The sequence below is a fragment of the Harpia harpyja genome, chromosome 15 (genome assembly GCF_026419915.1).
Source record: "Harpia harpyja isolate bHarHar1 chromosome 15, bHarHar1 primary haplotype, whole genome shotgun sequence".
Lineage (NCBI taxonomy): Eukaryota > Metazoa > Chordata > Aves > Accipitriformes > Accipitridae > Harpia > Harpia harpyja.
The window spans coordinates 26623671-26912028 of record NC_068954.1 but is presented as its reverse complement, the minus strand read 5'-3'; the positions used below and the strand labels follow the sequence as shown (position 1 = coordinate 26912028).

The window sequence follows — 288358 nt, the reverse complement described above, 5'->3', positions numbered from 1 at the left end:
ATACATGCATAACAAGCAACCTTTTTTTATAAAACAATTTTATAGATAACCACTTTTTCTGAGTACAAGAACATGAAATCTAGGGTACCAGTAAATGGTAAAACACCCACAGCAGCAGAGCAAGGACTACCTTCAACTAAAGGGAGAGAAAATACATAACATAAAGGGACAATTTATAATTATGATGTCTACAGTCTCTCTGAAATGACACAGTATAAAATCCATTTCAAAGATTCAGTCAGTTAAGCACCCAATCCTTTTGCACCTTTCACCTCTTTATAAAAGGAAATGTGAAGTAGAAATGGTGATCACAACAAAGATTTATAATGTGCCTTCAGCCACGTATGAAATAGAACATCCTGACTGACCTGCAAATCATTATTGTACACTACTGTACCTGTGCACTTTTAACTTGAAGATTTCAAATCTCTCTCCAGATACGGATAAGTACCTGCACAAGAGGGACAACTTGGATGCAGACATGGTTCCCTGACAGGTTCTCACAGGACACAGGCCTGGAGAGCACCAGAGTGGGCTGAGACTGAAGGATTTGTATCTGAACACCAGAGGCTGGAGGAGTTAGAGGGCTTTGCAGTAGGGAATTCCTTATCTCTAAGTGGAGCTGGAGGGAGGGAGATGCACACAAGCCCAGCAGTGCATCGATTTTTCTTGGGATGCCTTTTCCCAGGCCAAGTTTAATTTCTCATGCAGGGCTAGTCTATGATGGAATTGGCTGAGGATTTTCTGCCAAAAATTATTTTTGAGTGAAAAATACTAGCAGCAGGAGAATGAAGCTTTCTGCGAAACATTTTGGTGTCTCTTGCAAACTCTCACTAGTCCCTTAGAAAATTAAAATTAAGTGTTTAATCGTAAGAAATCCCACCCGTCTCTGAAATACTGTGGTTTATGGCCTGGATGTTTTGTTTTGGATCACTTCCATAAAATATTAAAATGTATTTCACCACTAGTGCACTTTGTGGCAATCATGATAAGAGTTTCTATTTTCTTCTGTGGGCTAATCAAGCTCTGCAGTTCCTCACAGAGCTAATTTCACTATAGGTGATTATGGGAGCTGGTGACCAACAAGGGTACCAGGCCTGTAACAAAGACTTGAGGCATGAGAACCACAACCTACACACCTATAGATTAAGGCAGCAGAGCAGACAAACATCTTCTAATCACATGGATTAGAACTATCTGTTTTGAGTTAGTTCATATAACCCAAATGATGCATATTGATTTCTGTATTGGAAAGAAAATTTCAGAATTTCCAACAACATAAGTGTTTGAAATTTCCATCAGCATATTGACTGTTAACTATTTATGGATTTACAGAAATCGAGTCATTGCTTAGAAGAGACGATGCTTCCCTGCCCCATGAAGGGGCTCATTGCTCATTGACTGCTAACAGCCAAAGAACTTGAACTGCTTTCCAGGTGAAATGGATTTAATATTCAGAGCTGACCTTCCCCCCACATATTTTCTTCCCAGATTAGCTGCAAAACTGAATAAACCCTGTTTTCTGAGTAAGCTTCTCATGCAACAAGGATCTTTGACCTTAGCTACTTTAAATCCAAACCACAAACTTTGACTGAATTTTGAAGAGTATACATGTGTAACTGTCACCTACTATATTAAGTTTGTATTAAGATCATATTCTGCCTATCATATAAGCACTAAAATAATAGCCACTGTTTAATTAAGAAAAAGAGAAAGCTAGTACTATAATTTATAGTTTATCATATATGACCTCTTCATCAAAGTTTAGAACAGTTTGCCAAAAAGAAAGAAAACCATTAATGCCTTGAATTTCATGTTTGTAACATAGGTAAATACTGGCTTCTTTAAATAAAGCTCTAAGTACATACTTGGAATTTCACCAGAACTAACTATACTTTATACATTTTTCTAACATAACTGGAAGTGGAGTTAATTAAGGCCATATTTCAGAGTACACATTATATCAATACCTGCAATAAAAGTTAAGTGAATTCTAATTGTACCAATTTGTCCTTTAAAATGTAGAGTTTCCAAAGGTTTATCAGCTCACTGTAACTTTTCTTTGGTACCTCGGAAGAGTTTTTTACAATCTAAAAGAGCAGCAGGAAACTGCCTAGAAAACTCTGTGTTCAATGAGGTCTAAGATACAAATTTCTCTACAGCTCTGGGTGTTTTAGGATAGTTTCCATTAATTATGATTTTTTTTCCTTCAGACTTTGTTTTCTCACTGTCTTCAATAAAAAGCATACAAGTATCATTTTTGTTTCTCACACAGGTTACATGTCCACCAAATCTTGTTTGATATTTTTTCACTCAATAGTATATTTCTGCTTTTGCCATTAATAATAACCTTTACCTCTGAGTGGATTCTGTTCTTTGTAATTTTGTCTTTTGTTTTTATTACTATGTTACAAGCAAAGACATGTCCCCATGCAGTTCCCATTTGCCAAATCGTTTAATGGAGATTATTTTTTGACATTCCCTTTTTCTATGGTTTCAAATTCCCCTAGAAATGGAGTCGTATCCAGTCCAAATCTAGTCATGGATCAGGATCCTAGCATCAGAAGCAGCCTCTGAGCTATGGCAAGCTAGCCCCCATCACCATGGGACATCTCATAGAATCCCCTTCACAAACCAACAGAGACATTAGAAGCAGATACTAGCAGTGTTGTAGTATTTGGGCTGTTGTGTTTCCTTTGTTTGTTTTAAGATGTGTGTTCACATATTAATCTGAAGATACAGAAGGCTAAGATAAAGACATCTCAGAAATGAGTTGTTAGCTAGGGCCAGAATTTCTGTTATATTTGATGTATTAAAAATGTCTGCCTGTAATCCACTAGTCTACATGAAATCATCCTAGAAAGCTAAGCATGACTGAACCCAAGTTTTATATTGTGTAGAGACTTCTAAGAATGAAGACAAAACATTTTAAAGCACTTTTTGTTGCTTGAGACTGGTTTAAGCTATCCCAGCAGAGACAGCCTGTATAAATGTGAAGGCAGAAAGCAACAGTAGTGGCTGTAAGTATGTTCCAAGAGGAAACTTGGACACTTCTGGGCACAGCGTTCACTGGGAAGCACATTTTAGTTCCTAAGTATGGAAAGTGCCTGCTGGGGTTTGATCCTACCACGTTCAAGAAAACAACTTTTTGTGTTTTTTCCTGTTTTCTAAATGAACAGAAGTACACCAAAGAAATATCAGGGTCCTACCATCAACAGCTTCTCCTAGGGGAAATAAGACAGAAAGGCTCTCAGAATTGCATAACTAGCCAGGCCAAAAGGAGTGACACAGTAATCAATTCCTTTTTTTCCTTTGGAAGAGCTGTCTCTACAGGAGTGGGTAGCAGAGTTCTTTCCAGGCAGTGCCAGATTTGAGACATCTCCATGTTAAGTGCATGTTGCTGTGTCTCCTGTTGAGCCTAAGCTACCTTCATGTTCTGTTGCTAATTTGATGACTTCGAAGAAAGCAATTGATTACTAAGTTATGATCCTTCTAAAGTGCTTTAGGAGAAATGCCTTTCTTTGGAGATGAGCTGAGCAAGAACTCCAGAGGCTTTTTCTGCAGGCATTATTAAACCAAGTCCAAAGTGATATAAATGTCATCTAAGTATGATATGATTAAAATAGCTCGCTGAGCCCAAGCAATGCCATAAAAGCGTATACAAAGGAGACACAACAATATTAAGCATTAATATTTTCCCAACAAAGAGCTCCAATTTGTAGCACAGCACTAATGAACTGACTTGTTTGCCTCTGATTTGTTTTTCTATACTAAAGCAATTGTTCTGGATCACAGAGTGCAGAAGGTTGATCAACCATAATACAGCTATACAAGTAGAGCATTTAAATATCAAAGTTCAAAAGCAAGGAAAAAACTCTCTTCTAGAAATAAAAGCAGCTGGGATGATGTCTGGGAGAAAAGTGCTTTTCCATGGCAACCTTGAAAGGCTGCCGCGTTCACCAAACGTCAATTCCCACTATGCTACTATTAATCAAATACGAACTCCAATGAGTAGGAGAGTGGATGGTGAGGTAAACACCACTGATTTCATTTAAAAAATAATAAAGATTCCCTTTAAATATTCTGCTTACTTAGGAGCCTGCCGACCTGCAAGTGATTATGGAAGGCTGACAATTCCAACACAACACTTAATTATTTCAGGAAAACTCCATTTAGGTCCAGGAAAAAAAATTAAATTGGCTTGAGCCCAAAGTTGGGCATTAAATAAAACTTGTCCTCTGCAGTCTTATACCTTTACTCTTATAAGTAATGTCTGAACAGAAATGGTAGGTTTTTAACATTTCTCATACCTCTTGCAAAAAGCCAGTTCCCTCCAATCCATTTTCAAGGCTGTGCTGCTAAATATTTAACCAACAGGGAGATTTTCACAGGGATGTACATGAATGATGTGCTCAGCCCTTGCTGACAGAAAGAAAAAGCAGTCTGAAAGTCAATAGGGACTGAGAGGCAGTCCCCAGCTGAGGGAGCTACACCCGCTCATCCCCTGCCTCTTCACTTGGACAGGTCATTCCTTTCTCCTTCAAAATGATGGACAGTTTCCCAAAATCTAATGTCTCTGCCCTGACAGATATTTACATCCATTGTGCCTCCACATGAATCATAGAATCATAGAACAGCCCGGGCTGGAGTGGTCCAACCTGTTGTGGGAAAGGGAGCCTAGATGAGATTATCTAGCACCCTGTCCAAACACATCTTGAAACTGCAGTGATGGTGACTCCACCACGTCCCTGGGGAGGTTGTTCCAGTGATTGCTTGTTCTCACTGTAAAAAAATTCTTTCACATAAAAATGAAACCTCTCCCCGTGCAAGTTGTACCCATTGTCCCTTGTCTTCTCCGTGTGGCTCCCTGTGAAGAAAGAGCTTCTTTCCTCTTTGTAGCCACCCTTTAAGTACTGGAATACTGTGATGAGGTCTCCCCTGAACCTTCTCTTCTCCAGGGGAAGACCTAACTCCTTCAGTCTTTCCTCATAAGGCAAGTTCTCCAGCCCTTTGACCATCTTCACGGCCCTCCTTTGGACTCTCTCCAGTCTGTCTGCACCTTTTTTTGAATTGCAGGGACCAGAACTGGACACAGTACTCCAGGTGCAGAGTTGTGCTTTTCCACCCTATGTAGTCCTCCATTAAAGGCTGGAGGGATTCCCAGCAGAAGCACGCTTTGGAGTTAACCACAGAGCTAAATGTTACCTCAGGCTCTCCATCACTGCAATAGCTGCACTCAAGTCCACATTCCTGAGCTGTTTTATTCCAATCAAAAGGAAAAGGAACTTTTTTTATATAATAAAAAGTTCAACTCATATAATTACTCAAGACCAAGGAGTGTAAATAAGAGCAGCAGCGCCTGGTGCCTGGGGAGCACAGTGGGGAAGGAGAGGGCAAGGGAGATGACAAGGCTGAAGAGAACAGAATCAGCTCAGTTGAATGGGCAACATTTTTATTTCAGAAGCAGCCTGTGCACAGATGAGAGGAGCCTTCTCTGCTCTTCTCCAAGCAGAAGGACAGACACAGTATCTTGGTTCCCGCTGCCTCCTCCCATCAAACCTAAAACCACATTGTGAAATGATCTGGGGCACAGCTTATGGATTTCATCACTCTGAGCAGCTATAATCTACAAAACCTGCCAGGTCCATCTTTCAGCTTCATCTGTATAATTCCATCAGCTGTGAAGATTCAGGTACTTGGTGGAGCTTCAAACAAAAACAGGATGGCACTGGGTCCAGTCTGCCTAAACACCACCACAGTGTCCTTTCAATAAAGCATTTCAGATAGAGACAGCTGTTATTTTCTTATGCCCTGAGCCAACAAATGAAATGATGTTGGGTTTAGGAGCTCACCATATCTAGTCTCCCTAATATAAGACACAGGTGATCATTCTGTTTTTTCCCATATCCCATTTCCCATTTCTGAGAGAACACTTGTTCAAAGTAATTTTTTAATGAAAGTGCGGGTGAAGAGGAGTAATTCCATTCACTGGCACATCCTGTCTGTTCTCAATAGTGTATTGACAACGTATTTTAAATGATTGTAAGAATTTATGGCAGTAGGTTTTGCCCTCTAGTGGAACATGAAGTAAAATACAACATATAGTTAGAAATGTAACATATGTAGAGATGTCCATGTGGACACTGACCATGTGTTTACTGGATGGCTGAAGAGACAGCAAGCGAGTCACCCCAAGGGATGAGGAGTGGAGAGGGGGGACCTCCAGAAAATTTACATAGATGACAGTTCGGGTTTAGTAGAGAATGGAAAGAAATTCCCATGATATCAGGATGTTGTTTCTACACCTGATACTGTGTCTACTGTACTGTGTTTTCTGTTACTTCGATTATTTATGAGCAAAAAATATATAATTATAGAAACATAGAATCGTTTAGGTTGGAAAAGACCTTTAAGATCATCGAGTCCAACAAATAATGTCTTTTTAAAAACATGAATAGCTTAGACTGTAGTTGGGTGGCGCAGAAGACAGGGTTATTCCGAGAAATAACAGGCAAATATTGTCAGGGTTTTTATCAACATATATTGACTCAAATGTTAAATATTGATCATGTAAATAAGATTGAAATTAATCTTCCTTTGGTTATCAAAGAATGTTAATACTATAGACCAAAACAGAAATGTTAAAAAAATTATTTTAAGTGGTGAATATTTACTTCCTGTGTAAATAAACCTCTGTTTGTATTAAACTAGCCCAATATTGACATTTGATTATTCTGTTTCCCAAAGTATTGGGCCACACCTACCTAGAGAGTGACATCAGTTCAGAAATACAAAAAATTTTACTAAAGGTATTTACTAGCACTACCAGTAATGCTTAAAAATCTTACCTACCTCTGACAATTGAGTTGTCTTATTTTATATCAGTTACCCTTATCTTCATTGCCTAAGACTTTAAAATTATTGCAAATAATTCAATTATTACAATTATTTTAAAGACTAGGAAACAATCAATGGTAAATTGAGTTATACTGAAAATTCTCCAAAGAAGTCTCAAAAAAGATACTAATCTCAAAAATCTTTGTCATTCTCACCAATTCTGCTTCAGAAGATCTAATTATTGATTTTTTTTGTACTAATCAAGGTTAACATCATAGATTCCCGTGGATTTTCACTAAATCTCATGGGATGGAAGAGAGAACTTGCTACATTAACTAAATTAAGGGATGCATTTGGAGAAACACAAGCATGATCATCGCATGTGGTCTTGATCAAAGTCAGGAGCCTATTTCACTTACACGATGAGAGGGATGGCAGTGGGAAGTCAACCAGAAGCCCAAATGTGTGAACTTTTTTGCTTAAATTGTCACAGCGGTCAGTACTAGGGCCTCATCTAAAACACAGCCCTCTCAATTAGCTCCCTGATGACATAACCATTCAAAATGGTGCTGCAGAAGTATTTGAAGTAAAATTAAATGACCCTCTGAGCTTTCCTTTGATAGAATACAGCACTCTTCAGTGACTTTTAGGCTATGGATGGTGCTGCTCAACCCTGGAAAGTTGCAGACTTAAACAGAGAGTCAGAGTTCAATATGGAAATTAGAATATATAAAATATATTATATATATAAAAAATATAAAAATAAAATAAAAGCTGTTTACAGATGTGTGAAGCTTACAGAAAAATCATGTGAAATACCTTTGCTAATAGTGGACAGTAAAAAATGACCCAAGTAAGAAAGCAAATTTATGTTATACAGGGAAATGGAAGAAATCAAAGAGATGATGTAGCTCTTGTATTTACATTGTACAGGAAGAACGTCTTAACATCAGAGAGGTGTGGCTGCATTTATCGGTTTGCAAAGCTCACAAAGGTTGCTTAGAATGACAAAAGTTCCTTGAGATAAAAAATTGTGGATGAAGAGGCCTTGTAACCATCACCACGTGGGTGGAATGCAAATACACAGTCTGGGCTGTCCTATGACCTCTGCATTCAAGAGAAGAGTTTTGGGTGCACAGTGCTATGGGAAATCAGAGCAGCAGCAAAATTTCCCTATTTCAGCAATTATTCAGCAAGAATATCCCTGTTTGAGAAAACAGCTAACATGATATACCAAAAAATTACACTATCATCTTAATTATCTTCAGACAACTCTTCCCTGCCTTATTCACCTTCCTATATAAATTTCTGAGTTTCTAGCAGTCTTTCCACTAGCAATAGCAAATACCCATTTTCATTATAAGAACTGACTTCAGTGGTCATATGAACTGTTTGTTTGTTCATATGAATGCCCTGCAATGAACCAGGAAACTTCTCAAAAAATAGGTGACCATAAAATCATTGCTGCCTAAATAAACATGTCAGCCCAGTTTAGTAAAAATTGGAACAGAACAAAACCCAGTCTAGCAGATGTGAAAAGGTGCTTTTGCTCAGGATGCCTCAAAGACAGAATGGACGGTTGGTTTTAGTTTTAGTCTTAGTCCATCATAATAAGTGGGTAAAATGGTAAATTCTATAAACCCCACAGGATGGAGGGGCCAACTTCAGACAATATTGACAATGCCTATTAACCTAAGTTATGTTTCTAGTCAATGGGGAGAAAAAGGTCTTTCCAGGCATTTCTTCAGAGTCTGACAGCTGACCAACATACATTCTCTGCAGAGGTGATAACCTGTCTCCAAAGCAGTCTTGGCTCCCAATGTGCCTGAAACTAGTAATGTGTATTTCACATTGGTCCTTCCCCTGATGAGGAAACCATGACATAGCCTAAAGAAACAGAAACTGAGGCCTGTGTTTTAACCTCTTGCATCCCAAATAAATCACACTGTACATCTTGGAGTGGGATTATCTCTCCTGGCATCAAGGTTTGAGCATTTGCAGCCAGATTTTGTGTTAGAAAAAGAGGACATGGGAGGGATGCATCTGAGGGGTCCAAACAGTATCTTCTACAGACTTCCACAGCTGATGCAGTTCTAATCCCAGGCAGGGGCTCTCTTGAGGTATTGTAAATACCTCATTCCAGCTGCTCTTCGAAAAGACTTCCGTTAAGACGTAGGGCCCAGTTTTCACCTTACAAAGCTCATTAGCCAGCCCTGTCACCCACACACCTTGGACTACAGAGATTTTGTCTAACTTCTTCACTGCTGTTTCAAAGAAGACACAAATGTCAGCAAGGGTGTAATTCCCTTTGCATTGGCAAGAGAGAACTGCTTGTCAGGATGACAGATAAAGCCACTGGAAAAGCCTGTATTTCTCTCAGGTTAGCCTCCCTTCCTGTCCCCAAGAAAAAAGAAATAGCCCATTACCTTACTATGGGTAAATGTTAAAAGTAATCTGAGCATGAGAGATGAAATAGATTGTTCCTCTTTTAGAGAACAGATAGCTTGAATGAAGAGTGGTGGGAGCCCTGTCCTAGCTGGTCTGGAGGAAGCAAGCCCTGACATGAGCTGTGCCAAGGGAAGGAAAAGCAGTCTCCAAGGATGCTGGAGACACAGGCTCATCTGAGATGCATCTCCCAGAGCACCTGCCAGCACTGAAATGTAATGACTCTGCTGAATTCTGCCTAGAATTAAAAGGATGAAAGCCTGACAACACTTTTGAATCACACCACACTTGACGCTCACCTTATTGTACAAAGAGTTGTGACTGTAAGGGCTATAAGGATTCTCATGAACATCACACGTGATAGAAGACAAGTGGCTGAAAGGTCCAGGGTTTAGACAGTCAGCGAGGGAGACGGACGGAGGACGCAAAGGGGACTTAGTTGGAGGGATCAGTTTAGTTGGATACAGAGGGTGTAGGAGAGAAGTCTCCTATGAAAAAAAGAAAAGGAAACAGAAGCAGATTAATGAATGCAAAAAAAAAGCTTTGGACAGAAAGCAAAGTGCTTGTCTTGCACCTCTTTTATATTTCATAGGGCTTGATGATTAACTAGGAAATATAACTCTACCTTCATGCCAATACAATTGCTCTACACTAAGCACTTTCACTGGCATGAAAGTACACACACAAAAACCTGCTGTAGATGTCCCATTAAACCAGTTATGCTCCGGCTGGGGTCCAGCGCTTCTCCCTCTTGCAGCTCAACTGACGCTCAAGTGACAGAGAAGGAAAGCCCAGAAGGATCTTGTGCTAGGATAAAATGGCCCCATTTTGGGACATTTTCTGAGAGAGTGGATTGGAAGCAAAACCAATCTGAAAACAGTGTCTGCGAGGTACAAAAGAAAGTGTACCTTGCCTATATACTAGCAGGAGCACTTCAGGCTTTTTAACAAGACTCTAACAAGATTTTTCAGCCATTTAAGAGTTAAACCAGTGAAGGTGCACACACTATACATGTTACTACGGCAAGTTGTCAGCAGTTAATAGTGTTGCTGGTTAAAAAAACCCAATACGTATGTACTTTTTGCACCTAAAGGATAAAATCCTTTAAAAAAATTGATTTTTAAAAGATTTGGTAAAGAGTCAAGGAGGCATACCCAGCTTTTGGCAAAAATCGTGCTTAGGTTTTGTCAAGGCCTTTGTCACAAAACATCCCGAATTCTCACCCGCTTGGGTGGCTGAGTGTAGACCAGAAACTCCCCTGCACACTGTGCCTTTGAGCTCAAGACCCAGAAAATTTGTGACGAGCTGTGATTAGTTCCAGCAGAATCTAATGCATCACCCACCGAAAGAGTGAGCATGAGCAAACGAGCGGATAAGAGCCCGGCAGCGGCGAGAGCAGCTGGAAGGGCACCAGGCAGCCATCGCTTCACACCGACTTTGCCTCCTGCCGCTCCTCCTCAGAGACACCAGCCCTACTTCTAGTAATGATAACGCTTGGCAAACCGGCCTCACAGCTTCATGCCAAGTGTAACTAATATCTCTTTAGTTCATCCTTATCTTGCTCTTACATTGCTCAAAGTGGCGTATTGTTTTAATGACAAAGGAGCCTATGTACATTCTTGTCAATAAATACTTGCAAGCGCATTAATTCTCTACCATATATTATGAGTTGTTTTCATATTACTATGTAACAAAATGCCCTATTTTTTCCCCAGAAAAGATTGTTTCCCCAGTTTCAAATGAAAATTTTCATGAAGCTGTCACTTCCAGTATATTTTATGGTGCTTTGTTGAACAAATTGGAGCATACTTGCAAAATTTCTGAAATATTACTGAAATGTACTAAGCAAGAGGAAGAAAATTCTTTCTCATGAAGGAGAAATTGTCATCTCCAGTAAGGGCATCTAAAAATGTGGGAAGCTTAATACTGTCATATTGGAACCTCAGAAATACTACACTCTGTCTGTAACAAGTTTTGGACGGGGGCATATCCACTGAATAGCCAGTGCTACAAGTTGTATATGTCCTCAGGAGAAAAAAAAAAAAAAAAAAAAAAAAAAGGAAAGAAGGCAGCATAAGCTAATATGAGAAAAAGCCAAAATAAAATGGGATTTTTCCCTGGTTTGTTAATTTGATTGGCAGACCAGTGTCAATCTATATACAGTGTACCCAGAACACAGATAAGAAGAGCTATCTGTGAGCTGAGCTACATCCTTTCCAGATGATCTTTACTAATTTAGGAATCTCTTTTTGTCTCCATCCATTACCTTGAATTATCTGCATGAGAACAGCTGCCTGTTAAAGCAAAAATTACTATTGTTTTACAAGGGAAATGGCCTTTTCCACATGGGGACATTTCTTAATGAAATGAAAAGCAAACAAGCTACTCTCTGTTGTGCAAAAAAATGTGTTCAACACAGGGACGTGAAGCTGAAGGTCAGCACTTACGGCTGGCTGCATCAGTGTGTCTCAAACTGAATGTCACCCACATAGTCACCAGTGCTCAGTGTCACACTGGGAGGTTTGGCAGGGAGGGGAGGTACTGCAGAGGTCTAAGAAAAATCAAGAGAGAAGTTATTAAAGCTGATGCCATCTGGAACCTCTTCTAGTTTACCGTCCTCAAAGATGCAGCCTGAAAGGGTCTGTCCTTTCAAGATGGGCTAGGTGAAGGAGGGACAGCAACGTCACCTAGGGAGGGTGTTGCTGGCAATGAAAGAAAGGAAAAGAAAATGCAGAAAGATGGAGAGAACAGAAATGTAAGAGCTGAGCCTCCCAGCAGGACTGGAAAAATCTCCAAAGAAAACCAGAGAAAATCAGTAACAGTATGAGCAGTTTTGCCCTCAGCCACACTAGATGCCTGCTAAGTTCTTATTTGAGGACAAGTGGACTAGCACCAGCTCTTCTGCAGAAAGCAGAAAGCCTAGCTGCTAGTCTCCTAGTTTTAATCCACAGTTCTCATTTCCCATGAAAGCAGTCAATTCACCTGATATGGGGGTAATATTGGTGGGGACACCTCCCAGTCTTTGAAAGCCAGCCACTGTGCAGCCAAAAATGCTAACTACTGAGGGCAGGTGAAGAGGGAGAACAAGTGTCCTTATAGGCTAACAACCCCGGGGTTAGAGACAGTCATGGCAATTTTCAAGCTGTTGTCTGGGATCCGAGCCCAGCTCCACAGGCAGTGCTGCAGCCCTCTTACAGGCACTAAAATGCCTCAGGAGAGTTTCACAGATGCTGTAAGATTGTGAACATCCTTGTGTGGGCACCCAAGTCTCCTCCACTCACAAGGGACTCATATCAGCACCATAAACCTACTCTGAGAGGCAAGAGCTGAAATCATAAGCATGTGCTGTCATGTGCAGCGCTTTAGTGTTTTCCCCAGATCTGGCTATTATCGTACTATTAATTGTTGTACTAGACCACCACTAGAATCATATGGCCATTTCTCACACAAACAAAACCAGTTTCTATTAAGTCAGTGAATCCATCTGAATACAGCTCTAAGCACTTCCTTTTTCAGAACAAAGATGTCTTAACAGAGATCTCCCAAAACAACAAGTATTTTACAGCAACTTGTGGTATTTCTTAGGTTAGCATAATAATACCAATTTATCAATACTTTAAAGCTTATGACATTGTTCTTTTAAATAAAGGAAGCAAAACTGAACATATTCATTGTGAAATTAACTTTTCCATCTATCAAAGTCAGTGCACTATTTGTTTAGTTCATTTTAATACATAGCTCATATAAAATAATTTTGGCTTTTGTTATAAGAACCACATTTATTCATGGACTTATTACATCCTCAGTACTTCAGTAATATGTACCGTAGTAATTTGTAAGGTGTAAGTTGATTGGTTTTCACAATTAGCTTCAAATGTCAGAACGCTTCAGACTATGGCAATAACCCCAGGTTTGTTTTTGCCTGAAAATACAAAGTTTGGTGATTGCATCATTTCTTCATCAGCAAAACTATAGCCAGCAGAATCAGTGCCCAGCCCTGATGAAAGGGAGGTATCAGCTGGCCCTGCCTTTGCAGAGAGGGCCCGCTGGGCTGGCCTAGGTCAGAAGTTCTCTAGCAGCAGCTCCAGGTCAGCTCTCCTCTTCTTTCATCCCAGGCGAATGGCAGCACAGTGCCTTGGCATCAGAAGAGTTTCAGTAAGTTAAAGCATGAAAAACTCACTATGAACTCACCTGCAGTCTCTGAAGTCAAATATTCACTGTCAACCTCAAAAGTTCAGAGACAAATTGTAAATCATCATTTTATATGCATTTTTTTTTAGTATTTTACAGAAACTCTACATTCTATAGGAACCTATAGAATGAGAAACCTTCTGATGCTACCCACATGTGTTGCTGGAACCCACTAACACTACAAATAAACCTTCCTCTGTTTGTAATGCTGCAGTACTCTTGAGAAATGCCGGGGTTGTCCTACAGCAAGTCAGAGCTATGGGGAGGAATGGAAAGAGCTAAAATGCAAATCTTAAAAAAATTCAGCTATAAAAGGAAGAAGAGAAGACTGCCGTTGCTAAAGTCTCTCTCTAATGTGACTAGAGAGGCATAGAAGTAAGAGAAATTCAATTAGCAAGGTATTTTATTCACATCGTGTCTGACGACTATTGGCTTCATTTTACTACCCTCCAGATGGAATATTCCGAACATAATGGATAGGTTAATAATAAGCTCCTACAGGGACATTCAGATTATGTATCACAGTTAAGGTTTAATTCAATAATGCGCACAAACACAAATGCACGAGAAAAGGCTGACAGAACCATTTATCTGGTGTTTCTCTGAGATAATGTCTCATACAGGTCAGCAAAGTTCAAGACGTGCTTTTGCAAAGTGATCCTACGTCTTTATGCAGAGAGAAGTCTGTGAGAGAAGACAGCACTTTTGCTGCCCCATGGGCTGCCTGTTAATGGCCCTTGTGTGTGGTACAAGAGCTGTCCCCTCAAGCTGTGGAGGGACATGAATACAAACCTGGGGGAGCTACGCACTGGGCAGTAACACTGAAATTCACTGGGGCTCCTCTGCAGTCTCCCTTGGAGAGGGAAGAGTGAACCTTGCCCAGTCCTTGCTGTCCTCTTTAGAGAGGATTTGGGTCTGGACACCAAATGGAGGAAGCGCTTTCTAGTAGATCCTATCCAGACACCTGCTTGACAGGGAAGCACAGGATTTCCACTTTCTTTTGTAGTGTTTCCTACAGATATCACAAAAAGGTCCTCTCCTCAACATATAGGTTTTTAGATCACCAAAAAAAGTCCCTGTAGAAAGCCCAGCTGCCCATCTCCACCCTGTAGACTCTCCTCCAGAAGCCAGGTGCCCCTCAGGAAATCATCTAAGATTATTCCATCGTCTTTAAGGAAACTAGCTGAAGTTATAAAATCCTTCAGAGTGAGTTACTCACCTGCTCAGTATCTTGATCACCGATTTCTTCAAGGTACTTTTTAAAAGGATTGGGTTGATAGGGTTCCTCCTTTTGCTGTGCACTCTTCCCTTTCACAAGCACAGGACGAATGACACCAGGTTTTGTCTTGACCCATAGCACACACAGGAAAAAAGAGATGGAAGAAAAATAAAATAAAATACTTCACAATTTACAGAATATTTGTTAGACAAGTCAATTCCAACGGGGTGTACTGACTAGATTTTTAAAAATTTTTATTAATAACATATTTCACCACTAAAACTATTCAGGTGTCATGCTGCCTGGCCCACTTTTAACACAGATTGTGGACAAAAATGGCAAAAGCTGTTTTTATGCACAGAGCCTCACCACTGACATCTGTTTCTTATTGACACAAAAATAGATGCTGGGCTGTCGGACTGTGGTTTGTGGGCTTTGCTGGCTGTTTTTGCTAACTGTTCAGCTGCATTTTGATAAGTTCATCAAGTCACACTTTATGCACAGCCACACATCTGCTTTCACACTGCAAATTCCTTTCTGGGCTACTCAAAACAGTAACTGTGAAACAAGGAAGGTCAACAAGTGATGCTGTTAACTTACACCCAGGCAGCAACATGTTAGGGAAAAGTCTTTCTGGGGAATAATACCAGTGATCACATGCTGGATTTTAACAGTATCTTTAAGACTTCACTTGGAAAAATACATTTTTAGAGAATTTAATCAGCATGGATGTGTGATACCCCTCATTTCAGACAAATCGGATTATTTAGTCAAGAAAAAATTTCCTGGTTAGCTACCAGCCAACCAAAAAATTGACTATCAACTTGTCAATTTAACACAGCTGTGATTTTCAGAATTCTTACAGTGAAGTCTGACATGATGGATTGTGGCATAAACTCTAAACAGAGGCTGGGGGATAATTTTAAAATAAACAACTTGTTTGGTAAGCAAAGAAAAAGAAGAAAAAAGTGTACATTCTCACTGGAATTTGGTAAGAACTGAAGTCCTGGAGAAGTCTGTGATTGATTGAATTTAAACGTCAGTTATATTCTTCTCTGTTACAGCTACCCCACAGAAAATGGGCAGTCTTTGTCATAACTGATATAGATAACAACAGGACTGCTGCTGAGCTCCTTCTGTGGTTGCAGTCCAGAGGGGCAGCTTGCCCGGCTGGGACTGAGAAATAGATGCTGTCACAGCTCCCCATCCTCAGTACCCAGCAGGGTATAAAAATGCAGAGAAGAAACTTGATTCACTATTAGATTTATTTATAAGATTTAGATTATGTACATTTAATAACACCATGCTGCCTATTTACAAGAGCAATACACTTACGGAGTCTGTCTGGAAAAAAGAGAAGCTTACTGTGAAAGTAAGCTTAAAATGATGCAGCTGAGATTGCTGGATGTATCATGTAAACTGAGTTATGGATCACCTTAAAATAAGATCTGCAGGCATCTGGCAAGGACAGGGCAAGAGGGGTGCCCATCGGAGGGGAGGCTGCAGGAGGCAGGAGATGTCCCCATGTCTTGTGCTTCTGCCTCTGCCCTGGGAAAGGACAGAGTGGTGCCCAGGGGCTGAGTGGAAGGTGGCAGAGGCAGGAGGAGCACAACACGCCTGGGAAGAGCAAGGCCCAGGCAGCAAAATATCTTCCCTTAGCTTTGTGTTTTATCCCCTCCCTCTTTTCCACAGGTTGGGGCCCTTTCATCTGCCTCATCAAATAAGAAGAAACATATTCAACTGAAAGCAAAAAATAAGCCATAAGGTGGTACTAACCTTTTTAAAAGACTAATGACTGCCAAGTTGCATTAAAAACTTAAACTTTTTCATTAAGAAGATCAACTTATTGAAAGATACGGTGCTCATTTAATGAACTTACAGTCCATATTTCATGACTATTTCTTTGTAGGATTCACCATGAAATAATTATTTTCCTCTCCGAGATTTCTGAGAAGAGTTTCTAAAAGTAAAAGACTCCTGGCTTTCAACATAAAGGTAAATATAAAAATAAAAAGAAAGCTACAGTTGTTATCAAGTCATCATTATGCAGACAAAGGACCTGTGGCCTTCTAGCACTCCTCCACACCATGTAACCACGCAATTAAAAGCCCATTGAGGTACCTGAAATCATCAAGGATAAGCTACTCTCCTTACGTAGGAAACCTCTTCCAAAAGCATGCTGTAGAAATGCTTTTAAGGAAGCATTTTCTAAACAACATTGCGCGCTGAAGTGCTGACTGAGTCATATGTTTATGTCTGACTCTGCTAAGAGTGGCAGATATCAGCCAGCAACCAGAATTTCGAAAACTTTATTAGCTCCCTGACAAGTTATATAAAATCTTTGATCCAAAACTAAAAACTTGAACTCTTTCTTTGATAGCGGGTGGCACAATTGACACTGCTGAGAAACAAGCTAAGACTGTTTTGCCAAGGAAAGTGTTGGTCTTCCTACAACAGTAGTGAAAAATGGTGAAGGCTGTTATGGTAGCAATGGGCTGCCATCATATGGCTACAGCCCTATTAGCAAATTACACAGGGCCAAGACACAAGCTCCAGAGCTGACCCATAATTACTTCTACCGATTCAGCGCCAGGGTGCTCCCTGGCATGGTTTTGGCCCAGGTCAGCAAGTGCACAGTCAGAAATAGGAGGATAGGCTGGGCCAGGGCACATGTTGATAGGCAGTATGGACATGACCACCCTTCTTCAGGGACAGAAGGTATTGTGGCTGTATGAAAATGAGCCTTGCATGATATTTGCCTCAAAAGTCAGAAGACCGAAATTCTCATCAGCAGGTGCATGGGCATGTTCACCTCTAATTTTTCCTTCTGTTATTATGACACTGGCTGTCCCTGAGATCTTGCTGACAGTGGTGAGTAAGGTCCCAGCTGCAACCCCGTTCCTCTCAGCAGAGGCCTAAAATCCTCTGAGTCCCATGTTTCTTCTATCCGAGTCACTATTGTTTCCCCTTATCCAGAGTATTCGGAGATCTCCAGTATGTAGGGCCAGACACCTCTTTGGTAACTAGCAATGACTGCAGTAACTCTTTGCAGTGCCCTGTGTTACTACACAGATGTTAAGTTGTTCTGGATAGCTGAACAGCTTTCCTGCAAACAAGAAAGTTGCCTCTTAATGTTTAACAAGGAATTAGCTTTTTAATGTTTTCAATGCAGTGCTGTTTTGAAACAGCCTGTCTCTGAGACAGCCAGACAAATTATTAACAAAAAATATGACATGATCAGATAAAAATATATAACAAAATGGGAGAGCTAGCCTTGGGATAAAAGAGTTAGCTGCCTTCTTTCTTTCCTTTCTGCTCTAGGTCCATCAGACCTCATTTGACAAATAGCAAGCACTGAGTCTATCTGTTTGCCTGCATAGCATTTATATCCAACTTTTCTGTAAAAATAGTTTCTTGCAGTCTTTGAAGCCTTCTCCTTCAAATGGGATAAACAAAGAATTCCCTCATGGAGATGAACCATTCCCAGTCCTTTCTAACAAACTCCTTAGTTTTTAGGAAAGGGACCCTGGGGCAGATTGGGCAAGTATGCAACACAGCACGCCCCAGCCAATGCAGTCATCTTCTGTCAGCACTGAGAAGCCAGAGTCACCTGAGGAGCCTCTAAACGGTTGAGAGCACCTGCTTTCAGACAGTGAGCATCTGGCTCCCTTGTCATGAAGGATCATTGCAGTTTCCACTGTCAGAAAAAAGATGCTTTTAGCCCTAACAATACAAACAGAGATGCTTTGTTTAGTTGGACTGTGAAACACCTTAAAATAGTACCCTTCTATTTCTTTTCTGCCACAGATTAGACTTCACAAAGGGAAATATGTTATTGAACATATTAGTTTATCTTTATTTTCCCCTGTAGAGGCCTTACACTTGCCAAAATCCAGTAAAACAATCCAGACAGTGTGTCAGTCTACAATGAAGTTCTTCTTTAGTACATTTGAAGGTGTGAAGGCATATAACTGTGGTTAAAAGGATTTCCTCTTCCTCCAGCTAAATAGTAAATCATTCACGTCACTGAAAAGCCTAGGAAGAAAGGATAATTATTTTCTCCACCTTCATGCTGAAGCAGCAGCAGGTTTTGCACCAGAGCAGTGAGAACAGTCACCTGTTTGAAATTCAAGTTGTCTTTATTTTTTTTCATACTGAAATATTTGCATTTAAAGAAGCAGCTGAATTTTCAACAAGATGTCTGATACTATACTGTATTATGATTTCCACTGACTCTGTGCTAAACTAAGCCAAAACTAAAATCATTGGACTTAGTTCTTTTCCATTCTACTCACAGTACAGGGATGAGTCCTTTCCTCAACAGCTGGAGAAAACAGACAGACCCACAGTAAGAGTAGTGTGAAGGAGGCATTCACCTCTGCTGCTGTTCTGGGATCAGCAGAGGAGCAAGCCTGCAAGTCTGGGACCAGAAAAGGGAGCAGGTTTGCCCAGGCACTGCTCGCTGCCCAGGCTGGTGGCAGGGAGGGGGATGAGGGCAAGCCCTTAGCACTGACGCTGCTCTCTGCTTCCCTCCCTTTCTTTAGGAAACCCTTTAAGCACATTTAAGTTCCCTTCACTCACATTTTCCTTTGGTATATCATTAAACTCTTTCATTTCCTACTTTGTTATGTGATGGCTCTATATGGACCACTCCTCAGTATAACTGACACATTTCACTTCAGCAGTGCCTGCAGTTTGGTGCTTGAGAAAGGATGGATATAGACCCATGGCAAGGACTGCCTTCCAGAAGTCATACATCAGTGCTCAAAGGCAATGAAATCATTTTAGGTGGACAGATGCACCCATGACCCCTGATTTTATGTTGGACCTGACAACTATGCTATATTTGATGCCATTCTGACCGGAAGTGGGTCTTAAAAGATGCTGAATTGAGTGCTAGTTTACCTTAAAGCAATCATGGTAAAATTCTTGAGGTGTCGTATTCTCAAGCATGGTTTAATTTATTTCATGGAGCTTTGGGCTCAACATATTTAAATGTAGGAAATACTGGTAATATATGTGTTTCAAAATGAAGTAATTAGAGAAAAAATACTTCAAGCTGCCAAGTCACATCTAAAATACACCAGAACAAAATAAGCCATAGAAATATGTCTAGATATTAAATGAAACACTCCAGCTCTAACTCCTGGACCAGACCATGAGGATTGTTATCTACTTTTCTCTAATGCTTTTCTTCCTTCAAATGCTTGAACTCATCTTCTGTCCAGTCTCCAGTCCCTGCAACTCCTATCCACAATCCTTTTCATGCAAGAAACTGCACTGTGTTCTTTCTGTTACTGTCATTTAAACCTGCTCACAAAATACAGAAATACTGTTCTGTATTTGCTCTAAATATATATGACTCCCCTTCTACTATTTTTGTATATAAATACATTTTGATAAATCCTTCCATTGCACACTCATTAAAATTGCACACAGCATTAAAATGTCTGAACCAAAAAAACCTAAGAAAATGGTGCCAAGGTATGCAAGACTGGTCCCATGTGAATTTTGTCTTATTATTTGCTTAATATATAAAGAAAAAATGTTATAGTCAATGATAATGGCAATATTGTGTGTAGTGTTGGTGTGCTGGGTATGGCTTTGCACTTTGTTATCCTGAGTCATTCACAGCCATCTTTTAAAAGAGTAGAAAATCTGTTGACAAGAGTCACAGTGGCATGCCCAATGCTTCGCCTGTCCATTGGATAGAAGTCACACAGCTGAGAGGTGTAGGTACAATAACTGGTCCCTGGTATAGCTGGTCAGAGATTCCACAAGAGAAGTAATTAGCTGAATCACAAATCCTGCAAAATTTCTAAGTCAGAATGTTACTACTGAAGAATCATTCATCAATAGAGATCACAGTGTGCTCAGAGACAACATTGCTGTCTGATCAAAAAACACACACAAGAATTCCACTGCTGTAAGTTAAAGATATAGATAAATAATTAAAATAGTTATAAAAAAAGAGAAAAAAATCAAAGGAGCTGCCAAAAGGATGAAACGGTTATAAGTGACCAGAATACTGCTTAAGACAGTAATGTTTCCAAGAAGCTATGTACCAGCTTAGAAGAAGACTTTAAAAGATCAATAAATACTAGGATGTTCAAAGAGCACTGCAAAGAAGTGAAAAAAGGAATGAGGAAAAGGCTCAAAGGACAGAAAGATGTATTCAAATACAGTCTAGAGAAAAAAAAAAAAGAAAGAAAAAAAAAAATCCAGTCCATAATATAAATATGTCATACAGTAGGCCAAGAAAGACTTTGAGAAAAAAAAAAAAACTTGCTAAATTTCCTTACAACTAAAAGCCTATGGGGCCAGTAGATATAATCAACACATAAAAAAGATGCATGAAGAAGAGGAGACCAAGGCTGAAAATTAATTCCTAACTTCAGCTTTCCTCACAGGAAGACTTAGGGAGGTTCTCACCCAGGCAAAGAAACAATTTTGAGGAACTGTTTCAAGTACAGTGTCTATAAGACAGATTTGAGAAAAATCAATAAATGAGCAAATAAAGTACAAGGAATAAATAAAGTTGTAAAGCAATTCCAGTGTGAAATTGCCACACTATGAATTGTGGTATTTAACTTACTCCTTCAGACATAATCAGTACCAAGAGAATGAGAAGTGGCAACTATGGGACAGGTTTTACTACAGGATCCTGAATCACAAATCACTACGTGTGACATTTCAATCTGTACAAAGTAGTAGGAACAAATTATACTAAAGAACAGAATTACTATACATTTGGACAAATAATAGGGAATGGCTTTTGAAAGGGCACTCATGCCTGATAAATCTTTTACAGTTATTTTAAAGGGTTAGTGATGCAAGAAAGCTGGCTGATACAGCAGTTATGCTTAAACTAGCAATATGAAATCTTTTGGCATCTAGGAACAGACATTAGATGAAACCAAGTGAGAATCAACAGACCATCTTATGTGAGGCTCAGTGTCTGGGTTTTTTCTTTCCCCACCAGGTCCCTAAATGCATGACCAGGGATAACAAAATGAGGCTGCATCACAGATTATAAAGTTCAGCGAATGTGCAGCCATGTTACACATGGATTTCCAAAGGCTTTGGTGAAGGTCTTTCAGCAGGGTCTACTAAGGAAATGAAACTGCTAGGAGTAAAAGAGAATATTTCCTATGGACCAGTTAAAAGATAGGAAGGAAAAGGTTGGCATAAATGTTCAAATTTCACAGTGGAGGGAAGTCACAAATAGAGTTCCTCAGAGACGTGCTCTGGAATATGGGCTTTGAATTATGGATGTAGATCAGCTAGAAAAGAGTGCCTAGTAAGGTGACAAAGTTTGCTGGTAATATTGAATCATTCAGGGGAGTAAAAACAAAATATCAGTGCAAAGAGTTGCAGGGAGATTTTATGATACTGAGTGAATGAACGATAAAAAGGCGGGTGAAACTTACTGAATTCAACATTGATACATTTCACAGGGAAAACTTAAACCACATCCTAAATTTACACATGCAGTGATGAACTAATTAGCTCAGAAACTAGCTCTTGCTACTCAGGAAATATATCTTGGACTTATTGTTTACACTTCTATGCAAACATTGGCTTACTGTTCAATACAAGTAAGAACTAAATAAATTACTAGGAATTGTTAAGAAAGGAATAGAAATAACAACAAAGAATGTTATCATGTCATTCTGTAAATAGGAAGCAGAAGTGTTCAGAGCTAGAAAAGAGCAGTTCATGGTTTTAGTCTCCCAATCTCAAAAACAAAAACCTGAAAATGATACAGAAAAGGGCAACAAGGATCATCAAAGATAAGGGACTGTATCCATACTTCTCGAGAGTGACTAAGCAATTTTGACTTTTCTGTATGAAAAAGAGGTGACTGATAGGGTATTATGGTTAATACCTAGAAATCTTTAATATTATTTAGAAAGTGAAGAAAGAACAATTATTTCCTGTTTCAGTACAAGAGCTGAGGTCAAATAGTAGGTTTAAAACAAAGAAATAATGTACTATTTCACACAATGCATAATTAAAAAGTAAACCCTATTGCTACAGAATGTTGTAGAGACCAAAGTATAACAAGATTTTAAAAGTAACTGGAAATAATCATGAAAGAAGAAGTGGTCAAAGATTACTAAAGAGAAGAAATTGATTCAGGAAGTCCCTAAAATTCCGTTAGCTGAAATACAATGGGGAAAATTTCTCATCCACATCTCATTTTTTCCCTAAGCATTCATTAGTGGTCACTGTCTCTTGGACAGGCTCCATGACCTCTCTTCTGACTCTTCTTCAGAAACTTTGGCTCCAATGGGACTTAATTGTGATGAGAGCTAAAATGAACATCTGGTGCATAATCTCCCTTTCTTTATTTGATTTTTACCCTTGTTTTTCACTAGTTAAGCCAGCTTTGATTTAAAGCTGTGTGTAAGAAGAAAATAGATGCCAGAACGTTGTTGCATATAAACAAAATTGTAGAAGTGGAATATTAAGAGTCCAAAAAACAGCAGTAGACTCTGCAGTTGTCATATGCCTCAAGATTCAGCAAGGCTCTCTAGTTTATCATTTGGTTCCTGGGTTTTACAAGTACTGTTAGGATTTACAGTTACTTAAAACAGGTGTGTATTCAGTACAGAAGAAAGCAATGCAGCTCTGTGAAAGCAATGCAGCTTTGTAGGAGGATATTGACTGCAGGTTCTTTCAAAGGACTAAGAAAGTAAATAATGATTCCTTTAGATTTTGTGCTTGTGTAAATTTTGAAAAACTGCGTATCACAGCTGTGCAATACATACCAGCTGACTCTCTGTTACCATAGGTGCCGATTTGTAAAGGTTGGCCTGTCAAAAAGGTAAATATATACAGTATTAAATACAATATCACAGTGATTATAGCAATGACAGAAGAAAAATCCACGGACAGCAGTATGCTTAGGTACAGAAGCTTTTACCACTGATGCAGTGACATGCAATTGGTAAGAGAAGTTAAAATATTGTCATTTCCAGTTTATTTCTAGGTATAATCAAATATAAATGCTCATTAAACTTTTGGGATACTTTTTTCCAAGTGCAACAAAATTTCACTTTTTCATCTTGATCTAATCTCAAAATGAAAATCCTGACATTTCTGAGCCTGCCATTGTCTGTCAATTTGCAGCATCAATGCTATTAACACTATCAATTGTATTGGAAGCTCAGTCCAACTTTCTCATCCTCTGACTTTACATTATGAAAACCAGAACAATCCTACTCAAGCATTACTCTTTTTTTCTGAGTATACATTGAACAGCAGAAGCCCTATTTTCCAGATAAAGGGTAAATGTGATGAATGCAAAGTATTTGTGTGTGTATGTGAAACAGCCATGTGCCACATGCTTATTTGCCCACACAGTGGTGACATTCAGGATTTCTGGTGCATTGATCCCTCCAATCAACTCCGTCAAGTTCTTCAGGAGTTCCAATGGATAACACAGTTTCTGTATGGATAACATGCCCTTCCTTGATGTAGGTGTGATTTGGAGGCCTTGAGACTCTAAAATGGCAATGTTCTTCAGTATGGTGGTAAAAAAAAAGTACTAGATGCAATGGTTAGATGTTATAGCAGTAGAAGAAGACAAGTCAGTGCCATTACAGCCTGCACCCTCTGCAGAAGGACCACTACAGTTGGTTTTTTATCAACTCAGCTATATGCTCCTCTCACCATTTTGAGCAGAAAAGCAATTCCAGCTCATTTGGAGGTGGAAGAACATGCTTTTCCTTTGTTCCCCTGTGACAAAGACCTTGGAGAGATTTGGCCACAGAACTCCAGATGTGGTCTCCCAAGTGCTAGAGATGTTTACTCCCTGGACCTGTTGGCTCTAGTCCTGCATTGGTGGTGAGAACAGCATCACCATGAGTCATGGTGGAGGACTGTGCTCCTCACTGAGAGCACTCACATCTCTAAACACAGCCACTGGTGGAGGAAACCTTCCCACCTACACAGGGACAGCTGTGATTTAGCACGAAATCTACAAGAGGTACATCTTCTGCCCTTGACAGAGTAAACTAGAGTTTTTACTAGTGGTTACTTACACACTAGGGACTCACTTTCATACCATTAACCAAGTGTGATGACCAATCTCCTTGTGGGCTTAAAGACATCAAAGCACTTCAGAATGATCTAAAGATACAAGTGGGCTAGAATGAAATTCTCTCACTTCAGTGGTGCAAATTAAGAGTAAATCTCATTTCAAAGGGGTTACCTGAAATGTATATAAGCACAGCAGACCGCAGATAATGAAAAGTGCTCTTATTTCTGCATGTCTGTGTGCATTTTTAGCTGCTTCATATTCTCTCATTTTTTTCACTTGTGTCGTGTCTGTAACACTTAAAATAGGGTTTTTTAGAATAGAACTGTCAAGAAGAGCAAAAATGTCAATAATATGCAAAGTAATTATTCCAATTAAACATGAGAAATTATTTTTTAAACAGTTGTAGGTGGGATAAATGATAAAATTATAAATTTGCTAGAACTTGAAATTAAAGTTAAGAAAGCTTTCATTGGTGACAGTAATTATATGGAAACACAATGACTAAGTATATATATTAGGCACTCAATAGCCATAAAAGTAATTTCTTTAGAGAATGATTATATTATTATAATATTATTATCCATCAGCAGTATCATCCCTAAAGCCAACAGAGATGCACTATTATAAAATGGTGAATGGGATCATATCAAAGACCATACAGTTTAAAAAGTTGTTAAATGACAACGGTAGTACTTAGTTGTCAGCTGGTACAAACTGCTGTAATTTCACTGAAGTCAGACATTTTTCCATACTTTTTATACGCTCCCTTGCTACTTGTACAATCATTTACATCCTTAAAAGGTTCTGAAGTGCATGAGAAGACAAAAAGTAATTGAGGCAGAAGGAAATCTATGCCATTTAAATTGTTAAATGGCAGGCTATTTCAACATATTTGTATAGTCTACCACTCCATATAACCTATTGAAGTAATTAGTAATATTATCATGTGTGCATGCATATACATTTACGTGTGTGTGTTTATAAATAATACTTTAGCATGATGACAGATTTTCCTATCCCTGACTCATAAACAAATTGAAGCTTTTCTTTTAACCAAAAGCACCCTCAAAGCAACATTTTGACAAGCGTCTCAATATCAGACATCATGAATACAAAAAGATTAAGAAAATTATATTGCTAAATTACCATTTTAATTCTTTCTAGTAAAATTAATTCTGTTGCATAAACTAAAAGCCTACTTCTAAAAGAAAAAAAGATTTGCAAAAAACGGATGGCTGAAAATCATTACTCCAAGACAGCTCACATAAGACACCACAGCCCTCCTGGGGGAACTCACAATTTTATATTATGATAACAAGTGTCCATGCAATACTCAGTTCCTGATTTCTACCAGGGACACTGTTAGATTGGCTCAAAGTAGGCACCTTGTTTCAAAACAGACATCTGGTACCTACTATGAAGAAATGTTGGCCCCTGGACTGTATCTCCTCTAGTGAACAAAAGTCAGCACACAGAGAGGCTTAGGAACATGTCCTTTCCAGTCAGCACAATCCCTTGCATGCTGTAGTCCACCCCAGTTACCACTCTTCCAGACAGTTCTGCATCCTGGTCTGTGTGGTAGCATGGAGCATGCTGCTGTGAGTGAGCTGGAGGGATGAGGCCACCCTGGCTCTTGTGCTGGGCTGGGGGGCTCACTTTGTGGAGAGGGAAGTGGAAGGGGAAGAGGAGAAGACAACTCTATGGAAAACCACCTCAGAGTGTGCTCACCCTAAGGGCTGGAGGACAAGCCACCACCTGGTTTGTTAGCTGGGACAGAAATAGCTTTTGTCTTACCAAGGAAGCAGAGCAAGAGAGGGGGAAAGAGCTGTGATGTATGGGGTCTGTTAGGGACACATGGCTTGTGCCTCATGAGACTCTGCTGCAGACTGCAGTGATGGCAGAGTCCAGGAGAGCCTGGACCCACCAAGTTCAGCCACCACACCACAGCTTGGAGTCCACAGTCTGTTTTCTGACACACCAAAAATTCAACATGCTTGTACAATTTACAGGAAAGGTTAGCCTACCAATAATCCTCTGTGTTATTCCCAAATGTATTTTTAAATATTGATTTGTTTCTTTATCTAGAAAGTTCCAGGGGAGACTGGGAAGGAAGAGTTTGTAAGGGTGATTTTCTATGCCAGCAAAGAAAACCTAACTGTATCCCTAGGCATGTAAGTTGGATGCCTGAAATATGGTATATGTCAGCCACAGTATTAGGAGCTGGAGATCTGCATTGGAGTGGTATTAAATATACTCTGTTCTCACAGACTACCTCTGAAACACACTCTTTTATGTCATTAAAAAGCTCTCTTCCAATATCCTTTCTAATTGCTATGAGCCCGCACAATCTGTCAAGTAAAAATCACAGTATGCAATAAAATATGCATACCACCACATTCAAGAAGCAAAATGGAATTGTGCAGTCAAGCATTGTGCTGGCATAAGACTAGGAGGCCTCTATTGCTTTGCCAGCACTGCTTTGATTTGAGGTTCAATAGAAATGCTGAATGATGAGCAGTAAGCAGAGATTTCTCACCACATGACTAGATGAGTTGTAAGTAAAATACAGAACCTGCAGTAACTGTGTGTGCTAGTGAGAATTAAAATGTTAATTGGGTTTAATGTTTCAATAATTGAACTGATGACTCAATACAGAGATTTTCTTTATATGTTGGAACGTGTGTATATGTGACAAAACAGCTTCTATTTGTCTAAGGCTAAACTGTCGGGTTTCAGCCAGCTCTATATCTTGGAAAGAAAAGTTTGGGTCAACCTCAAATTCTGATGGATAGGCAAGAACCAAAGGAATTCTACCAAAGCAAGTCCCCTACAGTGCAGGCTGAGTCCAAACAAACAAACCCTTCAGCACCCGTAACAGTCTGTTTGCCAAATAGCTGAGCTCTTGTCCAACACTCAAAGCAAACAACAACAAAGAAGTGTGAATAAATTAATTTTAACTTATTCACACAGGTAAAATTATCAGTAGACACTACACTGAGGATATTCCAGCCATGATAGATTTACAGCAGTGGGAAGACATCTCAAGTCTCAATTGCCAATGCTCTAACATGCTCGCTTCTCTGTACTAGAGACAACACCTCAAGTCATGAGTAGATGCCTGTGTCTGCTACGTGCAGACTCACCTAGTATGGTAGCAAGATTAGACAAATTAGACATTTCTGCATGCAAAATATAGAGTAATCATAAAAGTACTTACATATCTTGTTTCACGCCCAGCTGCTCTCTGCAGTGTTGTTGACACCTTATAGAAAATAAATAGTTATATTAAGAGAAAAGAGTTATTCTGAGGAGTAACTCAGAGAGATTCTTATCATCGTGACAAGTTATTATTTGTTGAAATTCAAGAAAAATTCAGTTTTCCATAAAGATCCATGAGATGATACTTGAGAATAAGGTACATTAAAGTTTTGCTTGAGATGCTTATTGTAGAAAGTATCACATTTCATTTTTACCACTCAAAAACATTGATCCCACTCTATTCAAGCTGGCCTTTAAATTGCCTCTGAGAACTCCCATAACAAAAAGCTTATTAGTATACAGCCACAAGTGTGGTTGCCCCATGAAATTTAAGTTACATGTGCTCACAAAATAACCTGAAACACCATCTTTCCATGTTCTCATCTGCAAGAACTTGTTTTCCTCTGACCAGTCCATTCTACTTCTAAGGCATTTACTTATTACATATACTCCTTTTTCCTTCCTGTTTATGAGTCTCTTTTACGCTTAGTTTAAGCACTTTACTCTCTCATTCTGAGGTCTTCAAAATCTTTAGCTTGGTCCCTATGCTGCATCCTGTTAAACTCACCTTTTGCCTCCTTTATTTGGTTTCATGACTGCTAACAGATGCCTTCTATTTGGTTAAGGCTCAGTTCTCAATTGTCCAAGGAAGTAGGTTTTGGATGCTATAGCTCAAAAGTCCAACTTAGTAGTAGAATTTTAACCACTTCAGATTCAGTGCAGGCATTGGAAAACATTTCCTCAATAATGGTCTCTTCCTGCTTTTTGGCTACTATCCTGTTTCCATCTTTCAGCTGCCTGAAGCCTGATTCACCACTGCGTGCTGGTTGACAGAAGTAATTCCAAAAATGAAACTGAAATTTGAAATGTATATTGAATATACCCACTCAGGAATGCTGGTTCTGTGCCCTGTTTTTGCATGGTGGACTGTACATTGTGCAGGATATTTTAAATGCATTAACTTTTTGATGTGTTCCTCTGCCAAAAATCCCTTTCCTCCTGCTTCCAGCTGGATTTCTGCCATTTTCACTTTCCTATAGCTAGTAATACCAACTTAAATTTACCTGGGGTAAACTGAATACAGGACCCTCCTCCCTTGGTTATTCATCCTTCTGAGCCCAGAAGGCACACCAGTATAACATAGTGAAACCAGAAGTTTAACACCAGTATAGAAAGTTACTCCTGCCTCTCACTACCTGTTTCTGAGTTATCAGGGGTAAATGGATGTAGCAGACATCCCCCTCCTGTGAGGAGCCAGAGTTGAAAAGAAATCAGCATTTAAGAGCAAATCTACATATTCATTTAATTATCCCATTATTTGAAAGCCAATAATGAATATGATAAAAAGAAAAATTGTTCTGAAAGATGTTTCCAATCACTGAAGCTAGAAACATTGGCTCTTGTGTAGTAAGGACCCATAGATGGGATGAAATCTCGGAGATGGCCAGAGACCCTGCAATATGGAAGGCAAGGTGTGAAGGATTTCTTTCTCATGGATCCTCGCCTCTGAAACCTCAATGAACAGCTTCTCTTTCATAACATAACTCCTTCTGACTTCAGGAAAGCATCCTGCAACAAAGACTGCACTGACTCCAGGGATACAGTTCTGTCCTTCCATGTCTTTTAAATCGCCAGACAATTCTACTGATGTCGCATCTCTTAACTGAAGCTTTCTGTTGTCATGGGCCTTACTGCTGTGATTTTTATTTACTTTATGTCCACCTGGAAAGAGCATTTGGGCTTATTCACCTACCTTGCCAACATCTGACTCCATGCTCATCTGCAGGGAACTTGGGGAAGATTCGCATCGGCGCTGGAAAATGATTTTCAACAGAGAACAGACTTATTAATGACAAGAGACAAAAGAAAAGGAAGACAAAAAGTCAATCCCACATACTGATGGGTTACCATAGTGAGCGGGTCCTGCAGAACTTGGTCAATGACAGCACACAGCTCTTCCGTTTGTTGTCTGAGCTGGGCAGGGGAGCACATCTGAAAAAGGAGGACACATCACTCAGTTAACCTTTGCTTCTTGTTTTGAAATAGAGATTTGAAAGAGATATAACAGCACTACCTCTGAATGGGTGTCCAAAGCAGTGCCTTCAGTCACACTAGCAGTCTTGATTGGCTCTTCTAATGCCTGCAATTCAAAAGATTTTACTGTGATAGTGAGTTCAAAATTTTAAAAACCAAGCAAACATACACTTTTTTGCAATGCTGTGTTTCCAAATGTGGCACTTCTCATTTCACCACGGAAAGATGGAAAAAGAAGAAATTACAGGAGTAGTAAGGTTCTTCAGGTTACCAACTTCTGATTCAGAAGGGGGGGGGCATTGCAGAGAGGGAGAGAGCTAAGGTGAATTGTCTCTACTTTTAGAGATCAGAAACTACCAGTTTAAATAGCCTTCTCCTTCAACAACTCCCCCCTCCTTCACAGTGAATGTAACGCAGTGAACGTGCACTGTGTGCCACGGAGGCGTCAGGGGGGGCTGCCTGCCACACACCATCGGAGGAAAGCCACCGGCTGTAAGCAGGCAGACAAGGCAGGGGTCCAAGCACGCAGGAGGCTCTTTCTTTTCCTCCAGTAGACATTTTCTTTAAAAAGTGCCTCCTGTTTAAAGAGGATGGTGATTCCACATTGCAATAAAAACAGTGCTTGATGTTTTGGGATTTTAGCCTGAAATCACAGTTGTATAGGGCGAAATATGTGCTATACATATGTGATACCACACTAAAACATGGCTGGTCTAAGCAGGTATGCAATCTCTCCAAAATGAAACACAAGCTTCTTGTGCTTGGATATACCTCTTGCTTTCCTATGCCCATACTTGGAGCAGGCTTGAGAACATAGAGAATCAGTTTGCTGATCAATTCACTTTATCAGGAAACTAACAAAACACCCTCAAAAGCCAAACTCCAGTGCTCAGTTCCCTTTTAATCTTCATCCAGAGTCTTCGAGGCACACTCTCACCACCATCACCCATTTTTACTTTGAAGCGATTTCCAAATAGACTCCATGCCAAGACCAAAAATTACTCTGGAAGCCTGCTGATGCATGAAGCTGGACTACAGGGGAAGGAACTGCAGGGTTTGTGGATTTTTTTGGTTAACACATTATGTTTTTCTGAAGTTTCATTTTGCTAGTTATTTGCAAAAAATAAATGGTAATAAGAGAAAAAAAGAGCATTGTTGTAAAACACTTTTTCATGATAGTGGGATTCTGTGGGAACTGACTGATCCCAGTAAGGTGGGTATCATCAGGGCTGCCAGTCACAGAAGACATATGTGGAGCTGGGGGGAAAATGGCAGAATCTTTAAAAAAAAGAAAATAAGCATATACTTAAGTAATTATTTCTGAGTTTAATCTTGCTGAGTACAATTTTTTTTCTCTCCTTGCCCAGCTACTGGAAGCATACATCCATGTATGCAGAACTGAAAAGTAATGTTCTCATCTCTGCTATCTCATCACTGTTATCCAGCTAAATTCTCAGATCAAAAGACAGTCCTGTAGAAGGAGGGCTCAGCTAAAGAGGGCTCAGCACTACACTCGAGTACTGTATCTGCTGTTCAGCTTCAGCTGAGATTACATCCTCCTGGTAAATATAAAATGAAGTGATAAAATTAAGTAGAAGAGTCATTCCAGTACCCATTGGGACCAGGATTGCCAAAGCAGCCTGTTGTAAAGAGATGATGAGTCTGAATGTGAGTTAGGAAAAACAGCAAATTTTAATCAGTCACAAGTTCGGAATGGAGAAACTGCTAAGCTTCTCAAAACCCCCAAGAAATCAGTAGGGTAATGAAAATAATAAAGTAATTGTTAAAAAAAAAACATATTTCTGTTTCACATTCAATTCACTGGAGCGAGTGGGAGAGGGTGAACACAATCAAGGGTAGGAAACAACTACCCAGAAGATACCGAGGAATCTTTCTAGAGGAACTACAGGCACATCCACAAGTCTCTGTTCAGAACCAAGACTCTGGATAATTTAAGTACCAAACATCCAACAGTTTCAGTGGAAATTGGCGTTATATCTTTCCATTTTGGAGCCTTCGTTGACTAAAGAACTCAGGTGAGCACAGCACCAAGGCCTATGCGCCCCACAATCCCCCTGAGATATGACCATCGTGCAGGAGCCACGCTAGAGAAAGCTGCAGTGTTCTTCTCCCTTTTTAAACCTTTGGGGAAGGAAAATTTTCATCTTCAAAGTGATCCATCTAATTTCCTTCAGTATTGTTTTATCTATCTTCTTTTTTTTTTTTTTCTATTTGAACAGCCTGAGTCCTCCAAAGAAAAAGAAGAAACGATAACTAGATTTTAGGCATCCCTATGACCTCTACAAAGAAAAAAGGTTCTGTTTAATCCATTGTTAGCTTTTCAAAGTACAACTCAAATTTTTTTCCAGCAGAGCCTTTTTTTCTTTTTACATTTCTACATAGAGAAAAATGTGAGATTAAAAAAAGTACAACTAGCGTTTCTGAACTCATTACTGGAGTTATCATGCAATAATGTTATGATTAATTTAAAGCATTAGTGCTATCTAGGGTACTGTTGACTAGTGCTGCCAACAGTATTCAAGCTTCATTTCCTATGCTGATGGTCTAACAATATCAAAAGTGGAACATTCCTATTTGGGCATTCAAATTTTTTTTATTATATATGAAGAACAATAATAAGACCACAATTTCAAAGACAAGAACAATTTAGAGAATGCAAATGTATTTGTGACAGAATTTAAATGTTCAGATGAAATAACCAGTTGCTGAACCACTAATTTTTTCCTTGCAAAGGGCAACTTTGAGGGTGTGATGCATATATGCCATTGACGTCAGTGATGACTACAACCCTTCCCTCCTCTTTCCCCCAAGCTATCTGATTGCTAAAGCTGTATCAGAGCTGAAAGGATACTGGTAAATGATCCGAACAGGATCTCCAATATTTTGTTAGAAGAATGAAAGCTTTTGACAACACATAGGAAATATAAAACATTGTTTCATTCACCAATGAACCACATCAATAGAAGGAGAAAAAACAAATATTGTAACCTTCCTTCTTATTGTATTGGGAAAACCCTGGGCTGAGCAAAAGCCAAGAAGTTTCCTCTTCTTTTATTTCTCTTGCATATTTTTCCCATCAATATCTTTTCCTAAGCCCTCAGCAAATGCAAAAAAATCCCTTCACATACCATGAGTTCCTTTGACTTATTCCTTGAAGATCCTGGGAGATGATACTAAAAAGACCTGACTACTTTTCCTCTTATAAAATAATTGATAAAGCTCCATGGCCTTTGAAAGAAAGAGGGACCTCATAGCCTGCTTTTACACTTGCAGCTTGGTTATTATTATAGATGAACTAGGTCCTTTATCACTCTGTGAATGCACAAATTACTTCCTTTCATTCTTACCCCTAGGTATTTATCTCTAGCCTTAAGAAACATTTTGACATGAACACGTAATCTGGATGCAAGAAATTCACTGAGTGCACACCAGAAGTACTTGGGGAAAACTAAAATCTTTTTTTATCAAAATATTCTCAACAAAGTGTTGTCAGAAGTGCTTTCCAGGTCCAGAAAGGTCCTGATATACTTGATAATACTCAACTGTCCAGCAGTTAGGTCTATCATCTGAGAGTGGGAAAAAATGGCTTCCAAGTTCCTGCTGTATGATTTCAAAGAGCGACTTGAATCTGCGTTTGCCATGATCAGCCCCTATACCAATGGTTGTTTGATAATACAATAGGTAAGAGTTCTGTCAAGGCAAGAACTTAAAGCTGGGTCTCCAATGTAGCAGATCACTACCATATTTCCTCAGCTGCATTTCTTTCTATTCACCAAAAAAACCCCTTACCCTCTTTTTCCTTATGCATGAGGAAGCAAATGTTTTGTTTTGGTTTGGTTTGTTTCTTTTTGTTTTTCCTGCACAAGGAGAATACACTGCACTGCTGGCAGTCTGCTGCGTAGGTGATGGGATGCAAGCATGCAATTACTAAGTCTTTGGAGTTTTCCTAAAGTGTAACATCATATGGTAAGACTGGTTTAGACTCTCTTGAAGCTAGCCAAATTGCATTGTGACAAAAGAAAATATGAACAGCCATAAACAGACAAAATCAATAACCTAAAGTATTTGTTCTTTAAGACAGAAGATTTTTTCTATATTTATTTAAAATTGAAATTATAGTTCTCTACTTCTAATTAGTTGATAAATACAAGCCAGATAAGTCAACAGTGCTTTCATTTGCACCTCTTCCATCCACAGCCAGTTATACCTAGTGCTTTACAGAAGACTTGGTAAGTGTGGGATAAGCCTCGACTGGAAGCAGGTGTGCTTCATGGCACAACCCATCATCCTGGTTTCACCGCAGTTCAAAGTGGGGGAAGTCTGAGCAGAACATTTGTAGTGCCTCTCCCCCTCAAGTCTGCATGCCCAGGTTTCCTTCCCATCAAAATGATGCCCAGATAAAAGAAGTTCACCCCAATCAGCATGCAGAGGGGGTGTGTATCTGGACAGACACAGCAAACACAAATTCCCCTGCATAGACCTAGCTGTAGACCAACAACCACTGAATTGTTAAGAGAAGGCTTTTTTGGTTTGCAATTCCAAGGCATCCAAGAGTTTTGAAGTTACATCACAAACTTGACATAATTCTGAAGATGGAGTAGGATCTGGTTCAAGAGACTGTCTACTTAAAGTTAAGAATTTTTCTGTAGCTCCCTGAAATAAATCTTTCATGACTATCTTTTTTGACTGAAAGACATTTTTATAGATATTTGATAAATACAATCTCTAAATAATAGCTGTATTACTTTTTAAATACTATCTAATTAGGAATGGAATTTTGAATTAGACTGTGATCACATCTATATAACTGTAGAAGCTATACAAAAGTGAGTGACAGTAGAGGGGTGACTCACTAACTCAAGGTTAATAAGACCAGAAGGAACCACAGTGATCACCTAGTCTGACCTTTTCTTTAAACCACAGAACTGTCTGGAATTACTGTATGAAGTGCCAGAAAAGTGTCCTGTCTTGATTTTTCAATTTCTGTGATAAAGAGCCCATTTCAGTCTCCGGAAATTTTTTCTAATGGTTACTTAATTCTTTCTGTTAAACTTTTGCCTTATGCCTACATTAAACTTGTCCAACTTCCTCTTCTAGCCACTGGATCATACCATCTGATGGGCTGAAGAGTTCGTTACCTGTGGACCTCCCTCCTTGCTATGAATCTGTGCGGCTATGATGGCACTGCTGACTGACCATGGTTACCACCACCTCGTTATCACCATCTCTGCTCTCCTTGCTCAGGCACTGTGGAGCTGTGCCCTTGCTGGTGAGGACACGGTCTTGCCAACCTTGCTGTCACACCGGCTCCTGGTTCACCTTCCCTGGGGAACAGCCCGCTCTTGCTGCTCCCTGACAGAGCCTGACCATGCTGAGGAAAAGTCCCTTAAAAACAAGTTTTTGCTCTTCTGGCTCTGTAGGAAGTTACAGCCCAATCTTCCACGAGATATCCTGGATTTTTCTGAGCAGAGCACAGGTGATGTGAGGAACATCAGGTTCATACAAACTCCAACAGCTGGAAAGCATGCCAGTTATGAGATTTGATATTAAGTCACTTCTGGGGTTGCCAAAGTATACACATATATAGTCAATAAGCCTTTTCTTCTCTGCTAATGAGCACAGATTTGAACAACTCGCATTGAGTAAGAGTACTGGAGGATAAGAACATGTTCTGGAAAAACCATTAAGATGGTGATAGCCTAATGGCTTCATAAGAAGAAGTTGAAAAATGCTGGCTGAAATTAAAGCATCTACACACACATAAAAGAAAAAATTGAATTGAGAAAGAAAGTTAGACACAAGGAGACAATTTAGAGGCAGACAAAGCATTGTACCTTACATGACATATCAGTTTTCTCTCATGGGATCTAATTAATACTGCACATGAATTGTCACTAGGATCACCCACGTGTCAGTTCTGACTAATCTTATTTCTCATGACCACTCAAATTAAGTAATATAATTACTCACACAGGAGAAAAAGTTGACTTCTGAGAATGTGAGTTTCCAGTTCAATCACATAGCAAAACACTTTTTTAACACTTTAGGCAGATGATGTATTCATAATCATGCATTCAGCTCTGTAATATTTATGCCTTGCAGATATTACAAGCCTTCCTTCCTTGCTAAAAAAAAAAAAGCTACTCGAAAACTTCTTTTCCACATAACCATTATCTTAATCTTAATAAAACATCACTTATGTAGTTAAAATCTCATTGTCTTCAATCTCTTTTTAATCCAGTGTATAAAATGCATTCCATAAAATGGGAGCAACATAATTACTGTCATTGAGCTACAATGCCTCATGAGTTCCTTCCCAGTTCCCTCCCCAATATTTTTGAGGGGAATACTCGGATATTAGGGCTTGGTACAATGGGGTCTGCATGTGCCATGTCAATCCTTCATGCTTCTTTAAGAGCCATACTCCAAATGCACGTCAGCTAACACAACAGGACTAGCGTAGGAGCACTGTAATTAGCTGCTGGTATGGATCAATAGCAGATTATTGTCCATAATTCCCAAAATGAGAGAAATCGTGTAGTCAGGCCATACTGAAACATACAATTTACAAAGTAAATTAGTCAAGAACCTCTCCTGAAGGCAAATCCTGTAGCAGAAAATGGATTTCTTATTAGTTCTACATGACTGTGCTTTTGCTACTGAAGCATACACCAAAGATAATGTTTTCAATAAAGCAGTGGGTATCCAAAAGTCTCTATCTAAATACAGGTATCTTCTGAATCACTACTTTTTCTAGAGATACTGGCATTAGATCGTACAATTCAGTCTTATGTATTGGGGATAAGTAGCACACAGCTTGTGAGTCAATGCCCCAGAGAACATCAGCAAGACCATCAGAAGGAATCCCCTTTCTTCTGAAGAAGTGCAGTCAGATGGCTGACATTAACCCACTAGTTCACATCAGGAGTGTGCTCTCAAAGTGAATACCCTGCTCAAAGTCACAGAGCTGACTTGGTTTGCAGAGTAGTGCAGTCTTAGAGTGCACAAACTGGATGCCTTTTAGGTTAAGTCAACCCTGAAGTAGCACTTCAGGAATACACCAAATGCTTCCAGCCACTAATGGGCACTCTGCCCAAACAAAACCCTTCCAAAATACATTCCATGGGGGTGTAGGATCCCCTGCATCAGCTGTTTTCCTCTACAGAGCCATTTCTATTGGACCACATTGCATGCTAACGCAGACGTAGCCTTCGTTAGCACATTCAAGATTTAAGGAAGGGAAGGATCAGGTTTTATGCAAATAATTAAAAAATCATTCAAGATTAAAAGAACATTGGAAAAGAAAGGAATGTCCCTTTTTTAAAAAACAAAAACAAAAAACCCCCAAACTTAGTTATAGCAGTTAACTGATAACTACTAGGTCACAATCAGTAATATTTCATGGACAAAATTATCATATTCAAAATTTTTACACGGTTAAGTTCACCCTCTCCAGTGTCTTTAGGCTCTGTAAACTCCTAGTGAAATCAGCTGAGCTGTGTATGTGAATACATATTTAAATGTGTAGTTAGGAATGCTTAATCTTACAGAAATTAATCAGAGGCTAAGTTCCTGAACTAGGTCCACAGATTTTTCTGATAAAGCTATAAACTGGATGTCAGAGTGATTAAGCATGCCTTTAAACATATAAGACACTTAGCTCATTGCTCATCATAAGAAATTTTTGTTAAACTTAGTGGGCTATTCTTTTGTGCAAAACTAATTTGGGAAAAAAACTTTAAAAAATAGACATTGGTGGGTACTTTGAACCCTCCAAAGCAAAATTTAAATTTTCAATTGACTTCCAAAGATGAATTATCTAAATAAGTACTATAAAACCCAATCTTTGTTGGTTGTGTCCTTGGTAGTAAATAAAAGCAGTAGAGACTGTTCTTTGGATCTATCATCCTGCCCTACAGAAAAAGATTGTTACCGCAAACTATGTACTGGGAACAGCCCCCTGGCCCATGCTAACTGTTGAAGTGCTCAGGGAAGTTGTTTGGGAGAAGGCCAGTGCAATGGCCAGGACTGTTCTCACAGTTTAACAATACAGGTGGTCAAATTTCCCTATCTTGGGATGTTAAATTTACCAGTATAAGCATAGCCATTGAATAATCATTAAGTGACCAAGACCTACTGATTCGTAGGTCCCAGAATAGCAGTGCTCCAGACACTTTCCAATAACAAAACAGACTTTGAGATGTTGCCATAAATGGCAATTCCTTTAGGACACTTTTTTCTTACAGTAAATTTATTTGCAGAAATTCAGATTTCTGAAGGCTTTGATCTTCAGTGGAAAGTGGTTGACCCTGAAAAATAGTTGGAATTATAATCCTGAGCAGTTAGTTCCAGAGCTTACATTCTGCAATATCACCCACAGAAATGTCAGAATACGTACATAAAGTTGAATGGTCTTAAATATGCAATTGCCATGTCTTTGAGCAAACACTAACCTTCTGTTCCATAAGTAATGTGTTTGTAGGGATTGCTGCAAATGCCTTGTAGCTTGTCTTGATCTTGTACTGCTAAAAGGGTAAACCAGAAAGCAGGAAGACACGTAAAACAGGGTAGAAGAAGGAGAGGGAGAGAGAGGGAAGAGAGGGGAAAGGTACGACAGAATGAAAGACGATTCCAATTGTCTTGCAGACACGTTGCAACAATATAATGCTTACGTATTACCTAGGAAAGCTATTTCTTAAAGAAAATCTAGCGTTTCTGTTAAGATTTTAAAGGACTGTAACCTACATCTTTTGCTTTTAGGAATGAAGTAGGATGAAGTGAATTCCCTGTAACAGCTTGTAACTTCCAAAGTGATTTTGACCACTTTCTGCTGACTACTATCCTTAAATTAATATCAGGAGAGGCTGTGAGTTTTTTCCAAGTTTGCTTGTGATTTGATATGATAATGCACAGCTACTTCTGCCAGTACATGTACCTCAACAACTGCTGCTGTGGGGTGTCATCCTGGACCTCTAGGTCAGAGGGATTTCTGTGATTGCTTTAATGAGACTGATTAGGATCCTTAAATGCTGAATTACTTGCATGAGTGGATAGATCATTTAAGTCATGTCACAGCTTGTCATCTCCTGAATAAGTAACTCTACCACCCAAACAAATACTTCAAAACAAGTATAGGAACTTTCACACTCTAACGAATTATACAGAACTGACAATCTAAACCATAGAAAATGCATGGGTTTGGGTACAAAAATTCTAAGATCAGCCTTAAAAATTATTCTTTTGAAAAAATTTATATTTTAGACTATATTCGCTTGCCCAGTTATTTTTAACTCTTTAGAAACCATACTTACTACATTTTCTTGGCAATTATGGAGGTTGAATTCAGTAATTTTTAAATCATTGATGAGATTCTTCTATACTTACATGAGTTCAAGAGCTAGGGCCCTTAATCACATGACTGCTGGAATTTATCTTTTTTAACAATTAAGTAGGGATTTGCTGCATTGTTCCCTTTTCAGCAACATTCTAATAAAAAATCACAAATTCACACAATAGACTTTTAAGTTATTCATTGATTATTTCTGTGATAATCACCCAGAAATAAAGTTACTTGTTAATCAGTTGAGGTTTTTTAATGTACCGTTGTCTGTAGCAGTGAATACTGATGATTATGAGATAAGGGGCTGAGCAGCATGCTGTACTTTCAGTCATTCTTTTGTCACTTTCTTCTTTTCTTTACATCTAATAAAAGTCTTGATAGCAGCAGAGGGGCCAAAATTTTAATTCAGATAAGAGAAACTTATATCATCTTCACACATCTCGCAATATTGTAGGACACTAGCTTTTAATTCTTTCTATACAGAGTATTATGTTTGCTTTCTACTTTACTCATATTTCTTAGTCAGAAGTTGGACAGTGACAGACATTCAAGAAGTAAATAATCACAATAATCATATTGAATGGACAGTCTGACAAAGCAGATGAATGCAAATGCTGGAACTGCACTTCTTTTTCTTTTTTTTGGCAGGGAGGGGGGTAGTAGTTCATATGTGATTTGGTGATTCTAACTTGGATGTCTACCATGTAGGTGCTTCAGTCAAAACTAATGCCTTTTATAGTGATAAGCATTTCTACAGGATAATTCATCTCATCCCAAAACAGGCACCTAGAAAGGTAAAATAAAATTATCCTGTAAATACACCATATTCCCTCCATTAGCTATAATACAATTGCCCAAGTTGTGCTTGGATATCTAACAGTCAAATGTCAAAAGTCATGTGAGTTGAATCCTGCCCTTTGAACATTCAGACAGCAACACTTTGCTATAAATGTGTGTGGGTTCATATATATATTTATGTATATACAAAATCTATATGCAGATAAGACATAAAATACTGCTCACTGAAGTAAGATGGAAGACCAAAACTCCAAATATTAAAATTGCCATATCCACAAAATGTATCTTTGCTTATAATTGATATTCAATCAAGAAAATTATATAATTGAATATGTAAATGAAATGCAGTATCTTCACTAGCCCGTAGGCTTTTTCATATGATGAGATGGGTATCATATACAATGGGAATACTGTGACCACTTTGAAGTTAGTTGTACTGTTACATGAACTAAACAAAGACATATCAGACTGTTAAAATGTAAAAGTTTCATCACTTCCAGATACTGTAGAACCTGTGAGAAATGTGCTGTTGTCACAGTGTCTGAGATGAGTGGAAAGTCTTTAATTCAGTTTCTCATCAATATGAATATGTTTCTTGACACATTAGTTCACATTACTTAAAATTATTATTCAATGCCTAAATACATTTAATATTCTGGTTCATAGGAATCTAGCAGTTATTTTTAAACAGCCATGGACAGTTAGGTCTGCTAGCCTGCAGCATGGTACACTCAAAAGCAAACCAACTCCAATATCAAAGCTCAGGCAAATATCAGCCCGGGGAGTTTTGGGGAAAATGTCCTACTTTTCTTGCTGAAATGAACACCTATGGTACCAACAGGGCATTGCAAAGTGTGCTAGACACATACCTATAAAGGCTTAAAATCAGTGACTAACCATGGCAGTGTAGAGCTCCTCATGAGTAATCTTTCCTGCTTTGTGGTAGATTTTGCAGCTGTGCTGAGCTCAGTGTTGCTACAGTTAGTTTATTCCCTGGCTGTTTTGGGTAGATCTACATGCATTCCTGTGCTACATTTAAATAGGAAAAATCAAAGAATATGTAGGAATTATACCTTATGAAACCACTGCAAAGGGTTTTTAAACAACAGCCAGAAATTTTTCTTCTAATCTGCTCCTGCAGAATCAGCAATTTTATCTGTCTCCGCTCCATCCTACTGTTCATTTTGCTATATCAGGTCCATGAGGACACTATTAAAGTGTCTGCAAAGTCCAGGGAGAGGGGTTTTATTTCCTGTGTTCACCCACAGTTCACACTGCACACTGATCTGTGGATTTATGTTTATATTCACTTTGCAAAACAGCCATATTTTTAAATCATTGGCAAACATAAATATATAAAGCATGGGAAAGCACATGTGTTTATATATATAAATGCAAACAGTTAAATAAGTTCATAGGTTATTCTTTGATTTGCATGAATTTGTGCATGCATATGCATAGATATATAAAAGCTCTCCATTAAAGAATCCTTTTTGCATAATTGCTTTGATATCATGCTAATGAAAAATACTGCAAAGTACATCTAATGTCAAAATTCTGGTTTAATAGCTGTTGGTTTAATACATGTCTTAACATTGCTTCAACCACTGTTGAAGCAACGTTAAGGTTGCAAAATTACACATGCCAAAGTCAAGCACTTCTAGACACTGTGCTTTTCCCTTGATATTCACTTAGCACATTCATACATGCAAAAATTTTGTCATGCATCAACAGTCATCAGATGGAGCAACCTGCTTTTTGTCTAGTTCTAAAGATGAGCTGATTGGTACTAAAGAGACCTAGATGCTGCTTAGGACATTAATGTTGTCTCTCCTCAATCTTTTCCTTTTTTCTGTGGAAATAAACTGAGATCTGAGGTTGGAGTGTTATCAGAGAGCCTGGTACCATTAACACATCAAGCAAGTTCATTGAGCTATGCCTTAAACTAGGTATGGAAATAAATGAGAGCGGGAGGAAAGGAGGATGTTGAATACACACTAGTATCAACTGTGAATGAAGTCTCAGCCTCACATTTCAAAGCCACAAAAGACCTTTCCTGCACTGAACACTGAGCTGCATTTGATTTAGAGATTCCAGATCTTCCACATCCCCAGTGGAGCCAGCGTTGGCTCCGTGATTAAAAATTGCACCAGAGTAACAGCCCAAGTCTCTTCAACTGGTATATACTCTCCCAGTCTCCATGGGGTGGTGGGGCAGTTTCAAAAGTGCCACCATATCACATGATAAAGCAGAATTAGCAGGAAAAGGGACAGTAGGAAAGACAGAAAGGGTGTAATAACCCCTGCAAATATAAACACAGGTAAAATCTCTGTGTCACAAGCAGAGAATTTCTTTACTGCCAGAGTGTCTCACAGTGCTCATTGCACTGACTAGCAGAAACCGCAACTGCTTTGCAATCTGCAGGCTCAGTCATGCATTCCAGTTTTGTCTTGGGGGCTTCTTTCTTGGAATTTCTACAATTTCATTTCTCTTTTCGTTTCATTGATACTGACAGGGGGTAGTGACACTGTACAGCTGTGCTTGGCACAATGGTTCCCCTTGGTTGTTTGTTTTTTAAAAGAACCATTCATGACAATTGTTACTTTGTGCTGATTTAAACCTCTCATTTTCAATTAACATTTTCCAAGCAGTTCAAGTCACCCCTGCCATGGCCAAGCTGTTAGGAACACATTTGACACAACTTGATCTGGCAGACCAGGCTGTAATTTTGTGCTGTGAACAAATAAATCAATAAACTATGATAGTCTTTCGGTGATAGGCAAAGCTCAGGTATCAGCAAGAGGAGGCACAAAGGAAGCACAGTGTGCAGAGATAAAAGAGGGTGGAAAGCTTTCTGCAGCTCTGATGTCTTCTTCCACCAGCTCTTCCTTTTTGCACAGCAGTTCCTTTTGTTTTCACCTACCTGCTGCATGTTTTCTGATCAGCTTTCCTTTCCTTTCCTTCCCCTTCCCATTCTTGAGATTTATCTTTAGGTTTAAAGTGTGACTGGTTCCCAAGCCCTCCTGCAGCAATCACCATCATTGCTTATTCTCACTCTGCTGGGCATCCCCCGCCTGCGCGTGGATGACGAACAGCGGGAATGTGGCTGATCCCTCGAGTGTGAGACTTTCATATTTGCAGTAGTTCATGTTGTAGGAAGCTTGGCTTTTTTTTCCCCTCATCCTCTGTCTAGCACAAGATCAGAGAAGTACCAAAGAAAGAGAAGAAGCAGAAGACTGTCCTTGTCTTCCCTCTCTGGCTCTTGACCCCAAAGTCCCCGCTCAGGCTGAGCTCAGCTGGGCCTCTGGGCTGGTCCCAGAGTGGCCGGGGTGAGTCCAGCCTCCTGGGGAGTGGGGAGGACAGGTGGGACGAGGTGCTGGGGAATCAGTTGTCACTGGAACAGCCAGTTCACGTCAATCAGATTAAGCTGCTTCTAGCTCAGCCCTGCACCTAAGATCACCATATTTCTATTCCTTTCAGTAGGAATACCTGCACATTTACATTAGCATGGGGTATATAGAACATGTTTTATGGTTTATTTTTTACACACCAGTGTTTTAGGTGAGCTTCAAAAATAAGTGCACCAAATGTATATCAGAGCCACTGGCCACAAATCCATCTTCAGTAGTACCTCCTCCCACTCATGAACAAAGTATTTCATTTTATGCTAAAGGATTCCTACAGCATCTTCCCCATAATATAGAACATTTGCTAGCAATTTGATATGGTAGGATTTAGTCTTTGCTATCTTCACTATCAATACAATAACTGTTCCTTTTTAAACATTTTTTCCACAGCCCATTTATTTTACTAGCATTGTGCAACGCAGATGTGATTTTTCCTACAGGGACAAAGAACTATTAGAAAATAAGCATGCACCAAGAGTACCTTGGGTTTGATGTTTTCATGGTCAGGAGGCAGGGAAAAAGACTGTGGTGAAGTCAGCTCTCTGGGTCTTGATGGCAGTGTGCCTCGTGACTTGTCTGAGACAGGAGATCTGCACTTTAACACTGGTGAGGTGGCAGATTGCTCAGGTCTTGGAGAGGAGGAATTAGACCTATAATTTGTGTGCACCGATGAAGAATTAAGCTGCAGTGGATGGGAATTAATATTACCAGTTTGTGGAACCGGTGGAGTAGAATGAGGCTGTGAGAGAGACCACTGCTTTGAGACACTTAAAGGGGTAGTAGAGGAGGCACTCGTCTCCTGAACAGACATTTGGGATGAATCTGATTTAGATCTAGACTCTGAATACAAAAGACTTGGGGAAGGAGATGAGTGTTTTTCTAGGGTGGGGGAGAATATGCCACTAAGACTGGTAGAAGAAAGCAAGGGGTATGACCGGCAGGTAAAGATGGGCGAGTAAGTGTGTACTCTCTGAGACTTCTGAGGTACACAGGACGGGGAGTCAGCATACCACAGCCCTTCTGGAGAAGGAGAGATAGGGTGTGCAAGGGAAGAGGGTGCTGGGACACAAGGAGGAGGCAGCGTGGACTGCAAACCTAGAGAGGAAACTGATTTTCTATGGGAGGAGACAGGGGATGATGGAGGATTTTGGGAGTCTGGAGAAAGCATTCTGACTGGAAGGTGCTTTTTAGGAGAAAGGGACCTTGTCTGAGGGGTGGGATGAGGCTTGGAAGGTAAAGGCAGATGCTGAGCCCATCCTGAAAGCCAATATCCCTCTCTACTGGGAGAATCTGGCCTTATAGGAGGGCTTGAAACAGATTTCCTGGGGGTTGGAGGAGTTGTTTTGGACTTCTGATCTATTGTAAGCGTTGAGGAACCAAGGGAGCTAGGAGAAAACGTGGGACAAGAAGCAGGAGAAAGCGGTCTCTGTTGAGAAGAGCCTGATCTCAAAATAGCTGTTAAGAGAGTGAGTCTAGTTGGCAGAGGGGATCTGACTCCTGACTTTGCTAAATTTCCTCTAGATGACATTTGTGTGCAAGGCTCATTTATACTATATATGGTTGAAGAGGAGCCGTAAAGAGAGGGTGGAGACAAAGGTTTAGGACTAGGAGATAATGAATGTGTTATTATATGTACAGGGACAGGAGATAAAGCATTCAACCTTTTGGAAGAACGGGGGGATAACGACTGAGCTGAAGATCCTTGAATTTCAGCTGAACGTGGAGGACTGGGGGGAAGACTCGGCCTCTTTGCTGGAACAGAGGATGTGGTGAAGTCTCCCATTTTGCAAACACAGCCAGGGGTATAGAGACTTGGAGTTTGTATGTTATCATACAATCGAGGAGTGGAGTAACAACTGTTTGATGGAGAAGAGGATATTTTAGACATGGAGGGAGGTGAACTATGGAAAGCAGACTGAAAGTAGAGAGATGAATCTTGCTTAGAAAACCCGGTTGCTGACTGCCAGTTGTTACGGGAGTCTTCCAGTGAAGAGGCTTGATTCAGGTTAACCATGGCACCACACGCTACTTTCTGATTAGTTGGAGAAATTAAGTGGACAGCAGGTGGTTTAGAGGAAAGATGATCAGAGATGGAAAGAGTAGAAATTAACTGGAGAAAAAAGAAAAACAGAAATATTAATATAGGCGGAACCTGTGGAACTGATAAGCACCCCACATTTCAGTCCTGTGGTCATGCATACAGTGTTTTGGTTAGTACTGCTCTGTGGGTTAAAAGCACAGGGCTGCCTTAAACTCAGGGATACAGCCTGATGGATAAGGCTCTCAGGTGAGGTGACTGAGAGCAGACAAGTTTCGTGTTACTTTATTTTTATGAGACCTCAGTTTTGTTGACATAAACAAGGTTCAAGGCTACTGTATTTTTCATTTTAGTTAAAACCCAAGACAGTTGTGCCATCAGTGTCCAGAATCATGTGATGCCATTCACATTGTATAAACACAACAGAAAGTGAGAAATTTGCAATATTGTCCCATCTCACTTTACCAGTTCAGTGGAAAGTACCCTTTCTGTAAATGAGATTCAAGTCAAGTACTCATTTTCTCATTCAGTAAACACCTTCTGCAGCACTGTGATATCAGAACAAGAAATTTGCTCAGAACTACTTAAATCAGACATCCAGTTTGTTTTTCACTTTTCTTGTCATTCACAAAGCAGTGCATTTGACAGTTTGCAGGCATATAAGAGTCCTTATCCCCTTCTCCACAGTCTTACAATACACTAATAAAACAGTAATGAGCTCTTTCATGAGAGCCTTTTTTCTTAGGTCTATTCTAATTAGGATTTGTCAAAACTAATTAGAGCATACAAGTATATTATCAACCTTTTATACAGTTTTATGCTTCTAAAGAAAGAAATTGTCTCAAAATCTTCCAAGTTATTATAACGCTGCAATTAAAAACTCCGGTATACACAATATGAATAAAACCTATCAGTATGAAATAGTGAGCTAAGTCAACTGTAAAACCAAAAGGCTACAAATTATCACCTAACTTTTGACTGGGCAATTTGAAAGCAGGGAAATTGACTCTAATCCCTACAAACTTTATATAAATACAAAACCACCTATGTCTCTACTGTTTGATACCCTGGAAAAATTATGCAATTCTATAAAAGACAATTATACCATTCAGTTTCTACATACATGACCTGCACATGGCTGTGGCTCAGCATATGAGTTATATTTTTTAATACAAATGTCTTCCCTATAAGAGAGAGGAATCATGAGGATGATTATGATGATTATTATTATTATGTCATATAGTATTGATACATCACAAAACAAAAATAAGAACAAATCAAATAATTTTCAGCTGAGACTACATGCTGGAAGAAGCTGTGACAGAATAGCAAGACTTAGCAGCTTTTAAGGGCTAAACATGGGCTAAACATGCATATCAGAACCCTATTAGCCCTTATAACTTAAAATAAGTGAGCTCTTCCTGCTAAATGATACCATATAAATAGCAGGGCTTGTAAACTGAAGACACTTTCTGTATAAGATCCTTCAGAAGAGCTAAGGCAATGCCTTGATTTATAGAAATAAACACCAACCATCAGGATGCCTTTATAACCACACTAACTTCCCCTTATTTTATACATGTTTTAAGGTATCCCATTTCAAAGTGGAAAGCCAACGGATGTATACAGGGCAAATATTGGAATATAAAAATTAATATCCATGATATCATTGTACCATATATTCTATTGGATTAAGAAATTATGCCTCTTGTTGGAAAAGCTGCTAATTAAGAATAAGAAAAAATACCAGAAATTGAGAATAATTTATCAATATTTAAGCATTATGAAAAATTATTTTTAAATAAGTCATGAAACATAAAATTATTTAACAAGTTCAAAAGCAGCATGGTAATACATCTGATAAATTGGAGCAGCCCCCTGACTTTAATAATGAGTTCTGGAAGTTGATCAACTACCAAAACAAAACTGGGGAATGAAATCTCTATATTTCAAAATAGATTAGATAAACTTCCCTTACAAAGACAACAGATTAAAAGAAAATGAGGAATGAATGTGAAACTCCATAATGAAAGAGCAGGATGTGCAATGACTTCTAATTAGTTAAAAGTTAATAAGCAAGATTTATAAGCAACTAGGAAAATGTTCATAGTATCAAACGATAAATATGCTTCTTCAAGTATGATAAAGACACTTTGCAGTAGTCGTCTTCCAGTTTGAACACCACTGAACATTTACATGCTGAGCTAATTGAGCCATTATTCAAGTCTTCTGAAAAGATTTTGCTATTGTATTACAGTGTTAACTACATCTATAGATGATCAGCCTCTTGTTTACAGGATCAGAGAATCAAAATCAAAGTTGGTTGGAAGTGACTTCTCGAGGTCATCTAGTCGAGCCTCCTACTCAAAGCAGGTGAGACACCACCACCAATGGGTCAGGTCAGCTGTGGCTGTGTCTCACCAAGTCTCAAGCCCCTAATGGAGGTGGCTCCAGCACCCTCTGGGCAGCCTGTGTCAGTGCTGCACCACCTCCCAGTGAGGAAGCTTCTGTTGTCCAGCTGGGACCTCCCACACTTTGGTTTGTGGCCATTGCTGTCTCATCTGCCACTGCTGAGAACAGTTTCGCTCTGTCATCTCTGTAACTGCCCTTCAAGTAGTTGTGGACTGTTCCTAGACACCTCCTTGGCTGCCTCTTGTTGGAGTCAAGAAAGCCAGCTCTCAGCCTCAGCTCACATGCCCCAGCCACCTTTATAGCTTTGTGCTGGACCCCCATTCCCTTCTTCACAACTCTTGAATTTGGGGGTGAGTGGCCACCAAACTGAGCAGGGTTTTACAGGTGCAGCCTCACCAGTGCCAGTAGGTGAGATATAATAACTTCCCTCGATCAGTGGAAATTTTTTTTGCCTTTTTTTCTGTTCAGTTTCTCTACTGGTTTAAAACACTTCTGTAGTTGTACTGGATTAGTGCAGAGGAAGTGAGTGACCGAAGTAGATTTGTGTTCCTTTGGTCTGTGATTCAACTGCAAGCTTTTTTCTCTTCTCAGGAGCACCTCAGATATACATGTCCCAAAAATGTATAAAGAAAGTTGAAATAGGTGGCAAGGTTACTGTAGCACAAAGGTATCAAGGAACTTGAAAAAGATCTTTATGCCTCATAGATGATGATCCCAGAAATATCAAAGAGGTCATAGTCCTAGCATTGAGTCTTGCAGGGGAGAGCTTCAGCACATTTGAAATGGCAGAGCTGAGCTGGACACAAGGCAAGTGGTCTTTCTGGTGGGATCGCATTGTTTTGGAAGGGCACAAAAAATGTGGTTACTTATATCAGCAAGGCCCTGAGACATGTGCTGGTCAAAGAGGAAAAGGAGAGTGTGACAAACTGAGAGCCCAAAAAGCAAAAATCATGTCCGAGAGAAGATAGGCTCAAGGTAGACCTGGTCCTGGGGCCAGTTAACCATGCTTTGACCTCAGTAGAATTTGGTTATAGATAGGAAAAAATAAATTCCCTAACAAGCCTGAAACCTGAGAACCAGAAAGTCAGAAAGAAGTGCTGGAGACTGTGGAAAACTTGACAAAATCTCTGGAGACAGCACAGTAAATCAGACTGTGAGCTGAGACCCAATTAATATAGATGCCATTCAGAACAGTCCAGTTTCTCCCAACAAGGAATGTGTATTCTTCCTGGTGATGGCAGGAGTTTGTAGGGAGTCTTGACTGATTTGTCTGGAAAAGCCAAACCAGATGACATGCACTAGACAGAGGAGTGTCAAGTGACTTTGACTAGCTAAAAAAGCCTTCTGGCTATTGATCCCCGCAGTGAGTCAAGAAGTTTCTCCAAGCTGAGTTCACGTCCTAGCATTCAGGGGAGCAGATATCCCCCTCATCCCAAAGGGTAAACTCCCAAAGGCAGGAGTCAGTCTGCCTCTCCCTTGCACGGCTAGACACTCTTCAACATTTAAAAAAAAAAAACAGAAAAAAACCCAAAATCAAACACAATATATAAACAGTAAACTATCACCAAAAAGTTCCAAATATTACCAGAATAACTGATCTTTTTTTTTTAACTTCTTATCTTTTTCAGACTTCGAATATAGTGTGGCATTTTCCAACATCAGTCGCGACCTTTACGCCTCAAAGAAGAACAAAAGCTTCCATTTTTTTCAATGCTCTTCTATTTTTCTTTCATTTAAACAAAGTCAGAAATGAATGAAGCTGTAGGAGCCCTCTGGTTCAGTTAGAGTGATCCCCTGTACACCAATGGTCCCCAATGCTGGTCTTTGTTTTTCTCATCTCTGACAGGAAATGCATAGTCTAATTATGCTTTTAAATGAACATAATGTTATATGTAATAACTCTTAAGTGGGACATCATACTGCACTTATAATCCAAGAACAGACAAGGTAGCCCTTATATGGAATCCTTTGTACAAAGGAAATTTACCAACAGATAAATAATGCATACATTTAATCTTTTTGTAATTTTCCTTCATTTCTGAACTGATGATGCTTCATTAGATAGTAAGCTAGAAAGAGTGATGCCTAAGGAAACACCAAAGAAGAATCAGAACATCAGTGAAAGGTAGCTTAGTAAAAACATCCTCTTCTTATGAAGCAATAGAGACAACTAGAGATATTTAGATAATGAAGACTGAGGAAGTACTTATTGTCTTGAAAACTTGTGACTTAAGAATAATGATGAGATATGCATTACCCATATTACATACTACCTCTCTTCACATTCAGGTGAACAGTTAGTAAAGTTAGGCTTTAATTTCTTGTTCTGTGCAATCTGTATTTTCTGTTACTTTACCAGGCAAATCCCTGTTTACTTGTCAAGTCATCATTACAGGATATGAATTTTCTGTATAGTCTTACAAAAAATCCACCCAATTTCTGTAATAACTTTTAAAGAAACCACCCAAGTAATCCTGGCAGAATCTGCATACTGAACATTGCTGAAGTAAATTTGTATTTCCCTAGGACAATTACTCTTTCACAAGCTGCTTCCTCTACATACATTTTTCTACGCCTTTACACTCTCCTCAGGTAAAATTCTCACTGACTTCACTGGGAGCTTCTCAGAAGAAATGAATATTTCATAATGCTGTGAATCCCAAACCAGAGTGGATTTCTTATTCACAATTTCCTCAATCAAAAATTGACACTGAATTTGATGAAAAATTAAGTAGCACAAGTATTTCAACACAAGATAGGAAGTCCTATTCATTTTCAGAGACAAAGTAGCCATACTTAACTTTTTTTTTAAACTATCGATGAAGAATTGCATTTTCAGCTGATGGAAATCCTGTCAAGGTCAAAGGAAATGTCCTAATTTACTCCATGTGAGAAGGATGATACAACCTTGAAAACTATCAGTGCACTTTCCAAGATGGGAGACATTAACTTTTCATGCAGTAAATCAGGTTGATGCATTTTGAAAATGAAACATTTCAAAGTCACTTTTTTGAATTCTCCCAGTGACAATTTAAAATTTTAATAAATCAATAAATGTGCCCTATAAAGATCAACATAAAATGGACCTTTCATCTTCATTAGTTCTTTACACCTGTGCAAAGTCAGTGCTAACAATCAGAATAATAGGATTTTTTACAGCCTCTTTCTCTAGTATAAAGGGCTGCAGTGGGTGCTAAGAAAAAAACCCTAGGCCTAAGAAGTCTGATGCTAATAATTCAAATGATCTACAGGCTCCATTGATTTCAATGACCTTAGCCAATTTAGACTAGCTAGGAATCTAACACCTTCTGATTAATTTACTGTCATGATGAGCTGCTCTTAAAGGAAGGAACAATAGATCTGCATTACCTGCTCCATGTATTTACCAGAGCCATAGGGAAAGGCGTCAGAGGGGGTTGGGACAGCTCCTTAGAGTCCAAACATTACAGGAATGGCCAAAAAAATGCTAATTAAAGAATAAATTGGCCAAGCTGCTTTACAAACTGACTCAGTGTCCATGACCTGAAAGCTTTAGAAAGCAAAAGTTAGCTCTAGAGTTTAAAGAGCAGGTTACCTGTTGTTTCTGTGGATCAGCAGTGCTGTGGGAAAGCGCAGCACCTGGAACATGCCCGTCACCAGGAGGTCTCCCTGCTCCGGTGCCAGGGGAAATGTGGGACGTGGCCAGCAGCTGAGCACTGATGGGACCGTAGCCATTGGAAGGCCGGTGAACGTTGCTTGAGGCAGCGGCTACTTCATCTTCATCACCAGAGTCCGTAATCAGGATAAACTCAGCCTTAAAAAGGTCATTCTCCTGCATTTCTCCTTTGCTCGAGTTACACCCCGGGGACCGGAAAACCGTTTGGGTGCTGTCTGGACCGACGGTGGACACACAGTCTTGTCTGGCCCCACTCTTTAAGACCAGCTCATCAATGACTGCATGAGACTGCAAAAGATACAAGGAAGAAGATCCCAATTAGCTGCATTTTATTTGCGTTCCCAAAAATGCAAAGTAATTTTGGCTTGCAGCAGTGGCTGGCACTGCACTACCAAAAGTGCAGAGGATGAATGAAGAATTTGGGCATGAGCACCTAGCAGAAGCCAACCAGCTCCCCAGGGAGCCTGCTGCTTCCAGCCCCCCAGCCGATGATGCGGGGGCTGCCTTCCCAGCAACTCGCAGAGCAACAGGGGACTCTGAGCACAACGATGGCCCGAGCCCGGGGCTGGCGCGGGAACTGAAAAGGAGGGTGCAGTCAAGCCGAATGAGCTGTCAGACCAGACTACGCCAGACACGATGGGAAGGCGTCCCGACCGCGGGATCCACGGGAGCAGACAATGCTCCTCAGAGGAGTCTGACAGACTAATCTGGGACAAAACCTATACATATTAATGAAGAAACAAAGGCCTTTAAGCCAGGGCATTCTCTGAAGAGAGCAGACAAAGAATCTGAGGTCAGAGAGCTTTACTGTATGTTCAAGCTTCTCAGCACAGACCACAATTGTTCTTCATATTTTCTGCCATTTCCACTTCCAGTATGTAACTCCTTAAGCACGCTTTGGATGAGAGCAGGAGTAGTGCAAGCTGGGCATATGACACACACATCACCAAATCATTCAATATTGAAACCACTATGGTAAATCATATTTCTCTTGAAGGAGGAATCAGGTAAAAAGAATAGAAATATTGTGTACTGCAAGAGAAAGCCTGTAGATGGGGCTCACATTTGAATCCTGCTTGAGGAATACAATAATTATGAATTTCCACTTCACTTACAGCTCCACAAGTCCCTGGAGCTCAGTTCTTTAAAAAAATATTGGACCATAAAGGGGGATACCACCAGTATGACTTTGGAGGTGTTATTTTCATTATCTGATGTTGGTTGTTTTTTTTAAATATCGTTCAGGTTCTAGACCTTTTAGAAAAGGGAGCAATCAGTGCTATGAAGGCCTCAGTACTGCATCACCTGCCAGGATAGTTTTCTCTGCCTACAGAGAAACACAGGGAGACAGATGTCAGGAAGACCTGATTCTGCTTTACCCAAGGCGTTATTTACAGTAAAACCAATACTGAGTGGCTGGAAATGCAATTATCCTGAAGATAATATTCCAGTGCGTATCTCTTCACACACATCTGTTCTCTGCCCAGACCTAACCCTTTTTAGACAGATAGGACACTGAAAATGCTAAAGCAGGTTCAGGTCAGAGGGCTGTGAAATCCTGTGAAAAGTTTATTACATGGAAGAGTACCCAGAACTGCAGCCACAGCAATGTCCCAGGGAAGGGGCTGTTACACAAGAGCAGAATCACCGTAAGCATGAATATTAACCTGAGGGTTGCAGTTGCCTTTCAAGCAGCATGGAATAAAATAAGAGGCCGTTAGCTGTTGTGAGGCAGGAAAGGAATAACAAACACTGTGGGCTGGCTAAAGGAAGGAGAACCAGGAATGTTATGCTGCTGGCTTCACCGTCACAGGACATGGGGACAAGCTTTGAAAAACAAAAAGCAAGCTTCCACTTTGATGCATTACTACGTAGCTATGAAAGGGACTGGCACCTTTGCTGGAAGCCACAGCACTGGCATTTGCTGAAACCAGTGACCAACATCCAGTGACGAACTCTTGCTCAATTCCTGTGTGGTAACACTCCTCGCACACCACCCTTGCTCCCATGAAGATGAGGAAGGAATACCCCCTCATCTGCCAAGAATATAGCCTTGCATGCCTGACAGAGGACAGTATCAAGATGGGCAAGGGTTTCCTTCCAAGAGAAACTCTGTCAAAGGCAAAACAGACCATTGAGCAGATAACAGCCTTCTCTTGCACAATGATTCTGCATCTCTGGTAGGCTTGGTAATTAAAACCAAGCCCAAGCCAAGAAACAGTTCAAGGGAAAGAGCTTCAGTTCAGTGATGCTCAGGAAAAAAATTTTCTGTATCTTTTGAAAGAGTGGAAAAATTAGTGCAAACAAAAATCTACCTTATTTATAATTTCTTGATTGCTCAGATCCTTTGGTTCCTCTGGAATTGTCACAAGGAACTTAGAGACATCCACAACCTCAAAATGAGTTGGAAGTCGTCCAACGGATGGTACGAATGTGAAGGTCAGTGGTTTGGTTCCAGATTCTTGAGAAGTGACCTACAAAATACACAATTAGTTCAACTATATTATCCAAATAAAGATTTTTTTTGTCAGAGTTGAAATAACATTAATTAATTAATCTATGTAACTTACAAACCTATTATTAACTATACCCGTCATTGGTTTTATCGGGTCATTGTATATTAACGTCTTCTTTAACAGACAAAACTGCCTTGATTATACCCATCAACATCCCCTATATTCTAGTGGTGTGGCACAGGAGACAGGAAAAAATTTGTTCAATAATGTTATTCTTTCCATTTTCCACACCAGAATCAGAAAACCATACTCAATTCATTTCAAGGCTGTTTTTATCTCTGTTTAAGTCCACTTTACTAGACCAACAATGTAATTATATCTCTGTATCTGGGCATATTATAGCCCCTAGAGTATCTGCTTAACAACTTAAAACAAATTGGAAAAACCTTTGCTCTGCAAAAAGAAAGCAAAACATGTTTACATTTTCTAAGGCAAATGCAGCTAATTCTGAACATCTGGGATGAATTCTGATCCAAGGAAAGGATCTTCTCCCATTTTCTTTGGGCCATTCAGCCACATACACCAACTAATTGTCTGTCTGTCTGCTCATTTCTCCCTCCCCACCTTGCATTCTCGTTAGGATTGTGTACATAGGACCTGAATGCACTGAAGAGAAGAGAGACTAAGAGAAGCCACTTTCACCTAAATGTTCAATTTTATCACAGTGGTCTCCCATCACTTCTATCTCCTTCACAGGAAATGCTGGACAAGAAAAACAAGTCCACACCGTGATAAAACTCTCAGTTGCTTTGCCACATATCAGGGAGAGGAACTGCAAAGGCCTTGGCAAGATAAATAGGGGGAACCACATCTCAAACCACTGAACCTGACATGCTGACTTTCCCACTACTAGTTGATGTAAAAAAGCCTTCTTTCTGATTCAAAACTGTAGAATGTGTAGATTTTCCCTTGTTTTATCATCTGATTTAAAGCTTACGGCAGTTAACTGTGTTTTCAATGAACTCTAACATGCAGAGCCTTGAACTGTATTGAATCATACAGAAAAACAGGACTATTGCTTTGCCTCTTTTTTTTGTCTTGCTTGTTTAAAGTGAAACAAATTGGAGAGCTATGGCCCTCATTATGCTTCTTTGTAATTTGCATCCATAAGTAAATAGCAATTACAGAACAGAGTGGAATTATGGAATACATTCACATGACTCGATCTTCTCATGGCTGGAACATTAAAAATGACAGACACAGATTTCCAGTTTTGAAAAAAAATCTAAGCAAATATTAGTTACTTCCACTGACAGCTGTCTCCTCCAGGGCTTGGGCAAAACAGAGTCAGGTTATTTATACAAACACTGCCAGCTGCTCTTTTCTCTACAATTTAGGAGAACTCTGCTGTCAGACACACCCAGAATAAATTTACATGTGTCCACCCCTAATTGTGAAAGAATAAGGTTTTTTAATGTTTGAAGGTGAAAAATCTGAATAAAAGGCAGCCATCTCAGTTCTGAAATTGGGCCTTCACATTCACAAACTCACACAAGCAGGTTACGTTACACTGCGGGCTTGCTACCCGGTTAGAGGTGTGCATTGCAATAGTGCAGGGACAAGGTGGTCTCCTACTTTCCCCACCCTCCGCTTCCCACAAGAGGCCAAGCACCTGAGTACACAATGCACGGCCTGAATCAGGGGCAAAAGAGTGACTGCTAAATGCTCCACCACACCAGGCGCTCTGGGTGTTATTTTATGTGAGGGAGGAGCAACATAGCTCTGTCCTTCTCTCAACAGCCAAGGTACCCGAGTCTGATCATTGCTTTTCACAAAGCAGCAACACAGTTTTTAAATATTAATAGCCACCCCATTACACGCTTAGCCCTTGCTCCCGAGACAAGCCAGCAGAGTAACATCAGTACTCAAGAGCGTGCTCACTAGGGAGCAGCCGCCGGCCCCTACAATGCAAACAGGGACGCAGCCTCCAGCCGAGCACCTGCTGCACCCAAAGGTGCTCCTCAAGAAGCAGGATTACCTGCACACAGGCAGGAGCACCCACCATATTGGCATTAGTGATTTCTGTACAGCTGACGCGATCCATTACAGTCTTACACAGCACATAGGTCTCCACTGAAGTCACCTGGAGATGGCCTTTGCTTTCCTGCAGATCTGTAGCTGTGTTTTCATCTTCTGTCTCTAATTAGGAAATGCGGCTAGTGACTCTGGCTACCTCGGTCGTCTTTACTAACATTTTCCCCCTCTACCTCACCCTTTTGTCATGCTCTGACACTTGACAGCAGCTGTTCCTATCAGTGGGTATTCTTGTGTCAAAGCACAAAATATTCCTTATGAAAGAAAAAGGATGAGAGAGAAAAAGCACGCAAATAGCAAGCCCCCACACAATCAGATTTATAGAAAATTCCAATCAAATGTAGTAGCATTGCTAAACTCCCAGTACTTTATCTGCAACTTTGTAACAAGGAAATACAAACAAAAAGCCAAGTTATGAGGCTCCAGACCATTGCCTGGTAATGGGGAGATCTTGCTAGCACCTAATTCTGTACTGTGTCTTACCCTGCACTTCCAAATTTGTTGCTTTGGTGAAAAAATTAAAGACTACATGAAGAAGACCTTGCTGTGTTTGGCCTAAACACATTGTGGAAATAACCATCAAAATTGCTTGCAAGGTAAAACTAAGATTGAAAAACACATATAAAGATGTGCAAGCTAGAGTATTTTTTCAGGTGGAAGATGCCATTAAAGCATGGCATTCTTTATATTCCCCTAGTATATTTTATTTTTCCTAGAGTTGAGAAAGTATAAACCAGCAAATAGAATTACTGCATTTCAGAAAATTTTAAGTTGCCAGATACTACATGAGGCAGTGTGCAGGAATGCTCTCCTCTTAGATTCACTCCTAGCAAGTGGAAAACAGGAACTTCTAGCAGGTAAAACTGGTCATGCAATCTAGGCTGCACCACAGAAACCTAGACAATGAGCAAATATCACAAGACTGGTCAGAAAACGCAAACATTTCTGCTGGTGAAAACAAAAGAGAAAAAATTCTTGCTTAAAAACATCTTGTAACTGGTTGTTTTTAATTACGGATTTTAAAAAAATAAGTAAATATACTTTGACATTTTAAAATTTAAATTGGACAATGTGAAGCAGAAGGAACCTATACATAGTTTTCTTTTTTTTTTAAGGTAGAGAAAGGATTTTTGCACCTTTTTTCATATACTCATCTCATTTACTATATCTCACTGGCTGATGTTTCTATTCTTGAAGAACTGAAAGAAATGAACAGGTTGGACTTTCAGCATTTAATTACATCTATTAATAGCCACTCTGACATGTAGAGGTAAATAATAGAGAAATAACCTTAAAATTCAAATATATATGAATATATATATGAAAATTTCTTGCAGATTATCATATTTTCTCCACAACCAGTAGTAACAGCAGAAGGTATTCAATGCCATACATTCCCTGCTGCTGTAATTTGCTTGAATCAATAGAGTTACGGTCGCAGAAAAATACCATATGGATGTCTATTCAAGTTAATGTTAATGAATTCTGATTTATATTATATAATCAACTTTATGCACAATGAAATTATTGATTGTTTTTAATTGTATCCTTTCATGTTACTTAGCTCTTTGAAGAATATAAATTATAAAATTTAATATAAATAACCTTTGAATATCCATTGGGGGCTATAGACTGCTGCATAATATGTTGCAGAATAGCTTCAAAAGGAGAAACTTTTTCTAGATGACTTCCATGACTTCCTATGTCATCAATTTACAAACAGGTTTGTTGCATAATTAATACCATCAATTTACAACTGCCTCAGGGATAGTAACTTAAATTATATTAATTATTGTTTTCATTACCACAGCTTCTACAGTCCTTAATAGTAGAGCACATTTTTATTGTCTTGGTTACCTTATGAAGACAAATGAACACTTCCATTTAATCTCTCTCATTCTCTATACGCATTCAGCATACTGCCTATTTTGTGATTTAAATTGAGGTCCCGTTGTCAGTGATTGCTTCCCAGGACTTCCTTCTGGAATACAGATTGCTAAAGTGAAATTGAATATGCTGGTTCACATTACCATTTCTTCCACTGATTTGCTAATGTAAGTCATTTTGCTAATAAAATGACACCCTGAGAAAACCTCACTCTTAAACATCAAGTACTTCCTTTCGAGGCTGTTTATTTATTTGTTTAAAGGACCAAAAAGGAAATATATACATAAATAATAGCAAAATAACAAGTGTGTGCATCATGACATAAAACCATGTTGACTGAAGCGCTGTTTTGGTCAGAGCATAAATTCACATGCCCACAATTCCTGTGTGATAAATATAGCTCTAACACACAGAGAGAGTACAGCTAGCGCTGCTCGCCTAGCCAGGGAGAGGGGCCATCTGAAAACACGCGCCGGGTTGTGTAACCTCTCTTTAAACTCCTTTTCTGTGTTCAGACTAAAGTCAAACCACAAAGAGACATTGTCTCCTCCTCAAGACAGAGAAAAAGGCTAGTCTGCTACAGGTGAAATTATCAGTTAGTGAGATGTAAGAATCTTCAGCATATCTTCGTGTCCTGACTTATTATAGCTATCACAGTAACCTAATATGGATAAGCTGATTATTGTGTAATATGAGCTCTGGCTTATCTAAAACCTTTTACAAACAGCAGCAGATGATCAACTGAACACCAACTTTATATCTGTGAAACTTCTGCGGAAAAAGCTAAATCCACTCCAAAAGTCCAGGATGAAATTACAGGCCAGCTGAAGCGTGTGCCAAAATTCCCCCCGACAGCTGTCGTCCAGGAACTTCCCCAAGCCCTGTGACGTGCCCATTGTATCACCTTCAGCAAATCATTTTTGCTTCTTTCAATACAGCAGCACACACTAAAACACACACACAGACAAATATCTTTTGAAAATTAATGTGTGTAAAGCACTAGAAAGAGCAAATGAATAATAGTATAAATCTGTAATCTATTATTCAAAATGCAAGAGCTCATTCAGCTGAAGTGTTTCTTTTCAACAATAATTTTAATTAGCTTTTCAGGCCAGCAGACTTTATACAACTGTAATTGCTCTTTCATACTGGTCTATGCATATGCAGCTAAGCATAGTGAAAACTAAGTAAAGATAACCTTTAATTTCCTCCTTTGCAAAGGGGGAGTAAAGTACCTTGCCTGTTATATTTAATCGATTTAATTAAATGCAGTTTGACTAGATGGTCATAAAACATTAGACCCAATGGTGACCTGGGTCTCTAAATCATATTTTAGGATCACTGACACCCTTTAAGCTCTTATTTGGTCCAGTCTCCTAAACATCCTAGGAAGCAAGATCTTCCAAGCTAAAAACACCTCTATTGTAACAACCCAAGCTGCTGTAGTCCATCACCCATGCACAAACCTGCAGCCAGGCAATCCCACACCCAGACTGCCTCCAGCTACTCCCTCAGCAGGTAATCACCATTTCCTTCTGTCTGTCCTGCTTTCATTTTACTGCGTGGATCAATCAGAAATGACCCAGAAATACTGATGCTGATTTTGCACAGGTTTTGTTTGTAGTTTGACCAGGCTTGCCATCTGGCCTTGCACAGAAGGCAGTCAAGGACTGGCAAAAGTAGATTGAAAAAGTTTGAAAGCTGATTGCAAAAGAAAATTAAAAAAAAAAAAAACAAAACTGGTACTGTCTAGCATGCACACAGACCGCTTGTCAAATACGCTAGTGGTCAGAAGACTCCCTTCAGACCAAGTCCAGTGCCTGTAGCTACATAAAATATCTGCACTTAAACTTAGGTCCTTACAAGGTCATAGGATTTACAAGTTTGTACTTAGAGTATCCATACTAGTGTATACACAGAGACATTCACACACAGAGATATACATAATATATGCTTATACAATGTCATGATACTTCTGCCCAACAAAAAGGCTGCAGATTGCTTAGTCACATTAATATAACAGCAGTGAGGCACAAAAGATCCCAGTTTTCCGGTCCTTTTTTGAACAACTCCATCTCAATTATTCAGTGAGAAATTGAAATTTAACCTGAATTTATTCTTTTTCCTGTAAATGTTTCTTGCAGTTTCAGCCCTGCAAGAGAGTCCGAGAATGCTGCTGTCACATTCACAGCAGTCTTGGAGCACAGACTCATTAATGTGGATGACATAATTCCCCTCATTTTCTTTTCCCAAAAGCTGCACCTATCAGTAAGCAGGTGTAATTTTCAAATCAAGCACTGGGAATGGAAGTAAATCCCTTCTTACATCTGTCAGAGCTGAGAGATCAGTCTTGTGGGATGATGCTAGCAAGGAACTTCAATTTTACAGTAGCACGCATCAGCCGTTTGCCCTTTGGTTTCTCGAGATGTCTGAGTGGCTGAGGGCCAGAGGGATTTCAGCCAGACCGGCTCCCTCCCCATGGAGCTGAGGCTCACATGTGGTGAGGTTTCACCACCACACCAGTGAGCACTGCCAGTCCTGCCCTCACCACCACAGGAGGATCAAACCCACGTGGTGCTGCCACCACAGATGAGCACCTCAGCAGTTCTCCTTTCAAAGATGCATTGCAAAGCAAGTTCGGTAGCACATCAGCGGTATTGTTGCAAGCAATACATTTGGGGGGCAGATGGTGCCCAGTGTCACTTCTGTGTCCACACATATCCCTGCATGTGTCTTCTAACGGACCATTATTTTTGTACAGTGAACCGACTATTGAGTGACTCCAGAAAAAGGATATATATATGTGCTAATAAACCTATGTCATGTTATCAGGAAACCATAGCTTGAAGGCTGTTGGAGAAAACCAGGTGATTTTAACTGATGCCTCCAAAAGTACAAGCACAAGATAATAGCAGAGGCCTTGAAAATGTAAGTATAGGATAGAGGCCCTAGGGCTACAAGCACAAATCACCCGTTATTAGTCACTACAGGAACGCAACCTTGTGTGCTGGTATTAAGGATAACAGAGGAAGCAAAGAACCAGTATCCAGCATATGTAAAACATATCAAACACCATAGAATTTGGATATAACAGAATTTGTTCGTCAATGAAGAAAGAACAAGTAAGTGAACTGTTAGCAAACATAGAAATATAACTTCAAGTGGGCTAAAAGTGCAGGGGAAGTAAGCCACGCCATCAACATCATACACCTCCCTGCAAAGAACTGGAGATGCTGGCAGCTTCCATAACAATGCATAGAAAAAAAGGGTAGAAATAAGAAAGTTTGTCTAGGTCAGTTTTAACCGTATAATTATTGAGAATGAGCTGTAATAATTGCACCATTTGGACTTTAATTGTGGGTATCGCTGTCGCTGGACTAGTAATCATCATATGAGCCCCATGTACACGTGAATTTGTGTGTATTTATTTGTGTGAACAGTACAATGAGGAGGTGCTAAGAGAAAACAGTAGATTGAAGAGAGGGTAAGTATGAGAGGTAGTGCATAGAAGTCTTTTCTAAACTGATAAACTCAGGAGATGAGTGGTCCAGCTGAATACACAAGAAATTCAGAATACCAAGAGTCGGCCCAATCTGCTGAAGGCCACCAGGACATGCTGGCATCAGCAGTGAACAAGTTGAACCCCATCCAAGAAGGCCACAGCTGCTATACATGGACAAAGGCTGCGGGATTATACAAACAAACAAACAAAGAAACAAGAGGCCCCTAACATAGCTTTCTGACCACTCACCTAGAAGCCACAGGCATAGCAGTAGAACCTTCTGCTTCTGCACAAAGGGTTGTCCTCCCAGCTGTGGCTCCAGCTGGGTAGCTATGAGTTAGTGCATGAGTGTACGAGAGACCTGAATGAGTAACTAAATGCACCGTGTGAATAGTTATCCGCTGTTAATGAGAACAGCCTCATTCTATTAATGGTAATAGCTTGGCTAATAAAAAATGTTGTGATAAATACTGGTTTTGATAAGTGCCTTCTCCAACTTGACCCCCTGTCAGGGAAAAAGGAACTAACAACATTATAACTCTGTGATTAGAATGCTAATACTTCAATTAGATTAACTACAAGGTTTTGCATCTCTTTGTGTGTTTCTCTAGCTCGCATAAGTTCCACAAGATGTCTGGTCTTTCACCACACCCTGGAGGCTTGGTAGTGATTTGGATGCAGCAGATGAGATTGAGCATTTCCCACTTGTGCAACTTTTCTACTCATGTTTGAAGAACTGCCTTCCTGCTTTGTTTACACACAGCTGAAGGAGGACTGGTACAGCCTCACTTTAGCAGCTGAGTTATGCTTTGAACAGCTCGACATCAACAGTTGTATGTGAAATCCCTCACGGACTCTGATGAAGATGTGCTGGATGTCAGGGCTGTCAATGCTTCACTGCGAACCTGCTGTTACCAAGAGCGCTTTAGCAGTATTTCAGTGTATGCAACAGCACTGGCAATCTCTCTGTGTTTCCCCAGGTACAACTCTATCCAAAACATTTCAACACAGAGTGCGAACACCCCTATCCTCCAAGACTGACAGCAAGAAATGAATAACCATGGCCCTTTATACCATGGTCACCTGGTATTGTAGCACTTTAAAAATATTGTCCTCAAACCTGAAGGACCACAGGTTCAGGCTCAAATTCATTCTCACTTCCAGCACTTTCAGCAAAGAAAATCAGGTTTTTTTCATTTTCAAACACCAGGAGGTCTCTCCCCACCGAGAGTCTTCAGCTCCCTCTGGGTGGCATGAATGTGCCCATTCTCTCTGCCCCAGGTTAATAGCTCCTGTCATTACCTGCTGTCCCAAGATACAGACAATCAGCTCCACCTGCTCCCACTGAAACACCAAAAAGCAGAGAGGTGCTGTTACTCACGTGCATCCTGTAGGTACCATATGCATATGCTTTGCACTGACAGCTGTCTCCTCATTCATTTTGACTCTTTCTGGTTCCCTAAAAGTTTCCTTTTCCTCTCTTTTCACTCTTTTATTACTTCTGTCTATTCTCAGCTAAACAATGTTAAAAGTACCTTTAATTTTTTATAGCTTTTTCAGGTTAGTTTTTAAAAAATATTTTCATTTTTTAAAACTGTAAAAAGTAAGGGGGTTTCAGTGTTAAAACATTTTGGCCAAGTTTCATTTAATTGGAAAGTAACATTTCATTTTAAAATAATTGAACTGACAGGGGGAAAGAAAAGGTTGATGTGATTTGCTCTTGGCAGCACAGATTCTGTCAAGTTGTATCCTGTGTTTGGACTCTTCCATCATCATCATTATTATTATTATTATTATTATTATTATTATTATTATTAACTTTTGGTTTTATTTCTTTGAAATCTCTGAAGTATGACATTTTCAATAGATACCTCCTTTTCCAAACTGCTACATCTTGTGTCTGGGCATTTGTATTTCTAAGGAGCTATATTCTTGGAGCAGGGATCCAAAGCATATAAAGAAAGATATAGAGCTGTGCAGCTTAAATTTTCAAAGCCTATGCACCTGGCACCCACATATCAATGACAGATAATAGCACATCTTTCACATTTTAGAGTTATCTCGCTAATTGATCATGACATACTCTCAAATATGATTTTCAAGATCCAGAAAGCCATCTGGTATCTGGATTTATCAGTTTTTTGATCAATCAGAAAAATGTATTTAAAAAAAAAAAAAAAAGAAATGCTTTCATAGATTTCATGAAGTGCAAATTAAAACCTTAGTCTTTATCCACTCTTATATGACCAGACTGAGGACTTCTAGTTTATCTGCTGTCATTTTTTTCTGCTGCTGTTCCAGGAGACAGCAGTGAAAGTCTTGTAATACCAGCTAGCCCAGATCCCTCAGTTCCCTTCCATAAGGTAGAGAACAGAGTTCTCACTGATGGTACATTAGGCATACACAGAGTATTCTGGAAATATCAGATGCTAAATTTTCAGCTTTTTAACCAACTATAGGAGGAGGCAGTTGGTATTTTAATCATTAAGAAATGGATTATTTCATCCTGTATAATCAGCAATAGGCTTCCCGTCAGAAGCTGCACCACCCTTTACAGTCATCTGCGCAAGGGATTTAACGAACAATCAATACAAGCCCATCTACAAACTTTCTTACCTGTCCTCTGCTAATAAAACTCAGTGGGCTGATAATTCAGATGCCTCTTTCCCCAAGCTGCTGTCTGTGGTATGTAGAGCACAGTTGGGAGATAAGTAAAAAATGAACATAAAAAAGCAGTGAAGAAATGTGTGTGATAAAACTGAAGAAGAGGTCATATTTTCCCTTTCTCAGCAAGGATTTTCAGAGGTCCTTTTAATGAGCTATTTTCTGAGTAGGTCTGTGTGGGCCCAGAAGAATGCTGGCTACAAAGAGTAATTATTCTGGCACTCAGCTACTAATAAACAAAAAGGTAAAGCTGAATGGCTGTTGGCTTCTTCTGCATGTTCACAGGAGGGCAGGATGATAAACTTAGGATCTTGTTTTCTTCTCTGTGCTAATCATTAAAAAGCAGCTGTCTTTAAACATTTAACTTGAGCTTTCCCAGATGTCAAGAATATTGCATGTTTAAAAGTGCCAGGGTGATTTTCATATGACTTTATCTATTTGGAATAGTTACACTTGTTCCAATTAAATAATTTTATTCTTATTTTTTCCAACAAAAGCATTTGTGTGAAGAATTGTCATTTTACAAACTTGACTTTGTCTCATAAAAAAAAAAAAACATTTTGAGTTTTGTGCTCTGGCATAATCATTCAGCTAAATACAGTCATGTACCATTCCTCAGATATTTTAGAGTGTAGGAGAAAGAATAGGAGTAGATTTTGCACAGCAGACTGTACAGTTTGTACCAAGAACAAGCATAATTTCTTTAGCCAAGAAATCTGGACAGCCTGCAAACTGAAATCTATACTTCGCCTCAGGCTTCCTGTGCAGCCCTGAGTAAGCGCCTATAACCTTGTCTATACTAAAATATTCTGACAGTCCATGGGTAACTGCAACTTCTTAGCCATATATTCCCAGATATCCTACATCTACATGACATTATTTGACTAGTTTCAGTGAAGGTAACATGCGTAGTTAGTACACGCCAGCCTTAACTTAGGACAACTCTCATCTCTCTGGTTTCTCTACCTAGGGATGACATATGGCATCTATCAAAGCTCCCATTTGAGTCCAGCCAAGCAGCTCTTCCTAACTAGGACTATCCCATTCAGATGGCCATCTTTACCTAAGTCAAGTTTTGGGTTTGCCCTGCAAGTCAAGTTTCTGCCAGAACAGAGATATAAATGATGTTGTTTACTTTCAAAATCAGGTTTTCCTTCTTTCTAGCCTTATGCTCTTGGTCTTATATTTCAGTGTCAATTAACACATCTACTGACCAGTGATTCTTTCCTTTCCCTTTTTATGTTGTCCTTACTGATCTCTTATGACCTAGGTTTTTTTCAGTCCCTCTCCTCTGTATTTCCAGTTTGCAATCTACCTTTAAGTTATGGCAGAGTTTGCAACATCTAAAGCAGACTTCTACAAAAGTGAGAAACACAGTGTATTTAGGCTTGGTTTCATGACCAAGTATGCTACTAATGTCAGGCTTCTAAAGAAGTCTTCCAAATTTAAGCAAAACCCTGTCAATGTTATAAAGAATACTTTAGACTTTCAGCTGAAAATGTGTAAATAACACTATAGATACTATGAACTAACCAAAAGGACCACAGTATTATAAAAAGGGCAGGTGACTTAATTTTAATCAACAAAAATCTGCATGTTGCCATTTACTTTCTACCAAGATTTTCTTCAGAACTTCCCAGTATAAGAATACAGGTGACAATGCAATGGAAAACACTTTTGCATGTAGTAACAAAGAATGTAGATTCAGTGCTTGATTCTGAAGCATTTGTACTTTCATGTTGCATCTTCATTCTAAGCAATTGGAAGAAGGCATGGATGTAATAATTGTAGCCTTAGATTAAAGAAACAATTGAGTTAGTTTATTGCCAGAACTACAATTTCAGAGATTTTATAAACATTTTTATCACCTTAAAATATTTCAAAGCCCATATTCCCTATAATACCCCAAAATAAACTCAGTCCAATCAACGCTGACCCTGACAGTAATTCCAATATATTCCATATAGATCCTTAAACCACCTTCATCACCAGGGAGAACTGGTTACCCTCAGGTTGTGCATTAAGTGACATAACTAACATATGCCACATGGGGTGTATTCTTTCTCTCCTCCTGTCCAGCGATTTAGCATTTTGATAATTTTAGGTGTTCTTAAGTCAAGATTATCTTGTGCTATGTTTTTTATTAGTTAAACACACATACCCTCTTCTTCAAACTATAAGTTTTAGATTCCAAAATTCTGTAGCCTTTCAAAGAGACCTTTGCTCCTTTTGCTTTAGCGGCAGATGACTCTGCAGTCTAAGAGCAGAGCTGCCAGATTCAGGGATAACATTGTTTGCTCACTGCAATGTTCTAAAATGTCTGGATTGAGGACAGTCCTTCAAGACTTCAGAAGAAATGCTGATTTTTTTTGTCACTTTGGACCATTTTTTTCTGAGAGTTACTTGAAATAAGTCAAATTTTACCTGAGAACTGAGTGAAAATGGATGCGATTTCTGAACTTGGTCTTAGCTTTGAAAAGGGAAGAAATATATCTTGGATGTCAATTAAACATTATTTCTGTCATTACTAGTAATAGAGCTGTACCATTTATCATTATGCTCCAGTTATAACAATGTACATTATTTCAAAAAAAGACTCAACTCTGAGTTAAAGTCAACTGCAAAACTCTGGAAAATAATATTATATATGCACAATTTGCTACCAACAAAGATTGCTTTCTATCTTTCATCCATCTCCTGAAAAATATATTTCAGATAGAAATGAAAATTGCAATTTAAATTATATAAATCAGGAGGTTAATATGAAAGTTAAAAACTTAAAGTGTTTCAGTTATCAGTTTGTTGTTTTGAGATATTAGTCAAAGTTTTAATTTCCAAGAGCAGGGATCATTAAACCAGACCTCAAATATATATCCTTCATTTAAATTCAAAAGGAAAGACCCTATAACTCATGTATTACTTTTTCACCCAGTGTTTTGACAAGTTAGAAGATTTACAGATAATAAACAGATTTGGACTTAATAAAACTCCTTCTTATGTTTCAACAAATAACTCTTGCTAGGATTCCTTATCCCAGAGATTATATAAGTCCTACACACAGTATTAAGAAATCACAAGCATTTTTAATAAAGCTCTCACATCTGTATGCACAAGGCATCATGCAATCTGAAAGCTTCATAATCAATGTCTTCTGAACAGCTTCACAGGTTTACATAATACAGAAGCATATCTAGTCTCAAACTAAAAAAATAAAAATAAAAATTTCAAAAACCCTAAAACTGTAAGTCATGCATTAAGAACTTCTTAACTGCAATGCATTGGCAATGCAAAGTAATCGTATTTATACACACATCGTACTAAAGGTTCAGGTTATTTTAAAATTGCCTTAACTTAGTTTTTAAGAAAAGGACATTGCTGTACTATTTCTGTCAAATTCTGTCTCATTCATGGTGTTAGATTTTATGTTCCTACTGACTACGTCTGTTTCTTCAGGAAAAAAAGGTGATTAGGAGCTCAGTCTTGCCAACATTATCCAGCTGTGGTTTTGATTACAGCAGAGACTACAGGTCAATGGGAGAGCTCAGGCACTCGAGAAAAGCACAAGGCAGATGTACCCACAGAATCAGTCCTCTTCCGTGAAATGCCCATTTTCTGACTTTTAAAGGAAGTGTAATAAATAACATGCATTTTACCGAAAAAGTAGTTACCTCATGCAGTACGTCTTACAGCTCTAGTCTCTGCTTTTGCATCTGCCCTGCCTATTAGGTCTTGTTTGTTAACTAGACAGAAGTTGGCATGGAGAAAAGAGTTTGAAAGTTAAGGAAATGAAACAAGTTATTTTTGGAAGTGACTCAAAAGCCCTCTTGTACCAAGTACTTATTTTTCCTCTGCTTCCCAGAAAAGATCCTTGTAGGAAATTACAGAATATACTAGTAGCTGGTAAAATTTCATTCATTTAAAAGGTTGCCTTTAATTTCAGTTAAGCAGACAAACTCTGTGTTTGCTGCATGTAGGATTGCCTTGGCTGACTCTATGTTGCCATTATACATAGGAAATCTCATCTCCTTTGCAGTTCTGAAGTGGACCAGGAATTTTTCATTTAAGTATTTTCTTCCACATAAAAAAGCCAGTTTGCTTGAACAAAATCTTTTAACAGAACATATTTGCTTTTACCCACTTTTCATCTGGAAGGTTCTTTGAATCCAGGATGGACTGATTAGTAGAAACACCAGGATGGAGAGACAGAAATGCTTTTGAATATGCCTCTCTGAAGGACAAAATGGAAACTTAGCCCACGTTTCCTACAGGGCTGGTGAATGCCCCAGCTACCAGGCTATTTTCGGATGTCTCTCTCAGACATGTTCTTCAGCGTAAACTTTGAAACATGTCTTCCTCCATTAGCATCAGAAAACAAATTGCCAAAGGTTGAAACTTTCCTTCAGATAAAGTTTTTTCCTAGCCAGAAATGTCAAACCCAGTCATTGAATGTTATAATGGTGATATGACCTCCCAGGGTTGGGGAAGCAATCAGCAGAAAAATCCTGAAGCTAAGGCCTTGGGTGAAGAATTTGAGGAGCGAGCAAGGCAACTTTGAGAGGATACCTTCTGTTCTGCAGCACTTGCTGGCACCCACTTTTTGCCAGCCAGCAGCCAAGACCCACTGCAGCACCTGAAGTTCACAAACAAGCCAGAAGGCTGCAGATGAAGGGTCTGGACTGAAGGGTTGTCATCAGCCTTTATTCTTCTTCCAAAACAATGCATCTGAGGAACGCACACAGTCACAGATAGATTTGAAGTAATTGGCAGGCATTTTTGTTTGGCTTCTTACTAATGATAAGCAAACACAGATTTAAGGCTGCACTGGCCCATAGCTGCTCTTGGCGGAATTCAACGGCAAAAAAGGCTTATACAGAGGATTTCTGCTACAAAAACAAAATCAAGTCTGCTTCAGAGCTCCTTATCTGCTACATATGGTACAAACTATTTCTTATTCATTACACTTTCCCTCTGGTTTAGTAGAACCTCAAACATTCATTAGAGCATTCTGGCATGCTTTCTGTAGAAAGCGTGTGTGTGTCTGTCTGTGTCTGTTTGTAAAATGAAAGACAGGAGAATGCTACGTGGGTGGAGGCGAAGTGCCAAGAATTTGGGATTTGCTTTTGCAAATAGCTGTGTCAGCAGATTATATACTTGTCCTGTTAAAATAAATTAGGCCTTGCTCACATGCAACTCTAGAGTTTTTAATGGTTACCTGGGAAAAATTTAAATTTTGATCCAGTTTTTATGAAGTTTTTGAGATCATGTAAAAACAAAAATAAAATGTGCTGTGCTACATTTGCACCTGCCTACTTAAAAATATACTTCATTCCATGAAGACTATTTAAAGGCACAGTCCCACAAGAAGTATGCCATATCACATCAAAAGTTCAAATTCTAAATGATCAGCTTGTTTCAGATCTCATAATTACTTAAGTGGCACACTTCAGAAGTTGCTTTTTTCATCCATACTCAGCTTACCTCTCTTGGAGCATGTGCACGATTGTGAGTCTATTTTAAAAGGTTATTATCTGTCAGTGGAGATAACAGATAGTGAACCAACCATCTATGGGCTGTTAGCATCTGCAACTGCAGAACAAAAAAATGACCGTGAAGAAAATGGGTTCATTTAAATTAGCCTACCGTTGCTTCTTCCCTGGGCAGCATGAGAACGTGTCTCCGCTAACAAGGGATAACTCGTTTGAATGTGTTAATCAAGCATTTGCAATCATGTGACCTCTCATATCTGGTAAAACAAGCCTGAAACATCATGAAAAACTCTTTTGCAGGATTTCTTAGTCAGCAGCGTTGAATTCTGCATCACTTCTAATATATTTAGGGGTTTTTTGCTGTTTGTCACCACTTTGAAACAACTAGTATACAAATACACACTTAGAAAGTATATTTGGGGTAAGAATTTTTATACACTGTATCCCTCATAGCAACTGATTGGCAAGATAAACCCTCTGGTAAGGCTTCACGTTTCTTCTCTATTCAGACTGAGTTCACACTTTCGCAGCACCCACACAAGGTATATCCGAACCAATAAATGCTATCCCTATCATTTAAAAAAAAAAAAAGGCACAAAAATAAACATCAGATTATTACCTTCTGAAGGAGATGTTAAGGGCAATGCTAACAAGTGAACTGAAGCAATATACAATAATCATACTCCTGTCAAGGAATATGTCATGAAGAAGTCAATGTGATATGTATGTTAATGCATGCCAAATTTATTATAACATCAAATCAGAGTCCTAGGTCAATGTTTTGCATAGGTGATGATAAAAGTGACACTGGTAATTGCAGTATCACTTATCAAGATGCGCTAATGTCAGCTTGCTTCTGTCACTGTCAACAGCTAAAACGTATAGTGATAACGCACTACATATGCTACCCACCTTTCTCTGCCAACATCAACCTAACGTGTCAAATCTTTCTAGAAAACATTAATCAACATGCTTTGCTAGAGAAAGCTGAGATACCAAGGCTATCTAACTTAAGAAGTTGATGAATAAATAATAAACCTTCGAGCATTACAAGCAAACCAAGATTCCTCCAAACGTAGATATTATAAAGGACTGACAATGGTTGCAGTTGGACATTCAAATAATTTTTATGTTAGGAAAATACCTCAGCTTCATAGTACCACATATAGCACCTATTAATATGATAATGGCAGTATAATAGAATTATTTGATTATCTACACAAGACCATGAAATCATTTTACAGATTTACTCCCAGTGAAGATTTTATAAGAGTTAAAGAACCTCAGCAGAAGAATGCAAGAGACATGTTGCATTTTTCATTGTCGGTAAAGGAGACAAAAAGAACCTTCTGTACCATCAGTCTAGCCTAACTATTGTTTTCCCACTGTGACAGCCTTCATAAAATAAAAATAAAAATACCCCTTAAAAAAACTCATATGAATGACAGCAGCTTTTCTGTGCCTGAGTATCACCTTCAGGAAAGACTAATCCCTAAACCTCTAACAACTTGGACGTAGTCCTTGGTATCTCATCTCTACTTAAACGAGCTCCAGTGAACATTGCCTACGGTGGTGGTGGCGGATGCTCACATCACGGTCACTAACCAGCATGTTCGTGTGTCACTCAGACAGAAGGGTGCCAACGTAGCGATGTATCTGTCTGAATCAGTGAATGAGTTCTGAGGTGGGCAGAGGTGGGATGGAAATACTGGGACCAGAGGTGCCTCTGAGATTTTCGCTATTGATTTCAGTGAAGAAAGAACGTGTCCTCAAAGTTTGTCCAAAGTACTTTAATGAAAATGTTTATGCAAGGTCAAATGGATATATTTTATTCTTGCTTCCTCTAATGAGAAAAGAAAGCACAGGGTGGACTTGGGTTGTATTCTGTTATATGATTTCTCTCTATTTACGTACTGATTTTCCTTTAACTATGAAATTATTGTAGTGGGATCTCCTAATGGAAACCTAGTCAAATCCTGGGCAAGATCCTCCCAAATCATGAGACAGAAGACTACACTGCAAACAAGGCTAGATATTATTACCGTGCAACACTCAGAACTAAATGTAAAATATACATTATAGCTTACCCATTATATGAACCTCCAGAAAAATAACCTTTTTTATTATTATTATTTTTGACATGAATATCCATCTCCTTAAGCAAGACACATGACAGGTGCTAAAAGATTTGAAGAATTACTGATAAAGGTGTTAACAACATTAGTACTTTAAGAAGCTGGTGCTTTAAAGAGTTTAAATGCAGTCAACTTGCAAGATATTTTCTCTGTGCTGTCCAAAATCAGGAGCAGCACATCTTGTTGTGACTGGAAGTGCACCATAAATATTATAGATGGTCAGAAGTAATGTATTAATTTGTCAGATTCCAAAATGGCTGCTTAACCACTAAAAGAATAACTTAGTAGGTTTGTATGAATAAATTACATCAGTAGCCTTTGTACCAAGTACCATCTAAGACCAGGTTTTACATTTACAGTGATTAGCATAAGGTTAATCTGCATCAGTCAACTGCAACTGCAATAAAATACACTGAGAGCCCTTGAGCTTACTGTATGCAATACTGCAAAAGCAATTACATTTCTCTGCCTGTTATGGAAGTGAAGTTTTTTGATGACAGTCAGCCAAGTTCATTCCTAGTGATACAGAATACCAATGGTATAGAGGCAATAGCCTCAGGGATCTATCTGTTACGTCCAAACAGAATCAATTTCATGTTTATATATAAATGTAAATATGTATAAATATTACAGCACCTTGTTGAACCTCAATTCTCTAAAAGCATTTCCAGAAAACATGCTTAATCCATGCAATAAATACCATAATGAAACAAAACTTTAAATTAAACCAAATAGCCTCAAAACTGACAAATGACATGACACTGAGAAAAGGAAATGCTAATCATACTGCACTCTTTGATTCAGTCCCCATGATTTGTAGGCAAATCCCAAACTATACATCAAACATGATACAGAAAGAAAGTAGCAAATGACTTTCTAACCACAAAATCACCATAATATTAACTCCTTTGGGATGGATAATGACAAAAATAAAACAAAACTTTGTTCATTAGCACAAATCACTGAGAATATCTGATGGTCTGGGTTAAGCTAGTGATCACCTTTACCTAGTGATCATGTAGCAGTCAACTTCAGCCTTTTTATCGTCTATGTTATGTGTTGATATATAGTCTCATATAAAACTATGTATATATACCATATTGCACTATTCCTGCAGAATACTCTGCTGCAGAGCAGCAATTTAGGACCCTATAAAATATTGCAAGCCCCTTCCTTTTTCTTTAAAGCTGTCTAGATATATTGGCAGTAGTAAGCAAAAAGAAATAAATCTGACACCACTTGTCCTGGGAGAAAGCATTAAAGTAATGATGGGGCAAAGTTTATAAAGAGCTAAAATTGTGCAGTTGGACAGAATGATTCCTATGGCTTCAGGAAGGCATAAAAATCCAAAGTATCTGAGGTGGAATTCATGAAAGAGGTAACTCTCACCTGAAGTAGGATTAAGAGACTGTGGGCTGCTTCTTCAGCTGGTGTGAACTGGCACCACTCTTTGTATCTCCCTGTGGCTTCACTAGTCCACACCACAGAACCAGCGGAAAGAAAAATGGAGCAGGAAAATATTTCAGGAAGGTATTTCATCTGGGTATCAGGAAACATTTCCCAGTGCCATCTATCACTCTGTGAAATAATTCCCCAGGACAGTAGTACAAATTCTGTGCCAAACTTCAGAGATTGGGTTTTTAGTAACACAGGAAAGTAGGTAAGGCTCAAAAAGGTATTTCCTATCTCAAATATTCATGAATCTATAGTAAGGACTATTTATTTCTTATAATGTTTTCCTTTAGCATATACCCCATTTCTAAATACCTTCCTAAATCTTATTTAGCATCCAATTAATATCGTCCATAAGCTATTTATAACTTTTTTGATGCAACAAGTATTTGGAATGCTCAAGTATTCTATCTATTACACCAGGGACGAGGCTGGCAATATAGAGCTAGTTACACTGCTAAACATTGAGGCAGGTGTGTAATAAAGGCAGTTCTTTTTCCTTCTAAAACAAGCTTTCTGAATAAAGTCTGCCTGAAGAAGCTTAAGCCTGTGTATTCCCCAACCACCAGGCAAGAGGCTGTTCTTGCAAGAGATAATGCTCATTCCCTCTTCTATTACAGCTGCTTTATATTCAGAAAATATTCAACATTTATGATTGCTTTTTGTCCGCTGACTGTTAGGACACATTCTTAATACAGGGTGAGATTTGGGTTTGGGGATGCATCTTAAGGTTGGTTTAAACAAATTATTCAAAGGCTGGGTGTCCAGGATGCTGGAGGCCCTCTCCCCCAGCCCCCTCAGTAGGATATCCTCTAGAAGGGGCCAAAGACTTTTCTTTTCCCTTTGTATTAAACAGAAATGGCCACCCTGTGCAACTCCGTTCTCTGAGGTGGGCTTAGATCAAACCCATAGGATCAGATGACTTGTGAAAAATAACTCCTGCTTTCTGCATTTGTGATGGGGCTACGGTTTCAGACAGGCACCAAAATACTCAGAGTATACTGTAAAACAGTCATTGAAGCTGAAATTGGTGTGCTTGGGAAATTTTAATATGAAAGAGCCTTGAATGCCCTTATGTTGGTAGTTGCCCATGACTTGAAGGGAAGTAAAAATGCACTTTTCCAGAATTTTGACTGAGATATTTAAATTCTGTCTGAACCTTACTCTGGATGTGAAAGGCTTTTCAGCTCATGTCCCCGAGTAGGAGACTCTTCCTTGCCTTGCACTGCAGTAAGCTAGCTTGCAACTATGGTCAGTAAGAGCCATTTACTTTTTTTGTCTTTTGCCATCTCTAGTTAAAGCTTTTTGGTATAAGTCTAGAAAATAATGGGAAGAGAACAGATTTGTTTTAGACTAAACAGACTATAAATAATCTACATGCCAAAATATTACAAGGACTGCTTTGATACATTGCCAATAAATTATCCTGAGGTTTATAGGATCTTCAGAACAGGGTGTTCGGGGTTGGGGAGAAGAGAAACCTGACCCTGACAGCCAGCCAGTCAATGAACATATGGTGCTCTGCTGTGACAGTATCAAGCGCTTCTGCCCACTGGTGTAGAATGGGCCCTGGAGATGCTCAGTACCTCTTGCCAGTTAGAAAACTTGAGATAAATGCTTGTATGTCCCTACTCTAACCCAGCTATTCTCTATGCACTGTGCCACCAAGGACCGTATGGGCAGCTGCCGTGCAAATGCTTATTCACTTACAGCTTGGCTTTAACTGTCAAAACTGACTTGGCTGTGGATTTACTCCTGTGGTTTGTGCCCTCCTCTTAAATACTTTTTTCTCCTTACATGGCTATTGTCTCCACTCCTGTAATGTTGAATTGAATTTAATCACCAAAGGCAAGGATTTGAATGCACAGGCTCTGCTTGGGAAAGACCATGCTGGGAAGCCCTTCAGCACTCTGGGAAGTCACATACTCCATCAACGCCCCCACCAGCCCTCCGAGGCACATGGCTGCTTTCCACTGCCATTAGCAAAGATTTGGGACTTTTGTCCCAACTGTCCCTACTGTTTGCCAGTAGCGTGCATGATGCTAAGCCATTGTGTTCATAAGGATCAGGTTGGGAAGGCAGACAAAAATAAAGATGTCTTTCCAAGACTTCCCTTTGGGTCTGTGAATTAAATAAATGTAGATACCTTTTTACAAAGGCAGGGTGGGGGTGCACAGGGAGGAGAAGGCAGCCAGCTTCGTCGTCTTATGCACATTTAGGGTCAAGTGGAGGTACAGAATTTTCTAGAAAGCCTGGAATAACTCCACATCAGCTTTCAGTAAAACTGATTTTTTTTAATAAGTTCTGACCATAGCAATCTGCAGCTAACAGTTATATATATACACATATTTCCACTTCACACTACTTAACTTCAGGCAATTGCTCAGTTGAGCCAGCTTGATTTGCAGAGCCAATAATCCAGCAAGCAACATGACTGAAAGAAGCAGCAGCTCCTTTCCCAGCCCCCCCCCCCCTTCTCACTGCACCTGCAGGCACAGCTCTCCTCTGGCCTGACTCCTTGTCTGCAGGTGATGTGGTTTTGTCTCCTTAGTGCAAATGTCCAGCTGTTTGCCTTTCCTTAAGTAATGTAGATTTTTCTTCTGAAGAATTGTTTCCTCTGCAAGAAACAGTCTACTAAAAGAAAATACTGCCAATGACTCCTGATTTCATCCCATTAAGTATGAATCACGAAGGAAATCAGGTGAATCCTAGGCCAGGTGCAATGAGGCAGAGTATCTGGTTGTTATACAGCTACAAAATGGGTTCACCTGCTATGGGTACCATGGCCGATATCTTTGGTAAATCTCATGGATTTCATTCCTGCCTCTGTCACTATGTGGCCTTAGGCAGGTCACAATTCAGCTTACACTTGCATAACATGTTTAATTTTTTCTTGTTGGGGAGGCTTCATGTTTGTAGAGTACATCACTCTTGGTGATGCAGCACAGCATGGATATGCACATTAAGAAGGTCTATCTGGTGAGATGTAACCCAGTCCCTCTCCCTTCCTATAAAAGAATGTCCTTCCTTCTTTATTTGTAGACAGAGTCCTTTGTAAAGTTACTCTTGTTTAAATAAGAAAAGCTACTCTTTCTGTAAAGATTTTAAGTTGCAAGATACTTTTTTCTAGAATTGAATTGTTCTGCATTATGATTTTCTAACAGAAATGAAAACTATATGAGAACAATCAACTGGCTCCTCTGTTGCTGTAATTCCAGTAAGTTCTTGCAAGAAATTATGCAAAGTTCCTGCATAATTTTACTGCTTCAATTCATACTCAATAGAGTATATACACTATGGAGTTAAGTGAAATTCAAGCAATGAGAGTGGGACATTTCCACATACTTCTGTCCCTCACTTTCATGAAAAAGGAGTAGAAAAGTTCCCTGCAGCCCAAGTGAAACTTTCATTGATTCTTTGAAGGAAGATGGACTGACTGGTCCAATCTGTGAATACATACTGGTTAAGTACATTGAATCACCTTCTGACAAATTCCTACTGGGAGAAAAGCATTTACTAAGTATAATTCATCCCATTAGTATAAAGAACTTTTCTGCATATTTCTTAATTCTATTTTCCCAAAACAGAATAGAGTTTTGAAGAAGAAAGCAGGTAGTTCCTTTTATCACACAGCCAATTTTTTTCTGAACATGTGATTGCCCTCTCTCAGGACATGTCATGTCCCTTCACGTTTTTTTCTTTCCTGACTAGTAACTACTAAATCATAGAGATCATCCTGAATTCACAAATACAGCAAAGAGAGTAGCCTTCCGGGACTATTCTCTTTGATAAGAAAATAAAGGAATATACAAACTGTGTGCGTCAATCCCATTGCAGTAGTGATGTCTAAATGGCAACGTTCCCTACCAGGAAGGGGTTATGGTTATTACAACTTGGAAACTGCAGTACTTAAATTCACATAATTAACAGTACAAATTGAATGCTTTCCTAATCATTTTATCCTTTATTGTTCAAGTGAGAAACATGAGCAGAGCCTTGTTAGCTTGCCAAATGTGCCCGAAAGAATATTCAGGACATAGTAAAATATTAACCAGGTTATGTGAAAGAATGACTTAGGAAAACACAAAAGAAAGACAAAGTGTGTAAGATAATAAATGCCACTGACATACTAAACATGCTGAAGTCCTCTTTCAGACTGAAACCCCCTGTGCTATCCATCAAAAAGTGTGGCTCTTAAAATAGCCTAACACTTTTCACAGGAGTAGGAATATCACTGGCTATTTCTTGGGACTTTGCCCAGATTTCAGTCTACATCTTCTCTGCATTTTCACTTGTGTGTATCTTGAACTTCCTATCTAAAATTTTGGTGTGTCAGCTGATACCTCTGTTCCACACCAAAGATAACTCTGAGCAATGAATGAAATAATTTGAAAGGCAATAAGATAGCATTTCAATAACCTGAGAAGCCTAAGTTTCTGCAGACTTAAATTGCAGTTTCCTATACAGATAGTTAAGGAAATGTAAGTACTTAACACATCTACATTTGTGCTTGTTCAAGGCTGCATTATGGTCAAAAGAGAGAGAAAAGGCACTTAAAAAATTATTAATTTCACCATAAGATTGGCATCTAAACTACATCAGAGAATAATGCCCGAGAAGTCCCTGTTTCCTTCCACTGACTACAACAGGAGTCTAGACGACCTGTTCAGATGTAAATGCAGCTGTCTAAACTCAGGAGAGATGAATCACTACCTATTGACTAGCCATGTGAACTAAAATAAGAATTTCTAAATTTCTGACTTTAGGGAATGAAGATAGGGTAATTAAAGCAAGATCAGACTCTAAATTAGTAGGAGAAAAAGGATTGTAACTCAGGGCCTACCCACTCTCCTCTCTTTGATTATTCCTCAAGACTAGCAAGTAGAATATTGAAATCTCCTGTAGGTCTCAAACTCCTAGAGCTTGACTTCCACATCCAAAGTTCACAGCATAGGTCCTAAATAAACTTAAAATGGTACTCTGACAGTTTCTTTGCAATTTCTGTATTGAAATCTCATGCTGGCACCTGAAATTTCTGTGGGAAGGAATGCTGAAATACCAGAACAACCAAGATATGGGCATGAATGTCTTTTTTGTTTGTTTTCATAAAGCATAGCACAAGAATGCCAGAAAGCACCACTAGAAACTAAATGTCATTTGCTGTTAGTTACAGAAACTGCAAAGCCAGGGTAAGTCAAATGCTAGAGGTTATTGAATGTTTACTTATTGGCTCCGTCTAGGATGGTTTATGTCCTTGGATCAATTTTTGTCTCCTATCTTTTCACTGGAAAATAGTTAAAATCAAAATACTATTTCCAATTACCTACTGGAATCAACCACTATGGATTTGGCATAAGGATCAGGAAAGACTTGACATCAAAAGGGCAACATCAGTCGCAAGGCAGTATGTTCGTGCCAGTGTGCAGTATGACAGCGACAGATTCCTCAGCCGTCAGGGAGATCAAATTTTTGGAATGGATTTGAGATGGCAAGCTCTCAGCTAAAGGCACGCCACCCAGGCACTTGCAAAATGAGGCTCACTATCTGCCTGGTACAGGGACCAACTCTTCTCCTCCCCTGACCCTGGGATCACCTCTTATTCTCAAACCCACTGCACACCATGTGCTTGCGAGGATAACATTTACCTGCCACCTTGCTTTAGTTAAAGGAGCAAAGTGGTTTTTTCACCTTGCCTTAGGTTTTTTTGTGTTCTCTTTTCCTCCCTTTTGCTAGCTGCCAAACATAAACAAGATAGCATTAATCAAAATGTTCTGGGTGACCTTTTAAGACCCACTGTGCTGGGAACCCTCTTTATAGTCCAAATGAAACACTTACATCATCCCAGGAATGGGCTCTCTTGAGATTATAGACAATTTCACAAAAAAAGTGTGGGCACACCATGATGTCAGGCATTAAGGAAAAAAAAAGTTTTAAGATATTTAATTGGATGAAATTGCCTTGCCATTTCTTTCTCTACTGCAGAAGCACCTTAGCTAGTGCCCAAAGGGTCTAGCTACCACCTGCTCAAAGGGTGTCTGAGGAAGGACAGCAAGTAAAATACACTTTACCAGCCTGTTACCTGGTGAATGATTTCCTAAAGCACAGTTGTTTCCCAGGGTTATGTATATTCCTTCTTCCCTAGTGAATGACTTCACTAAGAGTGATATTGATCTGACCAAATGCAAAGGTGTCCAGAACAGAAATCTACATCTGAGTCGTGCTCTCTTCGTATGCAATAGAGAGAAATCGGCACTTCTGAGATGCAGTTCATCCTACTCAAAGCGAAATGTCTAATATGGATCAGATTAATTAATCATGCTCTACAATTCCTATGCTTGTTTTTTTAACTGACTTTAAAAGAAACTCAGATGAGTTTCTCACTCAGATGTACATATCAGAAGGGATATGAATCCTGTCTAAGCAACATTAATTGGACCATTCATGCACAAGATTCCCTATAAACATGAGCCAGTGGTATCTAGAGCAAGACTATGCCTACTGCAATATTGTGTAGAAAAGCAGATATGTATAGTTTTCACTAGAATGTCATGGATTCTTGGTATAAGACCAAAATTGCCATGAGGCACCACACAAATTTATCATACAATCAAAACTGGTAGGGTTTCATATAACACGTAATTACATTATAAAACTCACTGCCTCAGGAAGTTCCAGATGCCAAGAAGAAAAACAGTTCAAAACCCAAGAAAATACATCCATAGTGAATAGATCCACTCATTTACCCTAAGGCCAGGAGGAATAGGAAACGCAAGAATATCTATCCCTTTCCCCATGACTTTTTTCCTTAAGCATGAACTGCAGGCAACAGCTGGGGACAGGACACTGGGCTAGATGGACCTCCAATTAAGTCAGTATGTCAATTCTTATTTTCTGACCTAATATTGCCAACACTTTTCTGACGGCCGTGAGCCAAGCAAGGAATATTATAACGCTGCCTCACACATACTATTTTTCCTAGGATTACCAAATACAGGTTAAATCTCAATTTTACACCAGGAAACACACTCAAAGCACAGACACAAAATGCAAGCCATCAATGTTTTGGGTTTGTGTGGCGGGGTTTTGGTAGCAGGGGAGGGGCCGCAGGGGTAGCACCTGTGAGAAGCTACTAGAAGCTTCCCCGGCTCCAAGTCGGACCCATCTCTGGCCAAGGCCAAGCCCACCAGCGATGGTGGCAGCGCCTCTGGGAGAACAGAGTTAAGAAGGGGAACCTGCAGTGAGTGACGGTATTAGAATGTGAGCGGAACCCCTGTGCAGATACTGAGGTCAGTGCAGAAGGAGGGGAGGAGGAGCGGGAGAGGAGGGGATGCCCCTGCAGCCCACGGTGAGACGGCAGGCTGTCCCCCCCCAGCCCATGGAGGGGAGCGGGGCAGCAGATGCCCACCTGGAACCCCAGGGAGAGAGGAGCCCACACCGGAGCGGGGGATGGATGCCCCCCAAGATGGACGGGACTCCACGGGAAAGCCCGCGCTGGAGCAGTCTGTGCCTGGAGGACTGCAGCCCATGGAAAGGACCCACGCTGGAGCAGTTCATGAAGAACTGCAGCCCGTGGAAAGGACTCACATTGGAGAAGTTTGTGAAGGACTGTCTCCTGTGGGAGGGACCCCACGGTGGAGCAGGGGACGAGTGAGGAGTCCTCCCCCTGAGGAGGAAGGAGCGGCAGAGACAAGGTGTGAGGAACTGACCCCAACCCCCATTCCCCATCCCCTTGCGCTGCTGGGGGGTGGAGGGAGAGAAAACCGGGAGTGGAGCTGAGCTGGGAAGGAGGGAGGGGTGGGGGAAGGTGTTCTGAGGTTTGGTTTTACTTCTTATTATCCCTGTTTTGATTTGATTGGTAGTAAATTAAATTTATTTTGTTTCTTCCCCAAGTTAGGCCTGTCTTTTGCCCGTGACCATAAGTGGTGAGTGATCCCTCCCTGTCCTAGTCTCAACCCACGAGCCTTTCTTTATATTTTCTCCTCATCCCACCGGGGCCGGGGGGAAGGAGTGAGTGAGCAGCTTCGGGCTTAAACCACGACAATCACCCCACCTGCTTTTACAATCCTACTTTGAAACATTTGTGCTTTGTCCAATTCTCTGTTCCTGGTACATTATTTCAGTACAGATATTTACTGGTGAGGACAGCTAGTGTAGGAGTCAAACACCTACTTGACATTATCCATTCTGTTTGTCATCAATATGACTCATCAGCAGTAGTCTCGTCTTCCATCCTTTTGGGCAAGGTTGAGAAATTGCTAAGAATAGCAGCAGAACTTGACTGCAGAGTGTTTTTCTGGGGAACTCAAATCTTAGACTGTGACTAATGCTGCTAATTGAATTTTTACCTCCATCTTGTTAAGGGGAGAAAACAAACAGTAAGAGATAAGGCTGCTTTTTATAATGCTTCTTTCTACTGCATTGTCCCTTTCTTATCATTTCAAGGCAGTGAAATACCAAACCATTACATAAAACCCTCTCCTAAAACCCCTGCAACTATTTTTCCGGAGAATCAGACACATGGGGATTTCCCAATAACAATCTGGAGCTCAGTGGTGAGCTATCATTGCAATACAAAACAGCACATAAGCTCTGACCTGTTTGCGATAAAAAATATTTCACGTATGGCATATTCTTTTTCTTTTCTCCTCCTCCCAACCCCCCCTCCTCCTTTTCTTTTAAATTAGCCACCAGGGTAACTACTGTATTTCAGCAGTGACTGTTGCTACGCATATCCAAATCTGAACTCTCATGACAAACTGAAATGGGCAAATATTGTTCACATTAAATACTTCTAGATGACTGAGAGAAGCATGTTAGGGAAGAATATTTGTCATATTAAGCTAAGACACTCTCTTTTGAGCCCTTTTAAATCAGGTCTACAGAAAAAAACCCTGAAAACTCCAAATAAGCACAAGAATCCTAAAAATACTTTCCACTAAGTACCGTTCCATTCATCCCATACCAATCCAGGGAGCAATGAATTACTGTTATCTTTCAGTACAATCAGCGAAAATTGTTTCAAAACTGGGTAGAAATAGACTCACCCAAACAGTAATGTTCAAATGCTGCTAAAATCAGGAAATAGTTATAGCAGTTTACAAGAAAATCCTTCCAAAAACCCACCAAATTTCCTGTTTGTTTGTTTCCCCAGATTTTGCCTGTGTTTACTGAAGCCAAGCCTGTATAGAGAGCCCATAAGAACAGACAGCACCAGGAGCAGGGGCTATTTCAATATGCAAGCTGGCTGGCTAGGGTAAACCTGTGCTCGGTAGTGGTAAGCTTTAGAAAAATATTTGAAGCTTCAGTGTTTGGGGTTTTGTTGTTGTTTTTTTTTTAATCAAACCAGGATGGTATATAATCAAAACTGGCTGCATTTGTAGAAAGGGAACCACATGAAGCTAAGCACTATCAAGTAACAGTGTGAGTGCTTTTTCTAATGGCAAATACAGTCAGCGCTTACATTCATCTCTGTATTAGCAGCCAATAACACAGCGCTTACAACAGTCATTGCCATGGAGTTACCAAATTTTTCAACCGCAAACTCTGATCCCTGTGGAGATTAAATCACAGAAGCAATTCAAACAAAATCAGCGGAGTGCTTCTAATGAAGTGTGTGCATAGATCCGCACAAAGTCATAGCCCCAAGTATTTATCAGACAGGAATCAGGCTGGTAACCAGATGCCAAAAAAACAAATAATATGTCAGCAATGAAAGACTAATACCAGTCAGTCTGTTGTTGCTGTAAGTGACAGAAGACAACTGAAAAGAAAATAAAGGAACCAAAACACAACCTTGTGAGATCCCACAAACAATCAGGGCAACTGCACAATCTAATTTATGTTATCTGATATTGCTACGGGTTTCTTAATGCTGAAGAAAAGCAAGGTTATGTCTAGACTCAAATAAAGAACCAACCACAGGACTGAAGAGTGCTGCAAAGCTGTGAAAGGACAATTCTTGTTATTATGCCCAAAGCTCCCATCAATCTGGAGCACAGTGGCTGCCTCACATGCCTGGTGTGCAGCGAGCTAGAGTGACACAAATCCTGTAAAAACTTCAAAAGACACGGGAGAACAAGAGGTCAACCAAAAATGTGACATATTGCCTGGTGCTGATGAGTGAGAAGGCAACCTTGGCACTGAAAGAACAGCAGCAAAGGAGGATTGTCTGTAGATACTAGAGAGATGTTAAAGATGGAAATAATAATAACTAAATAAATCAAGCAAAGAGCTGAAGCATTCTCACTTGAAGATATGATGGAAAGTATCACTCCTGGCTTCCTGAGCAGAAGTATATCTTCTAGTTATACAGCCAACCTGGGATATAAATTCTTCTTTATACTTATCTATATCTGTTTATATAGATCAACATAAAATCATTTGGGTAAGACTGAGTAACAAGTGCAGTCAAGTGCTTTATATAAAAGTGTTGGAGGGAAATCAAAATCTTGTTTACAGTTCAGCTAGGCTCAGCTATGGGAGTCAAAGGCAAAACTAGTTTGTACAGAAAGAAAAGAGTTGTCCCTAATATCAGTATCAACCCACGTGGAAAGCTGTGCTAATGAAGCCAGCAAGCAAATGCAACAGCAGGAAGGTTTTGGTCTCCTTACTGAAGTCCCTTATCCTGCAATATGTGAAAAAGCACAACTAAACTTTTTCTTGGAAGAGGCTTATAAGTGTCTAGTGGGGGATTAACAGATGTTGGGAGGTTAATGTGAAAGGTTGTTATAAACACATTAGCATAAGGAGTTTCTCCCACTAAGCCATGCTTACCTGCCACTTACAGGTGTTCTGGCAAGTAATCAGTGAATTCTACACAATTATTTACCAAAAGTGTGAGGAAACTTAGTATCAGGTGCAAATGATGAAGTATTAGATCGATCGATAAAATGCAGCTATTCACTTAACACATGTCAATTATCAAAAGGATAAGACTGCAGAATATTCAGCCCATCACATCCCCTATTTTTTGCTCTCTTTCTCTATTCCCATGTTTCTTGAACTTTTTTTTATTCCCACTTATTTATTTAATTCTCACTCCCACCATCTTTTAGTGGGTTTACTTCTTTTTTCAATAGTAATTCTATTTTTTCCTTTTCTTTAATTTCTCTCATTTCTGACTCCTATTACTTTTTCTCTACCTTCTCATAACGATTTTTAGAACTCCCAACCTCTCCTGTCTTACTACCACCTTTCTTCCCAAGCCTTGTCTAATGTGTGCATTACAACAACGTCTGTAACCTGCAGTGCAGTACTAAAAAAGTTAGTGGTGTACATCACATTGCTTGGCACTTCAGCCAGATTAATTCAACTACTAACACTGTGATTTTCACATTTTGCCACAGCACTGCTGAGTACAAAGACCCCCCCCAGACTCACCCCACTTTTTCCTTCGCCAGTACTTTTCCCTACAGCACTGATTTCACTGGCCTACACAGGGTAGGAGTAAAATGATGTAGCTAAGTCCCATTGCCTCAGGAAACAACCAAGTGCTGAAGCTCCCACCAAAACCAATTTAGCAATTCAAAACAGCACTTATGCCTCAAAAGTGCTCCTAGGTTCAACTTTTCAACTCCTACTCCTCCTCCTTTCAATGCCCAGCCCTTCTCAGCATCTGCAAACCCACACGTGCCTGGATTTGGGGACTAAAACATCCTAAGGTACCTATGCTACCAGTACTGTTTGTCCAAAGGTGCTACTGCCTTGGCTCAGCTCAACATCAAGGTGCTCATCTCACTCCCAAAGCCAGCCTGTGATCAGGTATCACAGACCCACATCTCCTGATAGGCAACACGCAATGCTCAGGAAGAACAAAGATGCCACATTACGAAACCAGGCAGTGCGGTGCACACTCAGGTGCCAGTGGCATTTCCGACAGCGTAGCGTTGCTGTTCAGCTGGAGGAGGGCAGAGCGGGATGAAACATCACGCTAATGGACCAAAAACATAAGCTTAACCGGTGAGAATATAATGAAAAAAATTTGAAAAGTAAGCAGCTGTTGCAAATAACCTTCACTGAAAAATAAATGGTTGTTCTGTGTCTATTTTTAAATATTAAAAAGTAGCTTTCAATTTCTTTGTGGGTTAATAGTTCCAAATACCCTAAGTACTTGCCATGCCACATAATAACCCCCTAGTCATTTCAGTCATTTTCTAAATAACTGACATAGCTAACAGTCAGAAATGTACTATCTGATGATTTTTCTCTAACTCAGATATGTTCATTGCTTTAAAATGAAAGCAACAGCAAAGAAAACATTTTAAATTTATGATATAATTACAGTTTCAAAATGTCATTAAAACATACCTCATTTTCCAGCACAAAAAACACATATAAATTGTAATTTGTGGCAATAACTTTCTGTTTACAAAATCCACATATTTAAAATTACAGACATTTAATTAGAGAACTATTTATTGAATTCAAGAATACAAAAAATGTTGGGATGTTTAGTCATGAATTAGAGGGGAAAAAATGAGCTGTTTACAGTCTTCTGAAGATTGTTTCAAGATCACATGAAATAGTGCTTTTTCCATATATTCAACAGCAGCTTAAAATAAACATCTGAACTTTACAAAGAATTCATATGAAGAATTTAGTGTACAATAGCATGTGCAGTGTGTTCTGGAGACAAGAGTAGTCATTGGTTACGTATTTGCTCCTAACCTTGAGCTGAGGCCCTGATGTAGATGATTCATGGGTAAAATTGGAACATACATCATATAAACTTAGAATATTAGTAATGCTAATGATGATGCAAAGATTATTAATACTTATGCGATGATTTTAGAGTCTCCATTGGTTTCCAAAACAACCATTTTGAATCTTGAATATTATCCAACTCACTTTACGTTCAATAAGTTGAAGCACTAAAATCTTTCTCCCAATTTCCACCATCCCCCAGATAAAAAAAGAAAATGTGGCTAGGACATGTCCCAGAATGGCTGGATTCTTTCAGAAGAAGGCACAGCCACACTCTGAACAAGTCTTGGTCTCTTCTTTTGAGAGCAAAAGCTGCTGCACTGAACTCAGAACCACCTAATAATGCTTCAAAATACCTTTGGGTTCGGCTTCAAAAGTGAAAGCTGGTTTACAAAACAGCTTATCAGTTCCCTTCACATTTTCTGCTACAAATGCTGTCCCATACCTGCATAGCCAAATAAAAAAACACTGTTCTTCATGGTTTGGCATCTGTTCTGCTGTAGGGCAGTATTTCAGGCATGCCACACAGATCATCACTTTACCTAATATAGTCTATATGCGAGAAACATACACAGGTAAGTAACAACAGATTTACTGGGAAATTGTCATCTGCTCACTCAGACATTGATTGAAATGGGTTATCTGCTTTTGAAGGGACTTAAATATTTTGGGCATCATTGACTAACCCTCTAAATCATTTACATGCAATGAATATTTGATAAATTCTTGGATTACACATGTAAGCTGCTGGATAGCCATTTAGAAATTGTACCCTCACAGACATTAAAAATAAGGTAACTACAGGATAAGACTATGATATATCTCTGCACTTACAAAGGAAGACAAACAACTATTGAACTGAATTACTGCTACCCTGAGATAGCTCAGTGAGATAATTACTGGTAACTATTTACATTTTATGTAAAAGCTGTTATTTCAAAGATAATTCCACTATTGGAACAAATTGTTCTTGTTTAAGAAGTCCGAAAGAAGACAACTGAAATACTTAAATCCTCTCCTGCACCATTAATGGAGGAACATCTAAATCTGTAAGATTTTGTACAAGAAATAGTAATAAAAACAGAACTCAGGAACATTAATTGCAACATTATAAGACAAAATTTCATAGACAAATAGTATTTTACTAGATATCTACAACACACAACAAAAATAAGACTATGTAAGTAATTCTGTTCTTAAGAGCATTTCCTATCAAGAAAGTTGTGCATAAATCAGAAAAAAGATGCTTTCAGAATACTAAGGTCAACATTTCAAATGAGTTTAAAAGTTCTGAATTTTAAGGAGTATGTAATATTGATTGTTACACCATTGTATATTCTGAAAATCAACATCAACATGTGTCAAAGCACATCTTGACACTGCAGTGCCTGGTCTTACAGCCCTCCTAAGCCTTACACTGCAGAGAGCATCAGGAAATTTATTTTCAGACTTTTTCATGACACTCACATCTGCAGTACTCAAGCACTTCACAGAGGCACTAATACAGTGTTCCTAGGAAGTCAAGTGGTGTGATCATTTCTACGTCTAAAAAAATGACTAATATCCACAAATTTTGCTGGGTTTAAGACACAACTTTAACTTGTCCCTAGTAATTTTGACAGTGCCACCCACGCCCCTTCCTGCCAGTGGGTAATTTCTGAGAGCACTTTGCAGTGTGCAGAACCGTTTTCTGAATTCATCCCTTTGACTGCCTTTGTGTGGGATGGTAAAAATGCCAAGTTTCCTTCTCTTTGGACATCTCAACCATTTGACTTACATTTTCTTGTATATGTCAGGAAGCACATGTTCTGAAAAATGCAAAAATATTCAATTGTAAACAGAAGGATGAAATATTAGGTTTTATTTTACTGTATTTTACTTACCATTGAGGGTAACTGCTCTTTTGTTCTGATCACATCATGTCCTGATGTAGCTGGTGGTGGTGATTCCTAAGCACAACCACCATTTGAGAAGAAAGAAATAGCCCATAATTCTGTTATTGACTTTTATGTCATAACACTTACAAATAAAATAAAGGGAAAATTAAATTTCCTCAGATAATCCTAATTTCCAAACTTTAAAGTGGACTTTTTCAGATGTAGATTCTTAGAAGCCATAAATACTGGAGCCCCTAAAAACCCCAGGCAATCCATCACACGATGCAGCACTGTGTCACCACAAGTCATTGGCGAGGTTTGCAACCTTAGAGCCCCTCAGTCCTGACTTCTGCTCCTTTGAAACTGGGAGGAACTGAGGGCTGACTTCATTACAGGAATACACTTTCTTTCACAGAAAAAGACACTATAAACTAGGATACCTTGCTATGAAAAAAACCAAAACCAAACAAACAAAAATCTTTCTTAGGTTTAGCTACTCTTCTCATCACAAATAAACCACTGACAGTTTCTTGGGATTTTTTTTTTATATGCAAATATCATTGTCAGTTCACCTAATAGATTGTAAATAACTTAACTATAATGAAGGCTGCTGTATTTTCAACTAAGACCAGTTTTATGACATTAGTGAAAACATTATCCGCTAAAGAAAAACAGAGCAAGAGAGACAAATCATGTCCTTTTCTCTGCTGGGATTTAAAATACAAATACTTTGCATTTTGCTCTTGTTGTCTCAGACTGAAAGAGAGCGCCCAGTTTTGGCTCAGGAGCTTTGCTAAGAATTACCATCTCTTTGTTTGATTATCACTTAGTTCAGCTGATGTCTGGCTTTTGATTTGGATGTATTTCAAGGTGCATTTACTAAAGGATATTAAATTACTTAGTTCTTGCTTCAGGCTGAAAAATCTAATGATTTTTTTCTAGCGTGTTTGTTATATAAAATCATCACCAACAGCTATATTTATAAGCAGTAAAATGATGATAAATGTGCTGTCAGTAACTTTTTGTGAGATGTACAGAACCACTATGAAAACAATTTTAAATCTATTCAACAGGGAAAAAAAATTTTGATGGCTTTTTCCAGAATCTTCAATTTTAAGTCATTCAAGTGAATCCAAATTATTTATTTCACATTATTTAAAAACATAGCATTAAAAATTCCTATAATTTTCCCATGTTTGATTTCCAGTTTTCTTCATGATCAAGATAAGAAACATGAAACAGCAAAGACAGAATGGTAATGATTCGATTTCTGTCCCATAGAGACAAATGTGAAATTGTTTTTTGGATTTCTGTAAATATGTCAGTTCTGGAGTATGAATATATTAATTTGTACAATCCAAGATATGAAAAGCTTTGGCCTGCTGCTTTCGGCTTTTCAGAATCCTGAACAAACTAAAAGCTGTTGAGCAAAATTAATTTTTCACCTAAATTCAGAAATCTGCTTTTGTCCCTTTTCCTCAAGAATGGATCTTCATTAGTTCAATCTATACTTAATTAATCCTTTTAAGCTTACCAGCTAGGGATGAATATAGTAAAAACACCATCAGAAAGTACTTTGCAGTATGTACTATATGTCACTATCAGTCCTTTGGAAAAAGCTACCGGTTAACTCTCAACAATGAAGAATTTAATGCAGAAAGGTTCCCTGTATGACCATCACATTCAATCAAGATCACTCTTGTCTTAAAACAACATCATCATATAGATCTGATGACAGGATGACCACTGCCAAAATGTAAGATGCAGGTTTTGCTACTGGACAAGACATCTGATAGTTCAGCTATCGATTTCATGATAAACATTAAAAAATTAGGTGTGAGCAAAAATTTCATGTGAAAACGCAAAATCATTGTGGAAAGCTTTCTACTTCTGAACACATGTTGGCCTGCAGATTTGGCTGTGCAGTATTGTGTATGCTGCAATGGCATTTGCAGGGCTTTATTACAGTAACTCCCGTGCCTCGGCACACCAGAATGTGCTCCCTGGTCTCTCTCCACTTGGACTGACACAGCATTTGACTCCTAGAAAGGCAGGGAAGGCTGCAGATTGCCTACTACAGCACTTAGCATGCAATGTAGTGGGTTGATAAGCTGGCACACTTCTTTTTTCCTGCCATAGACAGAAGACTGTCTATGGCAGGAAAAGAGTTGCAGCTCTGCTCCCTTGATACAACGGAACTTAGGCAATTAGGGTAGTAGTGCTCAGCTATAAAGGAGAAACAACAGGAATCAGAGGTTGTGGATGGTCCTAGAAACTAAGGACCACCAGGCATTGCTCCATTTTCCATCCTGTTAGGAAGCAGTAGGTACTTACCAGTGCCTCGTCATTTGCCTGCAGGACAAACTCTCTCCACACACAGGTTGCATTTCTTCAACCTGCCTTTGCTAACATCAGTGCAGCAGACTATATATTTAAAAAGTGAAATATAAGCCACCCTATTCCCACTTCTCCTCATCCAATGGAATCTTCTCCTCAAGGAGAGATGAAAAAAACCCAAACATCACTTGACAGAGATTTGATGCATTATTTAGAGTTCCTTTAATAGTCAACAGTACATTATATGACCAAATTTTTTATAAAAAGAGAGAGAAAAAGTAACCACTGCCTGCCTTAGGAGAAAACTTTTGATAAAATGCTCTGATCAAATTAATTCACTTTTTGGAGAAATATCAATGAAGTTATTGTTCATTGCTGCCATGACACCAGTCTTATTTCAAAGACAAGCAGAAAAAACAAATGCCCTGATATTTCAATCATTTTCCTTTGAAAGACTTAGTTTTTTCTGGATAAGTTAGCGCATAAGGTGTTCAGACTCAATGTCTAAAATGCATTTAGGAAACTTATTTTGAGATGCAATCCTTAATTACCAGCCTTTAAATAGAATCTGATGGTGTATCCAGGGAGGCAATATGGGCAAAACATACTGAAATGTTATGCAATTCATAGTTGATACAAAGCAAACATGGAAGTATCTTATTGCTTGTCTGCCTGTTGCTCTCGAGGTCTAGCTCAGTTAATGTCCACCTTCTTTCTCCTTTTCATTAATCACTTCTTTCCTTTTATTCTGTTCATTTTCAAGTAGCTCTGTTTCCAAGAATTCATATCAAAGTAACAGATTTAATGCCACTGCTGTATTATTGAGTGCTTTCAGAATTCAAAGGACAGTGAATTGAAAGCGGTATGTTTATAATGCAAGAATGAGGAGGTCTTAATGATAAGTACAGTCTCATTGTGTATCCATGTTAAATGTGTTAAAGGTGTCTTGCAGATGGAAAAAGCTGTTAGCATGTTTCGTGACAAATGCAGTAGTGCAGCTTCAAAATCGAAGAATGAAAGAAATGTTGTTTGGAAGGGACCTCCAGAGGTGATCCACTCCAGCAACCGACTCAAAGTAAGACTACTGCCAAAGCTAGGTCAAGCCAGCCATGGCTTCATATAGTTAAGTCCTGAAAATTTCCCAGGGTGGGTAGTCCACAAATTCCCTGGTTGTTCCAGTGCTGCCCTACACTTCTAACGAAGGAGCTTTTCCTAGTGTCCATCCCAAATTTCAGTGTTAGCAGCAGAAATGGATAGTGAACATCTTCCCAAGTATCACTCATAACTCACTCCCACATTCCTGAGGAATATCTTTTGAAAACACATGATTTTTCTGAATAATAGTCTCTATATCCAAACTTATTTCTGGAAATTTCAAGCTACATGGTGGTATCATTCAGAGAAGTACCAAACCAATACCGCACCACAGACCAATCTTCCATTCAACTGAATTCAGGAGAGTTCCAGTGCCTAGAAACATTTCCCAGAACTGTTTTAATTCATCAGCAGGGGCTGTCTCTCCATGCTAATACTCCTTTCTTTGCTGCCTCCCTCAAAATGCAATCATCTGAATTGCCCTGCATGACTTTGATACAGCTGTTGATCCAGCTGTTACAGGGGCTCTTATCTTTCCTCACCCCAAAAAGTTAAAATATACAATTGCTACTCGTTCCTAACAAGCCTCTTTTACCATCACATTCAAGTCCCTGCAGGAATCTGCTGCCCTCCTCTTCAGAATCCCTGCGCGAGTTTGCATGGTAATGTTTCACGTAACGTCCAACCAAAAATGCACTGCTGACATCTCTCCAGGATAGCTCTTTTCCCACTGATGCAACCAAAGGCTACCTCAAGCATTCCAGCAGTGCCTCTGTATGACTGGCATTAGGTTGAAGAAAAGGTAGCATAAGCTCAAGTAAGGCGAGAGCTAAGTGATGGGATTAGAAAGGAGGGCAGACCAGGATTCAGTGCTTCCCACTTGCTTTGGTCCTGCTTAATGTCACATCAACAGTGCTAAAAATATGCTGCTACTTGCAGCCTCCAAGTTTATTCCTTCCTCCTCGGTGATCACTTGCTGGAGTAATCCTTGCCTCCAGAGCGCCAGGCAGGAATGCCTCAACTCTAGGTTTGCAAGAGGAAATACTGATCCTTTAGCTGGGGTGCTGTCTTGGCCATCTTCTTATACCTGCACAGCAAGATGCGATTGCCTCCATGCTAGGATCTTATCAGTTTCTTGCTGTAGCCACTACGAAGCCTCAGTCCTGATCTTCAAAGCTCAAGGATATTTGAAAGTGTCTCCCATGACCAATCCTTTTAGCCGAGGCTGCTGTAGTTTGGGACAAGGTAGCACAAAATACCTTAAGTGTGGCAACTCACCCAGCCAAACTCAGCTGCATGACAGAAGCTCCCAGAGGAGGTCACAAACAACCTCCAGAGCAAGAAATAAAGCTTTCCTCTTAGATAAACAGGAATCATTTAAATGTATACACACATAAAACCTTCTCTGACTCTGTAGTAAGTATGTGTGCTTGTTTAGTTTCATATGCTATGCTACAGATGAGCATGATGCTCATGCTTCAGTACTGAATCATCAAACTGAGGAATGGATTCAGGCAGGCAATGTATTTTTAGGAGTTTCTTTTCTGGGTAGGTGTGTTCCTAGAGGAGGCAGAAGTAGAAAAGTCAAGGTGTAAAGTAAACCAGTTAAGAAAGAGGATTTAAACAAAAGTCTCATTTTACCTCTCATCTGAATCATGTAAACTGGCAGCCTAGCAGCCACCAGCCTGTCCTCTGTTAAGGGAGAGAACAGGCAAAGAGGATGAAGGGTTTGTATCTAGCAGTCCTCCGTATATGTGCCACTGGCTTTCTCACAGAGCATAACCTGCTGAAGCACCTATATGTTCTGCACTTCGAGCTGTACCACTGTATTTCACCTCCTCTGAATCTCTGCCATTCTCACCCGCAGTGATTGTCATCTCCTCTCTCCGCAGAAAAAGAAGATGCCTGGCTGACCTCAGCAGTGCTGTTCTGTGATCTTACACCGCTGTCCTGGCTAGACGTGTACAAGCATGCAGACCCTGAGCCGTGCACAGATGCGAGATACCTGATGCACGAGGAACCTGTGGACGTGCCCCTCTCCAGACTCCAATGCAAGTTGCTTCCCTTGAGCAGCTAGCACGTCCCTCCCATCTCACTCTTTCCAGGCTCACTTCCCCCACCCACTGCAGTGAATCTGGAAGGGCATTTGCTTGTGGACACCGGGAGGCGAGGCTCAAGGGCTGGTGTGTCACACAGGCATGAGCACAGTTCCTCCCCAATGCCGTGGGCAGAAGCGGCCATTCTGTTGTTACTCAGCTGTAGAGATTTCTGCTGTTGCCGAAGATGATCCTGTTGTCCGGGCATTCGACTCCCTATATCTGCACAAAGAAACACTTGCTGGGGACTTGCAGGGACAGCCTGAGCCCAGAGGCTGTGCTGCCATCTCTGCCTCTCTGACGCCAGCCCTCGCCTCACAAGAGCGAGGGTGATCTGGTAGAAGATGTCGCCATGGGGGGTGATTGTACCCGGCTCCTCCTGCCATGCCCACCCCCACCCAGCTCTCCTCCTCTTCCCTTCCGCTCTTGAAACAACCCTTCCCGTCCCATACTCACTTCTCGCCTGGTCTACACACAGTCAAATCAACAACTAAACCTGCAAGCAAGGCCAGTCATCACCATATCAGTCACAGGCCTCCATTCTGTTTGGGCTCCCTTAGGTGGCAAACTTCAGGAAACGGGCCGTCTTCTCCCACACTTCCCACAGAGAGGACCTGATCTTGACAGGACTCTTTCTGTGGCTACCAGTGTACAAAGATTAATCGTTATTTCACTTGGGCGGGCTTGATCCACACTGCCTCACTCTGTATGAGCTGCACCCACATACTGTTTGTGAAAAGCAAACGCTAATGCTCTGAATGAAGTCCTGCAGCCCTTTCTTAGAGAGCACATCCTCTCATCCAAAAACTAACCTTAATGCCATTTCAAGCAGTGCAGGGCATTCTTTCTGATTCATATATTCATTTGGTTTAATTTATTTTCTCCATATGACTGTTCTTTTCTTGATAGCTACTTCAAGTAATAGGAAAGTAAAAGAACCTCTTATAAATGCAAACTGAAGTATGAAGATTGAATGTTCCCTGTTAAACATACCAATGTAAACATTATTTTAAATGCAATACTTCATGTGCTGTATTTTCATGGGGAGAGAAGAGATCAAATAGGAAACAGACAAGCGTGAAGTATAATTAAAATAATTTCAAATAACAGAGGCAATACGCCTTAACGGAGGAGGACTTCAGAATATAAACAGACTATTTTGAGCTGACCTGTCGTTTCAACAGGGAAACTCTAGAATTACTCCATCCTTCTGAGCTATGCTAAAACCAAAACTATGAAAAGGAAAATTGAGTCCATCTGCTTAGTCCAGTCTATTTTATAGTGAGTCATTCTATTTTCCCATCACAAAATGGGGCCTCCATTATCTTCCATTTCCACAGCCAGCTCCACACAAAGACTCTCTTCAGGATTCTGACCACCAAGGAGTCTTCCTCCAGGAAGCATGGACAAGAATTCTTTAACAATAAATTTCACAAATATTAAGTGAAATAGCCTGAAGTGGTAGAGAATTTTATATTATTTATCTCATCCACAGTAAGCAGTGAAAGTAAAGATACAATACCACTTAATAAAACTGTTTGTGAGGTTGTCCTCTATGGAGGTTATACTTTGTGCATGAACTGGTCTCTATTTAATTGTCATACTGCAATCAGAGTATTTTCAGGATGATATAGACTTTGCTCTTTTGAAAATAGGTAGAAATATTTTTTAACAAGGTATAAAACCCCAAGATTTGTCTCACATAAATATATTTAGGTCATAGAACTCTGACACTGTAGAAATAACTGAGATGTGGTGGGATAGCTCACATGGCTATAGTGCTGCAATGGATGGACACAGGTTCTTCAGAAAGACAGAACAGGGAAGATAAGGAGGAGAGGATCTTTCTGTGTGAAGCAGCAGCTCAAATGTGGGGAGCTCTTGTAGGGCTGGGTGAGCACTTGTAGGTCAGGATCAGAGGAGAGGTCAGTGAGGGTGACACCACGGTGGGACTGGGCTACAGACAGGACGACTGGGGTAAGGAAGTGGACAACGCTCCTCACAACAACTTCTTTAAACAACTCAAGGAAGTATCTGGATCACAGACCCTGTTTTTTACAAGAGACTTTAGCTTCCCTAACACCTGCTGGAGAACAAAAGGGCAGGATGCAAGCAATCCAGAGGATTTCTGGAGGGTGTCAAGGATAGCTTCTTGATACAGGCACTGGACAGGCCAACCAGGGTTGTGCACAGCTGGATCTGTTGCTCAGAAACAAGGAAGAAGTGGCTGGGGATGTGATACTCGGTGGCAGGCTTGGCTGTAGTGACTGTGAAGCTGGAGATCTTGTGGGGGACTGAGGAAGGCAAGTGCCAGAGCACAGATCCTGGGCTTTAGGAGAGCTGACTTTGGCTTATCCAGGAGCTGGCAAGTGGGAACCCATGGGCAGCACCTTGGAAACACAAGGAGCTTGGGAAAGCCATCATGTCTGTGAAAACAACCTCTTACACATGCAAGACTGTCCATGCTGACATTCAGGAAGACAAGCAGACTTACCAGGACACCAGCGTGGATAAACAGGGAGTTTGTAACTAAGCTGCAGTGCAAAAAAGCAGCACAGGAGGTGGAAGCAGGTACAGATAAGGCTGGGGTGACTCAGTGATGTCTTTCCCTCAGCCTCACCAACAAGGTCTCCCAGACCTCTGTGCTCAGCAGCAGGGGTCAGAGAGGAGGAGAGCAACCAGGAGTGGATGAGGATCAAGGCAGGGAGTTAACTCCACCCATACCTGCCTGTGGGAAGAATGTGGTTGGGAACAGCACTTGGATTTACCAAGGGGAAATCATACCAGACCAACCTGATTGCCTTCTATGATAAAGTGACTGGATTTGTGAACGAGGGGAGAGCAGCGGATGTCATTTACCCTGACTTGCCTCCAACACTGTTTCCCACGGTATTCTCATATCCATGCTAGGACGTGACAGCCTGGGTGGTAGACAAGTAGATGGCTAAAAAGGTGGTTGGATGATTGGGCTCAGACATTCATGGTTAATGCTTCTTGGAGGGTAGTAATGAGTGCTGCAGGGCTCTGTACTGAGACCTGTCCTGTTTAACATCTTCATCAATGACCCAGAGGAGGTGATGCAAGGCACTCACCAGATTTGCAGATAACAAACTGGGCGGAAGAGTCCTGCCTGAGGGCAGGGCTGCCATTCAGAGGGGCCATGGCAGGCTGAAGGAATGTGCCAACAGGAGCATTATGGAACTGGAAAGGGAGGGTCCTTGTCAGCGATCCAGGCTGGGGCCTGACTGCCTGGGGAACAGCTCTGCCGGGGAGACCCCAGGGGTCTTGGTGTGCAGCGAGCTGAGCCTGAGCCAGCAGTGGACCCTGGCAGCCCAGACGGCCAAGAGCATCCTGGGCTGCGCTAACAGGAGCGCAACCAGCAGAGTAACAGAAGGAATTATCCTCCTCTCCTCAGCACTCACTAGATTACATCTAGAATAGGGCATCCAATTTTGGGCCTCCAATAGCAGACTTGGAAAGATTGAAGCAAGTTCAGTGGAGACCACCAAGATGGTCAGAGCTGGAGCACTTGCTCTGTGAGGAGAGCCTGAAGGAGCTGAGCTTGTTCAGCCTGGAGAGGCATGGCTCCAGGGGGACCTAACAGCAGCCCCAGTCCCTGTGGGAGGTTATTGAGGAGTTGGACTCAGGGCTTTTTACAACTATGCATGGCAGAAGGAAAGAGAAATGGACAAAAATTGAAACAAGAGAGATTTTGACTTGATAAGAGGAGAAACGTTTTTCCTCATGAGGACAGCCCAGCAGTGGATGTTGCCTGGAGGTTGTGCAGTTTTCATGCTTGGAGGTTTTCAAGACCTGACAGGATAAAGCCCTGAGAAGCCTGGTCTGACCCCATAGTTGCTTTAAGCAGGAGGCTGGGCGAGAGACCTCCTGAGCTCCCTTTGCACCTGAGTTACCCTATGCTCCTATGAAACATACATCAAAAAATAAAGTATCATCCAGTTACAGATATATAAAGTATCATCCAGTTTATAGGCTATAATATTGAAAATGGATGCCTCCTGGCACCTATAATATGAAATAGTTTATATATTTGCTAAACTGAAATTAAATATGTGAACCGACATCAACAATAACATGTACAAATAGTATCTGTACCACAGATTAACACTGCTCCCATGCAGTGTTTGAGCATTGACCTGACCTGCATGTAACAAAGAGAAAAGGGCAGAATCAATAAAAGCCCAGGAGGTAGAAAACCAGGGAAAAAAATGTGGGAGCAAAGTGAAATCCATCTAGCAATCGGAAAGAAAGGCATTAAGACTAAACAGGCAAAAAGAGAGAGAGGTGGGACGGAGAGGAGGCTAGGGCTCAGCTGGAAGGGGACAGGGAAAGGGGTGGGAGGACTGGCGTGGGGCCAGGGCATTCCTCTGCTGTCAGCAGAGTGACGTGAAACCCGCCGAGCCAGGGCCGCCTCCGTCCCCCTCGCCGAGCACCCGCAGGAATGTGACCTGCCGCTGCTAACAGGGGCTCTCTCAGCTCGATGTGTTAGGAGGATTCAGTTTTGAAACTACTGAACAGCGGGTGACCTGGCATGGGCATTAACGTGGCTCCCATCAGCGGGGTTCCTGTTTGCTCCAGTTTGTCGTTCTTAAACTTAGTAAATGATGCACACAGAGAAAGTCATCAGAAGATCATTAGGGTTCCAAATGAAGCGTTCTGCATTTTGGAAAAGCCTCACTTAAGGATGCCTGCTCAATTCTTTTTGCATCAGGATGCAGTCCGCAATTAGATAATCATACTGCCTGATTACATTGCTATATATTTTCTCCACACATGCACTAGAACAAAATTTCAAAGGTTTCCTTTGAAAGCTTTCCTGAAGCTTTTGTGGATTTTACAACTGTTCTTAATTTTGAAGAGTTTTCCTTACATTTTATATATCAACCACAAATTCAAAATGAGGTCTAAAGTATTAATTCATTAATGAGAAAATGAACAAGTTAAACATTAGATAATAGTCATATTATAACTGCATGCTGAAGCTCTAGCAATGCTCTTTCGGATATTACTCTTTAGATAAATACTTCTTTTCATAAAAAAAGAAAAGGTACTTTAAGGCCAGGTCATACCTTTCAGTTTCAGCACTTCCCCTATTTCCTACCCCATACACCTTGCCTTGGTGAAGTTGTATTTAAAACTATTAACTAATACACAAGCTTGCCAAGTCTCACTTAACTGAGGCTAGTAGAGGCAAAGGTTGTGATTAAACAAGAGTAAACACTGGCCCACCATGAAACCAAAGCAACCAAGTACCACCACTATTTAAGATAAGTGCTAAAAAATTTCAGTGCTCATTTTTTTCTTAACAAAAGTGATAGCCACCTTTCTTCGCAGCTTTGCAAAGCCAAGAATAAACTGCCCTTTTTGTGGTATCAAGAAAATAACCTTGTTAATGCAAGGCAAATTACGAATTGCTTTTCAAGCCTACGCTAATTAGGAAGAAGCTGTGTTTTGACTGTTTCCACTTTCTCTTAATAATTTGGTTTGGTCACACCTCTTTTCAGTAAGCTCCAGACACAGGCAAACAATTTCTTCTGCCATTTACTGATCTAAAGTTATGGAAAATAATGCACAAAGACATGAAATAGTCCCTCAAGAAAAATTCAGGAAAACCACAGACTATTAGCTATCAGTCTGGGTTATAATAACAAGTCAACATTGAACTAGATTTCAGTTCTTGCACTTCACATGCACACAAAATGCATTCACAAATCTCTGTAATTTCCATAGAAATGTACCGTCATAATGAATTTAACATACATGAATGAAGTTTTAATCTTCAAGGTCAGTGGTTAAAGGAAGCCGGGAAATACTCCTCTAAAGTACAACAGATGATTTCCCTTTCCTTCTTATTATTAAATTAAAAATAATTTTAAAAAATCAACATTTCTCAACATATCTTACCGTTTGCTTTTCCTCTAAAGCTTCTCTTCCTGATACTTTTCTTTCATGTTTTCCTAACTCCATTTCCCAGGGGAAAGAAAAAAAAAAACCACCCTAATGTCCTGAGCAGAAGTGATTTAACCTGACTACATGTTAGATATCCCTGTACTTTTGGAGTTGGGAGAGAGAATACCAGGCAGTGCTGTGGTGATTTCTGGTCAGCGTGTGTTTCCATTTATAGCTGTTGAAAATCCACAAATAGAAGTGTGGAGAGAGGGCAGGCAGCTGCCTCCGATAACAATAAACGTTGGTTTGGCATCACAGCAAATTGTTCAGGAGGGATTTTGGTTACCAGCCCCATTCACTCCCCCCTCGCTCCCTCTACCCCAAAAGCTCATACTGAAAAAGTCCACAAAAATAAATAGCTATGTCCTGGTAGCGCTAACTTGTGTTCACAGAGATTATTAAGCAAGTAAAACGACAAATATGATTAGCTGGCACCACATGTTATGTAGAGACAGAAAGCGTATGAACAATAAATTAAAATGGTGCTTTAGCATGACTATTGATCTTTCCCTGTTGAGTGTTTGGGACTGAACTATCTTAATATATGCTCATGCAGAGTGTGCTCTCCTTTTCTAATATGGGAACACAACATCTTCTTGGATTTTTGAAATGCAGAAAGAATTGCAAAACTTTCAGCAGGCACTATGAGCACCCCTAAATACAAGAAATGACCGGTAAGCATCTAAAATGGAGCTAATACCCATACTGGTGCTTGTGGAGCCTGTTAGTTGACTGTATAAGAATAACCTGGCTCTGGTTCACAACGATAAAGTCAGGAGGCCAATATTAGAAACTGCAGCACTGGGGGAACCTCTCGGTGGCTCTGCTGTGGATGCCAAGGTTTATAACACACCCTCCGGCTGCCACTTCAACTGGGCTCTTGCTGTCTCGGGGGTGATTCACACACAAGGCTGGTTCTACATGTACCAGCAAGGGAAGGGGAAGCATGATGACACAGAATCACACAGAAAATGTTTGCTACTGTTAAACAAGAATGTGCTCTCTGGTCAACCTGTGATTCATTAAGAAATACATAAGCTTGTAAAGCTGGCAGTTTAAGCATCTCAGTAAATCCCTAGTAAAGAAAACACACATCCTTTCCCTCTCTTCCTCTCCACACATTGGTAAAAGAAGACTCTTCTAAAAGAAATATATAGATAAATAAATAAATAACTATAAAACCCTTTTTCATCTATCATTTTTCAATTGTCTTTGTAGAAATGACAGCCAAAACTAGGCACACTCCTTTCTGCTCTGCTTGTTTCTTGATAGATGCTATACTCACATGATCTTTAGAGCCTTGGATAGGAAGAAAAGGCAGTCAAAGAAGTCATCACACAACAGTCTACACATATGAAAAGTTGACCAAAAAAACCCAACCCCTTAGAGTATTCCTGTTCCGAAACATTCTTCAGAACAAAGAAAAAGTTACTGTAGTGACAGTTATTTCTCTTTAGTCTTTCTTCTACCTTCATTTTCAGAAGTGTAAGGCAGCCAGCAGAAGGGTAAATGTGGCCAGGCAAACACAAAGAACCAGTCAAATCTACAAGGGCTGCCGTAGTAGAGGGAATAAATATAAGCTTGATGTCACAAGAGTAAAAATACACCCCACTGCATCTCCTGGAAATACTGGGGTAAAAGGAACAAGAGTAAGCAACATAATACCCAGAGGAAAGCTCTAGTTCTTCTCTGCTCTTCAGCAAGAAGGCAAACAGTAATAAGAAGTTTGTATCTCCAAAATCTTTTCTGTGAGGCTGAAACTTATCCCTGTGGCAAGGGACTTGCATAATGCCTTTGCACCACTTAACATCCTCAAAGGAGGACTTCAGTGGGATCTAAACAGCAGCTTACCTTATGCTGCTGTTTACATTACTGACCATTCCTGTGGCACAGGTGAAAAAACCTGAAGCACCTCCACTCCCATTACCCTGCCCATTTGCAACGGTTTTAAATCACAGGTGCCCTGGTTTCAGCTGGGATAGAGTTAATTTTCTTTCTAGTACCTGTTATAGTGTTATGTCTTGGATTCAGTATGAGAAGACTGTTGATAACACACTGATGTTTTCAGTTGTTCCCAAGTAGTGTTTAGACTGAGTCAAGGATTTTTCAGCTTCTCATGCCCAGCCAGCAAGAAGGCTGGAGGGGCACAAGAAGTCGGGAGGGGACACAGCCAGGGCAGCTGACCCAAACTGGCCAAAGGGGTATTCCATACCATGTGACGTCATGCCCAGTATATAAACTGGAGGGAGTTGGCCTGGGGGGATCGCTGCTCGGGAACTAACTAGGCATCGGTCAGCGAATGGCGAGCAACTGCACTGTACAACACCTGTATATTGCAATCCTTTTATTATTATTGTAATTTTATTATTGTTATTATTATCACTATTCGTTTCTTCCTTTCTGTTCTATTAAACTGTTCTTATCTCAACCTACGAGTTTTACTTTTTCTTTCCTGATTCTGTCCCCCATCCCACTGGGTGGGGGGGAAGTGAGTGAGCAGCTGCGTGGTGCTTAGTTGCTGGCTGGGGTTAAACCACGACAACAGACAAGGACCGGAGCATCTCAGGTGGGCACGTTCGGCTGCATGTGCTCAGTGTGCTCCCCAGCCCTGTCCCACCGGTGGCTGGGATACCTGGACTGTCAGCAGGCTCCCAAACAGCAGCTCCCAGGGCAGTTGTTCCCTCCTTGTGCTGCGGAACAGATACCCATGTCGATAAAAGAGCAGGCTGTCAGTGGTGCAGCAAGGCAGCAATGTAGGACTTGAGACATATGTAAGTCCCTCCAGACTTACACCAGCATTGGCAGATTTTATCTGGAATTTATGCTGTGTGTAACTTAGCACTTATACTAACTACCCTAAAACGTAATCTTCAATCACGTTTATATTCTCTGCTTCCAGGATCTTATACTGTTTTCATGTGTCAGTCCACCCATGTGAATGTCAAAGGCAATCACTACAGAAAGACTCAAGGAAGTGACTTTACTGATAATAATTCCAACATAAGATGCTGACGAGAGTATGCAGTTTTACAAGTGGGTTTTTCATTAACTTTCTTGTAAAGGTGTCTAATAGCACTCACAAGAAAAAAAAATTAACTCCTTCCCCTTCCACTGTGTGGCTACTACAGCCTGAACAGGAGATTCCATAGAAAGAATTTAAAAAAAAAAAAAAAAAAAAAGTGAAAATTAAAATATTAGGCTACGGAAAGACCTAATTGCTCCACTTCTTGTGAATGGAAATTTGTATTCTGGATGAATCATGCTGCTGACTGCAAGTGCTAGGGAGCTGGAGCAGACTGCACTGGAGATGGGAACAGAAGCAAAAAGATAAGAATGCAACAAGTTACGACACCAAACTTCATGCCACCGTGTTGAAATCAGGGAGCACAAGAAACACTGGATGCAGGGCTCTTCTGTAGCCTGGATGCTAATTTATAAGGACCGTGGAGATAGTGTAGAAAGGCTGACATCACCTTGTAATCTACCACATCTTGCTCAGCATGACATTTCAACTTAAACCTGAGGAAAGACCATGATCCTAACCATATGAGAATTTGGTTTTATATAGTTATGGGAGTACATTTCTGATTCCTACATAGAAATAATGGTTATTCTCCTCCGAGGACTTTCTAACTGTATATTTCCTGTTTTACTTTGCAAGAGAAAACATGGTAAACAGGTGCTAAGTAAAAAGCATGTTCTAGACATTGCCTAAATTACTCTGCTATTTTCAATTACTTCTTTGTATTACAGTCACTGGTCTCCTGACACCTGTTTTTCTTCTCAGAGCAGGACCTAACAAGAGGCCAAGAGATGAAGTTGATGGGGGGAGGGTTGTATTTTTTTTTTTGTAAGAGGCAAGTGCTGAATATCCAAACTAGTAATATTGTGTAAATAAACCATTTAAGCGCATGTATTTTCTGTGCTTGCTTGATCTGTTGTTCTTGGAGAAGGAAGCAAGTGACTATCATGATGTTTGTGTGTCACTCTCAGCTGTGTTTTCACCGATGCAGCTACTGTAATTCTTTCACTTTGCACATTTCCATTTTCTGCCTGACTCAGCTGTAGCCCAGGGCTGCCAGCCAATTACTATATTGCACGTCATACATCTGCACCGCTTCTTTCTTAAGCCGGTAGCTTTTATTTGCTCAGCATCAGACACACCATAAGCACTCAACAGTCAGAAGTATTAATTCTGACCCTGATGTGCTCAATTGGATCATACTCAGTTGAAAGCCACCTACTTAAGTCACATATATCAGTTAGAAAACCTAAGACTAATACAGAAATCACATCCGCAGTGATTTTTAGAGGTCTGATGTGGAGAGAGTGTCTGTCCCACACTTAAAACAAGTCAAAAAGTTAAAAGAAAAAAAAAGCACAAAACTCAGGAGGCTCCCTCACTACTTGTAACCACCAGTCCGGCAGAAGCCACAAATTAAGATGTCCAGGTTATTTCTGGTGCCCACCCTTCTCTCAGCCCCAGCACGCCACGCCAGCAAGCATCCCCTACGTTACTCCAGCACATCCACCCAAGGTCACACGCACATGCCTGGAAACGTCAGGACCTCGGCAGCGTTTCTAGCTGGTATTTCATGGCATGTTCCTTGCAGAAACGAAGAGCACGACAGAGCTGCCGGGACGCTCTACGGAGCAGGCTTACCTTCGCAGGCGGCCGGGAGCCGAGGGCGGGAAGCTGATCCTTAGGAGAGGTGGGTCCACATTCCTGCCGCGGCACCCGGCAGCTGCTGCTGTCGCTCCTTGGTCCACCTCGCTGGCTCTGAAAATGCTCCCGGAGCAGGAGGTAGCAGGCACGGAAAAAGGGAAATGACACGGGCACCACAAGTCTCTGCTTTGCCTTTGAGGAAGCAGAGCCCTACCTGTCATGTACGGGGAGCAGGAGGCTCCTTGACGAATTTTCTCCAAAGGGGCAAGTTTGAATACATCCTAGGATAAAAAGGAAGGTTATTTCAACATTGCAATAAATTGATTCCGAGAGCTCTGAGCCTTCTCTGACATGGCCGTCCATGGAAGCTCTAAGTGCTTTCTTCCTTTCACGGGTCTTTTAAGTCAATTGTGTTAAAGTGGAGTATCCTTGTGCTGGCAAGGTCCTACATCTGCTGTCCTCCAGGAGTACAGACAGCAGTGGAACAACTGACCTCTCTTCTGTTGGATATCCATTGTTTCAGCTATATACACATGACATCTGAATATTACTGCTATGTCCCAGCAAACCAAATTATTCTAGGCTGTAAAATATATTTCAATGCATCACAAAAAAAATCTTCCCTCCCATATTCAGTGGTACTGTTTGCCTTGCCTTCCTCCACAATGATGGACGTGGCTAACAAAATACATTAGGAAAGCATTAAATACCTTCTTAGCTATCTTTTAACTGATGTGGCAGCTGGGAACGAGGAGAAGCCAGTTCCCCACAGAAAATGCGTGACTGCTCCGTAGTCAGGCAGTAGGCTTTTTCTAGGCACCTCCCAGGTCAGCAGGATACCAGCTGTCATTAACACACCGACTCCTATTGCACCTTTTCCACCTTCTGTCTCTGCCCACTCTTTTCAAACACCAACCCTCAAAACAGACATTACTCAGTGCTGATAAGGACACCAGCATCCGACCTCCACCTCTGCCCCTCTTTTGCAGAACAAAAGTGAAACATAATCACCTGCCCCAGTATTTTTTTGCTTAAGCGAAGCCTGAATAAATGTGTAGCAGAGGCTTTGATGGATATATTTATATTTTGTAGTGTTGCATGTCCATTTACAAAACTATTTGGGTTCATTTCTCAATGTGGGTTCATTTTTTTCAATAAAGAATGTTACCACCATAAGTCGATAGCCACTAATTCTCTACACTGCAATATGAAATTTGCCTTGAGAACAAATTCAGTTGAAAAGGACAGATAAAGATCCAAGTGTTCAAAAGTTATCTGAATGCTGACAGCATTTGGTTAAGAGCACGTAATTTTGATAGCAAACATTTTGACTTCCAAGACGTAATGAAGAATCTGAAACACACACCTGCGCATGAGGAGGAAAAACACTGACAATAGAGTTCTCACCAGAACTCCCACTTTACTTCACCAACTCTCAACTACAATGTATTCTGCAGCCCAAGGCTGGTTTATAACAGCAGAATGAGTTTACTTTTTCTGCAGTCTAGTAAGACATAATAAAGCAATAATAAACCTTACATTACTAGCTGGATTGCCAAAGCATTTATGGGTTCTGAGCTTGGTGATATTTTTGTAATATGCATTGATCAAACATGAAGTCATGGTTGAAGAACCCTGTTTATTTTGGAGGAAGGGATGGGAAGCAAATATTTTTAAATATAATTTCATTTATCGACACCATTTAAGCTAATTCAAATTGCAATATTTATGCACATAATACAGTCTATATTATTAAAGCTATAGCAGATTCTAAAGTAATGTTCATTTTGCAAATGAATGAAAATTAGTTTAATATTCCCACTGCTGATAAATTATCTTAAATTAAAATGCTGATGTACATGATAATGAAAAAGCTACAGTGGATGGAGTTGAGAGTCAAGAGAAATCTTGATATCATGGTGTTATTGCAAACCTATTTTTTCAAAATAAAATATCCCTTTTATCAGTAGGAGATATTGTTCTAACTCTGTGACAGCCATACCCTCCTGGGAACTTCCTAATTCCTGAAAAGCCAGCTACCAGCATTCATTCAAATCATATATGAATGATCACCTGAGAAATCTTTCAGAATGTGAATAAAAGATGAGGATTTACCAGGTCACTGAGTTGTGCTATATTATATTTACAGGAAAAGCAACTGTATACACATCATAAAAACAATCGATGCACACTTTATGCACATGAAAGAAAAGTCATGACAGCCCAGTCTAGCAGGACCAGACCCCACCTCCGAGTTAAGGCAGCACCATGGAACCCCAAAGAAAGATCAATCCCAAAAGGTTCTTCTCAAGCACCTCAAAAATGCATTACAAACCTGAATAGCAGTGAAGAGAATTAAAGGATTGAAGACTGTTGTACAAGAACATTTGCTCTTAAATCCTTACATCATATATATATATATATATATATATACACATGAAATACTGGCATATTGCAGTAAAGCAAATTTAAGGTGTTCTGCTTATATGCAAGTCAGGAGAAGAAATAAAAGTCAGTTCCACAAGAGTAAGAAATTGCTTCTCATTTCACTCTCAGGTGCATAGTTGCATAAGATGCCTCCTGCATTTAGGTGTAATAAAATGTAACTTACAGGTCCTGTTCAAATCTGATATACGTTTGCATTACTGATATACCTGGAGAAACTATTCTTTATTATGCTAAAATGAGACACAGAATTCCAATGGAAATAACATTTCTCTGCAGTGAAAAAAAACAGCACTATCTAAAAGACAGAAAAGGATTTTTTATTCTCATAGAAAACAACATTAAAAGGGACAATTCAAAGGAACCTGGGGGTAGACAAAAGGGTGACCTATATAGACAAAACATGGACACAAGATTTAAAAAAAAAAAAAAAACCAAACTGTACAATTGTTTTCAGTGTGTTCCAAGTGGGTAAAGTACCTTCTGAATAAAAATCACCTGCTCTTTTCACCATTGCGTTTAGGTTGCTGCCGGACACCCTTACAAGTGCCTACTGAAACACGTGGTGACATTCACATAACCTCACCCAGCGCATTTTGTTTCAAGTGCACAAGTTCTGGCCGAAGGAAAGTTCAAGGCAAAGAAATACAAACATGGGTTCTCCTCCGCCAGCTCAAATCCATCCTCCCTGTAATGGTTTTTGCTACAAATAAGGCATAGCGGTTCAAGTACTACATCAAATGTAATCGAACAATGGGACAGAAATCCAGCCGTGAACTCTTTCCAGAAAAGTACTTTATTGAGGAGGATAAAAAGCACTGTTCAGGCAGTCCGAATAGGCATGGCCTTCTGCGCTGTCAGGTTCCTCGGGCTCAAAGTCATCCGGGTCTGGGGGCAACTGGTCGGTATCTTCATCGGAAGTAGAAGGGCGCGTGAGGATTATCCGAGGTATCTTCAGCAAGATGCGAAAGATTTCAGAGAAAAGAGTCAGATCAGGAGCAGGGAAGTGTTTAAAGGGCGTATTTTAAAGGTACAGGGGAAGCAGGTGATGAGAAAAACATGTCAGAGATGTAACACCACAGGGCATCCTGACAGGCGAACTGTTCTATGCCAAAAATTGCATGGATAATTAAAGCAAAATGAGATAAGTTGCCTTTTCCTCTCATTAGCTAATTTTAAGAGAAAAATTTATAGGAAAAATTAAAAAAAATCAAAATATCTTTAAAAAATAAAAACACGTAAATATGAAATATATACATCTACTTTTATTTAACTTCATTGTTCATTAAATTTATGCACCTGAAAGCAATAAAGGATTAATTAAAGACCATAAAGCATATCAATTATTAATCTTTGAAAAATTGCTGGTTTGGGTTTTTTACTGACAAAATATATTTAAGGGAAACATTAAGACAAAATATCAATATGTAAATTCGTTAGTTAATAAATATGCATACACGGATTTGACTCATCAATTTATTGGCCAAGAACTTTGTGTTCTTTGAGAACTGTACTGTTATGTTTTAAAATTAACTTAAGTTCTGTAACTGAGAAAAGAGAAGACTGTCAGGTTCTTTATGCATAGCCAAATAATGTATCAGTAATGGTTTGTATCAATGAATGGATTATTACAAATTTAACTCTGATGCACAAAGTCATCCTACTTTTTACTAATTTTCAAAAAAAAGTTTAACATGTAATGAAAACATATAACAGTAAGTTGATATATCTAACAAGTAGGTAATATAATAATGTGTAATAAATAAAACTTCCATCTTACCAGTAGTCTGAAAATTTTCAAGGTAGGTAGTATTTCTTATTTATCAGCTACTTTGTTGCATTTCTTCGCACTTTATAAGAATGTTTAATGTTGACACCACACAATTCAATCATTTATATATTATTTCCTTGCTGTACATGATTTGATTTAGGAAATGACAAAAGCACATAGGTGCTTTGTGGCTGTTCAGCTAGCCAGCCAGTAGGTTTCTGCATCAAAGTAAAATGAATTGTTCCCCTCGTTCCACCAACTGCATTAGCTCAAACTCCTCTGACTATCGGGGGGCCTGGCACAGCCCTGGCTCACGGGCAGGCACACTACACGTCAATACCGAAATGCAGGTGTCAATCTGGAGCTGAATCTCACCCATGATAGCTGTAAACTAATTTTAAAACCAAGTATAAATTTAGTTATATTCCCTGGTGTATTGAATTTTTTTTCCCCCTTTTGCTTAGACTAAGAAGGACACATTTGTGGAAGCTTTAAATAACCTATATAGGTCCTAAGTACTGCCCAAGCTAACAACTCCTGGGAAGATTTGCTTCTGTCATGCACACCTGACAGCATTTATAAGCTTTCCATGCAGTGGATGTTTCTCTTGGTTCTGTTCATTCTAAATGACAGCCAGCAGCCAGCTGCTTTGTGCTACAGCAAGCGCACATCCTATACGTACAGGTGGTATACTGGGTCATATATTGAAACTCTGCCACCTCAAAAACCAGTGCAGAGGTCTATGCCTTATCTGAAGTTACCTGCAGAAATATCCAGGACCAGACTTTGCATTTCATTGAGCTGTCTGTTCAAAGCTCAGGGAAGACCTTTCTTTGCGTGCTGTGCCACTCAAAAATAGACGTGTGCACATTTTCCCAAGATGAGACAGGCGTTGCATTAGCAAGTATGAAGGAAGAGTCGCTGGTACGGCTTTTTCCTTTTGAAGAGTAGCCCTTAGCCATTTTGAATGTCAGTTACTGAAATACTCCTTATCAGCATGGTTTCTAATCCCCAGTGATCCCACTTGCAAGGATTCAAATCCAATTCTCTAAAAAAGCTTTTCTTCAAACATCTCCTGACTTCTGGAGCCTGATTCTTGTATACTATCTTTCAAATATTACGATAGGACTAGGTCTTACAATCACAAAATTAATTTAATTGATGAATTAGAAAATAGAAAAAAAAGCCTTCTAGCTGTTGGTGAGGCATAACCCTAAAAATTTAAACTAATAACATTAAGTTCTTGTGGGTTATTCCATTTCACCACCACCCCCAAACATACACACTCAGAGTTTTGATTTGGCACAAAGGTCCTTTGGAGACTTTTTTTTAGGTACTCTGAAATACTCCTTATTTTAGAGACCATTATTTATTTTAATTAGTACTCCTTTTTTTTTTCTTTTTTTAATTAATTATCTACATCTGAAAGAAACATAAATCTGAGATTGTAACAATATTGCTAGAGGAACAAATCCCACAGGATGCTCAGTTCTGGCACGAATACTCTTTCACCTTTCTCCCTATGTTCAATACACTGCAAGCTGTAGTTAGCCTTTCACAACTTTCCTGAAAACTTATCTCATCTCCTTAATGACACACTCTCTCCCACGCCCACGCTCTGAAAGCCTGCACACCTCCAGCACCCGAGCTGCGGAGAAGCCCCTGGAGAACATCCCCTCCCTGCCGGCAGCACGACTCTCCTACCAATGCCCCCGGTTCGGCTCCCCGTTAGACGACCGCCCACCCACCGGTTCATGCTTCTCCAACATTTCTACAGTCATTACATGTATCAACCGCTTCCATGGAATAAGTGGTGGGGGGGAAGTCTTTCATCTCATCTTTCATGCTGCTGCAGATAAAGAGGAACTGGCACCAAATGACCGACCTTCTACAGCGGAGGCTGAACAGCATCTCAGCCCAGAAGTGCTGCAAAGGCTGGAAACCTGTGCTCCCGAGAGGAGAGCGGGCTCAGCTCGGATCCACAGCAGTCCCTCCGTATCCCCTCCAGGCAGATGAAAGCTCGCCCATGCACCCGCTCACTCCGACTTGGAGACATGTCACTGAGTTTCTCTAACACATCAAATATCTGGTCCAAGTGCAGCCATATCCTCTGTCCCTCGCTTTCTGCACATCCCCCTGCCCACCCTCCCTCTGAAACCCCATGTGGACCCGTACCGCTGCTGGCCCCAAACCCACCGCTGCTCCTTCCTCTGTGGCCGAGCGTCCTGCTCCGCACCCGCCTCCCCAGCGGGATGTGGAGGAGCCCTGATTTCCACACAGCTCAGAGGTACCAATGACGAAGCAACTCCTGGTTGCAGATTGTGCCACCTACACAATTGCAAACTGAGAGCACATCTAATAAAGTGATAGAGTATGCATTTGTACAAGGTGTAATTCAGTGGAAAGAGGCTCCGGCCTCTACTTGTTCTCTCCTAGCATCAAAAGTTATCAATTGATCTCCTGTAAAAAAAAAAAAACTAAAACAAAACCAACACAAAATGGATGTAAGAAACACACATCACAGTTCTAACCACAGTGGCCTTTCCATCCCCACCTAACTATCCCCTAGGAACCCAGCACTCTCCATCACTGCCTTCACATTCACACTAGCTCCAGGAAAATCACAATCTAAGTGTATTGGCTTTGTGTGGCAAGGTTTTGGTAGCAGGGGGGGAGGTTACAGGGGTGGCTTCTGTGAGAAGCTGCTGGAAGCTTCCCCTGTGTCCGACAGAGCCAATACGAGCTAGCTCTAAGATGGACCCGCTGCTGGCCAAGGCCAAGCCCAAGCCCATCAGCGACGATGGTAGTGCCTCTGGGATAACATATTTAAGAAGGAGAAAAAGTTGCTGGGACAGACAGAAATGGCAGCCAGAGAGAGGAGTGAGAATATGTGAGAGGAACAGCCCTGCAGACCCCCAGGTCAGTGAAGAAGGAGGGGGAGGAGGTGCTCCAGGCGCCGGAGTAGAGATTCCCCTGCAGCCCGTGGGGAAGACCATGGTGAGGCAGGCTGTCCCCCTGCAGCCCAGGGAGGTCCACGGTGGAGCAGATCTCCACCTGCAGCCCGGGGAGGACCCCACACCGGAGCAGGCGGATGCCCGAAGGAGGCTGTGACCCCGTGGGAAGCCCACGCTGGAGCAGGCTCCTGGCAGGACCTGTGGCCCCGTGGAGAGAGGAGCCCACGCTGGAGCAGGTTTGCTGGCAGGACTTGTGACCCCGCAGGGGACCTACGCTGGAGCAGTCTGTGCCTGAAGGACTGCAGCCCATGGAAGGGACCCACACTGGAGCAGTTCATGAAGAACTGCACCCCATGGAAGGGACCCACGGTGGAGTAGTTCGTGGAGGACTGTCTCCTGTGAGAGGGACCCCATGCTGGAGCAGGGGAAGAGTGTGATGAGTCTTCCCCCTGAGGAGGATGAAGTGGCAGAAATAACGTGTGATGAACTGACCGTAAACCCCATCCCTGTCCCCCTGTGCTGCTGCAGGGGTAGAGGAAGAGAATCCGGGAGTGAAGTTGTGCCCGGGAAGAAGTGAGGGGTGGAGGGAAGGTGTTCTGAGATTCGGTTTTATTTCTCATTACCTTACTCTGGTTGATTGGTAATAAATTGAGTTAATTTTCCCCAAGTTGAGTCTGTTTTGCCCGTGACGGTAATTGGTGAGTGATCTCTCCTGTCCTTATCTCGACCCATGAACCTTTTGTTATATTTTTCTCTCCCCTGTCCAGCTGAGGAGGGGGGAGTAATAGAACGGCTATGGTGGGCACCTGGCGTTCAGCCAGGGTCAACCTGCCACACTAAGCTTTATCAGCTTCCTTTCCTCTTCCAGTTTTGTTTTTTTAAAAAACAAAACAAAGTAACAAAACTCAACAACTCTAAACTTCCATTATCTTTTGTTCCATCCTTCTCTTCCAGAATCCCAGGGGGGTTTTACCCTTGCTTTCAGATTTCCATGCTTATCTTCACTGACCGCAGCTTCACCCTATTAAATAGGCAAGCTTTGCTCTTGGAGCTTTTCTTTAATATACATATTTGAATGTACATTTCCTGGTGCATCACGAGCGAGGGAAGACAGGAAAACAGATTTCATGTGCAAAAAAAGTCATAGCAAAGAGGAAACAAACTCTTTCCACTGCCCATTACAGCCAGGGCAAGACAGAGACATTTCGGATGGAAACAAGGAAAACCTTTCCAGCATGGGCAGCTGAGCTCGAGCTGCTGGCCTAAGGCATGTGGGAAGGTGTGGAATTTCCATCCTCTACCAGTAACACTTCAGAATAAGTTGATCCTGGTGTAGGAGGACAGATTATCCAGGATCCTGTCTTGTTCCATTGTTTTACTCCACTAGTTTTTACTGAATAGTGTCTGAACTTGTTTAAAATATTTCTGTTGAAATCACAAAGTCCTCCTACTCACTTTCCATCATCATGCACTCATTATTAAAATAATACCTGAAGTACCAGTCAATCCCAAACCACCAAAATATGCAGAATGCTTTTTCAGAAAATTGTATGATTAAATCTTTGAAACAGGTTACTATTTTCCTTTTTTCCCCTGAAATTATATCTTCAGTGTCTAAAAAGTAAACTTCACAAAGGACACATCCTGTACCAAAACCAGTGTATTCACTATGGGAATTCTTTCACTACCTCATTTGCACCTTTCTTACACTTTTTCAACATAAACACTAAGACTTCAGACACTAAAAAGAGTCACTAAAAAAAATTCATTTTTGTTTGAATCAGGCATAGCTGATTAAAAATCAAATTATTTCAGACACTCTCATTTAATGGAACTACTGCCCTCCATTGAAAGTTCGAGTCCTTCAGCTGAAGCACAGACACGGGCTGTCTGCACACTCCCAGTCCACTGCAAGTAAAACAAACCCATCTAAATAACCTGGGGCAATTCTGCTGCAGTGTTGGCTGCAAAAATTCTTTCATATTGCAACAGGATAGACCAAACCCACAACTAACTATGATGCTATGAAAGCATCTTCTTAAAGCATGATAAACGAGATGTCCTGCCAACAGGTTACCATCCAATAATTTTTAACTTCCAGTTGTGCACGTATGCTTTCCTTTTCCACTTCTAATAAAAATGTTTGTCCAAAAGGTTGCAGAGCAGTCCATAAAGGACAGTTCCTTATGTCTTTTTATAACCTTTTCAAAATCAAACCCAAACAGAACAAATCCCATTATCTTTTTTCCCTTTTATAAGCCTTCCCCTTCCCCAACCTCCCCTCTCACAGGTCCATACTCCAGTCTCAGCAGAAGAAGAAAGCTCTCAAGGCAAGAGTCACGGCTAAAGCCCAAGCTTCATATAAAAGGCATAACGAGCACCGACAGGGCAAAGCATGACTGAGAGCAAGGCCAGCCGCTGGGGAGAGAAGCTACGAATCAGAAGGTGGTACGGCATGTGAAAAGCCCAAGTCTGAAAGAATAGGGGCAGAGGAAAAGGATTTGGATTGGCCTTTTGGCAGAAAACCAGACATACTTTTAACCCTAGTTCAAACAGATCACTTTCTAAAGAAAATATTCCCCAGCTAGAAAATACCTGTAATAGGGAAGCCTGCCTAGTTCAACTCCATATATCTAAATAGTACATATTTTTGAAATTTGACTTAACAGCTGATCTTCACTGACACCAGTGCTAAGGCTGGTACCCTTCAGCTGGTGGCAACAGGGGAAAAGAAAATAATCTACCCAGTTAAGAGCATTTGCAGGGGTTTGTGTAAACCTCACGAATAATGTTATGACTTCATGCTTAATTTTACCTTTTTTGTCATCAGTGGTGATGGCAGTAGTATTTTAGACTTGAACAACAGGAAATTCAGACTTCTCGCTAAACTCTGAAAACATGCCTTTGCTAGATGCAAATGTTGCACTTCATAATGACTGTATTCATAGAAGAAACCGTCTAAATCAAATTTGAAGTGAAAGAGGACATTTAGTCATGCCTAAAAACATATTACACAGCTGGATTTTTAAATAATAGTTTTAAAAAGAAGATGCCAAAATGCATCCAACAAGAACAGCAGGGAACAGGCTGATCAACTGCTGCACGGTTCAGACCAAACTGGCAGCTGGTGGCTTTTTTAATTAAAGCAATGCGACGTTTCACTCCCAAAGACAGAGACAATGGATAAAAGCAACCTTCTCCCCAAAAGAAAACGTACGGGAAATACAAGTTAAAGTGGGAGAAAGAGATCTAATTAATTCCTTGTGAATTTATTACCCACAAACAATGTCACCGCCAGGTGGAAGCGGGCAAGGCAGTCAGGGTGCGGCGGGGAAGGCGGCTGGGGCAGGCTGCGAGGGGGGCACGACAAGAACCACCTAACGCGCAGCCACATGCATGAAACTGCATGAATTTGCAAACCCCGCCTAGGCATTCATCACAGCTTCCCTTTCATTGCGTGTTATCAGGAACATTTTAACCTGCACGTGTTTTATGGTGCACCCTCAACGCTCCTGGTCTCGGAAATCCCTGGCTGCATCCCTTTCCCCGGCGCGTTACAGTGCTATTTCACTGCTTTCGAGGCCTGCTGCCAAACTCCCGAAGTTGTGAAGTCAGATGGAGAGTGAGGTATAAACCTCTCCAGCACCCTGGGGAACACAAATCTATGGTGAGGCATGGGTGAAGCGCCTCATTCCACCGGGCAGCAGAAGACATCTGCAGAAGGAAAGCGGGGCGGCCCGTGCTGCTGCGCTCCGGAGCAGCCGGCTCGTCACAGCACCTATTGCTGCTCGGGGTTGGGAGAGGGCAGCCCGTAATCCGGTTCATCCTTACGCGCGGAGCAGCCGCGCTGCTCTCAGCACTGCCAAAGACCGGCACCTGAGCTTCGGCACCGTGGTTTTGAGCACGCTACCTCGGGTCTGCGTGCAGCAGCCTGGCGAGGGCCCTGAGGGGGGGCCACCCCACCAGCCCACCCCTATTCCCTGAGCTCGTTGCTCTTCCCACACCGTGCCTGGTGATTTGCGCTGAAATCTAATTCAGGTCAGTGTGATTTCCTGGAGGTTCGATGCACCAGACAAGTGCCACTCCAGGTGCTTTCCCTAAAACTTCCTCTGTGGGAATTTTCTAGGGACTGGTACCTTTTAGAGGCCAGGTTTAAAACTGGGTATTTTCTCCACTTCTTATCGGGATAGCAAGAGAACACCTTTAGTGTTTTACCTGTCTCCCAGTGTGTAATATATATAAACATCTGGGCATGTCACATTCAGAGGAAAGCTCCTTTCTGTCCTTCCTATCCGGCAGTTCAGTGCCTCCCAAGGGCAATGCACAAGGCAAGGAAAGTGGAGTTCAGTCAAACCCAGCATCGCATTTCATAGCAGACAAAAATGAAAGATCAATGTCCATCAGGTCACACGTGCAATGCCATCAGACACAAAAGGCTTTTACGTGATTCAAACTGCTTATGAAAATTGTCCTTGCTCCATTTCTTTCATCTTCTAATGTACCACTGGACTTCCCTGACACTGGAACCTGATACACAGGTTTCCATTTAAGTGCTTTCTGCATAATCATTTATGGCCTGACACTATAAAAACATTGAAGAAAATGCATTGCTTTGATCACATTGGGAGACTTGAAAGGTACTGCCCCCATAAGCAGTGCTACCCAATCTTTTGATTTTGAAGAAAGCTCATCACCCCTGTGAAAGGCAGTGGTCATAACTGAACGCCTGCAGGAATTCAGTACAGCCTCCCACCCCGCTGAATTCCCGCAGAGTCCACGAGGACACCTTTCACAAGGAGAGATGTTGCTGATCACTTCTGTGGTTGTTCAAATATTTATCCTCTTTTATTCTCAAATAGTATGCTATGTCCTACAGCATGGTTCCAGGTGCCTTGCTTGAGTCTACTTGTCTCCTGTATGTATTTTTGCTTCTATTGTCTGCAGTGCTTATAATGTCTACCATATGATGGGTTTACTTTGTAGATTTTTTTCTTTAACTTTGAGGTATTTGAATATGGATCTTGAAAAGATCAATTAATGACTTCTCTTTTTTAAAGGTTTTTCCTATTTAGCATTGTTAATTACAAGCTCTGCAAAAGCCAAGAGTTTAAAGTTTGAAGTGAATCATTTCTGACCGAGTCCTGTGAGAAAACTACTTAAAAGGAAGAGAGGAAAAAAGATACACTGTGCAAACAGAAGCAGTTGTTTGGAGCAGGAACTTAATCCCAAATTCACAAAGTAAGTTCCCTAACCACTACACTATAGATGTAAATACAGTGCCTATACCACACCTTTTATCTTTCACCCTGACTCAGAAATACACAGTTACTTAGATAAAAGTGGTATCAAACGAGCAGATGAAATGGAGAAGGAGATCACATGACAGATGGGTGCTTACGGTCCGCTGAAACTCACACGATCAGTACAGGTTAGCTAAGCCAACAAGGCTGAGCATGGGCTTCTTTGCAAGTGTTTCTAAATCTGCACAAGATGCAAGGCAGTGAGGAGTCAGACTCCTGACTTCTAAAACTAACTTACCTTGTCAGAATAAAAAATAATAAGATAAAAATACCAACACCCTTACCTGACAAGATTAAGAGTCACCAAAATGTTTTGGAGAAGAGACAAGGCAGTTCTTCATAAAAAACTTGAAGACTGAAATATTAGGTCATATGTTGTTATGGGAACAGGTCAGCCAAACACTGTCTGTGAGCAAGGTCTTCAGTGTTTGAAACGAGCTGCAGAAGAAATCTGTCTTTGATGATGATAGGGACATTCTGAATCCCACTTATTTGTCTTCTTTTATAGTGCTTCTCTGACCTGAGTATTCTACTGGGTTTGCTTTTAAAATTGAAAAAAGTAAGACAACGACTAAAGAAACAAGAAAGAAGTTTTATTACATTTAAGTTGTATAATTACGATTTTCTGATATGGCTAGAACTAACCTGCTCAGGTGAATAAAGAAAGGGTTTGATACTTAGATTTCTGAAGATTTTTAACTCATATAAGTGCATCAAGACTTTTTCCTGAAAAGTCTGTATCAGCTGGAAATGAAAAAGATAGATCTGCTGTGATTCTCATCCCTGTAAGGTTTCTCATGACTTGCATCTAAACAATGTGGGAGAAGGGCAGAAAACCAGCAACCTACGTATTGTGGGAGCACAGTATATGCTTATTCACTTTCTGCAGGCACAGGAGCATTTCACTTTGAGATATGTTACAGGTTCTAGTACACAGAAGTTGTCTTGTTTTCTCAACTTATTTAGGAACATTTGGTATCTGCATTTTTAACAGAGCAACCAAAACATTTGGCTTTTTTAGCTTGAAGAAATTCTTCAGATTTTTCCAATACTGTAAGTTTCTTTTCAACAATCACTTTTAACTGGTGACTCTTTACTTTAAACTTCCTTGCAAATCTTCGATGTAAGCGACACTTGCACATCTGGTGAACTATATAAAAAAAAAAAAATCTAATTGATGAAATTCCCAGGGCAAAAGCGTACAATTAAAGAAAATAAAATGGTAAGAATTAAAGTGAAATACTAGATTAAAATATTTCAGAGATTTGATATTCATTACAAAGTATAATATTCTTATGATGTTGATAGCCCCAAAAATGGATCAAAGAAGATGACATGATGATGCACGTCATGAAGTGATAGGAGATGCTGAAACCTGTCAACATCCTCCATTCAGTCAGACAAAATCCACTGGGAATTTCAGGCAGAGTTTGAATGAAAATATTTTTGATGGAGAAAGATTGTGCAGAGTTGGTTCTATGTTTGAGAAGATGAGGAGGAAATAAGAAGCAGAGGGCAGAAGACAGCAAAATAGAGAACTGGAAATAAAGACTCCAGAATCCAAGTTAAAGTTCCTTCTGTTAAGTCAGCATGGGGCACTATTGGCAATGTCTGTATCCCCTATTTTTTTTTTTCCCTGTAGTTAGACATGCAATATTTTACACACAGTCTGCATGTAGATAGCCATATCAGTTGTGGTTCTAATCTGTTATATTTTGGTGCACATCTTTACATAGATACTCTTATTTTAAGATTACAATTTTAACACCCAAAGACTTGGCTTAAGGTCATTTAAAATATTTGTATTTATACGTATATGTATTAAACAAAGTAAAATAAACAGATTCCATATTTTTGAGGTGTGATTAGCATAACTGAGACAAGTTTATAAAATACAGTATGTGCAAGAGAATCTAATTATAATTAAAGTTCTGGGGCCTCTACATTTCAAAAAAATACTCAATCATAATTAAAACAAAGAGCAATTCTCATTTTTCCTTTGCAAAACAATGACTCGGAGTGAAAGAACTTTTCATTGTCCAATTAATTACTGATCATTTACATTGTCATGAAATCTTAAAGCTGGCACAAAGGGTTTGAAATTGAGTTTGGCTGGATGAGTTAACAATTCAAATGAGCTTTTTAGAAGAAGTCAGAGCAACCAGGTCCATGGAGAACAGAGAGGAAACTTGAATCTGGCAGCAGCACTGCCCTTTGTAATGTCAGAGCACCAGGCTCGGAGATGGGATGGGCGATGGCAAGAGATGGCTAGAGGGCTATGGCTAGCAGGAAAGAGACAAATATTATCACAGATCACATATGCAAAGAGGATGTTTATTAAAATTCAATACAAATAAATAGATGAAGACAGAGTCTCTGCTGGAGGGCAGGAAGCAGTGACGACATGGAAGAGAGGGAGAAGGAAGATGGGCACCATCCAGCACATAATTCAGCTTTTGCTGGAAGAATAATAGGAGCCTTTGGCTTCTTTGCCACCATGCTTCTCTCCTTCCCTCCCTTAATGTAGATGCACCCATCTTCTCCTGAAACCTAGTCAGAAATACAAAGGAAACAAACCTTCCTAGATTCCTAGCAAAGAAGAAGATTCTGCATTAAAGGCCTACTGTCATCTGCTTATCTGAACATGCAAAGCATGTCCTCCATAAGAAGCCAGGCTATAAACAATTTTCAGATAAGACAGTTACTGAGGAATAAGAGGAACTTCACCAGAGTAAACCCAGAGCGAGAGCAGATGAGATACTGACTGGTTCCTGAGTCAGCAGGATACTCCTCAAAAGCCCGTAATCTCTAAGACTGATGGATGCTGTTCTAGGTTAAAGGCAATAACATACACAATTTGCTACAGCACAAAGATTTTGATTAAAAAAAATGAACTAAACCAGAAATACAGATATTTCTCCACAAAAGAACTTGCATATTGGCTACTTTTGACACTTGGAACATATTCAGCCAGTTGACCCCCTCTGTGCACTGTGCTCTGAGCTAAGTAGCTTGGTCTAATCTGCCTCCTCCTCCTCTTGCAGCTGAAGACCTTTAAAGGGAGGCATGATTTTCCAAGAGGCATACAACACAGAAAATGGTCATTTCCTCTTTTTGGCTGAAAAGTCAGATACTGCTGCAACAGATCCAGGCCACTAGCAATGTGTGAATCAACCTTTTCAACGGTGGTTCCTCTAACAGGAATCCTCGTGCTTTCTGCAGTGCGGGTTAAGACCATAAGAAACAGCTACCAAGTAGAGCTGGAAAAAAAAAAAAATCACGGAAGCGTTTTCAACTGAAAAATAAAACTGGTCTAAATGTTTCACAAAATGGTGTTGGAGACCAGAGGCCTCAAAATAAGTTTCTTTAAGCAACTGAATAGAAGAGAAAACCTTTGTTAATCCATCTCATAGACAAAAGCTGCAACTCAACCCTTCTTAAATAGTAATCCATGTAGGAAACCAGAGGAAACCAAATTTGCATGGTCTATTTGCTTATTTTTCAGTCAACTAACAAATCACATTTTTAAAAATGTGAATGGTTAATAAAAACTGAATGCAGTCTTTGATTATAGTCTTTCATATAATAGATGAACTTTCATTTTTTGCCATTAGCTGGGTTGTGAATGGTATTCCTGGAAAAGGATAAAAAAAGGCTGGAAGAAGGGGATTCAAACAAAGCATTCCTCTGGCAGAATGAGAGAAACAGTTGTTGCTTCCTGGTACTTCAGGCTTAATACAAGTAGGATGCTTTTTGACCTTAATCATTCAGATACCTTGATCTTATTGTATATTCCTAGTAAAGCCATAATTTCAGGTGTGCAGGCAGATGACCATGACTAGGGTAGATCTCCAGAGAGTTAAATTTTTTAGAGATCGACTGTTCACAAAAGTGGACCAGATTTCCAAAAGCCACCCTGTAGGCTTGGCTGTTTTCTTCTGTGACATGTGTGGTAGGCATAATCTTGCCTGACATCAGTCACCTAAAATATGGGCATGCAGTCTTAGCCTGTCACACAAGTTCCCCCTCCACTCAAAGGGTAAAAATGGTCACCTCCAGGTAGCAGCCCAACCTCTCCCTCCTAAAAGAGGCACCCTGGAGAGGCTGCTCCTTCCATTAGCTAGGGAGGGAGTCCAGACAACAGAATAAACACTTGAAGGGAGGGAATGGACATCACCGTTAAAGCCCCCAAACTAGAGTGCTTCAAAAGCTCTGGTGTGCTACACTGGTGCTTATCCAGGAGCTGAGCTCCTCCAGAAGCCACGTCCCAGCTGCAGTGACAGCCAAGTAAACGCATGGTGGGGTCTCTGGTCTTTGGTGCGTGTTCTCCTCTTGCGCAGCCACTCAGGTTTTGTGCCAGTCTCTACCATGTTTACTAGCATTAATGACAGACAACACAAAGTACTTAGCTAAGAATGATTTGTTACTCACTGGGGCCATCTTACTTACTGTTATGATGTGGTTTACTGTCGGGAAGGGGCTGCCCTTGGATGAAGCTTCAGTAGGACCAGCATCAGGGGCACTGGGCTCCGAAACGAGGGATGCCTTTAAAAACAAAGCAGCAGAAATGCATGGTTTTATTCTGAACGCTGTTTAAGAGCAGCAGTTCCCTCCCTCTCAGGTTAGTATACAAATACCTGGCCCCATCGTTACATATGGTTGCACAACAAAAGCAAATAAAATTGCAATTCTTGCCATTCCCCATTTTTGATGAACACACTGTATATTTGAACTGTTGAAATGGTCAGTTCAAGAATAAGAAGTTGTAACACATAGTATCAAGAGAAAAATGCTGATTATTTTTACACAGATTAGTCCTGTGGTCAAAACATTAGGACTCCTATAGCACACCTGAATGCATTAATTCCTTCTCAGCTCCCATGCATACAAAAAGCAGAGATTTTTTTTTTCTACGTTCTTTAAATAGATGAATGATTCTGCCATCTTGTGGGAGCCAGAGAAATCATAACTATTCGTACAGTAACAACAGCAGGACAGAACAGAAATTTCTTCTCTTTTTTACATGTTTCACTATTCATTAAATGAACAGATATTAGTAGCTAGTATGTTTCAAATAGCCCCCAAAATAAGAATGAATTATAGCCTCAGGGAGGAACCTGAGCAAAGTGGTTGATTTTTAAGATACTGACTTTACCAGAAACTCTGCTCAGAAGTTAGAGGTACAGCAACTAAAAATCTGGACTTTTTTTTCCCTGATGATCTGATAATGTGAAATATGTAAAGAATTATTTAAATTCTCTCACATCTGTTAAAATACAAAAATTAGACAAGGGGGCCTTTTCTTTCATAAAAGAAAAAAGGTAAAATGATACAGAATTTTAACCATAATTAAGCTTTTAAAAAATGTTAAACTAACTTCTATATGTGGATTGTGGAACACAATCCTCTATTAATATGTCTATAGCTTAGTTTTACAAAATTAGCAGATGAATTTATCATTAATTTGTCTTTGGCTGATACAGGCTGTATCCTTATTCCTGGCAATTTAATAGACATAGAATATTGCTTGCTCTATCCTACCTTAATTCAACAAGGAGTATGCTGGAGTAAAAACTATTAATTTAAGCAAGTATAAACGACAGTTTAAGAGAACAAAAGCTGAAAAAAATTATGGACCAGTTTCACCTCAAAGTAATTTTGTAGAGGCTCTCCTCCCACTCTGCCTTTCTCAGCAGGTGGAAACCAAACAGGAGGTCAAAACTATACTATCACAAAACTGTAGGTGATCACCACTGCTCTTGGGAACCTGCGAAGCTCAAAAGAGTGGCTTCTGCCAGGAAAGATGAGGCTTGAGGTGGAGCAGCCCAAGAGACACATTTATTCCTTGGCACTGTAAGCCTCCATCAGGGGAGTTACTTGGAGCTGTTCTCTCCCAGCCAAAAATTACCTCGGAGAAACAAGCTCATCTAGTTTGTATTTCTTTGTAACAACTGCAATGAACTCATCTACTAAATCTAATACAATGTCATAAGAAAGCTTCCTGGACCAAGTACAACTGCATTTGTGCTTACATAACTGCTTACTAAGACCATTGTTTTCCTTTACAAATCAGCCATTTAAGTGAATAATATTTTGTTATGCACGCTGAACATAAAGATCTGAAAACCAGAATACAACAAGAAGGAATACAACAAGAAGGAATACAACAAGAAGGAATACAACAAGAAGGAATACAACAATTCAATTTCATTATAATTTCTTCATAATGTAGTTTGGGAAGTATCTAAAAAGCTAAGGCAAGCCTAGATCTAGATCTCGAATTCCCCAACTGTGAGTGATTTGATTTAAAGGTAACAACAAGTGAACACAGTCCACATTGACAAACAACCCATCTACCTCTGCCACTCGGTCTCCCGCTTGTACCCCAGCCAAGTCTGCTGGACCATCATTCAGCAGCCGTGCAGTCACGATCCCCTGGTAACACAAAAGACAGTTTTCAGACCTGACAGGGTTTCTTCCATTGTTCTTAGATGTAAAAAGCAAACGGGAAGTAATTGGATTTTCAGGACTTGTTGTTCTGCTGCCTCTATTAAAATAAACACTAAATGTCTTAGCACATTAGCAAGAAAAACAAAAGCCTCCATGGCTGACACATACAACAATGAACAAAAGTCATTAATTGTTTACACTGTGCCATGGGGGACAGACCGGGAAACAAAGATTTATTTAAATGATAATTAAGTGCGAAGATGTGAGAAATACTTCTCTCAGATCAAGTTAGCTCCTGGGAATGACCAAATGGGATAGGAAAGGCATGTGGATTGCCAAGGGAGTGACCCCAAATGGAGGTAGAAAGTGGAAACTAGCCAACAGTGTTTCAGTCATCAGGTTGTCTTTGGAAAATCATCGGTTTACATTGGGTTTTCTCTCCAAAACCGTCCCTCCAGGAGCTTCCCCATCAAAATCTACTGCCAGCTTCTACTTGGGAAATAAGTTACCCATGTTTACCTTTGTTAGCTTTATTACGCAGACACTGATGTTACACTGAGGACAACCTCAGAAAGAAAATAACAAAACACAATAGCTTCAAAGAACCGCTCATCAGTTTCTTTCTAATGATTACTAGATAAATTTTGAGTAATGAAATGCACCTCATCATTGTCTTTACATGGAGATGAGCCCTTTCCACCAGCAATGCTAATACCAAGACTCCCCATTTGACTGCACACAGTAATGGTTATCTGGAAAAGAATTATAAGGATAAGTGGCCTGATTAATCAAAAACATTGCCTATTAACTACATGAGCAATGAAAATCTACCTCCCACTCCGAATACCAGCAGATTTGCTCCTATAGAGCTCAGCCCAGAGAAAAACGGTGCTATGCTTCAACACTGGCACATGCAAGGCTAGTCTTTACTCTTCAATAACACCAAGAATGCATTATTTCTCCAGGTTTTAGAGTCATGCCAAAACCATATAAGGCTGTTTATAAGGCTGCTGACCAAATCAGTTGTTTCATAAAACCCACCAATTTACTGAGCATTCACGATGGCAACAACGCCAGTACACAGGAGGAGGGAAAAGTAAATATTTTTTCATAAGTTTATGAAAAACCTTTCCTTTGGAACCTCATCTACAGTCTGATTTGCTTACTCTCAACTCTTTCGAGAACAGATAACTGAATTTGAGCACTATTACAGTAATCTTCTTTTATTTAAACAGGCTTTCTGTATGTATATGTTAACCCCATCAAAAGATTTGACAGTACTCTAACCATTGACTTTAAAGTAAAAATATCAGGAAGCTTTTTTAAAAGCAGCATAAATTGTAATCTATCTAGTCTATTCTCCTCCTGCTGGTATCAGCAAAAATTTAGTACAAAATCTTAGATAATTTTTTGAATTTACACAATTCACAACAAGGACCAAATAAAATTAGTTTCAAGTTTTAAAGACAGCTTACATTTAAGAATTATTCCCCCAGTTGTTTTTTGTGGGTTTTTTTTTCTTTAGTATATAATACACTTGGTAGTAAATAAGGATTTGCTAGTTGCTAAAACAACAATCACATTAAATTTAAAGAACACCTTCCCATAGCCTAGTGGAATCTGAATGCAAATTGCATTTAGAATCATAGAATCATTTAGGTTGGAAAAGACCTTTAAGATCAATTTCACCTTATCACTTTATTTCACCTTATCACATTAGCAAAATGCTCTTATCTTCATTGATTTGCTTCATATCTCTAAGACAATTCAGGCTTGAATAACTTGTTATATTTTATAATTAAGAATATTTCAACACAGCTGTGTTTCAAAATTTAACAAATGTATGCAGTTACTCTTACATGTATAACATACTCATCTGAAATTCCTAATTCCTAAAAAGATATGAAAATACCCTACCAGTCAAATGAAAACCACCCTGCCAGATGTTGCTTAGACTTAGCATTACCCGCACACTTGAGACTTCACAAGTCCATGATTACCAGCAGTGTTTTGGTGACAGGTCCCCGCACGGGTGCCACACTGGGCGAGCTGCCTTTCCTGGTGCTGCATCCCGCAACCCCGGGGATGCAGCGCAATTCTGCATCTCCTGCCCCACAGGCAGTCAGCACAGGCGGGATCTGTTCTGGGCCACCTCTGGGAGCCAACCCATAAAGGACGTTTCCTCCTCATGTGCTCCAAAGCATGCCGAGACGGGGTATGTCCACTGAGTTCAGAGTATAGCTTTCTCCATAAACTTCAGCCCAAATCTTGCAGTTCTCACTGATAAATTTTCACTTGAACATTCCCATCCCTTTTCACGGGACAGAGGCTTTCTCACGCCGTGAGGGTAAGGCCACGCCACTGCTCCTAAACCACGGACTAAGTGAAGATTAGCTGAGTGCCCACCTGCACACACCCTTGGCTTGACCTTACAATACCAAAGCTGGATATAGAAACTGAGACAGTATCAATCGGCTACAAAGAAAGTTGTTGTTGTTTTCTTCAGTGGAAAACGCTTTTTCCATATAAGCCAGTGGGAGCAAGGACAAACCTCAGCTTACACTCTGCGAAAGCTGAGTCTCACGACACCTACCATGCAACGTCCCCCCTTCTTTGCATCTTTTATAAACTGCCTCACACAAGAAGCGGACTTCCCCATGGACATACAGACTTCCCCACAGACACACGGAGCCCCTCCACTGTCAAGCCCAGCCCATGCAGCAGCTCAATACCTTCAGCGGGGGCTGCAGCACATCCACCGCCCTCGATTCCTCCGGGATCCGGCCATTCTCGCCAGGGAAGCTGCCCACTGCTGAGACGGGTAGTTGCACCTTAGTGTTAGTCCCTGGAAGAGTCTTGCCCTTCATCGCCGACTTGTGCTTTTCTTGAAGAGCTGTTCTGGTATTTCTTTGATCTCTCATGCTATCATTGGTATCAAAAAGGCTGCCAGAAAACTTGGAAATAGGTTCCTGGGGGTTAAAGATAAAAAAAGGTAAACATGGCGACAGCAAGGAGAATACCTATCTGATACCCAGACCCTACCTGTGGTAAATTGGATTTGTTCCTCTCTATCACATTGCTGTACATTAGGATTTGTTTCACTGAAGACAAAACTGCAACTTTAAAGTGAATGTACAAGTATCTTTCTTTTACCATTATTTCTCTGAGCAAGGTTTTCCCTCAACATGGGGGTGGAAATTGTGGGAACGGGGAGAGGACTGGGATTCACATAGCCTTTCTCTAGATTCCCATGGCACACACAAGCACATATAGTGCACATATACCCAACTAAATCCTGCAATGCCCTGTGAAAAGGATGGAGCATGAGAACAAGACCATTTTGGGCAGCCTCTGGCAGCTGAGGAGCACTGAATCTGCTGTCCCAGGGCAAGGAACCACACACATGAGGCAAAAGAAAGGGCTCTCCATACAGAAAGTAAAACATTTCTCATAGTTCCTCAAGGCTCACATTGTATTTTGGGGAGGACAGGTGTGAGAGGGAAGACAAGCCCCTACCTTTCATCTACATCTCTAAGAGAAGATTTTAAGTAATTGGATTGACTTTAGTTAGCTGCAAATGGCAGTGAGTGGTGACCTTAGTGATTTAGGGGTCCACTGGAAGTGGAGCCTCAAAGGTGAGGCATCTGGAAGCCTGCTTTGAAGCCTGGCTCTAGGCTGTACCTACTCTGAGATGCAGTGAGGAACTGACAATGTCACCCTATGCTTAGCTAAACCACAAGGGCTTGAAAAGAGAAATACACAATTAGACCACATCCACGAAACAATTAAAGCTTCAGACAAGTTTGACTGCAAAACGTAATGACGTTTTCCAGTTATCAGTTATGCTTGGTGAAGTGGTTAAATGAAATTCAGCCATGATGTCTGAATTCTCTTCACATTTTATGGATGCTTTATTTATCTTTGGCTGATTTTTGCTCCTTAATTTGATGGGTAAGGTTGAATCAGATCTTCACATTACCATAATCCTTATATCTTCTGTTGGCAGTAAAATGATGCAGCCAATGAAGGTCAACACCTTTCAAAATAAACCCCATAAATGTCTTCCTAAGTTTGGAAGTTTAATACCAGACACAAAAAGTAGTGGCATTACCATGAACAGCTGTGCAGAAACCCCACTGGACACTTCAGTTTTCAGTCAGAGCTTTCCCACAATCTCTTTTCGTTTGGGATGGAAAGCAGCATCGCCAACCCAGGAAAAGCGAGTAAGGCATGACTGCTTCCTATTTGCACTTAAAAGGGAATTTGTTTAGCTTTAACTCACATAAAACATTCATTGTCTCTCTTCTCTTGAGAGAGGTTCCTCTTTAACATCACTGGGCTGACTAACCCGGACCCATCAGCAGCGCTGGGGTGCTGTGGGTGCCGGGGAGAAAGGACAGGAGCAAGAGGTGGGAGTGAGGGCTGGAGGACGGCGCCCACCAGCAAGCAGTTGGGGGCTAGGAAGGGAGCAGATGTCCTGGCAGAGGAGCAGGAGCCCCAATTCCTCCCTGAACTCCCAGCAAACATCTGGAGGAAAGACCGGTGAGCAACGCTCTGAAAGGGAAAGGCTGCAAGCATACAATCGCAACCTCCTTTTCCCAGGCTGTGACTGAGAAGACAGCCAAGCTGCCACCCGGGTGACAGACACCTGGTGGGCACAACTAGAGAAACCACAGCATCCGGGGTTTCCCAGACGTCAGCATCCTTGAACAGCACTACCCAAAACTAAACACGCAGTGGAGTAGCACTGCAACCTCACTTTTCTACCATGCAGTCCTCGGGAGAGATTGAGCTTCAAGCGCTGCTAACAACCTGATTACCTGAAAGAGATGGAGGGATGTGGGTAACTGCAGCTATAAGTAGGAGTAAAATAAAAACATATGTATCTCATCACTGCTCAGATTACTCACCTTCACCTGCAAGTTGCACTGTACTCTTGGGAGTTGGATGGATTGTTTAATTGCAAGCAAAGTAAAGGAATAAAACATTGAATGTGATTCTGTACCCTCTGCACAAGCAAGGATGTGAAAGTACAGTCAGTGCAGCGTCCCGCTAACCCGAAGCGCTCGGCAGCATAGCACTGTGAGCAGATTGTAGTTTCTTGACGGACACACAACATTGTCCCGCCTGACTTCAAGGAGACTACCTACATCATCAGGATCCTCCAGTTCCTCCGCTTCTTGCTCGGGACTGATTCTTCCTTCCCTCCATTTTCCATTAGCAGAGCTGAATTTGTACAGGTTACCACCATGAAAACTTTCCTTTCCTTTCAACGAGGCCCAGCGAGAGCCCTGGGAGCTCCAGGTATGGCCACCGTACAGTTTAGGAGACTTGGGAAGCCATTTAATAGAGTCCTGAGAGGAAGATGACAAAAGAAAAAACAGGCAATGAACAGACTTTAAGAAAGTGATTGAAGTATGTATATGCAGAAACTGTCTGGCAAGTTCTGCAAGGTATTTTAGTATCTTGTAAATACTGGGTTTCCCCTTTTTACCTTGAGAGGTACCTTCAGTCCCAGAGAGACACTTTGCCAGTTAATGGGCAATACTGGTGATACAAAGAGCAAGAGAAGGCTGCTGAAATTAGTGGAAGCCTTCAGGGACTTACATGAGCACGGAGCCAAGCCCACCTTCAGCATCATAAAGAAGAATTAATGATCAACAACAGTCTTCAATAATGTTATACTCTGTACTATTAAGAAAACAAAGAGTACTTAGACCTTTAGTGACCATCTCATCTCACAACCCAAGTTAAAAAAACCCTATCAAGTCACCTGCCTCTTTTCATTATTCATTAAATAAAATGTTCCCTTTGTTGAATAGTCCCAATAGAAAGTACAATACTAAACTGATCTTTTAAGGTTTGCTCATTTTCAAAGTGATTATAGTCCAGTTCTCCCAAAACGTCCATTACTTATTTACATCCAAAAAACTCCACCTCTCTTCTTCATACACAGAAGTTCATACGTGACAAGTTGTGTCAAGGTTGCCTATATACCTCAATTTCACTGAACTTCAGAAGTTGTTTTTCAAAGTAACCTTTATCTTTCTTTAAAGCTTTATTTTAATCTCACTTTTAAATTTTCTTATGGTGATACAAATCCAATGGCAGAAAGCAGCCTGATGCCATATAAACAGATACATTAACGCACATGCTCCAATGAGGCAGAGAGATGGATAACACAAACAAAAAAAAAAAATTAACAAGCTTACAATGGGGCAACCAGCAGCACACAGTGACTTTCACACTGTTTAAACAGTATTTGATTCAGATTTAACAATTCTTTAAGCTCCCATTTTTCCTTTTTAATGCAGAATAGTTATCTTCACACACACAGAGATTTCTTGCTGGTATCAGCACCCCAGAATGTCACCATCTCTATTAGATCTAAGGTTGAGAAAGAAAAGGAGATAGGACAGGGCTGTCCATGCTGGATATACTGATTCATCTTCAGCTGCCGAAGGAGCTCCCCCTGGGATTCTTCATTTACATTTGGGTTTAGGATGGCTGAAAAGACTAGGAAATGGACAAGGACAGTATCTCAGCATCTCGTTGGAAAAGATTATAGACCTTTCTGTGAGTCTTGAAAAGATCACAGCCCCAACAAAGGATTATTTGCATTGTACACAGAAGGCATGATTGGCCTCTATAGGAAATTTGCTGTTAAACCACATTTTGAACTGCACTGACACTCAGCGATACCACCGTTTGCTGATAAATAGCCCGTATTTCTGGTTATTCTAAACCACATCGCTCAGGACAGTTGAGCTGATTGTCGATTTAGTTCATCAGTGAATTGAATGCGAAAGCAGCACAAACAATCATGACATGGTAGTGGCTCCCATTCCTCCTGACAATTTAAAACACAAGGCGGGATATCTCGTGGTAGTTCTTTACGCTTGCCTTGAATAAGGAAACATAGGGTACCCTTAAATAGAAGCTTTGTTTCCTATGAATATTAACTAGGTGGATAGCAATTCTAATCAGATAGGTAAATAGCACACTAGCTGAAATTGTTTGCTATTGTTTTGGTCTGGTTTATTTCAGAATAGCTAATGTGACACCTCCCAGCGTTCAGGGTATTTCCAGAGACAGTTTTAAGTCACTTTTAAGCTCATTAGGAAGTCATAAAGCAATTTCACTCTAAAAATAAACACAGGTACAGTGAGGCATCTAACTTTTTCTGAGGGAATGTCTCATCCTTGTTTGACCCCGACCCCTAATCCTAAACAACAGCTTCTCAAACCCAGCCTGCCAGATTCTGTAACACCAGTAAAAAGCTATTCTCTCAAGGTAACAGTTACAGGTTTCAAATTAAGCTTATGCTGACAATCACTTCACCATCTTAAGCATACCTTCAACTGCTGTGGTAGCCTCTCGTATGCACGAGGAGCAAGCTGATGTCCATCAGCAGATTTTACATCCCCGTGCCCCTCGCAGCCGAGCTGGGAAGGCAGAGCCGCAGGGCACTCCTGCTCCCTGCCTGTCTTTTCCTACGGCAGGAACCTTTTTCTCATGCTGACATACAGCTATAAGGGAAACTCATTATCTGTTTCACACCTCGCACCTTCTGTAACCTGAGAGATTTTAGTCTTCTGTATTCTTGATCTACAGTACTTTAAAGTAAAACAGAAACAAAACTACAATTCTGGGTAAGAGCTGTTCACGTTTTCACTAGGTCTATACAATACCATGGATGGCATTATCTTTATGAAAGCAGTTTCACAGTTTAGTTGTATCAATGGCAAAAGATTGAATGGAACAACCAGAAGTGCCTTTTAGCCTACGTTTGCACATACCTGTTGTAAGCAAAACATGCTGTGGATTATGCTTTCATAAAATAAAATGGAGAAACTAAGCCAATGAATGCTGCTGCTGTGAGTGTAGGCTAACACTACTTTGAAAACAAATCTTAATCATTTTTTTACAACTTTTTGATGAAGGAAAAGGGGTGGGAGATAGAAATAAGATAGTGGACTTAATTCAGAGTTCAGTAGCAATATAAGGTGAGGAACAGAGAATGTCAGGGATGCCGTTGCTGGGCCCACTGACTGCCACGGTGTTACTGTGCTGGGCTCTTTGCATCCTTTTGTACAAAGCCAGGAGTAGCCATGGTGCTACTCAATGCTGCAAGTTCTTAGTGACACGCACTTGAAGAGTTTGCTAGAAGGAGATGGAAGGTACAGCTCTGTTGTGTGCTGTGCTTTAACGCAAAGCAACCACTCAATCTCCTTACTGGATTCCCCCCCCCCCCAAAAAAAACTCCACCCAACTCATTACTCTGATGTATTAAAGGGTATTAGATGGGCAAAAAACTTCTATCACCCCTCAAGGTGGTAATTCGTACAGTTCAGCTAACAGATAGTAGATTTGTACTCCAAAAATGTCTTAAAAAACTTCTAGTAATTTATTAGCTCATTCTCACTAGATTCAATAGTATAGGGCCATGCTTTGAGACAAAATAGGCTACTGGCAAACATCCTAATATTAAGAGAGAAAAATCAGTTCTCCTTACAGAATTTTACAGATGATAATTGGTCTTTTTACTACCCAGGTAAGGTAGGAGGTTTCTTCCTGTGTTTAATACATGAGGAAGCTGAGACCCCCAAAGATTAAAATGGTCAATGGTTTAAGTCATTAGTAGCAAATACAGAGTGAGGCATGTAGTTTTACATTCTCCTTAAAAATATTCAGAATAAAACAAAGAGAGAAGGAAAATTCACTATTTAGGATTTTAAACTTCTTGGGTATTTGGACTGTGTGACACCACTGTTTTGCAAATGCAGAAAAAATATTTGGGAGGAAAAACTATTTATCAGCCTCAGCAGTTGTTATGTTCCATGGCAATACATTTTTCATCTCCCTTAGTTAGTAATGATCCTAACTGATTGGTAACAAATCATTTTCCTTCAGTATTTCACCAGTAAGTCAGGTGGGCTCCCTTTATACCTCCTTTGAACATGTTTTTCATGTTTTCAAAGGTGGTCTCTTCAGAACATATATACTCCTCTGTATCATATCCCTGTATGTTAAGAGGACAAATTGTCCTCATAAAGTACAAGGTGTCTATTCCAATAAGATCTCGCTAATAAGTCCTCTGGAGAATGAATTTCCTCCAGGCAACAAAGGTGTGCAAATGCTATGTATCACCCTAAATCATTCTAGCAAATAAAAAAAGAATCTAAGACACCCTAACATTAAAAGCCAAGACAGGAAAACCACCCACGTTTCTGAAGTACCATACTGAAACCATACAGTGACAATGAAACACCCTGCTTGCAGCGACAGCCTGGTCACCATCGGCAAGTAGAAGCCAGTGCTTTCAGTTACCTAGAATATTTCAATGGTAATACACCTGCTACTATTATTCAACTCAGAACCTCAAACACACATTCTTGCCTATTTTTCTATTTAAAAAAAAAAAAAAAGATTTGTTTAAATAGCTTAATTAGTCAATACAGGAAAGAAAATGTCTTTAAAGATGTATTTCCTAGAATATAAACATTCTCTTCCTTTTAAGTACAACTATACATAACATTCTACTAATTGAAAATTATTTCAGACTCATTCCCTTTTTAAAGTACAAAAGGCTGTCTCTAAAAGAACTTTGTGTGATTCGCATGAAATAAGAATGAAAGCTAAACAAAACGCTGCCGAAACAAAGGCAGCCTTCAATAGGCTTTCACTGTAGAAGAGGCAACATGAAAACTGCCTGAACGGATTATTGAAGCAAACCTTCCACTGGGAAACTTTACTAGTGGTAAATACATGACTTAATTTTAAGCTTAGATGTTCAAGTATTAACTAGCCAGGTAAGATTTTTGAATTTCCTGAAGACACCATTTAAAAAAAAAAAAAAAAAATTGCTGTAGGTTATCCTAAAAACATCCACTATGCAAATGTTCTTCAGACTTGCAGTTTTCTCCCCTTTTGAATGGAAAAAAATCATCAGTAATATTCAAATGATCACTCTTTTTGTTAGCTAGTTTAGATTTTGTTTTGGTTTTAAGTTGCTTAGTGGAAGTCCATGACGTTATCAGCAAACTACAGAGAAATTCACTCACGTTTATAATCATGTAGTGCCCTGTTCAATCTTCCAGAAATACAGGACAATCTGCTATGAGCTACTTCAAAATGGTTTAATGCAGCACATTTGTTTTGGTTTTGGGTAAAACTGGCAAGTTATTGGGAAAGATCAGAGAGAATCAGAGTGTTTTCATCACTAGCATAGTCCAATAAGTTGCTCGACTGTGCCTCAGGACCGAAAGAAGATAGTTTTAGTCCAACACAAAACTAACTTTGAAGAGTTAAGTCCTGTCTCCGCATTATTCTGGGGATGCTTACAAACTGAAATTCAAGCTGCTGATGCTTTGGTGGTATTTGCAAGCTGTGCCTGCACCTGTGGATTTTGAGGAAAGTTACCACAGTTGGTACTTGTCTACTGCAGTGAGCATTGCTAACATTTTGGGCATGGCTGTTCCCATGCCTCCAGCTGCACATCCAGAGATTTCGGTCAAGACAACATTCTCCAGCAACAGACAAACACAAAGAGAAAAAGTGTCAAAGGTTACTGGACATCAGGTGTCAACTTCCCGGTGTTAACGCCAAGGGAGATTTGCTAAATCCCTTCTCTGAAACACCACTGAGGAGCCACAGAGTCCTTCCCATGGACAATACTGATGCTGTACTTTTCAGGAGAGGACTTCTCCTGTATAAAGATAAGCTACTTCTCAAGATCTTGTTGTTAACAGACTAACAATATCAGTGTTAAGAGGCACACCCTGAACAAGTTACAAATTCAAAACCAGACTGCCGTGAACCCTTGCTCCTGAAGTTAGTACAAGGCACAACCCAGCCCCACACACCGAGCCCTTCAAATCCCTCTGCTCTGGCAGAACCCAAGACTGGCCGTCCTGTTGCCACAAGAACTGTATGAGAGGCAATAAAATGCATAGTGTCTCCAACGTCCACCAGTACAGGCGATAAGATGGCTCCTGCAAGGCAGCTCACAAAGCTGTCCTCAAACTAGGTATCTGCTTTTCCAATTTGAAAAATCTCAGATTTTTCATTAAGCTGCTTGAATACTGATTATATTCCTGACTTCAGAATGAGAGAGGAAGGCACTGTCCCTCTGAAAATTTCACAGTTGGTTCAGGAGGAAGGCAACACCCAAAACATTGATAGCCAAGACCGGTCACTTTTCTCATCTTCTTTGTCAGCAACGTAAGCATGGAAACAGATCAGTGTGTTTGATGGAAATTGAAGAGGGGAAACATTCTTATCAAGTCAATTGAAAAACTAAAGTAATTTTATTTTCCAGAGTCAAGGCACAGAATAGCACTGAATTCCCCATTAACAAAAGGTCTAGACATTTCTGATAATTAGTATGCTCCAGTCTCAGTGGGAAGTAGACATTTACAGTCAGGTAGGCTAGGATCAACTGATATACTAAAGAATATACTTTAAAAAAAGAAAATTCCTGGTGTCAGTACTCTCCTCTCAAAAGCCGAATTTGTGAGCCGCAAGTAGTGAAACATGTTGAGTAGCTAATCCGCTAAAAACAGTTCACCCTGCACTAGTAAAGCACTAGTATTAGACAAGAAGCAAGCTGATCAGCTTGTCCTGGACACAAACAAGTCATTTGCTGGAAAGGACAGTGGTATGCAAGTTTCCAGTACTCACTTTACCACAATACACTGATTATCAAAAATATGGCATGTAAGCCAGAAAAATAATCTTGACACATAAATTATATGGAAGCTGTGGAAAAAGCCAGGAGCAACACACAGGGGATGGAAAAATCTGTTGCTACACAAACTACACAAAGAATGGTAGCAAGAGAGTGCTTTTTTTTTTTTTTCTACCCTTGCAAGACTATGGAGTTGTAACTTTCAGTAAAGAGAACTCACATGCAGTAACTGAGAGGTTAATATTAAATCCACTCCACCACTATGGTCAATTGCTTTTCCCTGGTTACCTGTTTAGCTAATAAAGCGGCATGCAAATTTTGTAGTGTTTCTTTCCTTGAATTAGATGGACCCCACAAAGGACTTACAAAGCAAATGAAAAAGTAAAAGTTTAAAGAGAAAAAAAAACCCCAAAGTTATGTTTACAAAATTATATTCACTGCTCAGGCTCCTCAAAGCATCAGCAAGAGAAAAGAGCCAAACAGTGACTGGGAAGGGAGGGCTCATGCTTTCAAGGACACACACTGCTTCAGCATAACAAACATCATCAGCTTTTCCTGGCTATAAAATACAGTTAAAACTGCCTGGAACCTTATCAACACTGTTGGGAGGACAAGTGTACCTAAACCACTTTATGAAATGGCACACTATTCGAGAGATCAGATGCTAAAAACAAACCAAACCACAGCCTCAAAATGAAAAACTGTCATCTCAGAGCACAGAGTCTTGCTGCCTTTGGCTTTGGTCTGTCTTTTTTTCGGAACTCATTTTCATCTCAAATGGGTTTGCCGAGGTTTACTCGGACTCTGGGTACAGAGTTTCCTACATTTTTAAACTTTTGTTGTGTCAATCCCAGTAAGCACTTTAAAAAGAAAATTTTGCCCAAGGTTTGAGCCAACTGTACCAAAACCTCATTTTCTTTCTGGTTTTATTCTAATAGCAGCTTACCAAGAACAACTGGCAGAACTCTGCTTTGGGAAGAATGAAATGACACTACCCATGAACTAACCTAACACCTGTCAACCCACAGCAGCTTCTGCAAAGAGAAGCCTGAAGCTTAAATGAGGAATCTCTGGGACAAGGAATTTCTGGGATAAGAAGAAATTATAAAAATTAATGTATTTTGCCAGGTTAGATTTGAATATCTGCAGACAGCTTGCAATACCTACTTGTTCAGTATCAAAAAGAAAGCAGTGCCTTTTGTAAAAGCTTCAAATCAAGAAGTTAAATTACAAAAATTATCAAATAATGCAGTTATTAATTTTAAAACAGAAGTTATTATCACTTCCCTGATCTCCTCCTTTCCCATCTTCTCCCAGAAACCCTCACATAACCAACAATTACTGAAAGAAATGTTCAGCAGAAGGGATGTGGTTAGCCATACATGAAGTGCCAGGTCTTTCATTTTGTTGAAATTTGGGTTCATTGCATTAGCTCACACTAAATGTGTCAAATCTTTGCTCTGAACTCAGACTGCTCAAGTCCCTGCACTGAACAAGTTAGTGGCCTTTGTTAGTTCGTGGCACATACAGAACCCAGAGACGCCAAAATCAATCTTTATCAGCCTTTTGCAAAACTGTTATTTACTGAATTCAACTCAGTTAATACTTACCTTTATAAACAAACCAGAACCCACAGATTTAATAAGACCTTGAAATCAGCATTGGACCACTGGAAGTGCAACACAGTAACAATGATAGTAAATTCCAGTATTAATTCATACATAGTTTAATTGCTATTTTAATGATACAATAAATCTACTGAAGCTTTTAAAGATTTTTTTATTATGGTTTTATATATTTATATAAAACCACCAAAGCACTTTAAAGAATCATGCTTTCTTGTGTAATACATAAAACTAGTTTCATACTGTGCTTCAGAAAGTCTATCGTGCTGTTTTTCAAGTTATTTTACAGATGGCACATTTAAAAAAAAACAACGGAAGCATGAATTTCTAGTGACTGCAATGCAACACAGCATCCAAATAAGATGTTTCATTACAACTAAGTTAAAGTGTGAGTGCATCATGTAATAAACAATAGCAGTTTGGTCATTTTAATCTTAATTCTGTTTACAACAAAACTAACATTTGTGCTTCACGACCTAAAATCCCATGATATAAACATAAGTTCTCTGCTGTAAAAATCCCAACAAATTACTGTCCAAAAGGAAAAACATATTTAAAACAGGAGACCAAGTTTAAATCCACTCACTTTCCTCAAGAATTGCTATGTTTAAGACTAATATGACATAGAAGACACAATAAGGCACAATGGGTGGTACAAGCGAATGAATACAGTTGTCCATGAAACTTGTTCTCTTCCACAAATACTAAAATATGTACCGCTCAAGATAAATTTTCTCTTAAAAATGAAATACATCATTTTGTTATGAAAGTCCTATACAAAAATTTAAAATTTACACCATCTGAGCTGCCAAAAAAATAAAAAAGTGTATCAATTTTCCACAAAACTATATTTCTCACCAGCACATCCAGCCACTGGGAAAAAGATGTCCCAGCACTCTGGAAAAGGAAAGCATTATTACCCCTGTGTTTAAGACAAAAATATTGTATTCTGCATACAGTAGTGTATTCTACTTAAAAAAGCCTAGCACTGTTAATATTACAATATTGATTTGGAAATTATTGGTTCACTGCCTGGATGAAATAAGGCACTTTCTTCCAGTGGGCAGCACTTTTCACATATATGGAGATGATGAATCAGGTTCTGGTTAAAAACAAAAAGGGGCTCAGTGAGGTCCCAGAAGACGACAGGAACATTTCAACAGCAGGGGAAGACACAGGAGGTAAAACCTGGAGATGAAACTCTACACAGAAGTGGTCACTCTGTCAATGGCATTATTGACCTCGTTTTTGTTTGAATCCAGTCCTTTAGCAGCATTCATATCATTCCGTAAATTCTCCACTGTCTTTTTCATGTTCTTTAATTCTCCAGGGTGTGGAGTGGCTCGCCTTAGAAGTGTTCTCTAAAAATAAACAGCGCAATAAGTGGTTTTGCCTTTGACTCTTTTAAAAACAACATACACTTTCAAGGCTTTAGCATTCACATACCAAATATTAGGTATTGATTTTTTTATTTTTTTCCCCCTTTTCCTTTTCAAACTATGATGCTCTATGTTGAACGTTATTTTCATAGCTGCTTGTTTATGAAGACAGTGAAAGAGGTTTTAAGAATGGTCTAGGAGCAAATTTTTTCCACTCTTGACCTACTAATCTGAAAGCTACTCAAGTGAAATACAATTACAAGTTATGAAGTGAAGATTCTTTCATAAATATAGTTGGGAATTTCCCCCCCCCCCAAAAAAAAAACCATCTAAGTGATTTAAGATCACATTTCAAACAAAAATCATTCAGCTGGTTTTGAAGGAATCCCACAAGATCTCTTTACAGTGTCAAATACATGTTTGTGTGGAGGTCTGTATGCCTTCCAGGCCCACCACACAGTTTGGTTCTCTTGACAGTTGAGAATAAATATCTTGAAAGGAAGAAGAGGGAGCATTTCTCTACCATCTTAGACACAAGAACATTTAATATCATTGTGCTGAAACCTTTACAAGGAAAACAAAACTTACAAAACCCCCAGTTAGCATCCAGATTAGAGACCAACAGAACACCAAGAATAATTGCACAAATATGTATCCGTACAATACACATATACATGCAATTACTTTTCAGTGGTATACACATACACCGTGCAGATTACAGTGGAACTGATGACCCATAAATGGGTGCATTGGTCAAGACTGCTTTGGAAATCCACCCTTCCTCCTCCCCAGTAGAATCATAAACTTCTTTTTCCCCTAAAAAGGTTCTTGCCTCAAGTCAGGCTGTAATACCATGACTGAAAGCAGTTGTCATTAACACCTGAGCCCTCATTATTGTATGGACATTCTCAGGTTGGCAAAATTGTTAAGAAGCGTCATTCTGAACTCCCTTACCAGTCAGTCTACAAACCACGCTTGTCAGAGACATTTAGTTTCTGCTGCTTTGGATTAAGCAACCACCTTGCTTGAAAACTTACATGTTCATTTCCCTACTAACTAAGAATTTTTATAGGCACTTTTTAAAGTAAGACCATGTTTCTAGTGCGCTACAATCCGACAGTGCCCTGAATTATCTCAAGCTGAGCTCTAATAAGGACCACCAGCAAGTTTTTAGAGCATCAGAGAAGCATACTGAAAATCTGATTGAAGCAGTCTTAATCTTCACAAAGACTTTTAATTGATAATGAAAGTTAATAAAGCTAAAGATCATGTTGCATTTTGATCTTCAGGACATGCAGAGCCCAACTTAATGAAGAGGTCTTATAAGTACAGTGACAGATGTTCCCACATCCTTTAAGTGGGAAACTAATGAGCAACGTTCTTGCTGTTTATAGACACTATGGTTGTTTCAATGCAAATGGTGGAGGGGAAAAAAAAAAAAGAAGAAATAAAGAGAGAAAGAAGGAGACTGGAAATAGAAATTAGAGAGACAAACAATGGCAAACTTAATGGATACACATGCCAGAGTGCTGGAATCCTAAATTAGACCCTATACACTTTCAGGCAGTAAAGCTTCACAGATGCAGGGAAAGATCCTATCTTGTTTCTGGAAAGAAAACATCCTGAGCAGACACAGGAAAAAAAAGCAAAACAAAGACTGTCCTGCATTAGAACATAAGTTATATTCAAAGCAGGGGAAAAAAAAAAAAGTTTCAGCAGTCAGCATGAACAGTTTCTGCTACAAACATACGCAAAAAGCATGCAGTCACAGCTGAAATATTTACAAGAGAGCTCAGATACTTTTTACACTTTTGCATTAAAGTCACAGTGTCTGCAGGTATCCAAAGGCTTGGAAAACATACCATTTCATTATCCTCTTCATCTTTTTCATCTTCTAAGAAGCGAATTGCACTGACTCTATTCACTGCCCTCTCATTCCATGTTTCATCTGACATTTCGTTTACCAAACTCTCCAGTGCACCACATCGTGGTAGGTTATCTGTTAGAACAGCAAAATGTGACTAAAGATTCAGAGCAAGTCTAAAACATCAACATGTTATATTGTTAATAACTGCAATATCCAACCAATCACTTACTGAAGATTTACAATTGGCTATTTCTATTTTTTTGATAGAAAACAGAACTTGCATTACTTTTCTGTTATCAAGTACACACAATAAATAGTTTCTCTAAAAATGAGAATTTTCTGTAGTTGGACTGTTTCAAGTTTGTGGCAGTTTTAGAGTACTGATTATATAATTTAGTATACTTGACACTATACATGCTTTTCTTCTGGATCATGGCTGCCACATGACATTAGCCAGTTCCCTAAATGGCATTCTGTAACACAGGACCATTGCTTTGACTGACCTCATCCTTTCAGTATTGTCAGGCATACACATCCAAGCCTTCCACCCTTGAAGCCATGAGATTCATCTGGAGAGGAGGAAATCTAACTTCTAGTAGTGAGGGCTTTAGAGAAAGTCAGTCTACCTCAGTTGCTCTTCTTGAACTAGCTTAATCTTCTCCAAATCCAAAGGGGTTAATTCATTTACTTATTTTAATTCTTAATGCAATTTGTCTTCCTAAAATCCAGAAGCTTACACAAAACAGAGCCATTTCTACATATCTACTGCTTTAACGGTTTCTATTTGCTCCAGCTGCACAGTATTGAAAGAGTGGAATTAATCTAGGTAAGTTTGGGTACCTACAATACAGATACCTACAGCTGAGCTTTTCTCTTCAGGCCCCCTTTGTACTCAGTGGAGAAGAATCCACATGATTTCTTCTAAAAGTCTGTTCTTGGATGGGATAAATTACTCTCCAGTGATTACAGCACAAGTTTAAATATTAGCTCAGATAAATCCCCTTGAATGTTCACACACAGCTATAAAAGCTTGAGGACAAAAAACATTCAGAAGTTACTGGAGCAGCAACCCAGCCAACAGTGAAAAAGAGTTTATGGTTCCACCTGACCCAGAGGCAAGTTTCAGCACAAAAGGTAATAGCAACTTATACTGCAATTCTACACTTGTTGAAGAATATAATAAAGTTACTGTAGAGCATCTTTGCTTGAAAGAAAATTAGCTTGCGAAAAAGTAAAATGTCTACCGCTTATTACTAGCTATGCAATTATTTTTCTGGTAAAGAGATCATAGCTGGAAAGCCACCAATTTTCACTATATATACATGTATTTAAGATGTATAATCAATGTACACAAATATGGACACCACTACTTGGCCCACTGGTGTCACTGTATTTTCAATAACACTCACAGCCATGTTTTTCAAAGTCTTCTGAAAACTAGTATGATTACAAAAAAAAAAAAGTTTAAAAGTGAAAATTCAACCAGAACTTTGCTCTTTAGCTTGTTAGAGCTTATGCATGTTTTACAAACACTTATGGAACAGACAATGCAGTAAACAAAGAAGTAGTACTTCTATATGTAATGAAAAACTGACTCTAGGCACCTACCTTGGTGACCAGGCTCAGAAGGCATTTGAGGAAGTAATACACATGTTAAAATCTTTTCTCCTGTTTCAGGGTCTGTGTCAGTCTGAAATGTCAGCAAAGGTTGGGACTGGTTATCAGACAACCACAAAGCCTTCAGCTTTAAGGTAGTCAGTGAAAGGGGAAGATACGTCAGCCTAGTTCAAAAAAGAAAAGTAAAAAAGTCAGGGCAATCTCTCGGAGACTAAATAAATGGTCATGAAGTCAACTCTTAAGTGTATATCCCTGGGTTGGAATAAATAGGATTGAGATTAATGCTTCTAACAGAGGCATTGCAGTGGTCATCAACTCCAACTACTCCATTCTTTACAAAAGAATCTGCAACTTTATACCATAATTCTCTGTAGCTGTCAATAACAGATAAAACAATGCTGAGCTTCTTCTACTGCAGTAAAATGCCCTGGAAGGCAGTCAGCTGCTTCTGCTTTGGAGCCTTATATATACACAATTGCCAGAACAGAAATATGTAAGTGCCTATGAGGCAATTATATTGCATAGATGAGATGCCATTTGCTTTTCCTCTCCCCGCCCCCATTTCACTTCCTACTAAGCAATGGAACTAATTTGCTGGTTTATGCTTCAATCCACTCCTTTTTGCATTTTGATGTCTGAAGCATATCAACTAAGATTCATGAGAACCTGCAAGATCAAAGTGGCATTATTTGTTACTTGTACTGTATCTCTAAGATAAGACACTCACTATTAGTGTTACTTGACATTAAGGCTGGTAGTTTCAGCTGAAGCACTACCAAATTGCCTAGATTCTCAGTTTTAATTAAGAAATATAAAAATCCAGAGGTTGGGTTTTTTTTTTTTTTTAAATCCTGTCTTTTCCTCAAGGTCAAAGCAATCAAGAAAATGTACTCATGACTACACAATTTATGCTACTTTGGGCCAAAGGGGAAGACTACTTTGACAATTTCATCAGTAATGCTAACACAGAAGTCATAATTGGTTTTTTGTTACTGCATTCTTAGACATATTATCTTTTGATGTTAGAAAGAATTAAATAAATCCAGCAAAAGAATGTGACAATACAAAAATCTCTTACCTGTTTCCAGCAACATCCAGGACATGAAGTTCAGTGGCTTGTGAAATTTCAGAGGGAATTCGAGATAATCTATTGTCACGTACAGAAAAGACGTTAAGACTGCAGCACCCCCCAATCTATATTAGAGGGGAAAAAAAAAAAAAAAGTCTGGTTTTGTTGCAGAATGATAGTATAAACAAAGGCATGCAGTATGGGTCACGTAATATGTCACAGCGCATTCAAGTAACGATGCCTGCCAGACACGTCACCCAGAGGTACAGACTGCAAACAAGTGTTAGCTTAAAAGAAGTCTGACCTGAAGCAAGCCTGTTGGAGCAGTTTCTTGAACATTTGTATCTGCGAATAACGTGTATCTCTACCAATAGGTACCTTTTAGAGCCTTCCATGCCAGGAAGAGATCAGTAACCACACAGATGCCACTTTGTAGACAGCCCTCACAAAAAATACTAGCTTTATCTTTCAACTTTTTCTAGCTCTATGTTTTACATGTTAATTCTTTCTTTCCCCATGGTAACTTCAGATACAAGCAAGTGCAACTGGGCTTTAGGCAAGGCAAAATGCTAAATACACCAATCAACTCCCAACGTTTACTGAGTCCACAAAGAGTAATGAAGAGTTCACAAAAAGCAGACGACTTTATGAGTAACATCTTTGATGCCCTGTTTTAATAGAAGCATCTAATTTCAAGATGATTCCCATATGAACTGGCCAATTTAGTCTAATATCCTCCGTCTCTACCAATTTAATCAAATATAAGTGTCTGCATTCCCAAGCTAATTTTGGGGTGCAAAAGATGGGATTTTTCAGTTTTACCCTTAAAATACCTGTATTGTGCATCAAAGGTACATGTTTTCAGAAAAATAAACCCTCTACATTTGATTTAAAAAAAACCACATTCCACCTTTTTGTTCCAGATGGCAATTACTACTCCTATAAACACCAAGATTATTAGTTTTAGCAACCTGAAAGCTGGTTCAAGTAACTCTTTGTTCCTATTCACAAAGGAAACTTACCTTTGTTTGCTTATCATACGGAGCTTCAAAAAGCACTGCTGTTTGTTTGCCAGTTCCAAAACTCACCATAAGGGGAAAAAAAAAAGTTTCTTCTCTTACTCCAGGTATTAGAGGCAAAATATCCCAATGCCTTTTGAAGCTTTCAAGTTAAGCGGACTTAGAACCTAACTATAGACAGCAAACCTACTGAAAGGTCTTAGTTCAAAAATTAGAGGACTTCTATAGTCACACACATGCAAGAAGGTTCTTCTGTCACAATATAGCCAACATGTCACTACACCTTGGTCAGGAGTCCCCAAATCTGAGCTGAAATTATGTGTTCTAGTTAACTGTCAGTTCTGTTTTTGCAAAATCCACAATTCAGTCCAAACCCAAGTTTGAGATTACAGACAAAGACCACAAAAGCTTTTCCACTAGTCAAAGTAAAAATCATGTTGATTTAACCTACACTATTTACCAAGGAAAAAGCCATTTTTTAAAGGATGCAACTCTGACTTCGAAAATAAAACAAACAAATGGAGTATTTATACCCCACTCATCTTCCTTTGTACCATAAATACGTTTTAATGGAAGAAAGCAGCAATCAGCTGCTCGGGGCTTCTGATTCACAAGCTATTTACAGTGCAAAGTTACAGCATAACGTTCTGACAAAACAAAATCTGGGATGGTTTCCCTCAAATCACTGCACTCTAAGATGCAGCTATTTCACAAGAGTATCAGCTTTCCCAGCCCTGCATGTACACTAGGAGTGACAACCTTGTTAGCCATTTCAGCTCGTGAATCAAAGCCCTTAGAAACCAGCACTCAAATCGCAAGCAAACATTTCTTAGTGCAACAATTCTGCTATTCACTTTACAGTGTGTATAGATTCTTAAATAACGTGCCTTGACGCATTCACAGAATACAGTGCCATATAGAAAAAAAATAAAATGTATATATATACACAAACACTAAGTGTCTGATTGGTGTATCTAACACGAAGAGCTGTGAAAAGCAAGAGATACAATTAGTGAATGTTGATGAGCTGGCAACTGATGCCCTAACTGTACACAAAGTGTTCGCTTTTCCATGAATGAATTTTGCGTTATTCAGTCTTGGAGCATGGAGATCCAAACAGTTTAGCCAAACAAACAACGTAAAGCCATGCAGCCCTGATGAGACCAAAACTTCTATACTTTTGACAATGGAAAAATGCAGCAGTGGAACCAGCCAGCCTGAGTCATCATGCATTTAAAGCAGTTTAATGAAAGGTAACAGTAGAACCGTGGACTGAATAATACTTACAGGGTTATCAATTTACCTGACCCATAATTTTCCAAGCGGCTAACAATTAAGAAAATACAAGAGATGTTCAATTTATTTTTTTTTATCCATACTGGAGAATTGCATGCCAACAAATGGAGACAGAACATACATTCTTCTACTGCCAAAGAGGGTTAGAACTCCTAAGTTATTTTAACTTCAGTTATTTTAACTTTGCTCTATCAGTCAATAGGCAATTGTTTGAAGGTTTTGTTTCATTCAGAGGTAGCGAAGACCCTTTTTCTTTTTCTTTTTTTAATAGGGTAGTGGGGGGAGATAACAGACACTGAATTTTTTTTATAAAACTTTTTAGAAAATGAAGGCAGCATCTTACAAGCAGCATCGGCTGAGATTTCACAGAGAAAAAAAGACAAGCTGACAGTTTAAAAAAAACTAAAATCTTTGTCATTTCAAAAAAAGATCACACCCATCCAGCAGTACAGAAAGACATCAGGTCTAACGTTTGAAAACCTAAACACGAAGTGGTACCACTGAGGCAAAGTGCACACACTAAATGGCATGCTGAAAGGAAAACATCATCGTGACCACCATGAAGTAATACGGTATCAGAACGGCGCTGGTTTGGCTGAGAGTCATTAACTGACAAAGAGCCATGCTTTCCAAGGGTTTGATCACATGCTTAAAACAGACTTTGCCAAACCACCACATAGGCACCAAGTACACAGTTGAGACCACAAGCCCATTTAACAGTTAAGCACATAGTTCATTTTGAGCACAGACTTCAATTAATGGGGACAAGCATGTGCTTAGTTCTAGGCACATGAGTAACTGTTCCAAAGACTGGAGCCTTAAAGAAGTCCTCACGTTCTTCTGCAGTGAGCTAGACACCAGGAAAAGGCCTCAAAGGAGTTGTGCATGTCTAAGTCATATTCTTGGGAATTACTTCATTCTAGCAACTTTTAGAGTTATTCACTTGTCTCATCCCACCACTTCCAAAGAACAGTCGGCCCAGATAAAAAACAAAAACAAAGCCACAGAAACAAAACCCACACATCAGGCAGAAAATGATCATTACTAGGAAGTGCTAATTTTGAGATCACTGACTTTACAGTACTGTAAAGTTTGAACAAAACTGCTCACTTGCATTCAGGTGGACTTGCTTCAGAGGGTGAGCATCACTAGGACCCCTTTGGGTTCCACACAAAACTCTACCCCTATGGAGGATTTTTTTATCTTTTCTTCTATCGCAGTCTGAGGCTCATCTTTCTGACAGCTTCCTTGTTCTGGAAAAGCAGTAAGGCTTGGGCATACATAGAGAGGATGTCAGTTTGGCTGCTAAAACTCCCCTCTACATTCTGATCATGACCAGCGTTCACCACTTCAGCCTCCTGCTTTTTTGGCATCCACATACCCACTGCCAGTCCGTCTTAAACAGTCCTCCAGAACTGTAAGTCTTATCACATCACTTCTCTGCTGATGTTTCTGATGACTCCTCTTCTCTACTGCTGACAGACTGTCGTTTTGACACCTGCATCAGTTGCGTATTTTTGATCACCCGACTTTTACTGCGCTTCTCTGTTACAATAACCTGGTGGCTGCTATTTGATTTTTCTTGCTGTTGACGCCTTTGCAGCTTTCTGGAGGTAAACCCAAGAAGAGTGTACAGATTCATCCCTCTCTTCCCATTTAGATCCCTCCCCAAAACTCCCATTCACTTCCTCTCTTGAGCCCAGCCATCATTTACAGTTGTTCATCACCACAGACCAAACTCCACCGATTACAATGGCGCATCCTCACACTGTTGGTGCTCTAAAGCCAAAACACAAATTAAAGGTGGGAAGCTTAGAAGACCTTCAATTTACGTTAGTTAAATAACACCTTTCGATGTCAGCGTCTGTTAACTTCTTAAAAGCTATGAATCAATTCTGCTGTCCTTTACCAGTTAGCATCTTTCACACAGGTATAAGCAATTGTATTGGGTTTGTGTGGCAAGGTTTTGGTAGTGGGGGGGCTGCAGGGCTGGCTTCTGTGAGAAGCTGCTATAAGCCTCCCCCATGTCCAACACAGCTAATGCCAGCCAGCTCCAAGATGGACCTGCCGCTGGCCAAGGCCGAGCCCATCAGCAACAGTGGTAGCACCGCTGGGAGAACAGATTGAAGAAGGGGAAAAAACTGCTCAAAGGCAGCCAGAGAGAGGAGTGAGAATATGTGAGAGGAACAGCCCTGCAGACCCCCAGGTCAGTGCAGAAGGAGGGGGAGGAGATGCTCCAGGCGCCGGAGCAGAGATTCCCCTGCAGCCCATGGGGAAGACCATGGTGAGGCAGGCTGTCCCCCTGCAGCCCAGGGAGGTCCACGGTGGAGCAGATCTCCACCTGCAGCCCAGGGAGGACCCCACGCCGGAGCAGGTGGATGCCCGAAGGAGGCTGTGACCCCGTGGGAAGCCCACGCTGGAGCAGGCTCCTGGCAGGACCTGTGGCCCCGTGGAGAGAGGAGCCCACGCTGGAGCAGGTTTGCTGGCAGGACTTGTGACCCCGCAGGGGACCCACGCTGGAGCAGTTTGTGCCTGAAGGACTGCAGCCCATGGAAGGGACCCACACTGGAGCAGTTCATGAAGAACTGCAGCCCATGGGAAGGACCCACATTGGAGAAGTTCGTGGAGGACTGTCTCCTGTGAGAGGGACCCCATGCTGGAGCAGGGGAAGAGTGTGATGTCCCCCTGCGCCGCTGGGGGGTAGGGGTAGAGAATCCAGGAGTGAAGTTGTGCCCGGGAAGAAGGGAAGGGTGGAGGGAAGGTGTTCTGAGATCTGGTGTTATTTCTCGTTACCCTACTCTGGTTGATTGGTAATAAATTGAGTTAATTTTCCCCAAGTTGAGTCTGGTTTGCCCGTGACGGTAATTGGTGAGTGATCCCTCCCTGTCCTCATCTCGACCCATGAGCCTTTTGTTATATTTTCTCTCCCCTGTCCAGCTGAGGAGGGAAGTGACAGAGAGGCTTTGGTGGGCACCTGGCATCCAGCCAGGGTCAACCCACCACAGCAATGCAAAAAAATTACGACATTATGACAACTACTACAATGATTATTCTTTAGCATGTGACTATTTAAAGTCCAGTGACACATCTCTTTTATTCAACTCTCAATACAGCTGTCAGCATCAAGAACTCTCACTAGGCTGATACAACTTGGATAAATACATTGGGAACTTAAACAGAGTTCCTATCTTGTTGTAAAATCTTTTCCAGGGTGTCATAACCAAAATTTTGTTTGGATTCAAAGTAAAGTAAGTCAGAATTTTCCTTGGCCCCGGATACAATAGATTAATTCTTTAATTGCAAGCACAGAATACATTTAGAGGTGGAAGAAACTGCCCAGTTCACTATTATTAGCTATTATTATTAACTTTAAATTGGCTAGGAAAATCTTCTGCAAACTCACTTCAACACCCCCTGACCACTTGTGAATAGTATGGGAGGAGCACAGCAATATTGCTTCTCTGCCCTCTAACTCAAGACAAGTTTTCCTGCATTTTTCCTTAGTACCTTTGGTCCCTTTGAGACACACAAACACATACTTTTACACAAATGAGGGAAGGGACAGGACATTGGAAGTTAAAACCAGAAACAACAAAGTGGCCCCAACTTGCTTAAAAAAAAGATAAGAAAAATGTAAAAAGCACAGTTACTGAAGAAAAAAAAAAAAAACAAAACCAAAAAAACCCAAAAACAAACCAAACAAAAATCCTGCAGTTTTACCTACTGTAGTAATAATTCTCAGCCACGATACACCTCAGAGCCAGGAAGGACACATTACCAGATCTCTGCAGGTTGTAGAGACTCATTAACAAAAGCACATGAACTGGAAAACATTCCAAGGAGGTTATTTATGCAAGTGCCAAAATCAACACACCAGTTTCACCATCGTTCCAGTGCCAGGGTGGGATTTCAATACCCAAAAGTCACCAGGCAGGTCTTTCAAGTCGAAGGGGAAAAACATTTGTAACTATGAACAGGTTTAGACATTCTCAGTTCTTGCCGAAGTTTGTTTCGCCACTCAGTTCAGTGAGAGAGGGATCAAGCTGCGAGATACTGAAGATGAAATCTGTCAGTGACTCAAGTCTTGGTCAGACATTCAGCTGTTTGACGTTTTACCTTATAATATATTGGCACCAGATACAGAAGAACCTTTGAACCAGGAAACTCTGAAGCAGTATTTGCATACAAGCTTCTCAATAATCTTAAGTCAAGAAATCTTAGACCAAAAGGTAGAGACTGGTTTTACAAGCGTGCATTGCAACAATCTGACAATGTAATGGTTTGACAGGCTGACCCAAAATCCAGTGCTACTGAACTGCTAACGAAAAAGCCTCAAAAACCCAACAACCACCAAAAAAACCCCCACACCACCACAAAAAGGCTAGAACTCAGATTATCTCACCAGGTTATATTAGAGCAGGCACATAATTTCTGCCATCATATCTATAAAAGCTCTCTGCTACAGGACCAATTTTGGAGGGAAGGACAGAGACACCAGCAAGTAGATACAATATTTGTTACTTGTACTCTCCTCCATAGTAGAGTCCCATTTTTTCTGTACACATTACCAAACTATGTCTTTGTCCCTCTCCAACAGACACCAGTAAAGGCCTGTCCCACACCCATTTCTTATAAGGATGAAGAACACAAATGCACAGCTGTTCTAGCACTCTGTAAGGCAAAGAAAGAACGAGAGAAGGCGGGAAGGAAAAGAAGGAAAGGAAAAGAGGGGAAGATACCGAGCAAGAATATCTGCAGTGCATACTCTACTTCTGCCTCTGCTTCTGTGAAGGGGGAATCAGTGTACAAGTACTAATACTGATTGATGTGCAAAGGTCTGAGACCCCAATCTTCACCATACTATCTCAGGAGACATCTTAAGCAACTCACAGCAGGCAGGGGTGCTGAAAATGACTGCTGTCAGAAGCTTGTGCCCAGCTTTAAATATTAATTAGTCAGTTTGAGATGAAAATAAATTAAAAAGATGGTATGCTTTCTCACTGCCAAGCAGAACCTTCCAACAGACAGAAAAAGGGTGACACATTTTTCAGTTTTCCTTAGGTGCTCTACCAATGCATTTTGGGGTTTTTTTTCCAAGTCAGTAAAGATAAGAAGGAAAATGGAAGTTGAACATTTCACCAAGACACCAAATTTTTGCAATTATCAGCACCCCTGAAGCTGCTAATGTGGATGCTTTTTGCAACAGCAAACAGCACTCGTTATATCTGTGCGCTCTGTTTACACAGAACATTTTTCTTTTAGAGCTATGAAACGTGACTCTTCACTGAATTCCTCTGAATTTTAACCAGAAAACTTATACTACAGAAATATTCAGGTTTGGTTTAAAACAAAAAGCTACTGGTTAAGAAAAATACTACACAAAGAAAATGCAGCTCCAGGAACAAACAAAACATGAGCAGAGAGCAGTAGATTTCTTTCTGTTTTCAAAACTGGCATTTCAGCACTATTAGAAGAAGGCAATGTAAAAACTTCGAGGGAAAAGTATTTTATTGCACAGCCTAAGCACAAGGAATTGAAACTGAAACTTGAAACACTGAAACTGAAAAGTCTTGTTAGCTAGACGGTAGGTTCTGCAATACATGCATATTAACAGTATTTTTGAGACAAACCACTGCATCAGTTGTTTATGCTTTCTATTTGTTACCATTACCAGCTTGGAATTCAAACCCACTAATCTAGAGGGTCGATATGAGCCTCCAGTTGGAGAAGGACTGACTTCCTTTAAAAATAAAAAATAAAAGAATTTTTAAAATCCACAGAGCAAAACATACTTTAATGAAACATTCTGGAAATCTTACATTAAACGTAATTTCGAAGTGTTTGCTCTACTGAGAAAGATACATAGGTGTGGAGACCTTTACAGGGGAAAAAACCAAAATTCTGTTTCAAAGGAGTGATGCCAAGGGGCTCTGTTTCCTCTGTTTCTCTGCCAAGCTCCCTGGGAATCACCCTCTCCCATCTTTATTTCCTGGACTTCCTAGAACTCCCCAGCTCACCTCATTCCAGATACCTCATTCCAGATTTCCTCATCATCCACCTTCTCCAAACACAGTCATCCCTGACTTTATCCCACCCCTTGTGCTGGTGTCCCCTCCCCTTTCCCTCATGTGCACTAACATTCTCCACACACGTTCTTGTTCTTCACTTCACTCCCAAACAGACACACTCTGTATTAACCCTGCTTTACCTGCTTCTGAAGCCGAGTCTTCTCTCAACTGCTCCTGTCCCTGCTCCTTCCAAGCCACACTGCTTGCCCTCATGCACCATCTCCAATACCATGAAATTCATTAACTAAGAAAAGTGCTTATACACTATGTAAGCTACTAATGGCCAATCTGGAAATAAAGTGTATCAGTAAAACCTTACATGCTATAACAAACTCAGAGCAGTTCTGCTTAAAGGTGGACTAGACACAAAATTGTACGAGTCTCAAGTACAGATAGTTTAAGACGCCTGCATAATGTATTAAATTAAGTTCTTTGTAAAGACATGGCAAGTTTCTGCTGAATGAGCACAAGATCAAAATTGCCATCACATCCCAACCCGGAAACATGGTTTTCCCAAGGTCCTGCCTCTTGCTAGCATTCATGCAACCCATCTGGGTACATCCTCTGCAATTTTCTGTTCAGAACCAGCAGCACCTCTGCTGAGGAGACACTGTCCTGCTAGAGGAGCTACAGTATCCACATCTTCTCTTCCCTCCCTCATCTTCCCCCCCCCCATCAAACATACATGTACAAGCCAATCTGTAAAAGAGAATAAGGGCTATCGTGGACCCCTGATTAGGTGACCGACCTGTGGCAGCTCAGACCTGGGCCATTGGAATTGCAGCTGCCAGTGCCACAGCAGTATCCTCTGCCCCTGCTTGATCCGTCCTCTTCAGACCATTGGCTTTCCCCCATCTCCCAGGTCCCAGCCACTTTGCTTCCTCCTCACACCTCCTCCTCAAGCTGTCCAAGCTCCACAAGTAAGCGGGCCTGAGCAGAAGTATGTGCTCACTAGCCAGACCTGATACTCCTCTCAATTCCTATCCCCCAGCTGCCACCTGAGTATGTACCCCTCCTGCTCCTGAAGTGACTGAAAGTGGTGAACAAAAGCTACGACCTCAGTGCCACATTTTAGAAACAGATAGAAAAATTAAGGGGGAGAATCACTTAAGACAAAAATTACAGAGAAACAGTAGTGCAAACAGAACTAATTTGCAGTCCCGTGCGCCAGTCACAGGATGCTGCTTCCGCCGACCTCCTTCCAGAATTTACCACAGAACTAAACTTGTAGGGTCTTCCTTATATTTAGTTTCACAACAGAAATTCTAGCCTCATTTCGTTCCATATATTGTTACAATACACAAGAAGTCCTAGTGATCACAGCTTTAAGATTTCAGGTATCAGTGATCTTGATCACGTCAGGTCATCACATTTAAAGACTAAAGTAGTCCCAAGATCTCCAAAACCAAAAACACTCCGAATCATTTTTCAGAATATGAAACCTTCCTTTTGCTATTGCTCTCAAGAGTGAGGCAAGGAAGACTTCGGCAGTATTTTTATACTACATGCAGAAGACACATGTTGATGTTTAAATGCATTCACTCTACCAGAACTCCCAGACTTCAAACAGTGCTGGACCCGACACCCACATGGGGAATTACTAGTTACAAGCTAATTAGATCCAAGCCTTCTTGCTCAACTGCAAAGACATTCTGCATTTCCAAGCCACCAAATCACCACAGCTGCTGTTCAGATTTATGCTGTTCAGATTTAATGGACAAGTTTCTGGTTGTGATTGGTTTGGGAAGAATACCCAGGGAATCAAAGCTGCCTGCTACTTCTTGCAGACATTTGAAATCAAGAGTTTTCTGTTTGTATAATCGCATCTGTGAGAGTTAATTGCACAAAACTTACCTCTTTGGGCAAAGATGTTAATTTGTTTCTATCGGCATTCAAATTGTTCAGCTTCTTTAGTTTTCCGATGCTCTTCGGCAATGACTGTGCCAACAAAAACAAAATAATATGCAAACAGAATTTGTAAATTCACAGAGTCACAACAAAACTTATCTCACTTTAAAAATGAATTAATAGACTGATCTGTTTTCAAAACTGGAGTGTAGCTAACCCTCATTACTACCAGGCCTTCCAAAGCAGATCCAAGGTTTTATTTTGCAGAAGAAATGTCCAGGAATGTCAGTTTCTAATACAAATTCATTCATGAGTTATCTCTGCACTAAGATGACAGATGCACAACAGCTGAGTACAGAAGCATGTATGCAGAATGTCCTTATTATCTAACTTTAGGCTCCCTAAATAGCTAATTGAGAGGCAAGCTTCTAACTTAGGTGCTATGAACTGACTTCTGGAGAGGCATCCTTCCAACGGGGTTAAGCTCCTAACTCAACCAAGCACCAACCTAACTTAAGAAATGCTCAAACCTAGGTTTTTATAAACACTTCTCTTCAAGTGTCAGTGTCCTGTGAAGGCAGTTTCAAAATAATGGAAGGAAATATCTAATGAAAGGAAGTCTGAGATTTTATTTTAATTGACCACATATCATATTTAATACCTGGCCAGAGTAGATCAGCAGAGCAAGGGACAGTACAACAGCAGCTCTGCAGCACTCAGGGCTTCTGGTCAGCTCCAGCAAGTCTGATCCAGATAATGCACAGCAAAAGTTGGCAACAACGCAACACAGCACAAACTCCGCATTAAAAACACAACAAAGTAAAAGATGCCTGCGCTCCAGGTGCTCCGATTCCCTTACTGATCATGAAAGATTCAAGAGTGAATATGTAACTGCTTAAGCCCTTGGAAGGGAGGATTGTTAGTACATACAACTTGATCTTCAGCATTCATTTAAGGTTAGAAATAAGATGCATTTAAAGGAAACTTGCTACTTAACAGTGGTAACATTGAGTAACCTTACAAGCTAAGTGATGCAGCACTTAACAGCGGGTCTTGTTACCACCAGACATTTGAGCAGTCATAACCATGTTTACCTGCAGTTGGTTTTCTGTTAGAACTAGTTCAGTAAGGCTTTCGCAGTCTCCAATTGAATCTGTTAGTTGAATAAGTTTGTTCTGATCAACCTTCAAAATGGAAAGCCTCCTCAATTTTCCTGGACAGAAAGAACAACACATTTGTTTAGTTTAGTATCGTCCGATACCTGCGTTAATTACAGAAAATCATTCTGCTGCAAAACTTAGAAATCCTCTAACACAATGAAATTTTTTTCAGGTAAAAAAAGAATTCAAGCATTGCTTCACTTGGCACTTGCACTACTTTTTCAAGTTTATAACATCACTGAATTCATATTCAATATAAATATTCATATTCAATATTTAAGCATATTAAATTGTATTAAAGTCGCAATCTGAATGGTACCTCATGTAAATGTCAAGGACATGTCTACCCAAAGGCCTACAAAAAGAAGAAAATTATCTATTTTTTCCTCAATTATACAATGTTTATTCATAAATGAGTGTTCAAAAGATCACCTATGCCTACTCAGCCATAGTAAGAAAGGCTTGCACTGAAGTGACAGCCCAAACTCAAACAGGATCAAGGTCTCTTTGTCCTAATATAAAACCCAGTTAGTCAGACATGAAACCCAAGTTCATTTTTCAGAATAGAAATTAAACTTCTTTGAAGGTTTTCTCCCCAAGAAGGGCAAAATACTATTTCAGAGCAGAAAGCTCACTTTGTTCTTCCTTGTATAAGGAAGACTTTTTTTACAATGAGGGTGGTGAAACCCTGGAACAGGTTACCCAGAGAGCTGGTAGATGCCCCATCCCTGGAAACATTCAAGCTCAGGCTGGATGGGGCTCTGAGCAAACTGAGCTAGTTGAAGATGTCCCTGCTCATTGTAGGGGGGTTGGACTAGATGACCTTGAAAGGTCCCTTCCAACCCAAACTATTCTATGATTCTGCTCCTTTGTATCAGAATGATCTTTGGTGCAAAGCAGAGGTGACCCAGGCAGAGCTCAAGACAGAGAATTCAGGAGACATCACTAGCTGCTGACACCTCCCTGCCCATCCCCACACTGTCCAAAATAGCTGTAATAGGCTGGCACATCAAATTCACTGATGATGCTATATCATGAAAAGACAGCTGATACACAGTAAGATAGTAACCTAAACAGAAACCCGAGGTTCAGCAAGGAGAAGTGCAGAGCTCCGCACCTGGGCAGAATAACCCTGTGCACGAGTACAGGCTGGCAAGTGACAGGCTCTACAGGAGCCCTGCTGGAAAGGACCTGGGGCTTAATGGTGAGGACCAGGCTGAATATGAAAGAGCAGTGCACTCTCACCAGAAATAAAGTAAACACTAGCTGGACTACATTAGGAGAATTATGGCCAGCAGATCAATGGAAGTTACTATATCCCATCTACTTAGCACCAGTGAGGCCACACCTGTAAAATCATGCTCAGTTTCATGTCCTGTCCTGTCTTCGCCCCTGACTCCCCAATACAAGACAGATGCTGATGGGGGTCCAGTACAAAGCTACCAAGATGACCAGGGCACATGTAAGCTAAGGCCAAGAGAGCTGGCTTTGTTTACTCCAGCAAAGAAGCAGCCAATGAGGTGTCTAGGAACAGTCCACAACTACTTGAAGGGCAGTTACAGAGATGACAGAGCGAAACTCTTCTCTGCAGTGGCAGGTGAGACAGCAATGGCCACAAATTGAAGCATGGGACGTCCCAGATGGACATCTGGAGAAGCTTCCTCACTGGGAGGTGGTGCAGCACTGACACAGGCTGCCCAGAGGGTGCTGGAGCCACCTCCATTAGGGGCTTGAGACTTGGTGAGACACAGCCACAGCTGACCTGACCCATTGGTGGTGGTGAGAGCCCTGCTTTGAGGGCTCTATAGATCCACCAATCCAACCAAGGATTCAGTGATCAGCTGAGCTCCTCCCAGTAGCTTTCACAGAGACCAGCAAGGTTCACGTCAACCACAATACCAGATTTTCTCAGTTTCACATAATAAGTCCCAGCATTACACAAAAAGAATAAAGTACTGTAGCCCTACCCAGTTTTCCAAACACAAGTAAGCTATTATAGTCACAGAAGTAGCAATCTTTTGGGCCTTTATAACAAAAATACATCCAAAAAATGCACATGCAAACTAGGCCTGGCCTGAAACGGCCTGGCTGTTTGCAATCCCCTTCCCCAGCAAAGGATCTCCATTTAACAAGATTCTCAAGAAGCAGCAGCTCCTCTTGTTCACCAGCTGGTGTTACAGGCAAGCTCCCCTCTTGCACGCTGAGTGGGCTGTAACCTTTCAGAAGATACAGCTCCATTTCTGATGTACAACAACTGTACTGGCCAGCTCAGATCACCAGAGAGGGCTGCTACAACTCTCTACCAAACACACACTAGCCAACTGTAGGACTCACACTACTCACCCCACTCCCCCAAGTTTAACTTCTAGAAAAACATTAATCCTTTCTTAGGCTCATATAGTATATGGAGGGAGAGGGAAGTTCTGTTCATTCTTTTCCACATTGCCAGTTAAACCACATTCACAAGTCCTCCCTCCCCTACACCTTTATTTTGGGGGGGGGGGGGGGGGGGGGGGGGGAAATCCTGGCAAGCAGAAGGCATGCTCTTGCAACACAAAACTCTCTGGAAAAACAGCTGATGAGTAGTAGAGAAACAATGCCTCGCTGACTGCTCATCACAGCTACTGCACGGGTAAAAAAACTTACCTTAAAAAAGATACTGGTAATGCTTCAGAAAACATTCCTGAATCATTAAACCTGTTTTAAGGGGTCAGGCACAGAAAGGTTGTAGTTTGGATCCTCAAGGCTGAAGAATAATGGGCTGAAGCTGGAACAGCCTTCCACTGGGTTCAGTATAGGATTAATCACATTGTCCAATTGAAGACAATTACACATCCCTACTAAAAAGGATGTCATTTTTGTAGTGATACTGTCCGTCAGTCTTAACAAGTGACCTACAGCATGTTACAAGCTAGAATTTTACAATGTTAAAAGAATTATGATGGCGACATGGACACAGTAGGAACAGAGAAGATATATTAACTTATATTTTGCTCAGGTAGGTATCAAGGGAAGGCCAAAAAAGGATTATGAGGTAGTTATTATGCAGACAATTAAAATGCGAAATTAGTAGAGCTATGCATTTCATACTAAGCAAAAAAAAAAAAAAAAAACCTGAGACAAGCTCATCTCTTGCACAAAAAGACTTCAAAAGACTTGAAAACAAATGACTTCCAATATATGGTGGATTAAATAGTTCTGTGTGATAGCATTCACCTGGTACTTACCGATGCCATCAGGTAAGACCTGAAGTACATTCTGAGAAACAAGCAAGTCTGTTAAAGAAGTCAGACCACTAATTTCTTCAGGAAGGCATTCCAATTTATTTTCAGAAACATCCAGACAAAGCAGGTTTTTCAGGTTTCCTACTTCCTGCAATACGAGAAAAAAAATTTAAGTCATGCCCAAACATGTAACAAAGCAATTTGAAAAATGTACCATCACAATGAAAATTCCAGAAAGAAAAACAATTCTCTGTACAACCTCTAAATTGGCCATTCTTTGTATGACCTCTAAATGCAGAAAAAAGTAAATAATTACATTTTATATATGATAAACCAACCAAGTAATTCAGTCACAGTTTCTTATTCTAACTATTAAGACTGGCTTCAGTAGTCAGACAAGGTATGCTGAGCACACCCAGGCAAGCACCAGCCAAAACTGGAGTTTTCCTAAAGTCTGCAAAGTTGTTTTTTCAGAACTACAGATTATCAACCTCCACGTAATTAAAGTCTGCCACTCCCAATTAACCCTAGGCAAATTAGGATTAGTCCCTCCTGGCTGATACAGCAACATGCCATGACATCTAGGGATTTCATATCTTCGTATCTCCCACCTGCAACAAATGTAGAAATAGGAATTGGGAGTGTTGCTCTAGCTAGCATATTTGAACTGCCAAGTTATACTGCCATCATCTACGATTATTAATGATTACTTAATTTTTTACAATGGTAATCTGCCAATTAGCTTAAAAGTCTGACAGAGAAATACCTTTGTCTCTATTAGCCATCAGAGCACCCTCCCATTCCCCATGTACACAGATACCCCTATACACGCTCTAGAATAGTTCTTATTTTACCCATCCAAATAATCTTTGGAGAACAGAACGGCTGGGGCAAAAGTGCCCTCTAGTTTTACATATATGAAATTTTCATACAGTGACAGCCTTGATCCAACTCACAAGATCAGTCCTTTTATTTTGGAATTGTTTGCCTCTCAGAAGGATCTTTCATTAAACACACACACACACACCCCTTTATCCTACAAGTTCATCTTTTAGACATTAGACAAAATACACAGTAATAGCCAGCTTCAATAAAAACAGCTACTGAAGTCACACTTGACCTTTTATGAATGATTATCAGTGTTTAACTACATCTACTTAAAAAATTATTAGGCCAAGCCAACAACAACAAAGTCAACAAAACCCACTAAACTGTAACCGATTTCCAAGTTACACTGTTGACAATGAGATCAATATAGCAAATAACGGCAAACTGCATGAGGAACAGGAGAAAACAGGTTTTGACTTGGCTCTAAAGGAAAAAGAGGGAAAAGAAACCATCCCACATGTTATCGCAGTTCTTAAGAAAGGGAATTTAGAGTGCTGTAAGCTTTAAATGCTAAGGCCCCTCATCCCATGACCGATGTCAGATGGGGCATTTGCCTGCATAAATCAAAATTTCTATTTATGGCAACAGTTCTGTTATTGTACTTCTCCCAAACACTGTATTTGAATGGAAAATGATGACTGCAAAAAACCAGCAATTCATCCTCAAAACTGTCAAAACTGCAATTTAGATAGACACAAAAGGTGAGGGTTAGCTCAGCCAACTAGTGGCTCCCTGATCATTGAGCCAGGACTGTAAACAAGAGGATGTGTCATCCTAAATTGAACAATGTGCCTATTAGGAAACAATTCCTTTGTCAAAATGTTTAAAAGAAAATGTCTGACAACACAGGATATCATGTACATTCCCTTGCAGAAGAACTTATTAAGAGAAAGCCCTTACACATCCAAAACCAAATCCAGGCAAATTGAACTGAGAAAACTACTTGATTTTACATCACCTTCCTTTAGGTATGAACGAAAAGGTTTTCTTTTAAAAGCATCTTCAAAACAGTATCAGGAGAGCTCATCTTTACCTGAGGTATTTCAGCTAATTGGTTTCCATCCAACCAGAGGTCTTTAAGATTGAAAAGTGCACCAATTGTTTCTGGCTATAACATGAAAAGTAATAACATTAAGTAGCATTGGAGCTTCAAGTAAAAACCAAACAGCCACCCCGTAATTACAGTCTGAGTGAAACAATCCTTACTCCAAGCACTGTTTAGAGGTACCACGATTAAATGCAGCAACGGTGACTATAAGCATTTGGGAACTCCATCATAAAAATTAGTTGTTACAGCTTAACAAGCTACCAAACTTTAGCTGACATGCACTAACAAATTGCATGCACACTCTTTTATCTACTGCAAATCCAGCATTTAATTGAGCCATCTGAAGGGAGGTAACATATCTTTTGGTCCACCCATCTGCCACAATGTCAGACACTATAGCCCTCAACAGTTTGCCTCAGCCCTTTCCCAAAGATTCCTACTCCCACCCTGGAAATAGTTGAGCATTCGTCTGTGCTCAGCCCATCCAGCTCCCTACAGAAGCCCATGTGTTCATTGTAACTGCAAGTGCAGACAAGAGTTTGTGCCCTTCCACTCCTTTTTCTTTCTGTAGAAGAAGTCTGTGCAGTGCTTTCATTTTTTAGAGATCAGCTGCAGTTTTTTGGGTAAAGTAATATTGTACTGAACAAGACTAAGCAGATATGGAAAGCACCAACTCACTGCCAAAATTCATCTGTACATATAAAAAGACTTTCCCTCCACACGTTTTTCTTTCTTCAGTTTTGGACATCCTATGACCTATTTAATCTAAATGATGTGTAAAACAAGACCAACGTGCACTTTCAGTAGCATGTTCTCTTACCAAGTGATAAAGTTCATTGTTTCCTAAATCAAGTTCTTCTAGTCGCTGCAGCTGGGCAAGTGATCTGTGAGACGAGATAAGTCAAAACAAAACCACATCAGACTAAACCAACAGAAACCCCATGTATTTGAATGAGCTCATTTTACTGAAACTCATATTTCAAATTACAACGTATTGTAGACAGACAGTTATTTTACTGGGCATAGACTATTTGCAGTAATATCTTACTGAAAAAAATAATTTGGTTTGTCACTATAACTGTATGCCCTTGAAACTTAAAACTTAGTATAAGCAATCAAATCATTATTCTTTATTTTAACCATCAGCCCCTCAGGGTGGACAACGCCACACAGTTTAGTATAGTTGGTTAGATTCATTTTTAGGGGGAATTTACAGTTACGCAACTGGATAAAAATTCCCCATGGTGATCACATGTAACAGTGTGACTCAATACTCAATAAATCCATCATTTACCTTCTCAACATGATCTATCCATTTCTGAAGTGTTCCAGGTTGGATTTGAGGATGCAAACAGAGGGAAGCCCAAAAGGATGTAAAGGAAGTTCTCCGAACATGAACAGAGAGGGCCATCCTTCTATTTCAAAAGCAGTCTGTTGTAGATCTCTTGCTTACCTCCCCCAAAACCACAGTAGCAAGAAAGCCAGCGAGACTCATCAGCTACATTACTGACAGTCAGAATTTTCCAGGAGCAATAAAATTGTCAACATTTGTGATAACTTCATTCTGACACCCCATGGCGAAACCTAGCTAGTAATTCATATATTCTGACCACTGACATTTAAAGTGCCTTGTGGCTCACAGCTATAAACAACCACAACCAAGGTACTGGCTAGATTGACAGGAAGAAAGGACCCCAAAGGGACTAGGGAAGAGATAGGTTAAATCTATTACAATATCTATTAGATTACCTAAACGAGCAGAATAGGAGTCACCAAAAACTTTGCAAGAAGCAGCCAGGTAGTGAAGGAAGGAAACTCCTTCACTAGGGAAAGACAAGGCTTCTTCCAGGCAGCCAAAAAGGATCCCCCAAATATAAGATACCCAATTAATCTTACAAAAGCCCACCAATTCCTCTGCCACAATAAAGCCAGCACAGACACATCTAGGTATCTTTTTCCCCCCAAAATCATGGTGGGTGGAGTCAGACTTCAGACATCAGTAGGCCTAGTTTGTCACCAAGCCTTTGATCTCCAGGTTTTGGAAGCTTTTGTTTACTTAGCTCTGAACACAGAGGCTTACTTAAATGCTATGAAGGTCTAGAGTGGAAATCTCTCAGATCCTATTACCCTACTTTCACAGTTACGAAATTTCAGTATGAGAACAACTCAAACCACCACTCCCACTGCTGATCTGCTCGTTCAATGCATGCAGGAAAAACTGTTTGGTGCTGCTGTATTTTATACAGAATATTTTTATAGAGCAAAACCAATTGACACAGACTGCAAGCTCCTGCTACTAACCAAGTACAACTAGAAGTAATGGGTGTAATTCGGTGTTGCTAAAACAATGCTTTATCTCATACATGTTGTCAATCGGCACTGAATATTTTTTCTATCTGTTATTCACTTTCATATGTTAGCAGATTTTAAGAATAAGAACATTTTATGTTAGTATAATGAAACAAATGAAATGTCACTTACTCAGGTAAATATGTCAGCAAATTTTCTCTAAGTTCCAGTGAAGCCAGGTTATAAAGACTAAAAAAAAAAAAAAAACAAAACAAAACAAAAAAAACACCAAAACCACATTTTAATGCAATCTTACTTTCTTACTTTTTATATTCCACACTTTCAGAAGAAAAATGTGTGTTTACAGAGTTTAAAACAAAATTGCTGTGAACTGATTTTTTTGTTGTTTTAATTCAACTAGACCATCATGTGAAAGGCAGCATACAAAGACTGGAAGTTTTTGCTTGTTTCTCTGTGATACTTCAACATGTTAAAGCTAGAAAGTAAACAGACAAAACACAAATTTCCATTTGTTAAAAGGTCAGTAGTTGCAAGTTACTGAACAGAGCATATTCATAAGAATAGGATTTACTTACTCACTTTCAGAATCTGGCTTGGGCTACCAAAGTTACAGAGCGTCAGGTAAACCCATCACTGTTCTAACAACGGCGTGCTCATTACTGTAAGTGACATTACGTTTCTAAGCGGCTCACTTACTTCATATCCCAGGCTTTTACTAACATCACCATAGCAACATTCAGATTTTTCAGGGGTTTATTTATGACTAAATGGAACACAAGGAGTCAGACATTATCCCAACACTATAATCTGCTCTAATCCTCCAGCGTCCCTGGGAAAAATAAAAATCAGATATGGCGACTGCAAATAAGTAGTCTCCTACAACAGAATATGTTCTGTCCTGGTGTGCAGGGAAGGGGGACAGTGTGCTAGGCCTTAAATAAAATCTAGATTGAAAAAGGAATTCCACTAAATTTGAAACACATGTTAAATCTAAACCCAAAATGTCTCTGTTTGTACACCTTAGGAAAAAAAAAAAAAAACAAACCAAGCCCGTGTACTTGGATGACATAAAACTGGAATATATGTTTTCACTTCCAATAATACCAACATAGTGAATTACAGGATCATTAGTTAGCCCCAGTAAAAAAAAGCAGCTGATAACCTCGATAAAACTAAAGAAAAACCTTCATACTGTGACTCCAATACAGCTATCTAAGCAGGGAAAGCAACATAACTGATATAATGAGTTATAAAAGAGGAAGGAAGATTTTTCATGGATTGACTTTGGATGGTGTCTGAAAAATACATCCTTATTTCAAGCACCTATTTCGTACTGCATTCAGAAAACAGTGAATGAAATCTCACAGGAGCTTTGATTACAGTCTCAGCAGGCACCTCCAGCTTTTAAAATAAGCACATTTTACCCAATGGTTTCTGCATTCCTCCAGAAGAAATACAGTTAAAACATACCATATAGGTGAAGATATTTTAGTAGAAGCCTATTAAAAATTCAATTAAAAGATAAGTGAGAGTAACTCAGTTACTGCCACTCAAAATCATTTGACAGAAACAAGATAGTAAGGAAGCCATCATTCCAACAACACAAGAGAAAACTCTCACATAAAAATTTTAACACTATAAAACACAAGTCAAGATGGCACAAAGTATCCGACATCCTCACGGAAACCAAACCAGTGGAGGGGGAGAGGTGATGGAGAACCGTTTCTCTCCGAGAGGAACGTGGGTTTGCTCTTACTCACATCGCCACCCACAGACTGCCATTACATTTTTGTTTACAGGTCTTCTAGAAACCTATTCCAATCTTCCTTTGAATGTCACACTTTCTCTTCAAGCTCGTATTAGGTGAGGCCCATGATTCACTTTTATCAAGAGAATACAAAAAGGATGCACACACCGCCAAGCTGCCTTGTAATCTTGTGTTTACAGATCACCCCGCATCTACTTATCTCCCTCCCCATCACCTTGAAGCGTCGATGAGTAAAATGGTGCAATCTCTTAATTTCTCTTCTTACATCAGACACCACTTTGGCTGTGGTTAAACAGAAATCTTCGTCAGCAAAACCACGTTCAACAGCAAGAACTTGGGAACCACCATCTTAACCAGCCTCATCATACCATTAAACTGGGGCAGGCAAGTGAATCAGCTCAGGAAATTGATCCTGCCTAAAAATAACCCAGCAAAAAGAGTAAGACAGATCCCTAATCCAACACAGAATAAATCCCCTTACACACCTGGGCCAGTACAACTGCCAAGAAGGTGCAAGGAATGCATATGTACTGCCCAAGCAAGCAGTGCTATGAGGACTCACTGGGTAGTTGTGCCCTTGTACCCATCAACAGCTGTCTTTGCATCCGACCGCGCACCATGCATTTCAGAGACTGACTGTGGCCAACTGCAGTCCCAGGCTAGGTTCTCTTCTTATGGGAGTCAGCTACCTACGGGATTACATTTTCATCTCTAATGACACAACTTTCTGGAGGAGCAATGCTTTATTCTACAGCTATTCTCACCCACAGCATGCTCACAACTATAACTCTACCCTGGAACAAACCAAAGACACTGCCCTCCGCCCCTTTAATCTATCCTTTCTACTTCTTCCAAGGTCTTGACTCCAAACCCAATGTAAGCAGACCTCAATAGGAAAAATGAAGCTTCCCATCAAGTAATGTGAAACAGAGACTAAGCCTATGAAGTTTATACCAGCAAAGCTGCCCCATTAGACTGAAGTATTATGTTTAAGGTGGATCCATCTGAAAGAGAGGCCAGAAAAATCAGAGGAAATTTGACTCATTACTCTGAAAATTTCAACTAGTTACAGAAGCAGCTCCCAGCAAACCTATGTGCTGCAGTTTAAAATGGGAAAATGTGGGAGTTATCATATAAAATAGCATCATATAAAAGGCATGCTTATGTATTGAAGCACCAAGCTCCGATACAGAGCAGAGGTATAGCTCTTCCTTAAATTTACCAACAGGTTCTTAACACATTGTATGTTCACTAACATTTTTCTGGTTTTAAGGTATGTTAAGAAACAGGATTTTCAGTCATTTGCAAGAAAAATCCTACATTTCTTTCTATTTTTCAAATGCGTTTCCTGATTTCATAATACATTCTCTCCAGAAAGTGTTAATTCTTCCTCTTATCAACTACAAATAGAGATTTTTCACAATATACTAAATGAAATAATTTCTTTTCCCTCTGCCCTTAATTTTACAGGTGCACTGTTAGTCAAGAGTCTTTCTGAAGTCTCTGAAAGGAACTAAAAGAAGACATGCCTTAATGATTTCAGAGTCTTTCCTTAACCCCAATCTTCATCTATGAGAGAAAACCAGTCATGGGGGGATTAGCTGTTTCAATCCATAAAACACAAAGGCAACAGCAACTTAGTCTACTCAGACAGGAGACACAGTTCCATCAGCGGCTGTTCACCAACTGCATTTAGAAACCATAGAGCATTGCAGGCTGCTCTCCAAATACAGGCAAAGGGTCCTCACTCCCCCCCAAAAAACCAACAGAAAATGTACAAGCAAAATTTCACCTATATTGTAAAGGAGAAAAAAAAAAAAAAAACAAGAAAAAACCCTAAGTGCTTTTCCAAGACTACTATCGTAAGAAGCTATTTCACAGAAGCTTGTAAAAAGCATTAATATTGTAATGTAATGTAATTCTCACCACAAAAGCTACCACACACACCTCAAACATTGAGCATGTGTGTGATTACTGAGTACAAGGCAACAGCCAAACTAGGAGGAGGATGCAGTAACTGAAATAATTAAAGTTTTCCATCTCAGCATTCCAGATGATTTCTGCTGTAAGGGTGGAATCAAGACGAATTTAAAGGTACAACATGGCTAAAAATGTCATTTTCAGTACAAACGAGACACACTTATTCAGTGCTCTACCTAAAGTAAATGTAGATATTGTTATTCATCATGTGAGCTAGAAGAACGAAGAGTGTGAAATCAGTAATTGAGAACAAAACTAATAGCAACAAAGCTGTCCATAAATGCTGGAAGTGTCTTTCCTGAGCATTCCTGTCAGGATTTGAGAGAGAAACTCGCAATCCAAGACTGTCTACAGATTGGGAACACCACAAATACTTCTTCAATTCAGCTGCAGTGGTCTCCTCCAAAATAAAGGTAAGACTAGAACCAGCCACTAAGACTGGAATCAAAGCATCTTCTTCTTGTTCCAAAGCAAGCCAGTTTTAGTTTGGATTAATTACAGAGAGATTATCAGTAGCAACATGCCCTACAAAACAACCATTTCAAAAGCAGAAGACTCTGTGGACAACAGCAATTCACTGCATTAGGTAAAACAATCTCAACTGCAGTTTTTAAGAAAAAAAAACAACCAACAAGAAAAGAAAAAAGAGATGGAGAGACATGTTCCCTAGTTACCTTGGATGAAATTACATTTTCAGTGTACCACATACATTAAATATACTCTGTCTTGTAAAGTTATAAAATACAAAACTGAGATGAGTTATCCTAGTGTATTAACTTTGTCAGGGACAGCTGCATCATTCTGCTATTCAAGGGGCCAGAAAGTCAGCCTTAAGAGTGACAATAGACTACACTATATATGCCATTTTTATCCCAGCCCCATTTTTATCCCAGTCCCTGCAATAGGACTGGGAGCACCCAAGCCCTTGGGGTACATCAGCAAAGGCTTCTGAGGAAAGCATTGGGAAGCACAGTAAGACATATGCTATTTTCTTGTGAAAATGAAGTTAAAAATACAAAGGCGGAAAGAGAAATGTGGAAAAAGCTAGGAGAAACTGAAGACAGCTGATAAAAGGACTAATATAAAAGCTAAAGGTGCTCACTCAATGAAAACTGGACAACAGCCTTCTCTTATTTGAGTAATAAGTCACACATTTTGACCTTATGTCAAAAGCACCACACAGCTGAGCATGCAAGAAAAGAAGTCAGCCTTTGGGAAACAAGAAAGCAATTTTGGAAGAGATGAAGATCTAAAGCAACCGCAGAAATGCAGGGCCCCATCTGCACCCTTTCCAGCAAGTTTCAGCTGATTAGGGGAATGTAAAATCCCAAAAGTCATTTTTCCTCACGTTTGTAAGACTGCAAGAAGAAGGGAAAGAGAAGGAGAACGGGCATGGTCCCCATATTTATACAGAACAAGGGAAGGTCCTACACAATAAGGATGGCTAAGGTGAGAACACAGTACAGATTCTGAATTTGGTCTGGTATTACATTTTTTATACAGCACTAGCGATGGCTACAGAACACAGTCCAAGGATGCAGCATATGGAAATGGGACATGAAGTCCACATCCTGGCTACTTCCACCAGTGCCAAAGGACTTCAGTTTGCTGGGCCAACATCTGAAGATTATTGTTACTTTGATAACACCTGCCCCTGCATCTCTACACAGCAAGTACACTTTGAAACATTAATCGTGACACTAGACTGGGAAGGAAGGGAGTTTAAACCAGGCAACTAATTTTCTTTTTTGTGCAGAAAAGGAACATGCTGGTTTTTCTATCAAGGGTCTTCCAAGAGATGAGAAGGTAACTGTGGCACTCTGACAACAGCATACAAAACGTGTGAAACTAGCCATATTTAAATACATTACAGCCCATCCCCACTGCTCAAATAAAACTACCAGTAACATGTACAACCCTGCCCCAGGACACACCAGTTAGGTGACTAGTCACTCATCTGACAGGATCCTATTAAGCTACTCCCATCCCACAAGGCTTCTACCTGCAGACTGACAATTCATTAAGAACCTGACATTTAGCAGCTTTTTTTTCCCCAAGGAAATGACAGGGTTAATCAGTCACTAGCCAGCTCTCAAAATGCCACTTACTCAGACCATAAGCATTTGAAGGTACAGCATATACCTTTGGGATATGCTCCTGTTCCAAGTTACTCCAAAAAGAAGCCTCTTGCTCTCACCCTCTCTTCATTGACTGTATCATTGACTGCAGAAAGAGCCTGAAAAGACCAGTTTCCAAACTCCAAGCCCTATGCCAATCACATCCTGGGCTGCACCAAAAGAAGCATGGCCAGCAAGTTGAGGGAGGGGATTCTGTCCCTCTGCCCCACTCTGGTGAGAGCCCACCTGGAGTCCTGCATCCAGCTCTGGGGTCCTCAGCCCAGGAAAGACATGGACCTGTTGGAGCGGGTCCAGAGAAGGCCACAAAAATGATCAGAGGGCTGGAACACCTCTCCTGTGAGGAAAGGCTGAGAGAGTTGGGGTTGTTCAGCCTGGAGAAGAGAAGGCTCCGGGGAGACCTTACTGCAGCCTTTCAGCACTTAAAGGGGGCTTATAGGAAAGATGGAGAGAGACGTTTTACCACGGCCTGTAGTGACAGAATAAGGGACAATGGTTTTAAACTGAAAAGAGGGCAGGTTTAGGTTGGATATAAGGAATAAATTTTTTACAATGAGAGTGGTGAGACACTGGCACAGGTTGCCCAGAGAGGTGGTAGGTGCCCCAACCCTAGAAACACTCAAGGTCAGGTTGGATGGGGCTTTGAGCAACTAGATCTAGTGAAAGATGTCTCTGCCCACAAAGGAGGGCTGGATTAGGTGATCTTTGGAGGTCTGCAGTGGTGTAAGCCCAGCCGGCAACAAAGCACCACAAGGCCACTTGCTCACTCCTGCCCCACCAGTGGGATGAGGAGAAAATATAAAGAAACACTTGTGGGTCGAGATAAGGACAGGGAGGGATCACTCACCACTTATGGTCATGGGCAAAAGACAGGCTCAACTTGGGGAAGAAACAAAATCAATTTAACTTACTATAAATCAAATCAAAACAAGGATAATGAGAAGTAAACCCAAACCTTAAAACACCTTCCCCCACCCCTCCCTCCTTCCCAGCTCAACCCCACTCCCGGTTTTCTCTCCCTCCTCCCCCCGGCGGCGCAGGGGGACGGGGAATGGGGGTTGGGGTCAGTTCATCACACCTTGTCTCTGCCGCTCCTTCCTCCTCAGGGGGAGGACTCCTCACTCGTTCCTTGCTCTAACATGGGGTCCCTCCCACAGGAGACAGTTCTCCACGAACTTCTCCAGCATGGGTCTTTTCCGCGGACTGCAGTCCTCCAGGCACAGACTGCTCCAGTGCGGGCTTTCCCATGGAGTCCCGGCCATCTTGGGGGGCATCCATCCCCCTGCTCCGGCGTGGGCTCCTCTCTCCCCGGGCTGCAGGTGGGCATCTGCTCCCCCGCTCCCCTCCATGGGCTGGGGGGGGACAGCCTGCCGTCTGGTCTCACCACGGGCTGCAGGGGCATCCCCTCCTCCCCCGCTCCTCCTCCCCTCCTTCCTCACTCACCTTGGTGTCTGCACAGGGGTTCCTCTCACATATTCTTACTCCTCTCTCTGGCTGCCGTTGAGCAGGTTTTTTCCCCTTCTTAACTCCGTTCTCCCAGAGGCGCTACCACCGTCACTGACGGGCTCGGCCTGGGCCAGCGGCGGGTCCGACTTGGAGCCGGGGAAGCTTCTGGCAGCTTCTCACAGGAGCCGGCCCTGCAGCCCCTGCCCCGCTACCAAAACCCCGCCACACAAACCCAAAACAAAGTCCCTTCCAACCCAAACCGTTCTATGATTCTATGAAATTAGGTGCTTAAAACTTGGGTGGTTTCAAGAGCTTCTGTAGCACACACCCCTTTCCAGAGTTAACTACAACTCCAGTTCTTCCCCAAGTCTGCCTTATTTCGCCCACACACAGTTACTACACCTGCTGGCACCATATCCTTCCTTAGTGTCTGAAGAACCAGCTCCATGTGGATTTTTGGTGCAACAATATTTCCAACGCAACAAAAGCGATAGTAGCCTTTACAGGGAAGGATTATGCTTCCTGAATTTCCTAAGGTTCTGTTAACATATAACCATGTTGTTTGTGGTCTATACACTCCTGGTATGCATTTTGCCCTCCTTTTTAAAAGGTTCAACACCACATGCTTATTTTGCTTCCAACTACTGCTTAATGCTGGCATATAATTTGACAAAGTTATCATAAAAAACCTTAAAATTTATACCCATTATATGGTAACCTACAAATAGTACAGAAGTGCAGCTAGTTTCCTTTTCTGAAGAAGATTATTTCTCCAAAAAGTCTAGCTTAAGCTTAAAGCATTTTTTTTAAATTTTTTTTTCTTTTTTTTTTTTTTTCTTCCCCCCCCCCAGCTTTAACCACTCTCCTGCCTCTTTGTTTGGTTACCCTTTGGTTATGGAAACCTGTTTTACAGTGTGAATGATAAAGAAGAGCACTAATAAATTTTTGTAAGATTAATCCAGTAGAATTTAAAGAGAGAGACTGTATGCCCACACCATTCAATAGGGGAGAGCAATTTTTGCAAATTCTTAGCTACTGAATCCCAGAAATTCTTATGTGAGCCAGAAGCTACAGGAAGTGTTAATTTCCTAAATGAGGACACTCATCCATTTCAAAGCAAACCATCTTCACAGACGTGAAATCCTACGGTTCTACCTTGGAACATAAGGGATGCTGTAAAAACAACTGCAAAGCAAGATAACTAGATTTAGTTTTGATGAAACTGTTATTATGTCTCACCAGCATTGTTAAAGACCATTCTTCCAGAAGTCATCTTTGAGAGCATTCCCCCTCCTCCTTTTTTGGAGGCAAAGCAACTTGAAGTAACTTGCATCTAAGTTAAACACTATTCTTTCCTCTCAAGTTTAGGTGTATAATGTGCAAGGGAAAGGCACGTGAGGCTTTCCTTAGCAGTCCACTTCTGGAGATTGACAAGCAGGACAGTATTCTAGTAAGAAAATCTGAAAGTGAGGATTATGTTCCTAATACTTGCCATTTTCTACAGAGCTGGGAGAAGTGCACACAAATTACAGGGGGGAAAATACCCCTTCCTTGGAAGACTGATTTTAATAGGCACAAAAGAAAGTAAACTGGTAATTTTGTCATCCCAGGCTTAAACAGCAAAGACACTGAAAGCCAGAGGAAGAGTATCTGCACAGTTAGTTACTTGAACTGAATTGTCAATACCATTAATTAGCTTGTAAAAAGCTACAGATCTTCCACAAGTGAAAACAGAAGGATAAAAAACATTAGGATCTTATCAGTCACTAACTGAAGGAAAGACTAAACAGATGACCAGTACTATAAGTCACATCCAAATTTTAAAAACAGAGGAGAGTTCTACAGTTTGTGGCCAAGGAATTCCCTAAATATATAACAGATGTATTCTAAGCTGCTAATTAAGACTAGTTTTCTACCTAAGCTTGGTTTTCAAGTTACTGAAATCAGTTCTACTCTCTCCCTCCCTCACACACAGCAAGCAGCATGGTCCAAAAAATTGACAGGAACACTGAACTCCCTATGACCTTCAAAAGGCATCATTAAGAAGAGGACAGAGATTCGTAATTACAGCTCAGCCTGTTCACTTTTGAATGCTTTAACTGAACATTCTCCAATTTGCTTATCAAGATTACTGAAGCAGGTTGGGGAAGCTAAGCCAATTCGCTATTACAACAAGATTTCATTTTCAAAATATCTTCCATTCCACTCATGCAACGTCAATCTTCAATGACAACTAAAAAATGGGATTAATTTCTTTCAAAAGAATATTGCTAAATATATGTTAAATATTTCTTCCTTGTGTAACATACAAGATGCAACATCTCTTATTTAAAGGCCAGATGGCACTGCATTCACTCCTACATTGTTAAACAGTGTTCCTGCAATAAACTTTTGAGTTCCCTAACATTCAGTTTTGCCATTCAGCAAACAGCTGTGCTTAACACTGAATGCTCTACCTACTCAAACTCTGTAAATATTACTTGTCATGCTAAATTCAGATAAGCCAGAGTGAGAGCTTTTAATATTTATATCAGCCTAGCCAGACCACCTACAAACAGTCCTCCTTCTATGTATTTGCAAGATAAGCCTCCCCATCACTTTTGTTGTATCATGTAAGACCATATTTTAATCATTTTAATCGTAATTTATGCTAAACCTTAAAACAGAATTACATTGTCTTGTCCCACACAATTTTAAGAGCATTTTCCATTCTGTGTGATGCTACCAGATGTGTAATCTACACTTTAGGCATCCTAGCGTACACTAAGAAAAACACAGTCAAGGACTGGCCCAGGAATCCATTATCAGAATAAGTATGCCATTCTGATCTGCTTCTGGACCATCTGCATTGAGTGCATCATCCTTGCCTTTGAAGACCTTTTATTCTCCAGCTACTCCTATTCAGATCAACATTCAAGATTCTGAGTTCAGAAGTTGCTGAAAACTTCAAAACCTCTAGAATTAAACACACATACATATAAAAAACCACCACGCTCAGTGACTTTGTTTCTCTAACACAGAATCTCTGGATATTTGTGGTTCCATGACTCTTGAAAAGCATGCCTATAACAAATCTTTCTGCAAAACAATGCTCCCAAGTGCAGTAACATTTGCTCTACTCTTTTCATTACGTTCACTGTCATAATGAAATGCCTATTTTGGCATTCTAGCTGCTAGCTGCAGACGTTAAGAGGAAAATTTATCTGCTTACCTGATAATTCCCTTTCAGTAGTAAGGTCCACAGATCCATTCAGCCTGCTTGCAGCTTGGGGGTAAACCAGACTCATCAGTCACCAGCATAAGAATATCCTTCCCATCTAAAGAAATTCACCCCTCCCCGCATCAAAAATTTCTAAAGCTAAAATAAAGCTATTCTACTTTCTTGCATCACAGACTGTGCAGTTCTCTAAAAAAAAAAAAAAAAAAAGGGGGGGATGGGGCGGGGGAGGGGAGGCTGTGAATGATGGGGATACTACAAATTACGATATTACTATGATCTTTTGTTGAATCCTCAGGATTTGGAGATCGTGTCCAAGTAGGAGACCATCTGTACGTTTCAGGGTGGGGAGAAAAAATAAAGATTGTGTATGGCAAAGGAAAGCTTTTTTATTTGCCATGCTAGAGTTCAGACAGGGAACTTCCAAAAAACTCTACCTGCCAGTCAGTAATAATCTCACACTTTAAACCTTAGTATCCAAAAAAAAGAGGTAATCTTTACCTTTTCCAGGCACGGACAAGACTTCTGAAAAAATGGTGAAAGCTAAAAACTGGATATGAGTTAGATGCTTGGTGTGCTGACAGGCAACAGGCCTTAAATCATAATTTAAAGCACAGTAGTGAAGCTCTGCTTCAGCCATTAAAGAAACTTGTTGATTTTGTTGTTCCCACAGAGTTTGACAGATAACTGTCTTTTTCAATTACACTTTTCATACTGAAAGGACTGGTTTTTTGGCTAGGGCTGATTCCTTGTGAAGCACCCATCTGAGAGTCCGATGCTAGATTAAACATCAGAGACGCACATAAAAGGCTTTCCAAGAAGGTACCTGGACTTCATTCAAGCCTAAGAACCACAAATAAATAAACAAACATACAAAGCTGACACAATCTCTCTTCTCTTTCTAGACGTTAAGCCATGAGAGCACTGTATGGATCTCTAAGTTCCCAAATCTTTGCTGGTAAAAAGCCAACATCCCAGTGGGCTGGTGGTGGTGGGGAACTAATCCTGAAGCCAACGCTACAGAATGAACACATATGGACAGAGAAGGTGCTGGGGACAGACAGACGTTAAATTATTCATACTACTGTAAGGTATGCCCTAGGAAGCCTTACAGACAAACACCCTGATTTACCCAAATACCCCTACATACAAATACTCTGATTTTTGAATTTCAGGCATAAGTCATGCCCTGTGTTTTGGGTGTTATATGAATAAGGAATTATTGAAGAAAAATCCTGGAAACAACTGGAAATTCCTAAATGCTACCCATGCTGGGAGGAACAGGTTATGCTTGCTCATTGGGCAGCTCTACAGACACACACGGTCCTGCAGAATAGGCAAGGAAATTAAACTTAATGCTCATTAGACTGAGCAACGCTGTAAAAGACACTCCCACTCACAGCTTAAATTGTGTAACTTGTTTCTCCAAATGGTTCAACTACCCAACAGGACAACTCCTGCTCCAAGCTGCACCCACCTAATTATTAGCTAAAGTATCTCACATGCATCAGCATTCACTGTTTTACTCCAGATAGCAACCACATCATGAGTGAAGAGAACACAGGTCACAGAGAAACACAAAAAATAGCACTGGTAATATTAAGACATCTAGTCTGTTATCAAGTCCTCAAGCAGTGTGTCACACATCTTTCTAGTATGCCCCAAAACAATACATGAGCTTAAAAGAGGAATGCTTCATCTAACAAGGGAAAACTTTCAGCACATATACCAGCACCAGATAAGCAGATTGAAGTGATTACACAGAAGGAGAAAAGTTGGCATACACCGAGTATGGCTATGCACAAGCAAGAGGAAAGACAAAAGGTTCAAGGAAGGCCTTGCCTATATTCTTCAAACGTCCAGTTGGGACCGTTAAAATTACTCCTTCTGGCTACACAAAGAACAAGAAAAATAAAAGGTCTGTGCAGAAGAATTCATAATGGCACAGTAGAAATACTAACAGCAACTCTACATATCAATGGCTTGAACAAGTTCACACTGGCCTGGGACAGTGAACCTGAACATTGGCATTTACCTTATACATCAGACCATGAGAAAAAAATGGACTGGATATCTTAATTCATGAAGAAGACACACTTCCACTAACGGTTCACCACAAGGCAATTCAAGTCTATTATCTGCCATTAGGAAGAACTTCCTAACTAACCTTCAAAGTATTGCTGTTTAGAAAATATTTGCCATTACTTTTGTTGCTTTCCCCATTTAAGACAATAGGGCAAATTTGCAGTGCCACAAGATTTTGAGTAGGTAGCTTTTAAAAAAAAGAGGCACTAAGTACATACTGATCACTGTACTACATGAAGATGAATTAAGAGATTTCACTGGCTGTATTAGGCAGTTTCCCAGACAAGAGTATAAGACCATAAGAATTTAGGATGCATTTCCCTAAGTTTCCACATACTCTAGCAGCCAGAAGACCAGCAGCAAGCATAGGGAATTCAAGTTTTTCCCAAAACAAGCCCAACTGTAGTAGCATAAATCACCAGTATATATTTGTTTGCTCACTATTTGACAGATCTCACACAGAGCACATAGGTCCAGCCTATTCCATCAAATAACACCATGGATTATTATCCAAAGCACACAGAAACTCCAGTAAGGCATTTACAAACATATCCAAACGCCTCTAAGAGCCTTACTTGGAATCTTTAGCCAGAAAGACACAATTAGCATTACCTTCTTTCTAATGCCTAGCATTTTTGGGGTCCCAGCAAGTGCAGAGGGAAGAGAACAGAGAAGGGAACAAAGAGCACAAGCAGGCAACCTTTGGAGAAGCCACAGAGCATTTCACTGCTTTTACCAAACACAAGGCGGTCGGCTGCACCATCAAATTCACTTGCAATAAATGATGAAAATTTTGTGAACTAAAAAAGGGAAGCTGCACTTGTTGGTAGCCAGACTGAAAAAAAATAAAACTATTACTTACAGATCTAATGCTAAAAATTTGATAAAATTCACTCTCAGAAGTAAGTGACCCATAAGGACTTCAGGTTGCAGTTCTAATTGGCTACAAAAAAGCCCTCCCAATAATTTCCAACTGGAACAAGACAGAATCCCTTTCCCTCTGTCACCAAGACATTCCCCAACAGACTTCAGGAACAGTTACGTTTTGGGTGGACACCCCATGAGTTTCCCTCACGTTACATTAATATTCTTCTGAGTTGGAAAGCATGCATCTTTAGCCCAAGCTTACCATCAACTTCCCAACTGCCATATTCCTACCTACCGTGAATCCCTGATGAGACGAAGACAACAGCCCCACACATTTGTCTCTGCTTCTTTAAGCATAAATCTGATAGAAGAAATTTCTACTAATGAGATTGAATTGTTTTTGTAAAAATACAATATTCATATTCTAGATAGCTAACCTGGGAGCACTTCCCAGATCAAAGCAGGCCTGTCAGACTTTTATTCAAGTCTAGCCCTCCAGGAGAACTCACGAAGACCACCAGCACAAGCATATGGCTCTTCCCAAAGCAAGTGAGGACCCCTGGTTTTTAGCTTCAATATTGGGAATCAGGTGCAGGCTTTGAGGGAGGATGGGTTATGCTGCTCTGCTCTGCAACAGCTCACATAGGGCTGAAATAGCATCACAGCGTTTCCCTGGACTGCTTAGAATCAATAATAAGCAAATTTTTACCCTTATTCTTGCACAGGCCCACATATTGACATCTCTACAAATGCCTGGTATCCCCATTTTAACCAAAGTTGTTTCTAGTCATTTGCTCCAAAACAGAGGCTATCACCACTCACACTACCAAATCAACAGGCAGGACAAGCAAGAAGCCTAAGCCACCGCAGCCAGTGACCTCTCAGGGAAGCCAGCAACCTTCCTCTAGCTACTGTCTGCAAACCAGCAGTCCACCTCATGCTTTGGGAATTGTTTCAGCTTGTCATGTTTCTTGTATTCATTTTCAGAATCCAGCAGGATCCCAAATTTTTGGCCTTGGTTTTCAGCAACCGCAAAGTCTGAACAAGCCTGTTTTTAGCTGCCAGTGCTGCAAAAAGCTGCATGAAAAGTTTTGTGAACTTTTACAGAAAAGGAAGAATGTCACAAAAGCCCCGGCCCATGCAATTTTTAGGTGAGACTTTGCCATAGTCACTGGGCGCACATTAGCTGTACCTGTTAGTGCTTGTGGAAGGTTTCAAAAGACATTTTCCACTTCTGTTGCTGCTGGAGTGGTGCCAGCTGACAGCTTTCATACCCATGGGAAGTGGCTAAAGCAATGCTGGTCTGAACTTGACTACATTGCAGGAGCTCTTAATAATAAGATCCCTTCTGGAGGACTCCTCTGTTTAGAAACAGTTGGGTTTTATTGTTAGGGACTACGCTGACTCCCCAAAGAATCCAAGTTAGAAATATTCCACTTTATGAAAGGATGTCCAAGATTAATAGGCCTCTACTGATACTTATGACTCAACATCTGAGTTACTGTAGCTTTCTGAAGAAAGATGGAAGTGGTTCAGTACACAGCCACTTAGAACAACAGTATAGGTAAGGTAACCATAAAGGTAGGTGCAGATTAAAAAAAAAAGGGGGGGGGGGGGATAGAGAACAATCAGGTGCTGCAAGAAACTTCAAATTCTCTAAAATGGTATGTTTCCCAGCAAAAGTAACAAATAACTTTTCTGAGTTAAAGCACAGATATCTTAAGTTCTGTGAAGACTATTCCTGAAGCTGGAATAGCAAGTTAGACTCTTCAGCCTGGAAAAAAGCACGTGGGGATACAGTAGAAAACCACAAAGGCATCAATGGCAGATCAAGTACATAGGGATCAGCTGCTCACTGTCTCTTCCAATACTAGGCATCATAAGCAAGGTAGATAGAGCCAGGCTCAAAAAAACCCCAACAAATCAATGCAATGGGTAATAGACCTGTGGAGCTATTTGCCAGGGGGGAATACTAAAGATGTCTACCCAAGCTCAAGGAGAAACTGGACAAGTACACGGAAGAGAGATTCATTATGGGCTACCAATTAGACAAACCAAAATCCAAAGCTCAGGAAATCCTCTGAACCAGAAACAGTCAGGGGATGGAAAGAGGAGTAATCAAACACATGCTTTTCTTATTAATCCTCACTAGGCATCTACTTACTGCAACTGTAGAAGGAAGCTGGGCTAGATGAGTCTTTGATCTGAACCAGCACAGCCATTCTCACATATTCAGGTGAGGAGACATGGAATTACCTCTTCTCCTTTAAATTGGAAGAGATACTCTTCTCTCCACTGAGAGAGATTTCCCTTCTGTAAGTGTGGATGTTCATTTCAGTCAAAAAGAGATAAACAATGTTCACTTTACTCTCCATCTGTCTCCACTTTGGAAGTCTGCCCTTGCAACCCTTCCAGAGTTAACAAACACATCTTAAAAGCTTATCAAATTTCATCTTAAGAGCTGTTCTGTGAGTTTTCATCTCCACAGCTTCCACTGGAGTTTTTTTCAGAACCAGACTGCTCCTATAGTTAGGAACCTTCTAATTTCCACCCTGATCACAGCCAGCTTTTACCCATCTGTTCTTGTGCCAACAATTGTCTGGTTTTGAGCTAAGCTGCAAGCCATCTGACATGTTCACAATAATGGATCAATGGTCTACTACAATGAAGGAAAGCAAAAGGTCAGATCTGCATCACAAAACACCTATTTAATTTTGCAACCAAAATTCCAAGTTACTCCAAATCCCGGAGTCAAAACATACACACACATGCTTCAGATTCTGCATTAGCCTGCTAATGACAAGTGGAAATGCAAAGGGATTTTTCTTAAACAGATCCCTCAAACTGGAAAAAATATAAAAAATAAGCGCAGTCCTGTAAATAACTTTACAGGTATATTACATACAATTATGCAAGTCATGTATACAATAGGCATAACAATAAAGAGAAAACAAATTAAGATAGTAATAAAGTATAAAAAACTTACTTCCCAATGTTTTCAGGTAGTGCTTGCAGAGAGATGTCATTTACTGAAAGACATGTTAGATTCTGTAATTCAGGAAAGCTTTCGGGCAACCTGTGGAGATATTAATTCAAATCAAGGACTTCCAGCAGAAGTATTCACATTCATGTAATACATACTGAAAAAGAGAACATGTAGTGGAAAACAAGAGTCTATTTAGCAAATAGACACAGAGGGAGGCATGCCCAGACTCCAGCATGACTCTCAGAAAATTCTAAGGGACATAGTAAGAAAAAAACCAACCCATGAGTTAAAGAGATTTTAAAGTTTCTTCTTTGTCAAAGAACAGGTAATATCCCTGTGTCCTAGACCCTGTCTTCCCTGCCCCCAATCTGCAACTTTAAAAAGCTATGGACCTTGAGAACATTTAAAGCATTTTAACAAATTTAAAAAATCAAACATATTAAAAAAAAACCCCAAACATTTTTTACTATTATTTTCCTGTATCACCTAGATGGTAAAATAATTAAATTAATTATTTTTATTCAGGCTTCAGCTCCATACATGCTTACAGCATGGCCTTTTCATATTAGCTACTAGGCTGCTCTTCAATTGCTGCTTTTTGAAGAAACAGTCTGTTCACTATGAAGACAACGTTCTGCTGTTACAGCATTTCACATTTACTAGTTCACAACACAGCAGCATGTAATCCCTCCCTTTTTACACTATAAAATGCAGCCACATGCAAAACACTCCCAAAGTTCCCAAAGCCTTTAGGTCCATCACCCAGTTGGTCTTCTGCAAGGCTCGGCTTCCCCTCCCGTGGATGGATTCCTGTACCACTCGCTGCTTGCTGGCAGCCAGGTTGCACCAAGTAGCTCAGTTTGCAGTTGCACAGGAGACAAGGTGGGGTAAAGGAGCAATGAGGTAGAGGAGGAGAAGCCCCTGGCCCAGCCATCCAACTTCTGCTCGACCCTCAGAGTATGCAATCTAAGCTCAAGCTGTAGCATTTAGTTTGGTTCCTGCTCTCCCCATCACCCAGCTCAAGGCACATGGTATGACCTGCAGTCTACTAGCCAAAAGGAGATGCACACCTACAGGCAAATACAACTGTGCATGATGGGGAAAGGGAAAAAGACAAATTACAATGGGGGGCAAGGGGGGCTTTTCATGTGCTCAACTCCATACTGCACTCTTTGTCATCTTCTGGACCTTATTAACAGAACATGCTCAATATCTCTACACTGTGAGTGCCACTGTAACTATCCATTACTGTTTAGGCTCTAACAGGTTTAAGACTGGAGTTAAATGGGTTGATTACCTTTTGGTCAGCCCTCAAGTGGACAGGTAGTTGGACTAGATGATTGTTGCAGGTCCCTTCCAACTAGAACTGTTCTCTTCTATCTATAGCATATAGTGGACTTCCAGTCTAATCTACAATAAATGAGCCTTTTTATTACCATAAACCTGAAATCATCTGGAAAAATGGTCTGCCAGCCACTTCTAATGCTGCAGGTTCATCAATGATTAAGTTTGACAATAAGGCAACATACTGTATTAGTAGTAGAACACTGACTGGGAAGATCTTTGACCGGCTTTTAAGCTTAGAGGAAATAAGGATGAGAATCAGTGACTGAAAAAAGTTCCAGGATATCACACAAAAGGAAATCACTACAAGACTTTCCCACTCTGCCTGGGCAAATTAGTGCCAAAACCTACATCCTGATATATAGGTAAAACTGAAATTCTGGATCCCATCACAGAAAATACTTGGCAACCATGTGTAAACAGTTTCTGGTATCTGTGTTTTCTAACTTAGTAAACTGCTTGGAGTGATGTTTTCCAGGACATGCATACACTTTGGAGCCACTTTATCAAGAATTTTTAGAATTCCCTTAAACTGTCAACAAAGAGTTATGAGATCTATTTCAAGCCCATTAAAAAGCCTTTCAACTCTTTTGTTAATTCCACTCAGCTGTAGCTGTGCATTACAGCTACCGTTTAAGGAAATACATTACTTGGGCCGAAGGCCTTATCCAGCACACAAAATAGAGAAGGATAACTAGCACACTACTACAGACAATTTTGATTTCAATACCACGAGATGCAGCTCTGAGCTTTATGTACTGCACACTGATGACTGCGAAAAAGCTGTTCAGTGACCCTCACCACTTGTGTATCTGAACATCAGTTCAGCCTCAGTTTGCTTTACCAGATTTTTGTGGTGGTGTTATTATCCTCACTATATAAATGGGCTACAGAGGCACAGGGATTAAGATCACAAGTGTCCCTTTAACACTCAGAGATGTGACTTTCCAGAGAACTTAGAACACACTATGGGTGATATTCAGAGCGCACTTCTGAAGAATCGCAGCTGCACACGTAGGAGAAGCCCGTCTTGCAAAACCACTGGAGCGGCTTAAGATATTACAGACACTCTCCTGTTTGTTAGCACTCCTGCACCCCAGCCAGCCAGCTAATCGTGCAAGTATTCCTAGCCCATCTCAGTGCAAAGCAAAGCAGGTCAGCGAGCGCCCACTGTGAATACTCTGGCTTATGTGACTTGCTCAGCATCACAAAGGAGCTCTGTGGCATGGGCTGCTTTAGGAAACAGTTCTCCAAATAGTATTCAAAGGTCTTAACTAGAAGATCACCTCTTCCTTGCTATCTCCAGCCTCATTTCACTAGATAAATTCAAAATTATTCAGCAAAAGAAACAGAGAAATGTAAACAAAATCCCTCTTCTATACTAAAAGTGTGCCTAATCCCCACACCCCAGCTCATCAGAACGCAGACTGGCAGCAGCCACTGACATATGCAGTGCATTTTTGCCACATGTTACTGCATGTCACTGTGTCCCAACTGATGGGAGGGTGATGAAACACTAGTCCAAGCTTTAATCATTAGTAAAAGCCATTATCTGCAGCGGCTGATCTAAAGTCTATTCCGAATCGTCAGGCACCTGGGTTTGTGCCAATGCATTTGTGCTAACCATTGCCTTATCTCTCCCAACTATGAGCATGGTTTTCCTATGCATTTAGGAAGAGGAATGAAAATTACTTGAGACAATCAGATTTACATTTTTTCTGGCTGGCTAGCAAATTTCATCCCCTCCCAGGAAAGATGCACATCACTTTTCAAATCTGAACTTTTGCTGCAGTCCCTGCCAGAGACAGACACCGTTGGCAAGATTTCATAGAGATCCTAGATGACAATTTTTAAGGGCTTATTTAAAATTGTAATTGTTACAGCAAGATTGTAATTCTGGTATGGCAAGTACTAAGAAGAAGGTGGAAGTTACCTAGTCAGTGGATTCCCACTGAAATCTGCTACCTGTAGTGCTCTGCAGAATGAGATGCTTTCTGGTATTTCAGGAATATCTGCAGAAGAAAAACAAAAAGAAGAAATTGTCAACAACTGTACTGCATCTACACTGAAATTATTGCCTCATTACATTCAGTAACTTGCTACTGCAAGGAATTATCTTGGTACCTTTCAAGACATTTCAACACGCAAGACTGCTTCACGTCCAAGTACACAGCTGTTGTGGCAGAGCCATTTTGTGCTTTTTCACATTCCATTTCCCCCTCCTGCTCCACGCTCGTCTTCCTGATCCTAGGCTACTCACCTGTCCTTGGGCTGATCTTTATCAGCCTCTGCCCATCAAAAAAACAGACCTTCTATATGCTAGGACTGTCCTAAAGAAACAATTAAAATCTGAACCTCTTGTAATTTGATCAATACATGCCCACAATCTGTGCTGGCAAAAAGTACGTGGGCAGGGAAAACAAGGGAAGGAAGGAGAGAATGTGCAAGTCTCTCCACCTGTAACATACACTCACAGGAGCAGAACCAGCCTCCCTCGCACTAAAGCCACGTAATTTGAAAATATTATTTAAATTGACAGGTCCCAAGTAAGTACCAGTACACTATTTCAGATTGCCAGAAAGTAATCAGAGATATTTGTATGTGAAAATAGGGTTGGTTTTTTTTTCAAGTATCTTCAACATAACACATTTACCTACTGAAGTTAGGCATGCTATCTTAAAAATACAATTGTCTTCTGGGTCTTTTACATCAAGCTGTATTTCCACGAATAGGCTGTGGGTCCTCTGTGTAAGTCCTTGTTTACTGTCATTGAGATCCAGCAAAAATGAAATTAACATGTTTGGTTTCCTTGTTTAGCAACTTAGATTTTTATGATTCATTTTGAAAAGAATTCAAAAAGAAAAAACGGCAAATCTTAAAGTAAAAATCAGATTTCTGTTTCCAAGGTTTTCTCCTATTTCCATTTTTTCTACAGAGCATTACACCTACTCCATCTCCTCTTCCTGATGTTCTCATCACAAAGAGTACTTCAGGAAATGTCTTCATAGATTTTTTCCTCATGCAAGTGGCACCACTGACCTCAGCAGCCATCAGTGAGCTACTTGTTGAAAAATATTTGGAAATTAGGCCTCCTCCTACCTAGCTGAGTAACTCAGAATTGACTATTTATGTATTTCATTCAGCTCTTCTCCCCAAAAGTGGTGCGACAGAGGGAGGAGGGAGGAGAGAGGAGAGTATCTGCTCATCAGGTTCATCTCTTGCCAGGTAATCTGAGCAAATGCATTTTTTTTGAATGATTCCCAGCTCAGAACTGAACCCAGAGCCAGCAAGAACATCTTCCAAACCCACAGGTCACCAGTTGTGAACGATCAATGAAAAGGCGGTAGAGGAGCATCTCCTGGGAACCTTCCTCTGCATGAGTGGGAACGGCTGCAGGGAAGAAGGGGTACGGGCACCCCCAAATGGGTTTCACTCCATCCCAAGAGGTGCTTCCTCTTGGAATGGCAGCAAATCACTGTTGCCTTATGAACCCCAGTGCTCCCAGTACACTCACCAGGCACAGCTCTGGAAACAGCCAGGGCAGACGGAGAAACGGTTCCTAATGATTACAAGTAGCTCTGGAGTGGTCTAATCACTAACCCCAGAAACATGCTGCATATTCAGAAAATATATTCACTGTTACTAAATATCAAAATAATGAATAAGAAAGGTGAATACCCACAGTGTGCCATATCAAACAACCAAGCTGTGCTTCCACAACACCAAACAAAGCCACCTAGGTTGAGGTTTGCATGGAGCAGTGTGCGCAGCACAAATAGTTCCCTCAGTACTCTTGGTGAAGGAGAATAAGCTACTTTTGAATCTACAGAAACCCTAAGTCCTGTCAAGAGCAGTAGTTGTCCCATAAAACGGAATAGGTGACTTTAGAGACTAAGTCCCATCAGAGATATTTTATATGTTCTTACCCACCCACTCCTTCATCACAGCTTTGGTATTTGAGGGGAAACAGTTGATCTTTCCTAGAAATCCAACAGCAATGAGTGAGCAGGGGGTGTCAGGCCAGGCAGCAACCAAGCCTTGTGGTCAGGCTCTTCAAACCTCTTCATGGGTTTCACCTCAAGCCTGAGTCCAGCACAACACGTGCCCGTGGCGCAGTCAGCCAGCAGATCCTCCACGAAGAACCACAGAAGTAGCCATGGAACTACCACAGGAGCCACAGGGCTCCCAAATTCAAATGGGAGACACTTGAACAACCAGCCTATTTCAAAGTGTCACATTCACAAGCGATTCTGCTGACCTCGCTTCAGGAGTCAAAACCTCACACTATTGGTTTCACATGGTAAGGACAAACAGGTCTGAATAGTGCATTTAAGAAACTAAAATGAAAAAGAGAAGTTTCATTAAGATTGCCTGATTAAATTATGACCTTAAAGCGATAAATTCTTGAAACACTCAAAGTACTTAAAAACATTTGCCTGTCACCAACACTCCAGAAAGTAAAAGCACTGATGTCATTGCAGGGACATTTTTCTGTCTTGCAGAACAGATGGCAAATAAACTAATACTTCCATACTTCCTCTTTTTTCTTTTTTTTTTTTTTTAAACATTCATGTAGAAGCATTCACTTTTGAAAGGGTGTTCTAAGAAATGCAAACAATACACAGAAATGGGAACTTTCCCTTTTCCTACAAAGAAATACACATCAACTCAAAACAATATCAAAATTGCATTTACAGACAGCAAAGCTGATGATTTTACCCATTCCATGATTGAGTGCCGCCTGTAGAAGCCTGAATTTGTACTACAGGATTACTGACGACAGAGATCCTACGTGCATTCAAATTGATGTTGTTACTTCTACCTTGCATTACAGCAACGACAAAACACCAATACGGAGCTCAGCTAACCAGCAGCAAGTAAAGAATGTGTCATCCACCATCTAGTCTTCATACCATCATTCCCTGGATAACTAGCTGGAAAAGTCCTGAAAGGGACATCACTATTTCAAAGCTTCTGAGGACTCAAAATAACTCATTTCTTTGCAGCCAAGCCAGTATCTGCAACTTTTATATTGCATATGTGTACACACACAACCCTTTCATATACAGATACACGCTTTTCTGTGTGAATCATTCTCGCAAATAAAAAAAACAAACAAAAACCCCCCACAAGAATCAAAGCTCAAGTAGAACTAAGTATACTAATTTGTTTGGGAATAAATATATATACACACACATAAAAATGCAACATATAAAGCAGAAGATAAACTTAAATCCTCAGTAGCAAAGTTTCTGAAACTAATCATGCTACTGATTTCCTCCACCAACACGTAGTTTCATTGCCAAACTGCAAATAATTTCTCTCCTACTTCTGTATGATGGACTATGAAAACCAGAAAATATGCCTTCTCAGCAAAACTGTTTTGATAAGCTTTTTCTGTTACAAGTCTTGGGTATTATTTCTAAAAGCCAACAAGTATCTGAGCTAAGTAAAAATTACTCCAATATAAGACACTACTCGAAATAAGACAGTATAGGCACTGCTTATAGTTTGGATCCATTTGCAAATAACTGAATCTGGTTTGAAAATGAAATGTGCTTTCCCAGCTTAGATATCCCAGACTACAAAGTCACTACATGAGCAAAAATCTTCAATAAGAAATGGTAACAGACACAGGGAAAAGAAAGGAAATTCCATTTATATGGGGTTTTTTGCACGTAAAGTGCATTTTCCTCCCCCCATTGATACTTTCACTATTCATTTTTCTCCTCCACCTAACTGGACAAAGGACAGACAAAAAAGTCAGTGCAACTCTCTGAACTAAGGATCATTACATATTTAGTAAGTTCAACAGGTTGAAATATAACTCATTTTAATTGCAAGGCATCTTAAAAACATTTCTCAGGCAAAACACAACCAAGTCATGAGCAGATACTTTATCACTACATGTGAAGACTACTATAACATTGCGTCGAATAAATGAACTCAAACAGAAAAGGCAAGGAGCATTTTAGTATATGACAAAAAAACATGGAGTGAGAATTATAGCAGAGAAGATGATGCTTCCATAATAGAAGCATTGACATAATCAACTGAAATGCAACAGAGGATATTAAAATATATAAAGAAGTCCTTCTGTCTCTTGATGGATTAAGCAGCTTTCACCATTACTGTTGACTACTCAATTTCATCACAGACATTAACACGTACAGCTCTGCCAGTATCAGCAGCAGTAACGTTGAATGCTTTTCTTGCCACTGTTGGATAACCAGCTCAAATCCTACTTAAATATCCAGGATTCTTCTAATCCTACACACTGACGAATGCTCTACATTTACACGATGCCCCAGATGTTCTGGCATACAGATTGTGCAGCATTGCTAATAATAAAGCCGTAAACCAAGCATAAGCCCTGTGACATGTGACAATACAAATACACTGGCAGCAAAAAGAAGTCATGCCAGCAGAAGTGGATGAAAATCAAGCTTGGCAGTCATGTATATAAGAGGGCATATCCCCCCCCCCATTCAAAATACCTCTTCAGATATTTATTGTCCTAGTTTGCACAAGAATTTGCTAAGGACCTAGCAAACCCTGTACAAGTGACTTAAGAGGCAAGTTTAACACTAGGGAATTCTGTACTGCCCAAATGAGAAAATTATTTCTAAAAATCCTTTTGTTTGTTGCTGATTTTTTTTTTTTTTTGAAGATTTTTACAACAGCTGCATCTCTCAATCCCCATTCCACCAATTTCCTTCAGGGGGAGAAGACAATCTTATTTTTAAGCTGATAAAACTTTTTGTATGGCATGTTTTTACAGCATTTTATATTGAATTTCAAGCACTGACAGTACTTTTCTTGTCTACCCAAAGGCTATACAGCCAGCATGCTTTACACATTCTGCAATAGAGAACGTAATTTCCAATACCCAATCAATATCAAGACAGCAAGGTCCGAGACTGCGACAGGGCTACCAGACCAGAGCTACTCAAACAGTGGACTCTAGCTCAAAGTAAAAAGTATTTTTGCAAGAACTTTGCTGAAGTCTCAGACATGAGAGATGCACCACATTCCTGAAGGAGAGTTTGCAATGTTCAAGAGTCTTTCAGGAAGTAATTACTGGATGTTGTTATATTTTCCAGCTATGAAGGCAACATGGAGCACTGTGCTTTAGGAGGGCTGGAGCTGGCACACTACATACACCCCAGCAAAAGTCAACTAATAGCCCTGATCTAGATGGTCATAGTGGAAAGCCCACCACCAGGTATATACAACACAGGCAGAACACCTTAACTGCTTAGCGATTAGTAATTCATAAATGTATTAAGCAGTTGATTAGTTTACACCAAATGTATACCCAGGAAGCCCATTCCAGACTCAAAGACTGTGAATCCATGCAGCATTATCCCTCAGCCGCAAACCAGATCTCATCCATCCAATTCAATACACAGAAGATTTCTCCCCCTGCCTCTTCTCACATATATAATATACGGTATCTACTATAGTATATCACACACACACAAGGCCCATTGAAGCGTTAAGCACTGCAGTGCTTGAGTGGTTTAGGAGCCTAAAGGTTCTCTTCTTGCTTCCACAGAGGTTCCTCCGTGCCACCCAGCTTCTCAGAGGGGTCTCTGAGAAACCTGCCCTTGGGAATGCTCTCCAGCCCTGCTCTCCACCTCCTCCACCTTCCAAACATGGGAGGAAGGAAACTGCCCACTTAGTCAAATACCTTGCAAGAAGGAATTTGTGCTGCAAATACTTGTCTTTGCAAAGGGCCCTTCAGCTGGAAAGCCCAGCTGAGTAGGCTGTTGTCTCGCAGATGCCACCACCACATCTCTCGACCCTCCCCAAAGCAACCAAGTGCAGCTCCCAGAGGTTCTGTCTCTGCAGGGGGAAGGAATGGAGGAAGGTTACTCATCCTCTCCCTCCATTTCCACATTAAGATCATGACATACAAAATGATCTGACAGGCTTCTTTTTTTCTAAAACCCAGGTTTTGCTACTAGCCCTGAAGGCTGAAGTAATCAATCTCTTTAGGTAAAGTGCTACAGTTTCTGGGGCACAATGTGACAGGAGTCACACAGTTCTTGTAAAATCTATTGAGATTACGTGGCTCCTGTACAGGTTGTAACTTTTTCCTCTTCACGCTCTGAGGCTGAGGATACACAAAATACAAGAGATACAGCTCTTTTAAGACCCATCTTTACAGCTTTACAGTTTCAGGTTGGGTTTTCCCAACTAAATCCCTTACTGTATAATCAACAAGAAACTGAAGTGAGGTACGCATTTCATTGCTCCTTCTCATTGCTTCTGGATACATCCCTTTTCCAAAGGAGGAGAAGATCAGGGAAAAACAAAATCCCCACAAAGCTGCATTTCATGGATACATAGATATTAGGCAATTTACTTGAAAGAAACCTGTGCGGGGACATAAAAACAAGCTGGTTTTTGAACAAACAGCATGTGGTAAATCAATAGACTGTCCTTCTCAGCTCCAGGAATAAGCAGCAACAGAGGAGCAGGAGCTGTAAATTGGAAACAGGAGGAAAAAGAAGCGGGGAGGGGAGGGGTGAAGCTCAAAGATCAGATCACAAGGAAACAATAGTTCCAGGTGAACTAAGTGGAAGAGCCTGAGTTCAGCAAGGAATTCAGGTCTTCTACCTTTTTACTCATACATGCCTATGAAGAGTTAAACAAGGCCAGGAGACATTTTCATAAGGATTTCCATCTTGGACCTTGAGGCTAGCAGGAATTAAATACTTTTAGTCTGAGAAGCAAGGAAAAAAAAAAAAAAAAAAGAAGTAAAAACTAGTATTCTACCCATGGAGCTGTGGATGACAGAAAGGGTATTAAGTGTTTTAACAGCAAAGTTACAGATCTGTTGGATTAATTCCTCAGTAACTTCATAGTCATGGCACCTAACCTTCTCAACAAAAAAGAAACCAAAACCCAAGCAACTCTGTGGATACAAGAACTAACAACGCCTGTTTGCAGACTGCCATTTTATGATCTCTAATCTAGATTATCCAGAAAATGAAGTATTTATTTTATGTCACTCCCATATGGATTGCCTGATGTTTAACGCTTTAGCTGATACTTCAGCAGGCCAAAGGTGTCTGTCTCCAACTTGTCCTGCTGCTTCAAAAAACAACAAACCTCACTAAAAAAAAAACCAAAAAGAAAAAAAAACCACACCCACAACCCCCAAAACCCCCAAAAAAACCTTCAAAATCCATAGCCTTCTCTTGAATTTGGATGAAACCAGACACTGTTGTTAGATGTGCACCCAAGTACATTAGCAAAGTTTCCTTAGAAAAAACAGTTAAATCTGGCAGAATATACCATGATGGAAAAATCCACTTTTCTGTAATCCATTTAAAAATAACACCTTCTAAACTTCTCTAATTAGATTATTCCATCATGAGATTTCACTTATCTTCTCTTTCTCAGTCACAGTCAGCACTTGCTGCTTCTTCCTTCCCCGCCCTGATGAGCCTTGCTCAGTGACAAGGTCCAGTCTTTTCTCTCTCGCCTTACTTCTCCTGCTGTATGTAAAGTTCACCTCCTCCTCCAGCTTAACAACATCAAATTCATTTTAGTGAAACACATTCACAAATTCCAACTTTCACACCACTTCTTCAAAGCAAGCAAGAATTTCTACACAGCTGTGGGATTCTGCAGTGCTCCAGAATCTAAAAGCAATTTGCAGTACATGTTTCTTTCTTCCCCACTATTCTGCTTTGCACATCCCTAAACTTCATGTGTAAGACAAAGATGATAAAGTTTTTTAAGCACAGGTTTTAAACTAACCTCAAGGGAGGGAGGGGAGAAAATGTATAAATACAAAGAAAATGCATGTTCCTAGAAATTAGATGTGTCAAAAAACAAACAAACAAACAAAACCCCAATGACCCAACACAACTGCTAGCAAGCAACCATCTAAAAGAGTGAAAAATTCTGTTATCTCCAAGTCTGCAACAAGGGAGCTTTGCTTTCATTAGCACAAAAAAAAAAAACCAAAAAAAAAACCCAAAACCCACCACAAAGCCAAAAAACAGTCACTGGCCTGACCCAGGCTAAAGCTTAAGACCATCTGCAGTAGTGGTCTACTACCATACAAACCACAGTAGTCCCTGGTGGGATGTCCCATGACTTTCAGGTGTTCACAACCAGGGCTGCACTGAGTGCATTCACAGGATGCTTTCTTGTACCAGGTAAGACATGTCCATTGAGAAGCAGGAGAGCAATTCTTGTTTGTCCGTAAGTGCTCACCTGGACACAAACCAGTTGAGAAGGCAAACAAGCAACATCCAGCAGTTGCGTATGTTAACAAAAGAGATGCATTTGCCAACTACACTGCCTCACAGCACAGCTTGCTTGCTGCTTCTTTTTCTCTTGTCCACCAAGCAAGCAAGTGTCAATTCACATTTATTTCTCAGCTTTCTGGGTTTTGCTATTTACTACCAGATTTGTACCAGCACATTCATGTCAGGGCAGCTGGTGGCTGGCAGAGAAGACGATGATTTCACGGAGGAGGTCTCTGCTTGGACGCTGTGGAAGTGCAGCAGAGGTGGACAGTCAGATCCGAGGTGAGAGCACAGGGCAAAAAGCAGCAGCTGTTAGATGAGAAAGCGGAGACCATGTGGGGCTGCAGGACAGGATCTGAAGACTTAGAGTGCTTCTGCCTAATTAGCTTATGTCCTCACTGAAAAATAGCTGGGTCACCAGCCCAGGCTGAACTGAAAGTGTTCAAGCCTTTCCTCTGTTAGTATTTCTAGTTTGAAAACACTGGTTATCCTGCTTTTGGTGGGGGAGAGGAAAAGGGGGACACTTACCCACTTTGTGGGCAGAAGGGAGGTAATCCCACAGTACAGACGACAGGTATGTCTTTGAGAGCAGACAGCTGAATTAAAAAGGGAAAGCACTGGTGTGCATGCACTGATACAAACAAGTGAGCTGAAGCCCCAGAGAGCGAAGCAAAGACGACACACTGCTCTTCAGTGGCATGGACTGCTGCTCTGCAGGTCAGCTGCTGCGTGCTCACCCGGCCTTCTAAGGAAGCTTTAAATGATGTGTTGAATATAATGTACCTATCACGCAATATGGAATAAATGTGGTGTCCAGAGGATGACTAAGATCTCTAAGAGACTTTTAATTAAAAGTTGTAAAGCAGCTAAAAAGAATAAACACTTCAAATACTGCAACTGAAAGTAGAACAGTTAAATACCATTGCTGTTGATTTCTGAAAGTACCTTGATAAACGAAGACAAAACAAAATAGAAGTTTCTAATAAAAGTTTCTAAATCTGCAACTATAATCCATTTTGGAAGCAAGGACAAAGTAAAAATAAGGCTCATGCATTTGGAACACTGGCATACAGCTACCAAAGACTGACCTCCAAAATCTTGAACACTCCTCAGACCGGCAGCCCTTCATTGCAGCAGCGCTCTCCTTACACTACAGTGTTGTGACTGTTGAGATGCTTCTGAGGAACCGTCTCTACTGTTAGGGTAATCCTGAGGTAGCATATTTATCTTTTGTGAAATCTGCAATTATTTTCACATCAATGACAGTATATTTGCCATAACATGGCAACTGTGTTGAGAGGATTTTGGAATGAGAATATCCTGACGTCACGAGACTTGCGTCCACAACAACTGCACTATCAATACAGTCATAAGCTCAGTTTAACCAGAAACTATGGAAATGGGTAGCAACTAATATATCATGTAGCCAGAATCCATCTGTACACATTAAACAAACAGTATTATTCTCATTGGATATCAAAGTAAAGAACCACGTTGAGATTTTGGTATCAAGCATCATGCGGAGTCAAATACAGCTTAACAAGATCCACCCACACACAGATTTCCTCAGTAGATGTCACAGCAAACCCATCGCTCCTCAGTTCACAAAGTAACGGATCTCAGCTCCGCTGACAGCGGAGTCAGCAACAGAACCACCATAATCCATCTGTGAAGATTATCAAAACATATTTAATTCTCCCATTGCACACACACCTTTTCCACGGTTTTGAGACTCGGGGCTTGGACGCAACACCAAACCGCAAGGTTACAGAGCACTTCCATGGAGGAACAGCTAACTTGAATCCCCTTACCTGCTGCCAGCTAGAGAGCCACTACAGACAGTTAGTGCAAATCTGCCGGTACACAGCAACTACACTGATGCTATGGGCTTGCGTGACCAAGTCCTTGGTCGATATGTTCAATGCAAGCAAGAAGAGTAGCAGAAGAGAAGCCTGCCAGGCTTTTATTACAGAGAGATGGCAACGTGCAGGCGGACACAGAAGAGCAAGAGGCTCATCTCCTACATAAGCAAGGGGGTTAGTCTTCATCCGAGAAGGGGCTGGACAGCGGGACGGTTCAAATAGCACTTCTGCAGCTGGGAAGGCTAGGAAAGCCACCCCGGTGCCTAATACCCAGCAGCCACTGTCCAGTGTGAAAGCTCACAGTGATTTTCTTCTTATCCTAAAAGAGCTGAATAAACTGACAATCTGTCAAAGGCTGGAAAAGGTATAGGACATTAAAGAAAAAAATCCAGACTTCCACACCACACCTGTTAAGGGCGGGGGGGGGAGCGGTGGGTAGCAATTTCTTTCAAATAAAAATACTACAATTAAATTAACACTTTTGGGACATTTTAAGGAGCATGCAAATCTGGAGGATTTAATACTTGTCAAAGGCAAAAAAACCCCCTCTTCTTGGAGAAGAGGGATACTAAAAAGGAATACGCGTCTGCAAGAACACAGCATCCATACGTAGCATACATAATCCCAAATACCAGCACGCATTAAATTAACTACAGAAACTTCACGCACTACCCCTCCTGTCTGGAAGAAGCTACAGAACAAGAAAAGCCATTAACATTTTAATGAATCTGGGATGGCAGGGCCCTAAACTCTAAGAATTCAGCCTCCAGGCGTTGCACAGAACAAAGGGGGGAGGGAGTCACTGGAAGAAACCTCTGCGGGATGCGCAGCATGGGTAACAGCCTGCTACAATTCCCAGGGATCTCAAACAAGCTGCACACACTTTGGGAGAGACAGAAGCTTAATGAAGTGCCAGCAGAGGCGCAAGGAAAAAACTGCAGAAATTTGAGCACATCTTTCTTCCTTTGGAGATTGCACTTCTTTTCTGAATCACAGGGTCTTTCGAGACTTGTCCGGGAGAGTGCCCAAGTGCTGTGGGTAAACAAATAGCACACAGGCGCTTCTGATTGTGCCTAGAGCAGAATCCCTCCTCTACCATGTAGAGCAAAGACTTGGGCTGAAACTCAATGCAAAGCACACAAGCCCTACCCAAGCTTCAAGGATGTAAAGCAAGGAAACTTCCATGACCCAGTATCCTCGCAGAATTCACCAGTGATATGAGAGTCCAGGAAAAGATTTACCCAAGCTTGGGGACTCTGAGGGAACCAGCGGTAGTTTCAGATAGATGCTCAGCTGCTGTGTATCTCAGAAGATGCTGCAGGGAATACTCCGAGTCTCAGACACGCTTTGCCAGCAACTCAAAAGCTCAGGCATCCACTGCTGAAATCCTACGAGTCTGTTTTCTTTAGCCTCAGAACTAGTACATCGGCTTTTTGAACAACCTAAGACCAAGGGGCAGAGATAAGCTGCATTGCCAAATAACCTTCAAACTGTTCACATCACTATGCTGTTCTCTTAGCACAGCTTCCCTGCCTTCTGATATTCCCATCCTTGATTCATCCATTCAATCTTTGCTCAAATAACAGCCTCAGCCAGGCTAGAAAAGCACGGTGGGGGTGCTTCCTAGGAAATCTGCATGAACACATGACCTTGCAGAGGAGTAAGAAATAGCATCAACATGCAAATAATCCAGGAAAAATTTAAGATTATGTGGCTTCTAGCATTCCCCAAATCCTTCTCCTTCTGCACCACCGAGGCTCTCATCTTACCCTCCCCAAACTTCTCTCACGTACACCCAAGATCACAGGAGCATCAAGTTTACATACGCTAAAGATTTTTGAGTTTTACTTAGAAGGATTTTTGTAGTTCTAGATTCACTTATTAACCAAAAACTGCTTAAAGGATTAATTATGTAGCACATTTTTAACATATACTAGCATGTCTCGGGCATTTTAAAACACTTGGGAATTGAAGAAAGCCACACTTAAGAGTTTCCCTGTTCACCTTTCCTGAATGCCTATGAACTAGGGCTACTTAGGCAGCACGTAACACCGCATTGCACAGGCATGCAGAGCTACCTCTGAAGAGTTGGGAGGGATCCTGCCTGGAGGGATCGACCTCACCTCCAGATGCAACAGCTCACCACTGCACAAAACGCAGCTGGCCACTGCAGCCTGGAAGCGCACCCACGTCCAGCCATACTATATACCCACCATCTCATGGAGCTTCAAAGAGCATAGGCTGACCAAAGGATTAGAAAATATGAAAAAGGAAGACATGCTACCATTTTATTATGAGGGAAATGGAAGCACTTTGTTTATCCAAAACCCTTTCTTCCTCCTCCTGTGATGAGACGTTAAAATATAAAGGGCTACTCCTGTACAGATAACATTAAATGAATTTATATTTGCGTTTTTAAGCTCTTGAGGAAACAGAATGGCCAGAACTGAAAGCAATTAGTGCACCGAACCAGACAGCTAAAACAACAAAAAACACAGAACAATGATCTCTTATTTCCCAAGTTCAGATGTCACCAGCACACTTTCCTAGTCATGCAGCATACTGCGTTTTGAAAAGCTGGGCTGTTTTTCTCTGCCTGAAAGGAATACAAAGAGTTCCTATTTTTTTTTTTTTCTAAGTACTTTGGTAGTTAGAAAAACAAAACCTGATGGAGTGCAAACCACCAAACAGGAGAAACACTTGGCAGGTTGAGAATCTGACATATTGGAAGGTGGGTTCAAAATACAAAGCTAAGAAATGAAAATACCGTAAATCTCCAAAATCTTATGTGAGAATTCCCCCTGCAGCATCCCAGATGGTGTGTGTTTTGCCTTTTCATTTGAAGAGCTGTGAGACAACCATAACATGACCAAACAGCAGAAAGTAACATCAGTCATCTCCTGCCATGGTCCCCCTGCATCGCCTCGCATGGTGTGTTTTTCATTTGAAGAGTCAAGTCATTCAATAACTGTGACATGATTAAGCAGAGGGAAGCAGTATCAGACACCTTCTGCAATGAACCACAGAGAAGAGAAAGTAATGCAGTAAAATGGGCGATTAACACTGAACCTTGGATATAGGAAAGCAATTGCTCCCTGCCACCTGCATCAGTCCAACCCATTACTTGAGAAAACACTTCCCTGTGCAGTAACTTGTAATGACACACACACATCTACCCAACCATAAATGTTCACACCATCTGTTCTCGTTACAGTTGAGCTCTCAAGCCAACTTCCAAGTCAGGCTGACAAGAGTTCACATGGCTCTGATCCACCAGCTCTTTTGCAGCTAGTTATTCATTTGCAAAGAGAATTACTAAGCCAACTGAGTGTTTCCTTTTGTATAAGGTCTCTCACAGACAGCCCCCAACTCAGCCAAACTCAGTAGCCAAAATACTGAGTCAATTAATGCTCGTGTATTTCTAAAATGTTTTAACTAATGTGTTTCTTCTGTCTCCCACATGTTTGGGGTTTTTTTCCAGTTTTCTTCTCTTACAGGGTTTTGCAAATGTGCATAAAATTATATGGTTCACAGAAGTTCTTCAGAAACTGCCTGGAGACTCATTACGCTTCATCAATTATATTATCAGATAAAGCTGGCATTAGAAGCACCAAACAAATAAAGGAAAGATGCAAATTTCAGATAGTTACAGGAAGGTGAAGTGGCCATTGAATATTCTTCAGTGCCAAAGGGTCAATGTGAAGTTAAACCATAAAGAAAAAAAGGCTCCTGGTTACACTATGTCTTCCCTTGAATATTCAATTACATCCCTCACTTATTTACAAGGTTATGCAACCTTGCTCTCTCCCACCCCATCCACCACACCTCAGAGAGCATTTTGTGCATATCCACTGCATATAAGGAGGCAAAAATAGCTGACAGTTGCTCTAATTTGGTAACACAGATTCACTGTTTCTAGATCACTGGGTCATAAGGCTGCTTAAAGGTGACCCACCAGCCCCTGAACTTCTTGCAGAACTGGTAAGTTCACCAGGCCACAAAAAAAAAAAAAAAAAAAAAAAAAGTTTTCACTCCATCACAGCTCAGGACAATATAAGCAGCAAACATTACAACCGAATGATAAACCGATGTGGCTTCCAACAACACATTTTAAAAGACAGTTTCTCCTAACATCCTTTTCTGAATTTATCTCTGCAGCTGACAGACTGATTCTTCTTCCAGAATTACAACTAGAAATACCAGCACTCTGCCTCTTGCTAATCACAGGTAAAGAGGAGAGCAGAGATAAAGAACTGGACTTCTAACCCATAGGCAGCCTTTTTTTGGACTGAAAGGAGCTTTTTGATTTCAACCTTTTTTTTTGTCTCCTTAAATGCTAGTCATTTCAGAGAGCTTGGGGAAAGAAACCAACATTATGACAAACAGACATATAAAAATAGGATGTAAAGCATTCTTTAAACTGGAAAATAAAGCAGGCTCTCAGAAAGGCAGAACTACAGTCAAGCATTATTTTATTACTGTATTTCCACCACCAGCTCTCCTCTACTCTTTCCGTCCTCCCCATCTAGAACTACAGGCAAATCCATGAATTACGTGGAAAAGCATTCTGTGGGACATAGCAACTTCAGAGACAGAAAAACCCTACTTACCCAGTTTTACAGACCATGTCATAGGACAGTATAGAATCAAACAAATTAACATTGGAGCTTACCATTACGAGACAAATCAAGTTCCACCAGCTGCATGAAATTCGCTATTTCTGGAGGCAGCCGCTGGATTTCATTATCACTAAGTCCAAGTTTCCGTAACTTCACAAGTTGAAAGAAAGGCTGAAAGAAAGAAAAAATTCTATGTCAGAAAATACTCACATAACTCACATACAAGCATGATAAATGATAAGCAATAACTGGAAGCCGCTTTCAAAATTTGAGCTAATTAAAGTTATTGCTTAAAATCAGTTATGCGGACCTCTTTCAGACCTGCATCAGAACAAACATTTTGTTTTAATTTTTACATGCAAACAGACTATAATCTGTGTTTTACCTAAAATGAAAATTTATTAAAAAAAACACAACCACACACATCTGTAAAGCTCGCTATTAGAGATCACAGCAGACAGACGCTAGCAAAATCCAGAGTGCCTGCTTCAAAATCATTAATGGGGTGAGGTTACCCAGCAGGGTAATTAAAAGCATCCCAACTACACACCAGGGTTCATTAGGAAGTTAAGGCAGAGGGACACTTCTAAAGGGCGATCCAGAAAACCCACAGAGAGGGGTTGCCAAGGCCGTCTTCACCGGCGAGTGCTGAAACCAACCAGGTTACAGAGCCAGCCTCCCCTGGGAAGATTTTCTTTCTAGCCTCACACACCTGCTGCTCCACGGCCCAGTTTCAGAAGGACTAATGAAAGTTGGGCAGGATACGCACAATACCAGGTCTTCCCAGCTTGAGGAGGAACCCAACCCAGCCCTGCCTCTACGGTGAGGACACAGGCACACAATGCAGACAGGATGCTAACTTTCCCTGATCCCCAGTGACTGCAAGTGGTGAGGATTTGTGCAGAATTAAATGACTTATATATAAGTTGTCTTGACCATAACTGACCGGACTCCTCAAGTTTCAAGAGAGTTTTGTGCCCCCAGACCGCACAGGCATTTTTGCCCAGCAGTCAGAACCTGTGCATCTCACCCGCTCGTGGCATGTGTGCGTACCTGTACCCTCATGGGTTTTGCTCCTCAGGGTAACTGGAAGATGCTCGTAAGTTTGGGATACCTGCCTACATTTAATCACCTGCAATCCCTCCTTGGAAATTAGCACCTTTTTTGGGAATTATTTTATTTTATTTAGATGCTGGAGCGCGTGCTCTGAATGTTACTCAATTCTATCTTAGATTGACACGAAGAGGGGCAGTAAGATAGGCATCTTACTAGGACACAAGGCAAAAGCACAGTCTTATGAGTCTGAATTATGATACAGGTTTTCAATCTTAGTTTGAGTGTCTTACACCCATGACCGTAAATCAGGTTTTAAGTGCAAAGTTTTGCAGCCTCAGCACCAATCTTTCAACATACATTGCTGTTCCTTGTCACAGAAAAATAAAACACAACTGAAATGAACATGTCTTCCCTCAAAAACATGGGTTCTTTTTAGGGAATAAAAAGGACAGAGCTTTAAAAAGTTTATAAACACTCAGCAGGCAAAAGATGCATTAGATCTGAATGCGAAAATTCGAAGGCATTTTTTGAGTCAGAATGGCACTCCTTCCACCCCAAGTCTTAAAAGGCTTTTGGTAACAGAGTTGAAATTGTAAGAGGAAAGTAAAACCCTTTACAGTTCCACATTTCTAGCTCCCTAAAAAACATATATTACAATTAAAATAGCCACCAATGTTTTTTTAATCCTTCTTTGTCCTCCCAAGGTCCATAACTGTATTTTCATATCATTAACACTTTTTTATCTGCTAAAACAAATGCATCCCCTTTGCTAAGTATTTATTAATATGACTAAATCAAGAGTCTATCAGAAGCCTAGAAAAGCACTTAAAGATACTTTTGTGAAAACACAGGAGTACACTCCACAGAAGAAATCCCAATCTGTCCTAACACTGTCCAAAATAAATACTTGCCAAAAAGTGTTCCTCAGCCAGTGTGTAGCTGCTAAACTATATGACAGTCATAAATATTGATGTTCTACTACAATTCTGCCCATAAGCAACAGTTGTCCTTGCCCGAGATGCTCTACAATGGCAAGTGAGAAAAGACAGGAGGAACATGGTTAAAAGACAGGAGGAACATGGTTAAAAGACAGGAGGAACATGGTTAAAAGACAAGAATGGTCATCAAAAAGCTATTAAGGGCTGGGCATCCTTAAGAAGGTTTGAGGGCCCTCACCACACCACGTGTCAGTGTTGTATATATTTATTAAACATGCAGAGCACATATGTGCAACAAACAAAATTAACACAATATCTAAAGGCATTCCTGTTTCTTTAACTGACTACTTAAAAGAAAAAATGAACTGGGAGCTTTATTTCTAGTTTGCATAACAATTTTTAATGAATGACACCATTTCCTAGATAAAATCAGAAACTGCAGTTATGTGAACGGCATTTCTTTGAACTTCTTGTTTGTTTTTTTCATTTAAACTACAGAACTCAATCACTCTTGCATGTTTAGTACATCCTACTCCCATTTCAGTAACTATTCTTCCTTTATCCAAGGCACATCATTAGTACTCTAAAGCACTACTGGAGAGGCAAGCACCTCCTTTTTGCCATATTTGTCTCACCTGTCAAAAAGACCACAGGGAAGAAAGAGAACTAAGAGCTTACTGAATAGAGTTCAACAAATGTAAATATATATCTATACACATGTATATAAATATATGTAATTTCTTAAATATATGCCAACCAGAAACATGTTCCTAATTCAATAGATCAGACACAGTTCAGCCTCTATTTGAAAAGCTCTAACACAAACCAAAGTGCAGTGGGGTTGTTGGCCAGAGCAGCACATCCACCCAGCACGCTGTAATAGCAGGTTTTGATTGCAGACCCGACGTCTCTACGAGTATCTTGGCAACACTTTTAATGCTGCTTAGTTTAGCCAGCCTAATTAATAGCGCTTCAATGAGACAAATAATTCCATGCGCATCAGCACTAAAGAAGCCTACAGCTTTCTATGTAGTGGCAATGCCCAACCTTCAATTGAAGCTTTTCCTGCTATCAAAGAATTTATAGTGGTTTCTCTTATATGGATTTTCTAAGAACACACATCTTGAATAGAGCCCTTCTTGCACTGGAAAACTAACCAAGTCTCTCTCTTCCACCCGGCCACATATTTTTTTAAAAACTTCATTCTGACAAAATTGGGTCAATGTCAGCCAACGGAAGAAAAAAAAAGTAAGAGATAAGTGCATGCATGACTCACTGAAAAGTATAGTGTGATGCCACAGTCCTCATTTTTAATACTTTTCTTTTTAAAGAATACCACTACAGCTGGCACTCTTGACTCTAGAAATACACGTTAACAGAATTAAGCCAAACTAGTAGGATTGATAAAACTCAAGATTTTCTCCTGCAGAAGTGGCCAAAACAACACATCGCTGGCTTTCCTTCAATTGTTCAGTCCTGCAACAAAAAACATTCATGCCCAAGAATCCTGCATGAATGCTTCAGCACCTTTCCTGATGGAAAAAAAAATGGAAATAGGTGAAAACAAGAGGCAATTGAAATAAAAAACACGGCACGAAGGGCACAAAGACCTACTTGCAGCTAACGGTGTTCAAGGGGAGGAGCAACATCTCACTGCTAGAGCCTTTCCGGTGCTAGAGACATGTCACACTCCAAACCCATTTGGCATAGGTAGCATGACTAAATGCTTACTGTGTTAAGCAAAATGTTTCCATAAAAAGGCCACTACTAGCAGCAAAGAGAATTAAATTAGAGACTTTAATGAAATCCACTGCCTAATTTTTGAGATGGGCCAGCATGAGCAGCTGAAATTAGAACAAAAGGGAGAGGGAGGAAAAAACCTGCAAATTAACTCCAGTTTCAGGTCTATATTCACACAGGACAGAAAGAGATTTTTTTTTTTTTTTCTTTTGGTGCAAGCACTTGAGCTGTTGATGACAAGCTTAAAAATTTGTGAGTACTTGCTCTTATGTCAAGTCTCCCTTAGACACCAATACAGATCTTCAACATACGCATGCTGCCTCAGTTTTTAAGGCTTCTTCAGGAAATTACAGTATTATATTCAAACAGGAATTAAGGAAACTACCAAGATAAAGTACATTACCAGGTCCTGTTTCTTGAACAGCATCTGTATTTATTTCACCCATTTTCCAAACCTAGAGCTGACCAGATAAAGGATATCTGCACTTTAGAATTAAAAAGCAACACACAGTAACTTAAATACAGTCTAGCTCCTAATTGCATTCCTGCTTCAACTCTTACTTCAGGCTCCATTTTCTTCTCCTACATTGTAAACAAAAATCAGTGGGAGAAGCCTTCACTTTATTTGCCCATTTCCATTCACCAGTTATGTGTCCTTCAGTCACCAGATAAGGGAAATTGCAATCAATCCTTCCCCTACCCTTTTTATACTGCCTCAGAAAGACCTCAGGAAAAGGTCTTTCTCCAGGCAAACACAAGCAGAAGCTGCAGTTTGATTTTGGTAAGCAAAGCAGTGAAAGAGATGAGGCATCAAACCCATGAAATAACCTCGCAGCATGGCTGATGCAACACTCTCCAGCTCCCCGACAAGGTCCCCGATCACTTGGCTTTCGGCCCCTAGAAGTTATTTGTTTGCCTGCACCGTTGCACAGCTTCAGCAGGGGAGCAGGGGAAGACCAACCTTTCTTTAGGTGAACACGCTGCGTGGCGGTCAGGACACTGCGAGGAGAACAAGGATTAAATCACGTAAGGCAGAAGCAGCACTGAATTCAAGTGTTCGGCCTCCTGGGGATGTGCTTAATAACCAGGCTCTGGTGCAGGCATACATACAAACATGTTCCCTGTCTGTCAGAAGGGCAAAGGTGAAGAGGGAAGGGCGAGCTTTTCCTCATTCCTCCCCTGCCCCACTTTTGTAGAAGTCATCAATAGTCAAGTCTTTGAAAGACCATCCCCAGGGGACGCTCAGTGCTAAGGGTTCCAAGAGGACGGGACCCTCGATGGACACCCTACGCTAACCAACCGGAGGGATTTCAGATATTGCTTCTACTCCAAAGTCAGCCAGCGGACACACCAGCCTGGAGCTGACAAGAACCACAGCCACGCTTACACTCACAGCGAGCTGTCACGCACCCTGCCCGCCACTCAAGCCTCAAGGCACCCCCAGCCAAAAGCCACAACTAACTTGCAAGCAAAAAACTCTTACTAGGATGCAATCCTGTACATCGCCATCTTAAAATCCATCCCAGAGACTCCCACCAGCAGCACGAGCGGGAGCACTGAGGAAAACCAGCAAGAGCACAGCAAACGGACCCCTTCCCCTAGAAGCGCATCCTAACCAGTTGCACAATGAAATGCTAAGGAACCTGGATCCTACCCCAGATTCATGAAGTATGTAATGAGCTCCCAGCAGACTCCAGTGAAGTCTAGCACGGGCATTATCAGCTTGGCATCTCCCACAAAACCTGCTATCAACGTCAAGATCCCTCAAGTCACTCCACCTGCTTTCACCTGGGAGCAGGGACAGCTGGTGAGGGCAACAAGGTTTCACAAATACAGATCCCACGTGATCCTTTGGGCCAAACACACTTTATTTTTCAAATAAAGTACTAAATGAGATACTGAAATGATTTCTGAGGGCAGGGACTAATTCACAGTGCAGCACAGCAGAGTCATCATGCAGTTGATGGCTCTGGATCAAAGTGTTACTGCAAGCAGCTAATGGATTTCCTCTCAAGCCATGAGGAGATGCAGCAGCAGCTGGTGATGGACCACGGTATGCAGACCTCTGCCTGCTTGCTAGGTGGCAAGCCGGCAAATGGACAACTGCTCCGCACAGCTGAGGTCTCCAATTCTGTCTTCACATGTTTCATGGCAAAACCAGAACTGGTACAGATTTTTGGCATGGTGAAAGATTGTTTCACATGCCCAAACCACATTTGTAGCGTATGTTGAAGCTGTACTTTGGTCTTGCAGCATCCTAGCACCAACGTGGTCATCGTGAATATCAACGGCCAACGGCACAGGGACACACTCAAGCAGGAATCCATACAAAACATTAATAAAATTACTAGATGTCACGACAAGAGAAAGTATTAATGAAAGATCACAGTTCATGGGCACGTACCCTAAACAGAACCAGATGTTGCCACTGCTATCTCCCCCTCCAATGGATGCTTTAAAGCCCGATACGAAGGATCAGCCAGGCAGAAGGGTTGTGGGGGAAGGGTCTACAGGAGACAGAGCAAAAGTGATAACCGATACCTCACTGAAGCTGGCATTCAACACCTACCCACTACGTTTCTGGCCCCTATTCAAAGCACCTGCCACTTTCTGAACTACAGTCAACGATGGGCCAATTGCAGGTCCCAGTCTCAGTTGTTATGATCCATTTTCAAAAATGAACGAGGGACTATCCACTCTCAAAAACCGACCCACTGCAGCACTGAATCAAAACACTGCTCCACTGAGTGATGCGTTGAACAAGTTGCCTTATACCATTTACTGGCAGGCAAGGATTTACTTTCTCTTTTCTGTCGATTAAGCAGAGGCAACAAAGGTTAAAGAGCACTTGATGCCATACCCGTTAAGAGTACAGCGGTGGGAGGGACTATCTCTGCCTTTGAGAGGCCAGAAAACATCTGCTACAACGAAATATGGATTAATTGCAATCAAATGCATTTGCCATTTGGGGGGGCAGGGAACACTAAACCACCACACATTTAATCTCACTAATGAATTTGTAGCATGCATTTTTCCAGTATACAAGATTGTTGGCAGGAGGTAACATCTTTTTTTCGACCAACTGATATAATTAGAAAAATAATTCTACGTATAATCATAAAATTTATTTTAGGGCTACAGATTTATAATCTCTGCCCACAAACCTTATCTGTGTACATCACACAAAGAAGGAGATGCTACCCATTTACTACAACAATACACCCCTTACAGGAAAAAAAAAGTTAAAAGCACTGAAACCTAACCACCTAATTACTTTCTTCCAACTGAGGTCAAAAATCAGCAGAACTCATCTGTTACTACAAAAGAACTGCCATTAGAAAATATTTTATATCAAGCAGACTTCAAAATCTTCTGAACAATCTCAGGGACACTAAGAGGGAAGTCAGACTTTGTAGGGGGACACCAGACTAAGTTCTCCCTCTGCTCCCATCAAACTGTAGTCTTTCAAATTTGATGTCAAAAGGCATAGTATTTTCTTCAAGTCTTAAGCAATACAACAGAAGAATCTGGAAGCTAGCAGAAAAAACAGAGATATTTATCTGGTAATAAACTTATTTGGAGCCTTCAATACAGTGTTCTGTGTTTAGAGGGATGTTAATATAAGGATCCAATGTTGCTTCTCTACAAACCATATTTATTTTAATAATTCAAGCATGCATTGCACACTAGTACTAATTGACTGTGCTCACAAGAGGTTTTTACAAAAGGTAAGTATTCTCAAGACAGTGAAGTTGTAAAGTTGCAGGTGTTCTTAGAAAATATTTTACATAGCATTCGTCATACTGAAAATAAAATTCTTAAACTTTCAGTAAAACTACCTTTACTGTGTGCATACAGTCTACCTCAGTTTCACACGGTGGCATAGTTCTCTCTCTGATACTAACTGGAAGTACATGCTTGTTCAAATCGCATAGTGGTATTTCTTCAAGGATTTACAGCAAGATGTGCAAAACCACCACGACACCATCAATGTTAAAAGTAAAACATGACAATTCTATCTGCATCATTAAAAACATCGAAGCTAAAGACAGGTAAAATCCTTGATATGCCCTCTACAGAATCATAGAACACTTGAGGTTAGAAGGGACCTCTGGAGATCATCTAGCCCATCCAAACCCCCTGCTCAAAGCAAGGGTCACCTAGAGCAGGTCACCCAGGACCGTGTCCAGTCAGGTTTTGAGCATCTCCAAAGATGGAGACTCCACAACCTCTCTGGGCAACCTGTGCCAGCGTTTGACCACCCTCACAACAAAAAAAAGTTTTCTTATTTCAGACAAAATTTCCTGTGTTTAAATCTGTACCCATTGCCTCTTATAATGTCATGGGGCACCCCGAGAAGAGTTTTGCTCTGTCTTCTTTATACCCTCTCATCAGGTATTTATATATACCAGTAAGATCCTGTGAGCCTTTTTCTTCTCAAGGCTAAACTACCCCAGCTCTTTCAGCCTCTTCTCATGACAGATGATCCAAGCCCTTAATAGTCTTCGTGGCCCTTTGCAGGACCTGGTCCAGTACGCCCATGACTCTCTCCTTCTGGGAAGCCCAGCACTGAACACAGCACTCCAGGTCTGTTTCCCCCAATGCTGGCCAGAGGAGAAGGATTACCTGCTGGCGATGCTTGTCCTAACACAGCCTAGGATACGGTTAGCCACCTTTGCCATGAGGGAGTATTGCTGGCTCACAGTCAACTTGTACACTAGGTCACCCAGGGCCTTCTTCTGAAAAGCTGCTTTCCAGATGGTTGGTCCCCAGCCTGTACTGGAGAATGGGGTTATTCCTCCCCAGGTGCATGCAGGGCTTTGTATTTCTCTTTACTGAACTTCATGAGATTCCTCTCTGCCCATTTCTCCAGCCTGTCAACGTCCCTCTGATTGGCAGCATAAACATCTTTCTTATCAACCACCTCCAAGAAGATCCCTGAACTGCCAAAGTCTGTTCCCTGAAGTCCAGGGTTGTGGTGCTGCTTTTTGCCCTGTTCCCTCCTCTCAGGATCCTGAACTCCACCATCTCACGGTCACTACAGCCACTGCAACCCTGACCTTCCTATCTCAACCTCTCCTTTCTTGTTTATGAGGTCGAACAGAGCGCCTCTGTCCACTGACTCCTTCATCACCTGTATTAGGCAGTCGTCGATGCACTCCAGAAAACTCCTGGATTGATTATGTCCCGCTGTGTTGTCCTTCCAGCAGATGGCAGGGTGGTTCAAGACCCCCATGAGGACCTGGGCCTGCGAACGGGACGCTTCTTCCAGTTATCTGGAGAAGGTATCATCTACTACTTCTTCCTCATCAGGCAGTCTAGAGCAGACACCCAAACCAGTGTCACCCACTAACCCCAGCCTGCTCTCAGCTGGCCCATCATCCATCCCAAGGCAAAGCTTCACATATCCCTGCTGCTCTCTTGCATGGAGGGCAACTCCTTTCCTTTTTGAAAAAAGGAAATAAAGCTTCTAGATGTTTACGTCTTAAGAAGGGATGGTTACAACCCATAAGCACAAATTTGAAGAGGGGTATAGTATGATATCAACTCTTTCCACAGCAGATTACTGGCCATTGACCAAGCAAGCGTCTTTCAGGCTTATGGTTGCATAATGGGAGAAACTATGGTAGAACAGTGAAATTTAGTCTAAAAGGTTTTTTTTCCTGAGAAAGAGGTGTGGTATGGGAAGAACAGAGGGACTTTTTCTCTAGGGAGATTTCACAAGATTTTGCTATGATAACAGCACCCTCGATTTCAACACCACACATAATAGAGAGGTACAGGCACTGTCTAAGCCAAATGCCAAGCAGCAGCACACTATCGGCTTCTCTAACACAGAAACTGGGGCACATGAGGAGGCCAGAGTTTAACCAGGTCTCTTGGGGAAGGGGTCTCGCATCAATCAAGTAACTCTACAGAGAAGCTTTAGCATGTAAAACCAAGAAGAAAAATTACAGATGACAGATACAATCTGTAAGCTCAAACAGAGAAGTGAAATGATTCAGAGTTGCATCAGATTAGGTTTACAAACACTGCACAAAAATCATCAAAAGAAGAAAGAGTTCAGCAGGCTCTTAAGCTAAACTAAGTGCACACATAAAATTCTGAATTAATTTTTTTGCAATTGGAGTTTTCACATAAACAACATCTGCAAAAGTCTCACGGGAAAGTGGTCTTTATCCTTTGAGTAAAACAACTACGCAGCAGCAAGACAAAACAGCAGCACAACAAGAGTTATAAGCTATTTCCACCACCCACCAATGCAAAGAATGCTAGTGATTTAATATAAAAGCCAAAATACAATACTGCATTCAAAGGTTCGTAAGATATTTCTATTTTTCTACCTGTGAAAAAAAATATGCAGAGATCCAGTTTTGTACTGCAAATTCCATGCACAGAGAAATTAAGTTGACAGGATGTATTGGCCCTTAAATTCTAATGTATGGGAGCAGGAGACAACATTTCATCAACTACAGACTGATCTATAGAATTGAAAGCATTTTATTTTTATCTGATGCTTTTCGTTACAGGAGCTATTGAAATGCATCATGCAGAATGTGTTATTTTCTTCTATGAAAGCAATTTGCCAGAAAGCCTACTCTTTGGTGAAGTATAGGTTTTGATGTGTAGCAAATGATACAATACACATTACAGCCTGAGTTGAAAAAGCCTTCAAGTTTCCACTCCTAAGGAAAATAAAAATGGTCCAGCTTTAGAAAAAAAAACACAAACTACATTTTTAAGTCACTCTATGCGCACCGGTGACCATATACCATGTTTTTTTCCTACCAAATCAGATACACTAAATATTCAACAGAAGGCACGTAGGATCCAACAGAGGAGAAGGAATTATTTAAGCAAGTTAAGAGCCACACTCTACCACTGGCCCTATACAAAGCCCTTCCTTTTGAGACCAAAGGGTGCAGCTCTTTAATTTGTCTTGTAAAGCAGAAGTGGTGAGAAGCATGCTGACAGCTAGAAATTGCTGTTCTGTGGGAAAACAGCCACATCTGCCAAGAAAGGCTAGAGAGACTTCAACATTGTGGAAAACCACCAGCAGCTTAATAGTACACAGCCTGCTCCTCCAGCACATCCCACCAGGCTGGCTCATCCTGCAGGAAGGGCAAGAGCAGAACAGGGAATCTGGGAGGCAGCAGAAAGGAAGGGGAAAGAGCAGAGTGCAAAGAAAAGAAAAAAAAAATGTTTGCAAGGGCAGCCGAGAATCCAGCACAGAAAGGCCAAGAGAGGAAGCAAAGAATCAGAAACACAAGGCAGGCAGAGCTGTTTAGGTCGGAGGAAGTATGCAAGATCCTGGGACATCAAGGACGGGGGAGGATGGGAAAGTATGAACACGCAGGGCAAGGAGTCCGATACACCAGTGGTAACGACAGAGAAAGGTCGCTGCCGACATAAGCACAAGTACCCCATCACATAGCTGGGGAAGGGAGGGAAGAAGGAATCGAGGGATCCAGTAGAGCAGTTAAGGAGACCCAGGGAAAGAATCAGTGTACTGACATGGGAAACCAAAAGGATCCCTGTGCAGTAGCAAAATGGTATCAAAAATTTGTGACTTACTGTACAAATATAAATTATTAACTTGCACTCCTGAAAGGCTGACAGGTATAGCTTAGGAAAAAAAGGTATTTGTAGAGAAAAGGGGGTCAGAGAAACTGAATTCTTTTTCTGGTCTACATATGCATTAACGCGCAAGGGAGCAAACAAGGGGAGGAGTGGAAATAATGGGGGCAAAGACATCTCCCTCTGCTTCTTGGACACTTCTTTTCAGATGTTCTCCAGATGAACCCTTCCTACTCCTCTCTCCTTAAAAAGGGGTGAAGAATTCTACCACACATTCTGGTCAGCCAACACAACAAAAATAAAACCAACAAAGTAACTCTTTCAAAACAATTCAAGTGTATTTCTTGTTTCTCCTCTCCTCAGCATACCTCCGATGACTCTTGTAATGTACAACGCAGAAATATTACTGTCTTTCTGCTAGTCCTTTCCCATTGAGACGCTACAGCAATTCTTTAAGTTGTCTTCTGTCTTTTGAGGGGGTTTTTGTGTGTGTTTGTTCCGTTGGGGTTTTTTCGGAAACACCCTAACATATGCCATGCTCTACTGTCCTCTAGAATAAATAGAGGTTTTAAGTATGCTAACAAAGACTGCAGATTAAACAAAGCCTAAGACTACTTTTACAGTCTTAGGAGCTTTTAGGGTGTATTAGAGTGTATTCTTTTACAAGTGTATTGGAGCAAACCAACCAAAGTACACCCTTCATTGCTACTTAATAGAAACAGGGGCAGGGAGAAACAGGGAAGAAGGGGGGAAGCGTGTGCATCCAACACAAGTTGCCCCATCAACTAGAGAGAAACGCAACAAGTCCATGTATTCCAACGTGCCACTTGCCGATATTTATCTGCCTCAGAAAGCTTCACATTTGAAGGGATGAAAAAAATTGTGCAAGTGGAAGGAAAGCAAATGTCTAGCGATAAAGCCATCATCACTGCATATCAGACCTGCTGCATGGCAAAGCTGGGAAAAGAACTCACCGATATCTACTTGGTTTCAGAGAAGTATTACAAGACCTCCTGCCTGCCGTAATAGCCGTTTCAGACCGCGCCAGCCCACACTGGGAAGACGACGTCTGAATTACCGGTGTCTAGAATGAAGAGCAGGGCAGCAGAGTTGGGGTTTTTCTCGTCCATCCAACTACGGCAACTTCTGCTACAAGTCAAGAGTCTACAGGGCAATTCTTCTTCACTATTTCAAGGTGAGCCTTTACAGCAGCAATTTCCTAAGGAGAATCACAACCATCTCAGTGACACGAATACCTTATCGGTGTTACGGGATATATCGTGGCATCAGCACAGCCCACAGATGATTCACCGGGAATGAGCACAGATCACTGTGAACTTCAGGACTTCATCAAGTATGGGAAAACATCTAAGTAACCAGCCACTGAGCGTTAAACAAGTGTGCTGACTTGCTTAGGCCTGAACTGAGCCCAAAATCAATTTGATTTTGTGTTACGGCCTTAATGCATATCGAGAGGAAACCTAACTGAGGTAAGGTAAGACTAATATAATGCATTACAATAGATTAAGGGCATAACGACCACTAAGATCTATGCTGACCTAACAGTTTGTTAGTTATACACCCTAATGATTTCCCTCGGGTTTTCTCTGCAAGAGGTATGGTGTACCCCTGCTTTTTGCACTTATTTCCAATTCTGTATCTGTACTTTGCATCAACACTACCCTTTTAGTAGAAAGGGGAATCAGCAGTGTACCCTGTAGCTAGTTTCCATAGACAGATCTTCCACTATTCTCTTGAACCAGATTCCTATATCAGAACTTTTAAAACTATTTGCTGGTAGAAATGCTAAACGAGGCTCCTCCCATCTGTTTCCAGCCTCAATAGATTACTTTCACATACAGGATTGCAGCTGCATTTTTGTACCCGAAACTCCTACAGAGTCAACACGTATCTAAGAGGATGGGACTACATCCCATTTATCAGAAAACATTAATAAGGAACTGACGAGGAAAGTTCGTAGGCCTGTCCAGGAAGCCCTAATAAAAATGCCTTCCTGCATTGCTGACAAGGCACAAAGTACTCGGGACAGATACTACAACTATGTCTCCGCAGTCGTATTTCATCGGATTCCTCCCAGTCCAGCTAAAAATCCACAAACATATTCCTACAGTATATTTAGGCACTCCTGTAATCTGATCCGTGCACATAAAAAAATCTTCTTTCTAACTTCAACTTTTGCTTGATTCCACTGCAATGCCAAGGAGCCTGCGTTGTTTGGTTGTTTCTTTTTTACCCCCTCAGCTATTTTTTACATGTATGGGACTTAATCTGTACTTACATGTAAGTAATGGGAAGAAACAGTCTTTTTAGCCATCACAGGACAAAAAAGGCTATTTCATACATTACAATTCAAGGAAGAGGAGAAACAATGAATAGCTGCATTCTACTTACAGAAATAAATACCATATAATACCGTGAACAACAAACATCATCACTTACATTTGCACACAGCAACCAGTTGGGGGGGGATTTATTATTTTTTTAAAAAAACAGAGAGATCCAGGTCTCAATGGGATTTCAGTCACAAGCACATTCAATACCTCTGCAAAAGTAAGTGTACAAGCCTGAAAGCCAACCTTAAGAAGAAAAGTCTAGTACAAAAAGAAAGGGACTCCTGAGTCTAGTCTGTGCACAAAGCCAGCAGAAACTGCTGGAAGTAAAAATAGCACCCACACGGAGGCTATGTAAACCAGTTTTGCTCTACTTCAGAAGGATAAAGGGCTCAGTCACAACAAGATGCAAACCTGTGCCTAGGATTTTCAAAAGAAAAAGCCGAATTTAATATGGCATCTCAGCTGAACATCTTTACTACTGTCTATAGGAAAACTTCTCCGCCATGATTACTCTTACTACCCAGCGTGGAAAAAACAATTTATGAAAAGACTGTTTAAGTTTTGGTATGAAAGGACCAATTTTGATTCAGGTAGAAACAAAGATGCCTTTGAAAATTTCTCTGGCTACTGAGTTCAGTGTCTCGGATTCCAAGTTAGTAAGAGTTCGCACACTTTTAAGGTGCAGCTTCCAGATAACGCTTCCCCTCCAGTGTCAGACTCTACCAACCACAACTCACAAAGGCTTCTGAAGCATCCAAAGTTTGAAAAATGCCCTTGGTTCACCAAGTCAAAAGTCGAGCACACCTCCCACTCGCTCCATATCTGTGGAGCCGAACAGTGCCTCGCTGCAATCACTCTGATGGAGTTCCTCGAGCAAAATCACCAAGTGCCAGCTGGCGAGTCACGCTGGCGGGTACCACCACCTCAGTGCCTCAAAACCATGTTGAACTGAAAGCAAATTCACCTTTGGCAATACTACCAAAAAAGTATTATGCCCAAAAATCTGGCCACCTGTTTCATGCAAGAGGCAAAACACTGGCAACTGTGTGGGACTTACACCGAGAAAAAGAGCGAGCTTATTCGCCTGTCGTGTTTTGCATGACGAAGTTTCCAGGAGTGGAAGGCAGAACTGGGAACGCCGCTGCCTGCTAGAGGGCTTTGGTTTTTTCCCATGTACAGAGCAGATAGTATCTGCTGAAAGGGGAAAAAAGGGGGAGGGTTTAACGCCCTCCAAGGTCTCGTAATTCCGATGACGTGAACGTTAATCACAACACATATTCACATCCTGTGACTCCGGCCCCAACCCCTCTGCCCCCCGAACAGTGCTCTCCCTCCCGCAGGACGCGCATCTCCAGGTTTTGCTCGCGATCTGCCGGCAGACTACCGTGAGCCGCTCCAGGCTAACCCCAGCCCCCGGCTCCTCCTTTCAGTAACTCCGGGGGTTGCCCCCACAGGCCGACGGCCCCAGCCGCCCGCCCCGCGCCCCGGAGCCCCTCACCGCCGCCTCGGGGCGGCCGCGGCGGCGCCTCATCCCGCCGGCGCCGGGCCGGGGAGGTCGGCGGGCACCTGCCGGGGCGGCTCACCTGCGGCCCCCGCCGCGGGCGGGCCTGGGACCGGACCGGACCGGCCCCGGCCCCGGGGCGGGGGGGGCGGCGGCCCCGGCCCCCCGCTGCCGCTCCCCGCTCACCTTGGGCAGCTCGCGGAGCTGGTTGGCGTCCAGCAGGAGCTCCTCCAGGCTGCGGCTGTAGCGGTAGATCTCCTCGGGCACGGCGGCCAGCGAGCAGTGCCGCTTGTCGATGGACTCCACATGGCGGTTGCACCGCCACAGGGGGATGCAGTGGAACATCGCCCCGCCGGGCAAGGGCGGGGAGCCGGGCCGCTGGGGGCCGCGGGGCGGGCGGGGCCGCCGCTCACCGCCGCCCCCTCCTCCCCGCCGGCCGCAGGAGCCGCTGCCCCCTCCGCCGCCGCGGCAGCGCGGGTCCCGGCGAGCCGGCGGCGGCGGCAACCCGCATCCAGCGCGCCGCCGCCGGCGGCGGGAAGCGGCCCCGGGCGAGCGCGGCGGCCCCGGGAGAACAATGGGCGGGAGCCGGAGCGGGAGCGGGAGGCGGAGGCGTGCGGGGCGGGGGTCGCCCCCCTACTGCTCCTCGGCGGGCCGCTGCCCTCCCCGCAGGGGCATGGCGGGGCGCCGGGCGCAGCGCTGCTGCTCCTGCTCCTGGCGGCCGCCGCGCATTCCCGCGCCTGACCCGGAACACGGGCGGCCTCTCCCCCCGCTCCCCTCCCCTCCCCTCCCCTCCTCCCCCCTCCTCCCCCATCCCGGCTGACATCAGCGGGGCCGGGCCCTGCCGCCCCGCCCCGGCCCGCCGGCCTGCCCGGGGAGGAGGCCGGCCAGCCGCCCGCCCGCACACACACACACACTCACACACACAACCCCCCCCCCGCCCCCCGGTGCCGCCTCGCCCCGGGGCAGGCGGGGGCGGGCGGCCGCACAACTTTCTGCCGAGGAGAAAGCCGCGCCGGCACGGAGCTTCCCCCGGCTGGAAGTGTGAAGCCCTGCCCGGCGGCTGGCGGGGGGGAGGCGGGGGGCTCGGGGGTCCCGGGGCGCAGCACCCGCCGCGCCGCCTCCCCCCCCCCCCCCCCGCAGCTGCCGGGCAGCCTCCCCCCGCGCCGGGGGCCGGATTCGCCGTCGCTGCGGGCGGCGGTGCGGGGTGTGCTTTCGGCCGGCCGAGCGTAACGCGGTTTGAAAGGAGCGGGGCTGCGGCGGGGCGGTTCGGGCCGCCCGCTTCGGCCGCGCGGGGGGGAGCCGCCGTCCCTCACCTGAGGCGAGCGCCTTCCCCCCGGCTGCGGGAACACAAGGCGGTCTGGGAGGGGACGGAACGGCACGCGAGGACCGCTCTTCAGGTACGACGGCCGCTGCTGATGTTTTTCCTCTCAGAGTACGTTGCTGTGGCATTAAAAAAAAAAAAAATCCATGTACTGTCCTCAGGGCTCTCTGAAACGAGGGGTTTTAAATCTACTTTCACAAGAGCTGACTGCAAGGTCAGAAGGATTAGCGAAGGAGAATACACCGGCAGCCCTGCGGGTGTCTGCCCGCTCCGGGCTCCAGCAGCCCCCCGCTCCTCGTTCCTCTGCGAGTGGGGCGACGCGCTGCGCTCCGACGACCGAGCACAGTCTCGGAGGCTCTCCGGCCGCATAAGGGCAATTTTGTAATCTACACGGCGACACAAAATACTTCTGGAAACGGGCACTTAACGTCAGAGCTGCTCTTGGAATATTGCTGATTTTTTGCATAATTGTAACTGGGTGCAGGTGCAGGAATAGGGGAGAGGGGGAAGTTTATCGTAGTCACCTCCGTTCTTCAATCCCTGCACGGTACTGACCATACTTAACTTCATAAAGTTGCAACGTATTTATTGTTGGGTTTTTCTTAAATCTGCTGATAAATCTTGCAAGCTACGCTTGTTTAATTTCGCTGGGAATTGCAGTGATCTGCCTATTTTTTGGCTTTAAAAAGGACGTTTTAGGAGCTTGTGTACTGTTACTCTTTGCTGCCCTACAAAACAAGAAACTCTAAAATGTCACCATTTTCTTGTAAGTACTGTAAAAAAATCGGTCAGAACCAACAGTTTCTTTCTCCAATCGATATATCCAGTAATTACAAAAAAACTACATGGAACCTCCCAACGTGTCTAAATGAAGTAAGTAAAGAAATCTGCTTTCCCCACAGGCGTGGGGAAAGAACTGTAAATATTGCTGAGCTGGTAACAACTGAACTGAAGTGGTTTTTTAGACAGCCACAGGAAACGATCTGACTTCTGACCATGCCATGACCGGGTTTCTAACATAATTTTCATCCTCTACAAGCGTACAAATCGTTTATAGCACATGCAAAAAGCAAGCTGCGATTGATCTCTTTCATCCTGCACTTGAAAGATCGTTACGTAATGGTATTCTGAGCAGGGCTTAGAGATTAGTTTTTTCAATATATCTACAATATTTTGAGGCAAAGGCTTCCTCAGCTCCTGCCGTGCCCATGGAGGGAGTGTTCATAAATATGTTCACGTGTGCTTGGAAGCGGGGCGGGCAGGCACCAGCGCTCTCAGGCCTTCCCCACCCTGGGACAGGAGATCAGATAACTACAAGACAGGAGAAAATCAAACAAAGGTGTTGCGCGTCGTCACAGAGCTTGGCAAAGCCAAGGGATCCAGGAGGCTGGCCAGCAGATCACAGAGGTGGAGGTGAGGAGGACCATCTCCATCACACTCCATGGGTCCCAGCCAGGGGCCAGCCGATGCACTTCTTCCAGTTGCTGGTGACGCTGGTCGTCCCTGAGGGCGAGCCGAGGGGCCAGGTTCAGCACATCGAGCTTCTCCTGGCAGCTCCGACCCAAGCTCTGACACGGGAGGTCTTGAACCAGACGCAGGGAACACGGTGCCCTCGGCAGAGACCAACCAAGATCTGCTGCCAAGATCGCCTTGCCTAAATTCAGTGACCGTTACAGCTCCTCGGTGCCTTTATTCCTAGGGAACCCTCTGGAGAAGCGGGACTGCAGGGGAGCCGTGCAGCAGGGCATGTGAACGAGGGAGGGCTGCAGCTGACTGCCCCCAGTATACATAGGGCGTGCAGTCCTATATGGGACTACATCGTAGGGATGGGGTGACATCAAAGCATTTGAAATTGAAGAACAGCGTGGCTTGCTTAATAGCCAAACAGAAGGATGAACAGGTTGACTCCTGAGCTCCAGCTCTTAAGAACAGGCTTGTGAGTGGCACTTCAGGACCCCCTGTGCACCTTCTGCTCGGCTGGAAGCATACACGTTATCCCACAGCTGAGTCTGACACCAGGCAAGAGCTCCAACGGTGGCCTATGCGGGAGGGATTTCATGCCAGCTTGTGGGGCTCGCCGTCCCACCGTCTTCCGTGCTCTTCGGGAGAAATGCCGAGCACACCCTCCGGACAGAGGGCTTCGCAAAGATCCCAGCACACTGATCTGTCTTGGAGGCTTGTGAACAGTTTGAGCCTTTCTTGCATGACACGGACACAAAGTTTGGCATGAGGTGTCACTTCTGCAGATGCTGTCACGTGTCTCATGACTAGGTCTCACTGTGACAAGTCTAGACAGTAACAGGAGGGTGACCGTGACTATCGGGTGAGTCTGTGTACTTTAATGAAGGATGAGGCGAACTATTTGCATGCTTCTCATGAGTGTCAGGGAGTCCAAGGGACAGAGTGATGGCAAGAAAGCTTAATGCTTATTTATGAGATCTGCCTTCACAAGCTGACAATATAAGGGCAAAGAGCCTCTTCCCCTTCTCTGAGATGGACAGCTGCTGTCATAGGGTCTATGATAAAATCCTTGGGAGCTTAGGACATCATTGAATCAGTGCTAGTGGCCCTGGTCCACTGCACACCTGAAGATACAGCCTGAGGCTATGGTATGGAAACAGGCATCAAGGAGGCCAAAAGACAAACCAGCGCCTTTGTTGAGGAAATAGTATTCTCACAGCACAAAGCATCATCCTGAGCAAGTAAACCTGTTCAGCTTGGGTCAGTGTAATGAGTTACTAGTCTCTATTGCTCTGCTGCACTAAGAAATAGCAGCAATAAAAAACCCTTCCCTAAACCAAGAAGAGACCAGTTTTGTATCCTGTGTGGCCCAAAGAGTGACCTCATGTCGGGGCAAATTTTGCTGGGAGAGGTCTCTGAAAAGGGGTGGGAAAAGAGAATTGTGATACATTAGAAGCTGTAACCAGGCACACAGGAGAAGCTGAGAGCAAGCAGAGGAGGACAGCAAATTGCCAGGGTTCGTACTAACACATACCTGGCAACCTTTTTACCTGGGGCAATTGTGTCCCCCAGGGGCAGAAGTATCGCCCTCCCTGACAGCAGCAGTCCTGCTGTGTTACACATTGCCATGGCAAGGCAAGGTGTGGCTCACGGGCAGAAGGAAATAAGGTCTGTTGCTCTCCCAGTTCTGCAGGGGATTACCTGGCTCCAAACTGCCATTTGATAACTATTCGGTCTGGTTTACCTTTTTTTTTTTTTTTTTTGAGCTTTGTTATTTAAATCTTTCCATTTCTACTTTTTTTTTCCTTTTTAGTACTTCTAAAAGTATTTTAGTACTTTTGTATGTGGGTTGGCTGAATTTTAGTTACTTGGGACAACTTAATATTATTTTTAATACTCTCCCAGTAATGCCAGGAGCCTTTGAGCTGTATGAAATCTGTAAGACAGGTAATGCCACTACCTCTCCTGCGAGAGCAATGAATGAGCATGGGGAGCAGCTTCGTGCTTCTTTCCTGGCAGGCCACTTTCTTCAGCCTCGGGTGGACAAGGTCAGACTTCTACCAACTCTGCTTTGGAGGGGAACAGATGAAGTCTGCTCTCACCACAATACCACAGTTCACGTTTCTTTCTGCCATTCGCACTGTGATCAGGCAACCCCCATCAGGTTTTGCGCCAGTCACTGCTGCCCCCGTTAAACAGCGTTAAGGTGCCTGTAAACAAAGGTTGCACCCCCAGTTATTCGCAGCACATACACAGCAGGAGAAGAGCAAGCTCTCCTGCACGAGATTGCCAGCGGGGATGTGTTGCGTGCAAGGGTTTGCCCTGCTGAACAGGTCAGTGCTTCCAGGGCTCTGTTGGGAGTGACAGCAGGGGTACCAGTTACACATACAGTCACATCATAGTTGAAATTTGGGAGACAGGTCGTGACCGAAAAATTAATGTCTTATAGTCTATCAAACAAGCAGCTATCCTTCAATCACTACCAGTCTGGTCTGGATACGTAGCCAAGAACTTCAGTGCTGAAAATCTCAATTTCTCTTTCTAGGTACCATCCTGTGTGCTCCCGAACAAAAAATGGGGTTTATGTGACTTTTAAGGAATTCAGACAATGAAATGTAAAATACAGATAAGGCTGGGCTGATCTCAGGAGTATTCCTGGAAGTTATTGTTTGAAAGAAGCAAGAGCAAGGTCACACTGCAGCTCTCCCTCCTCGGCACAGCTCAGACAGAATTGCTTTCTGGCTTGTCAAAAGGCAATTCAAGCAAACGCCACCAAGTTTTCAGTTGAGATTCTTATAAAAAGCCCTAAAGCAAGGATAAACATGGATTTGGGTGAGCGCAGAGGAGGCTAGTGCTGCTACAAAGCAAGCAGTAATATTCAAAATAATCAGAACTTAACAGTAATGTACGTTGTGGGGTAGAGAGAAAAAAAAGAGAATGGATGGAAATAGATTTTGCATCAGCATAGTTTAAGTAGTTCATAAAGCTCATAGTTCAAAACCCACTTAAATTAACACTAGGAAAATATAATAAATAATAGTAAGAATAAAGTGGGCCAAGTTCCTGTAGCCTCTTCTGCGTTCGGGACTTCTTCCCTCCCCCAGGCAGATTTCCTGAGCCTCATTAGGGAGAAAGAGATGCAGTTACAGAGCACAGAGAAGCCAGGGCAAAACAAGAAGAGTATGAAGAGAGAAAGATCCAAGTACTACAGACAATAGGACCAGTTTGGGGGATAATAATCTAACCAGCACTCAATCACTGCTGGAATAGTAGTTGCCCACCCTCTGAACAAATTAGACGGGAATACTACTGAACCCGCAGTAACTGTGCTACAGCCTGCAGAGCTGCTGAGAGCCCGGCCTGGCAGGGTGCTGGAGTTAATTAGCACTGACATACTTCTCTTTTCTCAGTTTTGCTGGCTGAGGACTCCAGTCACATTTACTCTTCAGTTTCCATTTAAATTGTTTAGAAGGGGGTTGTAAAAGCAGCAGGTCGATGTGACTATAAAGTGTTCCCATATTGATTTACAGAGCTGCACATACAGTTACAAATTATGGTTACATCATCACAAGTGCCACATCTACAAAGTTTTTATATGTCTGAAAGAACTGATACAGAATAATATTAATGTATTATTAGTATAAAGGCATATCTAAGCATTGCAATGAATTATTATAGCCATGATACCAAGCTTAAGCGGCACTTGCTCATGGCAGTGCATTTAACACATTCACTGTGGTTTTACAGTGTTATAAATAGCAATCACTGTGAGCAAAAGCTGTAGCATCTATTCTCCTCCCCACCCCCACCCCCAAACAAATCACTCACGATAACGTCAGCTTTTATTTGAACACAATGAGCTGTAATCACATGAGGTATTACTCTGATTTAATCCTATTTACTTCAGTTTGGTTTGTAAGGAGTGGCCAGTAATATGTGGTTGCATTGTGTCCGATGGTTCCTTATTTCACACCAACTTTCAAGGGCTGACACCCCTCATCTTCTTTGGCCAGAAGAACAAAGCGATGGTTTCTGGCAGGTAAGGAGAAGAGACATTCTGGTGTCTGGGATGGGATGGGGTTTTTCCCTTCTTTTTTTTTTTTCCCCTCCCAATTGCTGGGCTGTCTGTCACAGCTGATGGATAGATTCTGAGCCCCAACCGTTTTTTTCAGGTTTTCGCTATTTTCAGCTGTTCCAATACAACCAGATACAACCTCTCGCAGCAAATTTTGCTTCTCCAACCACCGTGAAGAGAACAAGTAGAGACACAAACTCAGGTCCGGGTTTATTTTGTCGCATCAACATCATGATGTAGCTAAATATCACTTGACTGCCTGTAGTTTGGTGCTCTGTTTCCCATGGCCAACAGAGACAACGACGCTGCTGGATTTGGCATGAAATGAAAAGGCAGATACCAGCACGAGGTAGATCACCCTGCCTGTCAGCCCAGCCTGGAGATTTTGGTAGGCATTAAGCCACGCCTTCATTTCATGCCATTTCATCATCTTTATCCTCTGAATGATGAGAGACCCCCAGCTTCCAGTGGGCTCCGAGCCAGGTTGCATTCAACATCGCGGGGTGGGAGGAGACGCCGGCTCTGTTGGGGAAGCTGGGCTGGTGCAGGGTTGCGCCAGTGCAAGGGCAGCAATGAGGAGCATCACTCCGCGTGTGAAGAACTCGTATCAGGAGCATCCTCACGGCCCATCATTTCACGTACTGATTGATGGACCCTGCAGAACGTTTTACCAATGGGAGGTAGAAGCAGCTAGCACTAGGGCTAACGTAAATTTGACAACAATGAAAAATATTTTGACTGGCTTGTAATTTTTTCAAAACTTTTTTTTTTGGCATGTGGTTCCAAATTTCCTTCTTCCTCTCATCTTAGCTGGAAGGGAAGTTTAATGCCCTTAGAGTAGTCAAATGGGGTCTTATCTACAATTACACACACATTCAATTCCACGTTGGTCTTCATAAATGCAAGTTTAATGTTGAGTCTACTTTCCCTAATTTCCTATAATAGTTATTTAGCTCATATAATGCATGTAATTAGACAGTTGTACTTCAATGACTTTTACCATAGAAGATTTTTTTCTTCAAATTATGAACTACCATGTTAGAAAAATGTTGCTGATCTTCAGGAAAAAAGAATGAGGACATTTCTGACGTTTCTCTTTAGAGCAAGAGGAACTGATAGACTGTGAAAGTTGCTTATTTAAGGAATCAGATTCAGGATGAAGGAAATATAACTGCAATCTATTCAGAATGCCAATGGAAAAATTGTAGTAAGCAGTTGCACCAGGTAAAATATTTTTTCTGCCTTTAATTGTGTCATAGTAACAATTGGTGTTGAAAGCAGATATCTGAATCCAGTGAGTTACCAGATATGATGTAACCACTCAGTGAGAAGCACAATTGTCTTCAGAATTAAATACCCTTCTGAAGAGATGTTATGCTAGGGACTGAAAGGTAAACTAGCAATTTAGGACATATATGAAACAGCTCAATCTTCTAGTTAAAAAACCCCACAGTTTAAGAAAACAGCTAACGTTAAAAAAGAAATAAAATAGAAAAATAACTGCCTATACTGTTGATAACAAAATGGCAGAGCTTGTGTGTCCAGGTCACGGCATTTATTAATCAGCTACCCAGTTCTGCACTACAGTTGTCACAAATGATGGTTTTTCAAAAGAATTTAGGTCAAGTAAACACTTGGCAAACAGACACTATGGTGAACTGGGAAGTTCATGCAGGCACCTCAGAAGCTCTGCAGGCCAACAGAAGGAGTAAATGGAAAGCAAAATGGGCTGGAGTGTGACCCTGGCGTGCCTTTAGCGAACTCCCCACTGCAAGGAACTTCTACCAGCCCAGCAGTTGGACTAGACGATTGTTGTAGGTCCCTTCCAACTAAACTATCCTATCCTATCCTATCCTATCCTATCCTATCCTATCCTATCCTGTCCTTGGTCTTTTTATGAGAAAAGAGGTTTTCCCAGGTACCAATGTGCTCAGTTAAAACTGTTTTGTATTTTAAGAAAGTATTGAGATTAATTTGATTATGTGAAGATCTGAGATGACTGCAAACACTTGAAAATGTGTGGGCCAGAAAAGAATCTGGTCAATTCTGCTGGACACGAACCCAAAAAATAGGCTTCTTCCAGCTGACACCAGTGGTGCAATATATATCTGGTCTTGCCCATTGGTGGGAATCCTTACATGGAAACATCATCCCCCACCATGGATACTGCTCAGCTTTCATTACGAAATGCCTACTATTTCTTCAGCCAGCATGCAAACACAGATCTTGAGCCTGGATGTTTTATTCAAGTTTTTCATTCTGTATCTCTATTTCCACTTTTTAGCGCTTCATCCAGACACCCTGCAGAGGCATAGACTAACAGGAGGCCAGACGAGGGTGAAAGGGAAACCCAGTCTGCTTCAGTGTGCTCGTTGCAGCCACATATTTGGCAATAAGCAGCTTGTAATTTTGCAGCCTACACATCCATACTGCCTTGCTGCACACGGCGCTGGGCTCTCTCAGCTCGTGGCACAGGCTTGACTTCTCGACTGCCTGAAATCCCACTCCTTGTCATGGGCTCACTTGGTTTAGGCCGTTCAGATACGGCAGTGCTTTCAGGTTTAGGAGCCCTACAGATGGGGTTGTTGCCTGGTGGAAATGCTGCTGGGACATGGGCTCCCCCAAAGAAATGGAGCCCACCCGGGGTCCCCTTTCCTAGTTATCGCTTTTCCCCAAACTTTCCCAACACAGCCACGCTCATACTGTGGCAAACGGTCTCTTCCCAGCAGGAAGGACAAGCTGCCCTCGAGCGAAATCTCAGCAGAAACCTGATCCCAGGATACAGATGTGGGGCCTAATGCAGATCTGGCTGGATGGTGCGGTTTTTCCTCGATTCTTTTGTCTCCCTCTTCCTCCCCGTCCATGTCCTACAGGACTTATATGAGATCATGACATTTAATTTCTGGAAGGTGGGAAGCTCGATGCTATATTCTGAATTAATCTTGGGGCTGCAAGCTGAAAAGAAGGGAAGTTGAGAGGACACAATAGCTATAAATGAAGCCAAAAATAAAAGCATCTTGCCCTTTTTAGCTCCTGAAGACACACTGTAAACACCGAATGGGCAGCTTCTCCTCTTGCACACAATGCCCAGCTACTGCAGGTTTCCTATCTTTCTCTGCTTCCCCGCAAATCTTCCTCAGCTGAAATCCCCCCCCAACCAAAAACAAAGTCTCTTTCTTTACATTTGGAAACCTCCCTAGGAAGCAGAAGGGCACATTTTCTCCTTCCGTCATCAGGAGTGATGGGAAGAGCTGATAACCTCCATCGTTAGCTGGCCCGGTACTTCCTTTTGTAAGATCTAGTTTCTACTTGCTTGCCACTTCCCCAGACTCCAACTGTCAGGATAATGTTTTCTACCTTACATGTCTGACTTAGACTCAGGTATTTTTAAGAAAGTTTCAGCTAAAACGATCAGCTGGTTCTAAGAACACACTTACCAGAAAATACGCTATGCTGCACCTTGAAGAGATGCGCAGTAATTTTGCTGCTGCGATTATTTGCTTTGGAAAAAAAAAGAGTTCTTTTACCAGAAAAGGCCGCTGAGTGGAGAGCTCAGCCTCCCATCACCAGTGTGCCTTTTGCTGCCACAGCTGTGAAACTTGTCCAAGATTCCTCTGAAAAAAATAAAAATCAGTTCACATCGGCTCAGCAGCATGTGCACTTAACAAGCCTAATATTTAGCAAGTAAAAATCCCCCAAATCCTCCGTGGACTCGGTCAGCTCAGCGTCACGCTGCCTGGGCTGCCCACGTGCCCCCCGAGAGCAGCAGGAGGCCTGGGGGTGCTGGGGACCTGCCTGTCCGAGCTGGGGCGGAGGGAGAAGGGGGCTGCCTCTACCGAGGGCTGGGCACGACCCGGGGGGGGACGCAAAGGACAGGGGCCGTGGGGGGCAGCAGCAGCGGGGGAGCGAGAGGGAGGGGGGCAGAGAAGGAGGGGGCAGTCCCCAGAGGCACAGACCCCAAAGTGCCCTCGAGAGCTGGACCCCAAGGCAGACGCCAGCAATTCCTTCCCGGGGAAGGGGACAACCCGAGTCTGCTGGTGGCAGTGGGGGCTGCCACCCCCCAGAATTGGGTTTCCAGCAGCCGGTGACATCCTGGGGCACGTCCCAGGGCCCTTGCCCGCAGGGGGTCCCTGCAGGGTCCTGCAGCCGGGACGCACCCCAGCTCACTGGAAACCCTCCCCTGCGGAGCCATCCCACCAGCCCAGTGCTGGGAGCAGGGAAGCCCTTGCAATGTGCTCCCTGCAAGGACCCATCAGAGCAAGACATCGGTTCATTAACCAGCTGAAGCAAAAACGAAATTCCTGTAGATCTGTCGTTAACATAGCAGGAATTTTTCTCTATATAGGGAATAAAGGCACGTGACCCGTAGCCTGGCGTAGCTGCAGTCCGTGATCTGGGACACGGAGCACTGAACAGAGGAGAGTCACAGTATGTTTGCTGAGCCTCGTCCCATATTATAGCATATCAGCAAAAAAAAAAAAAAAAAAAGAAAAGGTTTATTTTGAGTTCAGCCTTACGGGGCTGCATCCGCGCTGCTTATTTCAAGGCAGAGTTGTTGCCCATGCAAGCTACGTAGTTTGGGGACTGCTGCCATTTCTCAATAGATAAATCCTGGCTGCACCCTGAGCTTTAAAGGGCTCTGCGCTTCTCTAACGAGCTGTGTAACAGTTCAGCAGCTTCCATCTGTCTTGTCAGTCCTCTTCTTGGCATCCAGCAGAAAAAAAATGGCCCCAGCTCATTCCTAGAAAGGACCAAGTGTTGCGTGCTTGATGAGCAGATATATTTGCAGGCAGCCCGAGTACAAGCTGCTTAAAAGGAAAATGTGCACACAGGGATAAGGTTTCCCAGCCTACGTGAATGTAGTTGTATCTGTAAATGGATGTAGATCAATTATTGATTTTAATTTGAGCTGCATCTGGGCTTTTGTACTGAGGAAGCAAAATCCTCTGTGTTTGCTGTAAAACTAAGGTTTGCTGCTTGCAAAACCTTTAATCTCTTTTCAGCACTCCGAGTCAAATCTCCAGTTTTGGAATGACTAAAAGCAGCGTCCCACATTTTCCAAAGAGCTCTTCAAAAGCCACAAGAAGAAAGAGCAGGTAGATCCCCCCAAAATCACAGTGGGCTTCAGCTCTCCAGGGATGACCATGAGTGCCAGAGGGAAAAGTGGCAGTGTCCGACCTCAGAACATAGATGTTAGACTCCAACCCCATTTCTTCTTCATCCGTATATGCCACCACTGTTAGCGTGGCCCACAACACCCTTCAGAATGACAGAAAAGGATCAATAAGTTTTCTCCTGCAAGAGGGCGAAGGCTGAGCAGACCGCAGGCTGTCACCAGTTCATAAGCAGTTTAGAAGCCGAATTTTCTGAGACGATAATTTAGATGCACCATCAGCGTCGTTAGCCTAAGGCGAGCAAATTTCACAGTAGTATCACAGTTTCTAGGGCAGGGACATGATATTTAATTTTCTCCCCCAGCCTGGTTAGTCTCTCACCAGGAGTGGAGAGAGCTCATTTCCAGTCAACCATGGCCAGCTCCTCGGCTGCCAGCACCTCCGGGATGGGAGGACTCCTGCAACACATGTCCTCTTCTGAAGCTGCTCTTAGCTCCTCACTGTGTCTGCACAGCAGTCTGCTCCTACCACACTCTGCTACTTTCCCTGTTACAGAAACATCGGCGCGTACTTGGGGTTAAGATAACAACGTTGTGACAAGCATCGTGTCATCCAGATCTGCCGTGGTGGTTTTGTCTCTGTCCTTCATCTTCCGAATCTTTCTCCCGGCTCACCTAATGTTAGGTTTGTTTCAGAAGCCAGAAACCAGCAGGGTTACTGAGCTGGGAGCAAATCCCAGGACTCAGGAGTCCTATCAGGAGCACCCCAGGTTTCTGCCCACCTGCGCAGCTCTGGGCATGCCTCCCCTTCCACAGCGGGCACGACAGGACGTGCAGGGGGTGAGCGAGTTTCCATGAGGATCTACTGGTCCTGCAGAGCTGTGCGTGGAAAGATAACATGTTCATCTCTTTTTCTGAAGCCCTCATCCAATGCTGAACCACTGAAAAGAGATGTTAGCAAGTAGATAAATAAATGCATACCTGGTCCCAGTCACCTTAGGAGGCTTCAGCAGCTACAGAGGCTGATTCCTTCTGGAGATATGCCTCATGCACCAGCGTGGTAGGAAGGAAACTATCACGCCAGTATATGAAATGTACGTATCTAGTGTAAGTATGCCCATTTACACCAGAAGGCGAGTTTCCTTTATGAGAGAAAGAAGTCTAGCCTCAATTTTTCTACTGAGTTTGTCCTCTGGCAAAACCTGCTTTCACGATTTCAAACAAGTGTTCACAGAGCACAAGCTGCCCCCTTGTTGGAAAGACAACGTGGTTTAACAGCAGCTTAAATTAGAGAAATTAAAAGGCAGAAAGCTAAGAGAAGTAGATTATTTTTCTTCTTGAAACTTCAGATCGAAAAAAACCAACAATGCAGATTTTCATGAACATGTTTTCCACGTTTCATGAACAAACATGAAATCCACGTGCGGCTACAGACAGCCCTTTGCCAATTTTTCTGCCAGCTCAGATTTTTATAAGTTGTTGGAGAGTGTCTGACAAGCAATGTCAAATCATAATCAGAAGACAGGAATGTTTGGCAACGAGGATGATGCCATTAGAGCTGCAAGAACGAGGAGGCTGGATGAGAGCTTTAGCTGCAGGGGAAGCTCAGGCTGAGAAACACCTTCTGTGATGGTGCAGGCAGGGGAGCCTGCAGCAAGGGAAAGGTGGGTGGTGATGGCTCGTGAGCTGCAGGAGAAAGCAAGCCTTCTGAGAAAAAGCAAAGTGAAGCTCTCTGGACAGGTGTAGCTATGCACACGATGTGATTACCGATCACTGACAAGTCTTCATGGGATCAGATCAGGACTCCTGCGAGCAGAGGGATGCGCCCTTGGGAATTCATAGGAACTTGGAAAAACCAAGCTGCAGTCAGAATCCGCAGTAAAAACTGCAATAAACGCCAGTGAAGGTAACACTGGAAAAAGAAAGAAACGTAGTGAACTTCTCGGTGTTTAGGAATGCAAGAGTCCTGCAAAGCAAGCTGTTACATAAATTACAGTTAAGTCAGCAAAAAAGAGAGATGAAGAAAGGAGCAGATTAAATACATGTTCTGCATCCAGTAGGAGTTTAATTACCTTGAGAAGTGAAACTGATTCCATTGCTTTATGGGTGGTAAGCTTGGAGTTTGGCAATACCCGATACACACAGAATATTTTTATGCAGTGCTCTGCAGACTGCCAACAACATGTGGCTTTCCAGCTCATCAACCTTTGCAGACCTTTGAAAATGAGGACATCCAGTGGCTGAACGTTATAACTGGGATTTTCATCAAGGATTTATATCTGGGGCAGAACCTCACCAGTTAGGCCAAATTTCTGCCCTTCACAGAGACCTGAAGAAACTCATGTGTGGAGTAAAAGCTTTTTACAGAAACCCTCTGCGCTGGGGTAGATTCCACTTAATTAAAGGGCTCATGGTTGTAACAAACTCTTTGAGGCAGGCTCAGTATCACCCAGTCATACCTAGAATATTGCTTCACCTTTCTTTCTCTGCTTCCCTGTGATCATAGGCTCATGCATTTATTTATATTTTACAAAAAAAAAAAAAAGCTTTCAAATCCCAGCACATTTCTAGTTTGGCCTCTAAGTCTCTTATTTAGTTTACAGAGAGTAAACGCGGCTGTGAGTTTTAGAAACCCTTAGCACCTAACCAGTCCCTCTGGAACCAATCAGTACAGCAAGCGTTGCGCACCACGCTTTTCGTAATTCAGCCTTAGATGCACCAGTTTGAATATTTACACTTAACTCCTATATTACTACAGTATTTAAAGACCAATTGCAGCAATTAACCACGTTTCCAAATACATATTGTAGGAGAGGAACTAAAATGTTAATAGTTCAAATTCATGCTTTCCTGCTGTGAAATTGCAGCAACCAACAACTCAGCAATATAACATTCCAGGACAAGAATATTGTGCCTTGTACAAACCATAGCAGAAAAAGAATGAAAATATGTAAAAATCAGAGTCACATCTAGAGGAAATGGGCCACTGGAGCTTTTGCACATTTACAGGCCATTATTTCCCCTGGGGAGTAGCCATACAATATCACTGCCTGCAATAAGTAACATCTCACCCAACATTAGGCACTGATTTTGGCAGCTGAGAGTTGTGCTGAGTTTCCAAGATGAGCTGGGTAAGGCCGGTGAGTAGAAAAACCCTTACCTTCCTCAAAAGTTGATTTGAACTAATGTCGCTTAGGATTGTATCTACACACCCCAGTGTAATACCTTGAAGATTTCATACAATTCATAGCTCTGAACCAGCAAAGTCAAGTACTGAAAACAGCGGGAATAAGAGCACCCCAGACCTTCTCCCATCTCCCATCAGTCCTTTTCAGCATGGAGTGCACGGTGCGGGTCCAAGGGCAGAGACTTGTGTGGTCTCCACCTTCTGCTCCCACTGCTCTTTCCTATCTAGGCTGACTATAATTGCAGTCATTAAGGCTCCACACCTGGGCAGACGTAACCTGCTCCTCAGCTCACTCTGGATATGAAATGTCATTGCAGTTTAAGCCTAAATCTGGGCTGTTTAAGCCTAAATCTAAGCCGCTGCAGTCTTGTCCTCCCCCACCTGTGGCTCTTTCTCGTGCCAGCCAGCACGAACGCTCGTGCAGGCACATTATAGCCAGTTCAGGCAAGCCAATTCCATTGGGAACTAACCCAGCCATCATTAGTAGCTGTATCTGCTCTCTGAACTGCTTCAGTTCCCAATTCCACAGGACAAATACCAATTCAATACCATTTTCATCAGTTGCATGTTTTTAGACTCTGAGGCTACACTTTCAGTTTAAGCTTAAACCACAAGACAGTCAGTTAAGTTAGGCTTATACTACCATGTCAGAAACCGAACCCAATGCCCTTATGATCAGCAAGGGAGAGGTTGTAGCCCTGAAACTCCCCGGCAAGACAATTCTCTCTTGCTTTGCCAGTAGTCTTGCAGCCGAGCACAGGCTGGACCACATCTCAGAAGGCTTCAGGTCACTTTTGGCCATCCTAAGCCACTCTTCAGCCTAAACCTCTCCAGTTGCAGGCTTCTGCTGAAAAAAAATGCTCTTCTGCTGAAAAAAGTGCCCTTCTTCATCTCCCCTTCCCCAAGCTCTCCTGTGCATTGGTTGCAGCAGCGGGGTAAGATCAAGCTTGCTGATCCGGTGGGAAACCAAACCGCTATGAAAAATACAAAAAGACAAGTTTTCTATTTCATTGGCTTTGAATGCTGAATCAATATAGCATGTACATGAGCATTTGATCTGATCCAAGAAAGGAGGTGGAAATGTTTGGTCAGCAGTTTGGGAGTCTATTTCTACCAATTTGGCTCACTGCTAATTCAGGAAAACACCCAGCTGGGTGCAAAGAAGGGGCCAGGAACATATGGCAAGAAAGGAGAAAGAGACTGTGGCAATGCCAGTTTTGATCAGCTCACGTTGCTGTATCTTTGACTTAAAGAATTTACAGCTTTGTCATCTGGGAACTATATTTGGAGCTCATATAAAAAAAAAACAATTGGTGAGCGAAGAGCATGCTGGGCAGTCCCAGGAACTTACTCTCTTTGAAGGAGAGCTGTAGATTTCAAGGACTGACTCTTCCAGGACTACAGCACATTTTTCTTCTCTGGCTTGGGGCTTATGAAAAGCAGAATGAGAATCCCATCATGGATTTCTGCACCCTTATATTAAAAGTTCCTGTGTGATAGGCAGTATTTGGGGTGGCCATGCCTGCTGTCTAACAGCATATAAACTCCTACCGTCTTTCACATGTTGTAGTGTGGAAGCAAAGAGCATGAGAAATTCAGGTTATTTTTTCCCCTCATCACTCTTGGTGTTCCCTGCCTTTCTAATATCTTATATCTCTTCTGGACCATTAGTGTCATACTCAGCTACTTATCTGATTTTATTTATTGGTAAAAGTTACGTTGTTTTGAGAACAGATGCTTAAACCAGTGCACTAAGCAAAGTCGAGTCAAGGTTCCCAGTCAAACTGAATTACCTGACTTTCCTCTTTCTTCCTCCACAAAGGTAATTTTAATTACATAAACTTCATAGAGAAGCTCATGAGGAGCAGCTGAATTACAGACAGCAGGCAGGGACAGGTGGGGAAAAGTGGCTTGGAGCTCCGAGAGGTGTTGCAACCTGTGCTGTAACGCAAGAGAATTGGCAAAGCAACTGATTATCATCAATACCAGGAGCTTCAGGGATCTTTTCTTTCTGTGATGTGTTTTTGACGTGACCAGCTCACAAGAATTTCATCCTGAAATTAGAAAGATCTTTTCAATTAGCTTAGTCTTACGGCTAGATTGTCCTGTCTTTATACAAGGTATCTGCAGCATTTCATTGAATTCATTGTGAATGGAACCACAAAGCATGTACTTACTTCTCTGGAGGCTGCCTCAGATTATATGTTGACAAATTATATATTGACAGATTATATGGCAACAAGCAATTCATCCTTCCATTCCTTTCACCAGTCCATCAAAGACAGAAACCCCACTGTACACAGGCTGAAAACGACAAAACCACCACATTAGTTCTCTCTCATGTGTATAATTTGCTTTCAAATGCCTGTTTTCAGCTGTGAGGCATAAAGGCAAAAACATTCTCCTCCCTTCTACTTCAAGTGTAAGAGGGGAAAAAATTGTGTGCATAAGTACTGTAAGTAAAAAAACCAACATCAAATAGGTATTTTGGTTTTTCCAATAGTACAAAATTTACATAGCTGTTACTGACAGTAGAATCAACCTCAGATGTCTGTGGAGGTGACTAAATCCCCTCCCTCTGCTCTGTATGGCATCAAAACTGTTGTTTTCCATTAAAAACATTCAAAAAGTCATGTACTACCCATGACTCATCCTCTGCAGATTAATAAATAAATAAATAAATAGATAGATAAATCCATATTCTCCCTTTTCAACAAACTAGATGCTACAACATCATCACTTTCTCTGCGTCAGCCTGAGCCAGTGATCCGGATCAAACCCAGCTGTCTGTAATAAGACTGAAAATACAAGGCAGAGAATTGCTGGCTGTTCCCTGCTGGGGTTTGAAAATAGTGAGGCAATGTATACTGTGTTTTGAAGAGATTCATCTATACTTTCACCAAAGTCGCTTGCAATTTTGAAGTCCTACTGAACACAGCTATGCTTACCATACTGAAAAATAACAGATATATAGCACAGAGCTTTGTTTTTCCAGTTTGGTGATAGTGGATTTTTTTATTGGGCTTCATGGACTGTGAGTATTGCAAATGGAGCAATTCATCTGACAGTCTGAGTGCATATTGCCATTCTGGTATTTCTTGAGTTGCAGCATAAATTTTCTAGAATAAATCCCAAGCGCTGAATATTAGCACAGATTTAAATGGTTCAGCTTCACAGCTATTGACTGCTGACCGGGTATGGAAACATCCTTTGCGTTTGCCATGGCTACTCGTCCGCTGATACCCATTCTGCTCAAACACAGGCGCTGTGCAGGCACTAATAAAGAGATAGGATCTCGCCCTGATGCTCGGAAAACAGATTTTGAAGGGATTATCCAACCAATGGAAAATTAGTTTTTCTGAGTTCAGTCCGGCGTGCCCTCCCCCACCCATCCACTGCAATGTTAAAGAGTCAACATCTCTGCTCAGATTTATTCTTCAGTCAAAGGCCGGGGGATTTCAGTGGGCAACTCCTATTAACATTCCCATAAAGTAAGCATTACCACCTCTGTATCCTGGTAGCATCAGGTTTCTCTAACTTTCTGAAACACCTATTTTTCCATAAGCGTTGTCTCATGCAAGCAAGAGATTTTTAGATGATATTTGCTATTTAGAGCAGGTAAAAAGAGGATGACTATAAAGAGCTGATGGGGTTCCCCACGAAGAGAAGCAGCGAGTCTCCTAGTCTGTCCACAAATGCGCTGTGGCATAACTTGAAAGCAATGTCACTCTCCTCCAACCTTTTGCGCTTCATTTTCCTTACTGGGAAGTGGCAGGCCATTAGCAGCACACCCCGAATGAAATTGGGAGGTTTGCTGCCTGTCGCAGCCGCGCTGCCAGCCACCGGGCTGTACTGCAGCAGCCGGTGTGACAAGGGGACGTATTTTACGTAGCCCAGTTGTAAAACAATGGAGCTCTTGGAAGGCACTTGAGGAAGTCTTCCCTCTAGCAAATCTTCCTCTTATTTCATAGGGAGAAGAAGTGACATCTGATTAAAGATGCAAGCTCAGACGTTGATCTTTGGTCTTTGTAGGCTGCTACACTGAGGCCACCAGACCTCCAAACAACTGAGCCATGTGTGGTCTTGTATGGAAATCAGCATAGCTACTGCTGCTCCAGAGTATCTTGTCTCCACTAGATAAGATAGCACAGTTTTTCCTCTGTGACAAGAAAAAACCAAACCAAAACAACAGTCTTTTTTAAGAAGCTGCCAAAAGGCATCTGAGCCAGAGTTAGGTGAGCAGAGGGCAGCGTGTTTATCTACTTGCTTCAAAACAGGCACAGCCCATGCATCATGCGAGGCTGTAAGCAGAGCTGCGGATGAGCAATACCCGAGAACAAGTCAGGTTTCGGGTAGGAAGAAAGCTCCATTTTTTGAAAAGTCCCATTTTCAAACACAGGCATCAAAATTGGACTTTCTAAACCTGAATTTGAAGCATCTGCTTTCAGGAACACAAGCACCTAGTTCACACTTAGCGACAAATCAGCAAGTCAAAGTGTGAAGAAAACAAATTTAGCAGACCAAAAAGTATGAACAAACACTTGAAGAGAGCAAACACATCCTCATTTTTGAGCACGTCGACAGCATCCTGATTATTTTGGGATACATTAGCAGGGAACAGCTGTGTCTCTGAAACTAGGAAGCTTTAACTTCCTGTAGGAGTGCTCCAAAAAAGAAAAAAGCCACTGGAAATACATTTATAAAATTATCCATGATGGGGAATAGGGAATGCTTTCTGTGTGGGAACTAAGGTGACACCCCTGAAAACGAGAGAGAAAAAGAAAAGCGTGTGCGCGCAACACAAAAAAAGGCAGAATATACACTAGGGCATCTCACAAAGATGTTCCTTCATGTGGCACTGCGTTGCCGTATTGCATCAGAAGCTAGAGGAGGAAGGGTGATGATAAAAAGGACAGACAGACAGACTGCAAGAGCTGAGTGGTCAGAAGAGGTGCCGGGGTAGGGGTAAGGACACAGCATGGGTTAATGAGCCTTTCATTTCTGAGGAGAGGCTGGTAACGCCAGCGGTCTTCGGGCAGAAAAGAGGTAGAACCAAAATCGCCTTACTCAACGTTATGGGGAGAGCTGGCAAGGTGAACAGCTACATTAGCTTTTTAGATGACAGACCGAAAAAACAGTGTATAATTTTTAATCTCACAGTTGGGGATTAGCCTGGTGTTTCTCTGATTTTTAAGATAGCCCATGCTTGTGGCTTGGCATCTATCTTGAGGGAAAAAAAACCCTCTAAGCTGCATGCCAGCATCCTCGGAAAGGGGTTGTTAAAAGGAAATGAGTCGGACCATAATTTTCATGATTGCCCGAGGGAGTTACAGAGTCGGACCATACCCAGCTTCGGAAGGAAACGGGGACCTAGTTCTCACAGCCACTTCTTGCAGTGCTTGAAGCCCTCTGTCACAACCCCTCCTGGGCCACAGAGCAGCTGCCGGGAAGGATGGATGAGCAGGGACGGGAGCCATGCTTCAAGAAGGGCAGGAGGTGTGATGCACAGCACCCACCTGACTCCTTACCCCCCTCAGGACTGCGCTCTCATGGTGACACCATTGTCCTTCTGCTGTTGAAATCCTTGCCAAATTCCGTTGCCTGAAAACCACAGTATAACCACCTTAAAAAAGCCGAATAACCTTTAAACTTCGGTAAGCAAGACGTACCTCAGAGCATAGGAAGGAAAAGGTAGCCCACTGCTGTCTCCCTGTAGGCAAGAGCCTCCCCTTCCCCCAGCAGCGGCATGCTGGTAGCTACAGCGAGGTGGGAGACAGGCACTACCGGGAGGAGGCAGGGAATCATAGACGGGCATCCAGGAGGAAGGTCAGCACCCAAGCAAAAGCATCTTCTCCCCTATGGAAACACCAGTGCCATCGGAAACTGTCACTCTTTGAGAATTATAGCAATTCATCCCCAGAAGAGAGGTACTATTTTCAATATAATTCAACAGATTATTATAAATGATGGATAGGAGATGAAGCTTCTTGTTCCAGAGCAAGGAGAAAAATATTGGTAGGGAGAATGGTTGTCTTGTCCCCTCCAAGCTCAGGACCTCAGTGGGTTTTAACTGCTGAGAACTAAGAAGAATGTAAACCACTGTGCTAGTCAGAGCAGCACCAAAACCATGGTCTGTCACATCCTTGGTTCTTCCCTAAATCCTCAGAAAAATCCTTTATGTGCTCTAAGTGCCATAATTTTGAGAAAATTATACTGTGTTTTCAATGTTTAACTCTGACTTATATGCAAAATATGGCTCAGTCTTACTCAAACAACCGAGACAAATGCTTCATACATTATGCATGAGTTCTTCCACAAAGCTCTCGATGCAGATTATAGAGAATCAAGATATGCTGTCATCTTAGTGTTGAAAGTTTTGATAACACTGAATGATTAAATAACTTCATAGTAGATCCACTCCAAGGTTTTCTTGAGGAAACTCTCCCCTAAGCCTCTCTCGTTAGGCAGGCCAAAGAGATCTGAGCCCTCAGTAATGAAAAATGTACCAAACAGCAGAGGAAACACAGGTACAGTTTACTGCAGCTCTCCAGATCAGGAAACTTCTGGAAAAGGCATTCAGTAGAGACTGGGGACATTTCCCTTCTTAGGGACCAGTACCTTTCTAAGAAAGTTAAATTTTAACATTTTCTAAGGACCATTAAGAACTTATTAGGACTTCTGGAATAAAGCAATGTCTTGACATTTCCAGTTTCCACCTCTTCTAAGAGCATGTGTTCTCCAAATAGTCACTGGGAAAATAGGTTTCAGAAAATATACACTTCCCTGGTTCATTAGGCCCAAAGAGAAGAGTAGATGGAGAAGTCCAAGAGGCAACATAAGGCTTATTTCCTCACCTGTTTCTCCCCTTCTTAAAGCAGTGAATCATTTTTGCTACTATTGTAGCTGTCAGCCTCCTCACAGTGCAATGCCCCCTTACCAAAGAAAGGAATTTGAAATGATGCCAATTCATTAATGGGCTGGTGATCAACATCCAGATCACAACAAAACATTGTGGCACAGGGCAGAGAGCTCCTTGTTATCATGAGGTCCCCGATACATTGATTTTGCATTTTCAGAGCCACATGGAGTATTTTTCTCCTTCCCTATAAAGGGAGAGAGAGATCAGTACCTCTGCTCAGGGTCTGTGGTGTTCATCCCTCAGGTGCAGAAGCAAACTCAGGTCTCAGGCTTTCTAGAAACCTGGAGAAGCTGCTTTGTGCATAGGCCTTTGGGACTTCTCTACAACATTTCATTCTCTCCGTGCTTTTCTAAATGCCTAAGCCCAGAACTCCGCTGTCAACACCGCTGCAGCATGATACTAATGCTCTGAAAAGTCACACTTTAATGCGCCACTTTAGTGCTTATCTAAATTTCAGACAGACTAATTATCCAACTTTCAGGTTGAAAGGTCTGAAAGCATTGAAAAGCACATCAACACAGGTAATTGTGGGAAAATGTGTTTTGCAGAGAGCTAGCTACAGCACATCTGGGTGAGAGAATAGCTGAGAACTCCTCGAGCATTGTGAAGAGCTGTAAGTAGGGAAAGTGCCTTGTCTGGTGAAAGAAACTTATGACATATATGGAGCAAGGTGGCAGGAGGACAAGGGCTTCAACTTTTTCCTCTCAGAGAGGTCAGCATCTTGAAAAGAGGGAATACTGCTTCCCAGTCAGGTCTCAGCAGCTTTCTCCCCTTCTGCAGGGTAGACTCCTTCCTTCTTCCAGAGGCAAGCAGCAGCTCGCTCCTCTTTGTTTCTGCCTGAGCAGCTTATTTTCCTGCTTCTGCAGGCTTCAGCAAGCAGCATCCCTTCTTCTGCAGCCTCAACAATTTTATAAACACTAAGGGATACGGCCTGAAGAAGTGCTAAAGAGCTTTGTCTACTGCTTGCATACCCGCTTGCAGTTCTGCAGGAGGACAGCTGCGTAAGATTTTCCAGAGCTGTTCAGCCCTCTCCATGAGCAAGTGCCATTTTTAGGTCTGTCACCAGGGATAAGCAGCAGCAACTTCTCTGTCAACAGAGTTCACAAAACATACGCTGCTGAAGGCTTCCAGCGGCACTTCCCACAGTAAGCAAGCCATTTAGGGCTTAAACTACAAACATGACATTTGTGACGTTGTAGTTTCACATTTAAAGCAGGGATTTCAAAGTCTTGCAATTTGAGGGGGGAGAGGGGGGGAACCAAACCGCCCCAACCTTCTGCACTATCTTGACCTGAATAGTTTCTTCTTCTGAATCTGAGACACTTGGATCCTGAAACTAATTTTCTATGCCTTAAAATATTTGGTAATTTCCTGAATATTTGATGCTTCATTTCTGAAAAACTACGACAGCCTCATCATATATTTAATTCTACAGTCCTGGCAATTCCAAGCTCATTTTTGTCTAGGGCCACATTGGTGAGGAAGTTGAAGAGGGTTAAATGCACAGGACCGTTAGACCTCACATTCCAGGATGCTCCATCCACAGCTTCTCCTTATCTTTATGGTTCTAGGCCAGGAGAGACTTGGACTTTGTATGTCCATCTGCAGAAACAGTTTTCTCAAGTGTTCTGGGATTAGTACATTCCTTTGCACGTTTGGAAATGCTTGTTTTTCATCTGCTTTTTTATTGTTTTGGATCCCAACTCTCCACAAATTATATTTGTTTTCTGAAAAGCCTGCAATTCCGTCTCTAAAATGTGTGTAGTCACAGAGCCCCCTTTTTGCTAAAGATTAAGGTTGAAGTTTTAAACACAACCCAAGACATGTAACCAAAGGAAATGACTGTACCACAGAATAAAATGTAGTTCAGCTTTATGAAGAAGTTGAGAGGAAGAAGATCCAATAGTTGTGTAAGGATGCAACTCACAAGTGTACAAAACAAAATTTAAAAAGCACATTAAAAAAAATGTTTACTAGCAACTGTAAGAGAGAGGAGGATAATATACCTCTGTATACTCCACCTCACTTCCATTAAGCAGGAGGAAGAATGATCTATTCCCATTCTCATGCCAAGCAGCACAACAGCAGAGAGCGATTCCACCAACTTCCTGAAGACTTTCAGTGCTAAACAATGGTACCCAAAGCAGAGACCCATTGAAAACCAAAGGCAAATGATCACACCAAGAAATGCTGAACCCCACTCCTATAGTGGATCAAATCTGATTGATCGTGAGGATACATCACCATTCTTTTTCCCCGATTGATTCAACAGATGAGAAGGGAAATGCTTTGAGGGCTGCAGGGAAGAATTGCTCATATGGAAATTACTGACAAAGAAAAAAAAAAATCCACAGCATGTTGGCCTGTAAAGAAACAAGAGAAAGACCATTTCTCCCACAGATGGCGAACCAGGAAAGCAAGCTACTCCTCCTTCCTCCCTTGCCTGGTAGGATTAAGCTTGCCACAAGAAGACATTATGAATCTGGAGAGAACGAAACTTGTTCCACTGGTGGCAATAACTGGTTACAGCTGCAGGAAAAAGATCTTGATAAATTCTGCTGTGGACACTGCCTTTGGCAGCTCTGTGGGAGGAGGGAAACCTCTGCTCAGTGGCAGGGGTGGCTGCAAGGGGAGACAGTAGGCTATCTAACAAAGGCCTTCAATCACCCACTCAAAGACCTCTCCCATCTTTACAGGAAGAGCAGAGAAGGACAATAACACTAAGAAAAGAATCGGGCAACCCTCACTGGTTGTTTTGGTTTTTTGTTTTGTTGGGTGCTGTTTTGTTTGGGGGTTTTTCCCCTCAAAAGCGGTATATCTAGGAATGTCTTCTTACTCATCAATCCATCAACATTTTTCACCACACTAAATCCTGGCACAGACATTTTCCTGAGCTTTCAGATGGCAAGTCTGAGATTTGCACTGTGTGAGGGGATTTCTTTTCCCTCTGCTGAGATTACCCTATGACTACCAGAAATCCTCAGAAATGCCCAGGCACCAGACAGTCAACAGCACCATGCTCAGAGCTGTAACATCCTCCCTGCTAACAGGGATCCCAGCTGTGCCTTGCTTCGGCAGCAGCAAAAACACTGGTCCTTGGAACAGCAACAGCAGACAACAGTATGCATAGGGCAGTTCACTGAGGTCTCCAAATTCTTCCAGAAGGATCACGCCAAACCCTAAACCCCTCCCTGGCTTTGGCCCAGGACTTAACCTAGCATTTGAATGCCTACGTGGTCCCCAAGAAGAGCTTAGCTCCTGGAACTTCACATGCCTTCTGAGCAGGGTCTCATAAGAACAAATGGTTCACCTCAAAACTGTTTTCTCCTCCTGCCACAGGGACTCTTTAAATGGCAAGATCATACATCCTTTTTCAAGTGGAATAGCAGTCAGGCCAACATTTCTTCCTGGGCTCAACCACTAACAGGATGGAAAATGTTCCTGAATGCTATGAAACAAACATTGACAGGAAGTGGAAAGTGGTTTCTATGCATGAAATGGACAGTTCAAAAAAAAAAAAAAAAAAAAAGGAAATATTCTCCATTTGTGGTCTTTTCCACAACAGCAGGGTTTTCCTTTTGTGACTGTATTTTTCCCCCATTACTTATTTAATTTGCCGGAAACAAACACGGAAGTTACTCATCACCTGGAGGGAAAAGCAGTTGTGCTGCTGGGATGAAAGGCTCATAGATACTGCAGGAGAACCAGGAGCTCCAATGTGTGCAGTCGTGACTTTTAGTCTTCCTGTGAAAAATAGACACTTTACCCAAGAAGGATCACAGGTCTCCTGCTCCAAGCTGCCCTGAGTCAGGCTCAGCTCTCCACCAGGGAGCTCAGAGCCAGTAGGCAGCAACACAAAACAGGTCAGACACACAGCAGGAGGATACAGGACATATTAGGAAGAAGGATGTGGCAACCAGCCTAGGGAGGATGTACCAAAACCAACCAAGACTCTTTCCATGCATCCACCAGAAGAAAAGTGATCTGCCACAGGTCAATATACTCCAATACCATGTATTGTTAGGTATGTCTGATGCCTAGCAAGAACTCTTTACTGGAGTAACTGCATACAGGGATGGAAGGCAGGAGAATGTGGAAGCATCTACATTAGTGCTCTAGTTCAGATTAAAAGGGTATGCTTTTGAAGTAAGCTTTGAATTTACCTCCACATATGCTTTGAATTGTGTCATGAAGCAGTATCAAACCACAAAAACAGGATTCCTCACAAATAAGCCAGAAGATGCATTCCCAGAGCACCACTGACACACTGCAGCCTCAGGTGGGCACTCAGTCCATAGGAACAAACCACATCACATGTGAAGTGAAAGAAAAACCCTAGCCTAAAGTGTGTGTAGCACCAACTACTTTATTGTAAAGAGATTTGCTTGTCTGCAGTATTTTCTAATGTAGAAATTGTCAGGAAAACAATCTGATCCCATGGGTACCCTCTGCATATCTCTTACCAGAGACACATCTATATACTTTGAAGTGAGAGAAAGTGAGAAAAGGAAATGAAAGCCACTTAAACTTGAAGTCAAATTTGCCCTCCACACAGCTCTCCCATCAGTGTCATGGATAGGAAAAGAGGTATCTCCAATTAACAATGCAAGTCTACTAGTTAAAAAGACTATTTATCCTGCAGTCTCCCAAGGGGACACTCCTGTCGTCTGTAGCTGCTCCAAATGGTTACAGCTGTGTTCTCTAATGCCAGAGTCCAACAGAAGGCTTAGTTATGGCTTTGTCTTTTCTTACATAAAAGGATACTGTCAACAACTACAGCAAATAAAAGTGATTTAGCAAAAAACCAGAATTCTTGAACAATTCCCACAACATTTGATACAAGCCTCCAGCTGAATTAAACTCCCACCACCAACTGATTAGGACTATATGATGACCAGAGCTGTTTGATGGATGATGGGTGGTACACTGGCCATTCAGCCAGGTTTAACTCCTGAATAGCTCCTCCCAGAAGCATTCTTTACAGATGTGTATGACATTGCACTACCTCTCCTACCAGTCAATGCTTTTTTTGATCCCAGAGACAGAGAAAGCTCCCCACAGTTTCCAGGTCAACACATCTGTTTCCATCTTTCATTCTTTTTAGTGCAACTATAATGCATGGAGAAAAAACACAACACATTAGCACACCTGCTGACTTAAAAATCCCTCTATAAATACAGCATTTGCACAAGCTGTTATGTATGGGTGATTACATTACAAAAATACTGCTACTAAAAATGGCTTTTACAGTCAGGTAATCTACCTGAAAATTTATAGGATTGTGAGGAAATTCACATATAAGGTGTCTTGAGTAAGAGACAGCAACTCGTTTCATGATGGTCTTACCCTTACCCTGTTCTTCAGGAGGAGTTCTAAGATGCCAAATGCTATAGAAATACAAAGGAAGAAACAAGACCTACTTGCAGCTACTGAGGGCAGTCTATAGAAACAGTCCCTCCATTTGTAAGCCATGCCTTCAAGGCAAAGTCAGACTTACAATTCATGCAAGTGAACTGGTTTAGATGAAGCAACTGCAAAGACATATCTCATTTCTAAAAGCAAACTCATTCATACCCCAAATTGCAGCAGTCCAACTCTTGAAAGAACAGCTATTGAAGACCAAATAGCTTTTTCCCTTTGAACACAAAAGGCTCATATTCAAGGTTGTGAGCTAGGCCTCTTTACAACAGGCAGAGAGCAGCAGATCAGAGTATAGCACAAGTTTTCTCTCATCTTCAGACTTAAATGGATTATTCTGCAAGATGACCACACCATCAAACTGATGACATGCTTGGTTTCCCTCCCTTCTGCTTCTTCCCAAAGTACTATCTCCCACACAAGGACTTAATGCCTTTAGATGGTATCACACAATGACAGGTCCGGTTTTAATTATTGTACAAAAGTGTCCCAGCTAGATGGAGCTCCTGAATAACACACGATTTTTCATTAACTCACTGTCATGGCCTGCCCTATTTACTCTGGCAGTATATAAATCCTGCTTTAAAAAAGCAATTTAAATTTAAGACATTATCTTCTCCTACCTCTCCTTTAAAGGCTCATTGCATAAGTCAAGTAAAAGGGCTGAAAAGCAGGTAGTGTCCTGAGTTAGGATGTTTTGCAGCCCACCTCCAGCAGGTCAGAAGTTGAGCTCCTGGACTGTCTTATAAACAGTCTTCTGTTTCCAGAAGAGGAAAAACTAAAATCCAACCAAATCATGTTTTCATTAAAAGAGAAATACAAAGGTCTCCCTTGGAAAACCTTTAATGAAACAAATACACTAAGTTTCCAAAACACTTTTGTGCAAGAGATGCCAAGACCTCTTTGCAATTGTATCTAAGTACACCTTGTGGCCATTTCTAGGAAATAACTTTAACCTTGGCAAAATATACCCACAGCTTAAGTGCTTCCATGAAAAGCTTATGCAAGTGTGTACATGAACTGATAAAGACAGCATCTGTAGAAGTCCATATAAACTGATGCCATTAGTGTGTACTGACCTGATTTCAATTCAGTTTTCCTCATTCATGAATAAGAAAGCAGCAGTATGAAAGGACTCAGGTGTTTCAATTTTTATTGCAAATCATTCACCCATGCAATGTTTTGTAACTATTTTAACTAAGCCAAATTGAAGAATGTTTACAGTAACATTACTTGCATTAGCTGTAGCATGATATACAAATAGTCACATAAGCTTCAAATATGCAGCCTCATTTATCGTCGTCCACCTCTACTCCTGAATGCTTTCAAACTTTTCCTCATGATTGGTGCAATTTCTTCAATAACAACAACAAAAAAAAAAAAAAAAAAGAGAGACCAGTTAGGATTAGAGCTCTGAGTGACTTAAAATGGTATTAGCATAATATTAAGCATACATTAACAGACAGCAACTTAAAACAATTATCATTATAATCTTAGGAAATTCCATTTACTTTTGATAGGCCTCCTTCCACCTTGAGTCATTCCACTTGAGCTAGAGCTTCCTCTGTTGCTAGCAGGGATCAGATTCGATGATGTGTTATTTCTGTCTCTGCTTTCTGGAATCCTTGTTCTTTTAAACCAAGGAAATAAGGAAAAAAAATTAGCGTTTGATATCAAACTACTATTTGTTCTGGCTCATTTTGGGGGAAAAAAAAAAACCCCACACCACTGATCACAAACATTCAAGACTTTCTATATTTACAAATCATAGGATAATTTAGGTTAGAAGGGATCTCAGATGGTCATCTAGGCCATTCCCATTCTTGCACAAATTTTCCCTTTATTAGATTTGATGCATCTTACTTGTCTTTAAAATTATATGATCAGAATTTGTGACAGATCAAAATGTTTAGCAATACCATTGCAATTCATAATGCCCAGTGCTCTCATTTGCTCTTTGTGTTTATTTTCTTTTTTGAATACAGCTGAACTGCTAACTAGGTCTCTGACAGAAAATGAGGGCAAATTTACACAAGCTTTCATTTACTTTTTTTAAAGTAGGAATGGCTAGCAAAAGGTACAATAACTAACCCTAAATATGAGGTTGGAACCCTCAATCAACAGGATAAGGACCAAGACAGATACAGAGCTGATGCCTACTGCTAAAGACAGTTAAACCAATGCAGCATTAAACTGTCAGCATGATGTCACCAATCTGGGCAGCCTTGTATGCCTCAGAGCCAGTCACTGATGTCTGCCGCCAGTTGTCCTATACCACTGCACTCTGAACTGCAAACAGCAGCCTGCTAAAGATCTGCACATCTGCCACAGGACCTTTTTAGCTCCTGCAAGACCAGCTTCTTAAGTGAAGATTTCAGCTGTACAAATTCTACAACTTGCAAACCCGATAGGTTTTCAGAGGACATGGTCAAAGCAATGAAGTTAAACTCATCATGCCTAAACAAACTCTAGTTTCTCAAGAAGGCAAACCAACGACCCTCTTACGCCTTCCTTCACACAACAGCAGTTCTTCCTAATTTATCATGCCTGAGGAAAAAAAACATGCAGGGCTTTGAGTACATCATTCAGCTACTGGTCCAGATCACTGAAGCAGAAAGGACATTTACACTACTGTATTTGAAGCAACTATATTGGAAGGCTGGTCTGTCACAACACAGATACAACCTCCCACAGGGGAAAGCAAAAGCCTAACTCAAAGTACCTTAAGCTACTGTCTTGGTGGGTGACTATCTTTTCACTGAAAACAGCAACAGTATGGAAAGAAGCTTCCTAATTTCATCAGCTAAAGGTACAGCTACAAAAACATTGTATCTGGTGTAAAAGCCAATTTTAAGAAGTTCCTACATCCAGGCTGTCATTCCTGTCCTATACCAACGCCATCTTGAGCAGTAAGTCAAGGCCGCTCGACTAAGTCAAGCTCCTGACATTCACAGAAAACACACCTTCCCATGGGTTTGTAGGTTTTACCCACCCCCAAATAAACCCAGGTCAGTTCAGTTATCTAATTCACGTGCCTAAGACTGAACAATTACTCAGCACAACTGCAGGCACTGCAGCATCATAACAGAAACAACCTAAAATGACTCTCGAGACGTTCAGCTATACTAAGTAAGTCTTGCATCACTTTTGCAACAGCTTAACTTTTATCCTTCCTGTTCCCAGCTATCTGTCACTATCCAGTCGCATATTTGTCAACCTGCATAACTGTTACCTAATCCAGATTACTGAAAAATGTTCCACCTGCTGCTTCCCCAAAGGGATAATTTTGCAAGAGCTAGTTGAAGAGCAGTTATGCCGACATGGGAACAACCACAGGCAATGGGGAAAAAGGAGGGCACCATGCTCACCAGCAGCCACAGCAGAGCAAGTGACCACAGCTTAAGATACCCACGCTCAGGCAGTATGAATACTTTCCATAGCTTTTATGGTTCAACTGCTGGCACATGGACCCATTAACCCATGGAGTGCTTCTAAATCAAACTGCTGATTTTTATTTCAGCCAAGAACAGATATTCAAACAGTAAAAAACAGCAGTCTGTCTCCACGTAGTTGAGAAGGGAAGAGGTAGAAGGTGGTGCTACAGCTGGTTTATCTCCCTGTTGCAGCCATCCTCTTGGATACAAGAGAGTTCATTAGGCTGGCAGGAACAGTAGGACAAACATCACAGCTTTGGCTCTCATGGCTGTTGAACTACTCTGAACTAAGATGTCACAAAGAAAATTTGGCTTTGTGCTGCACAAAGGAAACATTTGTGGAATCCCAGTTTTCTGTTCCTCCAGTGATTAGTGTTGGCTACTGCTACAGCCTGACTGTTCCAGACACTCCTTTAAGCTGCCAAAGCAGAAACCCACCATCAAGAGTATTAAAAGTTGCTGAGATTCACTCTGGTCAGCTATATCACTCCGGACAGCTGACTGGCATTTTATGAAAGCAGGAGAACACGTGAAGCTACTAGGAAGGTTTATAAACACAAAACATCAACACTGGAATCTCCCCAGGACGTCAAGCAGCATTAGTGTAATCTGGAGAAAAACAACAGCATCCACTCACTCTCCAGCTAGTAGGGCGAATTCTTCACTGGCACTTTGGAGAAACGTGTGATGACAATGCATACTCAGCAGAGAGCACACAAGACTTAAAAGGCAAGTTAGTCTCTAGCCACTAGCTGTTTAAAAAAAGAAAGTAAATGGAGAGCTATTTATAACTTCAAAAATACTTTGCCAGCAAGCTTTTCTACTGACAAAGACATCTAAACTCAAATTAAAAGCATAGTACAGAACACTTACTTGTGCTTCTCTATGGGATGAAGTTGGGTGACAGGTCCTGCTGTCCCATGGATTTCTTGCTGTCGGCGAATGTTCCTCGGTGGTTTTGCTGCACTAGTCAGATAAGCCATTTTTACTTGCCTGCCTAATACAGAAGCAAGGAGCAGAGGATATGTGACTTTTTTTGCCCTTTATGTTCAAAGCTCAATTGATAATATGGTTGTGTGGCAATTTCTAGGTTTAAATTGGGGAAAAAAAAAATTCAGAAAAGCAGAATCTGGTACCAAAGTAGTAAATGAACCATGGCAAATCATATACAGACTGCATACAGTATTTCTTCATATTAACTTTGGTATATATAATTACATTTGTACTCTGTGCATTGCTGATTAGAATCCTCAGTCTAACCAGTAAGGTAAGATTTGTCTACTGTATGCTGCAAGTATAATGTATTAATGTATTGTGTTAATGCATGTATTTATTTTTTGAGCAACTTGTAAATTAAAAGGAACAATGTTCTTTCTTGATGACTTCTAGAGGTACAGCATTAGTGCTCAGTGCAAACAGATCACTAAACCCTACATATGAAGTGTCAAGAATAGCAGAAGAGACTGTGTTTAAGTGGAAAAGCTAACCACAGATTTTACCTTTTGGTTTCTCAGACTGAGCTGAAAGAATATTTTTTGTAAGCGTCTTCAGTTTTTCTTCTCTCTGATTAAACAGCCTCAAGTACATTTCACGCCAAGACTCATATTCCAGGAGACTCTCATTTTTAAAATCTCTCTGGCAATGTTTCTTCCACAAGTGGTCAGACTCTTCTGTAAAAGTCTAGTTTGAACACAAGGTATCTTAAAGATTTAAAAATAACATTTTCAAGAGTACCTGTTAGCTGAGCCTGGAAACAAAGCCCAATGCCCTGGTAGAGAAAGATGCAGAACAAATCCCACCACATGTGCTGTCACAGGTACCCCCCAACATGGAGCATGGCAATACCACCCAGAGATACTGACTTCAGACTGGAAATCACACAGCTTCAAATAGCAGAGCTCTACATTCGAGTTAATAAGCCACACTTACAGGCTAGGCTTGAGTTTCCAGTACAGGCTCAGGCCACACCAGCTCTCAACTTTAGGCATGCAGGGAAATGGCCAGCTTGCACTACAAAGTGCTATGTACTCAGAACCTCAATGTCCAAGTGCATCATGAGCTGAAGTCCTAACAGTGTAGATAAATCTACCACACACATGAAATCTCACCTCAGATACTTCCCAATCAGTATGATTTACAGCCTTAACAGTTTGTAACTTGAGAACAGTTGGTTCTATTACAAATTTCGCAGCTATTTCAGTGGTAAATGCTGTGGTCTTTTTTTCCCCCCCCCCTCTTATTTTTAGAAACAGAAATACTTCTCTACCCACACTGGCTTTCACTTAGTCATCAGTAATAATTCTCCCAAATGCTTTAAATCCTGACACTTGACAAAAGGAAGTTTGATAGTGACAGCTAAATTCAAAGAAATAAGTATGCAAGATAGAAAACCAGTGTAACCCATGGAGAATCTTTATCAAAAAGAGTGCAAAGAGGGCAGAAACAGATGCCTCATGTCCTCCGTGGTTCCCTGAATTTAACAAGGTAGAATTTACCGGATTACATTCCTCTATTCGAAACAACTGCTCTGGTGTGCAACGTGTTAGCACAGGCTCAAGAATTTCAAAGGGCACACCTCCTACTTCACGTAGCACTACAAAAGAGGACAGTACTTTCATTATCATTTATTTTAGTCAGTGGGTAACACCACTCACCAAACATTTTAAAAATAAAAATACAAGTTAATTTTAGCAAGCACTAACAGAACACATTTTGAAGTCAGGCTATGAAAATATTTATAAATCAGCAGTTCCATACTGACTGGCAGTTATATTTGAGGATAAAGAAAGCATCTCTGAATAGCTTTTGCCCCATCTTTACCGATGTGCATCACTCCCCTCTCAACCTACACAAGGGAATAAACAATTTCTTAATCACTCATTCTAATTTAGGTAAACAAACATCTTGGAAGAAAAAAAAAAAAAATCACAAGGCTTTTCGGCTTTTAATCTATAGGACATTATATTTTCTAAAATTGGAACTTTAAAAAAGGTAAGCTTTCAAAACAGAACTACATTTTAGCACAGCCATAAATCTATTTTTTTTTTTTTTAAGTGCCTTTCAACCCGCTCTGAGTCACCGTTTGTAGGGAGGGGCAGTATCTTTTAGTAGGCTAGTTGTTGGCATGGAGCAAAAAAATCTGATACGCTTTCAGGCACAGCCTGCTACAAATCCCTTAAAGTACTCACAATCAATATTGTTTTGAAGGACACGGATGCACTGTTCATACAGTGTAAGCATCTTTGAAAGACAGACTGCTTTGGAGCCGGAGTAAACTTGCATTTTCGAGTTCAGTCTCCGTCCTGTGAACTGAACTGTCTCACTGACTTGCTGGGGTACTTCTACAACAGGTGCTGGGGAAGCTGCAAACAAAACATTAGGCAGGGCTTCCTTTACCTCCTGATATTATACAATGCTTTAAACATTCAGCTTTGAGAGAAACACAGCTGGTAGGGCACATGTATATTAATTTTTCTTGAAATACAAAGTTACTGCACTACAGTTTGGGGCCCTCACACAAATTACATGTTACAGAAGTACATTTATCATCATCTAACACCAAGACAGCATGTAAATTGCAAGTGAGTTGCACCAACTCAAACCAGCCTTACATTATTTAGCTCAGGTCTACATGAGCTGTATTCACATCTAGATTACTCTGTTACCAGTCCACAGAACATTACTGATCTTCCTGAGTTACCCTAGAGAAGGCAGAAGCTGCAATAGCACTGATGTTTCAAGACCAAAGTGATATGAAAATGCTGAAACCTCACAAGAGCTGCTAGGGGAACCACTGGCATTTTGTGTCACCCACCCATAAAGATGTTAGCAAGCTCCTACGCTGAAGCTAGACCTAGCGCTTCCTATATTTGTTTTACCTAAGATAATGTCTACTAAGGCTTTGCCTGCTATAAGGTATAGACAAGAGTAAAGACAAATGGAGCCTGTAGAACTACCACCTGATCTATGTCTTCTCTATATCTATGGTAACATTTCTCATTATTTCTTTATTCAGCAAGCACTAAGATGAAAGCCTTTACAACTCCCTTCAGCCTCAGCATGGTTTCTACAGAAGAGATAGTGAAGGTGAGGCATTTCTTTGCCATGAACACATGAGCTAATAGTTTGTTAGGAAAGGGGATAAAGACATCTCTATATAGAGCTGTAAAAATCTGCACTACTTCTCATTTATCAGCCTTGCATACTACTTACCTTTAAAGTCTGCAGCATATGGGGGAGATGAGATGCCTGTCAGAAATTTAGGCAGTGGAGTATTAAGAAGATCTTGGAGGGATGCCACCTTGGCCTGTGCACAGTCAAAGAAACATTGCTTCAACATTACAAATTTGGGGTTACCAACACTTAAAATAAGGTACCAAAAAAAAAACCAAACCCTTAAGCAAACCCCAAAGTTAACTAGGATAACTAGAATTATTGCTTTTCTGCACTAAAATTTACTCACTGAATTACTTTTCAGCATATCCTTTCATACTCTACTTAGCAAGACTACATCACAAAAGAAACTTAGTGGGATATCTGCAATCAGTGCATAAAAAGAGATTAAAGAAAAAAGTAGATGTGTTCAGCTAACAGGCTTTCAGATAAATCACAACTGAGGTTAGAGGCATGCAGTGAATGAGACAAAACTGGAAGATGACAAAACCACAATTGAACGTTTAAAGGCAAACTAAATGCCATCCTGAAAGACAAGAAACAGCTTTATACTTGGTCCTAGCAAGTCTCCTATATTGTGCTGGATAAGCCATTTAGCCTACAATTTTCACAGATAACCCCTTAAAAGGGGATTTAAAGATGCAGCAGTCTGGTAAGTACAGGTTCCTACAAATGCTCAGCATTATGTGCAACTTCTAAGTTGGGTCTTATGTATCCTCCAATTGTAAGCCAGGCGCTTACAGCACAAAACTTGCATCTACCTGCACATCATTTCAGTATCTTTAATAACTTTTCACGACTGCTTGAGGAAAAGTCTTGGATATTCAAACAGTTTATGCTAGAGTACCATACACAAGCCTCTACATTAGTATTTCTCCAACTGGGACAGAAGATTGCACATGCAGATCTTCCACCATAAATAATGCCTGGAGCTTTCACATCACAGTAAAGATAAAAGACTGAAGAGACCTCTAATTCCCAGTGCACAAAAGGGCTTCATTTAAAAGGTCTAATACATACACATTTAGATCTACCTTGGGTCAATCAAGCTACTTAAGCTTCTTCCACTTCAAGGGACTATGACAGTTAACATTCCAAACATGTATAAGCTATTTTTATATGCAATACTGTGGTTTACTTCAATGCATTAAAAGAAGAAAGTTGAGTTCCTCTGCAGACTTTAACGTTCACTACTAAAGAACCACAGCATCTGACAAAGCGACTCTGCTGTACAAAAACAGCTGCTACAGTCACAAACCAGGCTGGTCAAGAATGGAAGAAGAGGACATCTTTCCAAAGGTAAATACCTATACTTTGCAGGTAAAAAGCAGATTAGCTGATATGGATCAAAGACTATTGCCATATTGGAAACCATCCTAAAAATACAAGACAAGTCAACTGTAAATGGCCAGTATGCAATAAACAATCTTTTTTTGTCCCAATTATTGCAATTATTGGCAATTGCAATGCAGCTGACATGTCAGAGCCATGCTATCTGTTGCTTAAAATAAATACAGCTGAATTTCACCAAAAATAATAAGAGTCCAAAGCACTTATTTGCAGTTTATTTGCTATTATCTCAACCATGCAGTGGTTTACCTTTTTATTGGGAGTTTCTGATTGATCACCCTCACATTTTTCTAAATTTTCCTCTCCCTCTTTTGCATGAGAAAATTTTGAAGTCTTCTGTGGTAATGAGCTGCCCTCCTGTTCACTGCACTTCTTTGGCCGTTTACCTGTAGAACAACCCTTCCTCTTTCTTTTTCTGGTAACCTGATCATAACTAAGATAAGATTCAAAAGACATAGTAGGGGGCTCAAATTCCTCATCACTAGATAATTCGCCTTTGCTTTTTAGGACAAGTTTTTGTTTTGGTTTCTTCACACACTTAGGATCTCTCTGTTTGGAAGCATCCTTACTAGGCTTTTCCTTCAGGGGTGGTAAGTCTTTACTGGCTACAGAGGAACACTGCTTTTCTGAAACTTTCTTGCTGTCTGTGGAGGTTCCCTCCTTGAAGTCACTTTCTTTAGCTTGAGGATTGGTACCCTGGGAAGCATGCTTAGAGCCACTGCTGCTATGTTCTTTACTATCACATTCTTTTTGAGACTCAGAATCTCTACTTTGGTGGGTCTTTTCACTAAAAGTATACTGCTTATTCAACTTCTTCGAAATGGGAGCGCTACTGGAACTTCTGGAGGCCAGTACAGATGCTTTGGACTTCTCTGAAGGCTTAATCTCCTTGGAAATGGAAGGGTTTGTCTCATCTTTTTCTTTTTCAGTATTTTGTTTTCTTCCTCTGTGACCACTGCAACATAAAAAAATAAATAAATAATTGCATCCCATGCTACATCTGATGCTAAATTCTTGAACAATCAATCTTTTTACCTATATTAGTAAAACTAAAAGCATTAAATCATACCACATGTCATAATTTTACAAGACCCAGAACTGTGCTCTGCTGTGCACTTATTCTTCCATTATCAGTACAGAATCCCAAAGAAGCAGCTCTTGGGTCCAGCACCACTAAATACTGCAACAAGAATTGACAGCAAAGCAAGTGGGGAGTAGGGACATAACCATCAGTAGCAAAACATGCCTGACACAGTACTATTTGCTTATAATATGTTGGATACCACTTTTTACAGAAGTTTCTCTGCATGCTTTATAACACAGACATGGTACTTGAAATAACTAGGAGACAGAGAATTTATGACATGATCTGTAGGTGATACAGATTACAACAGGTCAGCCTTTATGCTTTGCTTATCACAGGTTCTGGTATTTCACTTTCCCAGTTTGAACAACTTCAGATTTGAAGTGCACCATTTAGTCAATCTTAACCTTTGGCTTTCTCAGCTCAACTGCCTCAAATTGTCAGAGGTCTGCAAAACATCTAAAGCACAGTCAGCCTGGCCATGGCAGTGGTGGCTGCTTCACTTTGAGAAGAAATCACATCTCTTCAGTGTGACTCCTCCAATATTGGAAGCCCCTCTCAGTCCACAAGAACATTACAGGAAAGCCCTCTATACAGCCAAATCACTAGAGAGCTGCCTCATTTAACCACCACCTCTAGGAAGAGCGAGCAAGCTTCCCACTTCCCTGAAGTGCAGAGCAGTGTCCATCATTGACTTAGTCCTGCTTGCGTCAGCTGGGACCTAAGAACTTGTGCCAGTCAAAAAAAAGCAGTTAAAGTCTGAGTGCTGGCTTGCTAATTGACCAATACTGGTCAACTCTGATTTGTTTTCTGATATTTTATAGAAGACTGACTCATTTCTTCCATTCAATTTATGCATTTGTCCTAATGCATATTTGCCATTCCAAACACTTTCCTAAGCTTTCCAAGCTGCATTTTATAAAGTTACACTACAGTATAATTAACTTCTGGAAAAAAGTTCCAGGTAGTTCCCACCTACCTTTTATTTTCCGGAAGATTAAGTTTTTTCCATTTTTTTACCAGGGTTTTAGCTACATTTCCAGCAGTGGCATGTTTCCTAAAACTGTTAACTGTTTTGCCTATGCCAGTTTCCTGTTGAAGATAGTGCAAGAAAGATGGCAGAATAAACCATGACTAACATCCCAAACAAAACCTTCTCTAAAACTGCTACAAACAGTATTAGCCTAATAGTCAGAGCAGCCTTATGGCAGCTAAAGAAATAAATGCAGTCTTTATACTGCAACCAGAACTGAAGGAAAGGTAGATATTTATAACCAAATATGTGGAACAAAATGCAGTCTTAATTCATAAAACTAAGAGAAGTCACTTTCCTCCATTAAATGTATATATTTCAGGAATTTCACTTGACTCAAATGCTTATGCCCACAAAATGCATACTGCTCCAGTGAATCAGATTAATCAATTCAAACTCCCTTTAGGCTTATGCAGGTACATTTTAGCATGTTAGAGAGCACATATGATGGATGTGTTTTAATCCAAAATACATCTCAACAAGTAGTATGGGGTAAAGGGGTCAGAGGAGCAGAGTTCATATGACTAAACTCAGTCTCAGTTTCAGCCACAGGAAAAAAAAAAAAAAACTTGACATTTAAAACCTGTCATTTCTGTTTTCCCCCAGTACCACTGTGCCTTCAAGTCTTGCTCTAGTGAGTTTTATGTTGTTTAAGCACAACTGTCTTGCAGACTTTGAGTGTATACAGAATCACAGGTGATTTTTTTAAATCCTGATTATCAGTAAGTATCCCCGATTCACAAACTCTCCACTCTTAAGATGCATACAAAACCTGGAATTCACTAGGTTAGCAGCAACCTGTTAATGCTCTTGTTAACTAGTGAAATGATACTCCTGCGAAGTCTGAGCAAGAGCTATACACATGCTACTCCCACATAATCAGCTCATACCTTAGAAAGGGCTTCCTTAAATCCACTTTAAGGATATTTAGCTTCCATATAATTTAAGCAATACTGGTTTGGTAGGTCAGTGTATTGCAAACAGATGCAAGAAATTTGGTGGGATTACTTCCTGAAGCTATTTATGTTCTTCAAATGCGTTAAAAATGTGGAGTCCTCAGTTGTAAGACATCTCTTTCCTCTATTTGACTTGAAGGCTTCCATCAAAGTCTGTCACACTACAAAACATGTAAGTTTGCTGGGAACATGAACTGTCTGCAGAAGACCTTTGTCATTTAAAAAAAACTAACTGCAATATGAGATTTATTTTGTTTTCCAATAAAAATACATAAATGTTGCTGTATTCCAGTAGAACTCTACCTGTGTTTAGGCAGGCAAATGCTTTTGCCTGAATAGGCCAGCCAAGTATCTTAATTACCATATTTTTCTCTTACTCTTCAAAGAGCCCTCACAAAACCCACATTTTTCTTCTTCCCAAAATACAGACATATTGCTCATAATAACTAGAAGCTTCATAGACCAGTGTGAGAATTTCCAATATAAAATTTGATAGGATGCAGCTTGGATAAGGATACAAGTCACAAGTACCCTTACTTGGGATGCCTGCTCTTCAAATGCAAGAAACTAACATTGAGCTGTTAATAAAAGACAGAAGATTTAGACAACTGACCTAAAGAATGGTTCACCCATATTTGTCTTCAGCATCGACTTGAAAGCAGTTTTACAGTGAGAAGAAACCAACCCTGAGTAGCAAAGTGTTCTCTATATGCTCAGATTCCTACCCAGTACTATCACTGTTGGCATAATACTGCATTTGTCAAGTTGCATGCCCAGCTTCCAGCTGGCTTTTGGAAAAGGCTCCATGACTCCTTCTACAGAGCTCTAAACGGATCATGATTAAGAGTCAAAATTACAAAACGCAACATGTCCGCTGCTTCTATGATTGCAGACCCCTGACATTTACACAATAATTCACTATGGAAGAGTTTAATGTATTTTGGTCACTTACCACTAGAATATCCAGTGATATATCCAAATCCTGTAGTACCGTAAGTGTTTTTATAATCTGGAAGTAAAGATTATTTTTTTTAAACAAATATTCATAAGTTCTATTCTGTTTTTTTCATCCTCATTCACATGTTTAATCCAAAAATACTCAACAGTGATAAAGAAGAATATCCAGTAACTCCAGGAAAATGTAAGCTCTCCTTTACTGCACATCAGGGCTGTGCTTGAAGTCTGTGCTGTGAACCAGCACAGTTCTGGCAACCCCCCAATTTCAGTAATACCAGAAAATCCAGTAGGTATGAATTTACCACTACAGAGATTACATTAAAGGTCAATAATACAGTAGTACAGGCTACATATATATGCCCACACTCCTCATGTAGCAGTGACCCTCATTTGTCACAGAACCAACAGAAAAGCTGCATTATGCAGAACCACCATGTAAAAATCGGCAAGTCTCCCAGCAGGTCTCCCAGTCAGCAGCACCACTCCGTCAGCCCAGGCCAAGAGCTGGTGGGAGTCCAGCTTGCAAAAAATAAGGTTTTCAAAACTTAGCTGCAATTTGTACACTAACAAAACAAGCTTGAGCTAGAACAGCTGTTCTGTTTTGCACTGACAAAGTGTACACCTGTTAAAAACCCAACATTTTCAAAGCAGGAAAGAATTTTGCAAATACAAAATGCTCACCTTCCTATAAGAAGTGTTTTAATAACACAAAAGTCTCATTTATAAGCAGAGTATAAACTGTTTTGGCAATATAATACAATTTCTTTGGCAATGGGTATACAGCACCCCAGAGCCTTGCAGTTGACCACACACAAGCAATTTGCCTTATCTTTCACAAACTTCCATGAAGCTATGTTACATAGATGACAGAATTAGTGTGCAACTGAAGTAACAGCATTTCAAAGGGCTTTCACAAAGCCTGAAGTGCTAGTCAAGTTTTTCAGATCATTACCACTTCTACATACAATGGCAGGAACCTGCAGGAATGCCAACAGACTATCCAGAAACTTTTTAACTATAACAACAGCTATGCTAACTTAAATAATTGATGAACTGTCATTAGATATTGCTTCTGAAATGTTGTTGCAGGAGGTGGAACAGGTACTAAAGTAAGTGAGTAGCAAACTTGAACGGGGGTATATTTTTCCTCTGCTGTTGTTCTAAGTTTCATTGTTCCTATAATACATTAGTAGTGGAATCCCACACTTGACACTGAATTTCATTGTGTACAGTGGGCTCTAGCTACATGCATGGCATGCAGTTCTTTCTCCAAGTCACCCACCCTGCAATAGTGTTTCTGAGATCTAAAGAAGTACAGCAGAAATGCTTCACAGTCTGAGAAAACATGAGAAAAGCTGCAACAGTAAGACATACACCTAGGACCAGAGGTAACAAATCAACTCTCTCCCAACAAGCTCGGCTAACTACAAAATGGCAGGATACCTACAAAAAAGCATCCTGACCAAAATTTCAGAACCAGTACAAAAGCCACATGAAGTTCTGCTTATCTCCTATTAAAGAGTAAGACACTCCCTGAGCCAGCAAGTTGTGTTAAGAATATATACATTTAATGAAGTTAAATACAATTTTGCATCTCAGGAGAACTACTCTACCTTCTGAGTACAATACAAGCTTAACATTTAACTTTTTCCAGACGCTTCCCAGGTATAGGCTACATATTTTGAGATTTTTTCTAAATAATCTCATCAGGGAAAAACCACATTGCAAAGGTGCTTAAGCAGAAAAAAATAATAATTGCTCACAATGTTAATCCCAAGCATTAGAAACTATGTTATCAGTGTCAGGTTAGTTCATTTTTTTATTTAAAAACATATATCCCCATTCATTTGATTATTTTGCAATGAAAAAAGAAGTAACCCATTGCTGACAGGTTCTATTGTGCTATATAGGATGACCAGATACTCAAGCAGTGCAAACCACTGGGAATAAATCCCATAGGCCAGAGACAACCCTATATGTGGAAGAACACTAAAAGATGTTTTCATCAAGCTACAAAGAGATCAGGGGGGTTGAGTGTTTCCTCTTGATGGGTTTTAGACTAAGTTAATTCATAAAGCCAAGTTCACTTCAGAAGAACAGATTCAGGAAGCAGGCAATTACTGTTCATACAACTTCAAACCAACAGGCCAAATTACAAAAGTACCTAGATGACAAGCGTGTCCAAAAGCAGTCAACACATTTATAATGAAATACAAAACTTTGAAAGTTTTCTAAACCAAAGGCCACACTGTTCATTTTGCTTTCTTGAAATGTATATCACATTTGGCAAATTAAGACAAACAAGGGAGTTTCATTAAAAAGAAAACTGAGAGCATTGATCAAAAACTCTGACAAGCCTTTTAGGAGAAGCAATCCTGATCTCTCGAAAGCAGGGAACAGCTCAGGCTGCACTGAGTTCAGCAGCTATGTATGTATGGGACTACCAAAGGAGAGACAGCTCCATTTGCTTTGTACTGTAACCAGGTAATGTAAATGGCAGCATCCAGCCTGCCAGTAGGAATCATACATCCCCAAGCCCTTGGCACTTAGAACCAAATTTACTTACAGACACAATCAGGAAACAAGCAAATTTGATTTGTGGCAAACATCAGTAACAGCAGAGAAACTTCGTATTCATCCAATTTTGACAGAGAATTCTGATTTCTCTATCAAAGACTAGGAGGGGGTGTTTTCTTTATAAAGCACAAATACCAAGCTCCAGTATCTATCAGACTTTGGCAAAGGCCACAGAAAGGTATAGTGTGAAGCATAAGACACAGTAAAGCCTGTCACTGAAACTAAAGCTTGTTAGAAGCATGAACTTTGGCATCATGATATTTACATGGTGCACCATTACAATTATTGCATAAAATAAGGGAAAAAGAGAAAGTCATTTATCTGAAGTCTGTTCTGAGCAGGCCTTGAAAAACAGAATGAAGATTGACTGTTGAGGTGCCTTGCTCTAACCGTATCATTTACCATAGCATTTGTAGCCCATCTGGCTCTTCTTATCGCACTGGACTGTACCCAGTAATTTTTTCCCCCAAGTTCTTCCATATACACACAATACATATGTAACCCTTCACTGGTTTTCAGACTATTTTACCTTGCATACCACTATCAGCTATACCCTCATGGAAAACTCTTATTGACTTTAAAAGACATGGCAAACTATAGAAAAATTATGAAGAACATAAAAGTTACCTCTATATACAATTCCTGAACTATTCTACATAATTCCTAAATACTGATTTCTAAAGAATGATCCAAAGCCTTTAGGATTGTTGTTCTTCCAATAAATGACATTCCAAGCAAGCCCAAGACACAGGTCTTCATGCAACATAAATGGACAACAGAAGCAGAGCCTTATGGACAAACTGAGAGCTGGCACACACATGCAGGTGTGAGACAAAAACAAAGGTGACAATAGGAGCAAGAGCAAGCTAAGATGAAGGGGAGGATGGAAAGCACACGGGCATTTGGAAAGCACAGAGCAACAGTAATGAGCAATGGGTAAGAAGCATATGAGCAAACAAAATTTTCCAGAGTCAAAACTGAAAGCAAAGTGATGATAACAACAGATCCCAGGTGCACCGAGTTTCATCTCTTCCCACTGCACCAGTGCTGCTCCATCATCACTCATACAAGTGTTACACAGTCTCCTCATTTTTATCTAGCTGAGCCTGGACCCTCGGGAAGGATGGGACCCATCAACAGGTCCCCAGGCCACCTGTGGTCAAGGGACTGCCTCAACATTTCACCACAGTAACCCCTTCCTGATTTCTCTCCTTCCTTCCTTGCTCACTAGCTGCACCTCTCTCAAAGGGATCCCTATGATTATTTAGCTCATTCTCTTCTGTAATGCAGCCCATGAAATTTCACCAAGTCCATAACTTCTGGCTGAGCTAGACACCTCATGTGAAAGAGCACAAAGACTCTGGAGACAACACGTTAGAAAAACCCAATGCATTCCCAAGCAAGTCCTATGCCCTCAGTAAAAAAAAAAAACAAACCAAACCAAACACCACCAAACTGTTTGCCTAAAAAAATTTGTCTAGTTTTGTTTTCAGCTACTGAATCTAATGATCTCTTTCTGCTAATTAAAGGAGTCTTCTTTCAAACTTCTTATACAACACAGAAATGCAAACACTATACCTTGGTTCTTTAGTTTCAGTAAGTTATGCTAGTCAGAGCTATAGACATTCTCTGGCTGTCTTACTAGCTTTCCAGCTTGGCAGTGTTTTTAAAAACAGTCCCCAGAACAGGACATAATATTCCTGTAATTGTCCCTCTAATACTATATAGCGGTAATAACATAACCCTGCTAAGCTACCCAAAGATAGCATTTATTCCATAAGCTGCTGCATTGTACTGCAATTTCATGCTCAACTGGTAATACATCAGAACTCCAAATCATTTTCTGAGCCAATGCTTTCCAAAATATAGTCTCCTATCCTGAGTGACCTATATTCATAGCTCCTAGCTGTGACTTTCCACTGAGCCATGTTAAAATGCATGTTGCTCAAATGAATATAGCCTAGCACATGATCAAAGTTGGTTTCTAGAAGACCCTCTCTTCATGTGACGCAAATCGCTTCAGTATTTGTAGCATCTCGCTACAATGCTTGCTGTCTTCTAAATTAAAAAAGATTTGAGTAGCATCATGTCAAGAACAGATGCATAATCAACCCTCATCCCCCTCAAAAACCACCACAAACCCACAACCAAAATCACAAATCAACATTGTTTTCTGATGAGGTCTGGCACTTATTTTTGGTGAGTGCAACTGAAATCCATTTTAGGTATTGCATCAAGTCCATAACATTGTTACTGTAGTCAGCCTCATACAGAAGCAAGTCAAATGCCTTAAGAGACTTATGTATATTTATGACACTTAGTGTCAGCTGAATCTAAGCTGAGATAAATTTGGCAGTACATACCTACATGAAGTCTCATCAAGTGGCACGGATCGTGGCACCATCCTTTAATTCTACATCAGTTACATCTTATACACAATGTCATGCAGCTGCTCAACACATTCCTTCAGGATCAATGTCAATGAAGACCATTTCATTTACCTGTTATAAACAATAGCACAGTACTTTTTTCCTGTCCTGCTGAACTTCCCTAGTACCTTGAACATCACTGAATGCCTAAATAATTAGTTCTGTTCATCCTTTGGTCAATTTGCTGAAAATTCACTGGGGTAGCAATCAAACCATGCACATTAAGAAGCTTTTGACATGAACAATCAATGTTCTGCATCTTCCCTGGTTACTATCAGATCAAAAAGTATTTAGGAATTTTTAAAAAGTGCCAAGATAAATATTACTCTCAAGTATGGAACAGAAATATTTGACAACTCCAACACTTACTTACCCACATACGCATCTGTAATATTGATTTATTATTCTTTCCACACACACCTAAAGCTTTCCCCTTTGCCTTTAAACATGATAACCACATATTTTCTATTACTAGATTTACCTTTTATTAGCAGTGCATTTCATGACTGCCAATTTATGGCTATCAGTTTCTCAGCTCCCCTACCATTCCTTAGCCCCTGTTATTCATAAATATTTCTATTTCACTAGACAGAGTTTTACCAGGGACAGCAGAAGTGCTGCAGCACCACCATTAGTCCCATTTTATGCAGCACCTGCTTGGAGTCATGCCACATAAAAACTGTGCATCTCCTCCCTTAATGGAAACAAACCTGCCAGGGCTATTCACATTTTTCACTTGAGTTGAATGTGTTTTGAAACTTATTATTTGGGTATCAATTAAAAATTAATTATCTCTGGAACTGTTTCTTCCTTTTCCCTTTCAATGTCTTGTTCAGAACAGCATATCAACACCAACCTTAAGAATTAAAAAATTCAAAACTATAATATCTGATCACTTCTGTAGCACAAGAAGAAATTCTAGGTTCATTCAACTGCAAATTAAAACATCTGAAGAAACATCTGCACAGATACTTGCATTTTGGACACATATAGCCTACAGCACTGGCATTCAGGAAGATAAACCATTATTTGCTAAAAAAAAAAAAAAAAAAAAAAAATCAGTATTTCCTATATATGTATACTCACACACACACACCGGGAAAACACACAGTAGATACATGATTAATAACCAAGCTTTTCAAGTTCATTAACTACCAAATATAACACATTAAATTTTACTGCCATCCTCTGCCTCCAAATACTTCCACCAACTTGATACAAGTTTTCATGTCTTAGAAATTTATCATTGCAAATGTGTTCTGTACTTTCAAACTGAATTCAACCCTCCAAAAAACCCTCACCCTTTTGAATACACCTTCTTCAGCCAGATGTGATTTATTACTTCATAAAACAGAGGCCAGTTTGGCCCATACTGCTTTGTTTCCATTTCCTTCACAGTCCAGGCCACTGCTCAGAGAACGGAGGGTGGCTTCTTCGCCCCTCTGCCCTGCAGCCAGTGCTTATCTCCCCCTCCGCCTCTCGGGAGTGTCAAGCGCAGCTTCCATCGGCTGCTCAGATCCATCTCCCCACTGATGTTCGCTTGCTTCAAGTATTCCTTATCTAGTCCTTGCAGCTACTGAGCAGCCCCGCTATCCTACAGAGGCGGTTTAATTCCTTTCAGAGATAGGAGCAGCTTTGTTCTCCTTGCACCAAGAATAACAACAACGCAGGGTGTGACAGCTCCCGCTCCTCTTGCTGCACACCGTTAAAACAAAGCAAAACAACCCATTTTACTGGGAAAAGCTCTTACGGACGTAGAAATTAGCACCCCAGCTGCTGTGGTTTGACCTTCTGGCCAGGCTGACGAGATTTCACACAACCAGCGCTACCTGCTAGATGTAACGACACGTCACCCGCCTTTGGTTGCCCTTCTCCCCCTCACCCGACTGCACACGGGACCTCTTGGCCACCCACAAAAAGCTTTAGCCCTTACCCACCCGGGAAATAACCACGCGTGACCTGACCGCTACCCAGCCCTCCTTCACCCCCGCCTGGTCATGACGAGGGAGGGAAACAAAACGGGACACCCGGGGCCGCAGTCTCACACACAGGTTCCCCCCCGCGGCGGCCCGGCTGGCCTGCCCTCAGCTCCGACAGCCCTCCCGCTGCTCGGCAGAGCCGGCAGCCAACGCCGCGGGGGGAGCGGGGCAGCGCGGGCGCGGATCTCCTCAGCGCGGCGAGGGCCAGCGGCCTCGGCCGGCGGCGGCGCCGCCACACCCGCCGCCGCTCGCACCGCTGCCGCCTGACGTATATGCGCGCAAACACCCGCAGAGCGCAGCAAAAGAGCGCGGCAGGCTCCTGACGCCCGCCGGCGGAGCCCCCGCCTTCCTTCCCCCGCCACAGCCAGCGCGGCCGCGGGGCGGGCACCTCCGCCGGCTCCTGCGCGCAGCCCAGCCGCTCCTGCAGCTCCAGCACCCGCCGCACAACGCTCCGCCCCTCCGCCATGGCGCCGGACCCCACGGGCTGCCTCGCCGGCCGCGCCGCGCCCCATCTCGGCCGCCGCCCGCCCCTCTTGTAGCGGCGCTCGCCGCGCCGTAGGCGGCGCCGCGGCCCGGCCCGGCCCTGCCTCAGGGGCGCGGGCCGGGGGAGGCGGCTCGCCCCGCTCCCCGCTCCGGCCAGCGGCGCCCGCTATTTCCTCAGCTTCCCCGCCGAGCTGTCAGCCCCTCGCCCCCACGCCTACATCTGAGCTTTCCCCGGGGGTTTCATGGCCGGGGGTGGACGGCCAGGGCCTGAGCCGTGCCGGGGCTCCGCTGGCAGGGGGTGCGGGCAGCCGCGTCCCAGGCCCGGGCCTGGTCTGCTGTCCTGCTGTCTCACGAAGGCAGGCGCGGCCAGCGCGGCCCGGCCCCAAGTGGTCCTTCCCTGCCGGGCTGTTTGCCCGTAGCTGCAGCCGACCCGGTTGTTTGCTACCGAACTACCAGCAATAATAAAAAGACTACATGCTTTTCTTTCTTCTGCCTCTCTTGACTTTAAAGTACGCAGTGTGGCACTGAACAAGCACAGCTATAACTGAAGTAAGCCCATGGAGGTGATTCGGCGGGCGCACAGCAGCCTGCCCCAAGAAACGCAGTGGCGTGTACTCTGACCCTGCAAGAGCAGCAGGGAAGGTCCGTCAGTACAGCCGCGCCAGCCATGAGAGGTTTTCTTTCTGTCCTACCTTACTTGCAGCCTGATGGCTAATGCTTTCTCTTTTTTTTTTTTTTTTTTTTTTTTGGAGGCAGACACAGCGCTTTTGGGGCCTGCAACTTTCAGCATGGTTCCTCTGTGGTTTACCTAAGGTCATAAAAAACGTAGGGCAGGGAGTCGGTCTTCAGCGCTGCGTGAAATGCGTAGCTGAAACAGGATCTCTGCCATGGAGCTTGCTGGGGCCGAGCACACGCTTGGAAGACTCCAAGCTGTATGAGTCCTTCCTAAAAAACCTGTGGAGTATTTCCTTGGAAGTTAATGTAGCTAGAATTAAAATAGATATATAGTACACCTTTCACTCTTTAAAGCAGTGTTTGGGGGAAGTGTTAAGAGGAGGGTATCTAGTCTGAATTACAGGGGAATTTTAAGAAGGCAAAAGTCCGGTATTTGCATGTTAGGGTTACTACTCTTGCAAAATAGATCTTATTGCAGCTTGGCACTGTCTATAGCAAATTTATCAGTAGAGAAACAAAAATAGCCAGTAGTGCAATACAGTAAGTACAGCACTCAGGTTGGATATGGAAAAAACAAATCCAAGTCCCTGTTGCAGACTGGCTCTCCAGTTACCATGCTTATCTTTGTCCTGGTTTCAGCTGGGATAGATTTAATTTTCTTTCTAGTGCCTGGTATAGTGTTATGGTTTGGATTCAGAATGAGAAGAATGTTGATAACACACTGATGTTTTCAGTTGTTGCTAAATAACGTTTAGACTAAGTCCAGGATTTTTCAGTTTCTCATGCCCAGCCAGCAAGAAGGCTGGAGGGGCACAAGGAGTTGGGAGGGGACACAGCCAGGGCAGCTGACCCCAACTGGCCAAAGGGGTATTCCATACCGTGTGATGTCATGCCCAGGTTATGAAGTGGGGGGAGTTGGCCTGGGGAGGGCGGATCACTGCTCGGGGTCTAACGGGGCATCGGTCAGTGAGTGGTGAGCAATTGCATTGTGCATCACTTGTTTTGTATGTTCCAATCCTTTTATTATTATTATTGTTATATTATTGTTTTTTTCCTTTCTGTTCTATTAAACTGTCTTTATCTGTGTGGTGCTTAGTTGCTGGCTGGGGTTAAACCACGACAATCTTTTATTTTACAGAAATATTTAACTCATCACAGTGTGTACAGATTTCATCAACCCTACCTTAAAATTGGTCATCTGCAACTGCTTACTCTTCCTTTATTTTTCTGGCCCCAATAATACGAAATTACTTATACAAAATAGCATTTATGCAGAAGAAATCTTGGGAGAGATTCAGCCCACACCAGCATTATGGTTAAAGTCATCTTTGATTAGGGAAGTTGAGGCTCAGATTGTCATATGGATTATGCGATTGGAGCTGGGTTTCCCATATGTTGTTTGAAAGCCTTAATTATCAAGTTACTGGGTTTTGTGGGATGAGGAAAATCTCCTTGCTGCACTTCTGCCCAATTATTCTGAAAGATCATGATTTCATGCCAGTGAAGAAGACGAAAACATTTTGAATCTCAGAAACTTTCCTGGAACGAGAAAAATTTTTCTAGCCCAGGTCTAATTGCAGCATTTCTCATATTGCCTGTCATAACTTTTGCAGAGGAAAGAATTCCAAGTTTACTTGGTCCTTCAAAACTGCTGGCTGATGCCAACTGCTATGAGGATTTGTTCGTTTGGCAAATGATGCGGGACTCCTGTTAGGAAGAAGTAGGGTTACCACACACAAAATATAACTCCAGTACTTGCTCTGTCACTACATACTTGAGAGCTGTGTTATGCCATCAGCTCCGCTCCAAGGCTTACAGACTCTCATCTCATCCCTAAGGTCTTCTCCATGCCCTACTGCCAGTCCTTGGTGAGTTTCCGAGGAAAGAGCGAAACCAGAAAGAGAAGTAGGGTTTGTATGAGCTAAGGAGAAGAGCTAGGTGAGAGTTTCAGGGGGTGGATCGATGTGAGAGGCTTGGCTGGGCAAAATTAGGCGTTGAACTGGGGGCGAGTGACTGAGCACTGGGGGAGGTCTGCTACCTGGAGGGGGTCTGAGTGACCCACCTGGGGTTGGGTGTCTTGCTGAACACAGTTCCTCAAAGCCACCCTCTGTGAAATCAAGGCCTGTGTATTTGATCCTAAACAGCAGTAGTTTGTATGTTTATTCAGCAGCTTAAAAAGAAAACATGTTTCTTTTCCATCTTTTTATTGAAAAGACTGCAGTTCCCACTGAAATTCAATATGCTTTCACAGTATCTCCAATCTGCATGAGGAGTTTCAGCCTTCCTAAAGGCATTATTGGTATGATTACTCAATACATTCAGATTAATGCATTTAAAGATATTTTTCATAACTATTTATCATAGCGAACTAAATATGGGCTTTGGGGGTGCATAGTATTTGGCTGAGTGTACACAAAGGGCTCAGAGCAAACAAAGCAGTCATGATCTAAAGCTGAGCCTGAGTTTTGTTAATGTCTTTAGTTGACCAAGGTAGATCTCCATCTGGCCATGGCTGTGACACTTGCATTCTGCCAACAAGTCAAAGCATGCTGACTTCAAAGAAAAGGCTTTACATTTTCCAGAAAGAGTGCAGTAGTGGTTGTGCATGGATTAGAAAAAGTGGTTGTAATTGCCTTAAGGCCTATCTTTGCTGACAGAAGAACTTTCCCTATTGCTGATTCTGGCTCATGCACATGGAGCAAATAATAATTATTCTTGTTTATTTGGCTAAGAACAAATCTCTTGAAATGTTTGCACTTTCCCCCCCCCCTAAAAATGTTAAAATATTACTACATGACCTGCTACTGCTACATGGATTGATAGTATTGTCCTTAGTCACTCACATAGACCAGCTGATTATGGAGCAAATGAGCTGTTTTTTCCCCAGGATTCACCCATACCTAAAAGGGTACATCTTGACAGGCTTAAGATATTGCCAAAAAATGTACTACCCCCTCTTTTAACTGAGAAGATAATTCATAACTTGATTGCAAGGACTTCAATCAATATCAAAATACTTTACAGTAATTAATTGCTATGCCATTGGGAAGAAAATAATCAGAAAGACGACAGGTTATTTTCAAGATATAAAGGAAACAATGTTAAGAATATCTCAAAGTTAAAAAACATATTGAATCTAAGTTTTATTTTAAAAAATGTATCATGATTTGCAGCTAATCCTGGTACTGTTTATTTTTTAAAAGACTTTTTTTTGTGCAAATTAATGGAAAATGAGAATGTCTAGTTCCAAGACCAGCTTGCATGCCGCATAATAGCCAAGTATGCTATCAGTTGTCCTCTGATCTTGAAGACCAAGTAACTAAAGGTTTCATGGTTTCTGCCGTAATGTACACCCAAAGTTTCAGAACTATGGGAGATGTTTGATTGTGTTAGCATTAATACATTGAGATGTTGAGGCATGCCCCACAAGATGGTTATCTCTATACTGCACAGCTCAAAGCATGTTCAGCATTTTCCAGAAATTAGAAATTGGGTTTGTATTTTCAGTGGGGATATTTCCCCATTGTTGTTTGTGTGGTTTTTTCAACACTGAATCATATCAGGATGTTGGAAACACATTTGTAGAGACTGAATAAGACTTAAATTTATTTTAAAATGTACTAGTAGATTTTAAAGGTATGAAAATGAGAATAATCTTTTATTTTCTACAGATTGTGATAGTGTATTCATTCTGGAGAAGTGTCCCCTTTACCAAAAAAAAAAGCAACTGAAAAATGACAAAAGAAAAAAGGATACTCTTTCTCTGAAAAATGTTGGCTTTTTAGGACATCTTAAAATTATAAAAACTGATAAAAGTGTGTGCATGAGCTGTTAGAAAAGGGAACACTGAGTAACTCAAGTTCACTAGTATGTATATGTTCGGGAGTCTTGTTTTAGAAATATGCCTGTTCTATCTACAAAAGCTATTTTTTACAAATTCTTAAAACTCATGAATCACAGTGGGGAACATATTTTTTGTGTAAAAATCATTACAGCTGATCCTGTTAAAGCAGAGCTTCAAAAAAAGCTAAGGTTAATTGTCCATGTAAGGAATTTTATAGTTAGATTGAACTGGTAAATTAGAATATATTGAGATGTGTTAAGATGATGATAGATGTCATCCTACATGTTAAATTGATGTTATACTGAGTTGTATATTTGAGGCAGTAGGAATCTACACATGAGAAAAAAAAATACATAGTATAGTAAGGAGAAGTTCCTAAAACATGTCTTAAAATAAGGCTTTGTCCTTAATTGTTCACAGCTGTGGCCCTGTTTTTCATAAGGAAAGCTGGTTACCTTGTTGCCGTTGGGAGGGCTTGTGTTTAGGTCCCTCTCCTTCACTCTCATTTCACATGTTTGATTGCCTATTCTGTTTTTTCATTTTTATCTTGTAACTTTTTGTAACTAACTCCACTAGTACAGTGATGCCCTTGTGTTCAAAATGACAAGTGTTATTTTGCAGCACTAGCTGTAATAGCCCATCCAAGCCTGGAAGCAATCAAACAAATCTACCAGAGGAAGCATTACACAAAGTACAGCCAAGAGGAAATCTTCCCTTTCTCTAACTTCCACTACCCCAATATCCTTCCCATCCCATGCAGTTGCTCACACCTCTTTTATCTCTCCAGTGGGATGAAATTCTCCTGGGATGCGCAGGTTTGGCTTTATATTATTCCTGAGATTGACTGGCAAGAGGTGGAGGTCACCTATTCTGGTGTATGGTATAACCCACAAGTTAGGATAGCTTCTTGCAAGACAGAAGATCAAAGTTCACATCTCTCTGCAAATATATCAGGGGATGTGAGCCGGTATCCTTGAAAGCCAAGGCAAGTCTTCACAGAAGCAGCAGGCTAACTCCAAGAAATAGGACGTGGTTGTGAATCCCCATCAGGATGTCTCCTTCCCTCTGCTCAGAGTTAAGCACCAAAATCCTAAGAAAGTGGAACTAAATTGCCAGCTTTTCCTTGGTGTTTCCTGCTGGTTATTTTAGATCATAGAATAATATAATCACAGAATGGTTTGAGGTGGAAGGGACCTTCAAAGATCATCCAGTCCAACTCCCCTGCCATGGGGCATCTTTCACTAGACCAGGTTGCTCAAAGCCCCATCCACCCTGGCCTTGAACACTTCCAGGGATGGGGCATCCACAGCTTCTCTGGGCAACCTGTTCTAGTGTCTCACCACCTTCATCGTAAAAAATATCTTCCTTACGTCCAATCTAAACCTGTCCCCCTCCCCGAGCATTCTGGCTTTTGCCCAGGCAACCAACTTTGAAGTGGGGAACCCAGTGGTCCACCCTACTATTGCCTGGGACAATTATTACCTGCTGTGGATCTACCGTCTTCACTTTTGCCTCCCTTTCCTCCCTTGTACGTGTGCATTTGGAGGGTCCGGGCTTGTCCCTGCGGTTTCCAGAGGCCAGGCAGCCCGGGGAAGCTGAGCTCCCGTGGCTGGGCAGAGGCAGGGAGCGAGGCACGGAGAGGAGGGGTCATTTTAAAGAGCACCCGAGCAGAGGCTCCGGTCTCTTTTGCTCCCTGTGACAGCAAAGCGTCACGCTGGAAACCACAAGCTGGGACTTACCAAGTGGCCTCTGATCTTTCTCTCTTTTTTGTACCACATTTGCTCTCTTTTTGTCTTCTCATTTTCCAAGGAAGAGGCATTTTCGCTGACAGCTTCTTGGACAGCTCTGGGACAACATTTTTCTGAGGAGGGTAAGGGGGTTTTAACTCCTCACTTTGATAGCGTTTAGAAGATAACATTTTAAGGGGAGGGGGATTGGTTGTTTGAATGCATTGTTTTGGGACCCCAAGTATCCTTTGGCGTGAGTTGTTCTTAAGATAAAATAAATTAGGTGAAAGCAAATGGCTATAGAAAACCAAATCATCCAGGGTTTTAAAAGTTCAGTAACTTGGATCTATTATAGGATCGTTTGATTTGTTTCACTGGGTTTGCATGTCCTGTCACTTATGTGCTTATACACTAAACTGGTTGGTGACATTTCTGCTGACGGAAAAGTGTTTTTCAGGAAAAAACTTTGTAGAGTGGACATTTTTGAACAGAGAGCTTAAAATGTCACATATTTAAATGAGCTCTGCAATGATGCAATGAGGCAATAAACATTAAGTGCTGCATGTATTAAAATTTTTATGTTATGGGTCTCTGAAACTATTTAGAACCTCGAATATGACTGCCAAAAGAGTACGCCCTTGCTAGCTATAAAGTTGTGGCTACTAATATGCAAAGCTATAACTATGTGGACAACATACAAAGACATCCAAAAGTCTTGTTTTGCCTTTAGTCTATGTGCCAACAAATACACACAACACTTGCAACATCATAGCTTTTTGCAACAAAAGTTGTGTTAAACAACCAAGCGTACTAAAGCACCAGCTATACCTTTGACTGAACCTGTCTTAAAATGGCAAGCTGCTGGGAGGTTGCTATTCTGGGAGGTGACTCTGATAGGTCTCAACAGATGCAGCTCCTGGAATGCAGCCGGAGCGGGGGGAGCCGGGCAGCAGCTGACCCCTGCGCTGGCACACCGACATTTTGGGGATCGCAGCTCACGTCAGTGCGGGCTGACACTGACGCTTTCAGCACACATGGCCTTCTCCCTCGCCTGCTCTGCACATGGTTGTCACCCAGCAGCAGCAGCAAAAAAAATCCTGGTGCTCACAGGCAGCAACCATTCCTTTCTATAATTAAATTACCATTTTGTTATGTGCTGTGTGCTTAAGGAAAAATTGATGTGCTGAGATTCTAGACTGAAATATTACTGAAGTCTTTTTATTAAGTTATCTAAAATAATCCAGTTGTTTGTTTTGTCATGAAGTAGCATTTCTTCATGTTCTGGTTTTCGTGAATGCAAGGATCACGAAGAAAATTAGTGTGTAGAAATTGTTTTAAAATAAATGGATATACTGGAGATAAATGCTATATTTGAATCTATTTGAGTGCTGATCTCAGCAATTCTGTTTTAACTGTGTTATTGAAGATCAGTGCTTTTCTTCAAGGTATATTTGCATATACAAATATATTTGTTTGAAATAGCCCCTTTGAAGACTACTTAGGGGCCGTCTCACATTGCATTTGACAAAAATGTGGCTCTTCATTTCAGCAAGAGCTGGAATGTGCCTAGAGTTGATACATGTAATTCAAATATCTGTTCTAACATAACTGTATGGGAGTAATTCTTACCTTCACACACAAAGACCTTGTTTAAAATAACACATCCTGCTAGAGTTTGCATGACATTTTTTTCAAATAAAAGTTAGACTTCTTCTCCCTAAATCTCCGCAAAGTCCTAAAAGTAGGATTATAAATTTCAAATTACTGATATTGAAAAGCAAGCAAAGTGTGCTATGAGTAGAAAGTATTTGCGAATCTGACATGGGAAATAGAATATCATCAGTCTAGAAAATCAAAAGTGTGGAAGCAGTTTGGAGCAGATCCTAAATCTAAAATCCATATGACATCATACTAAAATTCACTTTCTCTTTATGTCTTATCTTGCTTTTTTCTTCAAGAATTTCTCCCACTTTTAATATTTCCTGGTCAAATTCTGAAGTCGCCTGTAAGTCTGTACTCGCCCTGGAGTAAGGATGAACACAGTTGGGGGCCCGCATCTTTCCTTTGCTTCAGACTAATGAATTTAGCTCTAGAACCTGGCTGATTTAAATATATATTTACCAAATTTTACACTCTGGAAAACTCATTCAGAGAATTTAAGTCTTTGAAAATGGTGATAATAGGTGAATGTTAATTTATGACCTTATTTAAAAAAAAAAGGAATTACTTGTGGGCGTATTCTTTACAATTTGCATATTGATTGTTATTAATAAGCAGCCACACTACGATCTAGGACAGTATAATAGTTCCTAGGAAGATACGTTATCCTGTATGTTTTACTTTTGTGGCATTTATATGTATTGACAAAGGTTAGATTTGTTGCATAATCACATAGCTGTTAAATATCACAACTGTGGTGTAGCTCTAAACATTTTAATTTTATTTTTAGCAAGCTCTTGGCTGTAATATTTCATTGCAGTCATGGCCCCTAAGAAGAAGAATGTGAAAAAGAACAAAGCAGATATCAATGAAATGACTATCATTGTGGAAGATGGCCCCCTCAGTAAACTAAATGGCTTGAATGGACTCTTAGATGGAGGAAATGGTTTCAGCTGCATCTCATCTGAAGTTTCCGACCCATCATATAGCCCAAATCTCTTGGAAGGTCTAAGCAGAATGAGACAAGAGAATTTTCTTTGTGACTTGACTATCAGTACCAAAACCAAATCCTTCAGTGTTCATAAGGTGGTGATGGCTTCAAGCAGTGACTACTTTCACAACATCTTAAAGAAAGATCCATCCACTCAAAGAGTAGACCTCAATGATGTATCCCCATTGGGTCTAGCTACTGTTATCACCTATGCTTACACTGGAAAACTTACTCTCTCACTTTATACAATAGGTAGTATTATTTCCACAGCAATTTATCTGCAGATTCACACCCTTGTAAAGATGTGCTGTGATTTTCTAATCCAAGAAATCAGTGTTGAGAATTGTATGTATGTTGCCAATATTGCAGAAACATACGGACTAAAAACAACAAAGGAAGCAGCGCACAAATTTATTAGAGACAACTTCATTGAATTTTCAGAAACAGATCAGTTCTTAAAACTTACTTTTGATCAGATTAATGAACTTCTTGCAGATGACGACTTGCAGTTGCCTTCTGAAATTGTTGCATTCCAGATTGCAATAAAATGGCTGGAATTTGACCAAAAAAGAGTAAAGTTTGCTGCTGATCTCTTAGGTAACATCCGTTTTGGTACCATCTCAGCCCAAGACCTTGTCAATTATGTTCAAACTGTGCCAAGAATGATGCAAGATGCAGACTGCCATAAGCTCCTAGTGGATGCCATGAACTATCATTTGCTTCCCTATCACCAGAATACACTTCAGTCCAGAAGAACAAGGATCCGTGGAGGTTTCAGAGTCTTAGTTACTGTTGGCGGACGCCCAGCTCTAACAGAAAAGTCTCTTAGCAGAGACATCTTATACAGAGATCCTGAAAATGGATGGAAGAAGCTGAGTGAAATGCCTGCTAAAAGTTTTAATCAGTGTGTCACGGTGATGGATGGATTTCTCTATGTGGCCGGTGGGGAAGACCAGAATGATGCCAGGAACCAAGCCAAGCATGCAGTCAGCAATTTCTGCAGGTAACTGATTATTTATTTAAAAGGGATAGAGAGATGTATTCCACACAATGCAGGTAGATAGACCAAGCTGGTTTGTGACACGCAGCATGAACCACTCAGATAAACAGAAGGGGGACAGGGTGGGGGAGGTATGGATGCCATTCTATATTAAAGTTTGAATGAACAGAAATATGCAGCTGAAGTTATGCAAAAACTTCACCATGGTTACACATGCACAATGAGAAGTGAGGAAAACCAAGAAAACTTTCTCTGAGTGGAGGAAATAAATAGGAACATAACTAGGAAGCTCTGGGATGTTCTAAGGTACCATTAAAATGTACCAAGTCAGACAAGGTGAGACTTCTTAAATTTCAAGAGCTTCTGATGCCTCCCAGAAAGTTCTGAAAAACACCTTTTAGGTGTTAGAATCTTGACTTTCTATGCAGCATCTGCCATATTTTCAACAGCTTTTATACTGCATTTCATATCCCTCAGCTTTTTTATTTATCAAGAGTTTAGAAACAATGTCACCATCTCATGAAGGCTATATGTCTCTTCTATGGTGTACCCCAAATAATACCTCACTTCTGAAATATTACAGCTCCTGTCTGTAGTCATCCAAGGACTGCACTGGTCAGAAGACTGCATAGCCAAACATGCAGTAGTCAAATGGGTAGTGCTAGTTTTTAAATAGTTCAGCCTAAAAGCTGACAGCACACAATAGCTTGAAGCAAAGGCTGGAGGTGAGACAACTCAGCTTTTTGCTACTAACAGACTATGGACATGCAATGGCAATATACAGCCACAGTCCTACCAATGCTTCTTTTCCTGCTCCCAGAAGGAATTTTCAGGTAACTTCTCCTGAGGACATCAACCAACATACAAAGTTAATGAACAAGGAACCTTCTCTAGATCAATTTTATTGTGTAATCTACTTCTTGTCAGAAAAATATATCACGTAAAGGAGATTATGCTGTCGCTCTCCTGACCTTCTGCCTTTAAGCTATGTCCCACATTCTCACAAGGAGCTGTGTGCTCGGTGCACACCGTGGTTGTGGGGAGGAGGTGGGGAAATCCTCGTGGTCCACGGCTGAATGGGTTCTGCTCCCTGTTCTGCCATTAACCTCTAGCATGTCAAGTCACCTCAGTATGTCTGTGGACTTGGTTTCAGAGCTGCAGATGACAATGCTGAATGACAGCTAACAATTAGTATTTACTTTCCCATAGTCTTTTTCTCATGTGATTCTCTGGTCCCCTCAGCATGCAACAGGAGAAATGTATGCGCCTACTAATGTACCTCACTCAACTCCTTCAGGAGTCATAATTTGCTATTTCCTATTTCAAAATCGCTCATTTAAATGTCAAGGACAGAGAATGTTATTTCAGACAGGAATGGTGTTAGAAAGCAAAGATGTTCTTTCCACATAAATCTTACCCCATATGAGTGGCAGGGAAAGAATACTTACCATTTAGAAAGTACTAAAAAGATGCAAGTATAAATCACAACCTAACATTTTTTAAAACACTTTGAGTAAATTTTGACATCTTTGCTGTAGGTGTAAATTGCAAAAAAACTTCTAAAATTTCTATTGTATGTTGAAAGTATCTCTTCCCAATATTCTAATGAGGTTAGCGTACAAAAGCAAATTAAGGAAGAGTCAGATTTACTTCATTGAAATAATACCAGGTTTGAATGATACAAACAGATTTTCCTCCAATCAAAAACTAAGTTTATTTGGAAATGTAACCAGGAATACCAGTATCATTCCACCGACTTCTAACGGGCTAAATAACTAACTAAAATTTTAGCAACTTTGCACCTGCAGCAGTAGTAGGACAGAGACAGGACTGTAGAATTTAGCAGAGCCGTATGTGAGACAGTTACCCTCTTCTCTTAATGCTTTCAGGTATGATCCTCGTTTCAACACCTGGATTCACCTGGCAAATATGAATCAGCGGCGCACTCACTTCAGCCTGAATGTGTTCAATGGCCTCCTTTTTGCAGTGGGCGGCCGCAACTCTGAGGGCTGCCTCTCCTCGGTGGAATGCTACGTGCCTGCAACTAATCAGTGGCAGATGAAGGCACCCCTAGAGGTGCCCAGGTGCTGCCATGCCAGTGCGGTGGTGGATGGTCGGATCCTGGTCACAGGAGGTTACATTAATAACGCTTACTCTCGCTCGGTGTGCACGTACGACCCCAGCAAAGATAGCTGGCAGGATAGGTCCAGCCTCAGCACCCCAAGGGGGTGGCACTGCGCGGTGTCCCTTCTGGAGAGGGTCTACGTCATGGGAGGGTCTCAGCTGGGGGGGCGAGCCGAAAGGGTCGACGTTCTCCCTGTGGAATGTTACAGTCCTTACACGGGGCAGTGGAGTTACGTGGCCCCACTTCAAACTGGAGTGAGTACGGCTGGCGCCTCCACCCTTAATGGGAAAATTTACTTAGTGGGTGGCTGGAATGAAATAGAGAAAAAATACAAGAAGTGCATTCAGTGCTATAACCCGGATCTCAACGAATGGACAGAGGAAGATGAGCTGCCTGAGGCCACTGTGGGCGTATCCTGTTGTACGATATCCATGCCCAACACCAAGACAAGGGAGTCCAGGGCCAGCTCAGTCTCTTCTGTCCCAGTCAGTATTTAAATACGGGTCTAACCAGCAACAAGTAAAAATGTTTACCAGCACAGCAGTATAATTAACCCTTTAAGTAGCATTTTAGTGCCTAGATGGAAAAAAAGTCGTTGGCTTTGCAACAGTTTTAACAGTGCAAATTGGCCAGTTTCCATGGTCTTTAATACTGGTGGTGTGAAACAGTGTATTAGGGATAAGATTAATCTTTTAGCAGGAAGAGAGAGTTAACCCATAACTGCAGAATTTCATTCTCTTCCTGACTTTGCCACTGACTTACTGTACTACCTGAGGCACACAATTTAATTTCTTTGTGCCTTGGTTTCCGTACCTGTAAAATAGAGAGAAACTTTCCTCAGAAGATTGTTGTGAGGCTTTTTTAATACTGAGTTTTACATGCTTTCAGAGGCCAAAATGAAAGTCAAATATTGCTAGTAATAAATCTCAACATACATCAGAAATGTGCCATGTCATCACAAAAATGATCAGTTTTGTTCTTTTCTAAGCATTTTCTATGATAAACAGAAGGGAAAAAAACCAAAACCAAACCCCCCAAAATATAGCATACAGCATGCGCAAACTTTCCTTTTGGGGCAGTGGTATTCACAGAAAAATTCTCAAAACATTTTCTCCTTCAGAAGTATGAAAGAGATCCCTATCTTCTGCCACAGAACCCTTTAATTCTCATATCTAATGCTGTGACATGGCTTTCAAGACCTGAATCCACAAAATACCTTAGCTCCTGTAAGTGCTATGAGCCAGCCCCAGGGGCTATCTTGGGTGCCAGATTGCTCTTCTGATCTCCATGGGTACACCAACGAGCAGACCGCTGCCCCATCCTCCTCCTCGTGCCAGGGAGACTCTCCTGTCATTCCAGGTGGAAGGCATGAAGGCCAGTCAGTATGTCTGCTCCTGTTCCTACTCTTCCCATCTGTGTAGGAATGTACCGCCGGGTTATCTGCTCATCTGAGAAGGTCCTCGCCAATGCAAAGAGCTAGGAGCTGCCACAGCGGGGGCAAAACCTGGAAGCTGAGTTCATGCCAGGAGGCACCAAGGGCTAATGGTGTCTGAGCGTGGAGAAGATGCACAGAGCGTGTCTCTTCCTCAGTATTATTCTGGCAAATAACCAGTAGAGTGAGGAACAAAGATGGAATAAAGACTGCGGGATCTGCCTTTAAGAATAGGATATGTGTGTGGAAAACAGTGAATCATGGGAAAACTGGATGAAATCAAAGAGACTTCCCTTAATAGGAACAAAGAGATACCTCAACACCTTTCTTACCAGGTGTAGGCACAACATCACCCAAAGTAACCTTCTCGTGGGCATACTATTATGTATCTCCTTTTGAAGCCTTCATTACAGCCCTATTTATGGAGCTTTTATTCACGTTTTTCCAAAGGCTAGACTAATGCTGTGCCTGTTGAAGTCTGCAAAGTTTTCCCAGTGAGTAGAGTGAAATCTTTGCTCAACTTAGGTTACCTTCCAAGAACTTTTCTTTCTAGTTTCAGCATGCAGTGGGGGGAATTAAGCACGAAACCTAATCCTGTTACCTTAGCCAAAAGGATATGCAGCCCATAATGTCCCCTGAGAATTTGATACCAAAGGACTGCTGTCAGGACAAAATGTCTATATCCTTCTGTTTGGGAAGGAAAGAAGCAGTACAAGGAAATAAAATGATTTAACATAACCAAAAGGGCAGAAGTTCACTCACCTTAACCAATTCATAGAAGCTTCACGTGCAGTTTCCTCAGATTATCATTGACACCTCCAGGCCCCGGTGCCAATGAGAAGGCATGCTCTTAGCAGTGTTTATAAGGTAGCCAAATTCTTACCTCAGTTGCAAAAGGGAAACACTAAAATTGTCTGTAAGTGCAGATGTTGTTGAAGCAAGCATTTTCAGGACTCATGCTCTGCTCTTTGTAGCTTTCTTGCAGCTACATATTGAACATCAGCATGAGCATGACACAGTATTAGAGATGAAGTCATTCACTCTGTCGGTTGTGATTAAACTCCATGGTACTCGGTCCTGTTTTCCAGTTCTAACTTAGAGTTCTGGTCTGCATCCTGACTACACAATTCTAAATCTCAAATTCTATTTTTAGTTATTCTATCTAATAACTGCATGTTATTAGAATGTACTGCATTGCAATGACTTTTGGTCAGAGTAGCACTGTCGTATAATTTTGATTTAATTTAATTAGCATAGTTATCCTTTATCCCATTTAATTCAAATAAATAATAATTCAAATCCAAAATAACAGAACAAAACATGGAATTGTCTAACAGAGTAAGATTACTTTGTTTTAAATATGAAAATGCTGTTCTTGCCCATTCCGGTCACCAAAAGCTTCTCATGGATGAGAGCAAAATTTCTCTTTTCCCAAAGTCATGACCATGTGTTCCATATGAAAGTATTTAGGAAGCTCTTTGAAAAATCCATCTGCTCCAATATTTTTTGTAAAATTTTAACACTATTAGATGAAGTTGCTTATCCATGAAGTCCAATGGAGACACAAATACACATGTCCAATTATAAGTCCAGTTATTTAGTGTTTCTAAGGTACCCATAAGATGGTATTTAGGAATTGAAGAAACAATTATTTAATTATTTTGGCCTCAGACAGACATTGGAGGAAATTGTCATATGCAAGTGTCTCTTTTTGCCTTTAGGAATTCAGTTCCAAAATGCTACGAGTAGTCAGACGTTGCTGCACGCTTTCCTCTTTGTGAGCCAATGCTTCCTATACATCAACAACCATCTTCTGTTTTCAAGTAGAAAGTTATTTGTGAATGATGGGCTAAGTGCAATGAAGCTAGTCTCTTGCTACTTAAAGGGTTAAAAACTTTGGGGGCCAAATCCTTTTCATCTTACTCACAAAAAAGTTCCATTGACTTCAGTGGGACTACTGAATAAGATGTACAGGATTTTGAACTCTTGGCCAAATTCTGGCAGAACAGTAGACAGAGATGCCTGCCAAAACTGTCATACCCAGAAAGAAGACTGCTCCTCAGCCTCCGCTGCCCTTGGCCATGACAAATCCATAAAGATATGTCCTAGGATGGGAGCCAAATACCACTGGCCATGTGTTCCTTCCGTAGCACAAGTTAGGTACCTACCTCAGGCCAAAAGTCTTAGGTAGATTAACAAATGGTATTGTTAGCAGTATAGCACTTCAGGGTGGCTTTATATTATTTTCTCTAAACATCTGTTTAGGCTTCAACTGCTCATTGAGCCAGGATTTGGCCCTTAATATGTGACAATATCAGCTGGACTTAATATTGATCATACCAATGTACTGAGCTACTTGTGACATTTTTATGTACAATCTTGTTTTGTTAGAACTGTGAAAAATGGTGTGTATGTTGTGTTTTATGGGATGGTGTTCTTTCATTGTCCAGTACCGTATTTTCAATCTCCAAATGTTTAATAACAAGATCTCAGTTGAACCTGAAATATTGTATATCCCCAAAAGAAATTTTATAATGCAGTTTAGGTAGTACTGTATGTGGTAATATTAAGTAGAGCAGAGGGCTTCCAACTGTATGTGATGCAGATTGTTAGAACACTACAGGGATCTTCTTTAATGCTATACTAATAGTAAAAAAAAAAAAAAAAAATTATATATATATATGCTGTTATCTTCAAAATTCCTTATGCCTATGCATTTTATAGTTGACAACATCTGTGCTTCCAAGGAATTCAAATCTGAAAATAAGCTTTCTTCAGTCTGTGAGTGAAACAGTTTGATAATGTTTTGTTTTCTTGTTTATTCGTGCTTGTGTAGGTGCATGGGAGAGTGTGTTACAAGGTTGTGAGGGAGGAACTTACTGTTGGAAAGTTATGCTGAAAGGAAGATGTTGTGCTTAGTTCTTAATCAAGATGAGATCATGATCATTTAATCTCTTCCTGAAGTTAAGCCGCAAGATCATCTGTGGATCGGTCAAGAGTCCAGTAAGCTTAAGTGCCAACTTCTAGCTGGTCAAAGAGGAAAGCAGACAAAATTAGCATCAACCAAAGCTATGAGGTTTTGAAAAGTGCTTTGTGCTGAGATTTTTAAGCGGCAGTTCTTGCAGGAAAAAGTACATGATGAATGAAATGACTGAATAAGACCATGCTTTATATTATTCTGAAACCTAGATTAGTTGATCTTACAGTTTTAACTCTTTCCAAACCCATGCTGGGTTTAGGGGCAGTTTTTCCCTAGTAGCAGCTGGGTTTCGTAATTCTAGTTGCAAACCCAGCAGTCACAGAAATAGTTGTATGCGCATGCATACCTTCTTGAATTCTGTGGGACTTCTCCTATATACAGTTATTCTTATGGGTTTATATTTGGAAAATTAAAATACAAGAACTAAATCCATGGGTAAACAAACATCAATGTCTAATGAAAGCCAACATGAAGGTATTAGACTGATCCTCAATATCACCATTCAATAACCCACTTACCATGCAGGCACATGAAATTTTTTTGAGACTAGATTTCCCCATAAGGATTATTTCCTTGGGGACGGCTGCTCAGTGAAATCCTATGTATGCTCCAAGAGTTTTTGTGCAACACGCAGGATGGGAGATGCAAGAGGCTCCAGATAGTAGACAGGGGAAGATGGAGCCCCTTAGAACAGTCAGTAGACTAAGATTTTGTTCCCAGTTCTCAAGGATGTTTGAGAAATACGTGCTGGAAAGAAGCACCTACTTCAACATACACCTTTCCATAAGCAGCTTTGCTTATGTTCTGTAACTGAGATAGGCCAGCCTTTCTTATGAAAAGCAAGGCTCAATTTTCAATTGCCTGTGACATGAATTCTCAGTTGAATTGAATTCTCAATCCATTTTAAGCTGGGTTTACCCAAGCTGGGAGATCTTTTTCAAAGGCTGAATCCACCTGCTTGGAGAATGCAGTTGAAGCCAATAGTCCTACTATAGCCTCTTGACCTTTTTGCAATGAATCTTCTCATCCTTTTGTTAAGACCTACTTTGTATAAGTAATCAAAAACATTGTAATGCACAGATTTATACTTTGACTCCTCCATGCAAAAGGAGGATCTCTTGTCCCTTTTATTTTCTTTTTTCTTATCCATAACTGAGTGACTCACAGGGCACCAAAGAAGATGCACAGATGTGAATAGTACATAAAAGCTCATCTGTGAATCTAATTCAAAAAATCTCATTGCTGGTGGCCACAATAAAGAAAAGGACACATTCTGGAATGCCTGCTGGAAAAAAGGGGTGAAAAATGAGTTGCTGGTGCTCGTTTACAAGTGTGACACTGCTCAGAGCTCTGTTCCCAGAAGTTCCCTAAAGAATAAAGGAAAATACATACAATTCTATATAGCTTGTGTGAGCGATTCAGTTAATACCAGATGAGTTTTGCCATGCAAAAGACTAGTATGTGTTCATTGTTATCTCAATGAAAATTAAATTTTCAATAAGAATATAGGCAATTAGTAAACTTATGAGGAATACATAGTCGATATCTGTTGGTAAGAATGGGAACACACACATTTAGATACACTGGATGTTACACTAGTTGCTGCCTTGGCAGTTTTTTTGTCAACAAGAAAAGTTAAAAATACAACTTATTTGTGTAAAGCATTTCCCTGGCTTATAAGTGTTAGACATATTGCTTATACAGATAGGTTTTCTAATTATACACTTTAAGGATGGACTGTGATAACACAAGGGAACATATTTCAACAGAAAAAAAATAATCTGTAAGTGTAATGTGAGAATGTTACTACTTAAAAATTAAAATCTGTAGTGCAGCAGTTGTTGTTAACAGGAATAACAGCATGTTGGTATTTTTCATTGTATGCTTTAAATAAAACTGTCGACACACAACACAAACAAATTATTCTTATTGTAAAATCAGTTGGAAACTGTAAGACTCTCTGACAAACGCCTGGTTGCAGTTGAAATATGCTTTGTTTTCTGAGCCCCGTGCTGATCCTTGCTTTCATATCAACCAACTGGAATGTTTGTTACACCCAGGCTGTCAAACCACCTTCACAATAAGCTACACAGTGTGACACTGAAGCCACTTTTATCTTTTTCATTTTATTACAGACAACAACTCGCTTTTTAACAATGAATTTCACAGTCATTTGTTGTAATCAAAATGCCTAACAAGAAATGATGATAAATCAGATGTCTGATTAGCAATTGAACATGTTTTCATTTGGATTGTATGAGTAACAGTATTGGAAATAAAAACGTCTAAATTTTAAGGAAAAAAATTAGTCCAAATTCTGAAGAGCAATTACATTTTGCCACAGGTGAGAGGCTTTGGGGTGCCAAAAAGCATTGCCTGTGTTTTGACACCAAGGGCTTGGTTCACAGCATGATTTGGCATTTGGGAAATGTCACAACCCAAAGGGTTACTGTTGTGGTTTAAGCCCAGCTGGTAACAAAGCACCACAAAGCCGCTTGCTCTCACTCACTCCTCCCCCCGGCCATGGTGGGATGGGGAGAAAACATAAAGAAAGGCTCGTGGGTTGAGACAAGGACAGGGAGGGATCACTCCCCACTTATGGTCACGGGCAAAAGACAGGCCTAACTTGGGGAAGAAACAAAATAAATTTAATTTACTACCAATCAAATCAAAACAGGGATAATAAGAAGTAAAACCAAACCTCAGAACACCTTCCCCCACCCCTCCCTCCTTCCCAGCTCAACCCCACTCCCGGTTTTCTCTCCCTCCTCCCCCCGGCGGCGCAGGGGGACGGGGAATGGGGGTTGGAGTCAGTTCCTCACACCTTGTCTCTGCCGCTCCTTCCTCCTCAGGGGGAGGACTCCTCACTCGTCCCCTGCTCCACCGTGGGGTCCCTCCCACGGGCTGCAGTCCTCCATGAACTTCTCCAACGTGAGTCCTTCCCATGGGCTGCAGTCCTTCATGAGCTGCTCCAGCGTGGGTCCTTTCCACTGGCCACAAGTCTTCAGTCACAGGCTGCTCCAGCGCGGGCTTTCCCGTGGAGTCCCGGCCATCTTGGGGGGCATCCATCCCCCTGCTCCGGCGTGGGCTCCTCTCTCCCTGGGCTGCAGGTGGGCATCTGCTGCCCCGCTCCCCTCCATGGGCTGGGGGGGGACAGCCTGCCATCTTGTCTCACCACGGGCTGCGGGGGCATCCCCTCCTCCCCCGCTCCTCCTCCCCTCCTTCCTCACTCACCTCGGTATCCACAGAGGGGTTCCTCTCACATCCCAATCCCCCTACTCACTGCAGGTTCCCCTTCTTAACTCCGTTCTCCCAGAGGCGCTACCACCGTCACTGACGGGCTCGGCCTGGGCCAGCGGCGGGTCCGACTTGGAGCCGGGGAAGCTTCTGGCAGCTTCTCACAGGAGCCGGCCCTGCAGCCCCTGCCCCACTACCAAAACCCCGCCACACAAACCCAAAACAGTTACCCAGCCTGTGGCTGTGCAGAGATCGTGATCACAGGTTCCTAGGATTCCACAATACATAAGGGGACAGAGGCTTTATTCTCTAAACTTCTCTACTGTATTACAGATTACCACAAGTACCACAAAAATCACCCCTAGCAAGTATACAACCACAAAAATGTCCACTAGCAAATAAACCTATGGTTAATAAAGCTAATATGAAGATTAATGAAGTGAAATGAGTGAATATATATCAAGTTATTACAAATTATTATCAGCAATCAGTAATACAGTATCAATCAATAGTATGGTGTCAATCAATAATAGCATCAAGCAGGTTGGTAGTACAACTAATGACAGCAACAACCAAGTAGGTATATACTATTACGGATAACTACAACTTCTCATTAGTGAAGCAAACTTATCAACAATAGTATAACAGCAGATCATGAAGTGAATTAGCCAGATTTCACAAGGAGCCAAACCATCTCAAACAGGAGAAACAAACCAGTCCAGGGCAGGGGGGACACCCAACCATCCCCAAAAGAGGGGAGGACAGACCCAAGCAGTAAGATAACAGAGCCTCCCTTCAAAGCAGATGCCCAGCACAGAGTCAAGTCAGCCAGAGTTCCCAATGGGAGTCCAAGAGCTCATGGGAAGTTCAGGCAGGATTCAACCAGGAAGTTCTCAGTGAGAGACACTCCATTTTGGATAAAAATTAAGTCCTTCTTATAACAGAGAGACATAAGAGAGTGCAGGAGATCCAACTTTGAGCAGCCAATAGATGCTCTTAATTTCTATTTTTCACCTCTAACAGCCAAGAGATGATTCCATTTTCTGTTCTTTCAGAGCAGTTTTATTTTTCTATGCTGTTTTCCATCTTCTCAGATGATAAGTTGCCATTACAGTCCCTTGGGTTTGTGCTTATTGGTGGTACTTTGCCATGTCTTCAGTTTCTGGGTCCCCGGCTGTACTTTTCAAGGACACTTGTGGTTCCCAAGCCCAGTCCCCAGGTTTGCAGTCCCAGGCTGGCAGGCCTTTCTCTGTCAGCATTTCTCAGCAGACAATTTCTTCCGTTCAGCAATTTTCCCCTTCTAACCAGGCCACCTGTATGGCTGCTCACAGCCAGGTGAGCCAAGGCAGCCAGGCAAGCCTGCTGGCCATGAACCAGGACCCACGCACATCTAGAGCAGCAGTCGGGCTCCTTAGGGTGCCCGAAAAGCTGCTACATGCCTGTGGGTGTGCTCACCTATGCATCAGGTGTGGAGGTCAGGACTCAGTCATCTGAATGTACCTTGCGCAGGTGCCCCAGGGGCTGCAGGGCATCTCAAATGGCACTAGGTGTCAATTTGTGGGCCACTAAGTCAAGCCTGGAGATGGGGATTTATTTGCCCCTCTAGTCTCTGCCTGGCAGTCCAGAAGTGCATGGCTGTCGTCTCAGTATGCCAATATGTCCACTAGTCCTGGCTGCCTTGGGTACCTACGGTGTCTAAAATGCGCTGAAGCCATTGTCCAAAAAGGTCTGCTAATGCAAAAATCACTGTGTGATTATAACTTACTGCAAATACCCTGTGTAAACAAATTATTATCAGAATTTACATTGCTGTCCTCATCTTCCTTGTCTCAAATGCTGGTAGAAAGCTACTTGAATGCTAAGGATAAGCATCATTTCCATCAGGGGAGAAATCTATTAAAAGTGATGATGTCTGAATCTGGTCCAGGACAGTAGGATCACATATTGTTACTACCTGATGACTATTGTGTCCATTCCTGGGCTCCCCAGTACGAGAGGTATGGAGCTACTGGACAGACTCCAGCAAAGGGCCACAAAGATGATGAAGGGACTGGAGTGTCTCTCCTGTGAGGAAAGGCTGAGAGAGCTGGGACTGTTCAGCCTGGAAAAGAGAAGGCTCAGGGAGATCTTATCAATGTATATAAATACCTGAAGGGAGGGTGCAAAGAGGACGGAGCCAGGCTCTTTTCAGTCGTGCCCAGTGACATGACCAGTGGCAATGGTCAGAAGCTGAAACACCAGAGGTTCCCTCTGAACATCAGGAAACACCTTTTCACTGTGAGGGTGACTGAGCACCGGCACAGGTTGCCCAGAGAGGTTGTGGCGTCTCCCATCCTTGGAGATATTCAAAAGCCATCTGGACATGGTCCTGGACAACCAGCTCTAGGTGGCCCTGCTTGAGCAGGGGGGTTGGACCAGATGATCTCCAGAGGTGCCTTCCAACCATTCTGTGATTCTGTGATAGCTGGTTGGTAATTTACCAGTGTAAAGAAAGTGGTGAAAACAGTTCTTGGGGAACAAATGTATCGCTAGAGCCTGCAGCTTATATTTCACCTGGATGGAGGTGTGACTCAGAAGGCAAAAGATTTTGGGAACGTAGGTGCAGAACTTCTGCCCAGCAAGCATGAAGTTTTGAGGTGTACCAGTAAATCATTTCCCAACAATCCTCAGACTCTGGCCTTGAATATTTGATTGTCTCATATGTGTCCTTTCACATGAATAATGTTGTTGCAAGAGAAAAGGCCAGTGTTGCTTTGCTTGGCATAAAGAGATTTCTTTGTATGGAGGCATAAGCTGTAGAAGACTTAGTATATGTTATTCACTTACCCTAACCAAAGTTTTACCATTTGTACAGAAACATAGCCAAGATGACAGCAGTACGAGAGGGATCGCAACCTGCTCTTGTCATGCAGAAAGGGAACAGCAAGGCTCTTTCTTGGTCTCCTGCCAAGGCTAGTAGCACAAAAGTCCTGACTTCATGGAAGGAGTAAAGCCAATGTGGCATTGCTATGTCCTCACCACAAAAAGGCTGAACAACCTGCTACTGGTACAAGTCATTGGTAGATGACTTCTTCCTGAAGCCGGAGAGGGGAACAGGGAGGAAATGTTACATCTCCAGCCAAATCTTCTGCAGCAGCACAAGTATCCATGATCTTTTATTGAGAGCAGGTAGTAAAATGGTCATCCAGGGCTTATCTATGAAGAAAAAGATAGAAACTAACAGAGTACACAACAATTTAGGTCCTTCATCTTCTGGTTATTATCTTCAAAATAGTCCAAGTAGCTGGGGTGGAAAGAATAATGTTAAGTAACATTAAAGTAAAGAATCATGTATATCGTTGCCGGGAGCTGAAGTAGAGCAGATCGAAATTCAGGAATGATTTTGAGGAAGCAAAAGGGATGATTTTGCTTCAAAATTCAGGGTTGATTTTGAGGAGTCAAGCCATGAATGTGTGGTAAAAGCTGCTAAAAAGACAGAACTTACAATTGGACTATGATAGAAAAGAAAAAAGATTTTAAGCAAGTCTTGACAAATGCATTATTTGCCAGCATCACTGAAGTAAAAAACATGGATTAAAGTAAAAACTAGCTGGATCCTTTATTTCCTATAATATTTGCCTTGTTACTTAAGGGTCTGATAAAACTGATTTTTCTGTACTGCAGATACATTTCAGAGCTTACTATGTCATCATTTTCCTTCAAAAACAGTTAAATAATATGCGTGGAATATTTGCTTAGCGAAAGCTGGTTTTCCCTAAAGTATCCGTAATATAGCTGTAGGACTTGCACAGATTTATGGTGTCCATTATACCAACTGAAGCCCAGTATGTAGAGGCCTGTAAATTGGTATGTTTCTTCTTTTTGTGAAATGCTTATAAGGTGAATGTTACCCAAGCCTGTGGCAATGTATTCTTTTTTCATTCGAAGGACACCATGTATTCCGTAAGTAGAATCCCTACGTAGCAACATGAGAATAGCCGTTAAGATCAGTAGGGTCAGAATTTTGCTGAAGTTAACTAGAAACAGCCAAATTGAACAGACTGCTTTTATTTTGTGTTATTTATGTGTGGGATTATTCTGAGCCAAACAGTGAATTTGTTGAAGTTACTTATCTAAACAAAGAGAAAAATTCAGAGTAAGAGTCTTGCAGCCTGTAACTTGCATTCTTATCACTTCAACCGGCCACAGAACAAATCACGACTTCTCATTCTGTGTTCAGTAATGCCAGCTTTTAACTACAGTGCAAATGGTTATACGGGGAACCACTTTGATAAGGCAGTGCTCCGAATAGCTGCTCAGATAGCCATGAACACCGTGTTGCTTTCGTGAATGTAGCAAAGCTTGCCTTTCTCAGCCTGGCTTAAGGTCAGCTGGGCGCTTGAATTTCTTGCCTTTAGTCACTGCCTACCCGGGAAATGAAATTCAAACTTAAATTCGGCGCCTGATCCTCCCGCTATTCCCGACGGAGCATCACTCGGCTGCAGGCTCTTTTCTTACGGGCTTTGCTCTGCTGAGTCCTTTCGGGAAGGGGACGCTGGAGGGCACCACAAGGACGGAGCTGGCGGCGGGCGGCGGGGGGCCGGGGCCGGGGCCGGTCCCCTGCGGGGTTGCAGCGTCCCTCGGGGCGTGGGCACGGGGCCGGCGGCTGCGTGTCCCGGTGGAAAGCTGCCGGCGGTAGCGGGGGAAGGCGGAGGGAAAGCCGCAAACCAGTTGTTTCAGCCGGCAGTGCTCGTGTCGGAGGGGAAGGGGGAGGAAGAACATCAAAGGCAATCGCTACATCATGTAAAAAAGCGCATTTCAGCAGTGGGCTGCCCACTTTGCCTTGTCTCTACTGTCCGCAAACATTGTGGGAGAGAAGCCTGTAACTCTGGAGGATCCCAACAGGCTGGTGCCTGAAAAATTCAGTGAGGATGAGCTGAAAAATTCTGATTCGCTAAAATCGAAGTGCACAACAGCGCATGAGGTTTGACAACATGTTCATCAGGAAGAGGCTTCTCAGCTCCAGGATGAATTTCTGGTCACCACGAGAGAGCATCATCCCTGCAGTCGCAGTGAAAAGGACACTCAGCCTTGGCTGGGGAGGACGTATGTCTTTCGTCTTTTTGGCTCGCATCAGGAACTTTGTTTGAATGTTCCAGATGTGTGATCTCACCACCAACCTATTTGAAAGTTTCTCTTCCTCAGTCTTCTCTGTCTGAGCTGTTCCAGTTTGAATAAATAACTTAATATTTACCACCCTTGCAGAGGGAGGGTGAATAGATGTCTTTTCAGCCTCCCAAACTAAGTGCCCTAAATGCTGATATCTTGGCTCAGGACAAGTTCTTGCAAGAACATTTTTTGCTTTCATCCCAGTGCAGCATGAACACATTTTGGAAAGTACTGAAGTTTAGCAGATGGGAAAACCAGTTATTTCCCATGTTGCTGGGAGAACGGTGCAGCCAACAGATTCCTGGCCCAGCTGCTGCTCTGAAGCAGTTACACTGGTCGCTGCATACACTTGAGAGTTCAGCCAGTGAATTATAGCTTGCTATAATAAGAATGTTCTGCTTTCCATTAGATCACGCTCACTGGAACAATAGCAAATGCACTGAAGCAGCCAACAGCCATCAGTGACATTTCAGGGTCTCTTTGCTCCATTGCTGGTGTCAAACAAGTTCTGGCAAAAGGACACCTTGGTCACATTGTCAGAAGTAACAGATCAGCTCTTCTGAAGGAAAAAACAGATGTGTCAGGCGAGGTGAACAGCAAAGCCCTTAGACTCCAGAGGAATCTTAGCAAAAGCTGAAAAAAAAATGAAAGTGGAGATCATAAATCATGTTTTAAAACTCAATGCAGAGCTCTCTTGTGGTGTTATGTGAGTAATAAATAACACCCTAAGCTGTTAGCAGCAGCTTGAATACTTCTTTATCAAACCACTTTGAAACAAAAGATATGCCTGTCTCCTGGACTGAAATTGTTGCAGGGAGTTACAGAAAAGAGACTGACTGGTTCACCCAGCAGAAGCAGAGCGGGAAGATAGGTCAGTTTGGGTCACACTACTAAAAGTTGGATCTGTTCATATGAGAAATAAGTGTTCAAAGAATTCCCATATGATCATATCTCTTTGGAAGGGCAGACCACTTAAAAAAGGCCAGATCAGTCATGCAAGTCATGAAACTGAGTAGTTGCAGGCATTAGCTGCTGGGTAACCTAAGTGTTTTCATATCTGCCACTGCTCCTTTGAAACACCGAGGACAACGCAAGGTCAGGAAGCATAAATTTAGGCATTGATATATGCACTAGATGTTAAACCTCCAGTTATAGGCAATAGAGCCAAAGGTCAGAGGTGTTTATAATGACTTTTTTGGAGAAGCAACAGTGGCTGCGGGGAAAAACACCAAAAGTGCTTGTTTGAAAATTATCAAGTTGGAAATGGAAATTTGTATCATAAGCTGATCAGAGGTAGGGCTTGACCTCTAAATGCTAAAGAGTTATTGTAGTTGTTTTATCTGAGCAGTCACAACACGCAGAGTTGTGGTAAGTTCATGGGAATAAGTAATTAATTCTGTCAGCAGTAAATCCGGTGAAGCCTTGTGTCTTTTGAACTAGTGTCTTATTTTCTTACACAATAACCCTGACAGCTCTCCTGACCCTAAAGCTCTGTGTGATGTTCCCCTCACCTCAGCAGTACACTCATCTTCTTCTCATGTCCTCTAAATACCAGCTAGGTGAAGGGCAGCTGAGCTCCCTCAGCTTCCTGACAAGGGGCATGTGCTGCCAGCGGCCTGATACTCCCAATGTCTGGCCCCACCACTGCTGGTGAGCACACACTAGTTGTGGTTTAACCCCAGCCAACAACTAAGCACCATGCAGCCCCTCGCTCACTTCCCCCACACACGGTGGGATGGGGGACAGAATCAGGAAAGAAAAGTAAAACTCGTGGATTGGGATAAGAACAGCTTAATAGAACAGAAAGGAAGAAACTAATCATGATAATAATAACAATAATAAAATTACAATAGTAGTAAGAAAAGAATTGGAATATACGAAACAAGTGATGCACAATGGAACTGCTCACCACTCGCTGATCGATGCCCAGTCAGTTCCCGAGCAGTGATCCGCCCTCCTCGGCCAACTCGCCCTACTTCATATACTAGGCATGACATCACACGGTATGGAATACCCCTTTGGTCAGTTGGGGTCAGCTGCCCTGGCTGTGTCCCCTCCCAACTCCTTGTGCCCCTCCAGCCTTCTTGCTGGCTGGGCATGAGAAGCTGAAAAATCCTGGACTTAGTCTAAACGTTATTTAGCAACAACTGAAAACATCAGTGTGTTATCAACATTCTTCTCATACTAAATCCAAACCATAACACTATACCAGCCACTAGAAGGAAAATTAAATCTATCCCAGCCGAAACCAGGACAACACTTCAGCTTTTGTCTCATTAAATTTCCTTTCTTATCTAGAGCTGGTCTTCAGAAGTCATGTAGAAAATTCCACTATTCCACTGTTCTTCATCTCAGCCGATCATCCTAAGTAAGCAGTAAAGAGAGAAAGGCACTCTTAGTCCATGATTCATCCCATCCCAAAATAGACATCTAAATCAGGTCACTTGAATCATGGTTAAAAGTGCCAACTGGTCTCTACTAACTGTAAGGACAACCTATGGTGACTATCTCAGATGAAGACATTGATACTATAGAAGTCTAAACTTAGGTGAAATGGATCCTACCCTAATGCCTTCGGGCTGTGTGTCACACTACTGCACGATGTTGAAGTATAGCAGCTGGTTTAAAAGTTATTAGAATGGGATGGATGGATAGACATTGTGATCACTGAAGCCTTCCTTCATCTGGATGCTAGGCTGAAAAATCAAAAAGTATTTGTAAAGAGTGAAAAAATAAAAATATATTTGTGTGCATATTTCCACAGAGGAAGATGCTATATTCAATGAATAAATTATTTGCTGTGTCACTCAATCTATTCTAGATTCCATGCCTGTACATCAGGTTTAAATATTTAAGGTCTGATCTCCCACCTAATAAACTGCATAAAGCTGCATCCAATAGTTCCTGCATAAAATTCACAGCTGCTCATTAGAGAATATATGGAACAATATAGCAAATCTCAAATCAAGACAAGTTTTTTCTTTGGAAAAGTAAATTCAGAAAATTACATTTATCCCTTTAATAGCTAAAAAAAAATAAAATTGAGCTTCTTTATAGCAGGTTTTTCAGTCTTCAAGACATTCTCTGCCACTTTTTGAGCTCTCTCCACCTGCTCAACAGTTCCTGTATGCATGAGTGGTTAAAGCAACACACCCCAGTGCTGGTGTCACTGCCATCTTCCCAGTAGTTAAAACCACCACGCATTGTGTGACAGCAAGTACCAACAAGTTGACCTATTCTACAAAGGTGAAGTTAGTTCACTTACCTTTTTGTCTTTTGCAAGCTTCTCCAGGAATTAACTTACATTTTTCCAGTCATAGATAAAGAAAGAAGGTGATGAAAGAAAGAAGATGAAAGAGAAGTCACACAAGACGTATGGGTTCCAACAAGATGAGAATATTTAGTTGTTCTGCATTGGAAAGCAGAAAAAACAGCCATTAACTTGTAAAGGACCTTGAAACTTTCTCTTGCATGCCCCCTTTTGAGGACAGCCCGAGTTTCCACATGCCTCTCTTCCTCCAAGCCTGGAGTTAGCCTGCAAAATCCCCACTAAGGGTTACTGTGCAGATGCAGAAGTGCTCCACAACTCTGAACTGGTTTCTCAACACAAAAAAAAGTCTATTTTATGCTAATTCATCGTGAAAAGGCACCCTGAAACACACAGTTGTAGAGTAAATGCTCACCACTTACCTCACGAGTGAACTCCCTGGACAGCTGGGGTGGGGGCACCTCCCAGCGTCACCTACACACCACTTCTCATACTCAGCCCAGGTTGCCACGTGCCCATCTCCGCAATTTTGGCGACTGCTTGGCACTCGTGCGTGCACTGTTCCTGCAAGGGGGAAGCGAAGATCAGAAAGATTTCACCAAGACACAAATTCCTGGTGGAGTTGGGAGGTAACAGCCACCCACAGGCTTGGCCATCTCACATAACCTCACCCCGTGAGGAAGCACAAGCCCCCAGAGCCAGCAGAAGAGACCACCTTGCATCTTCTTCCCCAGTCCCCCGCAGAGGCAGCTCTCTCCATCCCCTCCAGCTCTGCCTCCCGTGGGCACACGTGTCCGTGCCGCTGGATGGCAAACCACATCATGACCCCGAGCCAGAACACAGCTTGTGGTTTTGTTCCCGTTGGCTGAGATTTCAGCTGGATCAATTCCTCTGTTGTTCAGACTAGGCTTGTACAAACTCAAGGGAGAGGGTAGGAATGGGCAGGTGAGGGAGGCAGCACTATGTCTTTTAGCACCAATTCTGGCTAATGTCAGCTTAAAAATTTAATTCCTACCCCTGTACCAACTTCTCAGCCTTAGCAGAGCAGTCCTTTTCAGCTTTTTCTCCATGAATGCAGAGGGCACATGACTGCTGCTGTAACTGGGCCACGCAAGTCATACGGTTTGCAAATAGCAACGGTTGTTTTGAACTGGAACGCAAACTGAAAATGCCAGGAGAGGAGACTCTGAAAGTATTCGCTTCAGAAAAGTCACCAGGTTTTTGAAAAGCTAAACGAAGCAGTCAGCTGCCCGCATTGCATGGGACTCCTCCTGGCAGCCCCCAGGGCCCGTGGGCTGTCCGTTGGTGGGACTGGCAGGCAGAGGGTGAGCCAAAGCAGCCGGGCTGGCAGGCTGGCCCCTCTGGATCCAAGTGCAGACCTGCTGAAGCTTCTCACAAAGCTGGGGATCTCACGCTTTCCTCTCTTC

At 41.3% G+C, this 288358-nt stretch overlaps 4 protein-coding genes and 1 long non-coding RNA gene across 20 annotated transcripts in view; 1 reads left to right on the top strand and 4 right to left on the bottom strand.

Moving 5' to 3' along the window:
- The window catches only part of MLIP (muscular LMNA interacting protein), a 114563-nt gene extending 14958 nt beyond the window's left edge, over positions 1-99605 (bottom strand). For 2 of the 10 annotated variants that reach the window (XM_052809224.1, XM_052809226.1), the window contains exons 1-11: positions 99412-99602; positions 54019-54177; positions 51623-51991; positions 44080-45708; positions 38507-38578; positions 30073-30138; positions 29907-29990; positions 29752-29811; positions 27958-28002; positions 23467-23511; positions 14693-14818 (exon numbers count right to left, since the gene is read on the bottom strand). In XM_052809224.1, coding sequence (XP_052665184.1) covers positions 14693-14818; positions 23467-23511; positions 27958-28002; positions 29752-29811; positions 29907-29990; positions 30073-30138; positions 38507-38578; positions 44080-45708; positions 51623-51991; positions 54019-54177; positions 99412-99474 — 2718 coding nt within the window. In that variant the 5' untranslated portion in view covers positions 99475-99602. Of the gene's footprint in view, positions 1-9581; positions 9771-12839; positions 13417-14692; positions 14819-23466; positions 23512-27957; positions 28003-29751; positions 29812-29906; positions 29991-30072; positions 30139-38506; positions 38579-44079; positions 45709-51622; positions 51992-54018; positions 54178-64258; positions 64506-99411 lie in introns of those variants that run through there. The other 8 variants (XM_052809221.1, XM_052809220.1, XM_052809227.1 and 5 more) reach the window with 8 other exon arrangements.
- A 6627-nt stretch (positions 99606-106232) lies between these two features.
- Positions 106233-211642, bottom strand: LRRC1 (leucine rich repeat containing 1). 4 transcript variants are annotated; one of them, XM_052809235.1, is made up of 20 exons: positions 211083-211641; positions 195783-195900; positions 180911-180989; positions 177634-177723; positions 161321-161377; positions 159660-159723; positions 158825-158899; positions 156907-157051; positions 153614-153732; positions 152526-152609; positions 142298-142413; positions 141211-141383; positions 139598-139734; positions 137598-137717; positions 128193-128396; positions 125775-126011; positions 123705-123794; positions 122950-123027; positions 121042-121137; positions 106233-107519 (listed from the first exon to the last, which is right to left on the bottom strand). In XM_052809235.1, exons 1-20 carry the CDS (start codon positions 211239-211241, stop codon positions 107364-107366), a joined length of 2397 nt encoding a protein of 798 aa, XP_052665195.1. In that variant the 5' UTR covers positions 211242-211641; the 3' UTR covers positions 106233-107363. The 4 variants fall into 4 exon arrangements, with proteins under 4 accessions (XP_052665195.1, XP_052665197.1, XP_052665196.1 ...); XM_052809237.1 differs by lacking the exon at positions 137598-137717 and having other exon boundaries at positions 211083-211642; XM_052809236.1 differs by lacking the exon at positions 123705-123794.
- An 8337-nt stretch (positions 211643-219979) lies between these two features.
- On the bottom strand, positions 219980-221535 carry LOC128152070 (uncharacterized). Its single transcript, XR_008238534.1, has 2 exons — positions 221191-221535; positions 219980-220708 (listed from the first exon to the last, which is right to left on the bottom strand). It is a non-coding gene; the product is annotated as an uncharacterized LOC128152070 (long non-coding RNA).
- A 17991-nt stretch (positions 221536-239526) lies between these two features.
- On the bottom strand, positions 239527-258835 carry LOC128151904 (elongin-A-like). 4 transcript variants are annotated; one of them, XM_052809709.1, is made up of 11 exons: positions 258751-258835; positions 251373-251429; positions 249411-249523; positions 247597-248302; positions 246037-246130; positions 245013-245186; positions 244320-244417; positions 243324-243504; positions 242698-242821; positions 239902-240020; positions 239527-239745 (listed from the first exon to the last, which is right to left on the bottom strand). In XM_052809709.1, exons 1-11 carry the CDS (start codon positions 258826-258828, stop codon positions 239684-239686), a joined length of 1806 nt encoding a protein of 601 aa, XP_052665669.1. In that variant the 5' UTR covers positions 258829-258835; the 3' UTR covers positions 239527-239683. The 4 variants fall into 4 exon arrangements, with proteins under 4 accessions (XP_052665669.1, XP_052665670.1, XP_052665671.1 ...); XM_052809710.1 differs by having other exon boundaries at positions 239902-240014; XM_052809712.1 differs by lacking the exons at positions 239527-239745; positions 239902-240020 and adding an exon at positions 240066-242576.
- Positions 258836-265031: 6196 nt separating this feature from the next.
- Positions 265032-271853, top strand: KLHL31 (kelch like family member 31). The gene is made up of 3 exons (XM_052810053.1): positions 265032-265234; positions 267541-268744; positions 270631-271853. Exons 2-3 carry the CDS (start codon positions 267573-267575, stop codon positions 271361-271363), a joined length of 1905 nt encoding a protein of 634 aa, XP_052666013.1. The 5' UTR covers positions 265032-265234; positions 267541-267572; the 3' UTR covers positions 271364-271853.
- Positions 271854-288358: the final 16505 nt, after the last annotated feature.

Excerpts from the sequence above, each read along its gene's own strand:
- LRRC1 (XM_052809235.1), bottom strand. The coding sequence starts at position 211,241 with ATGTTCCACTGCATCCCCCTGTGGCGGTGCAACCGCCATGTGGAGTCC. Across the intron at positions 152,610-153,613 it reads TAACAGAAAACCAACTGCAG|TCATTGCCGAAGAGCATCGG; the intron begins GTAAACATGGTT and ends TTGTTGGCACAG. Across the intron at positions 107,520-121,041 it reads CAGTAAACCACATCATAACA|ATACCTCGGATAATCCTCAC; the intron begins GTAAGTAAGATG and ends ATCTTGCTGAAG.
- LOC128151904 (XM_052809709.1), bottom strand. The coding sequence starts at position 258,828 with ATGGCGGAGGGGCGGAGCGTTGTGCGGCGGGTGCTGGAGCTGCAGGAG. Across the intron at positions 245,187-246,036 it reads ATATGCTGCAGACTTTAAAG|CTTCCCCAGCACCTGTTGTA; the intron begins GTAAGTAGTATG and ends TTTTGTTTGCAG. Across the intron at positions 242,822-243,323 it reads TCAGTCTGAGAAACCAAAAG|GCAGGCAAGTAAAAATGGCT; the intron begins GTAAAATCTGTG and ends CTTCTGTATTAG.
- KLHL31 (XM_052810053.1), top strand. The coding sequence starts at position 267,573 with ATGGCCCCTAAGAAGAAGAATGTGAAAAAGAACAAAGCAGATATCAAT. Across the intron at positions 268,745-270,630 it reads GCAGTCAGCAATTTCTGCAG|GTATGATCCTCGTTTCAACA; the intron begins GTAACTGATTAT and ends TAATGCTTTCAG.